The 254909-nt window shown below is 42.0% G+C and overlaps 2 long non-coding RNA genes across 4 annotated transcripts; both read left to right on the top strand.

Moving 5' to 3' along the window:
- Positions 1-75041: 75041 nt before the first annotated feature.
- On the top strand, positions 75042-84246 carry LOC134739101 (uncharacterized). 2 transcript variants are annotated; one of them, XR_010125604.1, is made up of 3 exons: positions 75042-75184; positions 81727-81949; positions 82091-84246. It is a non-coding gene; the product is annotated as an uncharacterized LOC134739101 (long non-coding RNA). The 2 variants fall into 2 exon arrangements; XR_010125603.1 differs by lacking the exon at positions 75042-75184 and adding an exon at positions 75576-75974 and having other exon boundaries at positions 82091-84233.
- A 10799-nt stretch (positions 84247-95045) lies between these two features.
- Positions 95046-250668, top strand: LOC134739102 (uncharacterized). 2 transcript variants are annotated; one of them, XR_010125605.1, is made up of 6 exons: positions 95046-95181; positions 215306-215425; positions 215855-215964; positions 219085-219134; positions 246696-246908; positions 248482-250282. It is a non-coding gene; the product is annotated as an uncharacterized LOC134739102 (long non-coding RNA). The 2 variants fall into 2 exon arrangements; XR_010125606.1 differs by lacking the exon at positions 248482-250282 and adding an exon at positions 250289-250668 and having other exon boundaries at positions 215306-215964.
- The last annotated feature ends 4241 nt before the right edge of the window (positions 250669-254909 follow it).

The following is a 254909-nucleotide window of genomic DNA, read 5'->3' as shown; positions in this document are numbered from 1 at the left end:
TTTGATCCTGAAGGTAGAGTGTGGCACTCTCACCTGTGTCACACGGGGAAGGGGTGAAACCCACCCAATTCAGGGCTTGACTAGTAAGGAAAACAAAGAAAAAAGCTGTTGGTTAAACAAGCAGCAGAGCCTACTACATACTATATAACAATATAATCATAATTTTATTTGCAAATAAATATGTATGTTACCAAAGTAGCTAGCTATATAGTTTAAAGAAATATGCTGTGTATGGCTGGGCATGGTGGCTCACCCCTATAATCCCAGCACTTTGGGAGGCCAAGGCGGGTGGATAACGAGGTCAATAGATTGAGACCATCCTGGCCAACATGGTGAAACCCTGTCTCTACTAAAATTACAAAAATTAGCTAGGCTTAGTGCCATGTGCCTGTAATCCCAGCTACTCGGGAGGCTGAGGCAGGAGAATTGCTTGAACCTGGGAGGTAGAGGTTGCAGTGAGCCAAGATTGTGCCATTGTACTCCACCTGGCGACGGAGCAAGACTCCATCTCAAAAAAAAAAAAAAAAAAAAAAAAGAAAGAAAGAAATATGCTGTATTACATTGACCACGCATACCTATTATTACCCACAAGGCACAAACTCCTACAAGTTGTTCAGGTTTCAGGCTAAACTGTAAAACTAAAGTCAGCTGATTGATAATTTATGGTATTATTATATTCTGTAAAAAGGCTTCTTTTAGAAAATTCCTCTATTAGCTCTTCTTCAGATAACAGGACAGATTTATTGGTCTGCTGCTTTTATATATGCCTTGCCAGCACCCCAGCAGATCCTAGATTTAATGAATTTATTTGTGTGACTCAAGTTTACAAGATCAGCCATCCCTTCTCTCTGCTGCTGATCTTCCTGATCTCATTTGGCTGCCACTTTACATCCCAGTTAATTCCATTTCAGTTTCCTCAGGGACTGCAGGACCAGTTTTTCCCTGGGAAAAGGAAAGCTGATGACTGTGAGTCCATTTGGGGGCCCAAAAAAAGAATGCAAATGTCAAAGGTGCTAATTTCTGATTTTCTCACCAGGACTGCTTAGACTAAATCCTTTGTATAAGAAAGCCACAAGTACAAGCCTTTTTGGAGGGTTTCAGGATAGCTATGTATGTGCAGGTGCCAGGGAGTGGCTTCTGTTCTAGAAGGGCCCCACAGCTCAGCATTTCCTCCCACATGCTTTCCTGAATATGCAAGCTGCATATATATTTATAACTCTGCAGGAAAAATGTGAACTTTATTAGCAGAGATAACTGTCATAATTCAAGCAGTTGCACTCTATAGAGCAACCAGAGACTACAGTCATCAGGATTATGTATGTTCAGTCAAATTATATGCAAATGTAGGGGAATTATGAGATACTAACTAGGGATGAATGAGGAAAAAGGAAGGGCTAGAGTTGACCATGCCTGTGGGGGACTGTAGGAGTCTAGAGAACATGTCTGAATGCTCTTCCAGGGAATATATGTCCTTGAGGGCAGTAAATTCATCATGCATTTTTGCATTCTCCCATCCTAGTAGCAACCCTCAATAAATATTTGTTAAGTGAAGGAGTGAATGAAATGTTGACCTTGGCAATGCACAATAACTTCTGAATTGCTCTATGTGTATGCACATTTCCTCCCCTTCCTATTTAAACTTTTATTCTAAATCAGTGGAGCCACAGCTGTCCAAGTTAAGAGTCATACTTACAGTCACTATTAACCAAGTGAGGCTCCAAGCCAGTGGTTCTCAACATTGGCTACATGTTACAGTGACTTAGGGGTCATTTCAAAATTCCAGTGCTCAGGCTTCATCTCGGACTAGAAAAACAATCTCTGAGCTGAGGCGCAGGCATCAGAATTCCAAGGCTGAGTACCACTACTCTAAGCTAGCATGGAAACTGCCCTATCTGTGGAATTAGGAGACCTAGAAGAAATCCCACAGCACAAAAAAGTGCTAGTGCCACTTTCACTGATGTTCAAAGTGCAGAAAAGTTGGGGAAAAAATTCTGATGGGAGTTAGAAATGTGTTTTATTTATTTATTGTATTGTATTGTATTTTTTTTGAGATGGAATCTTGCTCTGTCACCCAGGCTGGAGTGCAGTGGCGTGATCTTGGCTCACTGCAGCCTCCGCTTCCTAGGTTCAAGCCATTCTCCTGACTCAGCCTCATGAGTAGCTGGGGTTACAGGCATGCACCACCGTACCTGGCTAATTTTTGAATTTTTAGTAGAGATGGAGTTTCACCATGTTGGTCAGGCTGGTCTTGAACTCCTGACCTCGGGTAATCTGCCAGCCTCGGCCTCCCAAAGTGCTGGGATTACAGGCATGAGCCACCGTGCTTGGCCAGGAATGTGTTTTTGTGCTCATCTGGAACTTGAGGACTGGAAGGTGTGTCACATGTCTGGGAATACATAACACTACAAACAACAAAATGATGCCACACTGTGAAAAGAGATGGGAAGCTATTGAATATCCCTGTCCTGCCCTGGCTAGTGACCCCTCCCCAGCATTCAGGCTGCAGGAACACCTGAGCTCTGGGGCTCTCTGCCTGATACCCAGTGGTGGCCTTATTTATTCCACTGCCGAGTTCTCTCTGGCAACCTTGTACCATTCTTGGGAAAGGTTGGGGAAGCAATAGGTAAATGTTGTTTTGGTTTGTAGACATCTTTTGGTGGGGACGGGGGAGCAGCTGTGCTGGAACTGGGGGAAGGGGAGCTGTGACTCAGGGGAAATTCTAAGTTGCTACAAGCTGCAGCAAGTGTGTGTCAGTGGGAGGTGAGAAAGGCAAACAGAGGGCTGAAAACGGAGCCAGGAACCTGCCTAGTGGATAATCAAAACTTGACTATAAATAACTAATGGAACGATGAACGTGTTTAGTGAAGTTATTTTCTAAAGCAGCGTACAGGCAAAATGAGTGCATTCCTGGAGCAAATCCTCAAGCTGTTCCAGAAGGGTGAGTAAAAATATAGGAACACCTGTCTGGCAGTGGTGATTTTACAAAAATAATTTTTCCAGATAACTGAAAGCTGCCTTGTAAATGCCAAAACCCTGAAAATTTTAGTTGTGTAAGGGAAATTTTTCTAAAATGGGTTATGTTTTCTTCAGAGGTGGCGAACAGAGTACATTTCATTTACTGGCTTTTGGTGGTTCAGGATTTGGTAGCAGAACCTGGATTTCCTTCTTCACCACCCTTTTCACATACCCTCAGTTTCAGCTCCAGGCATGGAGCATGAGACATAGGCTTAAAGCCATCAATGTCTCCTTTTGCTTGGTTACAGATGATGAGCTCTAATGCATGGGCTTTGTGACAACTATTTCCCCTTGTTTTGAGCCCTCTTCTGGCTCCCATGCACTCAGATATGTTTTGGATAGATATAGTCACTGTGAGTCTGGCCTCTGTTTAGGAGAGTTACTGAAGTGAATGTATTTTATTTTATCTTATTTTTTAGCGCTCTTAAAATTCACTTTGGTTTTTGAATATTTTTAAAAGACTCATGAGACTGTTCATATTTCATGACCTGCGAGTATACTAAGGAGAAACAGCTCAGAAAAGTAATTTAAAATAATTCATACCTAATTTCGGTCTCATTTCTGAAAATATTTTGCGCACAATCCTACCCTGCCCTGGTACCCTAGACATCACAAAGAGTGGCACAAAGTAACATAAGATACCATACCGTGTATCCAGCAATCAGCTTTTATGAGACTTGCATCATTATAAACCTATAAGAAAAAAGCCTGTGCATAATGGAAACATTTGCACAAAACTCTGTGTACCTGACTCATTGTGAAGACCCAATTCCTTGGTTTGAAATAGTGGGTGAAGCAAAGGCCAATGATGGGTCAAATTCCTGTACTTGTTTCATTGCTGAGGTAGTGAAGGGAGCAGGGATGCTGTCAGAAGCTACCACATCAAGATGTGAGAGAGAAGCAGCAGCCAAATCACACGCCAGCTGTAGAGATGCCAGTATGGGGAAGATTGCTCCATGAGCCCACCAGGTCCTGTTTTAAGGGCATCATTATTGTAACCCAGAATGACAAATAAAGTTCACAATTGCAACCTTGTGCCGTTAAGAGAAGTCTACAATGACGCCCACGTGGCTTTTTTCTAAGGTAGAGAAGTGTGTAATATCTTTTAGAAAACTTTACATTCTTTAATGATTAAGTATGGGCATTTATTATTTATTTATTTACTTATTTTTACTTTTTATTTTAGAGATATGGCCTTGCTCTGTCACCCAGGCTGGAGTACAGTGGCACGATCACAGCTCAGTGCAGCCTCTACTTCCTGGGCTCAAGCTATCCTCCCACCTCCACCTCCTAAGTATTGGGACTACAGATGTGCACTGCCATGCCTGGCTATTTTTAAAAATTGTTTATGGATGGGGTCTCACTATGCTGCCCAGGCTGGTCTAAAAGTACAGGCCTCAAATGGTCCTCCTGCCTTTGTCTCTTAAAGTGTTGAGATTACAGGCATGAGCCACTGCATCTAGCCAGGTATGGACATTTAAAGTGGCAAATTTGTCCAGACGCGATGGCTCACGCTTGTAATCCCACCACTTTGAGGGGCCGAGGTGGGCAGATCACGAGGTCAGGAGTTCGAGACCAGCCTGGCCAACACAAAGAAACCCCGTCTCTACTAAAAATGCAAAAAAATTAGCTGGGTGTGGTGCGGGCGCCTGTAATCCCAACTGCTCAGGAGGCTGAGACAAGAGAATCGCTTGAACCCAGGAGGTGGAGGTTACTGCAAGCCAAGATCACGCCACTGCACTCCAGCCTGGGTGACAGAGCCAGACTCCATCTCAATAAATAAATAAATAAACAAAGTGGAAAATTTGAAGTATCTGGGAAAATCACTTATGCAGATTTCTTCAATTTGAATTAATAGAATGGAAAATGAAAAAGAGAAGAAACAAAGCTTTCAGTTGTAGTTGTGTTATTAACTAGCTATGCAATCTAGAAGCTCCGTTTTCTTATTTTTAAACTGGAAAGGCCTTGATTTATACTGCCTGCTATGGTAGTCATTTGCTACATATGGCTATTTAAATTGATTTCAAATAAATGAAAATTATGATCAAACACAGATATAGGAAAACTGAGGCAGGAAATTAACTGAAACAAAAGTTATCAGTTTGGGACCATAGGCAACAGCTATAAAAATGCTGAGGTAGGGCAAGATTACATAATTAGCCAGAAACAGCCCAGCCTGAACCAGTGGTTAGGAGACAAATGAGAAGGTGTCAAAATTCACACAATATGACAAGTCAGAAAGCAAGGCAATAGATCAAAATGGTTCCGTGCAGACACAGGAAACACCTTGCTTGCTTAAGACCAGCATGGTATGAATGAAAGAATTAGGAGGCCATGATGTCTCCTGTTAAAAGTCCTCCCTCCATAATCATTGTGGTAGACAGACTAGACGCTAGTGTGGTTTCATTTTCATGACTCTATAATCCCTTCCTCTGAGTGTGGGTGGGACCAAGAACTTGCTTCTAACCAATATAAAATGTGGTGGGAAAGTGATGGAAAGTCATTCTTATCATTACATTATTGTATTGATATATAACTCTGTGTAGCTGGCATGCATTAGAAAGACTCTTTACATTGCTGCCTTGAAGAAGTAAGCTGCCACATCATGAGAGGGCCTATAGAGGGGGCCAATGGCAAGGAACTGCAGGTGGCCTATATTTGCTGAGAGTGGCCCCCAACTGACATCCAGCAACAAAACAGGGCCTCAGTCCTACAACCACAAGGAGATGAATTCTGCCAATGACATGAAGAAGCTTGGAAGTTCTTTCCCCAGTCTAGCCTCTGATGAACCCACAGCCTTGACCAACATCTGGATTGCAGCCTTTTGAGACCCAGAGCAGAGGGCACTGCTAAGCTGAATCTGGACTTTTGACCTATGGAAACTGTGAGATAACGAGTATTGTTTTGAGGCTCTAAGTTTTTGGTAATTGGTTATGCAGCAATAAAAAACTAATATGTCCATTTACCATGGTCAATCACGGTAGTTTTCAAGGCTTTCTTTAGTTATGGAGACCTGTTTTTAAGCAAAAGCACACATGGAAGCCCAATATGTAAACAAAGAAAGGTAGAATGTCTCCATTTACAGCTGGATAGAAGGAATGGATCCCTTCCTACCTGGGTTCTCCTGAACTTATAGGGCCACAAGAGGAAACTCTGTGAACAGTCTGAAAACTTAAATAAATTGAAGAAGGACTAGAACATGCTGACCCAGACACACACTTCAGGCTGCAGGGAAGAGACACACTCAGGTGTCCTTCTGTGATGGAGCACAATGGATAATGTTGATGCACTTTGAGAATTCTCAAATCTCTTTACAGTTTCTGGTTACTCCTCCCCAGTTGCAGTATGCTTTTTTGCCTTCAAGAGTTACAGGTCTGTACCTGTAACTCTTCTTATGAGAACTCTCGTTGGGTTACTGGAACTGTTTTACCTACTATAGGTAACTACTGTAGTTACAGTAACTGCTGTATGACCTCCCTTACCTAGAGTTGGGACTACCTCTGGTGTGTAACTTATACTCCCTTCTAGCCATATCAGGTGGAAACCACCCCAGCCTCTCTCTGTCGGACTGCCTGAAATCACACCATGCTTGGTTTTCTCCCTTCGCTGTCTTCCTTCCCCCACTTCCAACCCAGCTTCTGGGAACACTTCTTTAATTATTGCTTTGCACATTACTCCTCATTTCAGTGCCTATTTCAAAGAACCCAACGTGAAGCATAGAGACTTCCTGGGAAGATACATGGACACCTGAGACATCTCAGCATTTCTGGTGCCCAGTGTTTCCAAGTCCCTCATTGGTCACATTCAGTTTGGGCTCCAGTGCCCTACCTGCCCTTGTGGTTCTGGCATTTATCCTTTCCAAAGGATAATTTGATCGGCCTGATGCCACCATGCACCACAAAAATCCTCTAACGGGTAGAGCTTTACTCCAGGCCACCTCAAAGGCAGTTGACCCATTTCCACTTAATTGTCTTTAGCTCAGCTATTGACCCCCGTTCCTACCAAAGTGGAGTCAGGATATCCATGTGGGGTCATTCAAATCACATGGCAGGAGCCACAGGAGCATTTTGCTGAAAGAACAGCTCGGGGACATTTTCCTCAGAAGAGAGTGGTAGGTGAGGCAGGTACTTTCTTATCGACTCCCTGGAGAGTCCTCTTCAGGGCACACAGCTTTTATAACTCCAAAGAAGTGTGACACTCAGGTGTATCATTCAGGGTGGCTTGTGGAAGCAGAGAAAGAGTGAACAAGGCAAGGACACAGTGCAACAAGTCTCAATCTTGTTCCCGCAAGATTGAGGATATGGTAAATAGAAGTGGTTGGTATAAAACTGGATCTGTTCTGAGGACACAGAAATAATTTCAAATACTGTATTTATATAAATGGGCTACCTGATATGCTAAAAAGAAGCTTATCAAAGATGATGTAAATTCAAGAGCATGAGTCAATTAGTCCATTAGGTTTTTAGGTTTTGTTTTGTTTTCTGAGACTAAGTCTTGCTCTGCCACCCAGGTTGGAGTGCAGTGGCACGATCTCAGTTCACTGCAACCTTGCCTCCCAGGTTCAAGCAATTCTTCTGCCTCAGCCTCCCAAGTAGCTGGAATTACAGGTGTGCACCACCACACTTGGCTAATTTTTGTATTTTTAGTAGAGACAAGGTTTCGTCATGTTGGCCAGGTTAGTCTTGAACTCCGGCCTCAAGTGATCTGCCTACCTCAGCCTCCCAAACTGCTGGGATTACAGGCATGAGCCACCGTGCCTGGCAGTCCATTAGGTTTTAAAAGGATGGGCAAAAGTCTTCAGAAACTTATATAGAAATTTGCCCTCAGAACCCTTAATGTTTCAGTTAATCTACTGCCATGTAGCCAACTACACCAAAATTTAGTGGCTCAAGGTAACAGCTATTTTATTTTCCATTTGTGATTCTGTAACTTAGGCAGGACTCAGCGGGGGAGGCTCATCTTTGCTCCATGCAGTGTCAGATGCGGTAGCTTGACTGAGGCTGGAGGATCCACTTCTAAGACGGTCTCAATCATATGCCTGGCAGTTTGGTGCGGCTATTGAGTGAGAACTCAGTGGGAGCTGATGGCCAGGAATATTAATTCCAAATTCTTACATGGTTGCTGGCTTAACACAAAAGCAGAAGCTGCCAGGCCTTCTTAAGCATCTGACTCAGCATCACTTCAAATGGTTGAAGTAGGTCACATGACCAGCTCAGCTTCATGGGGAATAGATTACAAGGGTGTGAATAGATTACAAGGTTGTGAATATATAGGGAGGCCTGAGTGATTGGGGGCTACCAACATAATAGTCTATCACATTTGACAATGCTGCAAAGACATTGCTTTTGTTTATTCAGTCTAACCACTAACTGAAGAGAAATAGCTAAAAAGTTAAATGTAGATAAAGACTCATCTAAATTTAGATAAAGTGTTAGTCCTTAATGACTTAGTGGCTAGGGAATCTTAAGGCCCTCAACAGCTCACTGGTGTGGAGGGTACTGGAAGGCATGTGTCATTTACTTGGAGGTAAATGGAAGCTCATTTTTTCTTTACATCTGCCTGTTCAGGCTGAGGTTCTTTTTTTTTTTTTTTTTTTGAGACAGACTTTGGCTCTGTTGCCCAGGCTGGAGTGTAGTGGCCTGATTATTGGCTCACTGCAGCCTCGACTTCCCGGACTTAACCGATCTTCCCACCTCAGCCACTGGAGTTAGCTGGAGCTATCGGCATGCACCAGCACACCTGGCTAATTCTTTTGTATTTTTTGTAGAGATGGGGTTTCACCATGTTGCCCAGGCTATTCTCAAACTCCTGGGCTCAAGTGATCCACCTGCCTTGGCCTCCCAAAGTGCTGGGATGATAGGTGTGAGCCACTGCGCCCATCCCAGGCTGAAGTTTTTGACAAGTGTTGTCAATGGAAATACTGACCAGGTGCAGTGGCTCACACCTATAATCCCAGCACTTTGGGAGGCTGAGGCAGGTGGATCACCTAAGGTTAGGAGATTGAGACCAGCCTGGCCAACATGGTAAAACCCCATCTCTACTAAAAATACAAAAAGTTAGCCAGGCGTGGTTGTGCGTGCTTGTAGTCCCGGCTACTCAGGAGACTGCAGCAGGAGAATCACTTGAGCCTGGGAGGCGGAGGTTGCAGTTAGCAAAGAGCATGCCATTGCACTCTAGCCTGGGTGACAGAGGGAGACTTTGTCTCAAAAAAAAAAAGAAATATAATGTGAGCCACATATATAATGTAAAATTTTCTGGTAGCCATATTTTTAAAAATAATTTTTTAAAGTTATTAAATGAAATTAATTTTTTATTTTAATTTTAGCTTTTTCTGAGATAGGATCTTGCTCTGTTGCTCAAGCTGGAGTGCAGTGGCACAATCACAGGTCACTGCAGCCTCGACCTCCTGGGCTCAAGCGATCCTCCCACCTCATGCTCTCAAGTAGCTGGGTGCACAGGTGCATGCCACCACACTCAGCTAATTTGTTAATTTTTTGTCGAGACACAGTCTCACTGTATTGCCCAGGCTGGTCTCGAACTCCTGGGCTCGATGATCCTCCCACCTTGGCCTCCCAAAGTGCTGAAATTACAGGTGTGAGCCACTGCGCCCAGCCAAGTTAATTTTAATAACAATTTATTTAACAAAATAATTTCATAAGAAACCAACATTGAAAATGTTAATGATATCTTTTACATCATTTATGTATTTATTTATGAGACAGAGTCTCACTCTGTCGCCCAGGCTGGAGTACAGTGGCACAATCTGGGCTCACTGCAACCTCTGCCTCCCAGGTTAAAGAAATTCTCCTGCCTCAGCCTCCCAAGTAGCTGGGACTACAGGCACGTGCCACCATGCCTGGCTAATTTTTGTATTTTTAGTGGAGATGGGTTTTTGCCATGTTGGCCAGGTTGGTCTTGAATTCCTGGCCTCAAGTGATTCACCTGCCTTGGCCTCCCAAAGTGCTGGGATTACAGGCGTGAACCACAGTGCCTGGCCAGTATTTATTTATTTTTTTGAGACAGGGTCTTGCTCTGTTGCCCAGGAGTGCTGTGGCATGATCTTGGCTCACTGCAGTCCCCCAGGCTGAGGTGATCCTTTCACCTTAGTCTCCCGAGTAGCTGGGACTGAAGGCACGTGCCACCATACCCAGCTAATTTTTGTATTAATTTTTTTTTTTGTGGAGACAGGGTTTCACTGTGTTGCCCAGGCTAGTCTGGAACTCCTGGGCTCAAGTGATCTGCCCACCTTGGCCTCCCAAAGTGCTAGGATTACAGGCATGAGCCACGGTGCCCAGCCTACATTATTCTAAAATACTATATCTTTGGATTTCAGTGTATGTTTTATATACTTACAGCATATGTCAATGTAGACACTAAATTTTCACCAGAAATATTTGATCTGTATTAGGTCTTATAAAATTTACAATTGAAAAAGTAGATTACACACCCACATAGTTCCAAACATGTTTAGAAGTTTTTCAAGCCAGGCCCGGTGGCTCATGCCTGTAATCCCAGCACTTTGGGAGGCTGAGGCAGGCAGATCACCTGAGGTCAGGAGTTCGAGACCAGCTTGACTAACATGGTGAAACCCCGTCTCTACTAAAAACTACAAAAATTAGCCAGCCATGGTGGCACACGCCTGTAATCCCAGCTACTCGGGAGGCTGAGGCAGGAGAATCACTTGAACCCAGGAGGCTGAGGTTGCAGTGAGCCAAGATCGTGCCACTGCACTCCAGCCTGGGCAACAGAGCGAGACTCCGTCTCAAAAAAAAAAAAAGTTTTCCAATAACTTGAGTATCAGTTTTAAAAAATTATAATTAAATGAAATCATTTACACTAGCCACGTTTCAGTTGCTCAGCAGCCACCTGTAACTAGTGGGCACAATTTTATTTATTTATTTAAGAGAGACAGGGTCTTGCTCTGTAGCCCAGGCTGGAGTACAGTGGTGCAATCATAGATCATTTTAACCTGGACTTCCTGGGCTCAAGTGATCCTCCAGCCTTAGCCTCCTAAGTAGCTAGGACTACAGGTGCACAGGTGCTTGCCACCATGTATAGCTAATTTTTTTTGGGGGGGGATGGTGTCTCGCTCTGTTGCCCAGGCTGGAGTGCAGTGGCATGATGTCAGCTCCCTGCAACCTCCGCCTCCTGGGTTGAAACCATTCTCCTGCCTCAGCCTCCCGAGTAGTTGGGGGTACAGGTGTACACCACTATGTCCAGCTAATTTTTGTATTTTTAGTAGAGATGGGGTTTTGCCATGTTGGCCAGGCTGGTCATGAACTCCTGACCTCAAGTGATCCACCTGCCTTGGCCTCCCAATGTTCTGGGATTATAGGCGTGAGCCACCACACCTGGCGCCTGGCTAATTTTTAAACATTTTTTTGTAGAGACAGGGTCTCATTATGTTGCTTAGGCTGGTGGGTACCATTTTAGACAGTGTAGCTCTAATCCTCATCCCTCACCTTTGGACTTGGCTCTGGTGCCCTGTAGGCTGATGAAAGTGGAGAGGAGACCCCAGTGTAAGTCATGTTGAGCTGGTGTTGACATCGTGCTTGGGATCCTGAAAATAGGAATTTTGTCCTGCCGCTCATTCATATATCCCAAGAGCACTGTCTCAGATTAGAAATAGAGCCTGAGAGAAATTTCAGGCACACCAAATTTATTGAGGGATGCTCTGGAAAGAAGCTCTAAGGGAGTGAGAGAAGCAGGCGAGACAGGGAAAGGAGTCTAGCAGGGATGTGTTCTCAGGTAAATTCTAGCCTTGACTTGATCCATGGGGACTCTGGAGTGCAAATGCAAATTGTACTATGGAGTTGTCCCACCTTGAGGCAGGGGGACCATGCTTTTGTGCCCCTATATCTATCAGTCATTGGCTGCATACCAAGCTTTTCTAGGTAAGACAGCTCATTCAAGAGCAGTTGTCCAAAGAAGGTCACAGGTAGAAGCTTTTAGTCGTAGCACAGTGTGTATTGGCTAGTGAGGAGATTTTGGCAGGACATCAACAGCCTACAGTGACCTAAGCATAGAGGAACAGGCCAGGACCAGAACATTTTATTACTTCCTGGCAATATGTTCTCAAGCCTCAGTGTGGAATCATAGTGAGCAGGGCTGGACCCTGTGGGAACACAAGGCTCCCTGGCATAGAGGCTTCAGGCCTAGAATCTAAACAGGTCAGGCATTCTCCTTGGCTCTTTTTTCCTAGGTAAACATTAAATCTCAGACTTCTGTATCACACTTTTTGGATGCCAAAGAAAAGTGAAAATAAGGAAAAGCAAAGAGAATCCCCAAAGGGAGATACTAAACCCTAACAGCATGGCCCACTATGAAGCAAATCCTTGTTCTTCATTCATTCCACTAAAGAATATTTAGTTGAGTGCCTATGCTGGGCTGGGCACTGTGTGAGGCTATGAAGACAAATTCCAAGAAGCAGTTCCAAGGCCATTTTGAGCAATGGCAACATGACTAAAATAAGTGCTGCTGTGGGGTCTTAGGTATCCACAAGAAGGGACAGGCCAAAAAAGGTGGGGCTTGGGGAAGCTGTAGGTCAGTGGAGAGTACTGGAAAGTATAGCAACAGGGCACAGCCAGCCTGCCAGGGACTCTAAGGGAAAAGCTGAGGTCAGAATCTGGGGCACTGGCCAAGTCTGAGAAAGCAAGTTAAGGTCAGCATTCAGAGCCTAGGCCAGGACGAAGGGCTCAGGCAGAGGCATGGGCAGTGCCAGGTGCTGGCTGAAGGAAAATGATAACGTATTTGGCACCTACTATTTGCCAGGCACTTTGAATACATTTAATCCTCACAATAACCTTGCAAGATAAGTATGAGTTTCAGAAAGAAGAAAACAGTGCTTCTCAAACTTTAATGAGCGTATGAATCAGCCGTGGATCATGTTAAAATGCAGATTCTGATGCAACAGGTCTAGGGTGGGGCCCAAGATTGTACATTTCTGACAGGCTCCCAGGTGATACTGATACTGCTGGTCCACAAATCGTACTTGGAGTAGTAAGAGGTTAAAATCCTGACCATGATGTCAATGCTTTTATTAGGAAGGAAAAGGGAGAGAATGACGGGCAAGAAGACAAAAGTAGTCTAGTTTGAGAGACTAGTCTTCCAAACAAAGTCATGGCAATAGGCCCTGGACTGTGACTGTCTGCACTCATGAATGAAGGCAGGTGTGGGCAGTTGTGGACAGGGAGGTATGCTGCTCTGAAGGGTGGAGAGGCCCCCTCTGGATGCTTGGAAAGTAGGAGTGGGGACCTCTGGAAAGAGTTCTTCTGGGGTGACTATACCTATTTCAATGCATCTGATCCATTGTATTTTATAGTCATCGTTCATACTTGGCTTAATGATCAGTTAATTTGGATAATATATTGTGGTGGAAATAACATTCCAGCAACTACTTAGCCTCAGAATGAAAACAAAACCCTTTTTCAGTAGTTCTCTTGACCTTTTTTTTTGTTTTTAAATGGTCTGTTCTTTAAAACCTTCTCATGACCTTATTATTAAATTTTCTCCTCTATCTTATTATGGATATTGGTGCTAAGGCTTATTGAGACATTGCTTTGGGGCCCTGGCTAGTTTTTAAATTAAGATAATTATGATTGTATATTTTTAAAAAAGACATTGCATTGATAAGATGCTTTATTGTTTCTAGAATACTTTCATTGACATTTTCTTCCTTTTGATTTTCATGCAACCCAGGAGGTCAGTGTTATCATTCCAGTTTATAGAGAAGGAAATGGTGGCATAGAAAGTTGAGTAAATTGCCCAGGGTCATGTGGCTATGTAAGTAGTGGAGATAACATCTTAAAAGTATTTGCTGGCATCATACACTGTGCTAAGAGCTTTATATGTAACAGGACATTTACTTCTTGCCCCAATTCCATTATTATCCCCATTTTATAGATGAGAACACTGAGGCCTAGAGGAATTACCTACTTATTCAAAGTCACAGGGCTAGCCAGGCATGGAGCCATGGTCTGAACCAAGGCACTCTAGTTCTAGCACTAATACTTCTGACTACTACACTAGAAAGGGCATGCAGCAATGTTCGGGGCCATAGCAAAAGCAAAAACATTTGTGATAATTTTTCCAGTCCTGTTCCAGAATAATGGTGCCCTCACTGGCCACAGCAAGGACATTAAGAGGCTTGGACTTTTCATTCTCATATAAAAGGAGGGTTTTGTTATTCTTATATGGGAAGAAGAGGCTACTAAAATAGGTGGATGATACATAAGACCTCCTAAAATCATCTGTTGGGCTCAGCCAGCACCACAATTGGAAAATATCTGACACTTATATTTTGGTGCAGAGCCAGCTCCCAAATAATCCCACCCCAGTTTTCCTTGTACTAGGTCTTCTGACACACCCTTGCCCAGCCTCTTCAAGTACATGTGCATCATTTGGGTGCCTACAATCGCAGCATGAAACCAAGTTCACCCCAGATGGTACAAATGAAAACTCCTTAATGAAGGAACTGCTTATATAGAGATATAATCCAAGTTAAAGGAACAAGTGGGATTTGAGGCATCCAAAGACCAGCAGCTTGGAAAGTGCAAAGGGAAGGGAGAGTGTCACTAGAGCTTTTGTGAGCTAGAGCCTTGGAGGAACTGTAGCTTGACTTCCTGGGCTCAAGTAACCCCAGGAAGGACACAGACAAGGCCAGAGATGTGGTGCAAAGAGGGAGAGAGAGGGAAGAAATATCCCGAATTCTCTGTCTTCCTACATTCCATTTGCCTGCCAGGACATCTCATTGCTGTGTCCAGTCAGAAGCCAAACTGATTAGCAAGCCTGGGTGATGCAGTCTACTGAGGTCAGCCCCCTGAACACAGAAAAGGGCAGAGACATGTAGAGAGGGCATGGAAGAGGGCAGGGGGCACACAGAGAGTACAGCACAGGATCTTGTTGGTTCTTTCCTTCCATTCCAGCGGTACTAGGCACACCCTTCTCTCCAGCCTACTGTAATTCCCTTTGCGGGGCCACAATTCCTGATCCAGTGTAACTTGCCTAATTTATTTCCTTGGCTCTGGGTTTTCTGACCTAAAGTTCTTTTTCTAATGAGACTTCCTTGCTATAAGGAAAATGGAAGACGGGCCAACAGGAGGGTCCTGGTTTGCTTGCATGTCAACTTTCTGGATGTGTAAGCCAGTTTTCAGGATTTGCATTGCTCCAGTAGGAAGCTGAGTGTGAGCCACGCCTGAGTGATGGAGGACCAGAAGTTACAGACTGAGAGAGGCAGTGGTGAAGCAGATGTTGTACCAGCGTGCCTGTGGTGCCAGTGGCTTCATGGCCCCCTGGAAAAAAATACAGGCATGTGGTGGAAACTCAAATAACAGGAAATATCACGAATCAGATTGGTAAATCTATCTGGTATATCTATCTGCACCTTGCATTTCAGTTTCACCAAGAATCAGTCAGCTGTGGTCAAACTTGATATCTTTAAATTGGTGAAGATTTATTGACCACCTGATCTAGCTCTCTCCGGGAGAATGTCTAATGATTTAATGCCCCACCAAATTCACATCTAAAGCTTTTCCAAAAGCGATTTCAATTGACTTGGTGTTTGACTAAATATTTGAGAAGATGTTTTAAAAAACCAGTTTAAGAAAATTTCCTAAAATATTATTTTCTCCATTGGAAAAATTAGGAAATAATATTCCTGAATGACAAAATTATTCTGAAAAACAAACCCAAAGTGTCTGGCACATGGTGCTCAATAAATATAAGCTATCATTATTGTTACCTCTGATTTTACCTTTGAAAATTTTGACAGGGTTATATAAAAATATATATTTAGTATTTCAGCTGCTTTGAGAAATCGGGTTCTAGTTTTGGATAATTAAACTGTAAGTCTGTTAATAAATATAGGGTTTATTTACTTTTTTCTTTATTTTTTTATTATTATTATACTTTAAGTTTTAGGGTACATGTGGACAACGTGCAGGTTTGTTACATATGTATACATGTGCCATGTTGATGTGCTGCACCCATTAACTCGTCATTTAGCATTAGGTATATCTCCTAATGCTATCCCTCCCCCCTCCCCCCACCCCACAACAGTCCCTGGTGTGTGATATTCCCCTTCCTGTCTCCATGTGTTCTCATTGTTCAATTCCCACCTATGAGTGAGAACATGCGGTGTTTGGTTTTTTGTCCTTGCAATAGTTTGCTGAGAATGATGGTTTCCAGCTTCATCCATGTCCTACAAAGGACATGAACTCATCATTTTTTATGGCTGCATAGTATTTCATGGTGTATATGTGCCACATTTTCTTAATCCAGTCTATCACTGTTGGACATTTGGGTTGGTTCCAAGTCTTTGCTATTGTGAATAGTGCCGCAATAAACATACGTGTGCATGTGTCTTTATAGCAGCATGATTTGTAATCCTTTGGGTATATACCCAGTACTGGGATTGCTGGGTCAAATGGTATTTCTAGTTCTAGATCCCTGAGGAATCGCCACACTGACTTCCACAATGGTTGAACTAGTTTACAGTCCCACCAACAGTGTAAAAGTGTTCCTTTTTCTCCACATCCTCTCCAGCACCTGTTGTTTCCTGACTTTTTAATGATTGCCATTCTAACTGGTGTGAGATGGTATCTCATTGTGGTTTTGATTTGCATTTCTCTGATGGCCAGTGATGGTGAGCATTTTTTCCTGTGTTTTTTGGCTGCATAAATGTCTTCTTTTGAGAAGTGTCTGTTCATATCCTTCGACCACTTTTTGATGGGGTTGTTTGTTTTTTTCTTGTAAATTTGTTGGAGTTCTTTGTAGATTCTGGATATTAGCCCTTTGTCAGATGAGTAGGTTGCAAAAATTTTCTCCCATTCTGTAGGTTGCCTGTTCACTCTGATGGTGGTTTCTTCTGCTGTGCAGAAGCTCTTTAGTTGAATTAGATCCCATTTGTCAATTTTGGCTTTTGTTGCCATTGCTTTTGGTGTTTTAGACATGAAGTCCTTGCCCATGCCTATGTCCTGAATGGTATTGCCTAGGTTTTCTTCTAGGGATTTTATGGTTTTAGGTCTAACATGTAAGTCTTTAATCGATCTTGAATTAATTTTTGTATAAGGTGTAAGAAAGGGATCCAGTTTCAGCTTTCTACATATAGCTAGCCAGTTTTCCCAGCACCATTTATTAAATAGCGAATCCTTTCCCCATTGCTTGTTTTTGTCAGGTTTGTCAAAGATCAGATAGTTGTAGATATGTGGCATTATTTCTGAGGGCTCTGTTCTGTTCCATTGATCTATATCTCTGTTTTGGTACCAGTACCATGCTGTTTTTGTTACTGTAGCCTTGTAGTATAGTTTGAAGTCAGGTAGCGTGATGCCTCCAGCTTTGTTCTTTTGGCTTAGGATTGACTTGGCGATGCGGGCTCTTTTTTGGTTCCATATGAACTTTAAAGTAGTTTTTTCCAATTCTGTGAAGAAAGTCATTGGTCGCTTGATGGGGATGGCATTGAATCTATAAATTACCTTGGGCAGTATGGCCATTTTCAGGATATTGATTCTTCCTACCTATGAGCAGGGAATGTTCTTCCATTTGTTTGTATCCTCTTTTATTTCCTTGAGCAGTGGTTTGTAGTTCTCCTTGAAGAGGTCCTTCACATCCCTTGTAAGTTGGATTCTTAGGTATTTTATTCTCTTTGAAGCAACTGTGAATGGGAGTTCGCTCATGATTTGGCTCTCTGTTTGTCTGTTATTGGTGTATAAGAATGCTTGTGATTTTTGCACATTGATTTTGTATCCTTAGACTTTGCTGAAGTTGCTTATCAGCTTAAGGAGATTTTGGGCTGAGACAATGGGGTTTTCTAGATATACAATCATGTCATCTGCAAACAGGGACAATTTGACTTCCTCTTTTCCTAATTGAATACCCTTTATTTCCTTCTCCTGCCTGATTGCCCTGGCCAGAACTTCCAACACTATGTTGAATAGGAGTGGTGAGAGAGGGCATCCCTGTCTTGTGCCAGTTTTCATCAATACCTAATTTATTGAGACTTTTTGGCATGAAGGGCTGTTGAATTTTGTCAAAGGCTTTTTCTGCATCTATTGAGATAATCATGTGGTTTTTGTCTGTGGTTCTGTTTATATGCTGGATTACGTTCATTGATTTTCATATGTTGAACCAGCCTTGCATCCCAGGGATGAAGCCCACTTGATCATGGTGGATAAGCTTTTTGATGTGTTGCTGGATTCAGTTTGCCAGTATTTTATTGAGGATTTTTGCATCAATGTTCATCAAGGATATTGGTCTAAAATTCTCTTTTTTTATTGTGTCTCTGCCAGGCTTTGGTATCAGGATGATGCTGGCCTTATAAAATGAGTTAGGGAGGATTCCCTCTTTTTCTATTGATTGGAATAGTTTCAGAAGGAATGGTACCAGCTCCTCCTTGTACCTCTGGTAGAATTCGGCTGTGAATCCATCTGGTCCTGGACTTTTTTCGGTGGGTAAGCTATTAATTATTGCCTCAATTTCAGAGCCTGTTATTGGTCTATTCAGAGATTCAACTTCTTCCTGGTTCAGTCTTGGGAGAGTGTATGTGCCGAGGAATTTATCCATTTCTTCTAGATTTTCTAGCTTATTTGCGTACAGGTGTTTATAGTATTCTCAGAAGGTAGTTTGTATTTTTGTGGGATCGGTGGTGATCTCCCCTTTGTCATTTTTTATTGCGTCTATTTTATTCTTCTCTCTTTTCTTCTTTATTAGTCTTGCTAGCAGTCTATGAATTTTGTTGATCTTTTCAAAAAACCAGCTCCTGGATTCATTGATTTTTTTGAAGGGTTTTTTGTGTCTCTATTTCCTTCAGTTCTGCTCTGATCTTAGTTATTTCTTGTCTTCTGCTAGCTTTTGAATGTGTTTGCTCTTGCTTCTCTAGCTCTTTTCATTGTGATGTTAGGGTGTCAATTTTAGGTCTTTCCTGGTTTCTCTTGTGGGCATTTAGTGTTATAAATTTCCCTCTACACACTGCTTTGAATGTGTCCCAGAGATTCTGGTATGTTGTGTCTTGGTTCTCATTGGTTTCAAAGAACATCTTTATTTCTGCCTTCATTTCGTTATGTACCCAGTAGTCATTCAGGAGCAGGTTGTTCAGTTTCCATGTAGTTGAGCGGTTTTGAGTGAGTTTCTTAATCCTGAGTTCTAGTTTGATTGCACTGTGGTCTGAGAGACAGTTTGTTATAATTTCTGTTCTTTTACATTTGCTGAGGAGTGCTTTACTTCCAACTATGTGGTCAATTTTGGAATAGGTGTGGTGTGGTGCTGAAAAGAATGTATAGTCTGTTGATTTGGGGTGGAGAGTTCTGTAGATGTTTATTAGGTCCGCTTGGTGCAGAGCTGAGTTCAATTCCTGGATATCCTTGTTAACTTTCTACCTTGTTGATCTATCTAATGTTGACAGTGGGGTGTTAAAGTCTCCCATTATTATTGTATGGGAGTCTAAGTCTCTTTGTAGGTCACTAAGGACTTGCTTTATGAATCTGGGTGCTCCTGTATTGGGTGCATATATATTTAGGATAGTTAGTTCTTGTTGCATTGATCCCTTTACCATTATGTAATGGCCTTCTTTGTCTCTTTTGATCTTTGTTGGTTCAAAGTCTGTTTTATCCGAGACTAGGATTGCAACTCCTGCCTTTTTTTGTTTTCAATTTGCCTGGTAGATCTTCCTCCATCCCTTTATTTTGAGCCTATGTGTGTCTCTGCTCGTGAGATGGGTTTCCTGAATATAGCACACTGATGGGTCTTGACTCTTTATCCAATTTACCAGTCTGTGCCTTTTAATTGGAGCATTTAGCCCATTTACATTTAAGGTTAGTATTGTTATGGGTGAATTTGATCCTGTCATTATGATGTTAGTTGGTTATTTTGCTTGTTAGTTGATGCAGTTTCTTCCTAGCGTTGATGGTCTTTACAATTTGGCATGTTTTTGCAGTGGCTGGTACCGGTTATTCCTTTCCATGTTTAGTGCTTCCTTCAGGAGCTCTTGTAAGGCAGGCCTGGTGGTGACAAAATATCTCAGCATTTGCTTGTCTGTAAAGGATTTTATTTGTCCTTCACTTATGAAGCTTAGTTTGGCTGGATATGAAATTCTGGGTTGAAAATTCTTTTCTTTAAGAATGTTGAATATTGGCCCCCATTCTCTTCTGGCTTGTAGAGTTTCTGCCGAGAGATCTGCTGTTAGTCTGATGGGCTTCCCTTTGTGGATAACCTGACCTTTCTCTCTGGCTGCCCTTAACATTTTTTCCTTCATTTCAACTTTGGTGAATCTGACAATTATGTGTCTTGGACTTGCTCTTCTCAAGGAGTATCTTTGTGGTGTTCTCTGTATTTCCTGAATCTGAATGTTGACCTGCCTTGCTAGATTGGGGAAGTTCTCCTGGATAATATCCTGCAGAGTGTTTTCCAACTTGTTTCCATTCTCCCCGTCACTTTCAGGTACACCAATCGGAGGCAGATTTGGTCTTTTCACATAGTCCCATATTTCTTGGAGGCTTTGTTCGTTTCTTTTTATTCTTTTTTCTCTAAACCTCTCTTCATGCTTCATTTCATTCATTTCATCTTCCATCACTGATACCCTTTCTTGCAGTTGATTGCATCAGTTACTGAGGCTTGTGCATTCGTCATGTAGTTCTCGTGCCGTGGTTTTCAGCTCCATCAGGTCCTTTAAGGACTTCTCTGCATTGGTTATTCTAGTTATCCATTCGTCTAATTTTTTTTCAAATTTTTTAACTTCTTTGCCATTGGTTCGAACTTCCTCCTTTAGCTCGGAGTAGTTTGATCTTCTTAAGCCTTCCTCTCTCAATTCATCAAAGTCATTCTCCGTCCAGCTTTGTTCTGTTGCTGGTGAGGAGCTGTATTCCTTTGGAGGAGGAGAGGCACTCTGATTTTTAGAGTTTCTGGTTTTTCTGCTCTGTTTTTTCCCCATCTTTGTGGTTTTATCCACCTTTGGTCTTTGACGATGGTGACGTACAGATGGGTTTTTGGTGTGGCTGTCCTTTCTGTTTGTTAGTTTTCCTTCTAACAGTCAGGACCCTCAGCTGCAGGTCTGTTGGAGTTTACTGGAGGTCCACTCCAGACCCTGTTTGCCTGGGTATCAGCAGCGGTGGCTGCAGAACAGCGGATATTGGTGAACCGCAAGTGCTGCTGCCTGATCATTCATCTGGAAGTTTTGTCTCAGAGGAGTACCTGGCCGTGTGAGGTGTCAGTCCACCCCTACTCAGGGGTGCCTCCCAGTTAGGCTACTCGGGGGTCAGGGACCCACTTCAGGAGGCAGTCTGCCCATTCTCAGATCTCAAGCTGCGTGCTGGGAGAACCACTACTCTCTCCAAAGCTGTCAGACAGGGACATTTAAGTCTGCAGAGGTTATTGCTGTCTTTTGTTTGTCTGTGCCCTGCCCCCAGCAGCGGAGCCTACAGAGGCAGGTAGGCCTCCTTGAGCTGTGGTGGGCTCCACCCAGTTCGAGCTTCCTGGCCACTTTGTTTACCTACTCAGGCCTGAGAAATGGCGGGCTCCCCTCACCCAGCCTCACTGCTGCCTTGCAGTTTGATCTCAGACTGCTGTGCTAGCAATGAGCGAGGCTCCGTGGGCGTAGGACCCTCCAAACCAGGTGCGGGATATAATTTCCTGGTGTGCCATTTGATAAGCCAGTTGGAAAAGCGCAGTATTAGGGTGAGAGTGACCCGATTTTCCAGGTGCCGTCTGTCACCCCTTTCTTTGACTAGGAAAGGGAATTCCCTGACCCCTTGCGCTTCCTGGGTGAGGCGATGCCTCACCCTGCTTCGGCTCATGCACGGTGCGCTGCACCCACTGTCCTGCACCCCCTGTCCAGCACTCCCCAGTGAGATGAACCCAGTACCTCAGTTGGAAATGCAGAAATCACCCGTCTTCTGAGTTGCTCACGCTGGGAGCTGTAGACTGGAGCTGTTCCTATTTGGCTCCACCCCCTGTTTACTTTTTTATTTAGTTTTGATACAGAATCTTGCTCTGTCCCTCAGGCTAGAGTGCAGTGGCATGACCTTGGCTCACTGCAACCTCTGCCTCCTGAGTTCAAGTGATTCTGGTGCTTCATCCTCCTAAGTAGCTTGGATTACAGGCATGTGCCACCAAGTGCAGCTAATTTTTTTATTTTTAGTAGAGACGGGGTTTTGCTGTGTTGCCCAGGCTGGTCTGGAACTCCTGGTTCAAGTGATCCGCTTGCCACAGCTTCCCAAAGTGCTGGGATTATAGGCATGAGCCACCTCACCTGGCCTGGGGTTTATGTATATAAATCAATATTACAGATGGAGGTATACAGTATTATTATGAAATCATTTTATCAAAACATTAAGTCTTAATTTTATCAAGTCACTAGCTCCAACTACCAAGATAAAGAAAATATAGAGGAGATAAGAACATGTTAAACAACACCATGGGGATGCAATCAACAAATCCAGACTGTAGATTTTATGAACTGAATTACATCCCTCAAAATTCATATATTAAAGCCCTAACCCCAAATGTGACTGTGTTTGGTGATAGGGCTCTTGTATTGGTCTGTTTTCACACTGCTATTATATAAGAACTACCAAGACTGGGTAATTTATGAAGAAAGAGGTTTGATTGACTCACAGTTCTGTAGGCTTAACAGGAAGTATGACTGGGAAGCCCCAGGAAACTTACAATCATGGTAGAAGGCAAAGGGGAAGCAGGCACGTCTTACCATGGTGGAGCGGGAGAGAGAGAGTGAGAGTGAGAGGGTGAAGAGGGAGGTGCCACACACCTTCAAACAACCATATTTCATGAGAACTCACTCACTATCAGGAGAACAGCAAGTGGGAGGTCCGTCCCCATGATTCAGTTACTTCCCACTGGGCCCCTGCCCCAACATGTGGGGATTACGATTTGAGATGAGATTTGGATGGAGACATAGAGCCAAACCATATCAGCTTTTAAGAAGGTAATTAAGGTTAAATGGCATTGTAAGGATGGAGCCCTAAATCCAACAGGACTATTGTCTTTGTAAGAAGAGGGAGAGATATCAGAGCTTGCACCAGCCACCTCCCCCTTGCCTCACCAATCCCCCTTCTACCATGCACCCACAAAGAGAAGGCCATGTGAGAACACAGTAAGGAGGTGCTGTCTATAAGTCAGGAAGAGAGGCCTCACCAGAAAGCAACCCTGCTGGCACCTTGATCTTGGACTTTCAGCCTCCAGAGCTGTGGGAAAATACATTTCTGCAGTTTAGACTACCCATTAGGTGGTATGGTGGGCCCTCCATATCCATGGGTTCTGTTTCTGTGGATTCAACCAACAAAAGATGGAAAAATATTTGAAAAAGAAAATTGCATCTGAGGGTCAAGTCTGGTGGCTGATGCCTGTAATCCCAGCACGTTGGGAGGCCAAGGTGGGAAGATTGCTTCAGGCCAGGAGTTCGAGACCAGCCTGGGTGACAGTGAGACCCCAGTCTCTGTAAAAAAGAATTTTTTGGGCTGGGTGTGGGGGCTCACACCTGTAATCCCAGCACTTTGGGAGGCCGTGGCAGGTGGATCACCTGAGGTCAGGAGTTCAAGACCAGTCTGGCCAACATGGTAAAACCCCGTCTCTACTAAAAACACAAAAATTAGCTGGGTGCAGTAGTGTATGCCTATAATCCCAGCTACTGGGGAGGCTGAGGCAGGAGAATCACTTGAACCTGAGAGGTGGAGGTTGCATTGAGCCAAGATCATGCCACTGTACTCCAGCCTGGGTGACAGAGCAAAACTCTGTCTCAAAAAAAAAAAATTTTTTTTTTAATTAGCTGAGGGTGGTGGCACACACCTGTAATCCCAGTTAGGAGGCTGAGGACGGAGGATTGCTTGAGCCCAGGGGATGAAGGCTACAGTGAGCTATGATTGTGCCACAGCACTCCAGCCTGGGTGACGGAGCAAGACCCCGACTCTAAAAAGAAAAAAAAATTGCATCTGTACTGGGCTTGCACAGACTTTTTTTCTTGTCATATGGTAAACAATATAGTATAACAACTATTTATAATATTTAAATTGTGTTATGTACTATAGAGATTACTAGACTAGATTACTCCAAGTAATCTAGAGATGATTTAAAGTGTACAGGTGGATGTGTGTAGCTTATAGGAAAATACTACATTATTTTATAAAAGGGACTTGAGCATCTGCAGATTTTTGTATTCAAGAGAGGTCCTGGAACCAATCCCTTGTGAATAAGGAGCGACTACTGCGTTTTGTTATGGCTGCCCAAGCAAACTAATACAGTAGGAAACTTTACAGGACTATCTAGCTTCTTTAACAAGTAAGTTGCACCTAGCACGGTGGCTCACGCCTGTAATCCCAGCACTTTGGGAGGCCAAGGCGGGCGGATCATGAGGTCAGGAGATCGAGACAATCCTGGCTACCACAGTGAAACCTCATCTCTACTAAAAATACAAAAAAATTAGCCGGGCTTGGTGGCGCGCGCCTGTAGTCCCAGCTACTCTGGAGGCTGAGGCAGGAGAATGGCGTGAACCCGGGAGGCGGAGCTTGCAGTAAGCCGAGATGACGCCACTGTACTCTAGCCTGGGCGACAGAGCAAGACTCCGTCTCAAAAAAAAAAAAACCAAGTAAGTTGCAACAAGAAAGTGCGCATGTGTGTGTGTGTGTGTGTGGGAGAGAGAGAGAGAGAGAGAGAGAGAGAGAGCTAGATTAGGGGGGACCTTACAGATTAAAGACACTTAAAAGATAGACAGATTAAAGATACTTAAAAGATACAACCACCGGTAACAATGTGTGGGCCTTATTTGGGTACTGATGCAAACAAACTGGAAGGAGGAAAAAGAGAGAAAGATGGAAAGAGACAACTATACTATGACATTTGTGAGACAATTGTAAATTTGAACACTGGATATGTTATAATATTAAGAAGGAATTTTTTATTTCTTTTAAGCATAATCAAGTTTATTCAGGTACACACAAAGTTTTACAGATAATATGATGTCTGGAACTGGCTTTAAAAATATAGGGGGATGTGGAAATTTAAAAAGTTGATCTCATAGAATAGAGAGTAGAATAGTGGTTACTAGAGGTGGGGAAGAGTAGAGAAGAGATAGGGAGAGGTTGTCTAAAAGATACACACAGCTAAATAGAAGTAAGTTCTAGTGTTCTATAGCATTGTAGGGTGATTATAGTTAACAATTTTTTGTGTATTTTCAAATAGCTAGAAGAGAGGATTTTGAATGTTCCCAACACAAATAAATGTTTGAGGTGATAGATTTGCTAATCACCCTGATTTGCCCATTACAGATTCCACCCGTGTATTGAAATATCACACTGTACCTCATAAATATGTATAATTATTATGTCAGTTAAAAATAATAAAATATTTAAAAATATCATGTAGCAGGTGATAGAATAAATGAAACAAGATTGGCTGTGAATTGATAGTTGTTAAAGCTGGTAAAGGGTTCATGTGGGTTCATTATACATTTTCTCTACTTTGGTACATGTTTAAATTATCCATAATAAAAAGTTTAAAAATGGTTTTATAAGAACTAGAAAAATTATTTTCTCTCAAACTCAGAAATATCTAGAAATACCACTTATTTATGATTTATTGACAATGAAAGGATTTTACAAACAAGGGAGACCTTGCTAGGAAGGTTTGCTGGATATATAAAAGCTTCCATGAAAGCACATGCAAGAAGAGTTCTTGATATTAGCATTCAATAAATGTTTATTAAGCATCTACTACAGTGAGTTATATTCCTGGGTGCTACCAACAAGATGGACACAGTCCTTGACCTCTCAGGGCCTAAAGTCTAGCAGAGCTGATTGACTAAAAGCAAGTAAGCTGATAGATTTTTAAAATATTTTTGAGTTATCATAAGTGTTATACCACTGACAAGGACTGAGATAGGCTCGTTTAGATGGGGGCTGAAAAGAAAAACCTTTCCACAAGAGTGTCATTCAAGCAGAGAGACACCCACAAGATGAGATAAAAGAGCCAGTCCTGGGGGCAGTGTAGAGAGAACATTCAAGTGAGGAAACTGGACAAACTGATGGGGAGTTTGGTTTGTCGGAGGAACTGAAGAAAGCCAGTACGGCTGAGGTGTGATGACCTGAGGAAACATGAAGTAAAATATCTGAGATGAGGTGAGAGACCTAGGTAGGGGCTAAATCATGCATCACCTTTTAGGCCACAGTGAGGAGCCTGGATTTTATCCTAGGACCTATGAAATCCATTGGGGATTCTAAGAAAGGAGCTTGATTTGCCACAGGAGTAGAATGGAAGTTTGAGGAAGGTTGACCTGGAAGAGAGAGCTTGAAGGAGCAGGGGAAGAGGGCCATTAAGGCCCTGGAGCTCCCTCGAGGACTCATGAGACAGCAGTGGGATCTTCCAAGGTCACCCTGTGTCAGCAGCCTCAAGAGATGGGGTATCCCTGACTTGCCCAGTGCTCCGGCAGCTGGTTAAGTAGGAGGATATTCTTGTAATTTGTTGTTGTGTAACAGACCATCCCAAAATTTAGTGGCTTAATGCCATAGACATTTCTCATGAATCTGCAATTTGGACCTGAAGGGATGATTTGTCCCTGCTCCATGCCACATCTGGGGCCTCAGCTGGGATGATGGAAATGGCTGAGGCTGGCACAGCCGAGGGCTAGTTGGGCCTCTCACTCTCTCTTCGTGTAGTCTCAGGGCCACTCTGTGAGGTTTCTTGTGTAGTCTTTCCAGTGCGATAGCCTCAGGTGAGTTGGACATCTCATGTCACAATTCAGAGCTGCAAAAGCAGGTGCTCCCGCAGAACACAGTGGATGTTTCAAGGACATTTGGATCTAACTCTAGAGTTACACAGTCTATTTCTCCCTGATTCTATTTGTCACATGGGGTCAGCTCTAATTCTTTATGGAAAGGGACCACCTCAGGGCATGATCATTGATAGTGAGCAGCTTGGAAGCTGGCTAACAAAAGTTTCTACATTTGTATACACTGAATGTGGGGCTCCCAAAGGGACATGCTCAGAGAAACATAGATGATCATGGTTGTATTACCCCTGTGGGAGAGATCTGATTTACCCTGGCGGCGAATCTGTATGGGTCTGCAGCAACTTCAATTCTTGCCTACTCAGAAGAAAGAATTCGACTGAGGGGCATAAGACAGAAAAAGAGACTGAGACAAGTTCCAGAGCAAAAGTGGAAGTTTATTTAAAAGGCCTTAGAACAGGAAAGAAAGGAAAGTTCACTTGGAAGAGATCTAAGAGGGCATGTAAAGGTTAAAGAGAAGTGTCTGTTCATGTCCTTCACCCACTTTTTGATGGGGTTGTTTGTTTTTTTCTTGTAAATTTGTTGGAGTTCGTTGTAGATTCTGGATATTAGCCCTTTGTCAGATGAGTAGGTTGCAAAAATTTTCTCCCATTTTGTAGTTGCCTGTTCACTCTGATGGTAGTTTCTTTTGCTGTGCAGAAGCTCTTGAGTTTAATTAGATCCCATTTGTCAATTTTGGCTTTTGTTGCCATTGCTTTTGGTGTTTTAGACATGAAGTCCTTGCCCATGCCTATGTCCTGAATGGTATTGCCTAGGTTTTCTTCTAGGGTTTTTATGGTTTTAGGTCTAACGTGTAAGTCTTTAATCCATCTTGAATTGATTTTTGTATAAGGTGTAAGGAAGGGATCCAGTTTCAGCTTTCTACATATGGCTAGCCAGTTTTCCCAGCACCATTTATTAAATAGGGAATCCTTTCCCCATTGCTTGTTTTTCTCAGGTTTGTCAAAGATCAGATAGTTGTAGATATGTGGCATTATTTCTGAGGGCTCTGTTCTGTTCCATTGATCTATATTTCTGTTTTGGTACCAGTACCATGCTGTTTTTGTTACTGTAGCCTTGTAGTATAGTTTGAAGTCAGGTAGTGTGATGCCTCCAGCTTTGTTCTTTTGGCTTAGGATTGACTTGGCAATGCGGGCTCTTTTTTGGTTCCATATGAACTTTAAAGTAGTTTTTTCCAATTCTGTGAAGAAAGTCATTGGTAGCTTGATGGGGATGGCATTGAATCTGTAAATTACCTTGGGCAGTATGGCCATTTTCACAATATTGATTCTTCCTACCCATGAGCATGGAATGTTCTTCCATTTGTTTGTATCCTCTTTTATTTCCTTGAGCAGTGGTTTGTAGTTCTCCTTGAAGAGGTCCTTCACGTCCCTTGTAAGTTAGATTCCTAGGTATTTTATTCTCTTTGAAGCAATTGTGAATGGGAGTTCACTCATGATTTGGCTCTCTGTTTGTCTGTTATTGGTGTATAAGAATGCTTGTGATTTTTGTACATTGATCTTTTATCCTTAGACTTTGCTGAAGTTGCTTATCAGCTTAAGGAGATTTTGGGCTGAGACAGTGGGGTTTTCTAGATATACCATCATGTCGTCTGCAAACAGGGACAATTTGACTTCCTCTTTTCCTAATTGAATACCCATTATTTCCTTCTCCTGCCTAATTGCCCTGGCCAGAACTTCCAACACTATGTTGAATAGGAGTGGTGAGAGAGGGCATCCCTGTCTTGTGCCAGTTTTCAAAGGGAATGCTTCCAGTTTTTGTCCATTCAGTATGATATTGGCTGAGACACTTATCAAAAGAAGACATTTATGCAGCCAAAAAACACATGAAAAAATGCTCACCATCACTGGCCATCAGAGAAATGCAAATCAAAACCACAATGAGATACCATCTTACACCAGTTAGAATGGCAGTCATTAAAAAATCAGGAAACAACAGGTGCTGGAGAGGATGTGGAGAAATAGGAACACTTTTACACTGTTAGTGGGACTGTAAACTAGTTCAACCATAGTGGAAGTCAGTGTGGCGATTCCTCAGGGATCTAGAACTAGAAATACCATTTGACCCAGCCATCCCATTACTGGGTATATACCCAAAGGACTGTAAATCATGCTGCTATAAAGACACATGCACACGTATGTTTATTGTGGCATTATTCACAACAGCAAAGACTTGGAACCAACCCAAATGTCCAACAATGATAGACTGGATTAAGAAAATGTGGCACATATACACCATGGAATACTATGCAGCCATAAAAAATGATGAGTTCATATCCTTTGTAGGGACATGGATGAAATTGGAAATCATCATTCTCAGTAAACTATCGCAAGAACAAAAAACCAAACACCGCACATTCTCACTCATAGGTGGGAATTGAACAATGAGAACACATGGACACAGGAAGGGGAACATCACACTCTGGGGACTGTTGTGGGGTGGGGGGAGGGGGGAGGGATAGCATTGGGAGATATACCTAAAGTATAAAAAAAAAAAAAAAAAATGGTGGTAGACACAGCCAAAAATCCAAGGTTGCAGTTTTCTATTTAATAAATAACCACTACTACAAAAAAAAAAAAAAAAGTTTAAAGAGAGAGAGTAGGTCAAGTGCCCCCTTTAACCATGGTACTAGGACTTTTATAGGCTTGCCTCTTTCCCATGATTCTTCCCTCACAGTGGGCTGCTCACATGTGCAGAGCCCTCCTTACCCTAGGGAAGTGAGCATGTACAGTGAGTTTAGGAAGCTGTACATGTGCCCATCTGAGGCTTTCTTCCTTTTTCCTGTGGAGTGTACCCGGACAATCATACTTTGCCATTTTTGCCTGTTAATGTGCATGCACAGGAAATTTCTTCTCCCTGGGGTCTGCCTTTAATTAACCCTTTAATGTTAGCAGGTGTGGACCATCAAGAAATGGCACCTCCCTGGCACTGGCTGCCAATTTATCACTTTTAGAGAGGCAATGTGATAATGGCCGAGCCATCACCTGACATTTCTAGTAGATCGGGGGAAAGCCCGCTCCTGCCTGGCTCAGCCTACCTATAACAGTTGGGCCAACTCTTAGCCTTCCATCTTGCAGAGTGGATTGTCACAATTTGAAAAGAGCTGAAGTATCTGGGACAGCAGACAGGATTTCAGAGGCTATTGGGGAAGACATGATAAGAGCTGAGAGGGCTGACTGAAGAGGATTCTGAAGGGAACCAAGATGACTAATGAGGAATTTGAGAAGTCTTTGCTTTGTGGTGTATGAAGTCAATCCCCTTTCCCTTCCCTTCACGAAAATCTTCAGTAAATTGCTATTTTGTTAACACATTGTGGATCTGTTTTGAGGGATCCGTCAAATGCTGAGTTCTGTTTTCAGGAAGGTTTGGGATGAGAACAGATACTGCCCAAGGGAGCCACACTTGGCATACTAGCGAACAAAGGAAAAGCTAAATAATGAATGGATGGATAAATGGATCCTAGAATTCCTATAACCTTCCACTGGCTAATTATAACCCCTGGCAAACCTGGAATCACTTCTACCTAGCCTCCAGACAAATTCTGGAACTGGCCATTTCTGTTCTCTTTCTATCCCAACTTCCCTTTTGCTTGTTTTTTCCCACTATTGTATTGTGAATTTGGGAGTTGAAATAGTTTCTGTAGTATCAGCTCTCTGTTTACTTATTCTTTAACTCTTTGACGTATATTGAGTGCTGTGTCAGATGCGGTGCTATGTGCAGTGAAGAATTCTGCGAAAAAGTGGAACTCATAGCCAGAGGTCAAACTGGAAGAAGCAGTGCCACAGAAAGGCAAGAATCAAATGCTATAACTGTTCAGAGTTGGGGTGTCACTGAGGACAGTGGAGGGTAGAAGGTTGTGAAAAGCTTCACAGAAATGGTGGGCATCTAAGCCAAACCTTAAATAAAGAGTGACATTTACACATGAAGAGATAAAGATTGGGGGTTTTGAGACGGAGTAAGGAAGTAATCCCTGGCCAACCCACTCAGTCTTCCCCATCAAGGCGCTGCTGACTTGTATCCATGCCCTCTTGGATCTTTCCTTAGTGCTTTCCTGGCCGCAAAGGCAGCTAGCTGCATTGGTATTTAAATAAAAATGGCTCCAGGCTTCTCCATCCACATATCTCTCAAGGTTCCTTATCAACTATAATCTGGGAACAGCTCTCCTGCTGAAACAGTGAGTAGAATGAATGGCACTAGTAGAGGCCTGGGATATGAGGAGGGAAACTGAGGTCCAGAGAAAGAACACTGATGCTGTGTTTACTTATCTGTTCCCAACAAATAAATATATTCATGTGTATGTCTGTTTGTTTCCCCACCTAGACTATGAGCTCCTCAAGGGCATGAACTGAGTTTCACCCATCTCAGTACACTCAGCATAGAGCGTGGTATATTGTAAGTGTTCATATTTGGTAGCTGAAATGGCATTCTAGAGCTTAAGGCAGTGATTCTGGAAGTATGATCCTTGGACCTATAGCATGAGCTGGGAACTTGGTGGAAATGCAAATTCATGGGCCCTCATCCCAGACCTACTAAATTAGAAATTATGGAGACAGAGTCCAGCAGCCTGTGTTTTAACAAGCCCTCCAGGAGATTCTGATGCAGGTTAAAGTTTGAGAATCATTGCTTTAGGATATTTGAGCCTAGACTAAGACTTGCTCTGGCCTCGTTTGGGACTTCAAGAACTAAGCTTCTTTTTATCTTATAACAGACACATCCTTATTTTCTTCTTTTATCCCCTGCCCCTTAACAAAAGAAAAGTGGTAGAAGGAGAAAAGAAAAAAAATACCATAAAGGTATTGCCAGTGACCAGGGAAAATAAGTAAGTAATGGCAAGTTGCTTTCCTTCCTGAAAAAAACAAAAACTTTGCCTGTAAAAAATATATTCAATGATTTTAAAAACAGATTTTTTATAGAATAGGAAGAGAGCAAATAAAAATTTATATATATATTAAAAAAGCACTTTGGTTTTATGTGAAAGTGCTATTCCTCCCAGACAAAACCACATGCTCATTCTCTTTGTCAATCTCCATTGTCATCCCTGATAATTCCCAGAAGCTGCCACGAGAATGTTTCTTTCTTGAGTGGAGAATCTTGTAAAATTCATTATTTTCTTGGGCACTCACAATGCTCCCAGACTGATGGGACAGTCAGAATTGATGGGATCCTCTGCCCTGTGCATGCTTGTACCTGGCAGATAAGGACAACAAAGAATATTTGTGTATATCCATGCAAGATCAATCCCCATGTAACCTGGATCCTCACTATGTGGTCAATACTGAGGCTGGCTTTGTACCAGCATACATATATAGTTGTGATTTTATTCATATCCTCAAGGAACCCAAAATCTGTTGGGATGGTGTGATAAATACACACAAAATTGACTTCATCCTAAGATCAGGGCTTTTCGAGTTTACACAGTGTTTTCACATACAGTTTCATTTGATCCTTAGAGCAGTTCCTGGGAGCAGCACACGATGGCTGCAGCAAGGTGAGTCCCAAACTTGGATCTGTAGAATGAGCTTGTAATAATCTAAAAGGAACTCTTCCTGACTTATGATTGTTAATTGGGTGGCTAAAGAGTTGAGTGTAGTCTCAGGAAGGCAAGAGAGGATTGTGACTGTATCTAAGAGAGCTTAATCCAATCAGTTACACAAGACATGATTTGAAGGGGGAAAAAAAGAATGTTTATGAAATGTGTCCTTTTAACTTACCCCCAGTTGGGGAATTATTACAATAGTGTTTAGTTTATAGGAGACAATATTTACTGCTTCTTCCAATGCTTCTAGTGAAAGCATACGTCAAAGAGGGTGGAAGGAATCTAACAGTGTTAGTATATCTGCCAATTTTCGAGTGTTGGCAACAGACTCAAAAAGTTTTAATACGCCACATTGTCCAAATGAAACCACCAATTTGCAAGCCATACTCTAGAATTGATAATGAAGAAGACATTCTGAAAGAAGACTAGCCAGTTTAGCAGATGTGCTGTTTTCTCTGTAAAATATACTGATGAATATCCACATCTCTAAAATCTTCTGATAGTCCATTTTCTTCTATGCTCAGCACTTCTGCTCTGACCAATTACGTTATGTGCTTTCTTCCTAGAGTCAGTTGAGTTCGTTCCCAAACCTGCTTATGCCAGTTGTACTATTTTATAATTATACAGCTAAATAAAATACTAGGCCAACCAATTAAATAATAGATACAAAAAATGAGTTCTTGCTTTTATGAAAATTAAGTTGGATGCTATGAAAAGACTTGACAAAAGTGTTTTGATTAAAATGAAGTTGCAGCCTGGGTGCCTTGGCTCAAGCCTGTAATCCTAGCACTTTGAGAAGCTGAGGCGGGAGGATCACTTTGAGCTCAGGAGTTTGAGACCAGCCTGGGCAACATGGTGAAACTCCATCTCTATAAAAAAATATATGAAAATTAGCTGGGTGTGGTGGCTTGCGCCTGTGGTCCCAGCTACTTGGGAGGCTGAGGTGGGAGGACTGCTTCAGCCCAGGAGGTGGAGGTTGCAGTAAGCCAAGATTGTGGTACTGCCCTCCAGCCTGGGTGACAGAGTGAGACCCTGCCTCAAAAAATAAATATATATATAAAATGAAGTTGCTATTGAATAATATGTAAGTGAGACAATGGTGATTGTGGCAAGAATTGTAAAAATCTGGAAGAATTCTGCTCTGAAGTTGTTTCACAAGGGTCTTTATATTTTTGATCCACTTTAAATAATTTCAATAACTGGAAATTTTAGATGATACCTTATTGGTGGGCTTTATGTAAGAGAAATGAGGTCAATTTTAAAGAAAAGGCCTTAGCCATATATTTAAAAATTGTCAATTAAGGCCGGGCACGGTGGCTTACGCCTATAATCCCAGCACTTTGGGAGGCCGAGGAGGGAGATCACCTGAGGTCAGGAGTTCGAGACCAGCCTGACCAACATGGAGAAACCCTGTCTCTACTAAAAATACAAAATTAGCCAGGTATGGTGGCGCATGCCTGTAATCCCAGCTACTCGGGAGGCTGAGGCAGGAGAATCGCTTGAACCCGAGAGGTAGACATTGCGGTGAGCTGAGATCACGCCATTGCACTCCAGCCTGGGCAACAAGAGCAAAACTCTGTCTCAGAAAAAAAAAAAAAAAAGGCAATTAAGGTACAGTTAAATGCTGCAGTCTAAAATGTTAAACATATTCTTTTTTATGATTTCCTCATTTTTTCCAATTATCTTTTTTTGAATTTAGTTTTAAAAGTTCTGTTGACGGCTAGGCGCAGTGGCTCACTCCGGTAATCCCAGCACTTTGGGAGGCTGAGAGGGGCAGATCACAAGGTCAGGTGTTCCAGACCAGCCTGACCAACATGGTGAAACTCCGTCTTTACTAAAAATACAAACATTAGCCGGGTATGGTGGCATGCATCTGTAAGCCCAGCTACTCAGAAGGCTGAGGCAGGAAAATTGCCTAAACCCGGGAGGCGGAGGTTGCAGTGAGCTGAGATCACGCCACCGCACTCCAGCCTGGGCGACAGAGTGAGACTCCATCTCAAAAAAAAAAAAAAAAAAAAAATTCTTCTGACAAACTACATTTCTCCACTTTGTTAAACAAGAGGACTTGTACTGAACTACATCTGCATGGATCTTAGACAAATAAGAGACAAGGCTTCAAAAGAATAAAAAGTTGGTGGTGTTCTCCAGTGCTGACTTGAATAACTGTCCCTTGGAGCTCTCTCTAGTGCAGGGTATGGTTGTTTGAGTTCAATGACGTCATGCCATTGATGTCATTGGCCACAATGCTTTGTGTGAACCCTGAAATACGAGGTACTAACATCAGGTAGCACAGTAGGCAGCTGCACCAAGGGGAGTTAAGCATGCCTTCTATGATACTTCAACAGCTAACAGCAATGAAAATTATTGATTATTGGTGTTTATCATGTATGAGTTTAATTAATTGAATGCATTTAAAATGCATTTAATTTTTACAGCAAACATAAAGAAATTGAGGCTTGGAGATGTGAGGCAATTTACCCAAGGTCATATAATTAGTAAGTTGGAGAGACCAGGATTCAAATTCAGATTTAGCCTGGCTCCAAAGTCCTTGCCATTGACCACCTTGAGCATATATCTCTCAGTTATAGTAACCACCTGTTGAGTGTAGTAGCCACTTGTCTTGTATTCGGCGCAACACTAAATGCGTCATATACTTAAACACACTAAAGTGTGATTATATTTCATTAAGTGCGTATAGGGTGTTCTAGAACACTTTGAATATCTCTTGGTTACAGCTGGTTCATTTGTTGGTTAGAATAGCATGATGGAGATGCAAGGATTTGATCTTAGCCAATGTATTTTGTAAGTTACCAAATTTTAGAGAGACAATGTGATATGGGGCAAAAATGTGGTCTTTGTAGTAAGACTGTTCTGTTTGCATCCTGGCTTTGCCACTTTCTGGTGAAGTAGCCTTTATAATTCGTGTTACTTCTCTGGGCCTCAGAGCTCTCATCGGTAATAATGAGTATGATGGTATTTGTTTTGCAGAGTTCTTGTGGAAACAAAAGATGATACTTCTAAGGCCTAGTGAAGCTTTTGGAACATTATAGGAACTCAATAAATGAAAATTTCGGCCAGGCACAGTGGCTCACACCTGTAATCCCAACACTTTGGGAGGCCGGGGTGGGTGGATCATTTAAGGTCAGGAGTTCAAGACCAGCCTGGCCAACATGGCAAAACCCCGTCTCTACTAAAAATACAAAAATTAGCCAGGCATGGTGGTATGTGCCTGTAATTCCACCTACTGCGGAGGCTGAGGCACAAGAATCGCTTGAACCCGAGAGGCAGAGCTTGCAGTGAGCCGAGGTCATGCCACTGCACTCAAGCCTGAGTGATGGAGTGAGACTCTGTCTTAAATAAATAAATAAATGAAAATTTTAAATGTGTGATACACTGCATGGCTCATTGAGGGCATTTGAGAAATGGTAACCATTATGGTTGACACCTGTGTTGTAATTGTGTGTTGACTTTTTCCTTCACTTGGTTGATTGATTCATTCATTCAACAAATATTTATTCACCACCCACTGTATGCAGGCACAGAGGTAAGTGGGACATAAAATAGTGTGATTAGCTAAACATGTTTTTGTCCTCAAGGAGTTTACATTCCGTTGAGGAAGACAGAAAATAAAAAATGTATTAATATATAAAACACTGACAGTGCTGTAAGGAAACCCAGGATGTGCTGACATGGGAAAGTGGGTTGGGTAAGCGGACCCAACTGAAATAAGTGGTTGGAAAAGCCTCCCCTGAGAAGGTAACATTTAAGCTGATATCCAAAGGATGGGAAGCGTGGGATAAGCTTCCCAGGAAGAAGGCAGTCTGGAGTCCTGAGGACTGGAGAAGTGGTCTGTGTGGAGGGAGGAGGAGGGCAATGGAGCAGAAAGGAAAGTTGGAGACAGACAGGGACTAGATCTTGTGGGGCTTTGCAGGCCATGGTGAGAGGATAGGATTTTACTCTGAAACTCTACTCTGTAGAGTTGTGAGTGAGGAATGATGGTGCCTTGGACTAGAGTGACCAGCAGAGGTGGAGAAGTGGATAACTCTCAGGTACATTTTAAGATTGTGCACAACTCAAGGGCAGGAACTGACTCCGATTTAATTTGGGGTCACAATGAGTAGTGAGGTGCTTACATTGTGGCCATTCAATAAGTGTTCTTGAAATTAGATAGTAGGAATTAGTTATTCTATGATAAGACCAATTATCTCTGCTATCATATAAGCTTCCAGTATAATATAAACTTAAGAGTGTGGGCTTGGAGTTTAGCAGACTCCCACTTACTGGTTGTGTAACTCTATGTTTTATTTTCTTCATCTGTAAATTAAAGATATTTGTTGACAAAGATGAAATGACATGATGCACCTAAAATGCTTTAAAATGTGTCTGGTACATGTAAAATGTTCTTCACCTTAAGTGAAATTCAGGCAGGTCTCCCTTTCAGTACACACTAACTTGTAGCACTTGGGAGTACAATTTGCTCATTTTCCCTTTTCATATTTGCCATGGAGTCTAGGAGCATTTTATAAAAATCAGTCTCCTGTCAATTCTAAGTCATTGCTCCTCCTCCCTCATAAAAATAAGCAAGATAAACAAGTGAGAGAATACTTCTCCTTTCAAGCAAATACCATTTGAACATAGAAACCTCCACTCTTCCTGGCCATTTCATATTCTTCCTGATAATGCACAAACATTTTTTATGACCTAACTCCTCTTTTCTTTTAATTAGTTTTGCTGAATAAAGCAGGCAATTTATGCTACATGGCTGGCTCCTTCCTGAAGATGCTCAGATAATTTATTTTGAGGAATCTGTCCTCTGTAATGTTAAAGCAAGTAAATTATGAACACTGTAAGGTGTCATGATAATGATAATTACAGTTTATTGAGGCTACTCTGTGCCAGGCACTTTACTAAGCACTTTATATATCCTGTTTGATTACTTTACTTCAATTGTATGAGGTATATAAAGAGTTATCAGATATCCCTAAAAACTGTAAGCCAACATAGGAATAAAGGTATGACTTCCATACATTGATTGAAGCATAACTGGAAAGAAACTGTAGGAAAGAGGGATGAAAAAAAAATTAAATCAGTGGAGCAGAATAGATTCCCAGAAGCAGCCCCATACATGGATGGGAACTTTATATGCAATAGATCTGGCATTGTAGATTGGTGGAAAAATAGGGCCCATTAAATAATTGATGTTAAGAAAATCAGATGTCCTTATGAAAAAAATTGGTCCTATCTTACACCTTACCAATAATCAATTCTAAGTAAATCAAATAATCTGAGTGTGAGAAACAAAACTTCAGAATTTTAGAAGAAAATATAAGAGACTATGTGTCTGACGTCAGTGTAGGAAATAATTTCCTAAACGAAGAACAAAAAGTGCAAAACATGAAGGAAAGTATTGTCAAACTTAGCTCTATTAAAATCAAGAACTTGTGTTTATTGAAAGATGGCAGAAAGAATGTGAAAGTCAGGCTATGATCTGGGAGAAGAAATATGCAAAACATATAACAAAGGAATTTTACCCAGAAAAAATGTATATATTTTATATATATATATATATTTATTTATTTATTTTATTTATTTTTCTGAGATAAAGTCTCACTCTGTCACCCAGGCTGGAGTGCAGTGGCATGATCTCGGTACACTGCATCCTCCACCTCCTGGGTTCAAGCGATTCTCCTGTCTCAGCCTCCTGAGTAGCTGGGATTACAGGCACACACCACCTTGCCCGGCTAATTTTTTTTGTATTTTTAGTAGAGACGGGGTTTCACTATGTTGGCCAGGCTGGTATCAAACTCTCCTGACCTCAGGTGCTCCACCCACCTCAGCCTCCCAAAGTGTTGGAATTATAGGCGTGAGCAACCACACCCAGCTTATAATGTATATTTTTATACATGATACATAGATACATTTTATAACACGTGCATGTATCATATACAACAAATATATTAAAAATAAATAAGAAAAAGTCAGTAGAAAAAATACACAAAGGGTATTGCACAGAAGAGAACCAAGTATGTCCAATAAACAATAGGCAAACATGCTGAAGCTCATTTATAATTAGGACAATGCATATTAAACCAGAATGAGAGACTACTTTATATCCCCAAAATTGATAATTTTTTTTTCCTTTCTTGAGATTGAGTCTCACTCTGTCACCCAGGCTGGAGTGCAGTGGTGCGATCTCAGCTCACTGCAACCTCCATCTCCTGGGTTCAAGTGATTCTCCTGTTTCAGCCTCCTGAGTAGCTGAGATTACAGGTGTGTGCCACCACACCCAGCTAATTTTTGTATTTTTAGTAGAGACAGGGTTTCACCATGTTGGCCAGGCTGGTCTCGAATCCCTGACTTCAGGTGATCCATTGGCCTTGACCTCCCAAAGTGTTGGGATTACAATCATAAGACACCACACCAAGCCGATAAGATATAAAAAAAAAATGTTGGTGAAGCTGTGGAATAACAGAAACTCTTATACACTGTTGGTGGGAGTATAAATTATTTTAACCACTTTTGAAAGTAATTTGACATTGTCTAATCAAGTTGAGTACAGGCATAAAATGTTCCATGAACCAGCAATTCCTAGGGATGTGTGTGTACATGCACAAATGCATGCATGCACACACACAGAGCCCTTAGACCAACTCTTGCCCATGTGTAACATGAGCCATGGGCAAAAATGTTCATAATAATTTCTTTTTGTAGTAACAAAACAATAAGAAACAATTTAAAAGGCTATTGATAGGAGAATGGATAATTTTTGCTATACTTATTCAATGAATACCTTGCTTCACTGAAAGTGAATGAACTTCAGCTATGTGTATCAATATGAATGAGTCTTCCAAATAAAATGCCAGGTGAAAAAATCCTTACAGAAAATATATACAATGTAACATTTATATAAGTGTAAAAACAGGTAAAATGGAACCATTTATTGTTTAAGGTGTGTGGCAAAAGTAATGGGATGATAAAACAAAATTACTTTTGGGAGAAGAGAAGGCAGGAGAATGGCACAGAGGAGGGGCATAGAGGGGATTTCAAAAGAACTAATATCATTATCGTTCTTGCTTATATCTAGGGGGGTTCATATTGTTATTGTTAATACTTTATATATTTTATACATTGTTGTAAGTATGAAATGAGGAAGAAAAATGGAGATAAGAGATGAGATGACTAGAATGAATGGCTATATAGGTAATAACCCAAAGAAGCAATATCTTTTGAAGATACCAGCCAAATATTCACTTTTATCTTCTCTATAACACTTTCTCTTTCCTTCTGCTTTCCTCTACCAAAAACAAAAACAAAAAAGGAAATCAAATAAATAAATAACATATAATAAGGGTAGAATCAATTATTTAAAAAGCAAATAAAATACTGATCTGTAAAATCAAGATAACCAAATAGAAGATGCCCTTCTGAAGGCTGAGGGAAATGTTCTGCTGTGACATTGACTCTTCATAGCCAGGTTGTATTAGGCCATTCTTGTGTTACTAAATACTTGGGCTAGGTAATTTATAAAGAAACAAGGTCTATGGCTGGGTGCAGTGGCTCATGCCTGTAATCCCAGCACTTTGGGAGGCTGAGGCGGGTGGATCACTTGAGGCCAGGAGTTTGAGACTAGCCTGGCCAACATGGTGAAACCCCGTCTCTACTAAAAATACAAAAATTAGCTGGGCATAGTGGAGCATGCCTGTAATCCCAGCTACTTGGGATGCTGAGGCAGGAGAATCACTTGAACCTGGGAGGCAGAGGTTGCAGTGAGCCGAGATCACACCACTGCATTCCAGACTGGGTGACAGAGCAAGACTTTGTCTTCCCCCGACCGCCTCCCCCAAAAAAAGTTTAATTGGTTCGCAGGCTGTGTAATAAGCTTGGCACTGGCATCTGCTCGGCTTCTGGGAAGGCCTCAGGGAGCTTTTACTCATGGCAGAAGGTGAAGCGGGAGCAGGCACTTCACATGGTAAAGGCAGGAGCAAGAGAGGAGAGTGGCAGGGAAGGGAGATGCCACACTTTACAACAAGATCTCATGAGAACTCACTCATGATCCCAGGACAGCACCAAGCCATGAGGGATCTGCCACCATGACCCAGACACCTCCCACCAGGCCCCACCTTCAGCACTGGGATTACAATCCAACATGAGATTTCGGTGGGGACAAATATCCAGACTATGTCACAAGTATACCCTGTACTGTATGATGTGAACATCAGGCGGTGATAATCTGGTGAAATGTAGTTATATAGAGAGAAACCTTGGAGTAAGAGTCTCAAAGAGCTTGTTGTTTAACCCTCAGAGTGTTTTTGCTCAGAATAACTCAATAGCTGGCTACAAAGTCTGGAGTATCTCTGTGCAGCATGCAGATACTTATGCATTCATCCATTTATCCATCCTTTATCTTTCCTCCAGCATTCATTGAGTTTGCCCTTTATGGCAGGGATAAGGAGATGCTAGAGATGACAAAAAGAAAAGGCAGAACTAATTACCCTGCAGGATGATGGTGTGAGATTGGAGTCAGGTCTCCAGCAGAGTTGGGGGCATGAGGTCATAGGGGTTACCTCTGCCTGCTGAGAGGTAACAGAGGCCTTCATCACTGACCAGATGACTCTGTGCCCTGATGTGTCTTGAAAGACAGAGAAAAAGCTTTCAGACCTGAGGTCTTCAAATGTTTATATTTTGCTCGTGGATTTCTACAGGAAATCTGAAATAGCTATGCACTGCTCACAGTTTTCATGCTGACATCTAAAATTTTTTTATCATAAGTTTAAGTAATTGTAAAGAAATTATCTGTTACAACAAGTATTGGCATTTCAAAACAAGCCCCTCATATTTTAAAAATGTTTCCAGTGGAATCTACATACTAATTTGATATATATTCATCCTTTTTTAAAAAAATACAACAAGCTCTTCTTAATATATTGACATTTTATATATCGTGTAAGAAATGTTTCTAATGGAATCTATATACCAAATGATTTCATCATCTTTTTACAAGTAGCAGAACAAGCTCTTCTTAAATTTTACGTCATTCTTTCTTCTCCTTGGATTTGTATTTCCATTTCTTTAGCTTACAGAACTTTATCCTATGAAACATACCTTGTGTCATATTTCTCTGTAACAATGAACAAGGGTATACAGTCTATAAAGCTCTAAGTGTTAAAACATCTCTTCTGCATTGAGTCATTATGATGATTATTGGTATACAATTGGTCAAAACAACATAAATATATGTTTTGATGATTATGAAAGAAAATTTTTATTGGAAGTTGATCTCTTAATTAGATAGGTGGAGTTGTTTTTCTTTGCTCTCTCTTTTTTGGCAATTATATTTATTGTTGGCTATTATTGCTAGAATGAAGTAGTATTCAGCGTCAATATTCACCCTATTTTTTTCTTTTTTTAATTAGATATAAATGCTGAGAAATTTCGTGCATATTTAAGCAGTGGAATTGGAAGTTTTGTTTAGAAATATCATTAAGGCCGGGCACTATGGCTCACGCCTGTAATCCTAGGACTTTGGGATGCCAAAGCAGGTGGATCACCTGAGGTCAGGAGTTCAAGACCAGCCTGGCCAACATGGCAAAACCCTGTCTCTACTAAGAATACAAAAATCAGCCAGGCATGGTGGCAGGTGCCTGTCATCCCAGCTACTTGGGAAGCTGAGGCAGGAAAATCTCTTGAACCCAGGGGGTGGACGTTGCAGTGAGCCATGATGGTGTTGCTGCACTCCAGCCTGGGTGAAAGAGCAAGACTCCGTCTCAAAAAGAAAAGAAATGTCATTTAATTATTGAATTATTTTTGAGTTAAAAAGCAAAAATTATTTAGTGATTTTTCTCTTAAAATTATTTTTTAAACAGCTGTTATTATATAATTCGTATCTCTTGTAACTTTGTTGACAGCAATGACTCAATACCAGTTGACTTGTGAAAGTATTTGTAACCAGTTATGAGAGTTAGTAACTTTCTCAACAATAATACCAGTAGACCTAAAAGGAAGAAGCTAAGGCAAAATTACTATAGAGAGTTTATTTGGGCCAAGTTTGAAGACTGCACCCCAGGACATACTTCCAGGTTGCCTTGGAGAGTGCTGTGGGGAATACAGGAGAAGCTCAAGTTTTTACAGATAAAAGGAACAAATCAAAAGAGTGGGTAATTCTTCAGGAATTCTCATTGGTTTACAGAAATAACATTTGTTAGTGATTGGCTATACCTTGTTGGACTGTAGGATGTATGGCACTTTATGGCTACTTGGCATTAGTCTAGAGCCTGCATAGCAAATGGCTTCAAAAGGTAATTATCTAGCTCAAGGAGGAGTGAGACATGACTACTGTTACATCTTCAATGCCTCTCTGGGCCTGATAATTTAAAGGGCCCACATACCTCAGATAAAAAGCTTTTTTTTCCTCATATGAATATTTCAAATTGTTCCTTTGCTTGGGAACCTGGAGGTGTTTTCACCCTGAGGCAACAACACACCACTGTAAGATGTGGGATGTAAGAGAGAAGAGCCTTTCTTCTGTAAAGTGGGAAGAAATCCATTGTAAAAGGGCAACTTACAGCTTGACCTCACTGTCTCTTAGATTTTAGGAAAGAGTACGAATAGGCTTTGAGGATCTGGAAATTGATTTCCTTAAAACAACTCAAGATTCCACATGTAAAGTTTCCAGATTGTTGCTACTTTTAGCGTGGTCTGTGGGCCGGCAACATTGGCATACCTGGGAGCTGTTAGAAATGCAGAATCTCAGCCCCAGCCTAGACCTCCTGAAGCTGAATCTGCAAAATCCCAGGGCGATTCACTAGCACATTAAAGTCCAGATTGCTGCCACTTCCTTCCCCTCAAAACCGTGTAGTGCACACACTGGCTGTTATGCAGATTCCTTCCCAGTGTAGGAGTCATTTACATACCTCTTGAGCAGCCTCTGCTCATAATTTTGGCTTTGGTTCTCCAAGAAGTCACTTGGTTTAGTTTCCAGCAGTCTGTGAGGCCCACTGGGCTGGGCTTTCTGACTCTGCAAACAATTTAAACATGTTTATCATGGTCCCTAAGGAACCCTCAGTAAGTGGTAGCTGATAGTTATCATTTTCCTCTCACTAATGGTCAGATTTGAGTAAGAGATCCTTTTTCCTCCTTGAGTGTCACTCGAGCCTGTGATTTTGAATTACTGGATGTTAAGATTGGCAAGACCTGTGTGTGTCATGGAGAGGTTTCCTCCTATCATCCCAGTGAACATTGTGACCTTGTCATTAGGAGAGCTATAAATAGAAGAATTTTTTTTAAGGAAAATAAAAGCCTATTCAAACAGAGCATCAAAAGCTGCTGGTTCTAGCAAGAAGAAAATGGCTGATTGTATTTTTTGAAATGTCTTTGCCTTTCCCTGTATTTTTGCTGTGTTAACAGTTGTGCCATCCAGGCTTGACCTAGCCCTTGGCCCTCCCTCTTGGCTTTGCATTGACTTTTTGTATATGTGGGATTCCAGATTTGTAAACAAGGGGGCCCGGTGCCAAAGTCTCCCTCTTGGGTGCAAACACCCAAGTGTCAGTGGTGTTTGGAAGCAGAGTAGCAGTCCGTGGGAGGAAGCATTCCCTGACATTATTCTCACTTTGCACCCCCAACAGGAAATCCTGCAGTATCCTGGGAAGAACAAGGATGCTCAGTGTTCAAATCCTGCCTGGTTACCTAAGCTGCCTGGACTTCTGTGTCTCTATCTCTAAAATGACCATCAACTCAAATGGCTATGGGAAAATTAAATGAGACTAAGCATATGTGTAGATAAGTGGATGCTCTAAAAAAGTGATTTTCCTCCTCCTTTCGAACAAACAGTGCTTCTTAAAATCAATGCTTCATAAAATCATAGGCTCTTAGGCTGGAGAATATTATTTAAAATCATGACATTTGCTGTAGAAGAAACTAGAGGGAAAAAAATGAACCTACACTGATGAGCCAAGTTTCAGATTTTACAATAGTGCCTGTGCACTAATGGTAATTTAAGATGATGGTGTCCAGGAAGGGACCCATTTCTCTACAGCTGATTAGCCACAGATCAGTGCTATGGGTTATAGAACTAGGAAGGCAGAACATGAATAGACAGACAGATAATATGTAGAGCAGAAGGAGCACAATAATGAGAGTCCTTGAATGCACTTTATTTGCTGCTTTGAGCAGCACTTTGAATAGCAAAATTATGCATTAATATCAGTGGTTCACAAAACGTGGTCCCTGATCAGCAGCATCAGCATCACCTGGGAACTTGTTAGAAATGCAAATTATCTGGCCTCACCCCAGATCTGCTGAATCAGAAACCCTGGGAGTGAGGCCAGCAATCAGTGTTTTAAGCAAGCTTTGCATGTGATTCAGATGAATGCTAGAGTTTGGGAATTACTGGTTTACATTTTAACAGCTTACAACCATCTTTTCCAATGCAAAGCAAAGTGGAATCATAAATGTCTTAGCATTTTAGATTCCTTACCTCCTTGACATATACTGTGAAAATTCCCAGATATTATTGTCTTCTGATTCTTGCAGATATATGCATGAGCACAGTCACCAGGTAGAACTTCCTCAGTTGCCTTGGGTGGCTGTTGTTTAATTATGAAGCAGTAATATAAAAGAAGGATTCTGAAAATTAAGCAAATGAATCTGCTGTCACTTCTGTTCTTTAGAAATACCTTTCCTAGTCTGGATGCAGTGGTTCATGCCTGTAATCCTAGCACTTTAGGAGGCTGAGGCAAGAGGATAACTTGAGACCAAAAGTTTGAGACCAGCCTGGGCAACATAGTGAGACCCCGTCTCTAACAAAAAACCCCAAAATTACCTTTCCTCTAGAGTTACAATACATTTATAACCTTATAACAAATTGTATACAAATCACTATGTTTTTATTTCTACACCTTCACAATCCTGTCTCTAGAAGCAGTTACACCAAAACCCTGTGTTGTCTGGAGGTGTGAAGACAGACACTCTGGGCCCCTCCAAAGGATGTCATCACTCAGGCCCAACTTCTGCTTAATTTGAATTTCCCATTTGATGGTTAAAAGTCAAGAAGGCCAGAAGTTAAAAGCTTGTACCACATTCTGCCTCTTATTCATATTCTGTATCATCATTGGTGTTTATGTGTCTGCCTCAGTCTCCCAGATTGGGGCTCATCAGGGGCAAGAGTCATCTGTCTCATTCCCCTTCTACAAAATAGGCATGCAGTAGATGTTCACGGACAGGACGACACCGAAGCCAGCAAGGCTGAGCAGCTGGTGGAAGGCTGGAGAGCTCTTCCGAGCATCCACAGCTACTCCCTCCTGCTCACTTTATTACACCATCTCTGTTTATCGGGTGTTTATTACTTACTTGATTTCCACGTGTCATTCTCTAGAGACTTTGTAAGTGACTGTGTTCACCCCTAAAACTTTGCAGAAGTCAGGCTTTGTAAATATAGTGGAAGAAAGGAGATTCACAGCTAAGAGCTTCCTAATGAGGACACTGTGAACATGTTATTTTCAACATTCAACTCCTAAGTTTGAATAATTCATGAAAAAAAATCTGTTGAACTAGAAGTGACTGGGCTATTTTAATGAAAGTAGAGATTTGGAATGTTTTAGAGCTGCAGATCAACACCCTCAGTTTTCATGAGAGAACTGAAGGCAGGGAGAGGAAATGACCAGCCCACAACTCAGTGAATTAGTGAGCTCAGGTCTTCTGTGTCCCTTGCCCTCAAGGTCACACAGTGGCTAGTGGTCAATCTGAAACTAGAACTCAGGCCTTGAGATTCACACACCCAGTTCTTTCCATGGAGCCACCACAACTTGTCACAGGGACACCAGAGAGTAGGCAGGTCCAAGGTCCCTCTCTCCTGCACTTCTGGGTCACAGAAGACACAGGGAGATCATATTTCCTTTCCTTTTCCATCTTCAATGATCAAGCCCAATTGCTTTCTGCTCTGGCTGCATATTAGACCCCCGGGGAGCTTTTTAAAAATTCTGATGCTCAAAACCCACCCTAGGTCAATTAAATCCATCTGGTGGTGGGGCCGAGGCTTCAGTGTTTTAAAGCCCCCTAGGTGGTTCCAATCTGCAGCTAAATTTGAGAAACATTGGGTCTAGATTGTCCCTCTCGTTTCTCCTATTCTCTTGAAGGCCAGCATCCTTCCCTTGCTCCCTGTGTTTCCTTTTTGCTAATCCTTGTGTTGTTTTTGTTTTGTTTTGTTTTGGAGAGGGAGTTTCACTCTTGTTGCCCAGGCTGAAGTGCAATGGTGTGATCTCAGTTCACCGCAACCTCCATCTCCCAGGTTCAAGTGATTCTTCTGTCTCAGCCTCCCGAGTAGCTGGGACTACAGGTGCATGCCACCACGCCCGGCTAATTTTTGTATTTTTAGTAGAGATGGGGTTTCATCATATTTGTCAGGCTGCTCTCGAATTCCTGACCTCATGATCCACCCGCCTTGGCCTCCCAAAGTGCTGGGATTACAGGCGTGAGCCACCGCACCTGGCCTAATCCTCAGGGTTTAGCATTGCAATCACATGGTTAAGTTGAGGCTGCTGCCATTCCAAGCCATTTAAGACATTAGCCAAAAACTTAGCTTTGTGGTCCCCTTCTCATCTACTCCTCTCTCTCTCAGCTTGGCTGGGTCTTTGCTTCCTTTACCACTGCCTCCCCTCAGCCCCCACCCAGGCCTTACTCTCCCAGGAGGGGCTACCATTTGTAGCCCTTCTCTCAAAGCCTCTCTCCTCCTTGGCTTCATCCCCAGATTACTGTGAGTCTGGACTAGAGGAACTGGGAGCTCAGGCTGGATGGAAAGCTTTGGGGATGCTGTTCCTATGATTATTGGTCCCAGATGAATAATTCTTCCAGCAGCTCTTCTTTTTTTCTTGCTGGCTAAGTGTGTGGGTGTGCAGCAGGCATTTGCTAGGGAACGTCAGCAAAAAATAAAACTTTTCAAGCTTCAATTCTGCAGACAGATTGAGAGGCCTCCCAACAGTTCAGAATTGCTGAATCTGGCTCCATCCACCCACTTACCCCCCCAGGAAGTGGTAGGTCGAGTTCGATGTGTTTTGATTTGTTAACAGTGGCCTAGCTTATGGGAGTTTAACTCATAAGGGTGATGCTTTAAAATAAACTAGTCAACAAATAATTATTGAACATTCATTGCATGCAGGGCACTGTGCTAGGCACTGATAAAACCCAAATGGAAGGTCACCTCTGCTAAACGTATTTTGTGGGCAATGGAAGGAGACAGGAAGAGAGGGGAATAGGAATAGGAAGGAAATAAAAATCCATAAAAGGGAAAAGGGTTAGGAGTGGCAGGGTGACAGCTGTGTGTTTAACTTCGCAGGACTTAAAGTCCTGAACTATATGTCCAGTCCATTCTCACCAACCATATTGGAGCCACCATATTGTTTTAATCTTGCCATTTGACCTCCAAGATACTTTGGGGGCCCCTCAGGGAGCTTAACAAACATTATCCTAAGACAGCTGCAGCTTCTTTCTCAATCCGTCTCCATCTCCCTCGCGCGTGTGTCTTTTTGTCACTTTCTAACTCCCACACTTTATCTCCCTTGCTATCTCTTAGATACATAACATATTTTCATGAATACATAAAGAAATAAATCCAAGCTCTCAGCCATTTATCAAACTAATAATGAATATTACTGGTAGAAATGACCAGCACAAATTAACAGCTAAAACTACACATAGAAAAAAATGGTTATTGATGAAAAATTGCCTGAAGAATCAAATCTTCTTGACAAAATGTAGACATCCAAATATGATCAAGAAAAATTGGATTTGGTAGAAATAATGGCCACAAAGTAAAATCCATTAAGACAGATGTTATAATTGGTAAAATTTGACATGGACAAAAACTTGATAACGAATCCAATTTTGTCAGGAAATTTAAACAGAGGCAGGAGGATTGCTTGAGGCCAGGAGTTCAAAATCAGCCTGGGCAAAATAGTGAGACTCCATCTCTATTAAAAAAAAAAAAAGAGGCTGTACGCAGTGGCTCATGCCTATAATCCCAGCACTTTGGGAGGCCGAGGTGGGTGGATCACTTGAGGTCAGGAGTTCAAGACCATCCTGGCCAATATGGTGAAACCCCACCTCTACTTAAAAAAAATACAAAAATTAGCCAGATGTGGTGGCGGTGCATGTAATCCAAGCTACTCGGGAGGCTGAGGCAGGAGAATCACTTAAACCCAGGAGGTGGAAGTTGCAGTGAGCCAAGATAGCCCCACTGCACTCCAGCCCGGGCGACGGAGCAAGACTGTCTCAAAAAAAAAAAAAAAAAAAATTGATGCCAATTAAGATAACATCAATTAAATATATATAAAATGGTAAAAACTAGAAACTGTACCGTATGAAAAATTGATCAGTGAATTTCATTACTAATGACATTTGTTCTAGAAACTCACTTTCTTGATGGAAGTCTGTCGATGTTGGCATAATTCTGATGAAAATATTTATAGTCAAATTTCCACTGAGGTAACAATAACAGTGAAAAATATCATGACCCCACAGGAGCTGCCTGATGAACAGGCAGCAAGGCGAAAGCTAGATCACCACCCACAGAGTGGGGCTTAGGAATCTCTTTCTTTAAACAAACAAAAACGAAAACAAAAATCCTCCATCTTTTGAGCTATAATGTAAACGAACCAACTATTAACAAAATGTTTGGGGAACAACCAGAAAAATTTGAACACGGACAAGATGCTAGAGAGTATTAAGCCGTTATTATTATTATAGGCATGATGATGATGTTGTGGTCATATTTTTTATAGTCCTATTGTGGACTGAATATATTCCCCCAAAATTCATATATTGAAGCCTGAACCCCCATTGTGACTGTATTAGAAGAAGGACCTTTAAATAGGTTACTGGGGCTAAATGAGGACCTAATCTAGTGGGAGCGGGGTGGGATCCTAAGTGTCCTTATAAGAAGAAGAGCCATGGGGTAGGGCACTAGCATAAAGAAAAGGCTATGTGGGGACACAGTGAAAAGGTGGCCATCTGCAAGGCAAGAAGGCCGGCCTCAGGAGAAACCAACCCTGCCAGCACCTTCATCTGGACTTCTAGCCTCTAAAAATGAGAGGAAAATATTGTCTATTGTTTTAGCCACCGAGGCTATGGTATTTGTTATGGAAGCACTAGCAAACTAAGATGAATCCTTATATACTAGAGATACCCACTGAATTATTTATGAGTGGAATAATATGATGTCTAAAGTTTGCTTTAAAATACTCCAGAAATAAAAATTGAGGATAGCAGATAGATAAAACAAGACTGGCTAAGGTTGACAGTTGTTGGAGCTGGCTAACAAGTACTTGGAGGTACATTGTACTATTCTCTTCTACTGTGGACTATGTTTGAAAATATTCAAATAAGTTTTAACAAATTGACATGGACAATTGTACAGGTGATTTTTATGTATATTCAAATAGATAATTAACAAGAAAAGGTTTCCCATAATCTTGTATTGTAACCTGGGCTGCTGTGGCCTGGAATAAAATGTGTCACAAATATATATTTATAAATAAAACAGTCACTAAATATAATAAGAGAAAAGGATAAAAATGCCTACTGCAGACAGTGGAACTGTGGGCAAGGGGCAAGCAGTCAGAGAAGGAGGAATCAGCATTCACTGAGTGCCTAATACATACCAGGTGCTTTGTAAACATTGTCTTTGGATACTCACATAGGTCTATGAAGTAGACTTATAATTTTCAATCCTTTAAAAACATTTTAATATGAAGAAACTAAGGCCCAGGGAGGAGGAATGAATTCCTAAGATCACACACTAGGAAGTGGCTGAGCTGGGATTTTAATCCTATCTGTCTGCTTCCAAAACTTGCATTCTTTTCTCTGTACAATACCTTTTCCCTAGATATTGCCAAATATCAGATCATAAAGGACAGAGGAATTCTGAAGAGGTAAAATCGTAGAGAGAACATTACCAAAGGAGTTGAACTTGGAGGTAAGTCCTGGAAGTGGAGAAAAGACATGCAAGCAACCTAGGAGTGGGGAGGGATGGCAAGATGCAGAAACTTGGTAGCAGGTGGAGAATGGGGTAAGAATGAGAGGCCACAACTGCAGGCTTATATTTCTTGAATGAAGGGATAGACCAGATGATCTTTCAAATCTAAAATTCTGTCAAACCTCATCTGAGCCTTTCTACTAGGATGTTCCACCTTCATCTCCAGTTCTACATTTTTAAAACTAGATTCATTACTTTCTCTCCTCCCCACCTGAAACAATTTCTTCCTGGATTCCCTCACCTGCTGATAGGATTACCTCACCCACCTACATTTAACACCTGTCATCTTTACCAATCTTGTCCAGGCCCAAGTCTTGGGACAGCACTGGTAAAAGAATCCTGTTAAAAGGTTGTGTCACTCCTTTGCTCAAAACTCTAGGAGCTCCCCTATCTGTTCCTTGAATACCTAAGCCATGTTCTGGCCTCAGAGCCTTTGCACTGGCAATTCTCTCTACCCAGAAGGCTCTTCTGCCGGATAGCCATCTTAGTCCCCTTTAAGATTATATTCAATGTCACCATCCCAATGAGACCTTCCTTGACCACCTGTTTTAAGTTGCACCTACCTCCATCTTCCCCTGCTGCATGCCTAATCTCTTATACCCTGATCTACTATTTTTCCCTCAGCACTTGTTTCTTTTTAACACACTATTTGTTTTTCTTTTCTCTTAAAAATTGTGTATCTCCCTTCATTAGAATAGAAGTCAGACAAGGGCAGGGCTTTTGTCCAATTTGTTCACTTCTCTAACCCTAAGAATTAACAACAATGCCTGGGCGCATAGAAATTTCTCAATGAATGAATGAATCCATGTTTTATAAATGAAGTACAGCATAACATAGAAACTAATAAATAAAGACATGGATAAAGTTCTGGGGAACAAAAATGGCTGTCAGTTCTACCCACCTGGGAGTGTCAGGAAAAGTTTCACACAAGAGGTGACAATTGAGCTGAGACTTAAAGGTAAGTGGGCCAAGGCAGATGGGGTAGGTGAATAATGGTCCCCAAAGAGATCAAGTCCTAATCCCTGGAGCCTGGGGTTATATGATGTATTAGTTCTTTCTCAGGCTGCTATAAGGGCATACCCAAGACAGGGTAACTTATAAAGAAAAGAGGTTTAATTGACTCATAATTCTGCAAGGCTGGGGAGACTTCAGGAAACCTTACAATCATGGTGGAAGGGGAAGCAAATATATCTTTCTTCACATGGTAGCAAGAGAGTGAAATGAGAGTTGAGTAAAGGAGGAAGCCCCTTGTAAAACCATCAGATCTCATGAGAACTCACTCACTATCATGAGAACAGTATGGGGGAAACTGCTCCCATGATTCAATTATGTCCACCTGGTCCTGCCCTTGACACGTGGGGATTATTACAATTCAAGATGAGATTTTGGGTGGGGATGTGTCTGGAATTTATTCCTTCCAGTGGGTTCTTGGTCTTGCTGACTTCAAGAATGAAGCCATGGACCCTCACTGTGAGTGTTACAGCTCTTAAAGATGGTGTGTCTGGAGTTCCTTCAGATGTTCAGATGTGTCTGGAGTTTCTTCCTTCTGGTGGGTTCGTGTTCTCGCTGACTTCAGGAATGAAGCTGCAGACCTTCACAGTGAGTGCTACAGCTCTTAAAGGTGGCACGTCCAGAGTTGTTTATTCCTCCTGGTGGGTTCATGGTCTTGCTGACTTTAGGAATGAAGCCACAGACCCTCGTGGTGAGTGTTACAGCTCATAAAGTTTGTGCGGACCCAAAGAGTGAGGAGCAGCAAGATTTATTGTGAAGAGTGAAAGAACAAAGCTTCCATGGCATGGAAGGGGACCTGAGCGGGTTGCTGCTGCTGGCTCAGGTGGCCAGCTTTTATTCCCTTATTTGGCCCCACCCACATCCTGCTGATTGGTCCATTTTACAGAGTGCTGATTGGTGCATTTTTACAGAGTGCTGATTGGTGCATTTACAATCCTTTAGCTAGACACAGAGTGCTGATTGGTGCATTTTTACAGAGTGCTGATTGGTGTATTTACAATCCTTTAGCTAGACACAGAGCGCTGATTGGTGCGTTTTTAGAGTGCTGATTGGTGCATTTATAATCCTTTAGCTAGACACAGAGTGCTGAGTGGTGCATTTACAATCCTCTAGCTAGACAGAAAAGTTCTCCAAGTCCCCACCCAACCCAGAAGCCCAGCTGGCTTCACCTCTCAGGGACACAGCAAAACCATATAATGTGGCAAAAGAGACTTAACAGATGTGACTAAGCTAAGTAACTTGAGATGGAAATATTATTCTGTATTATTCAGCGGGACCATAAATGCAATCACAAGTATTCTTATAAGGGAGAGGCAAAGGTAGATTTAGCAGCAGCAGCATAAGCAGAAGTTGATGTGACACTAGAAGATGCTGTGCTTCTGGCTTTAAAGATGGAGGAAGGAGTCATGAGCCAAGGAATGCAAATAATGTGGCTCTAGAAGCTGGAAAGGGCAAGAAAACAGATTCTTCCCTCCAGCTTGTGGAGGGAGCACAGCCCTGCTGACAGCTTGATTTCAGCTCAGTAAAACTGATTTTGGACTCTGACCTCCAGGAATTGTAAAAGAATAAATGTGTATTGTTTTAAGCCACCAAGTTTGTGGTAATTGGTTACCGCAGCCATTAAAAACTAATACAGAAGGTGAGGGCATCCTATTAAGAGGGAATAAATAGTATGTACAAATTGTGAAAGTGACAGCACTTTCAAGACACCTCTGGGAAACTTAATGTACTTGGGTTAAGCAGTAGGGAGTAGAGAAAGATGGGGTTGGAGACGTGGCAGGGGCTAGATTGTGAAGGGCCTTGCATGTCATGTAGAGGAGTTGGGTGGTATTCTATTGGTATAGGGAAATGTAATGACCTTCAGTCCTGAATGGCATATTTTCCTGGCTGCAGGGAGTGCTGCTGGTAGATGGCCCTTACTTGCAACTCTCTTCTGGAATCTCTTTTTTATGCATGCAGCTGTCTATCCCAAGCTCATACCAGCTTCCTGGGGCAACCAATCAGTGGTCTACACAGAAGTAGACTCTGTCATTTCACTCCAATTCAGAAGAACTCTGAAGGGCCATCCCAACTTCAGAGCTTCCCAGGAGGTTAGCTAAAGCTTTGTTGTGATGACTTTGGAGCTCAACTTCCCTGTGTGTCCAATCCTGCCTCCTTCTCTCTCTTCTACAGGTATTAATCCCAAGAGCCCTCCCTAATAAACACCCTGCCTGCTAATCTTTGTCTCATTTGGCCTCCTTGGGAACTCACCCTGCCAATGGGGGTTAAATGGTCTTTAAGTAAGAGAATGAAAGGTAAGATTGGTTTGGGTGGTGATAACTCAGACCAGTGTGAGGATGCGCTAGGCTGGGGAGAGACTGGAGGAGAGATCAGTTAGGAAACTGGAGCAAGATTCCAGGTGAGAGATGATGAAATCCTGGGCAAAGGTAGAGACAAAAGCAACTCTATGCATGGTCATCAGCTTTCCTGTGAACAGCCTCTTGGAGCCTAGTCCATAGCATGTTAACTAAAAGAAGTTCTTCGTCATAGGCAACACAAGGGAAAATAGACAAATTAGATTATATCAAACTAAAAAGCTTCTGCACAACAAAAGAAAGAATCAACAGGGTGAAGAGACAACCTATGGAGTGGGAGAAAATTGGAAACCCATCTGATAAAGGGTTAATATCCAAAGTATATTAGGAGCCCAAACAACTCAATAGCAAGAAAACAACCTGATTTTAAAAATGGGCAAAGGACCTGAATAGACATTTCTCAAAAGAAGACATACAAGTGGCTAACAGATATATGAAAAGATACCCACATCACTAATCATCAGAGAAATGCTGGTTAAAACCACAATGAGATATCTCCTTACACCTGTTAGAATGGCTACTATCAAAGACAAAAGATGTTGGTGAGGATGTGGAGAAAAGAAACAATTGCACGCTGTTAGTGAAAAATTAAACTAGTACAGCTATTATGGAAAACAGTATAGAGGTTCCTCAAAAAAATAAAAACAGGACTACCATATGATTCAGCCATCCTACTACTGGGTATATGTTCAAAGGACATGATATCAGTATGTTGAAAATATATCTGAACTCCCATGTTAACTGCAGCACTGTTCACAACAGCCAGATATGGAAACAACCTAAGAGTCCATCAATGGATGAATGGATTTAGAAAATGTGACATATTTATAAGAAAGGCATGTTGAAAGCTGAGATAAGCCAAAAGCTAAGCCTCTTACACCAGTTAGTCAAATTAGTAAATGCAAAGGAAAAGTTCTTGAAGAAAATTGCAAGTACTACTTCACTAAACACATGAATAATAAGAAAGTGAAACAGCCTTACTGTTGATGTGGAGAAAGTTTGAGTTGTCTGGATAGAAAACCAAACAGCTACAACATTCCCTTAAGCCAAAGCCTAATCCAGAGCAAATCCTAAGTTTCTTCAATTTTATGAAAGCTGAGAGAGGTGAGGAAGGTGCAGAAGAAAAGTTGAAAGCTGGCAGTGGTTGGTTTATAAAGTTTAAGGAAAGAAGCCATCTCCATAACATAAAAGTGCAAGGTGAAGCAGCAAGTGCTGATGTAAAAGCTGCAGCAAGTTATCCAGAAGATCAAGCTAAGATAATTGATAAAACTGGCTACACTAAACAACAGATTTTTAATGTAGACAAACAGGCTTCTATTGGAAAAAGATGCCATCTAGGACTTTCATAGCTAGAGAGAAGTCAATGCCTGCCTTCAAAGTTTCAAAAGATAGGCTGACTCTCTTGTTAGGGACTAATGTAGCCGATGACTTTACCCTTGACACCAATGCTCATGTCGCATTCCAAAAATCCTAGGATCCTTAAGAATCATGCTAAATCTACTCTGCCTGTGCTCTATAAATGAAACAGTAAAGCCTGGATGATGGCACATCTGTTTACAGCATGGTTTACTAAATATTTTAAGCCCACTGTTGAGACCTACTGTGCAGAAAAAAGATTCCTTTCAAAATACTAATGCTCATTGACAATGTACTTGGTCACCCAAGAACTCTTATAGAAAGGTACAAGGTGATTAACATTGTTTTCAGGCCTGGTAACACAACATTTATTCTCTAGCCCAAGGATCAAGAAGTAATTTGGACTTTCAAGTCTTATTATTTAAGAAATACTTTTAGGCCAGACACAGTGGCTCATGCCTGTAATCCCAGCACTTTGGGAGGCCAAGGTGGGCAGATCACGAGGTCAGGAGATTGAGACCATCCTGGCTAACACGGTGAAACCCCATCTCTACTAAAAATCCAAAAAAAAAAAAAAAAAAAAATTAGCCAGGCGTGATGGCAGGCGCCTATAGTCCCAGCTACTTGGGAGGCTGAGGCAGGAGAATGGCGTGAACCTGGGAGGCAGAGCTTGCAGTGAGCCGATACTGCACCACTGCACTCCAGCCTGGGTGACAGAGCGAGACTCCATCTCAAAAAAAAAGAAAAAGAAAAAGAAGTACTTTTAATAAGGCTATAGGTGCCATAGATAGTGAATCCTCTGATAGATGTGGGCAAAATAAATTAAAAACCTTCTGGAAAAAATTCACCATACTAGATGCCATTAAGAACAGTTGTGATTCATTGGAGGAAGTCAAAATAACAGCATTAACAAGAGTTTGGAAGAAGTTGATTCCCCTCACAAATGATTCTAAGGTGTTTAAGATTTCAGTGGAGGAAGTAACTGCAGATGTGGTAGAAATACTAAGAGAACTAGAATTAAAAGTGGAACCTGAATATGTGACTGAATTCCTGCAATCTCATGATAAAACTTTAATGGATGAGGAGTTACTTCTTATGGATGAGCAAAGAAAGTGATTTCATGAGATGGAGTCTACTCCTGGTGAATATGCTGTGAACATTGTTGAAATGACAACAAAGGATTTAAAATATTACATAAACACAGTTGATACAGCAGCAACAGGATTTGAGAGCACTAACACCAATTTTGAAAGAAGTTCTGGCCCGGCGCCGTGTCTCATGCCTGCAATCCCAGCCTTTGGAAGGCTGAGGTGGGCAGATGGTGAGGTCAGGAGATTAAGACCATCCTGGCTAATAGGGTGAAACCCTGTTTCTACTAAAAATACAAAAAATTAGCCAGGTGTGGTGGCACGCCCCTGGAGTCCCAGTACTCGGGAGGCTGAGGCAGGAGAATTGCTTGAACCTGGGAGGCAAGCAGTGAGCCGAGACTGCACCACTGCACTCCAGCCTGGGCGACAGAGCAAGACTCTGTCAAAAAAAAAAAGGAAGGTCTACTGTGGGTGAAATCCTATCAAACAGCATCACATCTACAGAGAAATCTTTCATAAAAGGAAGAGTTCATTGATGTGGCAAACTTCATTGTTGTCTTCCTTTAAGAAATTACCACAGCCACCCCAACCTTCAGCAACCGCCACCCTGATCCAGTCATCAGCCATTAACATGGAGGCAAGACTCTACACCAGCAAAGATTACAACTCAATAAAGGCTCACATGATTGTTAGCATGTTTTTAGCAATAAAGTATTTTTAAGTTAAGCTATATACTTTTTTTAGAGATAAAACTATCGCACATTTAATAGACTATGGTATTATATATATATATACATGTATAGTGTAAACATAACTTTTATATGCACTGGGAAAATAACAAATTTGTATGACTCACTTTATTGTGATATTTGCTTTAATAGAGTGATCTGGACTTGAACCTTCACTATTTCCATGGTATACCTGTATTCTTGAAAACCCCTGACAGTAGATTTTAAGTGTTCTCACCCCAAAAAAATGATAAATCTGGGAGGTAGTACATTTGTTAATTAGCTCAATTTAGCCAGTCCACAATTTATACATATTTTAAAACTTCATGTTGTACAAAATAAATATATAAAGTTTTTACTTGTCAATTAAACAATAATTTAAAAAAGAAGTCTTTCTTTATTATGGCCCAAATCTGTTCATTTTGTCATTCATTTCTAATCCAGCTTTGTGGAACATGTCTACTTTCTTACCAAAAATATCTTCTCTGTTTCCCGGGCGAACAGTCAGCTTCAACAAGCAACAGGTTTGACCAACCATTCTTCTCAGAGCAAGAAACCTACTATACTGGAAAGTGTTCTTCTTTCCATTTCTCCTTGAATGTCTCCAGTGTCAGAAAGCTCATTGTCTTACAAGGCTGTGTATTCTCATTGATATGGTTTGGCTGTGTCCCTACCCAAATCTCATCTTGAATTGTAGTTCCCATAATCCCCATGTGTCATGGGAGGGACCGGGTGGGAGGTAATTGAGTTGTGGGGGTGGTTACCCCCCATGCTGCTGTTTTCATGATAGTGAGTGAGTTCTCACAAGATCTGATGGTTTTATAAGAGGCTTTTCCCTCTTTGTTCGGCATTTCTTCCTGCTATCATGTGAAGAAGGACGTGTTTGCTTCCCCTTCCACCATGATTGTAAGTTTCCTGAGGCCTCCCCAGTCTAGCAGAACTGTGAGTCAATTAAACCTCTTTCCTTTGTAAATTATCCAGTCTCAGGCAGCTCTCTATAGCAGTGTGAGAATGTACTAATATGCTCAGTCTCAGCTGAGAGCCTTATACTAAGCCTGAAACTGCTCATAGCTTTCACTTGGTTCTAGTTGAGACATATCATCAGCATGGAATGTGTTTAGAGGTCCTAGTTTTGGAGTCAAACAGAAATTGGTTCAAATCCGGATTCTGCTACTTAAAGTGACCTTGGTCCTTTTATGTCAACTAGTTTGCTCAACTGTAAAATGGGGACAAAAATAGAATCTACCTCATAAAGTTACCGTTAAAAAAAATATGTTGGCTGGGCGCGGTGGCTCGCGCCTGTAATCCCAGCACTTTGGGAGGCCGAGGCTGGCGGATCACGAGGTCAGGAGATCAAGACCATCCTGGCTAACACGGTGAGACCCTGTCTCTACTAAAAATACAAAAAATTAGCCGGGCATGGTGGTGGGCACCTGTAGACCCAGCTACTCGGGAGGCTGAGGCAGGAGAATGGCGTGAACCCCAGGGGGTGGAGCCTGCAGTGAGCCGAGATCGCGCCACTGCACTCCAGCCTGGGCGACAGCGAGACTTTGTCTCAAAAAATAAAAAAATAAAAAATAAATATATATATATATATATATATAAAGCATGATGCCTGGCATGCTGTAAATACTTAATAAGTGCTAGATATTATTATGGATGTTAGATGTCAGTTGAATATGTCTCTCCAAAATGCATTGCATTATGATATGTGCCCTCTTCAGGGGTGGCAGGGGAAGCAGCAAAAAGAAGTTCTGTCTCCTTATTGAGTTGTGAGTGGATGCATACCTGACCTCTTTGAATAAAATGCATGTTAAGCACAGTAATCCTGTGTAGACTCTCATTCAGGACATGAAGCTGTAATCAAGGTGCCTCCCATGGCCTATATCTGCCTACTTAGGAGGAAAAAAGAATTTGTTTTCCATTTACCAAACAGCAGCCCTGCATAATAAGAAGGGATTGATTTTCTCAGCATTCCATTAGCTCTGAGTATTTCAAGAGAGCATAATGCATTCCAGTGGGGGACATGAATTGCATCATCAGGGAGCTGGAAAGGGACCTGGAGAGGAATCAGGCTGGGGTAGCAGCTTTCAAAGGGAGTAATCTCACTCTTCTCCACATTTTCCTTATATGTTTTTTCAGAATCTTTGAAGTGTGGCATTTTGTATCCACATTTCTGATCCAGACACGTTTCATAACCAGCTCAACTGCTGACCCAGTTAAATAATAATGAGTGGATTCTCATAAATCTCAACTTTTTCTCTCAGAAGAACCCAGTGGAAGAGGCTACAGAGTGGTGGCTGTGGGAGAAGTCATCAGTGGTGATGTCAAAACCCATTGCTTGATTGGTGGTGCTAAAGATGAGCTGTCTGCACATCAAAATCACCAGTAGGAGAGAAAGAAAAATTTAGTTAATCTATTGGTTGTTTTGTCTACCTGGTATTCACACAAGTAGAAAAAACAGAGAGAAGAAAATACTGTCTTCCACAGAATGGAGTGATTTTTTTTCCTCATAGAAGAAAGGTTGCTTCCTGGAGGTTTTTTTGGGAAATATAGTATAACCAGTAGTGTGATGGCAAATGTTTAACACAGACGCTAGCAGGTGAAGGGAGCCTGAGCTGGTAGAAAGTGCTCATTTCTGTGGTGTATATGTTCTCACCATAGTCAATTTCAAGCTACCAACACAACATCACTGAGTGCGGTATTGGGAGAGATGAGCAGAAGCACACCATTCTGTAGTGTTTCCACCATCCCTAACCTGTGAGATCACTACTCACTCACACTCACTCAGTCATTCATCTCTTATTTATTCAACAAACATTTATTGAGCACCTGCTGGGCACTGGAAATACTGAAATGGACAAGAGGATCTCAAGATAGACAAGAGAGCTGATGACTACAGGGGAATGTAATAAATATACGACAGAGTTAGGAACGGGCAAGGTGACTGGGAGGAAGAGTGGCCTCTTGGACTGGCCATTCAGTCCTCCAGCTGCTTCATTGGAGAGTTTGACAGTAGATCCCTTTCCCCAGCTTGATACACTCTCTTTCCTTGGCCTCCAGGACACCATTCTCTCCTGGTTTTTCTCCTGTCTTGTTGGCAGCTCCTTCTCAGTCTCCTTTGTTGCTTCCTCCTTAGCTCTATGACCTCTAAATGTTGCAGTGTCTCAGATTCCAATCCTTGGATGTCTTCTCTTTTCTACCTCCTCACCCAATGGTAATTTATCCAGTGTCAAGATTGTAGATCATCCACGGCCCCCAACTGTAGATCCTTCTGCAACCCTGAACACCAGACTCATCTGTCCAGCTGCCTATTTGAAAACCCCCATATGGCTAACAAATGTCTCCAACTTAACATGCTCAAAGTTGAACCCCTGACCTCTGTCCTCTGAAACTTGCTCCTCCTCCATCTTCTCCACCCCAGGAAATGGCCACTCTACCCCTCCACTTGTTCAGGGGCTCAAAACCTATGAGTCATTCTTTCCTTCTCTAACGCCCCAAATTTAATCCATTGGCAAAGATTGTGGACTGTCTTCCAAACATCAAGGAAGCAACCGTGCCTCACCCCCTCCACCACCTTCACCATGGATCATGCCACCATCGCTCACTTGATTTATTGTATGACCTCCAAATACGTCTTCCTGCCTCCATTCTTGTCCACTGCTGCCCCACCCACAACACACACCTATATTCAATTCTCAACATAGCAGCCCAAGTGGTCCTGTTGAAAAATAGGTTAGATCATTTCATTAACCTCATAGGATTGTTGTGGGTATTGCAATGTCTGGCACATGACAAACATTCAGTTTTTGTTAGCTATTATTGTTGCATTTAAATTAAGAGGCTATTCATTATACTATGTGATTTCTTTTTGTTTGTTTGTTTTCGGAGACGGAGTCTCACTCTGTCGCCCAGCCTGGAGTGCAGTGGTGCGATCTCGGCTCACTGCAAGCTCCGCCTCCCGAGTTCACGCCATTCTCCTGCCTCAGCCTCCCGTGTAGTTGGGACTACAGGCACCCGCCACCACGCCTGGCTAATTTTCTTCTTTTTTTTTTTTTTTTTGGTACTTTTAGTAGAGACAGGGTTTCACCGTGTTAGCCAGGATGGTCTCGATCTCCTGACCTCGTGATCTGCCCACCTCAGACTCCCAAAGTGCTGGGATTACAGGCGTGAGCCACCACCCCTGGCCTATACTACGTGATTTCTAATATCCAATTTTGTTAGTTCTCACAAACAAGTAGCTTGTGCTTCGAACATAGCACCCACAATCATGAAGGTAGCAGGTCTTCAGTTCAGAGCAGAGGAGATGTTGAGCTGCAATACAAATGAGGCCCTCAGAAGGTCTATTTTAATAATGGAGACTAATTTAGTTTAGAAAGCAAAAAATTTCCAATTTGGCAAATTAAGGTATAATTAACATGCAGTAAAAATTATGCTTTTTTTTTTTTTTGGAGATAGGTCTCGCGCTGTCACCCAGGCTCAAGCCACCTCTGCCTCCCAGGTTCAAGCCATCCTCCCATTTCAGTCTCTTGAATAGCTGGGACTGTAGGTGCACATCACCACGCCCAGCTAATTTTTGTATTTTTTGTAAAGACAGGGTTTCACTATGTTGCCCAGGCTGGTCCTGAACTCCTGAGCTCAAAGGATCCCCCCGCCTCAGCCTCTCAAAGTGCTGGGATTACAGGTATGAGCCACTGCGCCTAGCCAATTTATCCTTTTTAGTGTACAGTTCCATGAGCTTTGACAAATGCATACACTTAGGTAACTGTGTCACAGGTACTTTATCACAACTTGATAAAGTTTCCATTTCTCTTGAGTAAAATTGGGATTACTGGGTCTACCTGTGTTGTGGGAAAACTTACATTTTAGATTATTCTTGAATAAATGTAGAACTATTACTCTCGGATTCATGATGTGAAAATAAGTAATTCAAAATCTAAGCTGTTGGAACTATAAAATATTTTGAGCCTTAAGGGAATGTGATTATGGGACCTGAGTCACAAAAACAGGCAGCTATAACCTTTTGTGTCTCTGATTATAGATTAGCCTTTTTTCCTTACCTACATTATTTTGTAATATGTTGGAAATTACTAACGGGCACCAAGGTAGGAACCCCTTCTCTCTTAACTATTGATCTTTGTTGTAGGTTAACTTCCCTCTTTCTTCTCTCAAACAGACTTCTTGACTATCATATGGTCTAAGATGAAATGTTAAATATATTACTTTAAATTGGAAAGGAGAAAAAAAGCTGGATATAAAAGAAAAACTGTAATTAAATTGCTAACTCATAAACCAACCTTGTATAGAAAATGTTATAATCCTATTACATTTTTTTGTTTTCTGCCTATATAAGCAAGACCTTAATTTTTAACTTTGGAGTACTGACCCCATTCCTTTGAAGCCTGTGTTATCCAAATCCAAATGGCCATTCTCAGCTTTGCGCTTGAATAAACTTTTTTTTTGAGACAGGGTCTCACTCTGTCACCCAGACTGGAGTGCAGTGGCACAATCTCGGCTCACTGCAGCCTCCACCTCCCAGGCTCAAGTGATTCTCCTGCCTCAGTCTCCTGAATACCTGGGAATACAGGTGTGCGCCACTACCCCCCGGGCTAATTTTTGTATTTTTAGTGGAGATGAGGTTTCACCATGTTGGCTGGGCTGGTCTTGAACTCCTGACCTCAAATGATCCACACACCTCAGCCTCCCAAACTTCTGGGTTTACACGCCCAGCCAATAGACTTTTTTAAACTGAATTCTGGTCCTTTTGATTATTTCAGGTTGATGATGTAATGGTTGATTTTATACATCAACTTTACTGGGCTAAGGGATGCCAGATAGTTGGTAAAACATTATGTCTGGGTGTGTCTGGGAGAGTGTTTCTGGAAGAGGTCAGCGTTTGAATTGACGAACTGAGTAAAGCAGGTTATCCTCCTCAATGTGGGTGACCATCATCCAATCCTTTCAGAACCTGTATAGAATAAAAAGGCAGAGGAAGGGCAGTGAATTTTTGCTCTCTTTTTGAGCTGGGACATCCATCTTCTGCCTGTGAACGTCAGTGCTCCTGGTTCTCCAGCTTGCAGACAGCAGATATGTTGGCCTCCATAATTGCATGAGCCAATTCTTACACTCTCTCTCCCCGCAAACTCCTGTCTCTATATATATCATCTGAGTTCTGTTGCTCTGGAGAACCCTGACTAATACACATGACAAATACTGATGTAAAGGGTAAAATCAGTCTGTGCCTTGGAGGATCTTCTGTGTTTCAATCAGTAGGAGGAGTGATGTGTAAATTAGCAAAGTCATCATTTGCAAATGGCTCTTTTCAAAATAATTTTTTAAGTACTTAAAAATACTTTGTTGGCTTTCCTTCTTATGAAAGATAAACATTTCCTTTGTTTACACATATTGATTTGCTTTATAAGCAAATCTACTGAGTGCAATTTCTACTGAGAGTGCAAAAGTCCAGCCTGCTTAAACACTGTGATTACCTTGTAGTGCATGAGGTCTTGCCATGCTCTTCCAGGTCACTATTCCATAACCAAATTGGGCCTAATCCCGACTAAGGTGCTCTCTGCTCATTTTAATTTAATTTATTTTTTTAATTAGCAAAAAGTTTTTTTAAAAAAAATAACAAGCTTTTTAAAAAAGAAATTAGCAAAAAAATTTTAAAAAATAATTTAGCTATCTGCTTGTTAAACACATCATTAAAAAAAGTTTTGGAGGTCTTTCCTTGGAAGGGTGGGCAAAGCTGGAGGCGGCCTACTGTAGGAAGAAGATCCCAGGCCAGAAGTTAGAAGATATGTAGTAGTTCTAGCTCTGATCACAACTAGTTATGTTAACTTGGCCTCTTTGGCTATTAGTTTTGGATAGGACAAGGGTAAAGTGAGAGGGATACCTAGGCTGGAGAATTTAAGGATATACTCTCAGGACTGACTGCACTTACTTTATCCTGAAAATGAGTGCCTGCTTAAATATTGTGCCTTAGTTTCTCATTTGTCTTTCTCTAGCCCTAGGTTTACTCAGTTTCCTCATCTGTAAAATGAGGAGCCAGGCTTTGTTATCTCTGTAATCCTTCCCAGGGCTAACATTTTATGTCTCAAACCTAAAGCTTAGGCCAACATAGAACCAGTCAAAGTAAGACATGTGTAATTATCCAGTTGAACCTGGTCAATAGTCTAGCTGAATAATTCAGGGCAAAAGTACCCTGTTTTTGTGCAATAGGAGGGTGGATTTTCTTTGCTCTGCAGTTCAAGAAGGTTGTAGGAGCAGTCCTAAGTTACCCTCTATCTTAATTATATAAACAGTCCTAGCTCACTGGCTCCATTGCTTTTTTCTGACTTGTAGCCCAGGCCATCCACAAATTGCCATGCCATCTCTTGCCCTGTGATGATACATTCACTTGTGCAATCCAGAAATTCTCAAATGTGTGTGTTGGTGAGGGAGGGTAGTGTTAAGGTGTACAACTAGCTGTGCCCTAGGGGTGATATTTATTTTATTTTAAATTTCACGTAACTTGAAAGGAAGACCTGTCAGTGGCACGCAGAATCCACTCCTACTGGTTGGTGAGAGTGACTGTTAAAATTTCAAGAATTTAGCGAGCTGCTTGTTAAACACAACATCATTAAAAATTAGATAAACTTACAATTAAATAAATTATATTAAAAACGAAGGTAATAAATAGCAAAATTTCTTCACTTCCTAATTGTTTTACTACATTAACTATTACGTTCTTGAGGTTATTTACATCTATTATATATGTATAGTAGAAATACTAAATAACCATGTGCTACTGCACATCTCTTCTCAACTCTATATTCAGTCACATCATATGGTAGCTGGAAATCAGACACACTGGGAGCATTTACACCATGGAAATTGGCAGATGCTTTGCTAGGGCTTTGCCACGGGTTTTCACTTGCTTGGGTTAACTAAAAAGTTGAAAAATATGTTACTTGTGATTTATCCTTGCCCTATCTATATAAAGCAGCTTCATGTAGTGGAAAGAGTTCTGCATGGACTGGTTCTGCTAGTAGTTTGAGAATACCACCTCTGTCCTTCAACTTCCCCCCTCTCTGGGGCAGGCAAAAGTATAATATTTTCCCTTGTTATCTCATAAGATTATTAGGATAATAAATGATCATTTTTGAAACAAAACTTTATTTTTTAACTCTTAAAAATTGTTTGGTGGTTTATGATTTGTAGTTTAATAAAAAGGCTTAAAAAAAGTGAATACCTTTGTCTTAGTCCTTTTCGTGCTGCTATAATAGAATATCACAGCCACAGTAATTTATAAACAATTGATTTTGTGTGTGTGTGTGTGATGGAATCTTGCTCTGTCAGCCAGACTGGAGTGCAGTGAAATGATCATGACTCACTGCAGCCCCAACCACCCGGGCCCAAGTGATTCCCCCACCTCAGCATCCCGAGCAGCTGGGATAACAGGTGTGCGCCACCACGCCCAACTAATTTTTAAATTATTTGTAGATATGAGGTCTCGCTATGTTGCCCAGGCTGGTCTCAAACTCCCAGGCTCAAATGATCTTCTCACCTAGACCTCCCAAAGTGATGGGATTACAGGCATGAGCCACTGTGCCTGACCAACAATAGAAGTTTATTTGGCTCATTTTTCTGAAGGCCATGAAGGCCAAGATCAAGAGGCCACATCTTGTAAGGGGCTTCTTGCACCATAGTAACAAGGCAGAAGGCATCGTATGGCAAGAGAGTGCATGTGAGAGAGGAAAGAGAGTCAAACTCACTCATTATAAGGATGCTGCTCCTATGGTAATGGCATAAATCCACTCATGAGGGCAGAGCCCTAATGACCTAATCCTTAAACGTCCTACCTCTCAACACTGTTGCTTTGGTGATTAAATTTCCAACACATGAACTTTGGAGGACACATTCAACCCATAGCAACCTTATATAAACACAACGCATTGTTGCAAAAGATCACACAGTTGCAAGAGAATGGTTAGTAGATATGAAGGCATAAAGCTAGAAAATAAAAAATTAAAAATGCATGGGTAAGACGAAAGGTTATTAATAACTCAGAATTTTATGTTAAAATTATTCATTTGTACGCATTTTTTTCTCCACACACAAAAAATGTGTGAACAAAATGTAAAGGGATTCATTTAGCACCTAATGCTGTGATTTATTTGTTGGAGCACAGTGGTAGAGTGCCACCTTACCTCCTTCCTCAAGTCTCACACTTGATCTGCTGTTGCAAACTGTAAGCTTGGGCCAGAAAGGGACAATGTCTACTCTCTATTTCTGCCCACTTGAGGCCATTAGACATAACCTTGAGTGGTTATGTCTGAACCCAGCTGTGGACTATAAACTCATCGTGTGGGGGTGGGGGTGGGTCACAAAGTTATGATACAATAATAAGAAGTCTGAATTCATTTCAATCCCAAAAGCTTTGTTTGTGGAATAAAGAATGATTGTTTTTTAAATGCATCTAGACACTGTTGTTATGAATCAAACACAATTTCACTTCAAAGCCCTACTGAATCCGTAGTGTCTTTCTGTTACCAGTGCTAAAGCTGAGCTCTAGCCAAGAGCACCCAGCTGAGGGGCCTCATACAAGGGCTGGAAGCAGTCACAACTCTCCTCCATGAGCCATTTGTCCTATTTTGGTGCTGAGTCATCCCTGAGAGAAAGCACTACCATTTTCTAATGGATCCATATAATTGATCCTCTTTTACTTCATTTCATAAAGCCATGCAAATAGTAGCAAGGACTCTGTAGGAATTATGTATGTTCTTAATCAACAGATATTAACAAACCACCACCAGAGTACAAGTGTTTTTGCTATCAGAAAAAGAGGTGTTTATGTCTAAATGGTTTGGAAAACCCTGGGTTGAGATTTTTGAGTCTGTCTGGACTAATATTTCCAATTCTCCTCCAAAATGTGTGTCTGTTTGTGTGTGTGTGTGAGAGAGAGAGAGACAGAGAGAGAGAGAGAGAAAGAGGGATCTATCTATCTATCTATCATCTATCTATCTATCTATCTATCTATCTATCTATCTATCTATCTATCGAGAGAATGAGATTGCAAAGCTCACCCCCAATATAGATCAGGGTAGCTGGATTTTACCAGTCTCTGTTCTTTCTCAGACTCTGGTGAAGATTCTGCTAATATGATGTTTGTCATAGATTCGTCCACAATCTACCAGTTAGCTTTTACTGCAGAGTAAGACACCTTAAAATGTATGTCAAAACAACAAACATTTATTATTTCTCACAAATTTGTGGGTCAGCTGGACCAGCTCATTTGGGGCTAGGTGGTCTAGAATGGCCTCACTTACATTATCTGATGGTTGGCTGGGGCAGTGGGGATACTTGGCCAGGTACTTTTCATCATCCAGCAGGCTAGTGTGGGCTTACTTACATGGTAATGGTCTCAAGGCTCCCAAGAGCAGCCAGAGAGCAAGCCCTGGTGTGTAAGTGTGCAAGTAGTGTGACATCCTCTGCCTGTATTCTGTTTGCTAAATTCCCATTGAAAAAGTAACGTGTCCAGCCCAGAGTCAGAGTGGGAGGACACAAAAAGAGCATGGATAGAAATTGTGATCATGATCGCAAATTATCACGCTCATTGATTTTAAAGACATTAGGGAACAAAATCCTATTTCCAATTTCCATTAGAGAAAAAGAACTGTTTTCTGCTTTGCCTAACATTATGGCTATGTAATTTTGAATTTTCTATAACAATAAAAAGGAAATAGCACTAATTTTTATAGTGTATTTTATATAATCCAATGTATTTATGTAATTCAATGTTATTATTTCAGTATGTAATCAATATAAAGACTTAGGAGGTCTTTTTCTTTTTTTAATATGAGCCTCTCAAACCTAGTGTGTACTTCATACTTACAACATACCAGAATTTGGACTTGCAACATTTTAAATGCAATGGACCCATGTGGTTAATGGCTACCACACTAGATGGCACAACTTGATAATATAGACTTCATTTCTTTATTTACGTGAGAAAATTGAGGCTTAGAGAGGATAAGTAGCTTTCCCAAGGTCACATGGCTGTTCAGTGGTTGGGCTAGAATTCAGCTCCACACTGATTTGACATGGAAGGCTTTGCTCTTTCCACTATACCACATGGGCTGCATCAACAGGCTTTTGATGAGATGGGTAGAAAGCACTTGTGCCACAATCCTCCTTTTGAAATATAAACTACTCACCTTTCCCTTAGACTGCTGGATCTAATTCTTTGACTTCCAGGGCCTTCCACGATTTAGCCTTTATCCTATTCATTCATTTGTCTCCTTTCCCAAAATACATCATGTTAACCTGGGAATTGGAAGACATGTTTCACTCCTGTACTACCTCCCTTTGGGCCTCCGTTCATCAACACTTTGATATGTATGTGCTCTTCTTTCTTGGTGGTTCTCAGGAGCAAGAGCTATGTCAATGATTTCTCTTTTATTCTCCTACTCTGTATGCTTATTCTTGTACTTTGTAAGCTCTGATGTACAGCATTTTGTACAGTTCTTTTTTGGGAGTGGGAGCTCAATAAGTCAGTTACCCATCTGAGCTGACATCAGAGAAAGGACCAAGGCTGCTCCACAGAAGGATCTAATGTCCCAAGGGATGTAAATCTAGGGATGTTAGATGATGGCCTCCAAGTACCTGCTTCCTCTGGAAGGAAGGAAGGCAGCTGGCCGACACATGGCTATGCCATGAACCCGGGGTAGCCTGGCACATCACAGGCCCTCAATAGATGTTTGTTGGAAGAACAGATTCCATGTACTTCTAAGCTGATTTGAGCTCAAAGCAAGGAGGGATTGACACACTGTCCTCCATCCTCACAAAATTGATAAACATAGTATTTTTATAACATTAGGTAAATTCTGAACGTAAACTTAGTGGCAGAATACAACTGGATATTATTGATTGACAATTAAAATAGCAATTAAAAACTGCCCAGTATCTAACTGATCTTTTTCAACATTACATCTATTTTTCTATCTGAACAGAATATATATATTTTTCAACTTCTTTTATGTTCCCCTGATGAAAAAAATAGCAGTTAAAGACTGCTTCACTCTGATTAATCCTTTCCAATATTTTATCTGTTTTTCTGTTTGAAGAGACTGTATTTTAAAGCTCCCTGTGTATTCCTTTGATGAAATATTGGAGCAGTTTTGGTTCCTGAGGTTTCTTTTTTTCTTTCCATTTAATTAAGCTGATTAGTATCCCATATGGAGTGGAAACAATTGTTTTCAGATATGCTAGTATACAGTTACCCAAGGAGCTGCAGTTGTTTACATGTTTCTAATTTCCTTATGGAAATTCTTAGACTTTGTTAGATAAAGATCTGGCAGACTCTAATTTTGAACATTACAGCCTTTGGTTATCAGACATGGCTATATCCTGTTCAGTGGCCTCTGGGATAAAATATTCTACAATTTTCGTTCCATAGAATGAACTTTCAAAAGCCTACCCAGCATCCATTTCCTCTTGCCTGTTTCTAACAGCACCCTGATTTTTGTTCAGGAATACCTCTATCTTCATGCAGAGCTGAGGTTTAGGGAAGCTGACCCTGCCTCCAGCTGCAGTGTGGGCCTCACTGTTCTATGGGTAATTCTACTCCTTTGCCACAGCGGAATCCAGACCTCAGATGATCTATAGGTGGCATTCTCAGGTCAAGGGGATTGGTTCAGGAATGGGCATGTGACCAAATTTTGACTAATAAGATAGAAGGTTTTGTAAGAGTTTCAGGATAGGAGGATTCCTAAAGAGTGGGGTTACTGGATAAGATGGTCCCTCTTCCTGTGGACGTTGTTATGGCTAGGAAATGCTATTGTCACTTCGCTGGTGGCCCGAGTACGTTGCCAAGCCACAGGAGAGGAAGGGGCCAAGCAAATCATAGAGAGGCAGTTTTGGAGGCTGATGGAGCCACACCTGACAGCTACCCAGCATCTGGACTCTTTCAGTTAAATGAACCAATAAATCCCCTTTAGGGTATGAGCCAGTTGGAATAGAGTTTTCTATTACTCACAGGCAAATGCATCCTTGCCAATATAGACAATTTCACCAAAGAATTGTGAATCATAAAATAAGAACTCAGTCCTAGGAAATAAAACATAAATGTGTGAGTGAATACAGAAAAGAAAATACAGAGCAGGCCTGGATGTAATACAGTCCTCCTTTCTTCTATCTTTCAAATGAAGAAACAAGTTCAGAGAGTTCTGACAAAGCTTGCAAGTTACAGAGCCAGAATTCCTGCTGGGCTTATAAGTCATACACACACACACACACACACACACACACACATATATATACATATGTACACACACACACGTGTATATATATATGTATGTACACACACACACACACACTGAGCTGTACTTTGACAAATTCCTTCAGAGAAATCCAATGGGCAATCTGGTACCAGACCCTACCTTGACCTAATCAAACAGCTAAGCCGAAGGCTTGCTACTCTTGCTATAGTTCTTATAAAATATTTGAACAGAAAATAGTTCTGTGTATCTTCTTATTTTTCTATACAAGTTTCTGTCTCAACAACCTCACCATTTTTCTTTAAGTGACTTGGCTTTTTTTTTTTTTAACAATTTATGTTCTGATTGCTTTATTCGTAATGCATAGAGCTGGTAAAAGGGGTCAATGAAAAGAAGATAAATAGAAACTGATTACAGCACAAATCAAATGTGTAAATAAACATCATAATCTCATTTTGACATCCCAGGCTTGTGGTCAGGTATCATGGTCATATGTCATCCAACTTTGGTAGGCAGTTCAGCAATCTCCAGTCATTCCCTAAGTGGGCTCAGTAGTGACCATCTGGCACTGGTGGACCACCAAGCAGATGCCTGGTTGATGAACATTCCCATCATGTCTCTTCCAGGCCCTGAGACCTACACCTCTCTCAGAGCAAATTTAAAAATTTCTGGCCTGGTATGCCAGGTTCTTGGTGTCCTCATTCCACTTTCCTCTCCAGCTTGTGGAAATGATTTTATTTTCTCTCTCTCTCTCTCACTCTGTTTCTCTCTCTCTCTCTCTCTACCTGTATTTCTAGCTCTATCTACCCTGTTATCCTTCTTCTCTTCTAAATGCCATGCTCTTATTTTCCTATGCTTCTTATTCTTTTTTTTCACTACTAAAAATCTATCCTTTCTTCTGTCTGTCATAATAAGACTACCTCTTATTGATTTCATAATGAGAACGTCCAACAATCTATTTGTCCCTTTATCTCAACCTTTTTGGTTAAACAATTCAATTTTTTTTTTTTTTGAGACAGTCTGGCTGTGTTGCCCACGCTGGAGTGCAGAGGCACAATCTCGGCTCACTGCAAGCTCTGCCTCTTGGGTTCACGCCATTCTCCTGCCTCAGCCTCCCGAGTAGCTGGGACTACAGGTTCCCGCCACCACGCCTGGCTAATTTTTTGTATTTTTAGTAGAGATGGGGTTTCACTGTATTAGCCAGGATGGTCTTGATCTCCTGACCTCGTGATCCACCTACCTCGGCCACCCAAAGTGCTGGGATTACAGGTGTGAGCCACTGTGCCTGGCCAATAATTCAATTTTTAATGTTAGAACATCTCAATATTTTCTTAAGATGATTCAGGTATTTAAAAATAATTTCCCTAAACAATTATAGAATTTTTAAAAGTCTCTCTTTTTCTATTTTCTAATACCTTCCAGAATTGGATAATTAGAAGATGTTTTTGAGTTTTTTAAAAAATTCTTTTTATTTTCTTTTTTTAAAATTTTTATTTTTTTATTTCAATAGGTTTTTGGGGAACAGGTGGTGTTTGATTACATGAATAAGTTCTTTAGTGGTGATTTCTGAGATTTTGGTGCATCCCTCACCCAAGCAGTGTATACTATACCCAGTGTGTAGTCTGTTATCCCTTGTCACCCCCCCTACCCTTTCCCCTGAGTCCCCAAAGTCCAAGGTATCACTCTTATGCCTTTGCGTCCTCATAGCTTAGCTCCCACTTATAAGTAGGACATATGATGTTTGGTTTTCCATTCCTGAGTTACTTCACTTAGAATAATAGTCTCCAATTCCATCCAGGTTGCTGCAAATACCATTATTTTGTTCCTTTTTATGGCTGAGTAGTATTCCAAGGTGTATATATACTAGATTTTCTTTATCCACTCATTGGTTGATGGGCATTTGGGTTGGTTCCATATTTTTGCAATTGCAAGTTGTGCCGCTATAAACCTGCATGTGCAAATGTCTTTTTCATATAATGACTTGTTTTCCTCTAGGTAGATACCTAGTAGGGGATTGCTGGATCAAATGGTAGATCCACTTTTAGTTCTTTAAGCAATTTCTCACACTGTTTTCCATAATGGTTGTACTAGTTTTCATTCCTACCAGCAGTGTAAAAGTGTTCCCTTTTCACCACATCCACACCAACATCTATTAAAAAAAATTTTTTTTGATTATGGCCATTCTTGCAGAAGTGAGATGGTATTGCATTCCACTTGTATATCTTCTTTTGAGAATTGTCTATTCATGTACTTAGCTCAATTTTTGGTGGGATTCTTTGTTTTTTTTCTTGCTGATTTGTTTGAGTTCTTTGTAGATTCTGGATATTAGTCCTTTGTCAGATGTATAGGTTGCAAAGATTTTCTCCCACTCTGTGGGTTGTCTGTTAATTCTGCTGATTATTTGTTTTGCTGTATAGTTTTTCAGTTTACTTAAGTTCCATCTATTTGTTTTTGTTGCATTTGCTTTTGGGTTCTTAGTCATGAAGTCTTTGCCTAAGCCAATGTCTAGAAGGGTTTTTCCAGTGTTATTATCTAGAATCTTTATGGTTTCAGGTCTCAGATTTAAGTCTTTGATCCATCTTGAATTGATTTTTGTATAAGGTGAGAGATGAGTATCCAGCTTCATTCTTCTCCATGTGGCTTGCCAATTATCCCAGAAGCTTGTTTTTTTTTTTTTTTTAAATGAAGAAATGGTAAAGAAGGTAAGTCCTCCACTAGACTAAATATGAGCATGGCACCCTGATACAAATAATGTAGTCAAATTCTTACCTGGACTTCATTGTCTACCCCCAGGCAATTTGTCAAGTTATTTTCCTAAATACAGAGTTTTCCTGCCAAGAATTCTGGTGGCAGTTGTCAGGCAATAAAATTGTAATTTCCTGGCTATAAATGAATGGTCTTTCCACTGACAGATGACATCATATTGTATAGATTCATTCTTGAAGAATGTATTGCAGCCCTAAAGTACTACTACCTTTGCCTTTTAAAGGGGCTCTGAACTTTCTGAAGCTTAATAACTAAAAGGATATTTTAAAAACTTCAATAATGGGTATTATATCATTATTTACCATGCAAGTATTATTGTGGCACATTGCAAAGCACTGGTAATATGGCCATTGCAGAGTTATCTTGCCTAATCATTTAATCCTAAGGTTTCTTTTAAAAAAAATGGCTCATGATCCACAAAGACAGTAAGCACATAAGATTTCAGAGGAGAAAACAATCACTGTAGCCTAGAATAACTGAGGTTTAAGCAGTGAAATCAGAGTTGGCCAGGTAGGATTCAGCTGGGAGAGAGGAAGCAGAAAGCTACTCTTGTCTAAGTGAATAGTGTGGACAAATCTGCGGTGATGAGAACGCATAAAGCATGCTTCAGGGAACAGTCAGTTGAGTAGTCTAGCTGGGGTAGAGTATACTGTTGTAGAAAATCTTAAAACTCAAGCAAGATAGTTTGCATTTTTTTCCTTCTGTGAACATATGGGAACCTAGCACTGGAGGCTAGGAGGGAGTGATGAGAGCTTTAAGAAGGTGAACCTGATTGCAGAATGCGTGGCTCTGGAGGCTGGGGGTCCATTTTAGATGAAATGAAGTTGTCTATGTGCAACTGCAACAGCTTGACTGAAGGAGGGAAAGGGAGAGTGGAAATGATGAGTCAGAGGGGGAGATGTTAGGAAGAAAAAGAGTCAGCAGCTCTTGGGGACCAACTGGAAAAGGAAGTCCAGATGGAGAGGGTGTCCAAAATGATTCCAAAGTTTGCAGCCTTCATCATGGTGGAAGAAACTACCCTTGGAAAAATCAGGAAAGAAAAGGGAGCCAGGATTAGGAGGTAAAAAAAGGAATTTGTTCCCTAATAGACTGAGTTTGAGGTGACAGTAAGATAATGAGGTGGTGCTGTTCAGAAGGCAGTGGGGAAGAAATAACTGAGTTGAGAAAACCAGTCAGGGCTGGAAATAAGGATCTGGGAGCTGTTCCCTCCTCAGAATGGTCCTCTTTCCTTCCTAATAGAATCCCACCTGTGTTTGGGCTGCCATGTGCCCAGATGGAAAGGATAAGCCATGACTGGCCAAACCCCAAATATGGTATCTCATTTCCCTTTGGTTAAGCGGTGAGAGTGTGATTCAGTTCTGCCCAATGAGGCTAAAGGGCTCTAGGGGAGATTTTTTTTTTTTTTTTTTTTTTTTCCTCCTGGTAAAGAGACCACCATAGGGCGGAGCCCTGAGCTTCCATCTTCCTCCTTCCTGCTAGCGAGCTTGGCCAGGGGGGCTTGGACACTTTGGAGAGGGGCTGACACACGGATGATGACAAAACAGATAGTAAGAGCCTCTGGTTCCCAGTGGCCTTGTGGATTTGCTGAACCAAGCCTTGATGTGCTGACCTCCAGACTCGTTACACATAACATTTATTAAATGTCTTTATTACTTAAGTCACTGTTGGTTGGTATTTTATGATTTTCAGCTGGTTATCTTAACTGATATGGATATAATTACTAATGCTTGTGAGAATGGATGAGCCCTGAGAAGGGGAAGAAAAAGACAAAGCCTGGAAACTTTTTTTAGGAGATGGAAACCTTTTGCTAATTAAACCTTAAGGTTTTTAATTTTAAAAGCTACATAGAAAACTTGTTTTAATTTTGAAAACATAATACTCCTCCTCCCCCAACACGCGCACCGGACAACCTCTCTCCTTAAACCACTCCGGGTGCATTTTCCAGAGAGCATGTGTTTCAAATGAAAGGTCAAAAAGGAGATCGGTTTCAGTTTGGAGCTAAGGGAGAGTGATTATTTCTCTAATGTGAGCTGCTTCCTGTTGCTAAAACACTGCCCCTTCAAACGAGATTGTTTGCTAAATGAGGCATCTCCTTCCTCTTTCTTCCTTGGATGAATTAGCAAGCAAGAAGAGTCAGTCTGAGGCTCCTCAGACGGACTGAGGAGCTTTATTTACTCTCTGTGGATAGTGGCCTGCCACCAGAGAGGCCACAGGCGATGGAGCTGACTCATAGGGTAAGGAGAAAATGGCCTGGATCGTTGACAGAGGTAAGCAGTGTCCAATTCCTCCTAGGCGGGGGAGGGAGAGGTTATGGCAAAGAAAGCCATTTCTATTCCACTGGGCAATTAATGCCACCATTTTTCTTGAAAAAGCATTTTTTTTTTCTTAAGCCGTTGAGGATAATTTAGCCCCCATCTTGACAGGATGTACTAATGACCGCTAATGGATACATTCTTTTAATAAATGAAGAGGCACAAGAAAATTGCCAGATATTAAACAGAGTCCCACATGTCTTATCTGAGACTATAATGGCCCTATCAAGTGACCCAAGTGAAAGAAATGTGACTCTTCAGAGGTTAGAGGAGTCTATTTTTTCTTAGTGCAATATAAATTCATGGCTAGAAAGAACAGTAATTCTTTGGTCTACCCTAGGAAATATTTAAAGGGGGCTGTCTCTCAAATGATGCATTTTCTATTGGTAGTAAAGGAAATATGAAATAGGTACCTCTGTGCACTGTGGATTTATGTAAATGGCTTTTTACCAGGTAATGTAGCTTAAAGCTCTGTCAAGTCTCTAACACTTGGAATTTTTGGCAAAGAAATGAAAGAACCTGTAAGTTATCATTATTTTATTTTATTTTTTTCAATACCTTCCAGGGTGGTCTTTTTGTTTGGTAATTTTAAACTACATTCTTGAAAAAGTTTCTCAAGATTCAAGCAATTCCTAGGACTGTACACTTGGGGAACATTTCTTAAAATACATAACAAATTCAAATTAATAAGAAAAAGACAACCCAGAAGAAAAATGGACACGTGAATTAATCAGAAACTCAAGAGGTAATGGCCAATAATCCTATGAAAAGGTGAATGATGCGTATGGTGGTCTTCTGCAACTTGCCTTTCTGCCTTTCTTTCTTTCCTTCCTTCCTCTCTCTTTCTTTCTCTCTCTCTTTTTTTTTTTTTTTTTTTTTTTGAGACAGAGTCTCACCGCTCTGTTGCCCAGGCTAGAGTGCGGTGGCGCAATCTCGGCTCACTTTAACCTCCGCGTCCGGGGTTCAAGTTATTCTTGTGCCTCAGCCTCCTGAGTAGCTGGGACCACCAGCCTGCACCACCACGCCGGCTAATTTAAGAAGGTGAACCTGATTGCAGAGTGTGTGGCTCTGGAGGCTGGGGACCCATTTTAGATGAAATGAAGTCGTTCATGTGCAACTGCAACAGTTTGACTGAAGGAGTGAAAGGAAGAGTGGAAATGATGAGTCAGAATGGCAGACTTTTGACAAGGTTTTGACGTGTTGGCCAGGCTTGTCTCAAAACGCCCGACCTCAAGTGATCCGCTCGCCTTGGCCTCCCGAAGTGCTGGGATTACAGTTGTGAGCCACCGCGCCTGGCCCAACTGCCATTTTCTTTTTCTTTCTTTCTTTTTTTTTTCCCTGAGACGGAGTCTCACTCTGTCACCAGGCTGGAGTGCTGTGGCGCGATTTCGGCTCTCTGAAACCTCCACCTCCTGGGTTAGAGGGATTTTCCTGCCACAGCCTCCTGGGTAGCTGGGACTACAGGTGCACACCACCATGCCCAGCTAATTTTTTGTATTTTTAGTAGAGACGGGGTTTCGCCATGTTGGTCAGGTTGGTCTCGATCTCCTGACCTCGTGATCCACCCGCCTGGGCCTCCGAAAGTGCCAGGATTACAAGCGTGAGCCACCGCACCCGGCCCCAACTGCCATTTTCAATATAACACTATGCCTCTGCGCTTGGTCCATCCATGGTATCGTGTGTAGCAACATCATTTTCACTATGGTAATTATTCAGTGGAGGAATATTCCACAATTTTGTTCTCCCTACATGCAGCATGGTTCTGTGTCTGGAATTGGTGGGTTCTTGGTCTCACTGACTTCAAGAATGAAGCCATGGACCCTAGCGGTGAGTGTTAACAGCTCTTAAGGCAGTGCCTCTGGAGTTGTTCCTTCCTCCCAGTGGGCTCGTGGTCTTGCTGGCTTCAGGAGTGAAGCTGCAGATCTTCGCGGTGAGTGTTACAGCTCATAAAAGCAGTGTGGACCCGAAGAGTGAGCAGTAGCAAGATTTATTGCAAAGAGTGAAAGAACAAATCTTCCACAGTGTGGAAGGGGACCCGAGCGGGTTGCCACTGCTGGCTGGGGCAGCCTGCTTTTATTCTCTTATTTGGCCCCACCCACATCCTGCTGATTGGTGGAGCTGAGTGGTCTGTTTTGACAGGGTGCTGATTGGTGTGTTTGCAATCCCTGAGCTAGACACAAAGGTTCTCCACCTCCCCACTAGATTAGCTAGATACAGAGTGTGGACACAAAGGTTCTCCAAGTCCCCATCAGAGAAGCTAGATACAGAGTGTTGATTGGTGCATTTGCAAACCCTGAGCTAGACACAGGGTGCTGATTGGTGTGTTTACAAACCTTGAGCTAGATACAGAGTGCCAGTTGGTGTATTTACAATCCCTGAGCTAGACATAAAGGTTCTCCAAGTCCCCACCAGACTCAGGAGCCCCAGCTGGCTTCACCCAGTGGATCCCCCCACGGGGGCTGCAGGTGGAGCTGCCTGCCAGTCCCACGCCATGTGCCCACACTCCTCAGCCCTTGGGTGGTCGATGGGACTGGGCACCATGGAGCAGGGGGCAGCGCTCACTGGGGAGGCTGGGGCAGCACAGGAGCCCACGGAGGGGGTGGGAGGCTCAGGCATGGCGGGCTGCAGGTCCTGAGCCTGCCCCACGGGAAGGCAGCTAAGGCCCGGTGAGAAATCGAGTGCAGCGCTGGTGGGCTGGCACTGCTGGGGTACCCAGTACACCCTCCGCAGCCGCTGGCCTGGGTGCTAAGCCCCTCATTGCCCGGGGCCGGCAGGGCCAGCCAGCTGCTCCGAGTGCGGGGCCCACCAAGCCCACGCCCACCCGGAACTCCAGCTGGCCCGCAAGCGCAGCGTGCAGCCCCGGTTCCCGCTGGCGCCTCTCCCTCCACACCTCCCTGCAAGCTGAGGGAGCCGGCTCTGGCCTTGGCCAGCCCGGAAAGGGGCTCCCACAGTGCAGCAGTGGGCTGAAGGGCTCCTCAAGTGCCACCAAAGTGGGAGCCCAGGCAGAGGAGGCACCGAGAGTGAGCGAGGGCTGTGAGGACTGCCAGCAAGCTGTCACCTCTCAGTTCCATATTTAGAAAGCTCAAAAACAGCTTAAAATTATAAAATGGATTATGTATGGATATATACATACCTGACAAAACTGCTTAAAACAAGCAAAATCACAATAAAAACAATCTTCAAGATAATATTTTCTTCATGGAGAGGGAGACTGACACTGAGGAGAGGATGGGAAATGTATCAGTTATCTATAGCTATGTAAAGACCCACCCTAAAATAGTGGCTTAAAACAACCAGTTATTGTTCATGATTCTCTGGGTCAAGACTTCAGGCAAGGCTTGGTGGGGATGGCTTGTCTCTGGCTCACTCATGTGTCTGTGTTCAGCTGGGCTGGTAGGTCCAAGATGGCCTCACCCTCAAGGCTGGGGCCTTGGTGCTGTGTGTTGGCTGGAGTTCCTCAGACTTCCTCCATGTGGCTTCTCTCTTCATGTAGAGTTTCATCTTTTGTTCCATGTTATTTTCCCTCCAAGAGGTTAGCCTGGAGTTCTTTACAAGGAGAAATCATCCACTAATATTTGTATAACTAAAACTTGATGGCAATTTAAATATATTAGCAAAGGTGTGCTCTGTGGTCCAATATTGTCGGGAAATGTTGCATATGGCTTCTCCTTGTGGAGCTTCCACTGCAAACAAAACAGAAAGCTTACTAAAGTCTCTGAGAGGTCTTGCATGGAGCAAAGAAAGACAAAAGGTGAGATGCTATGTCTTTTTTCCAGGGATATATAAAGGAAGGGCTGGGTTAGATAAAGCCAGAAGGCTTTGGCTTGCCTTATGAGAACATCATCATCATCTTAACTCTGCTATTCCTGTGCCCATCAGAGTCCCAGTATAACTGCAGGTGGCTCCAACTGCCAAGGCGTCTGAACACTCCTAAAACCTGTAGGGAGTAGCCACAAGGCCAAAGGGTCAACAGTGCTTTTCCAGGAGTCAGGTCATTTATGTTTCTGCCTCTGTCCACCGTCCTGCCAGTGACCTTGTCTTGAATTAGTTCACCTCCTTAACTCCTGTCTCTTGTTTGCTTTAACCCCCATGACCTGCTTTGATCAATTACCAGCTTGTCCCTGATGCTTGATGACCATAAGTTCCTTGGATTCTTTCCTTTGAAAGTTAGTCCATGTTAGTTGTGACAAACTCAAATAATACCAAAAAGCGAAAGCCTTCCCTTATCTGTTTCAATCCCCCAGTCCCACCATTAACAGTTGATCAGTTCAGTTTCCTTCTAGATGATTTTCCATGTTTATGTAAACACATGTGCATATATATTTGAACAAAATGGGTATCAACATGTTCATATAGTTCTGTAATCTTTTTCATTTAATATATCATGCATATTATTACATGTCAGTACATATAGATTGATCTCTTTTTAATAGTGTCAGTGGGTGGACTCACGTCTATAATCCCAACAGTTTCGGAGGCCGAGAGGGGAGGATTGCTTGAATCCAGGAATAAGTACAAGACCAGCCTGGGAAACATAGTGAGACTCCTTTCTACAAAACCATAACTAAAAAATTAGGTGGGCATGGTGGCACATGCCTGTAGTCCCAGTTACTCAGGAGGCTGAAGCAGGAGGATGGCTTGAGCCCATGAGTTTGAAGCTGCAGTGAGCTGTGATTGTGCCACTGTACTCCAGCCTGGGCAACAGAATGAGTGTCAAAAAAAAAGTGTCATTACACCGAAGTATGGAAGTTCCTTTGTTTATTCAGCTCTTTTCCTCTGGATCAATGTTCATGTTGCTCCTTATTATTATTATTATTATTATTATTAGGCTATTATAAACAATGTGGCTGTGACTGCCTCCCCACCCACTCCATGTATCTAAATCTTTGTACATTCACACCAGCTAATGTTCTGAGGAATACGTTTCCAGAAGGGCAGTGCTGGATCTTAAGGCATGCCTGGCCTCCTCTCTCTCATTATCCTTTTGACCCTGATATCCTAGAGACCTCTGTTGTTACTTGCCTGCCTGCCCAGATCAGTCTGTGGTTCACTTGTTCCAGGGCTCCTCAGAGAGTCAGTCACTTATACATGCTCTCTGAAGCTTTGTCCAGGCAGCCTAGGTTGCTCACATCAGTTGACAGCTATGCTCAATTACAGCACTTGCCACGTTGTGTTATAATTGTTTTTCGACTTGTCTAATTTCTCCACTAGATTGGAACTTTCCAAAGGCATCCTCAGTGTCTGGCACAAGACTTAGCACTCAGACCAAATTCGTTAGCAAATTTTATTGAACTCACACTGTGTGCTAAACACTAGCACTGTGTACATAGAGCTATGGACAAAATCAAATTCCCTGCTTGAGTGGGCAGAGACACACAATCCACAAACAATCATAAATAATTTGTTAGATGGAAAGTGCTATATAAAGAAAAATAAGGCACAGTACAGCCTTAGAGAATGCTGCTGTTCACAGGTGGCATATATTTGAGCATGGATCTAAATGAGGTGAAGGATTGAGATGGCTGCTTGGGGAAGAACTTTCCAGGCATGAATGAATGCCTGAATTGAGCATCTCCACTCCCTGATATGAGAGAAGAGACGTAACAAAGATTCCCCCAGAACCAAAAGGATCCGAGATAAGGTTAACTTGATTAAGGAGCTTAATGTGAATGCCACACCTTGGGTTTCCCAGGAAGAAGACTCCCAGATGAAGACCAGTGTTTAGGAAGCTTATTAGGAATGCTTGCGGGATCAACACCTGTTGGGGAAGAAAGGCAGCAAGATTGGGCAGAGGACAGAGTTGGGCTATGGTGCAGTCTCAGTGGAGGTTTCCATCAGCCATTGGGAGTTCTGAAGCTGGGCTGGCCCTTCGGGGTGGTCCCAAGTTGGGGGCTGGATCTTTATGCCTCGACTTAGTCCATCATTAGATGTTGGCCACCCCAGGAAGGAGTATGACCTTGGGTGAGGTGGCTCCCCTCTGCCACAGTAGTCCTTGGCAGCTGAGGGCTACTTAAATGATTTCAACTTCTTCCTTTTGTTCCCCCAGCACCAGGAGTGGAGGGAGGGAGTCCTTCCTTCCTGAAAGGGTTCTGGGTGGGCCAGTTCAGTGTTCATCACCATGAGACAAGGTGGCACATGGTGATGGGGAGCACAACATGCTGGGGTGGGTGGGGGAGGGCAGTCAATAGATGCAGGTCTAAACCTTGCTGCATTGGAGAGAAGATAAGAGAAAAAGTTGCTGAGACGGTTTCCTGGGCCTTTGTGCTCTCAGAGTCCTTTCCTTTTCTTAGCTTGCCCAGTCGTGCTGACACCTGCAGGCTGCATCTCTCAAACTCCCCATCAGTTGGTTTCTGGCAGGTTTGACCAGGAGAAACCACTGATCAGACATAAGCAGGAGGAAACCAGAGAAACCAGAGTATTTCCATCCTTCCTCTTTGCCTTGGGCAGGAACTGCATTAGCAGCTTGTCTTCTCTCTTGTTCTAACTCTCCTATGCAGGCTCACTGTGGTTCCAGCTCCCATAAAGGAATCTCTCAGTTCCTGGCTCTGGCCACACTACTGTGGTAGATGTGAGGTACTCAGGTCCTCTTTAAGGAAGGACTTGCTGCCCAGCGGCAGGTGGTGCAGCCAGCATCCAGCTGTCAGCTCCTACAGGGTCAGCCTTACTTGCAGAGAACCACCTTGCTCGAGGTCATGCCCTTCCTGAAGCAGCTGGCATCCAGTAAGTGGAAGAGGCGGGGTGTTGAATGCCCTGCCATTCTGGCTTGTTGGAGGACACGGGTGGGCTGAGGTTTCATTGGGTCTGCATAACTGTGTGGCTTCTGCCTCTGCCCATTCTGTTGCTTCTCCTTCCCCTTCCCAGGTGTTGACCACTCATGAACACCTTGCACTCCAGTATATTTCTAAGTGCTTCTGAGAACCCAACCTGCAACACCACTTCTCCCCTCTGCCTCCAGCCTAGAGATGGGAATGGCTTCCTGCTGGTGCTAATCTTTAGGTGGCCTCACCATGTCCCATTTGGACACTCTGCTCTTGCATCATCCATGTAATCAATTAACTGCATTAAATCCCCATCTCTTTAAATAAAGTAGGTTCTGACACAGCCAACATTATACTGAATGGCGAAAAGTTGAAAGCGTTCCCCCTGAGAACTGGAACAAGACAAGGATGCTCCCTTTCACCACTTCTATTCAACGTAGAACTGGAAGTCCTAGCCAGAGCAATCAGACAAGAGAAGGCAATAAAGGACATCCAAATAAGTAAAGAGGAAGTCAAACTGTCACTGTTTGCTGATGATATGATTGTATACCTAGAAAACCCTAAGAACTTATCCAAAAAGCTCCTAGAACTGGTAAATGAATTCAGTGAAGTTTCAGGATACAGAATTAATGTACACAAGTCAGTAGCACTGCTATACACCAACAGTAACCAAGCTGAGACTCAAATCAAGAACTTAGCCTCTTTTACAATAGCTGCAAAAAATAAAATAAAATACTTAGGAATATACCTGTTACCAAGGAGGTGAAAGACCTCTACAATGAAAACTATAAAACACTGCTGAAAGAAATCATAGATGACACAAACAAATGGGAACACATCCCATGCTCATGGATGGGTAGAATCAATATTGTGAAAATGACCACACTGCCAAAAGCAATCTACAAATTCAGTGCAATTCCTATCACGGTATCACCAACATTCTTCACAAAGCTGGAAAAAGCAATCCTAAAATTCATATGGAACAAAAAAAGAGCCCACATAGCCAAAGCAATACTAAGCAAAAAGAACAAATCTGGAGGCAGCACATTACCTGACTTCAAACTATACTATAAGGCCATAGTCACCAAAACAGCATGGTACTGGTATAAAATAGGTACATAAACCAATGGAACAGAATAGAGAACCCAGAAATAAAGCCGGATACTTATAGCTAACGAGTCTTCAACAAAGCAAACAAAATAAAGTGGGGAAAGGACACCCCATTCAACAAATGGTGCTGGGATAATTGTCAAGCCACATGTAGAAAAAATGAAACTGGATCCTCATCTCTCATTTTATACAAAAATCAACTCAAGATGGATCAAAGACTTAAGTCTAAGACCTGAAACCATAAAAATTCTAGAAGATAACATTGGAAAAACCCTTCTAGACATTGGTATACGCAAAGACTTCACAACCAAGAACCCAAAAGAAAATGCAACAAAAACAAAGATAGATAGGTAGGATTTAATTAAACTAAATTACTTCTACACAGCAAAAGAAATTATCAGTATAGACCACCCACAGAGTAGGAGAAAATCTTTGCAATCTATACATCTGACAAAGGATTAATATCCAGAATCTACAAGGAACTCAGATCAGCAAGAAAAAAAACAAAGAATCCCATCAAAACATGGGCTAAGGACATGAATAAACAATTCTCAAAAGATGTACAAAGGGCCAACAAACATATGAAAAAATGTTCAACATCACTAATTATCAGGGAAATGCAGATCAAAACCACAATGAGATGCTACCTCACTCCTACAAGAATGGCCATAATCAAAAGATCAAAAATAATAGATGTTGGCATGGATGTGAAGAAAAGGGAACACTTTTACACTGCTGGTGGGAATGTAAACTAGTACAACCACTATGGAAAACAGTGTGGAGATTCCTTAAAGAACGATAAATAGATGAACCGTTTGATCCAGTGATCCCACTACTAGGTATCCACCCAGAGGAAAAGAAGTTACTATACGAAAAAGATACTTGCACATGGATGTTTATAGCAGCACAATTCTCAATTGCAAAAATATGGAACCAGCCCACATGCCCATCAGTCAATGAGTGGATAAAGAAAATGTGAGGGATAAAAGACTACACATTGGGTACAGTGTATACTGCTTGTGTGAAGGGTGCACCAAAATCCCAGAAGTCACCACTGAAGGACTTATTCATGTAACCAAACACCACCTGCTCCCCAAAAATCTATTGAAATGGAAAATAAATAAATAAAGTAGGTTCTGTTTTCCTGGCTAGACACTGCCTAATATACTGAGTTTTACATCTACACTTCAGTTTATATTCTCATTTCCCTTGCTAATCTAGTATTTTACAAGGGGGCCCTCAACTCACAAATATATATTAATATATATATGTTTGTGTGTATATATTCCTCATCTGCAACCAAACGCAGATCGAAAATACAGTATTCCTGGAATGTGAAACCCACGTATATCAATGGCCGACTTTTCATATATGCATGTTCCTCAGGGCTCAACTGCAGGACTTAAGTATATGGAAATCTGGATATGTGAGGGGGTCCTGGAACCAATCCCTTGTGGATACCAAGAGATGACTGTATATATTTGCTCCAACAGTGAAGATGCAGCATACATAAGTGTTTTGCCACGACTATGCCAAATGTCATACTTGGGGTCAGGATGAAGCCCATGCTGAGGTCCAAGGGGAGTGGGTGGATGGGCACATAGCTGTAAGAACACTTGGAGGGCCTTAAGCAGGTGAAAAATAGGTTTATTCAGCAGCTCTCCCATCAGCAGCTCTCTCACCCTGTCTGCCTTTATCTTGGTTGTGTGCTGTGACTCTGTGGCTCCTCTCAGCAGTCGGCTCTGCACCTCTGGCTGCTTCCACACACAGGTGTATGGCCAGCTTTCCCTTCCTTCAGGGTCAGCAGCTTAACTCTTTCCCTCTGGGCACAAACTGGTTTCTGGCTCCCCTCTGCCCGCTTTCAAGGTGACTGGCTCTCCCTTACAGGGATCAGAAGCGTTACTCTTCGGGCCCCAGTATGCATGCTGTGTTGAGCCATGTTTAGCCATGCCCCAGAGTGCCTGTATGGTGTCAGCAGGGCAGTTATACCTTTTCCAAACAATAGTGGCTTTGAGCCAAATATGAGCTTACACAAACAGGTTATATAACAAGTAGAGTATGCACCTGCACCCTAAACTTGCCGAGTCATGCAGGCCTGGATGTCTGCCTCGGCCTAATTCTTGACCAAAGCACATTGATGTACCTTACAGTAAGTAAGCCCAGCAAGCAGCAGATGATCCATAACCCATATGATCCTCAGGCGGGTCCTCAGCCAGCACTGCTCCTCACCACCACTTGCTCTCAGCTATATCCCTGTGACCCCAGCTAAAGTTGGACATGTTTGGCACCAGCAATCCCCAAGCTGGCCTCTGGCTGTTTTGCACTGACCTTCCTCCTTCTCCTCTTCTTCCATTATCTTTGTGTCTGGCTCTGGCATCACTTCCCTGGATTTCTCCTGAGGGCAGAGCTCGGAGTAGGCTGAGGCAAGACAGGAGCCAAGGGCACACAAGTTAAGGACACATTCACTTCTTAGGTTGTGCAAGTGCAGGCCGGGCAGTTCTTCTCTTTGGAGGGTTAAGATGGGAAGCTGTTACACAGGAGGCTGAGTCAGGAGGATTGCTTGAGCCCAGGAATTTGAGGTTGCAGTGAATTATGATTGCACCACTGCACTCCAGAGTGAGACCCTGTATCTGTCTCAAAAAAAAAAAAAAAAAAAAGGAAACTGGGACTGAGCTTGAGGCTTCCTGGCCAGAAGCAGAGGTAGAGGGTAACCCTTGTATGTCAGGGTACAATCAGGAGACACATCACACCATGTTTTTTGTTGTTGTTGGTTTTTCTTTTGTTTTGTTTTTTAACAGGATTTAATAGAATTAATTGTTAATTAGGTAACTGAAAAGGCAAACTTGATAGAACTCTAGAACTCGAAGGTATCATGGAAGTAGCAACTGCAAGAAGTAGCCACCACTCCTTGGGCTAGGGGAGCAAAAGGAGGAGGTGGGAAATATTAAAACGTATAGAGGGTCCTGAGGGCTGAGACCCAAACCTCTGAGGAGCAGGTGCTACTCTTCTGGTGCCAGTGTCTCAAGGAGCACCATGAGGCTGGTTCTACAAGTGTTGAAATTGCAAGCTAGACTCAGCAGCTGCTACAGGAGCTGCCGCAGCTGGGGTCAATGTTGCTGGGGTAAAGCTCATAGAAATGGGAAGAAATGGAGACAGACAAGGAGGAAGTCCCTGCCTCCCCCGTCCAGTCCCGCGGTCTCCCTCTAACGCCCCCTATCGGCATAGCCTACCAAGGAGTCACAGAGAAAGCAGGAATTTGGTTTGCAGAGTCCCAGCCCCAGTGGGACAAAGCTGAGCACAGAAGGATAGGTTTGGAGCCCGCCCTACACTGAAGTGGAGGGGATTGGACAGAGGCACGAATACAAGGATTTGGGGCGGATTGGGAGCCATTTTAGAGGCTGCCTGCTACAGTTGCCTTTCTCACTATGACCCCTGGCGATAGTTGCATTGACTTTTTTAAGAGTAGTAGATAGCCGTTCTGCCCGAATGACAAACTACGAAGGCTCAATTCATCTTGAGACTTCTGTTCTAACCAAATTACACTTTATAACAGAGTTAATTTAAGGCACATATAATGATACACATAAGTATTATGGCACCATATGGTAATTAGGCATCCGTGTGGTGGAAAGCTCACAGAAATGACTGTAATTATTATTACTTCTATGCGGCCAAACCCATTTAACTTTTTATAGTCCCATTTGTTTGGGTCGCCAGTATGTATCAACAGCCTCCACGTTGATAGTTTTCTCCAGTACCACCTACCATTTAATTATCACCCCACATGCAAACTCTGACACTCACATAAACTAAATGACAAAGATCCAAACTAGTATCATGCAATCGTTGGGTGCTCTGCCTCTGCCTCCTTCTTTCCAGTGTTTTCCATTTCTCCCTATTCCCCAAATGAAAACTGAGCAGGAGGAGGCTTGAGGTAGTAACAACTGGATCAGGAGGCTGTGACCTGAATTTCTTAAGAAAGGTGCTGATATATTAAAAGACCTGGTGAGAACAGCTTAAACTATTCTCATTTCAGAATGGTGTACTTGAATTATTAAAGCAGGCAGCCCATAGATCTCCCCTCACAAGTTGCAGATTGCTTGAGGGTAATTTTAGTAGGCAATAAAGTCTTTCAACTTTCAACAACAACAAAAAAGTTGGCTGGGTGCAGTGGCTCACGCCTGTAATTCCAGTACTGTGTGAGGCTGAGGCGGGTGGATCACGATGTCAGGAGATTGAGACCATCCTGGCCAACATGGTGAAACCTCATCTCCACTAAAAATACAAAAATTAGCTTGGGTGTGGTGGCGCATGCCTGTAATCCTAGCTACGCGGGAGGCTGAGTCACGAGAATTGCTTGAATCCAGGAGGCGGAGGTTGCAGTGAGCCGAGATCACGCCACTGCACCCCAGCCTGGCGACAGGGAGATAGTCTGTCTCAAAAAAAAAAAAAAAAAGTAAATATGCAAATCGAGGCAAGAGAACATATTAGTATTTAATGAGCTCCAATTCTTTGGAAATTGTTGTTGGATCCTTTCTTGTATTGATGAGGGAGAATGAGGGCCAGAAGAGGGGGAAAGGGGAAAGCAAATCACCAGGGGCAGGGATGGGATGGGACATATTGGGGAACTGTGAACTAGAAACCTACAAGGTAGGGTTGCCAGATAAAATACAGGATATCCAGTTAAATTTGAATGACCAGATTTAGCAAATAAAAAATATGGGACTCAGTTAAATTTGAATTTTAGATACACAGTGAAAAATATTTTAGCATAAATATATCCCATACAATACTTGGGACATACTTATTCTAAACATTATTGTTGTGTATCTGCAATGCAAATTAATCGAGAGTCCTTTATTTTTATGTGCTAAAGCTGGCAACATTACTACAAGGCTAACTTCTCACTTTCATCCTGGAAGTTGTTTTGTCATTATCTCTGAGGGTCATGTTGCTGTGGGGCCAAAGCGACTTCATGCCCTTTTGGATAGCCATGGGTCTGACATTCATCCTGCCTTCCCCTGCTGCTCTCTGCCTCCTGCCTCTGGTCCCTCAGGCCTCAAAGCCCCTATGCCAGCAGACACAGGGCAGCATGTGGAGGGAGAAGATTCTGCACACTCATTTGAGGCCCACCTGACCCTGTCTCCCTCACATGTTCAATAGCACTTGGACCCACCCTCAGCTTCTGGAATGTTGTGCCTCCAAGTCTCTAAGCACCACAATGTGTGTGTAAATCTAGCAAGATAGACAGATTTTGAGACTAAATGGGGACTCTGGGTATGGATTTACACATGGGCAAAATTTTTATTGCTGAGCAGTTTGTGTTAAATGGGATGTAGTTTGCTCCTTGGTGATCAGTCTGGGAGGGTAGTTGGAAATCTACCCCTGTACGGGCTTCTCCTGAAGTTGCTCTTTCAGATTTTACAGTATCATGGATCCTTTTTTAGTGGCCAAGTTTTGGGGCTAGCAAAGCAGATAAAGCTACACGGAATATTCACATTTTCATTGTGGAAGGAGAAAACAAAATATGTGTCTCCAAGATTTCTAATAAACCAGAAAAAAACAAAATGGGTTCCATTCAATGCTAATCTCTTCTTCTGCTTTTCTCTCTATCCTTCTATCTAATTGCAGTATGGGTGAAACTATTGCCCACTACTGGGAGAAGACTATTTTCTTTGCCAATTGTCCAAACAATGGAAATTTCCTGCATTCTTTGCTGTAGTTTCTCAAAGTTAATGGGCATATGCTGACTTTTAAAAAACTAGCTGTTACTAGGAGTGAAAAGAGTTACAAGAGAAAAAATGCTTACCTTCAGACTCTCCAGTGTTGGCAAAAAATTCTTTCTAAAGAAATGAATACCAATGACAAAAATGTCCATGCTGTTCTTCATAAATTTGGACCCTGGTTCTCATACTGCGACTTACCAGATCCCAGATGTAATGCCAGGACAGGGAGGATAAAAGGAGAAAGGCAGGATCTAATTATTAGAGGTTCAATGTTGTACCAAATGGTTCCTGCTACAAGGCTAACCTCATCCTCCATTCTTCCTCCTTTTCCCTCTGCTCTGACAACCTGAGCTGTTCATTGCCCTCTGAGTACTGCAGCTGTTTCTCCCCTCTGTGCTCATACCTTTGCTGCCCTCCCGCCTTTTTTTTTTTTTTTTTTTCTTGAGACGGAGTCTCACTCTGTTGCCCAGACTGGAGTGCAGTGGCAAGTGCTGGGATTACAGGTGTGAGCCACAGCACCTGGCCCCTTGCTGCCCCGTCTGTCCAGCTATTCCCATTTCATTTAGCTGACTACTTCCTATCCTTTAACATTCAACATGGGAAATGTCTCGTCCAGCCAATGCCCCATCGTGGCCCTTCCAAGTTGAGTAATGTGTCCTTCCAATGTGTCCTCCATAGAGGTTGCTGTGTGTTCCCATAGCAACCTCTGCCAAGCTCCATCATTGTGTGAACCACAGTATAAGTACTTGTTGGTTTTGGTCTCCGTCTCCTCTGCCTGGTTCACATCAGACTGGTGGGTGCTCAGTGGATAGCTGAGGTACAATGACTTTGAAATCCTTGATAATAAATTCTAACATGCTGGCTGGAGGACCTCAACTTAATCAAGCCCATCTGAGGCTTGTGACAATAGTAACATGGGCCTGTGCACTATTTTCAAGATTTTCAAATGCCCACTGGATATCACACATTTACCTGGGGTAAGAAACTTTCTTGTCAAAAATGCCCTCTTGCATTATTTCTGAATGGAGTTCTATTAACCCTCTCTGACGACCCCATTTTTTTTTTCATGAAGAACAATAGATGTAAGTGGCTGCTAGTATATACTTGTCCTTTAAAAAAAAAAGTCCAAATGATCACTTAAATGCAATTTTGGGGGGAATGGGGAACAGTAAGTAAAATCACCACTAGGTTGCACATAACAAATAAATGTTTTCTTTGGTGGTGAAAAGGTGAGATGCCAACTTTATGTCATTATTCATTACTTACTCAAATTTACTGAACACCTGTTACATACCAGGCATGGCTTTAGGAGCTCCAGAAATGTATGGGCTCCATATATGTTATTGCATAGTGAGTGATCCTCTGCCCACCATTCTTCTTGCGTAAGGTCGGGGCAGTTCCTGCCAGTGTGGATCACAGGGCCCCAGCTGGGGAGAACAGAGAGAGGCCACTGATTTCCTTGCAGAGTCTGGCATTGAGAGAGGGTTCAGGGCCTCAGGGACTGGGTGAGTGAGCATCATGCCTCAGCCATCCCTTTCAAGGCTTCATGTTTGGGCTGCTTATTTTCTGTGCTTATGGGAATCTGAGAACAGACTTGGTTGAATTCATTCTTATCACTCAGCTGCACAATAATTTCTGGGCAAAAGGAAGCTTCTAATTAAGAGTTCAAATCCCCCAGAAGCCACATGCCAAGCCACATATGTGACAAAATCCCTGGCTGCCTTCTCTGGTATAGGGACGATAACAGCTAACTGGCGTGCTGCTCCGGGCCAGCTGGGCCTTTAACTCAAACAAAACAACATTCACAACTACAAAAATCTGCTGCAGCTGCTGGTTTAAGGGATAGGTTATTCAAGGGCCCATCTCCCACCAGCTATTTTGCATCTTCTCTTTTGTTAGGACCTGAGATACTTGAGGTCATTGAAGACTCTGGGCCTGCTTTATATCAAATATCTAAAATTCTGCTCACATTCCACATTAGGTATAGTATATTTTGCTCTTGCTCTAAAACATTTGAGAGAGTTTTGTTTCAGTTAGCTAATGCTGTGTAACAAATGACTTCAAAAACATAGCGGCTTAAAGCAACAATGTATTCTATTTCATGGCCTGGTTTTCTTTGGTTTCAAGTGGTAGCTGGGAACAGTGGGTGACTGCAGTCATCCCAAGTTTTGATTAACAGCTCAGCTGAGGTTGAAATGTCTGAAATACCTGGGCTTTAGGAGTCAGATGGAGCTTGACTGGGATTTCAGCTGCGGGCCTTGATTCTTCTCCATATGAGCCTCCCCATGTGGCTGCCTGGGCCACCTCACAGCATGGTGGCTGATGTCCAACAAGAACTGTTCCAAGAGCAAGCATTCTAAGAGGGAGGAAGCAGAAGCTGCCAGGTCAGTTAAGGACTAGTCCTGGAATTGGCATAGTACCACTTCCTCTATATTAGTCAAGGGAGTGGCAAGCCCGGCTCACAGTCAGCGTGGGAGGGAACTATACAAGGGCATGAATACTGGGGAACGTGTTCATCTGGATCATCAAAATAACAGTCTATGGCAAGTTTTGATTATTTTGGTACTTAAAAAAAAAAACCCAGAATTACCATATGCCCCAGCAGTTCCACTTCTGGGTGCATACCCAAAAGAACTGAAAGCAGGGACGTGAAAAGATATTTGTATACCCATGTTCATAGCAGCATTTTCACAATAGCCAAAAGGTAGAAACAACCCAAGTGTCCATTGCCGGATGAATGGATAAAGAAAACATGTATTGTCTTAGCCCATTCAGGCTGCTGTAACAATGTCATAGACTGGGTGGTTTATAAACAACAGACATTTGTTTCCCACAGTCTAGAGGCAGGGAAGTCCAATATCAAGGCACCAGCAGATTCAGTGACTGGTGAGATCCCTCTTTATAGAGAGCCATCTTTTCTCTGTGTCCTCACATGGTCAAAGGGGTAAGCAATCTCTCTGGTGTCTCTTATATTAATATGAGGGTCCTAATCCCATTCATGGCCCTTACGATCCAATAACTGCCCAAAGGCCCCACCTTCTAATACCATCACCTTAGGGGTTAGGATTTCAACATAGGGATTTGTGAGGGAGGCAAGCATTCAGACCATAGTAGGCACATACATACAATGGAATATTGGTCAGCCTTTAAAAGGAATCCAATTTGGACACATGCTACAACATGAGTGACCCTTGAAGATATTATGTTAAGTAAAATAAGCCAGGCACAAAAAGACAAATATTGCATGATTCTACTTATATGAGGCACCTAGAGGAGTCAAATTCATAGAGACAGAGTGGAATAGTGCTTGCTAGGGGCTGGGGAGAGAAGGAAATAGGGAATTATTGTTTAATGGGCCCAGAGTTTCATTTTGAAGAGATGGAAAAGTTCTGGAGATGAATAGTGATGATGGTTGCACAACAGTGTGAATGTGTTTAATGCCTCTGAACTATATGCTCAAAATTGGGTAAAATGGTAAATTTTATGCATATTTTTATCACCATAAAATTTTTATTTTGAATTTTATAAAAGTAAAATGTTCATTTTATTTTGAGATGGAGTCTCTCTCTGTCACCCAGGCTAGAGTGCAGTGGTGCAATCTTGGCTCACTGCAACCTCCGCCTCCTGGGTTCACGCCATTCTCCTGTCTCAGCCTCCTGAGTAGCTGAGACTACAGGCGCCTGCCACCATGCCCGGCTAATTTTTGTATTTTTAGTAGAGACAGGGTTTTGCCACATTGCCCAGGCTAGTCTCGAACTCCTGACTTCAAATGATCCACCCATCTCGGCCTCCCAAAGTGCTGGGATTACAGGCGTGAGGCACTGAGCCTGGCCATTCATTTTATTTTCTTGTTGTTTTTTTTTTTTTAAATTATATTTATAACTATGTAAGAGTTCAGTTGAGCTGCAATTAACTATTTCTTTGCTATTCAAAGTCAAGGGACTAGAAAGCATTGGCATTACCTGGGAGCTTGTTAGAAATGTAGACTCTCAGGCCTCACCCCAGATCTACTAAATCATAATCTGCAGTCGGACAAGATCCCCAAGTGTTTTGTACGCTTATTGTTTAAGAAATGCTGAATTACTTGACATAATCCTTGTTTTGTTAACATTTAATTAAACATTTATTGATTTTAATTATGTAATTTTCTGTTTTGCATTTTGGAATCATCATACATTTTTCAAGCCCTCAAAAAATTTTATAGGATTTTGAGATGCTCTCAGGCCCTAGACCCCATGTCTAGAATGCCCTGGAGATGAATCTGGTAAATTTTGCACATAGTCACATCCCTTTTGTCTCTAATTCCTGACTTTCTCTTCCATAGTTACAGTTCTTCAGATCATCTATCTGGTTTTTACATGAGTTCTTCTCTGAGATGCTGCTAAGATGGCTCTCTAGGCTTTCAGAACCACAGGCCATGGAAAAGAGAGCCCTACCCTCAATGCAGACACAGGTTTCTCTCTAGGATACCATATCCCAGGCCCATATAACCTTATTGCTGCAATTACTAAATTATTAAAATCAACCGTAAAGCTTCCTACTGAAGAAAACTTCCTAGTTCATTTTTTCTTTAACTATTTACTGAAGCATAATATACATGCAGAAAAGTGCAAAAATAAGTTTACAACCAATACATTTTAATACATTAGCACTCTCTTATGACAAACCTTCAAATCAAGGAATAGAATATTAACAGTACCCAGGAAATCCTCTGTGTCACTACTACCCCATCTCCCACAAATTAACCACTATTTGAACTAATAGCATAGATTACTTTTAACCAGTTTTTTTCTTTGTATAAACACAATGCCATAATATATTCTCTTTTGTGTCTAACTTCTTTTGTTCGACTTTACATTTATGAGGCTCATCCATATTGTTGTAATTGTAGTTTGTATTCTTATTGTTGTGCAGTGTTCCATTGCATGAATGTACTACAATTTAAATTCATTATATTATTGATGGGTATTAGGGCAATTTCCAGTTTGGGGCTATTACAAATAGTGCAGCTAGGTACATCTTAATACTTTTGTCAGGGAAACACATGCCACATTTCTGTGGGAATTAGGAGTGAGATTGCTGGGTCATAGGGTGTGTCTATGTTTAGCTTTAGTGATACTGTCAAGCAGTTTTCCAAACTGTAAGCCCCATCCTTAATGTAAAAGTGAATGCTTCTGCCCCTGTTCTATCCCTTCCTAAGAGTTGTGACAAATCTCAAACAGGACATTACTTTCACATAGAAGGTTTATGAATTTCTGCCAAAACGTTGGTGCTCACATTTCAAAATAAATAAATGCATCCATGAAATCCTCACCAGCGGCAGACTGAAAAAGCAAAGAATCCAGATGACAGCCATAATGCTGAGATGCTAAGATGGTTTTCTTTGTTGCCTAGAGCGCTGGGAGTCTTTTGCAAAAGCTGCTGCCAATCAGGCTTGCCTATCTTTGCAGGGCTAATTAACAGCACTTGGGCAAGCAAGAGGGCGGACGCCTGCACGATGATGCGAATGGAGCCATCCCAAGGCTTATGACTAATTATAAACACAAAGCACTTAAGGGCCGAGATTAATAATGAAAAAAAAAAAAAACCGAAACACAAAGCTGAAAAACCTCTTCAGAATTCTAATGCCAGCATGTTTGTGGTTGCGTGGCTTAGGGCAGGGGTGCTGGCAGAAATCTCCGGACTAAATCACACAGCGCCTATGTCATGCAGCCAGCCTCCCAGTCATGTGCTACAGAAGGGCTTCCTTTGTGTCACGCAGGATTTCAGGGGAGTGTGTCAGCTCCATTTCCAGGGTGCCCTGGGCCCTAGCATGATAAATCTGTTATTCTCTTGCCCTCCTTCAGCATGGAAGAGCAGACTGGGGTAATTCAGGCCCCTACAGGAGTGGGTGGGGTGGGGTTGTGTGTGCAAGCTCTGATCCCCTTAGCTACAAACCAGAAATAATCCATAAAGTATGCAAATTAGCTCCCAATTAATAGCACTTATTAACATCTTGAACTGTGTAAGGAGAAGCTGTGTTTGCCAGAGAGGAAAGCAACACTCATGAACCTCGTTGCAAAACACGTCTGGTCAGGCGAAAAACCTGGACTTGCTGAGAGGCAGAGAAGAATGAAGTTGAAACTGAAAGGCTGCTTTGGTGCCCTCAGGTCATCTGGAAAAGTGTCCACACAGTTCAGGCTTGAGGAGTAATTTGATGTGAGATGAGGAATCAGATGAGAATGAGTTTCCCTGCTTCCCCTTTCCTTGGGGCACTGCTTGGTCCAGGCCCTAATGAGTTCTGAATGTTCAACTACAGGTCCTCCCACCAACCTCTGAGAAGAGAACAGGACAACCCAATACCCCCAGAAAACTGGAAGTAAGGGTCAAGGGTTGAGGCGAGGGTGGTGGGGGAAGGGAGGACAAAACAAACTATTACTTTAAAAAAGTGGTGAAAAATTGTTTGCCATTATCTGTTATTTTTTTCCTATAATAGCCATTCTGACTGGTGTGAGATAGTATCTCATTGTCATTTTGATTTGCAGTCTCTCTGATGATGACTTATTTTGAGCATTTTTTAACGTTTGTTGGCCAATTGTATGTCCTCTTTTGAGAAGTGTTGGTTCATGTCTTTTGCCTACTTTTTGATGTTTTTTTTTTTTCTTGTTGGTTTGTTTAAATTCCTTATATATTCTGGGTATTAGTCCTTCATTAGATACATAGTTTACAAACATTTTCTCCCATTCTGTTTGTGTCTGTTTACTCTGCTGATAGTTTCTTTTACTGTGTGGAAGCTCTTTAGTTTAATCAGGTCTCACTTGTCAATTTTTGTTTTTGTTTCATTTGCTTTTAAGGTCATCATAATTTTTTTTGCCTAAGCCAATGTCTGGAAGAATATTTCCTAGATTTTCTCCTAGAATTTTTGTAGTTTGAGGTTTTACATTTAAGTCTTTAATCTATTTTGAGTTAATTTTTGTATATGGTAAATGGTCCAGTTTCATTCTTCTGCGTATGGTTAGCCAGTTTTCCCAGCACCATTTATTGAATAGGGTGTCCTTCCTCATTGCTTATTTTTGTTGACTTTGTTGAAGATGAGTTGGTTGTAAGTGTGCAGCTTTATTTCAGGGGTCTCTATTCTCTTCCTTTGGTCTATGTGTCTATTTTTGTAGCAGTACCATGCTGTTTTGCTTACTGTGGCCTTGTATATCATTTGAAGCTGGGTAATGTGGTGCTTCTGGCTTTGGTTTTTTTTGCTTAGGATTGCTTTGGACTTTTTTTTGGGTTCTATATGAATTTTAGAATAGTCTTTTTCTAATTCTGTGAAAAATGACATTGGTAGTTTGACAGGAACAGCATTAAATCTTGCAGATTGCTTTGGGCAATATTGGCATTTTAATAATATTGATTCTTCCAACACATGACCATAGGATGCTTTTCCATTTGTTTCCGTTTGTGTAGTCTATAATTTCTTTTAGCAGTGTTTTGTAGTCCTCCTCATAGAGCTCTTTCACATCCTTAGTTAGATGTATTCCTAGATATTTTATTTTATTTTTGTGTGTGGCTATTGTAAATGGAATTGCATTCTTGCTTTGGTTCTCAGCTTAAGTGTTATTAATGTATAGAAATGCTACTGATTTTTGCACATTGATTTTGTATCCTGAGACTTTGCTGAAGTCACTTATCAGATCTAGGAGCTTTTTTGGCAGACTATGGGGTTTTCTAGGTATCGAATCATACTGTCAGTGAAGAGAAATGACGTTCTCTTTTTCTATTTGGATGCCTTTTATTTCTTTCTCTTGCCTGATTGCTCTGGCTAGGACTTCTAGTACTATAATATGTTTAATAGAAGTAGTGAAAGTGGGCATTCTTGTCTTGCTCCAGTTCTTAAAGGGAATGCTTCCAGCTTTTGCCCATTCAGTATAATGTTGGCTGTGAGGTTGTCATAGATAGTTCTTATTATTTTGAGGTATGTTCCTTTGATGTCTAGTTTGTTGAGGGTTTTTTAACATGAAAGGATATTGGATTTTATCAAATGCTTTTTCAGAATCTATTAATACAATCATATGTTTTTTGTTTTTAAATCTGTTTATGTGGTTAATCACATTGATTTGCATATGTTGAAGCAACCTTGCATCCCAGGAATAAAGCCCACTTGATCATGGTAAGTTAACTTTTTGATGTGCTGCTGTATTTAGTTTGCTAGTATTTTGTTAAGGATTTTTGTGTCTTTGTTCATCAGGAATATTAGACTGTAGTTTTCTTTTTTGTTGTTGTGTCTTTGTCAGATTTTGGTATCAGGATGATACTGGTTTCATAGAATGAGTTAGGGAGGAGTCCCTCCTCAATTTTTTGAGAATAGATTCAGTAGGACTAGTACCAGGTCTTCATTGTATGTCTGGTAAAATTTGGCTATTAGTCCATCTGCTCCAGGGCTTTTTTGGTTGGTAGGCATTTTTATAACGGATTCAATTTTGTTACTCATCATTAGTCTATTTAGAATTTCTGTTTCTTCCTGGTTTGATCTTTGGAGGTTGTGTTTCCAGGAATTTATCCATTTCCTGTGGATTATCTGTGCATATAGAGATGTTCATAATAGTCTCTGAAGATCTTTTGTATTTCTGTGGGATTGGTTGTGATGTCATCTTTATTATTTCTGATTGTGTTTATTTGGATCTTCTCTCTTTTTTCTTTGTTAATCTAGCTAGTAAAACCCCATCTCTACTAAAACTATAAAAATTAGCTGGGCATGGTGGTGGGTGCCTATAATCCCAGCTACTCGGGAGGCTGAGGCAGAAAATCACCTGAACATACTAGGTAGAGGCTGCAGTGAGTCGAGATCATGCCATTGCACTCCAGCCTGGGTGACAAGAGTGAAACTCTGTCTCAAAAAAAAAAAAAAAAATTGAATTGAGATGAAGCCAAGATTCATTCATTCATCCATTTATCTATTATGAATTTACTGAGCACAGAAGCACCATGTTAGGGGTGAAACCATCTGTAACGATTCTGTGGTTTGCTGATGGCAGATAGTTGTCCACCAAGGATTTGTTCTCTCCTTCCATATAGTAGAGTGGTTTCTGGTAGGTTGCTGCCAAGTCAGGGATCACATGTGCCTCCCCCTTGTATCTTGTAAAGTGGGGTGTGATATTGTGAATCCTCATCAATACAATGTGAGTAGAAGTGAAGTGTCCCGGCCAAGACTTTTAAAAAAAAAGTGTTTTAGAGCAGTTTTAGAGTCAGGCAAAATTGAGAGGGAGGTACAGAGATTTCCCATATACACCATGCTCCTCCATACACAGCCTCCTCTGCTATCAACATCCACCACCAGAAGGGTAAATTTGTTACAACTGATGAACCCACAATGACAATTGTTATCACCCAAAGTCCATAGTTTACATTAGGATTCACTATTGGTGTACATCCTATGGGTTTTGACAAATGTGTAATGACATTATCTGTCATTATCATATCATACAGAGTAGTTTAACAACCGTAAAATTCCTCTGTACATCACCTATTCATCCTTCCCTCCCCCTAGCCCCTAGGAACCACTGATCCTTTTACTGTCTTCATAGTTTTGACTTTTCCAGAATGTTACGAATTTGGAATCATATGATATGTAGCCTTTTCAGATTGGGTTTCTTTCACTTAACTATGCTTTTTAGTTTCCTCCATGTTTCTTCATAGCTTGATAGCTCATTTCTTTTTTGCTCTGAGTAATAGTCTATTGTCTGGATGTATCACCATTTATTTATCCATTCATTTACTGTATTAGTACATTTTCATGCTGCTGATAAAGACATACCTGAGACTGGGAAGAAAAAGAGGTTTAATGGACTTACAGTTCACATGGCTGGGGAGGCCTCCCAATCATGGTGGAAGGCAAGGAGGAGCAAGTTACATCTTACATGGATGGCAAGCAGGTAAAGAGAGAGCTTGTGCAGGGAAACTCCTGTTTTCAAATCCATTAGATCTCGTGAGACTCATTCACTATCCTGAGAACAGTGCAGGAAAGACCTGCCCCCATAATTCAGTCACCTCCTACTGCGCTCCTCCCACAACATGTAGGAATTGTGGGAGTTACAATTCAAGATGAGATTTAGGTGGGGACACAGCCAAACTATATCATCCCACCCTTGGCTCCTCCCAAATCTCATGTCCTTACATTTCAAAACCAATCATGCCTTCCTAACAGTTCTCCAAAGCTTTAAGTCATTTCAGCATTAATTCAAAAGTCCACAGTTCATCATCTCATCTGAGACAAGTCAAGTCCCTTCTGTGTCCAGAATTAGTGGGTTCTTGGTCTCACTGACTTCAAGAATGAAGCCGCGGACCGTCGCGGTGAGCGTTACAGCTCTTAAGGTGGCGCGTCTGGAGTTTGTTCCTTCTGATGTTCGGATGTGTTCGGAGTTTCTTCTTTCTGGTGAGTTCACGGTCTCGCTGGCTCAGGAGTGAAGCTGCAGACCTTCGCGGTGAGTGTTACAGCTCTTAAGGCGGCACGTCTGGAGTTGTTCATTCCTCCCGGTGGGCTCGTGGTCTCGCTGGCTTCAGGAGTGAAGCTGCAGACCTTCGCAGTGAGTGTTACAGCTCTTAAGGCAGCGCATCTGGAGTTGTTCCTTCCTCCCGGTGGGCTCGTGGCCTCGCTGGCTTCAGGAGTGAAGCTGCAGACCTTTGCGGTGAGTGTTACAGCTCATAAAAGCAGTGTGGACCCAAAGAGTGAGCAGTAGCAAGATTTATTGCAAAGAGCGAAAGAACAAAGCTTCCACAGTGTGGAAGGGGACCCGAGCGGGTTGCCACTGCTGGCTGGGGCAGCCTGCTTTTATTCTCTTATCTGGCCCCACCCACATCCTGCTGATTGGTAGAGCCGAGTGGTCTGTTTTGACAGGGCGCTGATTGGCGCATTTACAATCCCTGAGCTAGACATAAAGGTTCTCCACGTCCCCAACAGATCAGTTAGATACAGAGTTTCGACACACAGGTTCTCCAAGGCCCCACCAGAGCAGCTAGATACAGAGTGTCGATTGGTGCACTCACAAACCCTGAGCTAGACACAGGGTGCTGATTGGTGTGTTTACAAACCTTGAGCTAGATACAGAGTGCCGATTGGTGTATTTACAATCCCTGAGCTAGACATAAAGGTTCTCCAATGCCCCACCAGAGCAGCTAGTTACAGAGTGTCGATTGGTGCACTCACAAACCCTGCGCTAGACACAGGGTGCTGACTGGTGTGTTTACAATCCCTGAGCTAGACATAAAGACTCTCCACGTCCCCACCAGAGTCAGGAGCCCAGCTGGCTTCACCCAGTGGATCACGCACTGGGGTGCAGGTGGAGCTACCTGCCAGTCCTGCGCCATGCGCTCACACTCCTCAGCCCTTGGGCAGTCGATGGGACTGGGCACCGTGGAGCAGGGGGTGGCACTCGTTGGGGAGGCTTGGGCTGCACAGGAACTCATGGAGGCGGGGGAAGGCTCAGGCATGGCGGGCTGCAGTCCCAAGGCCTGCCCCGTGGGAAGGCAGCTAAGGCCCGGTGAGAAATCGAATGCAGCGCTGGTGGGCTGGCACCGCTGGGGGACCCAGTACACCCTCCGCAGCCGCTGGCCCAGGTGCTAAGTCCCTCATTGCCTGGAGCCAGCAGGGCCAGCCGGCTGCTCTGAGTGTGGGGTCCACCAAGCCCACTCCCACCCGGAACTCCAGCTGGCCCACAAGCACCACACGCAGCCCCGGTTCCCGCTCAGGCCTCTCCCTCCACACCTCCCTGCAAGCTGAGGGAGCCGGCTCTGGCCTTGGCCAGCCCAGAAATGGGCTCCCACAGTGCAGCGGTGGGCTGAAGAGCTCCTCAAGTGCTGCCAAAGTGGGAGCCCAGGCAGAGGAGGTGCCGAGAGCGAGCGAGGGCTGTGAGGACTGCCAGCAGGCTGTCACCTCTCACTTCCACCTATGAGCCTGTAAAATCAAAAGCAAGTTAGTTACTTCCTAGATATAATGGGGGTAGTGGCATTGGGTAAATACAGTCATTCCAAATAGGAGAAATTGGCCAAAACAAAGGGGCTACAGGCCCCATGCAAGTCCAAAATCCAGTGGGGCAGTCAAATCTTAAAGCTCCAAAATGATCTCCTTTGACTCCATGTCTCATATCCAGGTCACACTGATGCAAGAGGTAGGTTCCTATGGTCTTGGGCAGCTCCACTCCTGTGGCTTTGCAGGGTACAGCTTCCCTCCTGGCTGCTTTCATGGGCTGGCGTTGAGTGTCTGCGGCTTTTCCAGGTGCATGGTGAAAGCTGTCAGTGGATCTGCCATCTAGGGCCTGGAGGATACTTGCCCTCCACTCACAGCTCCACTAGGCAGTGCCCCAATAGGGACTCTGTGTGGGGGCTCCAACCGCACATTTCTCTTCCACACTGCTTTAGCAGAGGTTCTCCATGAGAGCCCTACCCCTGCAGCAAACTTCTGCCTGGACATTCAGGTGTTTCCATACATCCTCTGAAATCTAGGCAGAGATTCCCAAACCTCAATTCTTGACTTTTGTGCACTCATAGGCTCAACACCATGTGGAAGTTGCCAAGGCTTGAGGCTTGCACCCTCTGAAGCCATGGCCCTGAGCTCTACGTTGGCCATAGCTGGAGTGGCTGGGACGCAGTGAACCAAGTCCCTAGACTGCTCACAGCACGTGGACTCTGGGCCTGGCCCACAGAACCACTTTTTCCTCCTAGGCCTCTGGGCCTGTGATGGGAGGGGCTGCTGTGAAGACCTCTGACATGCCCTACAGACATTTTACCCATTGTCTTGGGGATTAACATTTAGCTCCTCGTTACTTATGCAAATTTCTGCAGCTGGCTTGAATTTCTCCTCAGAAAATGGGATTTTCATTTCTGTCATATTATCAGGCTGCAAATTTTCTGAACTTTTATGCTCTGCTTCCCTTATAAAACTTAATACCTTTAGCAGCACCCAAGTCACCTCTTGAATGCTTTGCTGCTTAACAATTTCTTCCACCAGATACCCTAAATCATCTCTTTCAAGTTCAAAGGTCCACAAATCTCTAGGGCAGGGGAAAAATGCATCAGTCTTTTTGCTAAAACAACAAGAGTCACCTTTGCTCCAGTTCCCAAGTTCCTCTTTCCATCTTAGACCATCTCAACCAATACTTTATTGTCCATATCACTATCAGCATTTTTGTGAATGCCATTCAACAAGTCTCTAGGAGGTTCCAAGCTTTCCCACATTTTCCTGTCTTCTTCTGAGCCCTCCAAACTGTTCCAACCCCTGCCTGTTACCCAGTTCCAAAGTTGCTTCCACATTTTCAGGTATCTACAGCAGTGCCCAACTCTACTGGTACCAATTTACTGTATTAGTCTGTTTTCATGCTGCTGATAAAGGCATACCTGAGACTGGAAAGAAAAAGAGGTTTAATGGACTTACAGTTCCACATGGCTGGGGAGGCTTCACAATCATGACAGAAGGCAAGGAGGAGCAAGTCACATCTTACATGGATGGCAAGCAGGCAAAGAGAGATTTTTGCAGGGAAACTCCCATTTTTAAAACCATCACCTCATGAGACTCTTTCACTATCACAAGAACAGTGTAGGAAAGACCCACTCCCATAATTCAATCACCTCCCACCAGGTTCCCCCCATGACATGTGGGAATTGTGGCAGTTACAATTCAAGATGAGATTTGGGTGAGGGCACAGAGCCAAACCATATCACATACTGAAAGACATCTTGGTTGCTTCCAGGTTTTAGCAATTATGAGTAAAACTCTATAAACATTCATGTGCAGGTTTTTGCAGGAATGTAAGTTTCAACTCTTTTGGGTAAATACCAAGGAGTGCAATTGCTGGATCTTATTGTAAGAGTATGTTTAGTTTTGTCTTCCAAAGTAGCTGTGTTTATTTTGCATTCCTACCACAATCAATGAGAGTTCCTGTTGTTCCACATCTTCACCAGTAGTTGGTGTTGTCAGTGTTCTGGATTTTGCTCAAATAGGTATGTAGTAGTATTTCATTTTTCTTTTAATTTGTGTTTCTCTGATGACATATAATATGGAGCATCTTTTCATATGCTTAATTTGTCATTAGTATATCTTCTTTGATGAAGTATCTGCTGAGGTCTTTGGTTCATTTTTTAATTGAATTATTTTTTATTTTTATTTTTTAGGCAGAGCCTCACTTTGTCACCCAGTCTGGAGTGCAGTGGTATTATCTTGGCTCACTGCAACCTCTGCCTCCTGGGCTTAAGTGATCCTCCCACCTCAGCCTCCAGAGTAGCTGGGACTATAGGTGTGTACCACAATGCCCGGCTAATTTTTGTATTTTTTGTAGAGACAAAGGGTTTTGTCATGTTTTATCATGTTGCGCAGGCTGGTCTTGAACTCTTGAACTCAAGCAATCTGCCTGCCTTAGCCTCCCAAAGTGCTGTTATTACAGGCTTGAGCCACCATGCCTGGCTGATTTTTTTTAAAAAAATCATTGAATTTTCTAATTCCTTGAATAGTTTAGATGACAGTCCTTTATCAGATACATCTTTTGCAGATATTTTTTCCAGTCTGTGGGAGAAAATATATCTTTCTTCTCAAGCCTGTTGCTTGATTTCTATTTCTCTTGACAATGTCTTTCACAGAGCAGAAACATTTAATTTTACTGAATACTAGTTTGTTCTTTCTTTTGTGTGTCATGCCTTTGATGTTGTATCTAAAAAGTCATTGCCATACCCAAGGTCATCTAAGTGTTCTCCTATATCATCTGTTCACTTTTTCTAGCACCATTTGTTAAAAATACGATTTTTGCTCAATTATATTTCCTTTGCTCCTCTGTCAAAGATCAGTAGACTATATCTATATGAGTCTTTCTGGGCTCTCTATTCTGTTCCATTGATTTATATGTCTGTTCTTTCACCAATACCACACTGTCTTGATTACTGTAGCTTTATAGTAAGTCTTAAAGTTGGATATTGTCAGTCCTCTGATGTTGTTCTTCTCCTTCATTATTGTATTGACTATTCTGGGTCTTTTGCTTCTCCATATAAACTTTCTAATCAGTTTGTCTACATCTATAAAATAACTTGCTGGGGTTTTGACAGGGCTTGGATTGAATCTATAGATCAATTTGGGAAGAACTGACATCTTGACAATATCGAGTCTTCCTATCCATGATCATGGAATATCTCTCCATTTATTTAGTTTTCCTTTGATTTCTTTTATCAGAGTTATGTAGTTTTTCTCATTTATATCTTCTACATACCAATATCCCCAACTTATGATGGTTTGACTTACAATTTTTCAACTTTATAATGGTGAGAAAATGGTACACACTCAATAGAAGCCGTACTTCAAATTTTGAATTTCGACCTTTCCTTGGATTAGTGATATGACATTCTGCTTCAGTGCTCCACAGTGCAGTGGCTTGCAGTCAGCCACATGATCACCAGGGTAAACAACTGATACAATCATTCTGCTTTTCACTTTCAGTATGGTAGTCAATAAATTACATGAGATATTTAACACTTTATTATAAAATAGGGTTTGTATTAGATAATTTTGCCCAACTGTAGGCTAGTGTAAGTATTCTGAGCACATTTAGGGTAGGCTAGGCTAAGCTATGATGTTTGGTAGGTTAGATTAAATGCACTTTCAACTTAACGATATTTTCAACTTAGGTTGGAGTTGTTGGAACATAACCTCATTCTAAGTCAAGAAGCATCTGTACTTTGTAAGATTTATAACTAAATGCTTCATTTTTTTGAGTGCTAATGTAAATGTTATTGTGTTTTAATTTTAAATTTTGCTTGTTCATTGCTGGTGTACAGGAAAATGATTGATTTTGGTATATTAACTTTGTCTCTTGCAAACCTTGCTATAATCACTTAATAGTTCCAGGAGTTTTTTAAGATTCTTTCAGATTTTCTACATAGATGATTATGTCATCTGTGAACAAAGATAGTTTTAATTTTTTCTTCCTAATAAGTATACCTTTCCTATTGCATTAGCTAATATTTCCAGTACAATGTTGAAAAGAAGTTGTAAGAGGGAACATCCTTGATTGTTTCTGATCTTAGTAGGAAAGCTTGGAGTTTCTTACCATTAAGTATAATGTTAACTGTTTTCTATAGATGTTCTTTATCAATTTGAGGAAATTTCCCTCTATTCTTAGTTTGCTGAGAATTTTGTTTTTTTTTAAATGATCAATGGGTGTTACATTTTGTCAAGTGCTTTTTCTACAGCTATTATTATGATCATGTAATTTTTCTTCTTTAGCCTCTTGATATGATGGTTTACATAATTTGATATTTGAATATTGAACCAGCCTTGCATACCTGGGATAGATCCCACTTAGTTGTGGTATATAATTCTTTTTATACATTGTTGGTTCAATTTGCCAATATTTTGTTGAGGATTTATGCATCTATGTTCATGGAGGATATTGGTCTGTAGTTTTCTTTTCTTCAAACACATTTGTTTGGTTTTGGTATTAGGGTAGTGGTGGCCTCAAGGAATGAGTTAGGAAGTATTTCCTCTGCTTCTATCTCCTGGAAGAGAATTGGTGTGATTTCTTCTTTGAATGTTTGATAGAATTTACCAGTGGACCCACCTGAGCCTGCCTGGTGCTTTCTGTTTTAGAATGTTGTTAATTATCTATTCCATTTTTTTAAATAGATGTAGGCCTATTCAGACTGTTGATTTCTTCATGTGTGAGTTTTGGCACATTGTGTCTTTCAAGGAATTGGTCCATTTCATCAAGGTGATCAAATTTGTGGACATATCATTGCTCATAATATTCTTTTTTTTTTTTTTTTTTGAGGCAGGATCTGGCTCTGTCATCCAGGCTGGAGTGCAGTGGTATGATCAAAGCTCAAGCAATCTTTCTACCTCACCCTCCTGAGTAGCTGGGACTACATGCGTGTGCTGCTATGTCTGGCTAATTTTTAATTTTTTTGTAGTGATGGAGTCTCACTAGGTTGCCCAGGCTGTTCTCCAACTCCTGGGCTCAAGCAATCCTCTTGCCGTGGCCTCTCAAAATGCTGGCATTACAGGTGTGAGCCACTATGCTTGCCCTTGTATTATTCTTTTGATGTCTGTAGGTTCTGCAGTAATATTCCCTCTTTCATTTATGATATTAGTAATTTGTGCCCTCTTTTTTCTTAGCCTAGCTAGAGAATTATTGATTTCACTGATGTATTCTAAGAACCAGCTTTTGTTTTTTTTATTCTCTATCGATTTCCTGTTTTCAATTTCATTGATCTCTCTTCTAATTTTTGTCATTCCTTTTCCTTTGTTTACTTTGGAATTAATTTGCTCTTTTTCTAGTTTTCTGAGAGGGAAACAAATTTTCATACATTGTATTAGTCAAAATATTTAAAAATATCTCCTCAGATATCTTCTTGACCCATGTGTTATTCAGAAGTGTGTTGTTCAATCTCCAAATATTTTGGGATTTTTCAGCTATCTTTCTGTTATTGATTTCTAGTTTAATTCCATTGTGGTCCGAGAGTAGACATCATATGATTTTTATCCTTTTAAATTTGTTAAGTTGTGTTTGATGGCCTAGAATGCAGTCTACTTTGATGAATGTTCCATGCAAGTTTGAGAACACTGTGTATTCTGCTGCTGTTGAATAAAATAGCTTATACATGTTCATTATATCCAGTTGATTGATGGTGTTAAGTTCAATTATGTTCTTACTGATATTCTGCCTGCTAGATCTGTTTATTTATGATAGAGGGGTGTTGTAGTCTCCAATTATGAGAGTGGATTCATTTATTTGTCCTTGTATATATATATTTGCATCTAATATATTGATGCAGTGTTATTAGGTACCTACACATTAAGGATTGTTATGTCTTCTTGAAGAATTGACCCATTTATCATTATGTGATGCTTCTTCTTCTTTTTTTTTTTTTTTTTTTTTTTTTGAGATGGAGTCTCGCTCTGTCACCCAGGCTGGAGTGCAGTGGCGCTATCTTGGCTCACTGAAAGCTCTGCCTCCCAGGTTCACGCCATTCTCCTGCCTCAGCCTCCCTCAGCCTCCCGAATAGCTGGGACTACAGGCATCTGCCACCATGCCTGGCTAATTTTTTATACTTTTAGTAGAGATGGGGTTTCACCGTGTTAGCCAGGATGGTCTGGATCTCCTGATTTTGTGATCCGCCTGCCTTAGCCTCCCAAAGTGCTGGGATTACAGGTGTTGAGTCACCGCGCCTGGCCTATGTGATGCTTCTTTTTATCTCTGATAACTTCTCTTACTCTGAAGAGTATTCTGTATGAAATTAATATAAGTATGCCTACTTTTTTTGGATTAGTGTTAGCATAGTATAGCTTTCTCCATCCCTTCACTTTTCATCTACATGTGTCCTTATAGTTAAAATAGATTTCTTGTAGACAATGTATAGTTGGGTTTCTTGTTTTTGATCCACTGTTGCAATTTTTGTGTATTAATTGGTGTACTTAGACAACTGAGGTTTAAAGTGATTATTATTATAGTTGGATTCATATCTACCATATTAATTCCTGTTTTCTACTTGTTGCCATTGTCCTTTGTTCCTATTTTTGTCTTGTACTCTTTTTGTCCCTTTTTTTCATTTTATAGGAGTCTACTTTCTCTCCTTTCTTAGTGTATCTGTTATACTTTTTGTTTTAGTGGTTGCTCTAGAGTTTATAATGTACATTTACAACTAATCCAAGTCTACTTTTATAAAATACAATACCATTTCATGGATAGTGGGAGTATCTTATAATAATAAAACAATTCCAATTCTTCTTTTTGTTTCTTATATCATTGCTGTCATTTATTTTATTTATACATAAACATACATAAGCGCACAGACATGCACACAAATATACAGCATACAATCAAATACATAGTTGCTATTATTATTCTCAACAAACTGTTGTCTTTTGGATCAATTAATTTTTTTTAAAAGATTTTATTTTACCTTCACTTGTTCCTTCTTAGATACTCTTCCTTTCTTTAAGAAGTTCCAAGTTTCCTACCTATGTAATTTACTTGTCTCTGAAGAACTTCTTTTAACATTTCTTGCAAAGCAGATCTAATGGCAACAGATTCTCTCAGTGTTTTTTTGTCTGAGAAAGTCCTTATTTCTCCTTCACGTTTGAAGGATAGTTTTGCAGGGTGCAGAATTTTAGGTTGGTGGTATTTTTCTCTCAACACTTTAAATATTCCACTTCACTGTTTTTTGTTTGTTTGTTTGTTTGTTTGTGTGGTTTCTGGGGGAAGCCAGATAGAATTCTCATCTTTGCTTCTGTATAGGGAAGATTTTTTTCCCCTTTGTCCTCATTAAATATTTATTTTTATTTTTTATTTTCTGCAGTTTGAATATGATATATCTACATGTGAGAGGTTTTTTATTTGTTTTTGTTTGTTTGTTGTTGTTGTTGGTATTTATCATGCTTGGAGTTCTCTTCCTGGATTTTTGGTGTCTGACATTAATTTGGGGATAATTCTCAGTCATTATTGCTTCAAATATTTCTTTGGTTCCCTTCTCTCTTTCTTCTCCTCTGATATTCCTATTACACATATTTTATATCTTTTGTTGCTGTCTAGTCATGGATTTTTGCCATGTCTAGTCTACTAATATGCCCATCAAAGGCATTCTTCATTTCTGTTATTGTGTTTTTGATTTTTTCTTATAATTTCGTCTATCTGCTTACATTGACCAACCTTTATTGCATGCTGTCTTCTTTGTCTATTAGAACACTTAGCATATTAATCATAATTGTTTTAAATTCCTGGCTTGATAATTCCAACATCTCTGCCATGTCTGATTCTGGTTCTGATTTTTTCTTTGTCTCTTCAGACTGTATTTTTTGGCTTTTAGTTTGGCTTTTAGTATGCCTTGTAATTTTTTCTTGATAGCCAGACATGATGTACTAGGTAAAAAGAACTACTGTAAATAGGCCTCTAGTAACGTGGTGGTGAGGTGTTGGTGGAGGGGAAGTGTTCTGTATCCTATGATTTGGTCTCAGTCTTGTAGTGAGCCTGTGCCTCTGGACTGTGAACTTCACAAGTGCTTCTTAGATGCCCCCTCCCCTTACTTGGGACAGGATGGCTAGAATGGGCTGAGGTTGGGCATTTCCATTCCCCTAGGTTAGTTAGACTCTGAAAAAGCTCCAGTCATTTAGGCTCTAGTAAAATAGTTTCTCTTTAGGGCAGGTCTTTTTAAGAACAGCGTGTATTTCAGAATGGTTCCTTTTCTCCTCTCCTTGTTGAAAACATGAGGGGATTACAAAAAAATACTATTGTGAGAACCTGGTTGAGCTCTTACGGGTAAAACTTGCAAGAGTGTGGGGCTTCCCCTATGACTGAGTCCCCTTGGAGCTTTTAACTCTTAGTGTCCACACTGAGCCTCCAGCAGTTCATCAATTACAGTTTAGGTGTTCCTATCCTGGCGCTGGTTCCTGAGATTCCTGCTTGTGGATTTCTACTACAGCAAGTTATGCTTCTTATGTTCTCGTTTCTGTTGCTTCCATTTTAGGGGCAGCAGTTTGCCCTGTGACCATGCTTCTCTAAGAAGAGTTGTTGATTTTTAGTTTATTCAGCTTTTTACTTGTTAGGATGGAGTGATTATTTCTAAGCTTTTTACAGGAATAACTGTTGGTTATTACTTTTAATAGGAATCATGGCCATTTACATACTCATGAACCTTCAGGCCACGACTTTTAAGAAGTGGACATTCCTTTTTCACTCTTTTTCTTCTCCTATCCACCAGTTGAATTTTAAAGAAGTCAGCCTGGTTCTCAGAGTGACTACAGAGAATATATCATTCCCATCCCCCTTCCAGTATTACCAAGATCCATTTTGGCTTTTACAGGATTAAGTAATAAGCTCTCATTGTGCTAAACCATTGAGATTTTGGGGTTTGTCTGTTACAGCAGCTAGTGTGTTATGTGAACTAATGTGACAGGCAGTGCTTGGGGATGCTCCCTGGGGATCTCCATTTCTCTACTCATCATGGATGTTATGGCAGATATTGCAGACTGGCTCACTCGCCTCCATTCCAAACCTTTTGTAGTATGCAAGGTAAATTGTAGAAAGGCAAAGATATTTCCTTATTTCCCCAGACACTCATTTTTAGTTCAGGTTTCACAGGAGACAGATTTTGCCAAGCAGATGTACTTGTGTGAAATTTGAGAAACAGCAATGAACATAGTGAGGTGGAGGTTGTGCTTTCACTATTACTACTGTTTCTTCTGGCAAGCATGTTTGTGAAATTGAAAGTAGTAGGAAACCCACCTACAGTGGTGTAAGCAAATAGAAGCCTATTTTTCTCAGATAGCAAGAAGTTTGGATGTAGGCAATCATTGGATTTGTTCATGAGTTTACCAATATCAGGATCAGTATCTGTGCAGTTTTTTCGAATTTTCCTTCATGGTTACAAGACCATTGTTGGAGCTGCTTTATTCAAGGCAAAACAAACAAACAAAAAAACAATAGAAAAGGAAAACAGTAACATCAACTATGTCTGCCTGTTTTATCAGAAGACAGGTTTTCCCAGAAGCCCTCAAAACCAGCTTACCCAAGGTCTCACTGTCCAAATTTGGACATGTTACCACCTGAAGATTAGGATTCTACTGGCAAGGAAAAAGGAGGGAAAGTTATGGGAGTGCCATAATGCATAGAACTCATAGTCTCTGCTCTCAAGGATCTAATGATGGCTTCTAGAGCAAAACATATGCATGGATATTTGAATAATAGTATGAGAGTTAAGAAAAAATATAAGGTAATAATAACATAAGTAATAGAGCAGACATTTTAGAGGAAGTGGACACTTTAGCATTCAAATGCAGCCTATCTCCATTTTAAGGAGGGCTGACATGAAGGGATTCTGTGTTTTAGTTGGACCTGCAGGCAGCTTCTTCCTTGCTGCACGGTGTCATGCTGATGTCACCTGCCAGAGCAAAAGAGTGTTCTGAGAAAATGTCCAAATGAAGTGCCTTCTACAGTGTTGACGGGCAGGAAGTGAGTGAACTTAGCCTCATCCCAGGTGGATTAAAGGGCACTGTAGGAATTGAGGAAAGTTTCCAAACACAAGTCTAGAAGTTTATTTTGTGAGTAGAATGTTTCTCTGGATGCTGGAAACAATAAAGCCAACCACTTGCCTGTAATTAGCCTGGGCCCCGTAAGTCACACAGACATAATACCAAGCTCTAAAATTGCCTTCAGAGTAAGGGGCCAGCACCCTGGAGTTACCGGCACCTGCTTTTTTGGCACCAGATTTATTGACATTAATGATCCCAATCCCATACGGAGTTCCCTGGACTGTTTAGATAATGAATTTGCCTTATGACAGCAGTGCTCCTTCTAATGAAGAATGAGTATTTTCTATAAGTTTTTATTTTAATGTGGTGACTCTTGTGATATTGATCCCTGGATCATGTTCTGTTCAAGCTGAGCTTTAATTTTCTCGATAACATGGTTCACCAATCCGTTGGGATGCTGGTTTAAACAAGGACAGAATTCTACACAACTGCCTCTCCCATATCCCTAGGGCCCTCATTGTGCCTCAGGTCAAATTCCAACTGCCAGTATATGCATCTCTTGCCTGAGGGCTTTCTTTGAAATTATGTGAGGACTTTGTCTGCCCACTCTGCAGGCCGGAAGTGTCAAAAGATTAATGTCACCCTTCCTCTGGAATAGCTCTCAACCAAAGATTGATGGGATTTGATGGCTCCTCTAGTGGGAGATTGCTAAGGCTTGTATTCTCCACTTTTCCCAGAGTGTCTTCCTAGCATTAAGCTACAGTAGCCCATGATGGTTGCTGGTTTACTAATACACCCTTGATTGAAGATGCCCCTTCCCTGTTTCACTTTCCCCTGCTCCTCTGCACTGATTTCCTCTGAGCAGGCTCACATTTCAAGCAAGGAACGTCAATGTTATTAATTGACTGTGAAAAAGAAAAAGCCCTGGCAACCCCAAGAAGACCAAAAGAAAGAAACACGGCTATTTCCAAGTTTTATCGATGACACAGGGAAGGTTCCACCAGAGAGAGTCTGCCAGAGGGAGAAATGCAAAGGGCTGATGGGTAACAATCTATGAATGGTATTATAATAAGTATTAATAATTCTGCTCCTTTGCCACCCCAATAACAACTTTCACTCAAATCCTTGTCTCAGAGTCTGCTTCTTAGGGACCCAAGTTAATTCATGAAGATTGCTCAGATTTTTTTTTCTTGCAGACTGTTTTTTTTTTACTACAACTGTCTCTTCTGTGATGAACATCCAAGTGTTTCAGAGGAAACATAACCTAAAGTGAGCCCCAGTATGATAGTCATGAAGAAAGGACATTTGATTGGCTTCTCTGATTTACCCAAAGGAGAAACATGCACAAGGGACAAAATCAGAAAAATGAACATAGCATGTTGATTCCAAGCTCTTTCTGGAGACCTCTATGCCTGGTAAACTAGTTTATACCATGTGATATCCCTGGACCATGTCTACAGTATACACAGATCACATGGCCTCTTTGTGTCCTTTACAAAGGACACTCAAAGCAGGAAGCAGCCACAGGTCTTTTTTGGCTTCCTGACTCCAGGGGGAATAAGATGACAACATTCTGAAGAGACAAAGTCAAGAGATACATGTCCTAGTGGAAGCCCAAATATTTATTTAAACTTTTAGCTCATCACCCCTAAACACTGTGACTTGACTCATTTATATTTGTTCTCTTTCCTTGGTGTACACTTGAAGATGGTGACTTTATTGGTTTGCAGGAGTTGCCATAACAAAGTACCACAAACTGGGTGCCTTAAATGACAGAAATTTGTTGTCTCCTAGTTCAAGAGTAAGGCGTTAACAAGGTTGGTTCCTTCTGATGGCTGTGAGGAAAGATCTCTTCCATGTCTCTCTCCTAGCTTCTGGAAGTTTGTTGGCAATCTTTGGTGTTCCTTGGTTTATAGATGCATGACCCAGATCTCTGCCTTTATGTTCCCATGGTGCTCTCCCAGTGTGTGTGTTTATGTCCAAATTTCCCCTTTGTATAAGGACAACAGTCATAATGGATTAGGAGCCCACCCTACTCCAATATGACCTTGTCATAACTTATTAATTATGTCTACAATGACCCTATTTCTAAATAAGGTCACATTCGAGATACTGGAGGTTAAGACCTCAAAATATGATTTTTTTGGGGGACACAATTCAGTGAATAACAGTGACCCAAGCAGGGAGTACAGTATAATGGTTAAGAAGTAGGACTTGGAGATGAAACTGACTTGGTTGAAATTTTAACTGTACTACTTACTTGCTCAATGATTTTGAGCAACCTATTTAATCTTTCTGAATTTTAGTTTCCTCATCTATACAATGGAGATGATAATAGCTACCTCAGAGAATTCTTGAAAGAATTAAATTCAATAAGATTGTAAATGCAGAGTAAGTGAGAATAAATAACAATTCTTATTACTATTCATAGCCCCTTGCCCACCAGCCCTTTGCACTTTCGTCTCTGGCAGAGTCTATCAGAGAAGCTCTTTGGGTCAGAGCTCTCTTTTCATCATCAATAAAACTTGGAAATGGCAGTGTTTCTCCCCCTTGATCTGTTTGGGGTTACCAGAACTTTTCCATTTTTAGAGTCAATTCATAACATTGATGTTCCTCACACAATGTGTGGGCCTGCTGGGGGAAGGCAGTGCAGGCCCAGATAGGAGAGATGGTCTTTATAAACCAAAAAAACATACTCTACTACCTAACCTTTTGAATTTTCCCTAGTACATCCTGCTGGAAAAGAGAAACCAGTTCTTAAATTTTAGTGCTGTTCTTTGGTCAACTTTAACCTGAAAGAGATTATAAATTTTCATTATTTCATAGTACTTTTATTAACACAGGTGAACACTGTTTTTCATAGGCAGTCTTTTACTCTATGATACACAGAAATACCCAGAATTTGCTGAATTGGATAAACTGGCTGTCTAAAGACTTGGGCAAAACTGATGATCAGTAGACTTAGAGGGTCAGAGAGACAGAAAATTCCTTGAATATTAGGAGTCAAGACGGAGATTCTTAGGCACTCAGAAAAATTGTAGAGGGGTAGAGATTTAGGGGGAAAAAAAGGAAACATTTGTTAACTATCTACTCTAAACAGAACACTTGGCAACGTACAGTGGCTAATGCCTGTAGTCCCAGCACTTTGAGAGGCCAAGGCGGGCTGATTGCTTGAGCCCAGGAGTTTGAGAACAGCTTGGGCAACATGAAGAGACATCATCTCTACAAAAAATACAAAAATTAGCCGAGTGTGGTGGCACACACCTGTAGTCCCAGCTACTTGGGAGTCTGAGGTGGGAGGATCATTTGAGCCTCAGGGGTGGAGGTTGCAGTGAACAGAGAATGGAGATCATGCCACTGCACTCCAGCCTGGGTGACAGAGCAAGACTCCATCTCAAAAACAAAACAAAACAAAACAAAAACAAACCCAAGAACACTTAGTGTTTTTTTTCTTTTTTCTTTTTTTTACCAGTTTTGCCACTGTCTTAATTGGCTATCCCCTCCCCTGTCTCTCAGAGCCTGGGTTTCCTGCCTCTAGGGAAAGCCATTCACATCTTCATGAGGAGAATGGAAAGCACAGTCTCCTGGAATTTCCCCGTTTTTTGGAATTTTTGCAGACCACCTTCCATTCACCCATGATGACCCACTGCTCCTTGCCTCTGCATTCTTAGCTCTTGGGCCTTCATTTGTCTCTTTCAGTTTCTGATAAAGGGACCTTCACCACCATTTCTTTTGATGACCCATTTTGGGCATAGTTCTTTGACTTAACTGTCCTTTCCCTCAGCTGCAAGCCTGGCCCCATCCCCAGCGATCACCCTGCTTCCTGTTCCTGCTTTAAATAACTATCTGGGATTCTCACTGGGGGGATCAGTCAGACATAGCTTTACAACCATGCTTATGTTTAGTCCTCAAAGATATTGGGCAGTGTGCTCTAGAAAGGAGTCTATCACTGTACAAATGGGAAGATACTCTGGGTTTGGAGTCTTTTAACTAATATTTTCATGTTCACCAGAACTTCTGAAGTTGGCATATACCTTTGTCTAGTGAGGTCATGCTGGGCCATCTCCATTTGTTTCTTCTCTGGACACGCTTTGGATAGATCCTGCAAGATGGGGAAGGTTATCAACTTAGAAAGACAACAAGGATATTTGTTCACGCCAAACAACTTTATTGAATAAACCCCTTGTTGTGCATTCTTCTTCTTAAGATGGTTGGATTCAGTGGTTTTACTGTAGCAGAAATGCTGTGGAAAAGGGGGTGACAGAAATATATTGATGAGATATTACCAAAATAATGCTGTGTAACAAACCATTCCAAGAATCAATGGCTTAAAACAATATTTTAAAAAATATTTATGACTTGGCAGGCCAACTACGACTTAGCTGGGCTGGCATTCTGTTCCAGTCTCCAGGCTGCAGATTGGATTCAGGCAAGCTCTATGTGTTTTAATCTGGGGCCCAGGCCAAAGAGGCAGCAGCTATCTGGAGTAATCGTTCTCATCATAAATAACTAGAGTGCAAAAGAGCAGCCCAGCAATACAAACATATTTCAAGCCTCTGTTCATTTCATATGATCCAGCCCGAAGTGAAGAGGGAGGTATCTACTCTTCATGAAGCTATAGCAAGATGGTGGATGATTCCACTACAGGAGAATGATATATTTGGACATGTATCTTCAAATAAAATTTATTTTATTTATGTTATCTTCAAATATGTATATGTATCTTCAAATACATATATGTATTTTATTTATATGTATCTTCAAATATGTATATGTATCTTAAAATAAATTTATTTATATTTATCCAAAGTAGCCAAAATAAATGTCTATGTCAAGAATAGCAGCTTTACATCCTCAGGATACTAGGTATCTACAACTCTGTGTAGCTGTGTTGCTGTATGTGTCTATGTGTTGGATTAGGAAATGCAAAAAGGACTTAAAAGTTGTAAAACTGCTTTAGAGTTCATTCATTAACTTCTGAAAAGACAGGCAAATGCTAAAAGTGTGTAAAAGGAGTACAAGGTACACAGAATTTTTTTTCATTTTGTTTGCCTAAGCAGTGTTTTTGAGGAAAAAGTAGGCATCATTAGCTAAGATGTTGCAAAAACTCAACTAGAAATTTCACTTACAGCTGATCAGTCTTTTGGGTAATTAACAAAATGGGGTAGGAGGAGAAATTAATGGTTGTGCCAATATTTGCTGGCAATTTTGACTTATTTTTCAGTAGCCCCCAATTGATAAAATTATCACTATTCAAAAAAAACTTACAAATAGTCCCTATCAATGGGAAAAAAGAAAACCTGAGAGTGTCAGAGACCCTGAGAGTGTCAGAGACAACTACAAAAAGAAGTGCTTGGGTTTTTAATTTTTGTTTTTGTTTTAAATATAGCAACTTCATGTGGTTCAGTGCTCTGGGATACTTTTCTTCTGTCAGCATCCCTTCTGCATTCAGACTCTGCTTCTGTTTGTCATACCAACCACTCTGATTGTGTAGTTCACATGAGCAGCAGCATAGTCTTGAGACCCTCTGCTATACAACCTTCGTCATTTATTGTCTCAAGCCAAGATAAATTACACACTTTAGAACAGGGCCTTAACCATAAATACTTAATGATTTTCACCTTCAAAGCACTGTGCAAGCATATGTAGCCTCGTTTGGGGGTGATGATTTGCATCTGTAATCTTTTATGACATAATTTCTTTGTTTTTAAAATACTGTCATACCCTTTATTATTCTTAATACAAAGCTGAGTTGTTTTCTATAATAGTTTTACTGATATATAATTCACATAACCATAAAATTCACCCTTTCGAAGTATGCCATTCAGTGTTTTTTTTTTAGTATATTCAGAGTTGTGCAACCATCATCACTATCTAATTTTAGAACATCATAACTCCAAAAAGAAACCCCATATCCATTAGGAGTCACTCCCCATTCCGCCTCCCTCATCCTATCTCTGGCCAAACTGTATAGCCTTTGGCAATCACTCATCTATTTTCTGCCTCTATGCTTTTGCCTATTCTGAACACATCATATAAATGGAATCATATAATACATGGGCTTTTGTGGCTGACTTCTTTCATATAGCATTATGTTTTTGAGTTTCATCCATAGTGTAACATGCATCAGTACCTCATTCTTTTTTATTGTTAAATTACATTCCATTGTATGGATATACCAAATTTTGGTTATTGATTCATCAGTAGATGAATATTTGGGTACATGCTATGAACATGCATGTATAAGTTTTTGTGTGAACATATTTTTCCAATCCTTTTGGGTATGTTTCCAAGAGTGAAATTACTAGATCATGTGATAACTCTATATTTAACATTAAAAAAAACTCCCAAATGTTTTTCTAAAGTGGCTGCACTATTGTACATTCCACCAGAAATGTGTGAAGGTTCCAGTTTCTCCACATCCTTGCCAACACTTGTTATTGCCTATCCTTTCAATTTTAGAAATCTCTAAAATGTGAAATAGTATTTCATTGTGATTTTGCTTTGCATTTCCTTGATGACTAATGATGGCAAATATCTTTTCATGTCTTTATAAGTGATTTGAATATCTTATTTGAAAAAGGGCCTATTGAAATCATCTACCCACTTAAAAATCCATTTTGAGTTAATTTTTTATAAATGGTGTGAGGTAGCTGTATTAGTCCGTTTTTGTGCTGCTGATAAAGACATACCTGAGACTGGAAAGAAAAAGTCGTTTTAATGGACTGACAGTTCCACGTGGCTAGGGAAGCCTCAATCATGGCAAAGGCAAGGAGAGCAAGTCTTGTCTTACATGGATGATAGCAGGCAAAAAGAGAGAGTGTGTGGGCCGGGCATGGTGGCTCACGCCTGTAATCCCAGCACTCTGGGGGGCCTGGCGAGCGGATCACCTGAGGTCAGGAGTTCAAGACCAGCCTGGCCAACATGGCAAAAACCCATCTCTACTAAACATACAAAAAATTAGCTGAGTGTGGTGGTGGGTGCCTGTAATCCCAGCTGCTAGGGAGGCTGAGGCAGGAGAATCACTTGAACCTGGGAGGTGGGGGCTTGCAGTAAGCTGAGATTGCACCACTGCACTCCAGCCTGGGTGACAACATCGAAACTCTGTCTCAAAAAAAAAAAAAAAAAAAAAGAGAGAGCATGTGAAGGGAAACTCCTGTTTTTAAAACTGTCAGATCTTGTGAGACTTATTTACTATCATAACAACATGGGAAAGACCCTCCCTCATGATTCAATTATCTCCCACTGGGCTCCTCCCACAACACGTGGGAATTATGGGAACTACAAGATGAGATTTGGGTGGGGACCCAGAGCCAAACCATATCAGTAGGGGTCTGTCTTTATTCTTTTGCATATTGATATCCTGTGTCTCAGCACAATTTGTTGGAAAGACTGTTGTTTCCCCATCGAATTGTGTTGGCACCTGTGTCAAAAATCAATTAATCATAAATATGATGGTTTATTTTTAGACTCTCAATTCTATTTCAATGATCTGTATGTTTATTCTTATGCCAGTACCACACCATTTTGATTACTATAATTTTATAGCTTTGAAATTGGGAAATGTGAGTCCTCCCACTCTAAGAATGGAACTTTTACAGGGAGCTTCCAGATAGGTCAAATAGTGACAATTATCTGAGGATAGACCTTCTGGAGGAACCCCAAACCCGTTCTGTACCCTCCAGTGTCTATTAGGCTGCTGGTTTTCACAGCTATTATGATTGTGAGGCTATTGGTTTTCACAGTAATTGTGGAACCAGGGAGAAGGGAATGGGAAGAGATCAAACCACAAAGCTTCTAATTCTTACCAAGATTCAGCCATTTTTTCTTGAAATTTTCCTTGAATTTTTGCAAGCTTTTGGTTAATTTCCAGAGTTCTGAAAAAGTTGATTTTGCCAGTTTTTGCCAGTGTTCTGATTGCTTTATGGAAGAGTAGATTTTTGGAGGTCCTTATCCATCATCCTGGAAGTGCTACTTTTATGTTATTTTTAAAGAGATCCATGTGATAGATGGGAGTAGGAGACTAGGAAACTATAGGGCAACTACAATTCCAAGTTATCTTGTCAGTGTTACATGTAATAGATAAATATGTTGATACAGGGTGTACATGATGTCAGAAACTACTTAGGTGTTTACACTTAGTTGTACAACAAAAGCCAAAGTCAATCAAATAATCATTTCTTGAGTAGCTGCTATGATGGGATAAGCACTGTACCATAGAGAATAACAAAGATGAGTAAAAGTGTGTTATTTAAGATTCTCTCTGTAGAAGCAAACATAAACCTAGCTTGAACTTGTGTAGGCAAATGAAAGACCTTTATAGGGAGAATTTTGGGGTGCCTTTTGTAATCAAAGCCAAGGATGGACAACCAATCTTTGGGTAGTATGGCAATAAGGCTTTGAGATGGAGCCTCATATACTGGAACCAGGGCTTTGAAACCTCCAATGCTCTCTGCCTTCCTCTCATCTCTATTCTCTCTCTGAAGCTTCATTCTCTGTCCTCATGGGACAGCCTCCTCCATCTGACAGGAATGATGGCAGTGGCAGATTTTATCATTGATCCCAATTCTTCGTCCCTTCATGGATCCACATCCTTTGCCATGTGACTTTGCAGTTCCTCCCACTGAAGGGGTAGAATGTATTCTCCATCCTTGACTTTGGAAACAGTCAAGTGACTTGCTTTAGCCAGTTGAATTAGGTATAAGTGACAGAGTTCTATTAAGAACTGTAAAGGTTATGAGATTTTATCCTACTTATAAATATTCAGTTAGCATGCCACCATTTTATTGATGTAGGCAGAAGACAAGAGATTCCTGTGACAGAAACAAAGGACTTTATTACTCATGACACAGCAAGCAGCATGAGCTTCATGTTTGCATCAGTTCTCCTTGCCTCCCACCAAATTGCATTAGGATGATGTGGAGGGACCTAGGTGGATGATGCATTTGCAGTAGGTGTGTCAAGCTGAAGAACCCTGAGGTTAGGGAACCCAAATCTTTTATAATGGACAGTAAGCCTGTCTGATCTTTGTCCAAGAGGGAGACATTGTTATACTAACAATAAGCTTGTCTGCCTTTTGCTTTAGGGGGAGACACTATCTTTATCCTCCAAGACTGTAAGTATATCTGCTTCTTGATCTGGAGGGTGACAATATCTCTATCTTCCAGGGCCATTTGCTATACAAAGTTTGGAACAAGGTGCAGTCAATGCCTTGCTAGCAGGATGTACAGAAATGTGAGAGACCCATGGAGAATTGTCTAACAACAAGTTCAAGTGTCTAAGCTTAGATCTTGAGACGCCTCACATGCTTCCACTTGCTTTCTTTCTCTTCCACCTGCCTCCATGGGAAAAACATTCCATGGCTAGCACGTTTATCCCAGGAGGAGGATAAAAGACATGTGGAACAGAACTTCCCGCATGAGCCTAGTCAGAAGCAACTGATTCTTAAATGACTCAGGGAAGCATGAACTAAATGAATGCTTCTGGTACAAAGGTCTTGTGGTTGTTTGTTATGCAGCAGTATCTACTGATGCAATGACCATTGATGGCAACTCAGTTTTCCATTTTGTGTCTTCCGTCACCCAAGAAGGACTGTCACAAGTAGTTTCTGGTCTAGTAAAGACCTCTGATTGGCTCATCCCTAATTGTAAATTAACAAGTTAGCAGCCAGGCATGGTGGCACACGCCTGTAATCCCAGAACTTTGGGAGGCCACGGCAGGTGGATCACCTGAGGTCAGGAGTTCAAGACCAGCCTGGCCGACAGGGAGAAACCCCGTCTCTACTAAAAAATGCAAGAAAAAAAATTAGCCAGGCATGGTGGCACACACCTGTAATCCCAGCTACTTGGGAGACTGAGGCAGGAGAATCACTAGAACTCGGGAAGCGGAGGTTTCAGCGAGCTGAGATCACGCCACTGCACTCCAGCCTGGGCAACAGAGTAAGACTTCATCTCAAAAAACAAAAACAAAAACAAAAACAAACAAGTTAGGCTGGTTGGGCATGGTTGCTCATATCTGTAATCCTAGCACTTTGGGAGGCCCACTGGGATCACTTGAGGCCAGAAATTTGAGACCAGCCTGGGCAACGTAGTGAAACCTCATCTCTACCAAAAAAAAAAAAAAAAAAAAAAAAAAAAAAATTAATGTAAAAAAATCAGTAGCATATCTATACACCAATAATGTTCAAGCCAAGAGCCAGCCAAATCCTATTTAAAATGAGAACACAGTCCCACAATACAATAACAGCACACATTCAAAATACCTAGGAATACATCTCTAACAAAGGAGGTGAAATATCTCTACAAGAAGAACTATAAAAATCACTGAAAAAAACATAGATGATGCAAACGAGTAGAAAAGAATTCCATGCTCATTGATTGGAAGAATCAATATTGTTAAAATGGCTATATTGCCCAAAGCAATCTATAAAATTTAATGCTATTCTTATCAAACTACCAATGTCATTTTTCACAGAATTAGAACTATTCTAAAATTAATATGGAACCAAACAAGATCCTGAATAGCCAAAGCAATCCTAAGCAAAAAGAACAAAGCCAGAGACATCACATTATCTGACTTCAAACTATACCATAAGGCTATAGTAACCAAAATAGCATGGTAGTGGTACAAAAACAGACACAAAGACCAATGGAACAGAATATAGAACCCAGAAATAAAGCCACACACCTATGGCCATCTGATCTTTGACAAAGTTGACAGACATAAGCAATGGAGAGAGGGCTCCCTATTCAATAAATGGTGCTGGGGAAACTGGTCAGCAATATGCAAAAGAATGAAACTGGACCCTACCATTCACCATATACAAAAATTAACTCAAGATGGATTAAATATTTAAATGTAAGACTTCAAACTATAAGAATCCTAGAAGAAAGTCTAGGAAACACCATTGTGGACATCAGGCTTGGGAAAGAACTTATGACTAAGTCCTCAAAAGCAATTGCAACAAAAACAAAAATTGACAAGTGGGACCTAAATAAACTAAAGAGCTTCTGCACAGCAAAAGTAACTATCAACAGAGTAAATGGACAACCTACAGAATGGGAGAAAATATCAGCAAACTATGCATCTGACAGAGGTCTAATACCCAGACTCTATAAGGAACTTAACCAATTCAACAAGCAAAAAAACAAGTAATCCCATTAAAAAGTGGGCAAAAGACGTGGACTGTTCTCCAAAGAAGTATGCAATTGGCCAAAAAACATGAAAAAATGCTCAACATCAGTAATCATTAGACAGATGCAAATTAAAACCACAATGAGATACCATCTCACGCCAGTCAGAATGGCCATTACTAAAAAGTCAAAAAACAGATGCTGGCGAGGCTGCAGAGAAAAGGAAATGCTTATACCCTGCTGGTGGGAATGCAAATTAGTTCAGCCACTGTGGAAAGCCATTTGAAGATTTCTCAAATAACTTCAGACAGGAGTACCATTTGACCCAGCAATTCCATTACTAGGTATATACCCAAAGGAAAATTGATCATTTTACCAAAAGACACATGCACTTGTACGTTCATTGCAGCACTATTCACAATAGCAAAAACATGGAATCAGCCTAGGTGCTCATCAGTGGTGGACTGGGTAAAGAAAATGTATACACCATAGAATACTATGCAGCCATAAAAAGAATGTAATCATGTCATTTGCGCAACATGGATACAGCTAGAGGCCATTATCCTAAGCAAGTAAATGCAGGAAAAGAAAATCAGATACCACAGATTCTCACTTATAAGTGGAAGCTAAACATTGGGTACTCATGGACATAAAGATGGCAACAATAGATACTGGAAACTACTAGAAGGCGGGGGAGGAGGTAAGTGCTGAAAAACTGGTACTATGCTTGCTACTTGGGGGACGGGATCATTCATATCCCAAACCTCAGCCCCACGCAATATGCCCTTGTAACAAATCTGTCCCTGTACCCCCGCTTCTAAACGAAAGTTGAATTATAAAAATGAATAAATGAATAAATAAATAGAAAAAATATTAGCTAGGCATGGTGGGGTATGCCTGAAGTCCCAGCTACTAGAGAGAGTGAGGTGGGAGGATTACTTGAAGCCAGGAGTTTGAGGCTGCAGTGAGCTAAGATTGCCCCACTGCACTCCAGCCTGGGTGATACAGCAAGACCCTGTCTGTTAAAACAAACAAACAAACAAACAAACAAACAAAGCTCAGCCTGCCACAGTTTCATGGCAGTAAGCCAATAAAATGTGCTAATGTAGTCATGGGAAAACATAGTCAATACTGTCATCACTATCACCATGTAAATGAGTAAGGGACAATTCCTAGGGAAGGAAAGAGGTGCTGGGCATCTAGTACAGGCATTCGTGGTGTAGGAGGGACAATGAGGTCCTATTCAAATAGAGTGCAGTTGAGTTCTAGACATGTTTTACTTATGCTAATTCAATCATTCCTGTGTATTTGTGTGTGTGGGGGTCGGGGGGTGGTATGAAAGGCATGAATCTGCGGTTGACTCAGCCTCAATTCCAAGTCATCACTCCAAAGTTTAAGTCATTTGCTACACTAAGTATGATTCTAGGTATTTTTGGAATATCTATTTTATAGTATATAATGGCGTACATTATACAATATATTTACTCATGCTTCTTCCTGTATAGGGTTGGATTTCAAAATCATATATACTGTACTTTATGGAAAATTTTGGAAATTTTTAAGTGTAATTGGCTTGTTCCTTTTCATATCCTCATAAGCTCCTTCTCCAGAAATTAGATGTTTCTTAGAAAAGGAGAGGGGGCTGGTCATAGTGGCTCATATCTGTAATCCCAACTACACTGGAGGTTGAGATGGGAGGATTACTTGAGGCCAGGAATTTCAGACCAGCCTGGGCAACATAACGAGATCCCATCTCTGAAAGAAAAAAAAGAAAAAAGAAAGAAAGATGAAAGGAAGGAAGGATAAAAGGAGGGAAGAAAGGAAGGAAGGAAGGAAAAGAAAGAGGGAGGGAGGGGAAAGAACCTGAATAGGCAAAAATTGTTTTATCATCTCATAGAATAGATGCTTGAAGTAGAAATTAGGTACAGTTTTTGAAAAAATAAGTCATGGTTTTTTTTTTTTAAATGCAGTTGAATTGGTAGATGGAGACACATGCTTGTGACTCTAGCCTTCCTCATCAGTCTGGTATGCTATTATAGAAATAAAATATCATGGAGGTACAAAGGAATGCTATTAGTAATGACAAAGGATAAATTACTGTATATGGAACAACATGGATGGGCCTTACAAACACAATGTTGAATGAAAGAAACAAAATTTATGAGAGTATTTATTTTATATTTCATTTATAGTAAGTTCAAAACCATGGAAAACTAATCAATAAAGTTAGAAATCAGGAGTCACATGAGGAAGCAAAGAGAGCTTAGGCCCTGGCAGAATGCCTGAAATGTAGTCTTGCCTCCTGGGTTCTCCTTCACTAGATTGAGGCCCTAGGGAAGACAATGATGGAAACACCAAAACACAGGGGAGTCTGTGTGCCGTGTCCTGGGGACAGTCTGGAAATTCAGCAAGGGTTTGGGGATTTTCTTTCACAGATCAGAGGAAATATCTGAGTAGATGAATGTTATATGTTGCCAGTAAAGCTTCTGTGCTTCAGAGGTGGAGAGGAGGAGCAGAATATTCTGGCACAGGTAGGAGTGGTGTGGATATGGTTCAGAGAGTTGATGGTGTTGGAGTGTTCTTGTTGCCTGGACAAGGATGGCCCAGCAGTGTCCTGCTTGGATCAATAATTAAAGGTTGTGTGGAAATGAGGCTATCTGAACCAATGCCAGTGTGGAGAGAAGATGAGATCTAGAGAGGGATTCTTCCCTGCGCTTCTGTCAACCCCTATGCCTTGGCATCTTTGGCAGCAAATGGGGATTCTGGAACTCTGGGTGATTCAGTTTCTACCACTTGAAAGTTCTTTTAAAAAATAAGGAAGTATTTTTTTGCAGACTTGAATTTGTAGCCTGAAATTTGTTCCTACATTCCTTAAATTTGCATAAAGTTAGTGTTACGACAATTCCATTTTATTCATAAAAATATTTTGTGGGTATTTTCCAAGGTCTTTAATCTGATTTTGTGATATATTTCATCAAATGCATGTGCCATAATTTATTTTGGCTATTCATGTGGGACATAGATTTTGTTTCTAATTTTTATTATTAACCATGCTGCTGTGATACATGTCCTTCACATTAAACTCCCTGTCATGTTTTTGCTGTATCATCATCACTCCTGCACTCATCATATCTTATTCTCATTTTGTCTTTGTCCCAGTGGAGAATTCAATTAAATTTGTTATTTGTACTGTATTATATATATATTTTAAAAGATTTTATTTGTAAGAGCAGGTTTAGGTTCACACCAATATTGAGCAGAAGGTTCAGAGATTTCCCATTTACTTCTTGCTCCCACACATGAATAACCTCTGTCATCATCCACATCCCACACCAGAGTGGTACAATTGTTATAATTCATGAACCTATAATTGACACATCATTATCACCTAGAGTCCATCATTTACATTACAGTTCACTCTTGCTGTTGTAAGTTCTACGGGTTTTAACAAATTCATAATGACGTATACTTAATTGCAGTATCATATACAATAGTTCAGTTCTTTTTTTCATGAGTCATGCCTTTGTGTTATATCTAAAAAGTCATGGCCAAACCCAAGGTCCAAGGTCATCTAGGTTTTTCCTGTTATTTTCTAGGAGCTTCATAGTTTTGTGTTTTACATCTTAGGTCTGTGATTCATTTTGAGTTAATTTTTGTGAAAGGCTATAAGGTCTGTGTGTAGATTCATTTTTGTATGTGTGTGCATGTGGGTGTCCAGTTGCTGCAGCACCATTTGTTGAGAAGACTCTTTGACTCTTTTCTCCATTGTATTGCCTTTGCTCCTTTGACAAAGATCAGTTGACTGTTTTCATGTAAGCATCATATATGTTTTTAATGAGGTGCTCCTCAATTTTTCTGGAATAAGATAAAACATAAATAAGTAAAACAACCATATTTATGAAACAAAAGTCAGAATGTTTAGTATAACAAATGTGAGTTCACAAGTGATGAAACTGCCTAGATACTCTATGGACACATGAGATACAGAAACTTAACCAGGTAAATCCCAATACTCAATGCTACTCATCTGTAAAACTGGATAATAACAATACATTCTTTATAGGATTGTTGAGAGGATTAAATAAACTAATTCATGTATAGCGCTTGAGGCAGTATTTGGCTTCTTTTAAATGCTCCATAAATGTTATTATTATGATATTATCATCATTAGTGGCAGTCAAAAATAACCATTTTTCATAGTGACACACAGGAAGCAATATGGTGGACTAGTTAACTGACAAGAGAATGCTGCTGGCGACCACAGAATTTTCAGGAGAAGCCAGCTCTTTATTTCCTCCTTTCTTCAGGGCTTTAAAAGCTTCTTAAAAAAGATATGGACCTAGAGCAGCAATGCACTGGGGCTTAGGATCCCAATGGAACCACAGACTTGAAAATGGTTGGAACTTCTTGCCATCGCTTGCCTCTACTTGTCTCTGTGGCCTTGCTCTCTTGCTGTCTTCTGATGACTGGTTTTGTCTTCTACTTAATCTGCACAAGCAATATGGCCACCGACTGGACCAAAGTTTTATGTGTAGGAGGTTCAGTAGCCTGGAGAGAGACCCATCCCTTTTCCGAAGACTAAAGTCACATTTTCCCAGGGGATAAGATTAATTAGGCTAAATTGTGATGGTGCTTACCTCTGAATTGGCAACTTGGAGCTGAGGGAACAGGATAATATTAAACAAACCACTCTCATGGAAACCATGTGGCTTGAGGAAATGGGAAGGCAAGATCCAGAGAAGCAGGGACAGTGGTAGGACAAACAGTGTATAGATGTCCACTGTGGCTGGTTCTCCCTGCCGTCGTCTTCTTCTTCTTCTTTTTTTTTTTTTTTGAGACAGGGTCTTGCTCTATCGCCCAGGCTGGAGTGCAGTGGCGCAATCTCAGCTTACTGCAGCCTCCGCCTCCTGGGTTCAAGCGATTCTCCCACCTCAGCCTCTTGAATAGCTGGAACTGCAGGCACACACCACCATGCCTGGCTAATTTTTGTATTTTAGTAGAGATGGAGTTTTGCCATGTTGCCCAGGCTGGTCTCAAACTCCTGAGCTCAAGTGATCCACTTGCCTCAGCCTCTCAAAGTGCTATGATTTACAGGCGCGAGCCACCTCATCCAGCCTCCTTGACATCTTCTTGTGGCCCTCGAGAAAGGAAATGGAGCAGCCTCCTCTGAACACTCATTCAGGGAAGTGGGAATTGATTACTAGCTTGGCTAGTACTTCACCTATGTTATATATAAAGTTTCTGTGCTGCAAAAGAAATAGCACTCCAATATAAAATTTTGTTTTAATTCTCAGCAAGGCCAGGTACTTCTATAGAAGGGTGCACCCTTACAGATGGAGCAATGATAAGCACACACCTGGACAAGGGAGGGAAAGGTTTTCTTATCCCTGACGCATGTGACCCTTGCTGCTGTGTTGTTCCCCTATTGGCTAGGGTTAGACCGCATAGGCTAAACTAATTCCGATTGGCTAATTTAAAGAGAATGACAGGTAAGTGCTTTGGCGGGAAAAAAATGGTTATGCAGGGTGGAGAATGAGTTAGGGCAGAGCAGGTAGCAGGTAATCGGAATGTGTTAGGGTGGAGCAGGTGATCCGAATGAGCTAGGGTGGAGCAGGTGATCGGAATGAGTCAGGGTGGAGTAGGTAATCAGCATGAGTCAGGGTGGAGTAGGTAATCGAAAAAGGTTGCTTTATGAAAGTTAAGTTTAAAAGTAGAAGGCAAAGAATTGAACATACTAACATATTAATTCTTTGAAGAGAAATTTAGAATTCATATTTAACAACTTCCTCTTCTTGCATTTTTCGTACAGCTTTCTCTTCAAACTTATTTAACATGTCTTGAGTTAGTTGTTCTGCTTGATATTCTAAAAGAAAAAGCTTCTCTGGATAAGGTGGAGGACAGTTAAGGGAGGTTTTAGTAAGTGCCATTTTTATGAGCCTCTGCATCTACTTACGGACGCATGGTATGACATAGCTCCTGACAAGAATAAGTACACCTATTACGGCTACGAGGGAGGTAAGAATTGAGGCGATTATTCCTTTCCATTTACTGAACCACTTCTCTAGCCATCTTGTAAAGGGGTCATTTACCCTTGAGTTGCTGGCTCATTGGATAGAGCAGTCAGACCTTGCAATGCCTTTGTTATACTTCCATTAGGGGTGGTGGTGTTTGGGATGAAGGTGCAACATTGAGTTTTAATCATGATGCAAACTCCTCCTTTTTCTGCTAATATCGTGTCTAAGGCTATCCTATTTTCCCAAGCCATCTGGCTAGCAGTAGCCCCTAACTGCTCAGCTATTCTTTTAACAGCATCTCTAGTGTAGTTAATAAATCACTGTTGGTTGTAACAGATGTAGTTTATCCAATCTACATTTTTATTAATTGTCTCCCACCAAAATATTGACTCAAATCCTGCAGCTATTTGATTTCTGGCTTTAAATTGATCTGGTAACCCCCATGGGACTCCAATTGTGTCTAAATAGACGTGAGAGTCGAAAGATCCATAAGAGGCTTCTCTCGCTTTACGATGTCTAATTTTTCCTTCTTCTGGTTGATGAAATGCCAGGGTGAAAGGGATAGCCAATTGGATTAAAGCACAAGTGCCACTCCAGTTATTCGGCAGAGTGTCCAGTAAAGGTCCACCACAATACCACCACACATCCGCTTGGGGATGAACAAGGGCTGACTGATTGGTAAGCTCTTGAAAGTTCTTAAGCTCACTGCATCCCTTAGGTCTCCAAAGAATGCTAAGTTTCCTCCCTGTCGTGAGAGACACAAAGTGAACTTAGTGTTGGGAGACGGAAGCTGGATGGCCCTCTGGGGCTGACCCGCAGGGTGCCGGACTTCGGGATATAGCAGAGAGAACTTGGCATGACTTGTTACCCCAGGCTGTAGAATCCTGGAAAAGAGCTACCATGCAGCCCATCCTCAGTCAACCAGAGGACCACCCTAGTGGAAAAGGGACAATCTGGGCCTCTGGCCTGCCGTGCGCAGAAGCAAAACAGCTGCTTTTGTTTACATGCGGATGGAATATTTGATCCATTCGGACCAGGCATTTACATCTTGGTATCCTGCCTCAATTGCCAAAGTTTGTTTTAAGTCTTTAACTTCTACCATCGCTATCTTGGCCTTGTTGTTAGATGGAGGAGGAACAATGGTTCCGTTGTAAGAGGTTTTGGAAAAAGGCTTAGAGGCAGGTGCAGGTGGCAGGGGATCAAAGGAAGGCATTTCAAATAATCCAGTAGGGTCTGTCCCTGAAACCTCAGCCCCCATACCATAAAACCAGCTTGAAGAAGGTAACTGGCTTAGAAAAGGGGAAGAATTTTGAGGGCTCAAAATAATAACCTGTATAGGATTGCACTGGTTTAACTGACAGTTGTGGGGGACTATTCCTTTAGTAAAATGAATGTATGGTTTTAGGAAATTACAAACACTAGTTGGGGCAGTCCGTCCTCACTCTTTAGTGGTCCACTGAACACTGGACCAAGTACGGCATAAAAGCTCTACATCAGGGGCAAGACTCCTGGTTGACCCTGGTCTTTATCGAAACCTCCCCAGATTAGGTGGTCCCAATTCACTAATGCCCAGTTTGAGGAGAGCCAGGAGGGACAGAGGTACTTTTCTGAAGTAGAGAGCTGTCTTTCACTTGACAAATCCCCACAGGGTATAACAAGGCAAGCATCAAACGCAATAGTTTGAGGCAAAATTGACTAGGTTATGTTAATAACTAGATGGTCAGCGATAGAGCGCGGAAAGAAGAAACAGTAATAGAATAGACGAAAGAGAGTTAAATTCTTCTTAGCTTTAGTTTGGTAGGGTTTTCCCCTGGGACTATGGCCCACGACTCTGGAGGGGGCGGTGCTTTCTTGACTCGGATATGGTGAGTCCATCCTCTCTCTGCTGTGCGGACTGTGGTTTCAGTAGTTAGGAGCACTAAATAAGGACATTCCCAGGCTGGCTCAAGCTTCTCCTCTTTCCAGCTCTTGATGAAGGCATAATCCCCAGGCTGATGTTGATGCACCGGGAACTCCAAGGGCGGTGCTTGTGCTAATAGACCTTTAGTTTTGAGAGAAGAGAAAGTAGAAGATAGACCAAGTATATAATTTTTAAGGAATTGATCTTTTGTTTCAAAGGTAGGAATATCAGCAGGGGAGTGCAAATAAGGTAATCCATAGTGCATCTCATAAGGAGAAAGACTAATATCTTTCCCTAGTGCAGTTCGAATTCTCAGCAGGGCAATAGGAAGACACTTGGTCCATGGCAATCGAGTATCTAAGACTAATTTGGTTAAGTGGTTCTTTAGAGTCTGATTCATTCTTTCTACTCTCCCTGATGAGGGTGGGTGCCAGGGAGTATAGTGTTCCCATCTAATGTCTAAAGTTTGGGATAGCTTTTTAATAATGTGTGCGGTGAAATGAGTTCCATTGTCTGAGTCAATATTTTCTATTAGTCCAAACCTGGATGCTATATTTTCAATTAGGGTCTTAACTACATTATTTGCTGTTGCATTTGAAAAGGGAGTAGCTTCGACCCAGTGAGTGAGGTGGTCTGCTATCACTAGTAAATATTTTAGACGACCTATTAGAGGCATTTCTCTGTAATCAACTTGGATACTTTGGGATGGCCTTAAGCCTGGATTCCTTCCCTCTAGAGGTAATCTTTTTATAGTATGTCTGTTAGTTTTCTTACATACTAAGCAACTATCTGTAACCTGTTTGGTCAGGGTATAAATTCCTATACAATCATAAACTCTGAGAACTGCATCACACATGGCCTGGGGCCCCCCAGTGGGTCCCCTGATGTAGTTGGGAGAAGAGTTCCCTCATAAGGGATTTAGATAACATTTCTCTCTGGTCTGGCAGTATCCACTTTCCTTCTGAATTCTCTTTAGTGCCTATTTTTATTAGTTTCTCTACTAAATGGGGATTATGGTAGGAGGAGGGAGGTAGGGAGTTAAGTGAAAAATACACATTTCAGAAGACACAGCAGCCTGGTTGGCTACCTGATCTGCTAGGTTATTTCCTCGACTTTCAATAGAAAGGCTTTTCTGGTGTCTGGGAACATGGACAATAGCTATTCTTCCGGCAACTGAAGATTATTCAATACTTGGGTGATCAGCTCCTTGTGAACAAAGTCTTGACCTTTACTATTAATGAGACCTCGTTCAGTCTAAATTTTCCCAAACATATGGGCCACTCCAAAGGCATACCTGGAATCTGTATAGATAGTTCCTTCCTGGTTCTGTACGTACTTTAAGTCTTGGCTGAGTGCAAACAGCTCACACGTTTGAGCAGATCAACTGTTGGTCAATTTTCCTGACCCTATTTCTATGAGAGTTTCTCCATCAATCACTGAATACCCGTTGTGTCTTTTTCCCTCAATCACCCGGGAGGAACCATCTATGAATAAGTGCTGTCCAGTCCAGAAGGGGGTTTCTCCTAGGTCTGGTTGAACCTTTGTATGGTAATCAATTAAATCTAAACATGTGTGTTCTCTCCTTAGATTTGGATTCCCTGTTAGGAAACCTGCTGAGTTGAGTGAATTATCAGTGGTCAATGTTAAATCATCCTTTTCTAACAGAATGGCCTCATTCTTTAAGATTCTTGAGTCAGTAAGCCATCTCCTTGCTCTTTGGATTAAGATAGTTCTAACTTGGTGAGGCGCGCTTACTGTTAATTTCCCTCCAAAGGTTAACTTTCTGTTTCCTCGACTAGTATTGCCGTAGCCGTGATGGACTGGATGCGTTGAGGCCATCCACAAGTGACTGGGTCTAAGACCTCTGATAGGAAGGCTACGGGCTGCTGGCTGCCTCCATGTTCTTGAGTTAGCACTCCTAAAGCTACCTCACTGTCCACATTAACAAAAAGGTGGAATGGCTTTTCTAGGGAGGGTAAGGCTAAAACAGGGGCAGTTATGAGCCTTTCCTTCAGCCTCTCGACTTGGTCAGCTTCCTCAGAAGTCCACAGGGGACAGTTAGGCTTCTCCTGGGCAAGCTTTTTATATAACAGTTTACTGTGTAGTGCATATGAATGAATCCATAAGTGGCAGTATCCAACTAACCTTAAAAATTTCCTGAGTTCTTGTTTAGTTTGAGGCAAGAGTAGGGACACGATTCCCTTGATTTGTTCAGGCCCTATTCTTCGCTTGCCTGTGCTTATTAAGTGGCCTAAATATTTAACTTCAGGCTCTACATACTGAAGCTTTCTTTTTGAGACTTGTAGCCCCTCAAACTGAAGATGGTTAAGAATATGTGTAGAGAAGTCAGTTACCTTCTCTATATCTTCACCAGATACAAGAATGTTGTCCACGTATTGAAGAAGGCATATTTGTTCTGGAATGACAACTTTTTCTAGTACTTGTTCTAAAATTTGGCCAAAAAGATTAGGGGAGTCTGTGAACCCTTGGGGCAAGACTGTCCATCGATATTGTTGTTTCTGCCCTGAGTAGGGATACTCCCACTCAAAAGCAAATATATCTCAGCTATCTTCAGCCAGGGGACACGCCTGAAAAGCATCCTTGAAATCTATTACAGTAAACCATTGATGATTATATGGAATCTTGCTAAGAATGGTGTAACGATTGGGGACAACGGGGTGGGTAGTCTGGACTATTTGGTTGATAGCTCTAAGGTCCTGTACTAGACGGTATGACCTGTCTGATTTCTTGACTGGCAGTATTGGGGTATTATAAGGGGACATACAGGGCTTCAGAAGCCCATCCTTAATAAGGCCTTTGATTATAGGTTTCAACCCTATCCTACCTTCTAGGGGAAAAGGGTATTGCTTCCTTCCTACTACTTCTCCCGGGGTTTTTAGCTTGATGTGGATAGGAGGAACTTGGAGTTTCCCTCGGTTTCCTTCTTTGAGCCAGACATTAGTATTAATATATTTTTCATCTGCAGTGGTGAGTAGGTTTAATGAGGTAAGGAATCGTCTTGGGCTGACTTGTATACCTATGCCGAACTTTAACATTAAATCCCTCCCCAGTAAATTAGTTCCTGCTTCAGAGATTAACAAGAACTGAATATGACCTGAGCGTTCCTAGTATCTAACTTCTGTGCTTTGTAAAATTTTTGCTCTAAATCCTTCCCCTTTTACCCTGGAGACTAAAAGTTCCTCTGAGAAGGAGACAACATTAGATGGGGGGAAGCAAACAGAGGAGCAAGCAGCCCCTGAATTGACTAAAAAGGTGATAAGCTCATGTTTAGGTCCCACCTCCAAATTTATCAAGGGCTCCTGGTGGGACTCAAGATAAAAGAGACAGAGCCCCTGACCCCCCTATTCTTCCTCGAAAGTCATGAGTGGAAGTGCTTCTTTCTCCTTTCTTAGTTCAGGACATCCTCTCTTGAAGTGGCCTATTCTTCCACATCTCTAGCACCTATCTTGTCCTTTCTCCTTCTTAGTTCTGGGATTCTTTAACCTTGCTCTGCTATACTCTTTAGGGGGCCTGGTAGACAAGGACCTTTGTCCTCCAGATGGAGGCTGGGGTCCTTTAAAAGAGGGTTCAGACCCTTTATAGTTTCTGGCTCTCTGGAAGCTCTGTCTAGAAGTACCTGGGTTTGGAGCCATCTGTTGGAAGGTGGAAAACATAAGTTTTATCTTTTGTTTCTGTTTTTCTTCAACCCTTTTCATGTATACTTTCTGAGCTTCCCTGAGAAGCTCACTTAGAGGATGGTCTGTATATCTTTTGTAACTTTTTTGAAACGTCTGGCCAACTTTTAGTGACAAATTGGAGTTTCAACATTCCTTGCCCAAGGGCATCATCCAAATTGAGGCTTGCATATTGCCTCATTTGCTCCCTCAGTCTGTCTAGGAATCTTATAGGCCCTTCATCCTTTTCCTGTTGTATATCAAGTGCTTTAGAAAGATTTCGGGTTCGAGGTACTGATTCCCGAATTCCTTTTATTATCATCTCCCTTAGGTCCTGCATATATGCCCAGTGATCTGTGTTGTTATTGTCCCACCTGGGGTCTCAGGCGGGGAATTTCTGGTCTGCATAGGAACATTTTCACCGGGAGGGTGCTCATGTTCCCACACTACCATAGCAGCCCTACAAATCATATTCCTTTCTTCCCCTGAAAAGAGGATGACCAAGATGGACATTAACTCGACCTAAGTGTATAACTGAGGTCCTAAGAATTGGTCAATTTGGTCTGCCACTCTGTAAGAGTCATCTAGTTGTGGTTTAAACTCCTTTTTAAAATTCTGGACTCTGAACTGGTTAGGGGAGCATTTACAAAGCCAATGGCCCCCCCTCCTTGTGGTACCTCTTTCAAAGGGAAGAGCATTGGGGCTCACCTGTTAGGTATGGAGGGAAATGGGAAATTCTGAATATCTTTTTTATATTGTTCTACCTCATGCTGGAGTCCTTTTAGAGAGGAGTATTTAAGTTGGGAGGGAACAGGCTGGTGGGGTGGTAATTCCCAAGAGTCAGGGTTATAAGGAGAGGGATAACGTGAGTAGAGGGGGAATTTGGAATGGAATCTGAGGCAGCAGTGGCTGTCTGAGGGGAAAGATTGGGGATACTGAACAGAGGAAGATAGTCTAGGGGATCCCATGTGCTGGAATCTTTAGGCATGAGAGCTGGCTCCTCTGACTTTTCATTTTGAGATGCCAGATTGGGTTCTTCCCTATTTGTTTTTAAGGGAAAAAGGAGGGCAGGTCCTTGTCTCCAACAAAGGACATAACCTAGTTCTTCTTGAGACACTGGACTTTTTTCATTAACATATCGGATTAGAAGCTGACACATTACATCCTCATTCGACCCAAACTTTGGCCCGAAGATTGAGGGTTTGAGGATGGGTCCCTGAGTCCAAATAAAACAACAATATATTATCATTTGTTGTCTTTTCCTATGTTTAGTCCTTTCATTATCCTTCCAGTGTTTTAGCATGAGACCTAGGGGGCTATCCGAGGGGATATCTTTGTTACCATCTTTATCCCCTTTGCTCCCTGTCTTGCTTGGGGTATTTCCCATCTTGATGGTTTTGGGGTAAGTTTCAAGGTTCAATTTCCCTTACTGGAAATTTCTCGCCTTTTGGGGTGAGGCTCAGTTTCCCCACTGGAAATTTCTTGCCTTTTGGGGTGAGGCTTAATTTCCCCACTGGAAACTTATTGCCTTTTCTACTACTGGAGGTTTGTGTGAGGTTCAGCCCCCCACAGTGGGGATGTCTTACCGCTTTTTAACCTCTAAGCCACCCTGACCAAGGAATACTTCTCCGCCCCCGCCACAGCTTTCTTATCTTGGTCCTGACCACCAAGGAAATACTTTACTGGCTCTCGTGGCTTCTCCTTCCTTGGTCTGTGCACAGAGTCGTTGCAGCAGTATGTGAGGATCCTTTAAGCTAGGTTGCTGGCCAGTTTTTTTTTTGTTTTTTTTTCATTGCTGAGAGCTCAGATTATTCCTGGCACTGGGTGGGTTCTGATTTCTCCCTGCTGAGGCTGCCACAAGGGGTGGGGCGTGCACCAGAGAGAACCAGAGACTGCCCCCGGAGGGGAACATAATCCTGAATGAGCCCCCAAATTTTGGTGCCACAAAAGAAATAGCACTCGAATATAAAATTTTCTTTTAATTCTCAGCAAGGCCAGGTACTTCTATAGAGGGGTGGGCCCTTACAGATGGAGCAATGGTGAGCATGCTCCTGGACAAGGGAGGGAAAGGGGTTCTTATCCCTGAGGCACGTGGCCCTTGCTGCTGTGTTTTTCCCCTATTGGCTAGGGTTAGACTGCACAGGCTAAACTAATTCCGATTGGCTAATTTGAAGAGAATGACGGGGTGAGTGCTTTGGCAGGAAAAAAATGGTTATGCAGAGTGGAGAATGAGTTAGGGCAAAGCAGGTAGCAGGTAATCAGAATGAGTCAGGGTGGAGTAGGTAATTGAAAAAGGTTGCTTTACAAGGAAGTTAAGTTTAAAAGTAGAAGGCAAAGAATTGAACATACTGACATATTAATTCTTTGAAGAGAAATTTAGAATTCATATTTAACAACCTAGCTTGTGGACATGCCTTCTCCTGAACTCTCTCTCTTTCTCTTTACCTGTTCCCATCATCCAGCTTGTAGGCAAAGGAAGTCTTGCTGAGGCTTCCAAGTGAAAGATATTGGCACATTTTACAAAGACCATTGGACCATCACTTGAAACACTTTGCTCCTTTGCTGTCCTGAGAGCAAGCACATTGGTGCTTGGGGGAAGTGTCTTGGGGAGTTAAGCACCAGCTCACAGAGATGGTGAGGTGTATTTCAGAACCCAAGCTTCTGCCAGGGAGCATATAGATTTTGTGATTTCAGTATTAGCAGCTTACTCTCCATGGGTTTTATCGCATAAATTTCAGGAGGGAGTGTTTTCTTGACTGACACCTTAGAAGCACTCTTTGTGGCAAAGTCACAAACATTTCCAGATCTTGCTGGGCATGGAGATGGCTGCACCACTGGAGACAATCTATTGGTGTCACTTGACACAGTGTGAGAGGTCAGGTAGGGGTGAACAGCATTGTCTGCACACAAAGTGGGAACATTATCTGCTCTGTGGGGAGGCCCATCATGCTCAGCTTGCTCAGGAGGGAGAGTGACACATGTGGGTCATTCCGTGGTGCCTTTTCTGCTTCACAGTGAAAAGAAGGCCTGACACTTCCAGAGGAAAATGACACTGAAAGCACTCAGGCGGAGGAGGGGCAAACATGACCATGCTTTCTGGAAAACTCTTTCTTCATGCACTCATGCCAATCATTGTTTTATCCAACTTAGCTAATCCATTTCTAATTTTTTGTTCCTTAATAAAAGAAAAAAGTCAACTGTCACTTACTGAATTCTTTTTAAAAAACTTTTATTTTAGGTTGAGGGTTACACATGCAGGTTTGTTATATAGGTAAACTGCATGTTACGGGGGTTTGGTGTACAGATTATTTCATCACCCAAGTAATAAGCATAATACCCAATAGTATGTGTTATTTATCGAATTCTCACTGTGTGCTAGGACCAGTAGTGTGCTGAAGACGGCTTGGACAGGCTCATGAGAGCTTAATTGTTCAATTTGTAGTAATTTTGCAAGACAGCTGTTAAACACAGCCATTATTAAAATTCAATTATATTACCTTATACTTAAAAACAAAGGCAATAAATTCAACTTATCATATTCTAATTATTTTACTCTTATTTATGCTCTTGAAGTTATTCGTGTCTATTTTGTCTGTATGTTGGAGCTACTGAATGATAACTAGCTACTGTGTATCTCCTGTCACATTAGTGGCTTGAAATTGTTCATGTTGGGAGTATTTACACCACAGAAATCAGCAAATGCTACAAATTCAAGCTTGGTTTATTGTTTTGTTGATTGTTTAGACTTAAAAAATGATGGAGAAAATGTCAGTAATTAAAAGTAATGGCAAAAACCGCAATAACTTGCACCAACCTAATATGAACAGCACAAAAGTTTGAGAAAATATTCTTCCAGTATTTAAGATGACTACATGATTCAGCAAACTAGTTGTAGTTACTCGTGTCATTGACCAATGAGTGAAGTTCTGATGTACATTTTTGTCTCATTTTTATCTTATTAATGTGAACAAAAATATCAACCAACATATCTGTCACAGCTACACTCCTTTGTCAGTTGCAACCATAGATTGGCTATGGATAGAAGAGTTCAGCAAAATCATTGAAAGCATTTTGTGAGAATTAATTGGCTAAATGGAATTTACAATAATAAGTATTATATATTTTATTATTTTTTGTAAATTGTGTACACATTCTATCAGTATAATTTATATAAATATATATACATATGCACACATTTTGGGAGGGAGAGCCAATTGTAACTATTAGCTGTTATTTACTCTGCCATGAATATACTTCCCTCTTTATCTCACCCTCCAAGACCCAATTCAGGGACAAATCTATCCCTTCTTTGGGGTTCTTTGTCATAGCCCTTGTTCACAATGCATTAGGGTTCTGTGAAGTTCCCTCTCCTTCCTAGAACAAATACAGTTGAAGGGCAGGAGCTTTCAGTTACTCAGTTCTGAACATCTGGAGCTGAGTTCCTTGCTTGGTACATAGGAGGTACCCAAAAGGTATTGGTTAAAAGAAACAGTGAGAGTCTGAGAGTCTTGAAGGCAGTGGGTGGGGAAGAAAAAAAGAAAAGGAGGAAGTCACATACTTAGAAAAGGCACAATGTTCAGTACTATACATCATCTTTTAAAATTTAAATCTTCTTAAGGTTCCTAAAGGTCTGTATAAAATACAGCAAGCTTTGATTTCCAAAATCACAACCTATAAAAGCCCTTGACTGAGTAGATTTGTCTGAGGGTTCCATGTGTTTAGAGGAACAAGACAAGTCACCTGGTAATCATATCATTCCCGGTATTTGACGTGTGTCTTGGGTGATGCACAGTGGCCAATCCTTCCTGTTTCCTTTATAACATTTATTGAATACTTTCTTGAATGTGGCAGGCACTGGATTTTCCATGCATCATATGTGAGGGAAGTGACAATGGAACATCAAAAGCCCAGGAGAACTTACTCTCCTTCCAGCCCATGCATCCTTCTGTGTGCCTTGGCTGCATGCTCCTCCCCACATCCTTTTGGAGGAACCTGGATACCAATCCTCTAGTTGGGAAGTATTTTCAGTCTTAAAACCCAGTCATTATTGACTGGCTGGCTGAGTTTCCTGTTCAAAAAGTGCACAATCACCCATCTCCCCAAAATGTACGTCCAGCCAAGGATCAGATTTCCCTCAGCTGGCCAGCCACTTCTCTAAGATGAGCAGTTGCCAACAAACAAGCTTGGAAGCAAGCAAACAGTCATCTTTTCTCCCTCACTACCTCTGTCCCATCAGTCATAACCTCCAAGAAAGGTCAGGTGGGACCTGTCCAGCCTCCAGGCATAGCCTATCACAGGGTAGACATATCAAACAAAACAGGAAAAATAATTTACCTTGCCCTTGTCCTTTCCCTCAAGTTTTATTTTTACTTGCCATTGACTTAAGAGAGCCCACAATAAGAAAAAGAAATCAAGCCTAGATCATTGTCTCTTCCCTGGACTGTTGAACTAGACTCTGCTTTTGTCCTTGCCCCCTGCAAATCTATTTATTTATTTATTTATTTATTTTTTGAGCCTCGCTCTTTCGCCCAGGCTGGAGTGCAGTGGCGCGATCTCAGCTCACTGCAACCTTCCGCCTCCCAGATTCAAGCAATTCTCCTGCCTCAGCCTCCTGAGTAGCTGGGATTACAGGTGCATACCACCACGCCTGGCTAATTTTTGTATTTTTTGTAGAGACGGGGTTTCACCATATTGGTCAGGCTGGTCTTGAACTCCTGACCTTGTGATCTGCCTGCCTTGGCCTCCCAAAGTGCTGGGATTACAGGCGTGAGCCACTGCACCCGGCCTCAAATCTATTCTTAATTCAGAGGCTAGAGGGATTCTGTTAAAAGGTACTTCAAAAAATGCCATTCTTTTGCTCAGAACTCTCCAGTGGCTCTCCCTTCCACCAGATGAAAAGCCAAAGCCTTCCAATGGCTAAAGGCTCTACATGATCAGCTCCTATCCCCCCAGCCCTTTATATATCTCATTTCCTACTATTCACTCCCTCCCTCATTCCTCAGCAGACACAATAATCTTGTTCTTTGAACTTATCAGGCACCTCTCGCCTCAAGGCCTTTCTCCTCATTGTTCTATCTGCCAAAGACACTTTCCCCCAGATATCCATGTGGCTCACTCGCTCATCTCCTTTATGTCTGTGCAAACATCACCTTCTCAGCGAGGTCCACCCTGGCATGTATGGTACTATGCAGTGCTGTAAACTGCCTTCTTCCTCTCTATTGCTGTTCCTCGTCATCCTGTTCTATTATTTCCACAGAATGCATCATCTTCTAGCATAGCATATAATCTATATATTTATCATATTTATAGTTTGTCCCTCCCAAGTAGAAATGTAAGCAGTAAGAGGACATAGATTTTTGTCTTTTGTGCCTATTTTGTCTAGAATAGTGCATGGCATATAATAGGAACTCAATAAATATTTGCTTGATAAAGTATATTCCATTTAAGACAAAGAATCCGAGGCTGACTCTAAGTCACAAACATTATTGAGGCATTTTGGAGTAGACATCAGTTTCCTCCATGCTAGAAGCCACATTCATCACCTAATCCTTGCTTCCCTTTCATTGACAGTGGGACTTAGGGGAGACAGTTCCAGGGAGTTCACTGCAGAGCCAAGTAGATAGATAGCATTGGAATTTTCCTGCATTTACTTTTTCATCAAGGTCAAGAAGGCCACGTGAAAACTCTAAAATGTGGTTTTTCAGTTAAATGCATTGTTTTGAAAATGTCCTTTTGTTTGCATGATACGATATTCATGTGTCAAAACTTACAGAACAACTCTCAAGCAAGGAATTGGTGGTGGTGGTGGAGAGAGGGAGGTGGTGGGGGAGAGGGAGGTGCAGTTGAAGAGAAGGAATTTAGAAACATTGGCTTATTCATGTGAGCTGCTCTATTAATAAAGCCAGTGCCCCCTTTATAACAGGGAGCCCTGGGAAACCAAATAGAAAACTCCTGTTTTTTAAAAGAGACAGACTAATTGAGTCATCGTCTCTGAATTCCCTCTCTGCTAGTTCTCACTCGGACTGCTGATGATTTTATTTTTAATTTATCTAAGGGGCCTATGAGTCATTATTGAGATTAGTTTCCATAAGGTCCTCTATCACTAAACACTATAATAACCTGCAGTAGTTATCTATTGCATAATAAATTACCCCAAAACTTATTTGGTTAAGACAACAACCATTTAATTTGCCTGCGATTCCATGGGTCAGGACTTTAGAATCCATTTAATCGGCTTACAATTCTGTAGGTCACAAATTCAGGGCTTGGCTGGGTGGTCTTTCTGCTCCAGGTGATGTCAGCTGGGATCATTCATTCGGCTGCATTCAGCTGGTGGCTGGGCTCAGCTCTAAGTTTGGCCTCATGCACATCTCTGCTGCTTCTGCGTTCTTGGGTTCCTCCGTATGGCCTCGCTTTCTCCAGGGACTTGGGCTCCCTCAGAGCATGGTGGTCTTAAGGTGCAGCCATGGAACTTGCACAGCAGTAACATTTCTACCATATTCGATTGGTCAAAACCAGACCAAAGCCAGCCGATATTCAAGGGGAGGGGATTCTACCTCTCGCTGAAAGGAGGGGCAAAGAATTGATGACTGTATTTAATCCATTACATAATCAAATACAGGCAGTCAGTCTCCACTTTCAGTTGTGCTTTATCTCACTTCTCTGCTTAATAAAAAATGCAAATAAAAGGTGTAAAAAAAGTTGTATTCAAGGAACCTTGAGCATATAAGTGCCCAAAATATGCACTTCACTATAAACGCTCCCACTTTAGTCAAGCATTCACTGGAGGAATTTCTCTGCATCCAGCTCTGTCCCAGAAGAGGTATTATTTCTGCTTGGAACCAGTCTGTCTTACCACAGAAGTTGCTCCCCAAATTCTAGGTTCTTATCATCATAAATCCCTTATCGCCAAACTTCCGCCATCCTCATTGTTTCTGCTTCTTCTGGGAGCTTGGAGCCCTGGTACACCTTTTAAAATGCTATAATTATTATAAATGCAAAGAAGGAGAAAATCTGGTTCTCACTGAGTAGCTCCTATGGGCTCTGATTGTGACATGGAATTAAGTTTCCTGTAGAAAACTGTTAGATCTGGGTAAGCCAAGTAGCAATCCATTGTAAGATGGAAAAGGTACAACTGGAACTGAGCCCAAGCAAGACTAGAGGGCATGAGAAGCTGCATGGGCAGGGAGCAACGGTCCCCATGTCGCCCATCACAACTGCATCAGCACCCCTCCCTCAGCTCACATCTGTGGCCATATGTGGGATCCCATAGGACCAGCTAAGGAAAAGAAAAAAGCCTTAGCTTGGTTTATATTTGGGTTGGCTCAGTATACAAATACAGGGTGAAAATGAACAGCTACTATATTAACCACCACACTCAGGGTAGGCTCTAAATAAAGTAGAGAAGAAAAATATTGTTGATGGGTAGAGCTGCAAGTAATGCATCTGGTCATCTACCTTGCATGGAAAGACAAGTGGCCAAGATAAGAACATATATATACTCATGGGAAATGGCCAATGATTTAATGGACCAGTTAGAGGTCTAGAAAGAAAAGGACTGGGTACTTGGAGACAAGGAGATCTGGAGTAGAGGCATATGGACAGACCTGTGGAAATGGGCATAAAGTGTAAAGATTTTTGTGTGACATGTTAATGTCCATTATAAAGCATCTGTCACAGAAATGACATTGGATGTCCAAATAGATAAAATGCTTAGCCGGTTTACATTAGTCAGCATTCATCATTGGTTCCTCCAGAACTGGCATGATAGATTGTCAAATGGACCCATGAATAGAGTGGTCATGGTAGCAGAGATGGAGGTCCCACATGAACGTAACTGCATGGACCACCACTTAAAAAGACTGACATAGCTATTGCCCCTTCTGAATGTCTAACCTGCCAGTACCAGAGATCAATGCTGAGCCCCAAATATGGCACTACTTTTTGGGGAGACCAATTGATCACTTGGTGGCAATTTGTTCTCATAGCAGTAGACACATGTTTTGGGTGTGGGTCTGCCTTTCGTACCTGCAGAGCCTCATCCAGCACATTATCCAGTGGCATATGGAGAAACTGGCCCACAGGCATGGGATCCCACAACACTTAGTATCTGATCAGGATAACCATTTCACAGTGAAGGAGCTGCAGCATGGGCCCATGATCATGGTATCCATTGGTTGTATCACTTACCATATGGCCCAGAAGCTGGCATTTGATAGAACATTGAAATGTTCTGGTGGAGCTTGAGGCAATACTCTGTGAGAACGGGGTGTGGGTGCCTTCCTCTAAGACATGAGTTAAGCACTGAATCAGAGAACCCTACTTGACTCTGTGTCCCCTGCAGGGAAAAATACATGGATAATCAAGGGGTAGAAGCAGGAGTGGTCCTAAGTAGCATCAATCCCAGTGACCTATTGTGTGGCTTTATGCTTCCCTAACCCACAACATTGGGGTCTGCAGTGTGAGTGGTACTGGTCCCAAAGGTAAAATACTCTCTCCAGAGGACATGTCGAAGGAGAATTGAACTACACACTAAAATACAGGCATTTTTGAATTCCTTGTGATTAGGGACCAACAGGCAAGAAAAGGAGTCATTGTGTTGGTAGGGCTAATTGACTTAATAAAAAGGAGGAGGTAGGGCTATGTTATACAATGGGGACGGGGAAATATATGTGGAAGTGAGGTGGCATCACCTGGTGAATTATGACTACAGAAGGACAAGTGCCACTAGCCCAGCTTCATAAGGGTATGATTACCAGGGACTCAGACTCCTCAAGAGTGAGGATTTGGTTCATGTTACCAGGTGAGTCACACAGACCAGCTGGAGTAGTAGCTGAGAATGAGAGAAGTTGAGAATGGATAGTGGACAAAGGAGTTGATGAATACTAGTTGTGACTCCAGGACCAACAGGGAGTGGGCTGTAGGTCATCCCATGAACCTCCCTCTTCTAAGTTTTCCCTAAGAAGTGAGGCCCTTTGGAACCCAGGAAGAGCTGCTCTGTAAACATGTATGAAAGTGGAATCACATGGCACAAGGGGAGCACTGTGGCAGTCATGGAGGTGTGGTGCCGAGATCTTCCTTCATGAAAGAACTTGCCCATCCAGCTGTCAGGAGGTCAGTTAGCTGACAGCCTCCAGCTGTCAATACCTTCAGATTTGCTTCTGTTAAGTCTAGACAGCAATCTTCTTGGAAGGTCCTAGCCAATGACTAAATAGGGCAGGAGGTTTTAGGGTCTTGCCATTTCTGCCCAACATAAGATTCCTTTAATAGGCAATCTTAGTTTCCATTGGGTTGGCTAAGATGTTGGCAGATGTGCGCTATGATCTGAGACTCCTTCTGCCCAATTTTGCTTCCTCTCTTCTTTCTTTTAAGGTCTGCGTCACAGTCTAAAGACTTTCCTTCCCGATCTTTCTTTCTTTCCTTTTAAAAATCTTTTACAGGCATTACCCTCCAGTTAATCTCTTACACTTTTAAACTCTGTCTCAGCACCTGCTTCCCAAAGACCCAACTTACACAATAACCTAGCTACTTTTGGAATGTAGGTAACTCAATTTCTTTGAAGCAAGTACTATGTTTATTCAAATCTAAGTTGTAGTTCAAGGATGTGGAGTTCAAGTGCACTATACCTCGTAGGTATGCCAATTGGTACAATTAGTTCAGAAAAGTATTTGAGAATATTTATTAAAGGTGAACATTTGAATTCCCTATGACCCAGCCATTTACTTCTAGGTATGTATCCATCAGAAAGTTGCTCATAGCAGCTCACGCTGTGGACTGTATTGTGTCCTGAAATTCATATGCTCAATGTGATGGTATTTGGAGATGGGGCCTTTGAGAGGTAATCAGGCTTAGGTGAAGTTGTGGGGGTAGGGCCTTCGTAATGGGACTAGTGCCCTTATAAAGAGACATAGAGAGCTTGCTCTCACTCTTTCTACCCTGTGAGGACACAGTGAGAAAGTGGCCACCTGCAAGCGAGGAAGAGAGCCTTCACTAGAACCCAATCGTGCTGACACCCTCCTCTTGAACTTCTAGCCTCCAGAACAATGAAAAATAAATTCCTGTTGTTCAAGCCACCCAATCTATGGTATTTTGTTATGGTAGCCAAAGCAGACTAAGACACAGCACTATTCATGATACAGTTGACCCCTGAACAACATGGGGGTTAGGAGTGCCAACCCCCCATGCAGTTCAAAATCCATGTATAACCTTTGATTCTCCAGAACATAGCTACTAATAGCCTACTGTTGACTAGAAGCCTTAACACAACATAAATAGTTGATTAGCCCATATTTTGTATGCTATGTGTATCATACACTGTATTCTTACAATAAAGTAAGCTAGAGGAAAGATAATGTTGTTAAGAAAATCATAAGGAAAAGAAAATGGTTCCTGTTCATTAAATGTAAGGTCACCATCAGAAAGGCCTTCATCTTTATTCTCTGAGGAAGAGGAGAAAGAAGAGGGATTGGTCTTGCTGTCTCAGGGGAGGCAAAGGTGGAACAGGTGGAGGAGGTGGAATGGGAGGCAGGCACACTGTGTAAAATTTATTGGGAAAAAAATGAGTCTGTGCAGTTTAAACGTGTATTGTTTAAGGATCAACTGTAGTAAAAAAACTGCAAAGTATCCAAATGTCTACCAATAGTGGAATGGATAAATTGTGGTATAGTCACAGAACGGAATACATTAAAACAACCAGAACAAACAAGCTACAAACATATGCAAAAATGTGGCTGAATCTTACATGCAATGTTGACCCCCCAATTAAACCAGACTCGAAAGAGTACATATTGTACAACTCCATTACCATAAAGTTTTAATCCAGGAAAAATGAATCCATGCTGTGAGGAGCCAGGAGAATGGTTATGGGAACGTTGTGATTAAAAGTGGCCATGATGAGGATTCCGGGTGCTGCTTATGTTCTGTTTCTTGATCTGAGTGTTGATTACATGGGGGGTTGAATTTTGAAAGTTTGTTGATCCACATGCTTATGATATGTACAATTTTCTGTATGCACAAAGTTTATACTTCATGAAAAAGTTTACAGAAATCTAAGGTTGTCATTAATTTTAAGGTGGAACTTTGTATAGGTTGCTATATAGGTACTGTGTTTCATTAATGTATAAGACACACGTTCTTTTCACATTTTAATATCCTAAATATGGTGATGTGAATTGCGATGGGTGGTGGTCATAATGTGGTTGCCATCATGATGTAGTTGTTGTTGCCTGTACATGTGTGAACATCAAGCCTCGGAACTTGCAAAAGGGGTAGGTATCAGAAGCTTGGAAGAAAATCTCAGATTCCTTGTGCTTTTTAAAATCACTTATAATTTTTATATTTATTGAAATAACTCTTTTAGGCACCGTTAGACAGATTTTTTTCATATAGAGCTCTCACACATATGGACAAAGAGAAATATAAGCAAAATAAATTGGTTAAGGATTTCTAAGACTCCTCCACATTCAGAGTCCCATTGTTCTGTAATACCTTTTTACTGAGTCATTCATGTTGTCTTTTCTACATAATGTTATACTCCTTGCCATCAGAAGCTTTGGTGGCTCAGCATTTCTTTAAAAAAAAATCCATTAAAAAAGCTAAAAGCCATTGGTTCTGTGTTCTTACTAAGCTGGATTTTCAGTGAGGTGCTGCCTACCTTCTGTGGTGGGAGCTATCATGTGCCACCCAGATTCTCCTTCAGCAATGAAGCATACATTCTCTCTGATGCTGGGAGTGCTGCTGGCAGAGAGCCTTTACCTGTCAGTCCCCTTTGGAGACTGGGCCTTTGAAGAGGGCCCTTTAAAGAGGGCCACCTCATCCAAGGTTGTGCTTCCTTCCCCAAACTGGCCAACACATGGGTATAAAGGCCTGGTCCCTTGTCCCAAACAGGAACTAGTAGAAAGGATCATCCCAGCTTCAGAGTTCCTCATGGATTGGGCTGAGGCCTTTATTGTGACTGTGTCACAACTCAATTTTTTCCTCTGTCCAATCCTGCTTCCTTCCACCAGTGGTGAACCTAAGAGCATCCCCTAATAAACCTCTGGCATAATTATATCCATTTCAGAGTCTGCTTCCTGGGAAGCCCAATCGGCAACACCTACTTTTGACTCCTGTTTGGGGAATGTTTGATTGACTGCTTCTCTCACCCCTCCCTACAACCATTTTATTCCTAAAGGTAATGACTGCTTCTTCATTGCCTTGGGATTTTATCCAAAGTTGCCAACACCTGCTCATTTTGCAAGTTTTGAAGCTGGTATGTTTGACCTTCCACATTAAATAGACAATGGCCAATTAAATGCTACTGTAAGAGGCCATTGATTATAACTCTCAGCCCCGTTTCAGAGGTATGAAAAATGTGAAGAAAATTTGCATCTTTCAGGGTTGTTCTCCTATTCCTCTGGGTTTCTTTTGGGTTTAAGAGGTTCAGATGACCTCATGGCTTTAGGGATGGGTATTTTGTCTGTGGGCTGCATGAAACAAGGCTGGCCTCTGCTAAACTGCCTTGTCCTGCTTGGCCTTTGGTAGTGGCCTCTTTCCTTGGTTGCCAAAGGTCACAGCTGGTCCATTTTCTTGGCTTGACCTGTGCCTAAGGGTCTCTGGGAGTTTTGGGCCTCTCCTCAGTTCTGGCAGATCTCTTGAGATCTGTCTGTGACTTGGGCCCTCCAATTCAGGTCGCTGTGCCCCTTGCCCTGGTGAACTCTTCTACTCCCTCTCAGCTGTCATCTGAGAAACAGTCTAGTCTCTGTCTAGGTCAGCCCTGCCACTATTTCTACTCCATGCTGGTTATTTCATGTTGGCATAGGACACTTGGAGGGTTTTGTTCCTCCTAGCACTCCAGGGGAGAGGCAGGGCTTTCTTCAGACCCTCAAACCTAAGTCCTTCCTTCCTGCTTCAGGGTTTCAACATTAGGAGGGGGCAGGACCACAGCCCCCATTCAGAAACACTCATCTGCATCTAAACTTCTTACCTTTCTCCAAGCCTTCTTCCTGCCTTAAGCACTTATTTCTTTGAGTATGAAAATGGCTTTTACATCATTTTTTGGGTCCTCTCAAGTCTGTGGTTCATAGTACAAATCTCTGTGGTTAGTCCTCTAAGATTGGCTGATGATATTTAAACCCTGTTTCTGGAATTCTAAGCAAACTGACTTCCTTACTTTCTTCTTTCTCTCTGCCTCCTCTTCCTCCCCCTTGTCTTTCTCCTTTGCCTTCTGCTAAAATCTCAACAAAGTCTGGCCCTTTCAATAAAAAATGCTTTACGTGTGCTGTGAGTTAAAAATTCCATTCAGCAATTGACTTACTTGAATCAGTTTGTATCAAAATATTTTTCCCAACTCCAGATACCTATCACACTTTGTTCTCCGCAATGAATTCATCTTCTGTCTCAGGTCCATGAAATGTTTAATAAGAGTGATCAGTTATTAAGCCACAAGAAAAATTTTAATACGTTCCAAGGACAAGAAATCATGCAGGCCATAATCTTGGAACACAGTGCAGAGAAACTGAGCATTAACGCCAAAACTTTAAAAATAATAAAAACCCAACACACTCCTACATAACTTTTAGATTAAAGAGAAATCAAAACTATAATTACAGATTATACAGAAACAATGACAACAAGAACATGATATAAATGAGAAGGCCAAGGTACACATAGAACAACTAGAGGTTTTAAGGGCTTTTATAATTAGACAAGCAAGAAGAATAGAAATAAATTTTTCAACTAGAAGTTAAAAAGAGAGCCAAGAGAATATGACCGCGAAAATAGAAAGAAGAAATTGATAAAGACTAAAGCAGAAATGAGTGGTTAGAGGAGAGAAAATAAATGAATTTGAAAAATAAACCAGAGATAGTTCTTTAAAACACCAGAAAAAAAAAGAGAGAAACGTCTGCAAAGCTAGTCAAGATAAATAAGAGGAAAAAACAAACAATTGGGATGAGAACAGAATATAATGACAAGTAAAGGGAAGATTTAGAGGTTTTATTTTGTAGATTATGTTGAGCTCTGTGCTAAAAGTTGTGAAATCTGGGTAAAATGAATGATTTCCTAATAAAACATAAACAAACAAAATTTATTAGAGTAGGAGAGAATATAAATATACTCACGATCTTAGAAGAAAATTTAAAAGTTGTCAAAGCTCTCCCAAAATGTGTCTAGATTTTACAAGCTAATTCCATGAGAACTTCATGGAGCACATAATTGCCATGTGGTTTAGACTGTTCCAGGGCATAGGAAAAAATGGAGCATGATTCACTTAATTTTGCCAAAGTAGCATAATCTTGTTATCAAAACTTGTGGCAGAAATCTACTAAAATCGCAGATGTGAATATGGTTCCAAGAATCCCAAGTAAAATACTAACAAATCAAATTCAATAGAACAACAAAAGAACAATGTGGTATCAGGATTTTTCTAAGAATGCAGGCATAGTTCAATAATAGAAAAATCTCAAACATTGTAGGTGGGGAAATAAATTGATACAGCTTTTGGGGAGGATAATTTGGTACAATCTATCAAATTTAGAAATGCATCTAATGTGTGACTTAGCAATTCCTCTTACAGTTATCTGTATCCTAAAAAATTATGGATACAAGATGTTAGTACAAGAATGTTTTTACTGCAACATTTTTTCTTGGTAATACAAAAAAAGAGAAACAGTCTAAATATTCATCAGTAAGAGAATGATTAAATCACAGCGTTACCACCATACTTAAGAATACATGGTAGCAGTTTAAAAAGACTGTTACTTTCTATGTACTGAAACAGGAAAAGCTCTCATACATTAAGGTTTTTTTTAGAGCAATAAAACAAACAAAAAACTAAATTTGTGAGCTAAATCATATTATAGAATGATCCCATTAAAGTTAAAAAATAGAGCTATATATTTATATATCTACACATGTAAATGTAACTGAATATAAAGAAGGTCTACAAAAGATAACTTGAGAGATGAGAATGGGATCAATGGAGATAGTAGTGGGGGCCAAAGAGATGGGACTTTTTAAAAAAATACAATGCTACTTTTTTTTCTTTCCAACTTTTATTTTAGGTTTAAGAGGTACATGTTCAGGTTTGTTACATGGGTGAATTGCATGTTGTGAGGGTGTGGTGTACAGATGATTTCATCACCCAGGTAATGAGTATAGCACCTGATAGGTAGTTTTTTGATCCTCACCCTCCTCGCACTTTCCACCCTCAAGTAGGCTCCAGTGTTTGTCGTTCCCCTCTTTGTGTCCATGTGTACTCAATGTTTAGCTCCCATTTACAAGTGAGAACAGGTGGTATTTGGTTTTCTGTTCCTGCATTAATTTGCTTAGGATAATGGCCTCCAGCTCCATCCATGTTGCTGCAAAGGACGTGATTTCATTCTTTTTTTTTAATGGCCACGTAATATTTCAAGGTATATATGTACCACATTTTCTTTATCCAGTCCACCATTGATGGACACCTAGGTTGATTCCATGTCTTTGCTATTGTGAATAGTGTTGGCAATGAACATACATGTGCATGTGTCTTTATATCAGAATGATTTATATGCCTTTGGGTATATGCCTTTGGGTATATACTCAGTAAGGAGATTACTGGGTCGAATGGTAGATCCGTTTTAAGTTCTTTGAGAAGTCTCCAAACTGCTTTCAACAGGGGTTGAACTAATTTAGATTTCCACCAGTAGTGTATAAGCATTCCCTTTTCTCTGCAACCTCACCAGTGTCTGTTATTTTTGGACTCTTTAATAATAGCCAATCTGATTGATGTGAGATGGTATCTCATTGTGGTTTTGATTTGCTCTTCTCTAATGATTAGTGATGTTGAGCATTTTTTCATATGCTCATTGGCTGTATGTATATCTTCTTTTGAGAGGTATCTGTTCATGTCCTTTGCCGATGTTTAAATGAGGTTGTTTTTTTGCATGTTAATTTGTTTAAGTTTCTTATAGATTCTGGATATTAGACATTTGTAAGATCCATAGTTTGCAAATATTTTCTCCCATTCTGTAGGTTGTCTGTTTGCTCTGTTGAGAGTTTCTTTTGCTGTGAAGAAACACTTTAGTTTAATTAGATTCCATTTGTCTATTTTTTATTTCATTACATTGCTTTTGGGGTCTTCATCATAAATTTTTTTTTTCTTAAGCCAATGTCTAGAAGAGTATTTCCTACATTTTCTTCTAGGAGTTTTACAGTTTTAGGTTTTACATTTAAGTCTTTAATCTACCTTCAGTTGATTTTTGTATATGGTGAATGGTAGGGGGTCCAGTATTTATATTGTGCTTGTGGATAGCCAGCTATCCCAGCACTATTTATTGAAAAGGGAGTCTTTTCCTCATTGCTTTTGTTGACTTTGTCAAAGATCAGATAATTGTAGGTATGCAGCTTTATTTCTGGGTTCTCTATTCTATTCCCTTGGTCTATGTGTCTGGTTTTGTACCAGTACCATGCTGTTTTGGTTACTGTAGCCTGGTAGTATAGTCTGAAGTTGGGTAGTGTGATACCTCCAGCTTTGTTCTTTTTGGTTAGAATTGCTTTGGTTATTCAGGCTATTTTTGGTTCCATACGAATTTTAGAATAGTTTTTTTTTCTAATTCTGTCTAAAATGTTGTTGGTAGTTTGATAGGAATAGCATTAAATCTGTTAATTGCTTTGGGCAGTATGGCCATTTTAACAATATTGATTCTTCCTATCCATGGGCATGGAATGTCTTTCCATTTGTTTGTGTCATCTGTGATTTCTTTCAGCTGTGTTTTGTAATTCTCACTGTAGAGATCTTTTGCCTCCCTGGTTAGCTATATTCCTAGGTATTTTATTTTATTTTTTGAGGCTATTGTGAATGATATTGCATTCTTGATTTGGGTCTCAGCTTCGATGTTATTGGTGTGTAGAAATGCTAGTGATTTTTGTACATAGATTTTATATCCTGAAACTTTGCTGAAGGTGTTTATCAGATCTGGGAGCCTTTGGGCAGAGACTATGGGATTTTCTAGGTATAAAATTGTATCATCTTCGAAGAAAGATAGTTTCACTTTCTCATTTTCTATTTAGATGTGTTTTATTTCTTTCTCTTGCTTCATTGCTCTGACTAGGACTTCCAATACTACGTTAAATTGGAGTGGTGAAAGAGGGCATTTTTGTCTTGTTCTGGTTCTCAAGGGGAATGCCTCCAGCTTTTGTCTGTTCAGTGTGATGTTGACGGTAAATTTGTCATGGATGGCTCTTATTATATTGCAGTATGTTCCTTGATGCCTACTTTGTTGAAGGTTTTTAACCTGAAGGGCTGTTGAATTTTATTGAAAGCCTTTTCTGCATCTATTGAGATATCATGTGATTTTTGTTTTTAGTTCAGTTTATGTGATGAGTTACATTTATTGGTTTGCATATGTCGAACCAACCTTGTATCCCAGGAATAAAGCGTATTTGATTGTACTGGATTAGCTTTTTGATGTGCTGCTGGATTTGGTTTGCTAATATTTTGTTAAGGATTTCCACATGTATCTTCATCAGAAATATTGGCCTATAGTTTTCTTTTTTCATTGTGTCTCTGCCAGATTTTAATATCAGAATGATGCCCGCCTCATAGAATGAGTTAGGGAGGAGTCCATTCTCCTTGATTTTTGGGGGAATAGTTTCAGTAGGATTGGTACCAGCTCTTCTTTATACAACTGGTAGAATTTGGCTGTGAATCCATCTGCTCCAGGGCTTTTTCTGGTTGGTAGGCTTTTTATTACTGATTCAATATTAGAACTCATTATTTATCTATTCACGGTTTCAGTTCTTCCTGGTTCATTTTGGGAAGACTGTATGTCTATCTATTTATTCTGGATTTTCCAGTTTGTATGCATAGAGATATTCATGATAGTCTGAGGGCTTTTTTGTATTTCTGTGGGATTGACGGTAATGTTTTCTTTATCATTTCTAATTACATTTATTTGGATCTTCTCTTTTTTTCTTTATTAGTCTAGCTAGTGGTCTATCTTATTTATTCTTTCAAAAAACTAACTTTTGGTTTGATTAATCTTTTGTGTGATTTTTCACATGTCAATTTTATTTGTTCAGCTCTGATTTTGGTTATTTCCTTTCTTCTGTTAGCTTTGGGGTTGGTTTGCACATGTTTTGCTAGTTCCTCTGGCTGTGGTGTTAGGTTGTTAATTCAAGATCTTTCTAACTTTTCCGTGTGGGTGTTCAATGCTATAAACTTTCCTGTTAATATTGTTTTACCTACGGCCAAGATTCTGGTGTGTTGTAACTTTGTTTTCATTAGTTTCAAAGAATTTATTTCTGCCTTAATTTTATTGTTTACCCAAAACTCATTGAGGAGCAGGTTGTTTAATTTCCATGTAATTGTGTGGTTTTGAGAGATCTTCTTAGGATTTGTTTCTGTTTTTATTGCATTGTGGTTCAAGAGTGTGTTTGGTATGAGGATTGTTTTATGTCTGATTGTGTGGTCAGTTTTAGATTATGTGCTGTGTGCAGTTGAAAAGAATGTATATTCTGTTGTTTTGGGGTGGAGAGTTCTGTAGATGTCTGTTAGGCCTATTTGGTCAAATGTTAAGTTCAGGCCCTAAATATATCTGCTAGTTTCTTGCCTCAATGATTTGTCTAATACTGTCGGTAAGGTGTTGAAGTCTTCCACTATTACTGTGTGGTTATCTAAGTCTCTTCATAGGTCTCTAAGAATTTTCTTTATGAATCTAGGTGCTCCTGTGTTGGGTGCATATATATTTAGGATAGTTAGGTCTTCTTACTGAATTGAACCCTTTACCATCAGGCAATGCCCTTCTTTGTCTTTTTGGATAATTGCTGATTTAAAGTCTGCTTTGTCTGAAATTAGAATAGCAACCCTTGTTTTTTTCTGTTTTCCATTGGCTGAATAGATTTTTCTCCATCCCTTTACTTTGAGCCTATGAGTGTCATAGTATGTGAGATGGATCTCTTGTAGATATCACAGAATTGGGTCTTGCTTCTTTCTCCAACTTGCCACTCTGTGCCTTTTAAGTGGGGGTGTTTAGCACATTTACATTCAAGGTTAATACTGATATGTATGGATTTGATCCTGTCACTGTGTTGTTGGCTGTTTGTTATGCAGACTTGATTATGTAATTGCTTTATAGTGTCAATGGTTCATGTACTTAACTATGTTTTTGTGGTGGTCAGTAACAATCTTTTGTTTCCATATTTACCACTCTCTTAAGGACCTCTTATATGACAGGCCTGGTGGTGACAAATTCCCTTAGCATTTGCTTGTCTGAAAAAGATTTTATTTTTCCTTTGCTTATGAAGCTTAGTTTGGGTGGAAATGAAATTCTTGGTTGGAATTTCTTTTCTTTAGAGTGCTGAATATAGACCCTTAGTCTCTTCTGGCTTTCAGAGTTTCTGCTGAAAGGTTTACTGTTAGCCCGATGGGGTTCTCTTTGTACACGAACTGCCCCTTCTCTTTAACTATCTTTAATATTTTTTCTTTGGCATTGACCTTGGAGAATCTGATGACTGTGTCTTGGGTATGGTTATCTTGTATAGTATCTCACAGGGGTTCTCTGAATTTCCTAAATTGGAACGTTGACATCTCTAGCAAGGCTGGGGAAATTATTGTGGACAATATCCTCAAATATGTTTTCCAATTTGCTTGCTCTCTCTTCTCTTTCAGGTACACCAATGAGTTGTAGATTTGCTCTCTTTACATAATGCCATATTTCTCAGAGGTTTTTTGGTCATTCTATTTATTTATTTATTTTGAGATGGAATTTCGCCCTTGTTGCCCAGGCTGGAGTGCAGTGGCATGATCTCTGCTCACTGCAACTTTTGCCTCTCGGATTCAAGTGATTCTCCCGCCTCAGCCTCCCAAGTAGCTGGGATTACAGGTGTGCACCACCACGCCCAGCTAATTTTTGTATTTTTCGTAGAAACAGGCTTTCACCATGTTGGCTAGGCTGATCTCGAACTCCCAACCTCAGGTGATCCACCCACCTTGACCTTCCAAAGTGTTGGGATTACATGTGTGAGCCACTGCACCCAGCCTGGTCATTTTTTAAAATTATTTTTTCTTCATTTTTGTCTGACTGAGTTGATTTGAAGAACTGGATTTTGAGCTCTGCAATTCTTTCCTCAGCTTGGCCTATTCTGCTGTTAATACTTCTCATTGTATTATGAAATTCTTGTAGGGAGTTTTTCAGCTCAAATCAGTTTGGTTCTTTCTTAAAATGGCTATTTTATCTTTCAGCTCTTGCATCATTTTGCTGGATTCCTTAGATTCCTTGGATTGGGTTTCAACTTTCTCCTGAATCTCAATGATCTTCATTGTCATCTAGATTCTGAATTCTATGTCTGTCATTTCAGCCATTTCAGCCTTAGGAACCATTGCTAGGAAGCAAGGGCAATTGTTTGGAGGTAAGAAGACATTCTGGCTTTTTGAGTTGCCAGAGTTCTTGGACTGGTTCTTTCTCGTTGGCATGGGCTGATGTTCCTTTAATCTTTGAAATTGCTATCCTTTGGATGGGGCTTTTTACTTTTATATTATTTGATGCCCTTGAGGGTTTGACTGTGATATAAGTTGGGTTTAGTCAACTGGCTTCATTTCTGGATGAATTTAGGGGGCTAAGATTCAGCTCAGCACTCCTGAGCTGCATGCTGTAACCCTTGGGGACTGGGTCCAGGCCCATAGCTTTATTCTCTGGCACCTCAAGGTTTTAAACCTATTGCACTGGAGGCACTGAGATATTCCTGGTCTGCTGGCAACAACACTGATCAGGGATGCCAGAAAAAGCACTTTGTTGGGGCAGTAACAGTGGGGCCTGTGCTTGCACATGCACACCAGTGGCAGCAGTGCACTGGGGTCTGTGCATGTGTGTGTACTGGTGGTGGTGGGTTGACAGTGTGGTGGGGTCCATGAGTGTGCACATGCACTGGTGGTGGCAGTGTGGTGGGGTTTACACACATGTATGTCAGTGGTGGTGGGGCAGCAGTGGCAAGGTCCACGTGCGTGTGTACACTGGAAATGCAGTGGCAGGAGGCTGTGGACAAGTTCACACCAGCAAAGTGGTGAGGGGAGGCTGTGGGCAAGTGCGTGCTGGTGGGGGCCTGTCTGAGGAGATGTTCTCCAATGGTTAGGCAGAGTCTGCTGACGAAGGAGCTATGGCGGTGGCTGCCAGGAAGTGCCCAGATTGGGCAGCCAAGGCTGTGCTGCAAAAGGGCATGGCCACGTAGGGATCCCAGGAGAGGCCAGTAGACAGGGGGGTGCTAAGAGCAGACTGGCCCAGTTCCATGGGCAAGATAGCCCTGCTCTGTCCAGGTCCAGCATCCAATAAAGGGCAAAGCCCACTCAGGAGTGTGGCGAGCATTGGGGCATCCCTGGCCGTGCTCCACTGCAGCTGTTCCCACACCAAATTCTCTGGGCTCCACCTAGGCAGGAGTTCCATCCCTGCCACCTCTCCAAGCAGCTCTCCCTGCCAGCTCAAATGTCTCTGAGCATGGCGGGGTCTCCTGCAGCTAGGATTCCAGAGGCCCGTGGCAAGAGTGGGCCATGCCTCACCTATTTAACTCAGAGTGGGCCAGTCTTCTTGATGGTCTGCACTCTCAGTGAGAGATGCTCTTTTGTCTGCATCTAGTCGACCATCTTAGATCTAGAACTTTTATCTTTTATATCTAGCTCTGTATTGTTTAACATTTTTACAAGTAGGATATCCTCAAATAATATTTGTGTAACTAAATGGTAAAGAACCATGTAAAACATATTATAATAACTCATCCCATCAATAATCAAAAGAGAAAAAAACTTACCCTTGATGGATTCCAGAAAGTTTTCTACCTTCTACTTATTCCTTGAAAAACATCTTAGTAAATAAGGAAGATAAAAAACTTTTAAAGCAAATAGTATCAGGAATACCTTTCTTAAAATGATGATGGTCATCATATTTCACAGAGAAAGGGTAAAGCATTATCTAGTAAAGTCACAGGCATAAGGCTTGGCAGTCAATGACATGATTATTATTATTTAACACTCTTCAAAATTTTGGCCACTTCAGTTCAACAGGAAAAGAAAAAGAACCCACTAATCTTAGTTGAGAGAGAGAGAGAGAGAGAGAGAGAGAGGAGATGTCAATGTTGTTAAGAAGGATTATAAAATTTACAGATGTGATAATCTACATGACAAGCCCAAGAGGCTCAACAATAAAAAATTACTTGCATATGCCAGTGCTTCCTGCCTGCCAGGCCCTCTGCTAAGTGCTTCATAGGCATGATCTCATTTCACCCTCACAAGAATCCTGTGAGGTCCACTTATCATTGTTTCTATTTTATAGAAAAGGAAATTAAGTTCCAGAAAGGTGAAGAAGGCAGTGACTGGTGAGGTGTGGAGCCAGGATCCAACCTCAGCCATCTGACTCTGGAGCTGCTTGAGTTTCTCCAGCCCTGCTACACACTTCAAAAGCCAAAAAATATCTTCCAGTAAGCTGTCAACATATAATAAATATATTTTTAAAAGCAATAAGCCATGGACCCAGGAGGCAGAGGTTGCAGTGAGCCGAGATCGTGCCACTGCACTCCAGCCTGGGTGACAGAGTGACACTCAGTTCCTCACCCCACCCGCCCCCAGAAAAAACCAGTAACATTTATATATAAGATCAATGGCCAATCTGGAAATATCTGGGAAAAAATACATTGTATTTGCCATGGGAACAAGAATTATGTATTATGCAGCAGCATACTTAAAAAGGACCAGCATAAAACTTTATTGAGAGGTAAAGAGAAAACTTGAATACATGGAAAGACATGCTCATTTGTAGCTTGGAAGTCAGTATTAAAAAGATATTGATTATTCTGAAAATTTACAAATATCTGACAAATTCCAAATAAATTATCAACATTTTTGTCAGAGCTTGACTGACTTATTCTTTTAAGAAAAATATTTTATTTCAAAAACTCATTATATTAAAAAAAAGTCATTAAAAAGTGTGTCTAAAAAACATTTTCTTCAGAAGTAAGCATTGTTTGTAATGCTCTCTAACACATAAGCGGACACACATGGCTCTGCTATTTTAGCAAAATAATGTCAAAGTGGCATGTGCAGCTGGCTCAACTGGGTCATGAGAATATATTACTACATTTTTAGGAAGTTTGTGAGCTGATTGATAAACATAGCCATTATTAAAAATCAAATTACATAAACTCACAATTAAATTATTTTAAAAACACATGTAATACTTTCTTAAAACTTCTAATCACTCCCTAATTATTTTGTTACATTTTGCTATTGTGTATGCTTTTGAGGTCATTTACATTTATTGTTTCTGCATCATGGGCGTGTTATATAATGGTGCGCTGCTGTGTATATCTTCCCAACTCTGTGATCAGTGACATCATGTTAGTAGCTTGAAATTGACCGTGGTGGGAATATTTGGACCATGGAAGTTAGCAAATGCTACAATTCAAGACCTTGTCTTCTTTTCAGATAGTTGGTTTTTAACGTAACAGCACACTGCCGGATTAAAGTTATGCTAGCAGGAGTGATATGTATTTCAACTGTATGTGTGTATGTATATGTGTGGTGTGGTGGTGGTGGTGGTGTGTGTGTGCGTGCATGTGCGTGTGGTGTATGTGTATGTATTTTTTCAGCAAAATGTGGAGAAAAGCAAATTATAGCTCCCTAGTTAGAAAAAGGATAAATGAGGATGAGAAATACAGCTTGTCTCATCAATACTAGATGGGGCAAAAAGGGTTTCCTATGACAAAATACTTAAAAGAGTTATCAAACTTAAACATGTCATGAATTTTTCTTTTATAAATAGAAAATGTTCCAGGTTTGCTGACCGTTTTTGTGATGAAAGTGGTGTCGATAAAATGTACCTAAAAGATATTTGGAAAAACGAAATACGCTTGTCTTTTCAAGGCCAAGGGTATGTTGTAACAAGTGTGCAAAAACAACAGCCTTTTAAGTAAATTCGTGCTTTGGGGAGAGTATACTGAAAATGGAGAGTGAAAGTGTCTCCAGAGTTATGTGATTTTGAGGCTGAAAATGACGTAAGCAGGTCATCTATAAAAACTGTCGTATCTGTTTACTTTAAAAACTTGGAAACAGGATATTCTAACCTTATAAAAAAATCTTCTAAAATAAACTAGTTTTGTAGTAATATGAAAAGATAAATCTTCTAATTATTTTGTAAGTACAACTGATTGACATCAGGAAAAATGGAAATTATTAGCTGAATTTTAACAAAGACCTCTACAAAATTGGTGAATGAGGCTGAAAATGATTTTCGCTATTTTTAGGCATAGCCCATGAAGCACTTCTTTCATTTGCTATCTATGCATATTGGCGAAGCCCCTTTTCAGTTATTTCAAAGCCAAGTACTGGAATAATCTGAATTTAGACCTAGGACTGCACACAGCAACATCACGGTGTTAAAGATTATTAAAAAAAATCAAGCATATTTACCTTTGCTAAAACACGTTTTTTAAAAAGTGAGAACACAAATATGCTGTGCCCTAATAATTAAAATGAACATGAAAACATTTTTATGATAGGTTCACGGGGCACATTCACAGGTTTGTTACAAAGGTATATTGCATGATGCTGAGGTTTGGAGTACAGTTGAACCTGTCACCCAGGTACTGTGCATAGTACCCAGTAGGATATTTTTCAACCCTTACCCCTCTCTGACCTCCCTTGAATTTCTCAGTGTCTATTGTAAAATAACATGTTCTAAAAAACAGTTTATTAGATATTTATATTTTCTAATTTTGTGGAATTTGGGCTGGCAGCATCGGCATCCCCTGGGAGCTTATTAGGAATGCAGATTCTGAAGCCCCACCCCAGGCCTCACCGTATTGCTTTGAGTTAAATGGAGGAATCCTCTGTGCGGATGAGTTTTGCCATAAGTACAAACAGGAGATGACAGAGCTACTTTGCTCTTTGGTGGGTGGGTAGGTGAGAGGGTTGAGAGTTATCTGTTCTTCTGGTTGAGATTTTGAAGACTAGAGTAGTTCTTGATATTCTGAAGTATATTTATATTAAGATAGACTTTCTGGGAGTAGATGAAGCCACTACATGGTGTAATTCCCAACCCTACCTTTATGATAGCACCAAATAGGATAATTCTGCAATAATACTAGCTAACATGTAACACTTACTATGTACCAGGCATTGTCCTAAGTTCTTCTTCAAGAAGAATTTGGGCCTGGTCAGTCTAGCTCCAGACCCCATGAATAAACCATTATGCTATACTGCCTGGGTATAAAACATATAAAGGAATAAATGCCCACAAATTAGGGATGCATCTGCAGATATTTTTACTGATGGGGAACAAGATAAAAAAAAGTTTGGGGACACTAAGCTAGTGGATACCAGCTCAAATGCTACTGTGACATAAAAAATCTTTCCTAATCTGGCCCAGCCAATGTCCCTGACCTCACTTCTTGCTCTGCCTCCTTAAAATCTGTGCTCTAAATTCCACCATCTTGAACTGGCATCCTGGCAGCTCCCTAAATTCCTAATGCTTCCTTCCATCCCTGACTCCTATCTCTCCTTCAGAACTCAGCCTGGGTACCGCCTGCCTTTCCTAACTATTTAATATCTGCCCTTCCCCCACAAGGCCAGTCCAGGCATCCTTTGTACACTCTCAGCATTGTCTGCATATTCTGCATGACATTTGTCCTACTATTTTATAATCATCTATTTACTTGTTTGTCTACCAGCCTTGAGGGCAGCACTCTATCTTGTTTATTTGTGTATGTCCTCATGCAGAGCCTGGAACATATTAGGTGCTGTTTGCATGAATGAATGATTGACGAAAGAGAAAGCAACCATTGCCCTAGGAGTTGTTCTAGGATCTGTTATTTGTTTAATGGCCACCAGAGGGGGGCAGACGAACAGGGTCCAGTGCACAGCACCCATCTAGAACTCTGGGCAGAGAATTTAAATACTTATTCTAGGGCTGGAAGGGAAGTTCAATGGTCATGTAAAGCGTTCCTCTGTTTTAGACAAAAATTAAACAAACCTTTCCAGGTAAGCACAGTGATATTTAAAGTTTTAAGTCAAAAAGAATTGTTTGAATCTAGGCAGACTTTAAATCTGAAGAGTTGGATTCTGGTTCCAATTCTAACATTATTTAGTTTGTCCGATCTCAGATGAGACCCTTGGATTTTGGAGACTTAGTTTCTGAATCTGACAAATGGGCAACATACTCATTTTTTCTACCTCCTGGGAGTGTTTTGTGACCCACAGGTAATAATGCACACAAGCACCCTAAAAATGACAAGTAACAAATAAAGTATAATAAAAATCAGGGGCTAAATAAAAATAATTTAAATCTCCCTTGTTCAAAATTAGTTTTCTGAAATGTGAGTTGAAAGCCAAAGTATAAGCATGGAGTTGAAATGAGCATGGACTTGTGTTGAGAGCACAAATGCATCAAGATTTCAAGCTGTGCATTATTTAGGCCATTTTATTCATTTGGCTCCCATTTGACACCTCAGCTGCACTGCCAGAGCTAATCCCTCTGCATCTAGCATCATCTATGCCTGGATAATTCACATATCTCACCACACGTTTATATATCTTTTCTTTCTTTTATAAATGTGCATGAGTGTTGTTACAATGAATAAAACACAAATTCATAGAAAAACTTTCCTGAGTTTCCGTCACATTTACCATAATCTATTTTTTCTTAAGAGATGGGGTCTAGCTCTGTAGCCCAGGCTGGAGTGCAATGTCACAATCATAGTTCACTGCAGCCTTGAACTCCTGGACTCAAGCAATCCTCCTGCCTCAGCCTTGTGAGTAGCTGGGACTATAGGTGTGCACCAGCATGCCCAGCTATTTTTTTTGTAGAGATGGGGGTCTCACTATGTGGCCCAGGCCAGTCTCCAACTCCTGGTCTCAAGCAATCCTCCCACCTCGGCCTCCCAAAGTGCTGGGATTGTAGGCAAGAGCCACTGCAGCTGGACCCATAATATATTTTAAAAATCAACATATATTTAAAAATATATTTAGGATTGAGTTGCATTATATGCATATTGAACCTATGCAAACATGACTCTGTGGGCTTAGCAAAACAAAGACAAAGAAAAGAAAAAGAGAAAAAAGAAATTCTCACAAACAGCAAAACAAAAATTAAACCCACAATCTTTTTTTTTGAGACAGACTCTCACTCTGTCACCCAGGCTGGGGTGCAATGGTGCAATCTCAACTCACCATAACCTCTGCCTCCTGGGTTCAAGGGATTCTCCTGCCTCAGCCTCCCGAGTAGCTGGGACTATAGGCATGTGCCAACACGCCTGGCTAATTTTGTATTTTTAGTAGAGATGGGGTTTCACCACGTTGATCAGGCTGGTCTTGCCCTCCTGACCTCAGGTGATCTGCCCACTTCGGCCTCCCAAAGTGCTGGGATCCCACAGTCTTTTAATAGAGTTGGTGATTTGGCTCCATGAAGGGATGGATGCCCAGGCTGAGCACAGATTGGTGAATGTGACTGCTTCCCCTCAGTGGGTTTCAGCTCTTGCCCAAACCTCTCATAATAGAGTGTATTTATGTATTTGTCACTAATTTAAGAAGTTTTAAAGGGAAACTTTTACATGAGCAATCATTTTGTCTTATATTTATCTTTTGAAGCCAGCTCACCATAGAAGATGCTACTCCACGTGTGGAGGGAACATGACATTTTGGGGCACAAAATAGGAATCCATCAGTGGAAACACTGATCTAGCCTAGAAAACAGGCTCCCAGCGCCTTCCCAGATATGGGGTGGAACCCAGACCTTTCTCGTTAAGATCAGTACTCTTTCTACCCACAGCTGTGCTAGTTAACATGACTTGCACTCTGGAGCCCATCCTCCCCGCAGGCCTGAGCAAATCCGTGAATGCCTAAACTGTGCATACAGCCGAGGCTACTCTTTCAGTACAGGCAGTCTATCCCCACACAGACAGTTTTTACTCACAAATGTTTGTTTTTCAGGGTCCTGCCTGGTCATCATTTCCACTGTCTTTCATGTGTTACCTTTATATTGGAATCAGAATGTGAGCTGGAAGTGATTTTCAAGCCGGTTTTGAACCTCAGTCAGGGCAATCAGAGGCACGTGTGAAGAAATCTCCGAGGCTGGGCAGCCTTCAGGCCACCAGCACTTGGTTTCCTTTTCTCCCTTCCTCCCTCAGTAATGTGAAGGCCAGATGCATCCTATGCCCCAGCACCACCTCACCCTCTGGCCTGGTTTTTGAGCTTCCTTTTCCTCTTGGGTGAGGCCATGTTTCCTTGACACTTCTGGCCTCTATTCCTTGAAGGCCGGAAGGCAGTCTTGGGGCGGGGGAGGGCCAGTCCCTCGACATGGAGGGGAGGGTGCTGAGTCGGGTGGGGGCAGCAACAGCAGCTGGCAGCCCCAGGGTGTGAGTGGGCAGGCCTCCGTGGGCACCGGGACAATGGCTCGCTCACCCCCTCACCCTCTAAACTCAGCAAGGCTGAAGCGCTGTTTGGTGCTGGCTTCCCTCCTCTCTGGTGGGTGAAGAGGTCTCCCTATGAGGGGAAGTTCAGCATTGAGCTTCCACAGCAAACTCTCCAAATGCCAAAGGAGGCTGTGGAAATTAGGATTATCATGGCTCCAAAGGTTTATGGACCATCTTGAAAATCTGAGGTAGCTTTTATCTGGGGTGGTGGAAGTTTCCTCTGGCTCCCATGGCTGGCTGGCTGGCCTGAGCTTCTATGGACAGAATTTTGTTAGATCTCAAGGAAAACTTGCCAATGCTGAGAGCTCGTAGACACCAGAATAGGTTGTGAAGACAGCAGAATCTACTTTGGCGGTCTTTAAAAACAGAATAACTTCTCTTTGCTCTGTAATGGTCTGAAATGACAGTCTGTTAAAAAAAAAAAAAAAAAAGGAAAACATGACAACCACAAAGCTCTTAATTTTCAACAACTCTTGATTTCAAGCTGTTTCAGATTTGCCGCAAGTCCTCCATCCTTTGATTGCCTGTACAATATTAAACACATATTGAAGACGCTTTGCAACACGCCCAGATACTAGAGCTCCAACGCAGAGGAAGGAAATTAATATCTGGCAGGAAATCCCAGGGACACAACTTTGTTTGGAAAATTATGTCTACCACACAAATGGAAATTAAAATTCACCCCTGAGGGGCTGATAGGATTTTTCCCCATTAAGTAACCTCCTACCTCTGTTTAATTGTGTAAGGAAGTTTGTAACCTTTGCATCCTCTCGCCAGGCTCTGTCCTCATTTCCTCACCTCTTTTGTAATCTAGGTCCCAAGACTTCTAGAAGACTGTCTTGATGGGTCTTTATTCCCCTATTGCTACTTTAACAGAGACATGTGGAGGCAGGAGAGCAGGATGAAGGAGGCAGCTGAGAGGCAGTTAAGGGATCACTGACCTGAGACTCTCCTTCACTCCCTCTGCCTTCTCCAGCCATACCCTCAGACCTTTGTCCTCTACACTTGGCTATGTTTTCCGAACCCAAGCAATGACATGGGATCTGACAAGGGCAAGTGTACTTATGGGCAAAGCAGGATGCAGTGTACTTGAGCCTGTTCTGTCCCAGGGAATTGGGAATCCTAGTGATGGATCACACACGAATCCCCTAACTAAAAAATCAGGTACATGCCAGTTCACTTCTTTAGACCTTGTTTGTGTGGCAAGGATGTCACATATAAACGAATTCATGCATAGATGAGGCCATGTCAGTCATGACTTAGGGACATCAAATAGTGTGAGAGCCATTTTAGGATGTTGGGCAGCCCTGGGCATGCGATCTTTGGTAGCATCTGCACCATCCCAAATGCAGTAAAAGGTCCTTCCACCTCCTTGGGAAGTACATGGATGTGGCAGTTGACATCATATAATGTTCAACGTGCACTTAAACATTTATTGAATTATATTTATTCTATTTGAGAGACAATATAATTTTTTTTAGGTCTCAAATATTTCTTAGGGCATTCAAAATTACTGTGCCTGTAGAGCCCGTGGATAAAATGTCCTAAGCATGGAACACTGGCTTAGAGGACTAGACATGAAAAATAAAGTATGCATACCCCTTTAGCATATGCCCTGCAAATCCAAACATAAGCATGACCTTAAAATGTATGTTCATGGTGAGGAGAGGGCAGTGGTGCTGTTGAGAGAAAGAAGAGTCTCAAAATTTCCAGTGAGCAGAAATTACTTGACTCATCCTGACTGTCTTCTCATCCTTACTGTCTTCTCATTCTGACTGTCTTCCTTGGGAGTGAATGGAAAGTAATAATGTTAATTAAAGGGGAGCAAATGTCCTTAGGTTTGCCTTTATTTGGGGGAATAGTTTTTGTTTTATTTTTGGGAAACTTCAGGCTGCTTCCCATTGATGGGGCCTATGACTTTGGCACTATGGTTCCCTCATCACAAAATCTTCCACCATGAGGGTCTCTAGGACCCCCACCGTAGGTATGAGACTCTTTCCATTTGTAAGGAATGGAGGGGAATACTCAGTTGAACTTTGACAATGGGCATTCACATTCATTGTAAGGATACACAAGAAACATGAGGAGTGCTGTTTTGTCTCAGCAAGTGCACTGTTATCCACACAACAAACATTTGTTGAGCACTGACTGTGTGATGACTGTGTTCTAGGCTGTAAGGACTCCAGCGGTGAACAAGACAGATAAGGTTCCTACTTGCACGGAGCTTGCATGTTTGATAGATAAGAAACAAAGGGCATAAATGAATGAGGTGATTTCAGATGGTGGTAAGTGCTATGAAGAAAAGAATCTGGTGATATGGTAAAGAGGGATAGGGAGAAGGGTGTGAGGCTACTTTAGATTGCATGGTCCGAAAGATTTCTTAGGAAGTAGCATTGTAACCAAGCCTTGAGAGTTCCGAAGGAGCCAGCTGGGAGTAGGTCTGGGGGCAGAATTTTCCATGCATAGGAAGGTACTGTTGCAATGCCCCTAAAACTTTGGCAAGTTTTAGGAACACAAAGAAGGCCAGTGGGGCAGAAGCATAGGGAGTAAGAGTGAGTGCTGGGAGATGAAGTCAGACCCAGAGAAAACCACAATGTGTTCAACACTAGGCCCAACGGTTGCTCTGGTGCCCCAAACATCTTGTCCCCACAGAATTGAAGTCAATTTTTTTCTACTCCATTAACTGTGTCACCCTCATGACTCAGTAGCTTTTTGAATGGGCTTCTCTCTCTCAATGCCTCATCATGAACATCTTTCTGCTTCTCTATCCCTCTCTTAATTCATTTTGCATTAAAAATTCCCAAGGGTGAGGATCTGGGTATGTTGGTTAATACTATCTAATAAGAAGTGGTCCTATTGGTCAGAGTCTCACACTAGGCTTTCTCATTGGCTACCGGTCTCCCTTAGGTCCAGCTTCCCTGGCTTGGACTCCTGGTTCAATCAGCTGTGGCCAGGGTCTTATGACCTAGAGCTTGGCAACTTATTTTGAAGGAAACTGTAATAACTACTTTCATCAGGATCAAGTTGTGTATTGTGTACTGGGCCAAAATTAAAGAGACTGACAGAATTCTTAGAGAAAGGATATATATGATCATCTCAAAGGCTATGAACCTAATGGGGCTTTTTACAAAGGGCTTAGTTCTTAGCTACTCACTGAATCTTCCCCAGGGACCACTGAGTCTGATCCTGTACCATCCAGATCTAAACACTTAGAAGTTAGCTGTTCAATGTAACCTCTTCCTATTGGCTTTTTCTTTCCGCCAATTATATCTTTCATTCCCACATGCATTTATGGTGTGTCCCTGCCATTTTCTTTCTCCTTTATCTGGACTGACTATGTGTATGGCTTTAACATACAGAACAGAGCAGAAGTACTTTATATAAGAGAACCGCAGCATCCACCTGTTGGAACACCCCGTCATGGAACGCAGCTACTGTGCTGCAAGGAAGCCCAATTAGCCATGTGAGAAACCAAACTGGATAACTGAGGCCTCCAACCAGCAGCTCCAGCTGAGCTCCCAGCTGACAGCCAGCACTAATTGCCATTTATGTGAGTGAAGCCATTTAGGGCCTTCTAACAATCCCAATGCCCCCAGCCAACCTTAGTTTAGTATACACACACCTTACCCCAGCCAAACCCGGTGAAGTATTCACACACCGTATCAACCCACAGAATTGTGAGAAATAGCGAACTGTTTTGTTCAAAGTCCCTAAGCTTTAGGGTGGTTTTATTCAGTAATAGTTAACCTTGTAAGGGACAGCAAATAGATTACACTGAATGCATCATATTCGGCCTTATAGAACTTCAGAATCAGATACAGATAGCAAGGGCTGTAGGCCTATGAAAATTGAAAATGAAATTTTCATTTTACTTGATAATTGCTTATTTGGAGAATCAATAGAAGAGAACTCCTTTCTATCCTAGTGACAGGCAGCCAAGGCCACACTTGACCCTATTGTGGTGGTGGTGATTTAGGGATAGACTGCAGGCATAGCAAGGTGGGGAAGGGAGGGAGCCGGAGTCAATTCATGTTTCGATAGGGAATATTGAGTCTGTGACATTTTGCTCAGAAGGTTCAGAATTTGGCATTGTTGTTTCCTATAGAATGAGGGAAGTTCACATGGATATTATTTATTATTCAGATGTTAATTCTTTGAATGGTGAAATGAAAAACCTCCTGCTTTCTCTCTCCCCTTTCCTTTCACTTTCTGCTTCTCTTTCCTTTGCTCACACTTTTCCTTTTTTCCTTCTTTTCAAAGAGAAGAAACAACAACAATGTCCAAACCTGTTTTTGTGCTCCAGCCTGAAATTCAGATTTGGTCTTTACCCAAAGTCAATATTTTGGGAGAAGTTTGAACTAAGTCATTCATGCAATCTTGGGTTTCAAGTATGAAAAATCCCCAGTTTTCTACTTAAAAGGAAATAAAAAGTCTGAAAACTACGTACCAAAAATCTATCAAACATTGGAAGCTGTCAACTTCAAACTTGGCAGGAAAAAATAATCACCAAAGGAGGAAATTCAAGTCAAGTGTGAGTAGAGTGGCCAAAGCTTGTAATGTGTTAAAGGCACGTAGACCAGAGCTCATGCAGGGTACTGGCAGGTGAAACCCTGCACTGCAACTGACCTGTCACTGTGCAGGAACCTCTAGACAGGGGCCTCTTGTTTGGATAACTGTGGCGATCTCAGTTAATTTGTCTCCCTGATTCAAGTCTATATCTTTTTAAAATCACAAATCTGATCAGGTCATTTTTCTGTTTACAAACTTTCAGTGACTGCCCATTGTCCTCAGGATGAATCAATACTTCTCAGTAGGCCTTAAGAGTTGACAGGCATGATCCAGCTATGATTCCCTCTCTGGCCACATCTCTGGTCACACCCAAACTCACACCCCTTTCCCCAGTCACGCTGAGTTCCATGGTGTTCCAAGAATGTTCATTGCTCTCCAGCTTAAGTCTTTGTACATGCTGTTCTTTCTCCTGGAACCGCACCTCATTCTCAACTCTTATTTGTCCAGCAAGAATCATTTCAGATGTCACCTCTTCCAGGAAGGACTAGGAATATCCCATCTGAATTCCCACAGTATCTGGGAATTTGTCATGTTGTGTAATAATAGGCAGCTTACATGTATATATCTGACACTAAACTATTAACTCCCTAAGGGCAGTCACCATGCTATATTTAATTTTTTAATTCTTAAAACCTAACACATAGTGCTTGGCATATAATAGATGCTCAATAAACCAATGTGAATAAAAAAATAAATGAATGTCCCTGAACCCTACCTACATTTTTGCATCATGGGAAGAAACCAGAGGGATATAGGGTAGCAGGGCTTTGAGGTGACCACAGAGTTGAGACGCTGAGACCTGAAGACAATTTTATGTCCATGTCATAATTTTGCCAATAGTTAATTCTTCCCTAAAAAATGTCTCCTATGAGAACCTACATCCACAGCCATGCAACATGACAGTGTTCTTGTTTTCTGAAGTCTTGTTACAATGGACTCTGTCACAGAGGACTGGAATTTAGTCATTTAATTAACAAAGATATTTTGAGCTCCAACTGTGCCAGGCCCTGTACGTATAGAAACGTGAAGACAACATGACTTGTTTTCCTCAAGGAGCTTATAGTGTAGTGGACAATGGGTAACAGGGTTTGGTTTTGATTTGATGCTACTCTGGGGGAGGGCTGCCTCATTTACTGGGAACTCAGTGGACCAATGTTAATTCTGCCCTAAAAAATGCTTAAATTTTTTTTCTAGGAGAAAAAAAATGAATAAAGTTCACCCAAGAGAATAAATGTAGATGACATATCTCATCATGGAAACAAAACCTTTTTTTTTTTTTAAATGATACATTAACAAATAAATAACACACCGGATGCAGATACTTGGAAATCAGGAAATTCAAGCTGTGTGCTTCCGATGTAACTCAGTCACAAGGATGGAACAGCCTTTTCTCCCTAGAGGCCCAGTCTGTCCCTAAAATCCTTTAGAATTGTGGTCCAAATTCTGTTGGTGAGATAAAAATTTTTTTTTTTTTTTGAGATGGAGTCTCACTGTCGCCCAGGCTGGAGTGCAGTGGCGCGATCTTGGCTCACTGCAAGCTCCGACTCCTGGGTTCACACCATTCTCCTGCCTCAGCCTCCCGAGTAGCTGGGACTACAGGCGCCCTCTGCCACGCCCGGCTAATTTTTTGTATTTTTAGTAGAGACGGGGTTTCACCGTGTTAGCCAGGATAGTCTCAATCTACTGACCTCGTGATCCGCCTGCCTCAGCCTCCCAAAGTGCTGGGATTACAGGCGTGAGCCACTGCGCCCGGACAAAATGTCCTTGAGTGAGACGTTTAGTAAGGGAATGGGAGATGGTGAGAGCCTAAAATGGGTCTTTGGTTCTCTAGGCCAAACCCAGAACTGAAGCTGGGAAGGATTTCAATATGTAAACAACATCAATAACTGGACCTATATCAGTGGATCACAGGAATATAGGATGGATGTCACAGGGCAGAATGTGACCTAAAGTCATTGCAAGGAGAGCAGGAAAACATGCTCCAAATTCTCCTCTGAATGCCATCCACCTAGTCAACTCTCCAATCTGAAATATCCACTCACTTTTGCATTTCTTCTCAAAGTTAAGCTTCTGATATCTAGAAATATACTTAAAAGGGGAATCTCAGGAGAGCTATTTGCTTTTTAATAATATTGTAAATTATTGACTCTAATTATTTCCTCCATCTGTCCACACCCTTTGCCATCTATATTTACTGTCTATATTTGTACTTCCCTGACCTAGACTTGTGCTTTAGCCAATGGAATGTGAGTGAAAGTGATAATATGGCAGAGTTTTGGGTCTGTCTTAAGTGACAGTACTTGATTCTGTTTGCCTGTCTTGTATCTCTACCATTACCATGAGAAGAGCTTGTCCTGGGAAGGTGCTGCCTCCTAGCAATGATGAACACACATGGAGTAGACACGAGCCCCAAATCAATGAGGAGCCAAGCCCAGCTGTACCTTCAACTTGATTCAGAGATACCTAGCTGAAGCTAGACTAGATTAACAGAACCACACCCAACCTTTGAACACACAAGCAAGAATTAATGATTGTTGTTTAAGTCAACGAGTTTTGGGTTGATTTGTTACCCAGCAATAAATGGCTGCTACAAATAATAGTAATAATAATAATAATAATAGCCAATTTGCCTAAAACTTGACCAAGATCATTCAGCTAGTGACCAGTGCAAATGGAATTCAAATCTGGCTCTAAATTCCATACTCTTAATCACTTCCTTATATGATCTTGAGAAATAAACCTAGTTAATACTTAGGTGAGTTATTTTCAGGCAGAGATTTTTATCCTGGAATGAAGACAATATGAGAAAAGACATACATTTCTTTTCACATGGATTACAGGGAAGAGGAGAGCTATAGTCATACCAGAATAATTCACTCATAAGAAAATTCAGTCAGGGCCCCCAGATCTGACAGAGAGGGAACAGCATATTAAAATAGAAAACTAGAAGAAAGCAGGATTCAGGATTTAAAAATAGCAGGCCATAAAAAATACAGATGAAGGGCTGCCCAGTGTGACCACTATCATGCCAGAATTTGTCTGCCTCTTACTATCTTTGTGGTCTTCTCTGTGCCTTAGCTTTTCATCTATGAAATAGGAATAATGAAAGTAACTACTTCATCAGACTGTTGAGAGAACTGAATGAGTTGGTGTGTGTCAAGTGCTGGGAAGAGTGTCTGGCACATTATAAGCAGTGTATGCGTGTTAGCTTAGTGGTGCCTCTAGAAGGGAGCACCATACTTACTATCTGCCTGGTATTTCTGACTCCACCACTGTGATGGTTTTGTATTGTGTCAACTTAGCTACTAGAACTACATTTCCCAGAATTCCTTCCCCTATATGGTATAGATTAGGAGTGCCATATCAGGAATCTTCATGAGATTTGGAAGGTGAACGTGGAGCATCAGCCATCACTGTCTGGAGGTCAGTGTCGGGCACAAGGGGCTGCTGCAGTTTTCACTCATCACGGACCTATACAGGGCAGCAGCTGGGCTCACACCTCCTCTCCTCCTTCTGGACCTCCTCCTGTAGCTGCTCTGGCCAGGTGTGTGTGTCACTCCATGATGGAGGATCCCAGCTTGTGGGTCACCGATGTGGTCGAGATTGAGATGGTAGAAGACAGATATGACTTGCAGTTGGTCCCTATGGATTTCATTTGGTCCTCATGTATTCCTCTTTGTCTTCACAGATTTTAGTTTTCCTTGCTTTTCTGCACTTCATGTCCAGCTTTCCATCCAAACAGCCTGGCCTGCTGACCCATAGCAACTTCAGTATTGGCCCACCAAATGCAGAGGGAATAGCCTTGCACAGACATCTCCACCAGCTCCCATCATGACTCAAGGTCCAATCTCTATTGCAAATCTGTGTTTTTCTACATCACTCATTGTGGTCATGCTTCCTTGATTGAACTTTGCCTGATACATCCCCCACTGCATTACTTTGTGAGTTGGATATAAGACAGTGGTACCATTGAAAGCTCAAGGTTCTTTTTAACACATTTTGCATTTACCATAACTCTAAGCATTTTGGCTCCCAACTGCCACCCTTTGCCTTCTCACTATTTCCCCAGAACTTCTCTGTGGGAGGACTTTGAGCAATAAGGAAAGAGTATTGACTGTTGAAATCTCCACAGAAAAAATATCCAATTTCTTTCTTCAGCACAGTGATGGGTGGGGTTAACCACAGATTTGTCATCAGATTTTAAAATCAAAGCAGTAAGATTTTCCTAAAAATAAATGAAAAAAAAAAGAATTCTATTTACCTCAATATTGCTATTTTCACAATTTCCTAGAACAAGTTGTACAGAGTAATACAAATGCTAAGAAGGTGGGTCCAAATGAAATACAGAATTCATAATAAAAAGATGTTGTTACTCAAAGGAAGGGCAAGCCAGTGTGCTTCGAGATGGTATTACAGCAATGAAAACAAGCTCAATGTTCATGTCAGATAAACAATTGTCATCACAGCTCTGGAAGTTTGGGAAGTGACTCATCTTCAGGAATGGGCACTGAGTGAAGACAGCTGTTTACCTCAGCCCTTTGGTGGTTGACACAAACATTCTTTTCTTCCCCTGTGACTTGGCCACCGGGAGATGCTGTTGCAGCCATGTGCATCGGCACCCCAGCTTCCACCACATAGACGCTCACCTCTCCTGCCCCGTGATGCCTTACACTCTCTGCCCTCAGCCTCTCACTGTCCTTAGGGGTGGAAATTCTTTAAAATCAGTGGCTTTCCTGGTAAATCGGGGAGAAAATACTTCAGGAAGCCTCTCCTTGCAAGGAGGGACCATTGTTAGGAACTTTTGGTCTGAGATGCTATGGCTGAGTCCAGGGGGGCAACAAAGAACAGACCAGTTCCAAACTCGATCAGCTAGCAAAAAAGAAAAAAAGAAAGGGACTAAAGGGAGTGTAGAGACACTGGTGGAGGCAGGGCAGAGCCAAAGTCAGGGAGAGGATCCTCCCCTGTCAGTGGGAGGTAGTGATTACTGGAGTCAGGGCCACAGCAAGGTCAGGGATGGAGGAATGGAGGAGAATTCATGCAGGAGAAGCTTGGCTGGAGCTGCAGTGAATGAGAGGGTGCATCACCATCAGGGCTCTGGCTAGTTGCACTATTGTCTTTTTCTGCTTTATCTGAGTTGTTTCGTTACCAGGACCCAGAGTTTCTACTGCTATAGCCGTAGAGGGCTGACTGCTCAGGAAGCAGGGTGGCAGGGGAGGCATGTCATCCAGAGAAGTGCACATCCTTGCACCGGGTCACATGAACAACAATGTTCATGGTGGCATTGCTCATAATAGCTCCAAATGAGAAACTAACCAAATGACATCATTGTCAGAATGGATCAAGAAATGGTCGTATATTTATGAGTAAACTGCAGCTGTTTATACAGTGGAATACTATATTCATTTCCTAGGGCTGCCATAACAAATTAGTACAAACCATGTGGCTTAAAATAACAGGAATTTATCATTTCACAATTGAGGAGGCTAGAAGTGTAAAATCAAGGTGTCAGGAGGGTTGGTTCCTTCTGGAGGCTGTAGGGGAGAATCTGCTCCATGGCTGTCTCCCAGCTTCTGGTCTTTGCCTGCAATCCTTGGCATTCCCTGGCTTGTAGCTGTCATCACTCCCATCTCTGCCCCCATCTTCACATAGTATTCTCCCTGTTTCTCTCAGTGTCTTCACATGAACATCTTATAAAGACAACAGTCATCAGATTAAGGCCACCCCCAATCCGGTATGAATCATTTTAACTGATTACATCTGCAAAGGTCCTGTTTCCAAATGAGGTCACATTCTAAGGTTCTATGTGGATGTGAATTTTTTGGGGGACACAATTCAACGAGTGCAAATACTATACAGCCATGAAAATGAATGAACTACGGCTGCATGCAACATGGCTGAAACACAGACAAAATATTCAGGAAAAAGTTACACACAAAAGAGTATGTACTGTGGTGTTACACTGTAAAACTCAAAGTCAGGAAAAGTTAAACCACAGTGCTTAGGAATGCATAGTGTGGTGATATATAGGATATATGTATCATATTACAATGAAAAGCAAGTAAATGATTCCCATAAAAGTCAGGATATTGGTTACCTTTAGGAGGGAAAGGAGTATGAGAGGGGGTTCCTGGGATGCTGGAATGTTCTCTTTTTTGACATGGCTGGTGGTTGCAAGACTGTTTTTTGATATTCCATGAAGCAATTTTATTTTCTGTATGCCTGCTGTTTTTCACAATAGAGCATGGGGTTGTCAGAACTGGAACCTGCTGTTTCAGGTTCTGGCACCAGCTGCTGGGTCTTGGGTAAGTTGCCTCCCTGGACCTCGGTTTCCTCATCTATAAAATGAGGTGGTTGGAGATGATGCTCTCCAAGCTCCTTAAAATATAACTCATTTAATTCTCCAGGCATTTATCGAGGAGAGGAGACCCCCAACATTATGTTTACAAAAAAGGAAACTCTTGAGAGAGGCTCCATAGCATCAGAGTTAGACTTTGAAACCAGAACTTGGAGTTGAGTCTTAGCTCTGCCTTCTTTCTAGAAGGGACCATGGACAGATTACTTTAACATTCTGGGCTGCAGTTTTCTTAGGCACAAAATGGGTGTAATGAAAGAACCTTCCTTACAGGATTGATGAGAAGATGAAAAGGAATGATGTACACAAAATGCCTGGCTCAGCACCTGGGATCTAGTAAGCCACTGGTTACTGGCATCTTGCTAACTGACAAAAGCCAAACAAATCAGATGAATTCAACAAATTGTTCTTGAATACCTATTGTGGAGCCAAGGGTATTCACAGAATATGATCTCCTTTTATCTTTACCTCAATGCTGTGATGTTGCTTATCCTTCTGAGTTTTTATAGATAACACATTTGGACTAAGAAAGAGGGAGGAAGTAATATGATCAAAGCAGCTCCTTAGAAAGATTTCTCTGGCAGCTGTGGGGACAGAGTAGAGGGAAGACAGAATGATGGTGAGGAGATCTGTCAATGGCAACAGTTCAGGCAAGTTGTGGGGAGGGCTTGAACAAGGGCAGAAGCCAGGCTGCAGGTGGCATGAAGCTGTGTCACATCAGTCTCACTCACTACTGTGGCCAAGTCTCCTTAAATGTTTGCTGAGTGAATGGATGACAGAATGGTGTCTCTGACAGAGACATATGGATGAAAGAGATAGAGGTAAAGTGCAGGGAGGACCCATTGATGACAAAGGGGTTTCCAGATCAGTCTGTCACAGGGAGAAATTCAAGAGAAGAGGTGGGGCCGGGCATGGGGTCTCATGCCTGTAATTTCAGCACTTTGGGAGGCTAAGGTGGGCAGATCACCTGAGGTTGGGAGTTCAAGACCAGCCTGACCAACATGGAGAAACCCCATCCCTACTAAAAAATACAAAAAATTAGCCAGGCCAGGCGTAATCCCAGCTACTCCAGAGGCTGAGGCAGGAGAATCGCTTGAACCCGGGAGACGGAGGTTGTGGTGAGCCGAGATGGCACCGTTGTACTCCAGCCTGGACAACAGGAGCAAAACTCTGTCTCAACGTGAGTTGTAGAGCCTGGACTAGAACCAGCCCCACGTTCCCTTTACCACTTGCTCTTGGAGGGAAAGATGCACAGGTTAAGAGCATCTTATTCCCTCCTCTCTTTCTTTTCTGGGCCAGCACCCTTGAAGCAGCAGGAAGAGTGTCTAGAGCCAGGATGTGCAGTTCCAGATGCCTGCCTTACCCTTCAGTCCCCAGTTCTGCCTTGGTGTGAAAGGAAAGGCCAGCTGGCACCATCAATAGCTAGCTTGTCAGCAGCAAAACAACCATCCCATTGATCAAGGAGGCTGATTTTCTGCCAAACACTGGGAAGGCTTCAGTGCACATTCTGGTCAATCCCAACTGGATTCTGGGATAGCAGTTCCTGCTAGCTTCTTCCCTCCCTGTTTATTTGGTTCTATAAATGTAGAGGGCATCCATTTGAAATCTGGGTACCCAGATCTGGATGGGCTGTCAGGCTGGACTGAAGGAGTCCACTTCAAAGATTATCCTCCATGGCTGGAAGGAAACTGAATAAAAAAGTTGAGGTCTGTCTGGGTGCAGTGGCTCACACCTGTAATCCCAGCACTTTGGGTGGCCAGGGCAGGGGGGATCACCTGAGGTCAGGAGTTCAAGACCAGCCTGGCCAACATGGTGAAACCTCATCTCTACTAAGAATACAAAAATTAGCTGGGCATGGTGGTGCATGCCTGTAATCCCAGCTACTCGGGAGACTGAGGCAGGAGAATCACTTGAACCTGGGAGGTGGAGGTTGCAGTGAGCCGAGATCAGCCGCTGTCTTCCAGCCTGGGTGACAGAGCAAGACTCCATGTCAAAAAAAAAAAAAAAAAAAAAAAGTTGAGGTCTAGCCTCTGATGGAGGCTTTGGGGCACAAGACAGGGCTCATGTGGTTGGCTGACCCTCCTTCTCAGCCCCCATACTTCCTAGGCATGTTGCTTCTGCTTGGATGTCCAGAAATTTGTAAAGCACTCTTTCAGGACTGTGTTCGGACACGCTGGGGAGGCCTGTGGGATGCTGCTTTCATGTGTGCTCTTGGGGTGCAGCAATGAGTTGGAGGGCGGTGCTGACACTTCCCCTGATAAAATGGTCCCCTTGCCTGGAGAGAGCCCCTTTGCTTAGCTCTGGCAGGGGTATGTTTTTCCATCCTCCTTTGTGTGAACTCCTGGAGTTAGTTTTGTGTCACTTTGGATCTTAGTGAAGCAATGTGCAAGGGGAAGATTAATGGAAAAACTCTCCTCCCAACTGCCTGGAAAATATTTTCCCCTTTTCAGCATGAAAACTAAGAGGAGTGTCAGCTGAATGGTCCGAAGAGAAGAGGAAGTTACTGTTTCCTGTGTTAGCTCAGGCCCCTGCTCTGCCCTTTTTGCTGAGTCTCTCTCATGAGTAGGACTTTACTTTTTTTTCTCTAAGGATCTCTATTGGACCTCAGAGGTAAGAAATCTGTCAGCAACTGACTTCTTCTGTTCAGCACCCATCCTGTGCAGGTCCTAGGCAGGCTGCTCTCTTGACATCTGATATGTGGGACAACCCTGCAAGGAAGATTAAAGTAACTCTACAGATAAGGAAATTGAGGCTGAAGGAATTAATTATCTTCCTGGAGGTCACATAGCAGCTAAATGATGAAGCTGAAATTCAGATCTATTCTCCGTGGGTTCTTCCTGTAATGCTGCATGATGTCAGTTCCTGGCATAGTGCCTGGCACACTGCAAAGCTCACATGTGTTGAGAGAATGAAAGAAGAAAGGAGCCAGTGAATGGAGGCCTCTTCAGGCTCCCATGAGCTGAGTTGACTTCATTTTAACATTTTTACTTCTTGTGAGGCCTTCTCCTCACAATGCCTTCATTTCCCAATCAGGAGAACTGATGGGAAAATGCTTGTTCCTGCCTGTGACTTTGGTTGGTGATCTAGGGAAGGTTGTGAGGGAACAAGGAGGGCTTATAAGATAGGATAGTGAAACAACTTAGCTGATAGTGTGACCTCATGAAGGATATCTAACATCTCTGAACCAACACAAAAGGCAAGAGTAGTCTCTTCACTTTGGTATTTTTGTAAAGATTAAATGAATGTATGAATGGATGCATATAGTAAATAAATAATTAAATGCAAAGATTTGATACTAGAGGTATTTAGTAAAGCCTCTGGTACATGGTGGCGCTTATTCATCATTTTGTTTTTGTTTATTTTGAAAACTTTAATTCAGGGAGTCTTGTGCCTGGGGGATGGGAGGCATCTTGTGTATGGACATTTTGCTTGGCGGTGCATTTGTCTGGGAATTGGTCCACAGCATTTATTTGATTCTCAAAAAAGGGTTCATGACCCCAAAATGTTTAAGAACCACTGCAGTTGAATATGATTTTTGACCCATGGTTAAAAGCCACTGAACTAAGAATATATTGTGTCTGCATGTTCTTGGAATTATGCTGGGGGCTATTCGAAGCAAAACAAAGAGAACATGAGGAATCTTTGCCTTTTCACAATTTAAATATGGTCAAACTTGTAAGTGGATGCACGGACAGAGTTATGCTGTTTGAAAGAAGATGATGCATTGGCTGAATTAGGTACATATGTAGATAAATATCAGAAATGATGTGTGAGGGGAGAATGCAGAAAAATAGTTAAATATTCACTAATAGTGTTAAAGCAATAGATATTAGTTTTTCTATTTTAACTTTTCTTCTAAGAGTATATCTAATAGCCAGCTATTATTGCACACTTACTAGCATCAGGTAGTGGGTTGTTTGTCCTAAATGTTTGATGCTGTTTAATTCTTATGACCACACTATGAAGTAGATACAGGCACAGCCATCCCTCCATATCCATGGGGAATTTGTTCCAGAATTCCCCATGGATACCAAAATGTATGAACACCCAAGTCTCTTATGTAAAATAACATAGTATTTGCATACAACCTACACACATCCTCCTGTGTACTTTAAATCATCTCTAGATTACTTATAATACCTAAAACAATGCTTACATGAACTCAGCATAGTATTCAACATGCAGCAAACTCAAGTTTTGCTCTTAGAACTTTGCAGAATTTTTTTTCCATAATATTTTCCATCTGTGGTTGATTGAATCCATGGATGTAAAACCCATGGATACAGATGGCCAACTGTATTATCGCTATTTTATTTCTGAGGAAGCTGTGATTCAGAGAGGTTAGATGACTTGCCCAGGGTTACACAGCTAGTCAATGGCAATTCTCAAAATCATGAGTTGTCCTGGGACTTATCTTTGAAAATGTCTTTATTCCTTTGGCATCTTTCTCAACCCAGAGTAGTGAGTGCATCAGTTAAGATGCTTTTGGCTAAAAGTAACAGAAATCCTCAGCTCGAGCTGTATCTTAAAAACAGTGAATTTTATTTTGCCATATAACAGAGATCAGAGGTTCAGCGGACTTCAGATAGGACATACGTAAGCTCTGCTTCATTTCTTTCTCGATTCTGTCCACCAATTTGTGCTAGCATTGACCACAGGGGTGAGCAAGATGTCTGAGGCACACTTAGCAATGTCTAGAGGAAGAGTTGGGGATGGTCTCATCTTGTGTCTCCATAGGAAGAAGAAGATAGTTCCCAGATGGCTCAGGAAAATTTTCCTCATATTCTCTTGCCAGGACATGGACACATACCCATTCCTGAACCAATAACTGATGAGTATGTGCAGTGGTTTGAATGTGTTTCTCAAAAAGCGTATGTTGAAAACATAATTCCCAGTGTGACAGTGTTGGGAGGTGGGGCCTAGAAAGAGATGATTAGGCCATGAGGGTGGAGTGAGTGGATTAATGTAGTCATTACAGGAGTGGGTTTGTTATAGAAAGGGAAGTTCAGCCCCTTTTTACTCTCTCTCTCTCTCTTTGCTTTTATACCATATGATGATTTCTGCCATGTTATGACACAGCAAGAAGGCCCTTGTCAGATGTCTTCCCTTTGATCTTGGACTTTCAAGTCTCCAGAACAGTGAGAAATAAATTTCTGTTCATTATAGCTATACCAGTCTATGGTATTCTCTTGCAGCAGCACTAAACAGACTAAATAGGCTTTGTATTTCCATGACAGGTTTATTAACCAAGTAGGGGTTGAATGAATGTCGGAGAGTCAACCCTACAAAGTAGGAGATCTTCAAAACAAGAAATTTGGGGGGTGCTGATCTAGTTCCTTGGCCTTTCCTAAATTGTGCCTCAGTTTCTTCATTTGTATAACAACTATAATAGCATCTACCTCATGAGCTGTCCTAAGGATTGAATGAGATGATATTTGTCCAGATGATATTTGTTTTTCTTTTTGGTAAGGTACCCAAATGTTACCACAAGGAAACCGGATAGTTTGACAGGATGGTTGAAAGAGGTGCCCTGTCCTCTCTCTGTGCTAAGGTGTGTATGTGACTCAGGATAAGTCAGTTAGACTCTTTTTATGGAAATTTAAATGTTCAGTAGCAAGGAAAAAACATTGAAAATGGTTGGAGTTGATTCATCCTGTGGGGGGCAGACTGAAGAGGCCAGAGGCCAGAGGCCAGTGCTCAATTTCTTCTCCTGAGAGTCCCAGTACTACTGTGAGTCCTGTCCTCTCTCCATTCTGTGGGCCTTAGCTTGGGTTCCCTAGAAACAGAGCCTGAGGGAAATTCTTGTCACATGATTTATTGATGCCCTTGAAAGAAATCATATAAAAGTGAGGGAAACAGAATAGGATGGGGGAAAGAGCTAAGTAAAGATGTTATCTCAGCTGGAGTCTGGCCTTAGCCTAAGAGTCTGTGAGTTATGAATTGCACACCAGAGTAAGTTCTGCCTTCAGGCAAAGTGGTTGGCTTTTTAAATCTCCCATATCAATCCAATGGGAAGTGGAGGGTAATCCCCCAGATGAGTGGACTCTTGTTGGCAGAGGGCAATTTTCTGGAGAAGAGGGCAGTTATGCACTGTTTGTAACCAATGCTCACAGCAGCTGGTGGGTGAGTGCACCAAAGGTAAGAAAGATCTTGGTGGAGCACCAATAGCAACTATTAAAATTCCCAGTGTCTCCTTTCCTGCTTACATTAGCCAGAATCAGTTTCTGTGGCTTGTGATCAAAGTGCCCTGACTAATGCATTCTGTAAAGTGCTGGTAATTATTATTATTGATACGATTGCATTATTATTATTAGCCACTACTCCCCAGATCTGCTGAGAAAGTATGTAGCTTCTAAAGAATGAGGGATGAAAAGCCTGCTATAAATCTTGTGTAAAATATATAATTGGTTCAGCATCAGACTACTCTTTTTAAGGGAAAAATTACAGAGAAAGTATGAAGTGTTTGGAGTTGGTTTCTCAAAATTCCACTGATTTTTAATTAGAAAGAAAAATAGAACTGTGAAAGGAGACTGAGTAAGCGTTGACTCTGAAACAACCCCCCTCAAGTCCCCTCTCATACATAATTTAATTAAATGACAGAATTTATTCTTTTAAGTGGAGAGTTAGTATCTGTTTGAATTCTGATCAAACAGCGGTACCCTGGACCTCATGCCCAAGGAAGACAGAAATTGAAATATACATTTTATTTTATTTGATGCCTGAGGTACATAATCTACTCTGCAAATATGTTATTTGAAATTTCCAAAGTTTCCCTTATCAGATATTGCTTTTTTCCCCTGTCTGTGTAAGTGCATTTCATTCAGAAACACCCTACATGCCAGGTTCTCTGCTAAGCAAATTTGAAGATGCATAGTTGAATCACTGATTCAGCCTTTCATGAGCTAACAGACTAGAAAAGAAAGTGTGAACATAAATACATATCTCACAGAAGAATGCATTACATCTACTACTGAAGAGGGATACAGACAGAAAACCTACACAGGTTCAGAGGAGGTTTGGAAGACTTCCAGTGAGGTTCTTATGAAGACATCAAGTGGTATCTGCATGGTACTGTGCATGGACAAATGGCTGGAGTTTAGGCCTTCAGAGATGGGCCATTCACAGGGGCGAGAACAGCATCAACAAAGACATCAAGGCAGGAAATTGTGAATGTGTTTGGGAAGAATCAAGTGGCTTGGCTCAGCATGTACCCCTCTGAATATAAACATGACACCCCTGAGACACCTGTGAGAATGGCTTGCTCATCAATTGCAGGTAGAGCTGAGAGACACCCATGTCCACTGCCTGCTGTCTGTTATGACGGAGGACAAGCAAACATCAGGCAAGGAAGAACACAGGAGTGTAATCTCTAGGAGCAGTGGGAGGATGGAAGAGTCATCAGAGTTTTTTCTGAGGAGGTCATGAATTGGGCCTATGATGCAGGAGCAAAGTCAGGGGTGCTTTTAACAGGAGATTTTAAGACCCAGGCAAAGTGGACAGAAAGATGCTGGGTATTGGAAACTAGTGAGCATGATTCGGCATCCTTATAAACTGTCCCAGGGCCCTTTGTGGGAGATCATACCCCCAGGTGTCAAGGTCTAGGGTAGGCATGTAGCTACAGAACAGATTTTAATCCATTAAAGCTAAGAGAGCTCTGTGGGACTGAGACCCATCAAGGCAGCTCCTCCTGCAACCAACCCAGCTGACCAGCCCAGCCTTACCTAAAGATCTGTGGAGTATCCCAGGGACTCTTCTGTTGTCAGTTGCTTAAATGGCACACTTTACTGTCTGAGCAGGCTATACAGCCTCTCTATATCTCAGTTTCTCACCTGTAACACAGGATGAATAACAAGATCTACTTCACAGAGTTGTGTGGGTGAGGCGAGTTAATACATAGACACCACTTAGCACCATGTGTGTCGATCCTTCTATTTATATATCAACTCCAAATTCCAGTGGGGCAGCTGCAAGCCAGATTGTCAAGAGCAGGGAGTCAGAGCGATGGGACACATCTCCCAGGAACGGAGCATCCTGGTACCATTGGAGACACCCAGTACCACAGGCGAGCCTGCCACCTGGTGCTGGAGAGCAGAGGGCCCCTCCCCAGCAGAGATCTCAGGCCACACCATGATCATCACATGGAAACTCCCATCTTGAATCCAGGGATGGAATTAATATGTGCACAGGGGAGGAAAAAAATGTGAGTCTCTTGCCCCCCTTTTCAGTACCATCACATCCAGGGGGCTCTTCCCTGCAGCACCAGCTCCTTTTCAACCATGCGAGGAAATGGAATGGTTTTCTTGAAAGATTTTCTTGAAGAGGAAAACCTCTTTAGAAGAGAGATGATAAAACAATAGATGGGGAAGTATCTGAAGTGGAAAGGCTTTGGGTAGTAAAGGATCCAGGTTTCCAGACGTTATCCTTGGGGCTGCTGGGACCAACAGAGAGGATATGAATGTGCTGTCAAAGGAGGTTTTTCTGTTTGAGCAGCTACAAAGAGGAAGGCACTGGCATCACTAATGGGAAGTGAGAGGAGGCAAGAAGGGGGGCCCAGCGATGCTTTCAGATGACTGTCTTATTGATTACGGTTGACAGGATTGCTTGTGGCCCCGAGCCTCGAATCCCAGGATTTCAGAAATGCATGAGCTGGGCTGGACACTGACCTACTTCTTATGGTCCATTCTCCTCCTGTGATATTTGTCTGCTCTTGAGCTGACATATTCGTTTCCAGAGCCCTCGAGGTAATACTGCATAAGGCAAAAATGCTCACTAAATAAGACTCTCTGTTATTTGCTCTCTGTTATTATAAGGAATTGGTATTTAAATTTTACATCTCTTCTGGCCCACTCCATCTTCTCAAAGGAGAGGCATATAACGAGGAAGGCCATACCTTCAGGTGTGGAAAGCCTGTCTTTGTGCCAGTTGTCCTGGCATAATTATTAACAGTGTCCGCTCCGTTTTCTCTCCCACAGGTGTCCTAGTTCAGTCCATAAATTAAATGATCACCTGTCTTAGTTTGGGTTCCCTCAGCAGCCGACAGTGAGACAAAGATTAACCACAAGTACAGTCATGAGCTGCGTAACTACCTTAGGTCAACAATGGAGCATGTATTGTAGTAGCCGCCGTAAGGTTGTAGCACAATGCATTACACATGTGTTTGTGGTGGTGCATATGTAAACCTACTGAGCCGCCAGTCATACAAAAGCTTAGCGCATATAATTACGTACAAAACATAATACTGGATAATGATAATAAGTGACTATGTTACTGGCTTATGTATTTACTATGCTATACTTTTTATTGTTATTTTAGAGTGTACACTTTCTACTTACTGAAAAAAAAAATCTAACTGTAAAACATTCTCAGGCAGGTCCTTCAGGAGCTATTCTAGAAAAAGGCATTGTTATCACCAGAGATGACAGCTCCATGCATGCTATTGCCCCTAAAGATCTTCCAGTGGGACAAGATGTGGAGGTGGAAGACAGTGACATTGATAATTCTGACCCTGTTGTAGGCCTAAGCTAATGTGTCTGTGTGTCTGAGTTTTTAACAAAAAAGCTTTAAAAATGAAAATAAAATAAAAATAGAAAAAGCTTGTAAATTAAGCTATTATATTAGTCAGTTTTCACAATCCTATAAAGAACTTCCCTGAGACTGGGTAATGTATAAAGGAAGGAGGTTTAATTGACTCACAGTTCTGCATGGCTGGGGAGGCCTCAGGAAACTTAAAATCATGGCAGAAGGGAAAGCAGGCACCTTCTTCACAAGACAGCAGGAGAGAGAAGAATGAAGCAAAGGGGGAAAAGCCCCTTATAAAGCCATCAGATCTCATGTTCACTATCACAAGAACAGCATGGGGGAAACCGCCCCCATTATCCAATCACCTCCCTCCCTCGACACATGGGGATTACATGTCCGTCCCTGCACACATGGGGATTACAATTTGAGATGAGATTTGGGTGGGAACAAGAGCCAAACCATATCAGATATAAAGAAATAAAACATTTTTGTGCAACTGTACAAGATGTTTGTTTTAAGCTAGTTATTACAAGAATCAGAGAGTTAAAAAAAGTAAAAAGTTTATAAAATAAAAAAGTTATAATCAGTTAAGGTTAATTTATTATTAGAGAACAAAAAATATTTTAAAATAAATTTAGTGTAGCCTGAGAGTACAGTGTTTATAAAGCCTGCAGTGGTGTACGGTAATGGCCTAGGCCTTTACATTCACTCACTTGCTGACTCACCCAGAATCACTTCCAGTCCTGGGAGCTCCATTCATCATGAGTACCATATACAGGTGTAGGATTTTTAATTTTTTATACTATATTTTTACTGTACCTTTTCTATGCTTAGATATGTTTAGATATACAAATACCACTGTGTTACAATTGTCTACAGTATTCAGTACAGTAACATGCTGTACAGGGTTGTCGCCTAGGAGCAATAGGCTATACCATATAACCTAGGTATGTAGCAGGCTACATCACCTAAGTTTGTGTAAGTATACTTCTTGATGTTTGCACAATGACAAAATTGCCTGATTACACATTTCTCAGACAATATCCCCATGATTAATGGATTTCATGGCTGTAGTTTATTTGGGAAGTGCGGTGAATATACTACTTGGAGACTAGAGAAATAAGACAGGGAAAGAAACACAGCTAATAAAGAGTATGCTATTAAACCAGCTACCCCAGTGCACAATGGAAGCTTAATCTGGGGGAAAATTCTGGGAAATGATATGAAATGCATGCCTAGAATTGTCTTACTTCAGGGACAGGGCAAATGAGTTGGGGTATTTCTCCACCAACTCATGAGTGAAAGAGCTGCTCCTGAGAGCTGTTAGTTCCCTACAACTTCTAACCTGCCTCATGAACAGAATGGTCTTTTGTGGTTCTGAGAAAAAACTCTGTCAAACACAGAGAGGCAGATTCCACACTGGAAAATCAGCAGGGGCCCATTGGAAAGTCTGAGGAATATGGATGGGCACTGACACCATCTGCCACATCAGCATGTCTTTAACTATCCTTCTCTGTATCACTTGGCTGGCATTCTGCCATCTCCAAGTTCACCAATAAAGCCTCGCTCTGTAAGTGCAATAAACTTTCTCTTCAACTTTCTCAATGGCGTTCTTGGTTCTTTTCACCACTACTCAAGCTTTCCCTCTTCAAACTCTACATACCTGACTTTTGTGACCCTGTTTTTTCCCTAATTCCTTGGTGCTCCTATTGTCTTTGACTAATTGTGAGCATTTATCAAAGGCTTTTTCTCTTTTCCCCTTGGTAATTTTCTATATCCATGACATCAATAGTAAACTGCATGTAGATGGTTCCCAAGTTAATATTTCTCAAATCCATGAACTTATTTAATCTGTATAAAAGCTCTTTCACACTGAAGTCTTTTTTAACTCTGAGTCTAGTGCTCTTTTCACTACAGTTTTATCAGCTGTGATTTCTCTCTGGAGATCTATCTTCCACATCTTGGTTGCCTGCTCAGTGTCTCTATTGGTTTGTTCTGCTGTGGTGTTAAATTCAGTGGGCTCAAAACTTGCTATTTCAGTTTGAGGATTTAGGTGTACTAGTCCTCAGATCTAAAAACACTGGTTTCAAATTTACAAGAAAAAAAAAACTCCATTAAAAAGTGGGCAAAGGACATGAACAGACACTTCAAAAGAAGACATACATGTGGCCAAAAATCTTATGAAAAAAAGATCAACATCACTGACCGCTAGAGACATGCAAATCAAAACCTCAAAGAGGCATCATCTCACACCAGTCAGAATGATGTTATTAAAATACGCTGGTGAGGTTGAAGAGAAAAAGGAATGCTTATACACTGTTGGTGGGAGTGTAAGTTAACTATTGTGGAAGAGAGTGTGGTGACTTCTTAAAGACCTAAAATCAGAAATACCATTTGACCCAGCAATCCCATTACTGGGTATACCCAAAGGAATATAAATTGTTCAATTATAAAGACACATGCTCACATATGTTCACTGCAACACTATTCACAATAGCAAAGACATGGAATCAACCCAAATGTCCATCAATGATAGACTGGGTAAAGGAAGTTGGTGCATATACACAATGGAATGCTGTGCAACCATAAAAAGAATGAGATCATATCCTTTGCAGAAGCATGGATGGAGCTGGAGGCCATTATCCTTAGCAAACTAACACAGGAACAGACAACCAAATACCACATATTCTCACTTATAAGTGGGAGCTAAATGATAAGAACACATGGACACATAGAGGGGAACAACACACACTGGGGCCTATCAGAGGGTAGAAGGTGGGAGGACGGAGAAGATCAGGAAAAATAATGGGGACTAGGATTAATATCTGGGTGACAAAATAATCTTACAACAAACCCCCATGATGCAAGTTTACCTATATAACAAACCTGCGCATGTACCCTTGAACTTAAAAAAAAATGAGAACATAATTTTTAAAAGTTGTCCCTTAAAGAAGTCTTTTGCCTCATGCCTTCCTGTTTTGATTCATTTAGTAGCTTCTTCCTGAGCAGCTTCCCCTCTCCTCTTCACCTATTCCCATAGTCAAGACTATGTTTGCAAGTGGCATGAGCCTTACTTGACCACCATTAGGGAAAAGAAGAAAATAATTGGCTCAGTGGAGTAACTTGTAGGGAAAGCAGAGGTTCACTGAGCTTCTCAGACAACTGGAACCAAGTTCTCCAATGTCATCAGCACTGTCTTGCTCTATTTCTAATCTCAGCCTCCTTTTCTCAGCCCAATCTCCTCTTAAAGCAGGATTCATGGCCGCTAGTAGCTTTTCCTAACATCTCACGCAAGCAGGACTTGTTTCTGTTAGTTCCAAGTTGGGTGTGTGTCTTGTTTTTGAGAATTCTAATTGTCTAGAATTGGATTCTATGTCTACTCTAGTAGCTAAAGTGCAGAATGCTAACTTTGGCAGCCTCACCCAGAATAATCCCCAATGGTTGGAATGGGAAGGGGCAATTTCCAAAAGAAAGGGGGATACATTTCCAAAAGGGTAAGGGAGAAGTGCTGAGCTGATATGGCAATTTGTGTTACATAATTTTACCTTTTTCTGAAATCCCAATTCCTCCATGAAGCCTTTTCTGGTATCCTAGCCCTATATATTCTTTCCCTTGTCTGAATACCATCACATTTCTTGGCTGTGATGCTTATTTGTCATTTAGTCTTATCTTGTCTTACCCCATCACTTCTGTTATTAAAAGGCATTGCTAGTTTATGATTTATTTCTTTATTTTTAATGATTCACCTATTTAGATTATTTTCTCATTAGCTTGGCTATTGTCAGGCTGTAGGATTGTGTCTTAGTTTACTTTTTATCCTGTAAGTGACCCAAGCATGAGACTTTTCCCAGACTGGGCTTGAAAAGAGTTCATCTGTTTGATTTGGTTCCTACTGGGCTGTCATCCATGTTGAACACATATCAACCTGGGAGGTCTGGTAGAGAAAAAGTCCTGTGCTGAGAGTCAGGAGACCTGGTTTCTGATTCTCACATGAGTCATGAGACATAGGCCAAATCACAACTCTCTCTGTTTTATAGATTTTTCCATCTGTGAAATGATGACAAAAAAATATGCCCTAACTCTTAGGATTCTTGTCAGAACACACTGGGAGCAATAAAAAGAAAAGTGCTATATACATGCAAGGTATGTTTATTCATATTGATAATTGAAAGAGAAAACTCAGATGTTCCCAGTAAGGTATCATTTTCAAGTACAATTCTTGCTACCAAGTTTGCATTTACACAATTGTTTCCCTCCCTAGATAAAACCACCTAACCTGCTGGAAACATGAACCACTGGTTAAGCCAACCATTTAATTAACTTATAAAAGCTTTGTGGAACTTTAAAGAAAATATAATAGTAAATTGGTTTCCAAAACTTTCTAATAGGAAACCTCATTTCTTTGGTCCCACGTGGCATCAAAGTGCCAAATTGGCAAATTATGACTTTACTGTTAGAATGGCTTTTTTTTTTTTGGTTGTTTGTTTAATTTCAGTAATGAAGTGTTGATGTAATGTTCTTTTTAAACATCAACCTTTGCTTTCTCCTACTGCTAAAGAGTCCAGATTCTAATTCTCTTCTTTTAGTCAAGCTGCAGAAAACCAATTCAAAAAATTTACTCACTACTTTGTGTGTACCGGACACATGTAAGGGACTGGTCAATAGGGTTTATAGTGGCAATAGGGGTCAACTGGGTCAAAAGGATCTTAAGGAGTATCCAGTCAAATAGGGAAGACAAATGGTAAACAACCCATTCTAATTATATCTACAATTATGCATGTAACAATTCTATAAAGCAGTATATGAGTCAGGGTGGGTTAGCTGATGTAACAAACAGCCCCAATTTTTTGTGTCTTAACATAGTAAAAGGTTATTTCTTACTCATACAAATTCTAATATACTTGTTTCTGGTTGGATGGCTCTCTTCGAAGTGGGGACACAACGGTCCAGGCATATTCTGTCCTGTGATGTCACTGTCTTCAACTTGGGGCATGTAAAGTCACCATGAAAGGAGATAATAGCCTGGGCAAAGCACACAGGATACTTAGCCATCTTAATCTGATAGCGACACACATGACCTCTGCTCATATTCCATGGCCACATAGGTCCATCTAGTCGCATGGAACAACTGAGATCCTGGGCAGCTGCTTCTCAGCCACAATAGCACTATTCAAAAGGGACACATCTCTTAGGTGGATGACTAGCTGCCTCTGCCACAAGTAGTACTGAGAGGTGAAGCCAGCTGGACTACCTGGGTTGAGCGGGGACTTGGAGAACTTTTCTGTCTAGCTAGAGGATTGAAAATGCACAAATCAGTGCTCTGTGTCTAGCTAAAGGATTGTAAATACACCAATCAGCGCTCTGTAAAAACACACCAATCAGTACTCTGTGTCTAGCTAAAGGATTGTAATCGCACCAATCAGCACTCTGTAAAAATGCACCAATCAGCACTCTGTGTCTAGCTAAAGGATTGTAAACGCACCAATCAGCACTCTGTAAAATGGACCAATCAGTGCTCTGTAAAATGGACCAATCAGCAGGACATGGGCGGGGCCAAATAAGGGAATAAAAGCTGGCCACCCCAGCCAGCAGCGCCAACCTGCTCGGGTCTCTTTCCACGCTGTGGAAGCTTTGTTCTTTTGCTCTTCATGATAAATCTTGCTGCTGCTCACTCTTTGGGTCCACACTACCTTTATGAGCTATAACACTCACTGTGAGGGTCTGCGGCTTCATTCTTAAAGTCAGCGAGACCACGAGACCACCTGGAGGAACAAACAACTCCAGATGTGCCACCTTTAAGAGCTGTAACACTCACTGAGAAAGTCTGTGGCTTCACTCCTGAAGTCAGTGAGACCACGAACCCACAGGAAGGAAGAAACTCCAGACACATCTGAACATCTGAAGGAAAAAATTCCAGACATACCATCTTTAAGAGCTGTAACACTCACTGTGAGGGTCCACGGCTTCATTCTTGAAATCAGCAAGACCAAGAACCCACCGGAAGGAATAAATTCCAGAAACAGTACTATTTTTACAAGTCACAAAATTGAGGGTTTAAGTAACTTACCCAAGGTCATACAGCTGGTGTGTTGAAAAACCAGATTTGAACCCAGTTTGTTTGCCCCAAAGCTCATGTTCTCCTCACTCCATCACACTAGCTTCCTTACCATGGCCGTGTGACAGGCTCCAGGCCACAGCTGGGCTCTATCTGCATGATCTGCCCATTGAACCCATTTTTCCTGGTTTGAGCCAGTCTGGAAAGCTGGTCCTGCTGCTGCCTTAACTTCTGGCCTGATTTTCTTCACAGCTCTTGGCTGTGACTTGGGGTCTTGCTTAGTTTTCCTCAACTCTCTCCTCCAGATGCACTCTTAGCACTGGACAAAGTTTCCATCATTTTGACACAGAAAATCAAGAAATAGGATTAGAGCTTTTACAACTGCTGTTTGAAGAAGGTAGCGGAAATTTGCCTATATAATTTGAGGCACTTTTAGCAATAAAAATTAGTTGTATCATTTTATGGTTCCATTTCTTCCAGGCTAGTAAATGGTCAGTTTCAAAGAACAGACAGGGCTCTAGGAATTTAGATGTAAGAGACAATTCTGGGTTTGAAAAATGGAGCCAATTCATTTTGTGAGTATAAATATGTACATGGGGCTCCAACAGAAGCAACAGGACAGATTTGTATAATGAACTCTCCAGCTAGCCCATCCTGACTCATACACTGTTTTAAGTTTTGGATGGACCACAGCAAAGGGCTGTGCTCACATTTACCCTGCCTATTTCAGATGTATGAAACATCAGCCCCATCCATGAAACCCTGATTACTTTGAATTCCAGTCCCTATGGCTGCAAAACAAATTAACTGCAAACTTAGTTTAAATAATCATGTATTATGCTCATAGATGTGTGGACCAATAATTCAAACTGGTGGGGATGGTTTGTATTATTTTTTCTAATTTCTGGGGTCTCATTGAAAGACTCAACGGCTGAGGGTTGAGATCATCTGAAAGCTTATTCACTCACAAGTCTGATGATTAATAATGGCATTGGTTGGGGGTCTCACTTCCCCTTCACATGGGCCTTTGGATATATCTTTCTATGTGAGCTAGTTGGGCTTTCTTACAAACGTGGTGGCTGGATTCCCACTATGGACATCTTGCGAGAAAAAAGAGAGAGCCAAGCACAGGTAGCTTGTCTTTTTTCAGCTGTCCTCAGAATTCTGGAGCATTGATTCTGCCACATTTTATTCATTGAGGCAGTCACAAAATTCTCCCCAGGTTTAAGGGGAGGGAAGATAGACGCTGCTTCTTGATGGGGAGTAGCAATGTCTGGAAGAACAGGTAGGACTTGAAACATTGCTGTGGCCATATTTGGAAAATCTAATTTGCCATACCTTACTTTCATTTTGATCCTTAGATCTGGCTTAAATATTAGTTGTCACATATTTGGTGCCCATGTGCCAGGTACCTTATTAAATCTAATCCTGACCTCAACTCTGCAAAGTAGGTCATGCTATCCCTTTTATAAATTAGGAAACTGAGACCCAGAGAAGTTAACTAACTTATCCAAAGACACAGAGCTAGCAAATGATAAAGTTAAGTTGCAAGACCAAACCTGACCCACTCCACATCTCATACTTTCCCCCACAGTTCCTATGTGATTCCCATTGGGAATGACTCATCCCTTTAATGAAAGGAAAGTTTGGCAGGGGAAGATTGGAGTGGTGGAGATGGGGTAAAGAGAAGTTCAGACAGTTTGAATTAATGGTAATTTCCATGAAGGTGCCTGTTCTAATAATTTCCACCTTCCCGAGTCCACATATCCTTAGAGCCCATCAAGTCAAGCTGATGTAATTTAAAACCCTCCCTGGTTTCCAAACAGCTGTAATATATTTACTTTGATTCTCCGGTAAGTATAAAATATTACTCAAAGACCACAGGACTGTATAATGTTAATGGGCAATGAAATCCACCCTTCTTCAGGTGGGTCAAGGAGAAACCATGGAAAGATATTATTAGGATGACTAAAGTAACTCTTTATCATCTTGATCATTCAAATCAAGATACTTTTTCTTTTACTGTTTTTTTTTTTTTTTTTTTTGAGACAGAGTCTTGCTCTGTTGCCCAGACTGGAGTGCAGTGGCGCGATCTCGGCTCATTGCAACACCTCCTGGGTTCAAGTGATTCTCTTGCCTTAGCCTCCCGAGTAGCTGGGATTACAGACATGCGCCACCACGCTCGGCTAATTTTTGTGTTTTTAGTAGAGACAGGGTTTCACCACATTGGCCAGGATGGTCTTGAACTTGTGACCTTGTGATCCACCCACCTCGGCCTTCCAAAGTGCTGGGATTACAGGTGTGAGCCACTGTGCCCAGCCTAAATCAAGAATTTTTGAGAGTGAAAAGTGATGCTTTAATAATTATGCTGAAGAAGGGGTGTGGTGAAGTGTTCTATATCTTGATCTGGAGAATAGTTACATAAGTGTGTACATATTTTAAAAATCATTGTGCTGTACTCTTAAAAGGTATATACTTTACTGATGTAAGGTATACCTCAACCACAATATCAATATAGTTATAAAAAATGATAATTATGCCAGGACAATGAGTGTAAACAAGTTCTGTCTCAGGCAAATGGGGACATATAGTCATCCTAGTCATGACCAATTCCCAAGCTGGCCTCACTGGGGGTGAACAAGAAGGTGTTTATGGTCAAAAATGATTGAATTTCAAAATCAATATCCAATAAAGTTTTATCTTAGCTGAAGCCAACATCCCCCTTTCTAGACTTACAGTCTAAATTTTGTGGGATGGAGTGATGGTGAAGGTGGGGAGGAAATGGTGGTGGTGACATGTTGTGAATAGAGGTGGGGAGGGTGATGCTGTTGTTAGTGGTTGTATTAGTTTGTTCTCATGCTGCTAATAAAGACGTACCTGAGACCGGGCAATTTATAAAGGAAAGAGGTTTAATGGACTCACAGTTCCACATGGCTGGAGAGGCCTCACAATCATCTCAGAAGGCAAAGGAGAAGCAAAGGCATGTCTTACACGGTGGCAGCCAAGAGAGCTTGTGCAAGAGAACTCTCATTTATAAAACCATCAGATCTTGTGAGACTTATTTGCTACCATGAGAACAGTGTGGGGGAATGAATGATTTCATTCAATCATGAAATTGAATCTTTCATGATTCAATTACCTCCACCTGGCCCTGCCCTTGACACGTGGGGATTATTACAATTCAAAGTGAGATTTGGGTGGGAACACAGCCAAACCATATCATTCCGCCCCTCATCTTCCCCAAATCTCATGTCCTCACATTTCAAAACCAATCTTGCCTTCCCAACAGTCCCCCAAAGTCCTAACTCATTTCAGCATTAACTCAAAAGTCCACAGTCCAAAGTCTTATCTGAGTCAAGGCAAGTCCCTTCCACCTATGAGCTAAAATCAAAAGCAAGTTAGTTACTTCCTACATACAATGGGGGAACAGGCATTGGGTAAATACACATGTTCCAAATGGGAGAAAATGGCCAAAAGCAAGGGGCTACAGGCCCCATGCAAGTCCAAAATCCAATAGGGCAGTCATTAAACCTCAGATTTCCAAAATGATCTCCTTTGACTTCATGTCTCACATCCAGGACACACTGATGCAAGAGGTGTGCTCCCACAGCCTTGGGCAGCTCTGCCCCTGTGGCTTTGCATACATCCTGTGAAATTTAGGCAAAGGTTCCCAAACCTTAATTCTTGACTTCTCTGCACCATGTGGAAGCTGCCAAGGCTTGGGGCTTTCACCCTCTGAAGCCACAGCCCAAGCTGTACCTTGGCCCCTTTTAGCCATGGCTGAAGCGGCTGGGAGGCAGGGCACCAAGTCTCTAAGTTGCACAGAGCAGGGGGGCCCTGGACCTGGCCCATGAAACCATTTTTTTCCTCCTAGGCCTCCGGGCCTGTGATGGGAGGGGCTGCTGTGAAGGTCTCTGACATGCCCTGGAGACATTTCCCCCACTGTCTTGGCAACTAACATTTGGGTCCCTGTAATTATGCAAATTTCTGCAACTGGCTTCAATTTCTCATCAGAAAAAGTGTTTTTCTCTTTCTATCACATTGTCAGGCTGCAATTTTTCGAACTTTAATTTCTGCTTCCATTTTAAAAACAAGTTCCAATGAAGGAGCCAAGATGGCCGAATAGGAACAGCTCTGGTCTACAGCTCCCAGCATGAGCGACGCAGAAGACGAGTGATTTCTGCATTTCCATCTGAGGTACCGGGTTCATCTCACTAGGGAGTGCCAGACAGTGAGCGCAGGACAGTGGGTGCAGCGCACTGTGCACCAGCTGAAGCAGGGCGAGGCATTGCCTCACTCAGGAAGCGCAAGGGGTCAGGGAGTTCCCTTTCCTGGTCAAAGAAAGGGGTGACAGATGGCACCTGGAAAATCGGGCCACTCCCACCCGAATACTGCACTTTTCCGACAGGCTTAGGAAACGGTGCACCAGGAGATTATATCCTGCACCTGGCTCGGAGGGTCTTACGCACACGGAGTCTCGCTGATAGCTAGCACAGCAGTCTGAGATCAAACTGCAAGGCGGCAGCGAGGCTGGGGGAGGGGCACCCGCCATTGCCCAGGCTTGCTTAGGTAAACAAAGCAGCCGGGAAGCTCGAACTGGGTGGAGCCCACCACAGCTCAAGGAGGCCTGCCTGCCTCTGTAGACTCCACCTCTGGGGGCAGGGCACAGACAAACTAAAAGATAGCAGTAACCTCTGCAGACTTAAATGTCCCTGTCTGACAGCTTTGAGGAGAGCAGTGGTTCTCCCAGCATGCAGCTGGAGATCTGAGAACGGGCAGACTGTCTCCTCAAGTGGGTCCCTGACCCCTGACCCCTGAGCAGCCTAACTGGGAGGCACCCCCCAGTAGGGGCAGACTGACACCTCACATAGCCGAGTACTCCTCTGAGACAAAACTTCCAGAGGAACGATCAGACAGCAGCATTCGCAGATCACGAAAATCTGCAGTTCTGCAGACACCGCTGCTGATACCCAGGCAAACAGGGTCTGGAGTGGACCTCCAGCAACCTCCAACAGACCTGCAGCTGAGGGTCCTGTCTGTTAGAAGGAAAACTAACAAACAGAAAGGACTTCCACACCAAAACCCCATCTGTACAACACCATCATCAAAGACCAAAAGTAGTTAAAACCACAAAGATGGGGAAAAAACAGAGCAGAAAAAGTGGAAACTCTAAAAAGCAGAGCGCCTCTCCTCCTCCAAAGGAACACAGTTCCTCACCAGCAACGGAACAAAGCTGGACGGAGAATGACTTTGACGAGCTGAGAGAAGAAGGCTTCAGGCGATCAAACTACTCTGAGCTACAGGAGGAAATTCAAACCAAAGGCAAAGAAGTTGAAAACTTTGAAAAAACTTTAGATGAATGTATAACTAGAATAACCAATACAGAGAAGTTCTTAAAGGAGCTGAGGGAGCTGAAAGCCAAGGCTCGAGAACTATGCGAAGAATGCAGAAGCCTCAGGAGCTGATGTGACCAACTGGAAGAAAGGGTATCAGTGATGGAAGATGAAATGAATGAAATGAAGCAAGAAGGGAAGTTTAGAGAAAAAAGAATAAAAAGAAATGAACAAAGCCTCCAAGAAATATGGGACTATGTAAAAAGACCAAATCTGCATCTGATTGGTGTACCTGAAAGTGACGGGGAGAATGGAACCAAGTTGGAAAACACTCTGCAGGATATTATCCAGGAGAACTTCCCCAATCTAGCAAGGCAGGCCAACATTCAGGTTCAGGAAATACAGAGAACACCACAAAGATACTCCTTGAGAAGAGCAAGTCCAAGACACATAATTGTCAGATTCACCAAAGTTGAAATGAAGGAAAAAATGTTAAGGGCGGCCAGAGAGAAAGGTCGGGTTACCCACAAAGGGAAGCCCATCAGACTAACAGCGGATCTCTCGGCAGAAACTCTACAAGCCAGAAGAGAGTGGGGGCCAATATTCAACATTCTTAAAGAAAAGAATTTTCAACCCAGAATTTCATATCCAGCCAAACTAAGCTTCATAAGTGAAGGAGAAATAAAATCCTTTACAGACAAGCAAATGCTGAGATATTTTGTCACCACCAGGCCTGCCCTAAAAGAGCTCCTGAAGGAAGCACTAAACATGGAAAGGCACAACCGGTACCAGCCGCTGCAAAATCATGCCAAAATGTAAAGACCATCAAGACTAGGAAGAAACTGCATCAACTAGCGAGCAAAATAACCCGCTAACATCGTAATGACAGGATCAAATTCACACATAACAATATTAACTTTAAATGTAAATAGACTAAATGCTTCAATTAAAAGACAAAGACTGGCAAATTGGATAAAGAGTCAAGACCCATCAGTGTGCTGTATTCAGGAAACCCATCTCACATGCAGAGACACACATAGGCTCAAAATAAAAGGATGGAGGAAGATCTACCAAGCAAATGGAAAACAAAAATAGGAAGGGGTTGCAATCCTAGTCTCTGATAAAACAGACTTTAAACCAACAAAGATCAAAAGAGACAAAGAAGGCCATTACATAATGGTAAAGGGATCAACTCAACAAGAAGAGCTAACTATCCTAAATATATATGCACCCAATACAGGAGCACCCAGATTCATAAAGCAAGTCCTGAGTGACCTACAAAGAGACTTAGACTCCCACACAATAATAATGGGAGACTTTAACACCCCACTGTCAACATTAGACAGATCAATGAGACAGAAAGTTAACAAGGATATCCAGGAATTGAACTCAGCTCTGCACTAAGCGGACCTAATAGACATCTACAGAACTCTCCACCCCAAATCAACAGAATATACATTCCTTTCAGCACCACACCACACCTATTCCAAAATTGACCACATAGTTGGAAGTAAAGCTCTCTTCAGCAAATGTAAAAGAACAGAAATTATAACAAACTGTCTCTCAGACCACAGTGCAATCAAACTAGAACTCAGGATTAAGAAACTCACTCCAAACCGCTCAACTACATGGAAACTGAACAACCTGCTCCTGAATGACTACTGGGTATATAACAAAATGAAGGCAGAAATAAAGATGTTCTTTGAAACCAATGAGAACAAAGACACAACATACCAGAATCTCTGGGACACATTCAAAGCAGTGTGTAGAGGGAAATTTATAACACTAAATGCCCACAAGAGAAAGCAGGAAAGATCCAAAATTGACACCCTAACATCACAATTAAAAGAACTAGAAACGCAAGAGCAAACACATTCAAAAGCTAGCAGAAGGCAAGAAATAACTAAAATCAGAGCAGAACTGAAGGAAATAGAGACACAAAAAACCCTTCAAAAAGTCAATGAATCCAGGAGCTGGTTTTTTGAAAGGATCAACAAAATTCATAGACTGCTAGCAAGACTAATAAAGACAAAAAGAGAGAAGAATCAAATAGATGTAATAAAAAATGATAAAGGGGGTATCACCACCGATCCCACAGAAATACAAACTACCATCAGAGAATACTACAAACACCTCTATGCAAATAAACTAGAAAGTCTAGAAGAAATGGATAAATTCCTCGACACATACACTCTCCCAAGACTAAACCAGGAAGAAGTTGAATCTCTGAATAGACCAATAACAGGATCTGAAATTGTGGCAATAATCAATAGCTTACCAACCAAAAAGAGTCCAGGATGTGATGGATTCACAGCTGAATTCTACCAGAAGTACAAGGAGGAACTGGTACCATTCTTTCTGAAACTATTCCAATGAATAGAAAAAGAGGGAATCCTCCCTAACTCATTTTATGAGGCCAGCATCATCCTGATACCAAAGCCTGGCAGAGACACAACCAAAAAAGAGAATTTTAGACCAATATCCTTGATGAACATTGATGCAAAAATCCTTAATAAAATACTGGCAAACCAAATCCAGCAGCACATCAAAAAGCTTATCCACCATGATTAAGTGGGCTTCATCCCTGGGATGCAAGGCTGGTTCAATATACGCAAATCAATAAATGTAATCCAGCATATAAACAGAACCAAAGACAAAAACCACGATTATCTCCATAGATGCAGAAAAGGCCTTTGACAAAATTCAACAACACTTCATGCTAAAAACTCTCAATAAATTAGGTATTGATGGACGTATCTCAAAATAATAAGAGCTATCTATGACAAACCCACTGCCAATATCATACTGAATGGGCAAAAACTGGAAGCGTTCCCTTTGAAAACTGGCACAAGACAGGGATGCCCTCTCTCACCACTCCTATTCAACATAGTGTTGGAAGTTCTGGCCAGGGCAATCAGGCAGGAGAAGGAAATAAAGGGTATTCAATTAGGAAAAGAGGAAATCAAATTGTCCCTGTTTGCAGATGACATGATTGTATATCTAGAAAACCCCATTGTCTCAGCCCAAAATCTCCTTAAGCTGATAAGCAACTTCAGCAAAGTCTCAGGATACAAAATCAATGTACAAAAATCACAAGCATTCTTATACACCAATAACAGACAGAGAGCCAAATCATGAGTGAACTCCCATTCACAATTGCTTCAAAGAGAATAAAATACTTAGGAATCCAACTTACAAGGGACGTGAAGGACCTCTTCAAGGAGAACTACAAACCACTGCTCAATGAAATAAAAGAGGATACAAACAAATGGAAGAACATTCCATGCTCATGGGTAGGAAGAATCAATATCATGAAAATGGCCATACAGCCCAAGGTAATTTATAGATTCAAAGCCATCCCTGTCAAGCTACCAATGACTTTCTTCATGGAATTGGAAAAAACTACTTTAAAGTTCATATGGAACCAAAAAAGAACCTGCATCGCCAAGCTAATCCTAAGCCAAAAGAACAAAGCTGGAGGCATCACACTACCTGACTTCAAACTATACTACAAGGCTACAGTAACCAAAACAGCATGGTACTGGTACCAAAACAGAGATATAGACCAATGGAACAGAACACAGCCCTCCGAAATAACGCCACATATCTACAACTATCTGATCTTTGACAAACCTGAGAAAAACAAGCATTGGGGAAAGGATTCCCTATTTAATAAATGGTGCTGGGAAAACTGGCTAGCCATATGTAGAAAGCTGAAACTGGATCCTTCCTTACACCTTATACAAAAATTAATTCAAGATGGATTAAAGACTTAAACGTTAGACCTAAAACCATAAAAACCCTAGAAGAAAACCTAGGCATTACCATTCAGGACATAGGCATGGGCAAGGACTTCATGTCTAAAACAGCAAAAGCAATGGCAACAAAAGCCAAAATTGACAAATGGGATCTAATTAAACTCAAGAGCTTCTGCACAGCAAAAGAAACTACCATCAGAGTGAACAGGCAACCTACAAAATGGGAGAAAATTTTTGCAACCTACTCATCTGACAAAGGGCTAATATCCAGAATCTACAATGAACTCAAACAAATTTACAAGAAAAAAACAACCCCATCAAAAAGTGGGTGAAGGATATGAACAGACACTTCTCAAAAGAAGACATTTATGCAGTCAAAAGACACATGAAAAAATGCTCATCATCACTGGCCATCAGAGAAATGCAAATCAAAACCACAATGAGATACCATCTCACACCAGTTAGAATGGCAATCATTAAAAAGTCAGGAAACAACAGGTGCTGGAGAAGATGTGGAGAAATAGGAACATTTTACACTGTTGGTGGGACTGTAAACTAGTTCAACCATTGTGGAAGTCAGCGTGGCGATTCCTCAGGGATCTAGAACTAGAAATACCATTTGACCCAGCCATCCCATTAGTGGGTATATACCCAAAGGACTATAAATCATGCTGCTGTAAAGACACATGCACACGTATGTTTATTGCGGCACTATTCACAATAGCAAAGACTTGGAACCAACCCAAATGTCCAACAATGATAGACTGGATTAAGAAAATGTGGCACATATACACTATGGAATATTATGCAGCCATAAAAATGATGAGTTCATGTCCTTTGTAGGGATATGGATGAAATTGGAAATCATCATTCTCAGTAAACTATCACAAGGACAAAAAACCAAACACCGCATGTTCTCACTCATAGATGGGAACTGAACAATGAGAACACATGGACACAGGAAGGGGAACATCACACTCTGGGGACTGTTGTGGGGTGGGGGGAGGGGAGAGGGATAGCATTAGGAGAGATACCTAATGGTAAATGTCGAGTTAATGGGTGCAGCACACCAGCATGGCACATGTACACATATGTAACTAACCTGCACATTGTGCACATGTACCCTAAAACTTAAAGTATAATAATAATAAAAAAAGTAAAATAAATATATAAATAAATAAAATAAAAATAAGTTCCAATTCCAAACTATATCTTTGTGAATACATAAAACTGAATTCTTTAACAGCACCCAAGTTACCTCTTGAACATTTTTACTGTTTAGAAATTTCTCCACCAGATGCCCTAAATTGTCTCTCTCAAGTTCAAAGTTCCACAAACCTCTAGGGCAGGAGCAAAATGCTGTCAGTCTCTTTGCTGAAACATAGCAAGAGTCACCTTTGCTCCAGTTCCCAACAAGTTCCTCATCTTCATCTGAGACCACCTCAACATGGACTTCATTGTCAGCATTTTGGTTAAAGCCATTCAACAAGTCTCTAGGAAGTTCCACACTTTCCCACATCTTCCTCTCCTCTTCTGAGCCCTCCAAACTGTTCTAGCCTCTGGCAGTTACCCAGTTCCAAAGTTGCTTCCACATTTTTGGGTACCCCACTCTACCAGTACCAATTTACTGTATTAGTCTGTTCTCATGCTTCTCATAAAGACGTATCTAAGACTGGGTAATTTATAAAGAAAAGAGATTTAATGGATTCACAGTTCCATATGGCTGGGGAGGCCTCACAATCATGGTGGAATGCAAAGGAGATACAAAGGCACGTCTTACATGGTGAGAAGAGTATGGGAGAAACTGCTCCCATTATTCAATTATCTTCACCTGGCCCTGCCCTTGACCCATGGGGATTATTACATTTTGAGGTGAGATTTGGGTGGGGACATAGCCAAAGCATATCAGTGTGATGTTGCTGTTTAGAGTGATGGTGGCAATGGCAGCAGTGGTGGCTGGTGGTGTTAATGATCGTGGTAATATATGTATTTTTTTTTAGAGACAGGGTCTTGCTCTGTTGCCCAGGTTGAAGTGCAGTGTCACAATCATAGCTTGCTGTAGCCTCCAACTCCTGGACTCAAATGATCCCCCTGCCTCAGCCTCCCAAATGCTGGGATTACAGGCGTGAGCCACTTAACCTGGCTGATGGTGATAGTACTGATGGTGAGAGTGATGTGATGGTGGTTCTGGCAATGATGAGCTGTGTGATGGAGGTGGTGATGGTGGTGGTGGTGATGGTAGGTGGTATGATTGTGGTGGAGGGGAGTGAAGATGGTGGTGGTGATTAGTGGTGTTGCAGTGGTGATATTAGGAACACTATATGGTACGGCAATGGTGGTGGAAGTGGTGGTGGTAGGTTGTGTGATGGAAGTGGAGGTGGTGGTGGTGGTGCTGATCATGGCTGGTGGTGAGATGGTGTGGTGGAGGTGGTAGTTTTGGTGGTGGTGATGGTTGGTGCTGATGTTGGCCATGGTTGGTAGTGGTGAAATGCAATCAATCCTTTCTCTTCTAGGGGATCCCTGGGATTCTTTTATAAATTATGCAGATCTTCCTCAGACCTTTGCATGCCACAGGAGAAACAACTTCCTTAGTCAAATAAAATGTATTTTTCCCCATGGCAGGGGCTTCCCAAGCTTACATCTTCCTAGCAAGGAGTTGCCCTGAAGATGTGCTAAATTGTGACTTGACAGCTTCTTTTGCTAAAGAAGAAGGGGAAAAAAATCCCTGGTTGCTGCTTCACTACCCGATTTTTGGTTCACTACAATCAAGTATATAAAGTTTTCATTCTACTTTATGGACTCAGACATCCCTTGTCAAACCCATACTTGTCCTAATAAAGTCCCTAGTGAGTGAACCTCTTCAGGTATTAAAGATAGGGGGCCCAGGCAGGATGAAACTAATAGACAACTATGTTGTAAGGAGTCTGGTGCCTTATCAACCTCCCTCAGCACCCCCAGATTGAACCTGCATAACAGACTGTCTTTTGTATCTCTGGCTGTAACTCCCATTCGCTATGTGCTAGGCACCATGCTAAGTGCTTCACATAAATGATCCCAATGTAATTCTTAGCAAAAATGGTGTGAGGGAAGCAATATTATTCCTACTATAAATTTGAAGAGGCCAAAACTCAGAGAGGGGAAGTCCTCACAGCTGACAAGTGTGTAAGTAATGAGTGTGTGTAAGGAACCGCCATACACATACTTATCGTGGCTCACCTCATTGTTACAATTCAGTAGATCACAGACTGAAACGCCTAACAAAGAAATCTTCTTTTTCTTTTTCGTTCTCTTCTTCTTTTTTTTTTTTTTTTTTTTTTTTTTGAGACATGGTCTCACTCTTGCCGCCCACGCTGGAGTGCAGTGGCATGATCTCGGCTCACTGCAGCCTCAACTTCCTGTGATCAGGTCTCCCACCTCAGAATCCTGAGTAGCTGGAACCACAGGCACACACCACCACACCTGGATACTTTTTTGTAATTTTGTAGTGGAGATGGGGTTTCATCATGTTGCCCAGGCTGGTCTTGAACTCCTGGGCTCAAGTGATCCACCCACCTTGGCCTCCCAAATTGTTGGGATTATAGGCGTGAGTCACCACACCTGGACTTTTTTTTTTTTTTAATTAACTTTTAAGTTCAGGGGTACATATGCAGGTTGGTTATATAGGTAAACTTGTGTTGTGGGGTTTGTTGTACAGATTATTTTGTCACCCAGGTATTCAGCCTAGTACCCATTAGTTAATTTTCCTGAACTTCTCCCTCCTCCCACCCTTCACCCTTTGATAGGCCCCAGTGTGTATTTTTCTCCTCTATGTGTCCATGTGTTCTCCTCATTTAGCTCCCAGTTATAAGTAAGAACATGTGGTATTTGGTTTTCTGTTCCTGCATTAGTTTGCTAAGGATAATGACCTCCAGTTCCATCCATGTTCCTGCAAAGGACATAATCTTGCGGTTTTTTTATGGCTGCATAGTATTCCATGGTATATATATGTACCACACTTTTTTTGTCTGTCTACCATTGATGGGCATTTAGGTTGATTTTGTGTCTTTGCTATTGTGAATAGTGTGCTACAATGAATATGAGCATGCATGTTTCTTTATGATAGAATGATTTATATCCCTTTGAGTATATACCCAGTAATGGAATTGCTGAGTCAAGTGGTATTTCCGTTTTTAGGTCTTTGAGGAATTGCCACATTGTCTTCCACATGGCTGAACTATTTATACTCCCACCAACAGTGTATAAGCGTTTCTTTTTCTCCACAACCTCGCCAGCACCTGTTATTTTTTAACATTTTAATAATAGCCATTCTGACTGGTGTGAGATGGTATCTCATTGTTGTTTTGATTTACATTTCTCCAATGATCAGTCATGTTGAGCATTTTTTCATATGATTGTTAGCCACATGTATGTCTTCTTTTGAAATGTGTCTATTCATGTCCTTTGCCCAATTTTTAATGAGGTTTTTTTTTTGTACACTTAAAGTTCCTTATAAATGCTGGATATTAGACCTTTGTCAGATGCCTAGTTTGCAAAAATGTTCTCCCATTCTGTAGGTTGTCTTTCACTCTTGATAGTTTCTTTTGCCGTGCAGAAGCTCTTTGGCTTAATTAGATCTCATTTGTCAATCTTTGCTTTTGTTGCAATTACTTTTGGTGTCTTCGTCATGTAATCTTTGCCTGTTCCCATGTCCAGAATTGTATTGCAACAAGGACATTTTTAACCTAGCCATGGTGCCAGAGCAATAATCGATTTCATTTTTCCAAAGGCCCAGTGTGCTTGCAGGGGCCCCTTAGAAAGGAAAAACACAGAAAGACAAAGAGCTACCACTATTAATGTGAGTTTTCAATGTCCTGTTAAAGCCAACACTGAATTTCTGACCAAAAAATAAAGGGGATATTTCTGTAACTGAAATCAAGTCATTCAGGAACTGTTCCCAATAAAAAGCTCCTATTCCTTTTGATCTGAGATTGTCCCTCCAGAATAATACAGAGGAAATGCTGGTTTGGAAAAAGTATGTTTTTCTATGAATCTTATTTTAAAACAAATATTTAAAGAGCTTTCTTTTTGCAACATATTTTGTTAAAAGAGCTTCTCTCTCATAACAAAGCCACAGGTCTTCCTCTGGGAGCTGAGAAAAGGAGGCGTCTGCCAAGTCTGGTGGCTTGGAGCCAATTCATCTCGAAGCAAGGGCTGATGGGTAGAGCAAGACACACAATGGGCCAGTTTTAGAAAGCTGGGAAACAGGGGGCTGTTTCGCCCACTCCCAGGTTAGCAGCCGTGTGGGTTTGGTTCACGCTTCAAGGCAGGGGAACAGGGATGGCCCTAGCACCTTTGGGGTGAAACCAAATATTAGACAGCCTGACCCCAAAGGAAACCTGAAGCAAGTTGCAAATTATATTGGGAAACAGTGGGTGATGGGGAGCAATAAAAGGAAAGAGCTCTTGCAGATGCAGCCACAGGACCTGAGGGTGATGCTGAACCGACTCCTGCAAGCCCTGTAATCCAGGCCGCCAAGCTAAGAAAAATCGCAGCCGGAGACCAAGGAGTTGCCTCTAAATGCCACTTGCTTTCTGGTACTACAAGCAAGTTGTAGCTATTATTATCCTCCGGGCGAACGCCAGGGGAAGCTGTAATAGTCCCTGCAGGGCTATGCAAATGCCTGCACCTTAGCATTTTCTGGTGGTCATGCCTGCCAATGGTTTTATGAGGAGGAAAGTGGAGAGGGGAAGGTGCAGGAAGGGATTGGCTCTGAACCCCAAGGCCTCTGAAAGCAGACGGCCAGGAGGGACCCAGAGTCTTGGAGGCTTTCTGCAAGGCCTCCATGGGTCTCTTCTGCCTGTGAGCACTTGGTGCCTCCTTCTCCCTCTCAAGGAGAGGAAGGAGACAGTGGAGACAGAGTTCTAAGGACCTGCTCAAGTCTTGTTGGCCCTGGGAGAATTGAGAAGGTCCCGAGGAGCCAGGAATCCGAGAGGGGGCAGGGGCTGTTTCCTTAGTAACCCCTCTGTTGTGGCAACAGCAGGACAGTCTCTTTGCCTTTATGTTTCCCTGTAGACCTGTGGCAAGCCCTTCCCAGTGTGCCAGTGGAAACTGCACTAATGATTTGGTTTTCCCAAAGATTTCACCATCAGTCTCTCTTGGGCTGGGAAGCAAAGGGCAGGTTGAACCTGACTTGATGATAGGCATCTTAGGCGCCAGAATGAAGGTACCAAAAACATGGGAGAGGAAGATATGGAGTACATTTCACTGCCACCAAAACATGGCAGGGAGCCTTGCATCCTTAGGCCATTTTACTGCCACTTTTTCACACCGTACTATACTTTATGGCAGAAAAGTATTCAACCCTGTTGATCTTCCTCCATATGTCAGTCCTGGAATATGTCAGTCCTGGAATTATTCTTTCACTTATTGATTCATTCAACAATTATTGATGAATCGATTGCCTGGGAACTTGCTAGATGCTAGGGATATTGTATCATAAAAACCAATATTTATTGGGTACATTATTATCCTTATGCTGCAGATAGGAAAACTGAGGAACAGAGAGGCGCTATGGTGGGGACCTTGTAGATCTGTCCCCTGTTCTTGGGAGCTTATATTTTGGTAGCAAAGATGGACATCAAACAAATGATTACACAATTATTTAATTGTCATTGTGATGAATGTTATAAAGGAGATGGGCGTTTGCCACGGTCTTGGGAAAAGATGTGAAAAGGGACTGGGAGACAGCAAGAAGAACTGAAGACAAGTCTTTTGAGAAGTTTTTTTCTGAAGAATCCAGAGACAAGGCCATGAATGGGGGAAAGCATGAGAGGCGGTGAGGGCTTGAAGTTCCAGGACCACTCACAGGTGCCCGAGGTACCTCTCTTGCTCCAGCCTAGTCCTGGCCTTGCCCAAGAATGATGAAATAAAGAAGTTTTCCTGGGAACACTTGAGTGTATGAGTTTGATGTTAAGATTGCCCAAAGTGTTAAGGAGAAGAAATAATTGCAGTGGTGACTACCTTGAGAAGGTGAGGGGGAGTTATTGGCTCTATATGGGAGCAGCAATACTTCATCATTTTAATGGAGGGAAAATGGAAGAGACAGATGCAGACAAATTAGGAGATTTGGTGGTGGAAAGATGGAAGAGTTGCTGTCTGATTGTTTTTTCTATTTTCTCAGTAAAATATCAGGCAAGATACTCATCTGGGAGCGAAGCAAGAGGAAGGGATGTGGGCAGTTTGAGGACAGAAAAGAAAGCTCGCAATTGTTGCATTGAGGAGTGGTGGGGCATGCCTTGGCAGTGTAGCAGGCTCTCCAGGCAGGGCCCCCTTAAGACTTGTGGTCATCATGAATTAAATGTGAGACCAGCTGGCATTTTTTGTGAGACCAGTTATGCATTTTTCTCCAACAGGAATCTGCTACTCAGGTGGAGGTATGGAGTGGGTGGATGGTTGGGCTTAATCTGAACTGAGATTGAATCAGGTGAGCATATGAGAGAAAGAGAGAGGGGTAAGGGGGTGGGGAGATTGCTGGGCAGTGAGTGGAACGATGAGGGGAAAAGGAGGGTTAGGACTGAAGGTGGCTGATGGATAAGGAAACCGTGGCTTCTGGATTGAAGTTCTCTGTGAAGATGCAGGCTTATTGGGTTGGAATGGGCTGTCTGAGTAGGGTTAGCCGAAAGTTTTCTGAATTAGTGCTTTTATTAGTGGTGACAAGGTCAGGAGAATGACAATGGTGAGGATAGCTGGGGGGCATTGGAAGGAAAGTGAAATGGAGATGAAGAAGTGAAAGAACAGAGGAGCCAAGTGTTGCATAAGTTATTGCCAAGAAGGGTTTCAGAGCCAGGGTGAAGAGAAAAATAGGGAGTCAGGTGCCAGAAACTTCCATGATTCAGGGGATCACTTAAGGGTTGTTAGAGGACAGGAACAGAAATGAGTTGGAGTGGTCTAGTTCAGAAGCATGAACTTCAGAGTAGCTGGGGATTTTGAAGAGAGAAGGTTGGAAAATGTCTTGGAAGTAGCAATGGGAAGCAAGGAGGCCATCTGTGAGAGAATAAAAGAGGTGCCACTTGGTGGGCTGAAGGGAGGTGGTGTCTTCAGGGCAGACTAAAGCTCCAGAGTTAGGGCAAGAGGCTCAGAGAAGATGGCAGGGCTCCAGAAACTTTTGGTGATGGCTGAACATGGGCTCCAAGGGGCCCAGTGGAAGGACTTGAGGGCAGAGAGGGATAGAAGATTGAGTTGGTGTACACACAGAGCAGAAAAGGGAAAGTGGCCTCGGAAGGGATAAGAGTTGATCTGAGAGACTGAGACATCTGATAGTCTGAAAAATGGAGGCAGACTTTTTTGGAGGTGGATGGGGAAGATTGCTAATAACTCTGCCAGTCATAACTTGTATATTAAAAAATAATCATTTGATCACAAATGCTGTTAGAAAACATCATGTCTCAAACTCACCTTGGGTTATAGCTCTCTTAAATTGTTCAGCTGCGCCCTTTTTGCGGACTTCACCAAATTGTCATTTGGTTCCTTGACCTCTGCCCCTCCCAATCTGACACCATCAAGGTAAGCATCAGAAATGAGCAGAGAGCATTGGATTTGTGGCTCTGTGTTGAAGTTGCTTCATCCAGGGCATGACTCTCTCTCAACACCCACTAGACACATCAGCCTGGATCTTCTGGTCATGTTGCTAACCAGAAGTAGAGTTGGAGTTCCAGAGGAAGAGCTGGTGGAAATTCATCTGATCAGAGCAGTCAAGGCCATGCCCCACTTCTCCTTACTCAGCCATTCCCCTCCTCCCACCCAAGTTCATTCTTCCAAAATATCTTTCCCTAATAAGAAAGAGAGGAAGAAGTGGAGGAATTTTAATTCAAGATCCCAAGCACATTTTTATGATTTTATAATTCTTCCTCCTTGTCTCAAATCAGCCCATTTGTCTTGGGGGCAGGGAGCTCTGTCCTGCAGTGAAAAGATTCATGTTGGGAGTGTGAGGGGAAGAGACCTGACACAAACCACAGTGAGGTTTTCCGGGGCAGCAGCAGGTATACTATGGCAGACAGCTTTGTGAGGCACTCTGCACTACTGCCAACTTAGTAACAAAAATAATGCATATGAAGGAAAATAGGTAAAGTCATGGAAACTCTAAGTGCAATAAAAACACAAGGATCCAACAAGCTGGGTCCAGAAGTAGCACCCAAGGCCATCTTAGCACCCTCAGAGCCTTCCACTAGCAGCTGTTTGTTGAGAGTCCCTAAGAAGGAGAGTACAAAGATGAGTGCAGTATGCATGTTCCTTGAATGAATGTCTTGAAGGGACACATTTGCAGAGTCCCTCAATTTTTTAAATGCCATCAACTAGAGTGACCCTAGTGAGTGGTTACCCCTGGTATCTAAGAGTACACACACATGTTCATGCACACACACCCCTGCCCCCATACATATTTTTTTGTCAAAGCACTAGAGGAAAAGCCTGCCAAATCTGTGACTCATTTAGCCTGAGCTCTTGGTCTAATCATAACTTGGTTTTTGGATGAAATGTAAACTTATTTGCTGGAAGATGATCAAACCCTTCTAGGTTTGATATTCTGTAACTTTAACAGCAAATTCTGAGTTTAGTGTGTGTGGAAGGAGGAGGGAGAATCTGAAAGGAGGGAAACTGGTTTTAATAATCTTACTTATATTTAGCAACTTTCAGCTTACAAAGGTCTTTCATCCAGGGTTGTCATTTGACCCTCCAAACATCCCTATTGGGTAGGTAATTTCACATCATCTTTATGGACAAAGAAACTGAGATGCCAAGAGTGTAAATCCCGGCAGATCCAGGGCAAGGCTGAGGTCTTTAGGCTCATTGACTTTCTCCTTCTTTACCCTTAATAATGAAAAAGTCAGGTACAATGAATTCTTTAAAAACAGTAACCAAAACTTGTACCTGGAGAAATGCCACAGAAGGGTATGCCTGAGTCAATGAATTTTACCTAAGCCATTTTACACAAGTGTCATTGCCCGTTGCTGGAGACTCTCATTTGATTCTAGAAAGCATGTAAACAACAGGCTGTGGATCTGAGCCAGATGCTCAGCAGATCCTATAAGAGACTTCATTTTCCAGAGCATTCTAAGAAGGTGTCAATTGCTAAATGCATGAAGAAACCAACTTAAATCAGCAGAAACAGACTCTAAATCTTAAGTCTTCCAATCAAGTGGCTGTTTCTGCTAATTGTGCCCGTACCACCACTCTTCAGATGAACCCATGTGCCTCTTCACAGAGCCCATCCTTCGGAGTTGTCCCCAGTTCTCAGGGTGAGGAGGTAGCATGCCAGTTCCTCCCCATGGCTAAGGGCACATCTGAGTGCTCTCAGCTGTCCATTTGGCTTCCCAAGACAGTTCAACCTTTTGGCTGCACAGACCTTGCCACGGGCCATCCAGGAACTGACCGATCGTGGATACAGGCAAGTCTTGCTATGGATTGGAAGTAATTTAAATTAAAAGCTGCCCTGTGGGGGAAAACCCTATGATTCCTCCCAGAATGAAAAACATCTTTTAAATCTGTGATTTCATTCTCAGTGACTGGCTTTATACTTTTCTTCATTCTCTTTGATCTGAGATCTAGGGAATAGCACACCATCATATCTGCATTCTAATGACAGGAAGTGTGGAAGGGGTAAAGAGGAGACAAGGAAGGACTAGGCAGATGGCTCCAGACAAATGGTTGGGTTTTGGGGGAGCTGGAGTGGAGATCAGGACCTGAGGCTGAGGCCCATGATGGAGGCTCATTGCTGGAGGAAGCCCCACAGAGGCAAGGGTGGCACTCAGATGCCCAGGGCTCACACCAACACCAGGCCAGGGAGTGAGCAGCAATACTGCTGGGACTCACCTGGTGGTCGTTGGGAAGCTGCTGACACCCTGGTTCCCATGGCTGGATGGGAGTTGGCCTGCTGATGGTTGGTCTGGAATTCTAGTGGCTGAATGGGGCTGGGTAGAGGAAGGGGCTGAGAAATATAGAAGATAAAATAACCATCTCACTTGTCTAGAAGTACCTGGTGGTGTTATAATAGCAGGCCCTGCCTGGCCCTGCTTTCTCAAAGAGTGCAGGGTAAAGTTGTCTTCCAGGGATGGGGCTGACAGAGCCGCCTGGAAGAATGACTGCAGGAGTAGGGAAGGAGGCAGCTGGGTGGTACAGATAGGGCAGGGAATCTAGGTTAGACAGGGACAGACAGTAGCTTTTCCTCTCCAGCAATTGTTATGCTCATTGGCTATGATCAACTCTGGGGCAGGAAAAATGTAATATGGAGTTGCCGAAATGCAGAGCTCATGGAACAGACAGACAGCAATGAAATCTTCTGGGGTATAGGGAGGAACATGGTAGCCGAATTTCCATGGTAACTGCTTCCATATGGGAGGGGATTCAGAAGGCCAACATCCAGATTTTTAAGCAATTCAGGCCACCTAGACGCTCCTTCCGTTAAAATAGCTGGGAGCCCAGCAGTCCTGGCTCTTTGCTCTCAATCCACTCCACTCAGGCTGGTGACCACATGACACCACAACCCGTCTGTCTTCAGACCTGCCTCCAGCTCCACCTGCCGCTGCCTGCCTTTTTCTCATTCCATCGCCATCTCCAGGGTGGCCCATCTAAAAGGCTCAGCTTGAGCCCCATCTCCTTTTACAAACTATCTGCCTCAGTTTCACATTTTTACCCATCATTATGTGGGTAAAAATTCTTATGTACTTTATTGGGAGAGGAAAAATGAGGCAAAGTGTATGAAAATGCCCATTAAACACCAAAGGGCTATAAAATATGAGAAAGTTACATTTTATTAATAGTCATTATCACAACAAGAATATATTCTATTTTATGTAATAATATGAATAATCTAGATTGTATATTATTTTGTAACAATGTTTCACTTGCATTAACCTTGTCTTCTCAGCCAGCTGGTGAACTCCTTGAGGGAAGGGATTCTGTCTTGTGTTAGCAAACATTGTTACTTCTACCAACACATTGCTGACTAAAGGTGAATGCCAGATTGGTTGATTGAATGATTTCTGCTTGATCAGAATAGCCCACTTTTCAGATAAGAGAGAGAACAGGAGCCCAGGAAATTCCTAACAATATTATTCAGGAGGCTGGTTTGTTCTCCTAACAATGTAACTACTGGTAACGTGATTACCCTCTGATTCCCCTACTTAAGAAATCCCATCCTGGAATCTAGTGTGGAGGCTTGGTTCCAGAAGCCAGTGTCTCAAAAGAGCAAGGTGGAACATTATGATCTTTTATGATCTAACTTCAGAAGTCACATAGCATCACTCTGCATAGTCTATTGGCTGAGGTGGTCACAAAGTTCCACCTGGCCCGATGCAAGGGAACATAGACCCCCCGCTCCCCACCCACATTTCTTGTTGAAGGTGGGAAGTGGCAAGGCTCTAGAAAATAGTTTGGCAAACTGTTTCTTAAAGAGAAGGTCAGTAAATATTTTAGACTTCCATGCCATACAGTCTCTTGCAAACTATTCAACTCTGCTGTTATAGCATGAAAGAAGCCACAGACAAAATAGGCATGGCCATGTTCCAATAAAACTTTAATTCTAAAAACAGGCAGCCGGTTCCCAGACCATAGTTTGCCAGCCCCTGTTATAGAAGAATATGTACAATGAAATATGTTGTATTTTAAAAAATACAATCTACCCTCTGCTCAGAGAGAAATAATTCTTTTATAACATATGAATGCCACAGGTATTAAAAAATTCCTCTAAGTCAGAGATGCGGCTGCCTCACAGAACCTTGGGATGCTTAAATGACTTCTCACCATTTTACCAGGTCAAGGAGTCATCACAAGTCCAGCTGAAAGCCTTTTAAGCCAATGAAACCCTTCTCCCATTCCATTTCCCACTCCCTTCCCGTCACCAGATTATCCTAGAACATTATCAGGTGAGAATGAAGAAGCCTATGCCACCTGTCACTCCCAGTGTGGCAACCTTTGTCTTTAGGCACCCCAGGAGTCTGCTCTTTCTCTCTGGGGCTTCTAGCATCCTATGACCTTCATCTGCCAGCCAAGAACCCTGGTTCTGGAATTTGCTCAACATCTTGGCACCAGCAGGATTGCTTACGTCCTCCCATGAGTATAGAATCAGACAAATACCAAAACTGCAGAAAGGTAAAAGTTAAAAATATATATACATACACACACATATATATGTATATTATATATTATATATGTATATTATATATTTTATATATGTACATTATATGTTATATACGTATATTATATATAATATATGTATATTATATACGTATATTATATATATTATATATGCATATTGTATATATTATATATGTGTATATTATATATTTATATATATATATTCTATTTATATATTTTTTGTTTGTTTGTTTTTTTGAGACAGAGTCTCACTCTTGTTGCCCAGGCTGGAGTGCAGTGGTGTGATCTTGGCTCACTGCAACCTCTGCCTCCCAAGCTCAAGTGATTAACCTGCCTCGGCCTCTCCAGTAGCTGGGATTACAGGCACATGCCACCATGCCTGGCTAATTTTTGTATTTTTAGTAGAGATGGGGTTTCTCCATGTTGGCGAGGCTGGTCTTGAGCTTCTGACCTCAAGTGATCTGCCCGCCTCGGCCTCCCAAAGTGCTGGGATTACAGGCGTGAGACACCGCGCCCAGCTGTAAAAGTTAAATATTTAAAGGCTAAAAAGCAATACTGGCTGTCACTAGCTTATCAGGGAATGTAAGGTGTTAGTTGCAGGTCATCTTGTCTAACTTAGAAAAGTGGCAAGACAGTGGCCAATGCAGGAGCCTTCAGGATCCTCTGCTAAGTTTCTGGCTGGATTGCTATAGCTCCCTGTGGTTTGCCAGTGCTGAATGCTCAGCTCTGACCGTCACTTCAGTTCCCTCCATCTGTTTAAAATGCTGCTTCATTCTGTTTTCCATATTCTTATTCTCGCATCCTTTCTCTCTTTTATCTCAGTGTGTGCACACGTACACACAGACACACACTTTCTCTTTTAACACATCTCTTACACAGAATGAATAGAGCCAGAGGCCTTATGACTACAGTTAAACCCACATGAACAGGCAGGAACTGCCTGATTTTTTTTTTTTAAGCCCTGAGGTTGAGATTGTTTTATTGCTTAACACAGACCTTCAGTGATGCAGTGTGGGCAGGGGTCCTGGAAAACCCTCTGACCACTGTATGTTTGAGATGGGCACAGGAGAAGGAATGTTGGAACTACAACTCCCCTACAAACTTGGGAGTTTATCTTCTTTCCTGTGATTTGTCTTTTCCCCTCCCGCAGAAGTTTTCTGTGACAAACTGATTTCCTTATTGAATTAAATACATTTTTCTCCATCTGATTTTGCTGGAAAATTATATGCAGAATGGAAAATATCATGCAGTTCCTTCCTACATAAGCCTGTGTGTGAATGGATCCAGCAAGAATACAAACATTTAGCTTTTTTTCCTGTGGGCTCTTGGTTCAGTTTTTTTTTTTTTTTTAAATTTTATTTATTTATTTTTTTTATAGGTACTGGGGTTTGGATCTAGAACACAAATCAATTGCAAACCAGTGTACCATGGCTTCCTTGTAGCAACCATGCCCCATATCCTGTCTGTGGCCTATTTCCCCCTGTTAGATTTCACTTTTAGATAGCAATGACTTATTGAAGCATTTGACTCAAGCCTGAGAAGCAGGCAGTGTTGTTGGACTGGAAGGAAAGGCACCATTGTTTGGGGGCACAATGACTGGGATCTGGCATGATGTGGAAGAAGGTCAGAACGATAGTTCCTCTTCCACTCCGTTCTGTGCCCTCGATACTGTTACCTGGTGCAGCGGGAGGGCCGGTCACAATGACGCTCTGCTCTAGTGGCTGGAGGAAGGCCCCAAAGGCTCCATGCTGTGCCATCAACTCTTTAATTACCAAATTAAAGGAGGAGTGGTCCAGGGTGTCTTAGGGGAGAACTGAGGTTTCCTGGATGGTGGTGGGGATCTTAGCAAATGGGGTTAGTGATGACTTACCAACCAATATAGAAGCATTTCAATATTTTAACAACTAGTTTGGCTGTATTATTGTGTTTCGCCTGAATAATAGTTCTGCTTGGACATGCCTTGTGTATCAGGCCAGGGTCAGTGGTTATGAATTTTCCTGCTCACCATGTGGTAATCCTCAGATCATCCTGAAAGCGCCAACAAATCACTTAGGCTCAGTTACTAAGATGCACCCAAAGCCAAACCAAGAAGTGCAAAACACAAAGATGGTGGAAAATTGATCTGGACAGCAGTGGCAAGAACTGCCCATTTCCCTGAGCACAGTGGTGGCATCTAGTAGTAGAGGGGGCAGCTGTGTTGAGTGTCTACCATGTGACAGATGTGGTTCTAACCATTCTCACATCTGTTATGTCTTCAGGACCTGCAGTTAGTGGAACTAAGTCTGAATCCTTGTAAGTTCCTCAGTGTCTATAAGCCTCTGAAATTTTAACACAATAATAGTACTTACTGCATGGAAAGTCACAAGTAGAAATGAAAATTTTAGCCAAAGGAAAAGCTGAGTCTGGATCCTTCCACTGGGTAGTCAAAATGTCCCACAGGACTTATCAGGGCTCTGATTTGATTGTAGTTGATATGGTTTGGCTGTGTCCCCACCCAAATCTCAACTAGAATTGTATCTCCCGGAATTCCTACATATTGGGGAGGGACCCAGGAGGAGGTAATTGAATTATGGGGGCCAGTCTTTCCCCTGCTATTCTCGTGATAGTGAATAAGTCCCACGAGATCTGATGAGTTTATCAGGGTTTCTGCTTTTGTGTCTTCCTCATTTTCTCTTGCTGCTGCCATGTAAGAAGTGCCTTTGGGGCCGGATGCAGTGGCTCACACCTGTAATCCCAGAACTTTGGGAGACTGAGGTGGGTGGATCACCTGAGGTCAGGAGTTCGAGACCAGCCTGGCCAACATGGTGAAACCCCATCTCTACTAAAAATATAAAAATTAGCCAGGCATGGTGGTGTGCGCCTGTAATCCCAGCTACTTGGGAGGCTGAGGCAGGAGAACTGCTTGAACCTGGGAGGTGGAGGTTGCAGTGAGCCGAGCTCCCACCATTGCACTCCAGCCTGGGCAACAAGAGTGAGACTCTATCTCAAAAAAAAAAAAAAGAAGTGCCTTTGGCCTCCTGACATGATTCTGAGGCCTCCCCAGCCATGTGGAACTCTAAGTCCAATTAAACCTCTTTTTCTTCCCAGTCTTGAGTATGTCTTTATCAGCTGTGTGAAAACAAACTAATACACTAGTTATGTAATCTAAGTCCAGGAACAGGGAGTTCAGGAGAGGAGACATCAATCTGCAAGTACTGGAAAGGAGTGTTATCTTTAAGATAATGAAGTAGCGTTCTGGAGTTTATCAATATCCTTTGAGTTTGATTAGTGATATGGTTTGAATGTGTCTCCCAAAGTTCATGTGTTGAAGACTTGATCCCCAGTGTGGTACCGTTGGGAGGTGGGGCCTAATGGAAGGTGTTTGGGATATGGGAACATCACCCTCATAAATGGATTAATGCTATTATCTCAGGAGTAGGTTCCCCATAAAAGGACACGTTTGGCACCTCTTGTTTTCTCTCTCTCTCCCCAACTCTTTTTGCTTTTCCACCATGGGATGATACAGCAAGAAAGCTTTCACCAGATGCCAGCCCTTTGACTTGGACTTCCCAGCCTCCTGAATCATGAGCCAATAAATTTTTGCTCATTATAAATTACCCAGTATGTGGTATTCTGTTGTAACAGCATAAAACACACGAAGTAAGAACCAATTTCCTAACCCATGATTATCTCCAGGTGTTTCAACAAAATTACATTTCTGAACGTGCAAAGTTTGGAACCAATGCCACAGGGTAACTTTGTGAAGGTGTGGACCATTTTCTGAAACCAACTTAAGGCACCAGCTCATATTGGAAGGTATGTCTCTACCTCTCTCTTCCCTCTTCCTCCACTCTTGTTCCATTTGTGCTTTTTCTTCTTTCTTCTTCATTTTCACAATGGACTGTTTGTATCCCCTTCAAATTCGTATGTTGAAATCCTAACCCTCAGTGTGATGATATTTGGAGGGGGTGCCTTTGGGAGGTACTTAGGTCATGAAAGTAGAGCTGTCATGAATAGGATCTTATAAAAGAGACCCCAGAGAGTTATCTTGTCCTCTGTCTGCCTTATGAGGTGATATGGTTTGGTTCTGTGTCCCCACCCAAATCTCATCTTGTAGCTCCCATAATTCCCACATGTTGTGGGAGGGACCCGATGGGAGATGATTGAATCATGGGGGCAGGTCTTTCCTGTGCTGTTCTCGTGATAGGGAATGGGTCTCATGAGATCTGATGGTTTTGAAAACAGGAGTTTCTGTGCACAAGCTCTCTCTTTGCCAGCTGCCATCCACGTAAGATGTGACTTGCTCCTCCTTGCCTTCCACCATGATTGTGAGGCCTTCCCAGCCATGTGGAACTGTAAGTCCAATAAACCTCTTTCTTTTTTAAATTGCCCAGTCTTGGGTATGTCTTTATCAGCAGTGTGAAAACGAACTAATACATAAGGATACAATAAGAAGTCAGCAGTCTGCAACCTGGAGGAGGGCTCTTACCAGAACCTCACCATGCTGGCACCCTGATATTGGATTTCTCACCTCCAGGACTGTGAGAAATAAATTTCTGTTGTTTATATGTCACTCAATCTATGGTACTTTGTTAGAGCAGCTATAACAGACTAAGACAATCCTCTTTATTGCGCCATCCTTTTTCCCCTTTTGCTCTGTTTTATTTATCACTGTGAACCTCTATTAATATCTTCTCTTTCTCTGCCTCATCCTTCTATTCACTCTCTTTTTCCTTCTTCTTTTTCTTTTTTTTTGAGGCAGGGTCTCATTCTGTCACCCAGGCTGGAGTGCAGTGGCACGATCTTGGCTCACCACACCCTCGACCTCCAGGGCTCAAGTGATCTCTCTACCTCAGATAATTTTTGTATGTTTTGTAGAGATGAAATTTCACCATGTTGCTCAGGCTGGTCTCGAACTCCTGAGCTCAAGTGATCCACTCACCTCAGCCTCCCACAGTGCTGGGATTACTTCTTCAAGTGTTTTATTACTTTAGATGAGCTCAAATGTAATATCTCAAGTGGTGGCAATCATATTTAAGCTACACAGAAGCAATTTGATAAGGGGAATTCACCCCAACTCCACCAGCTGAGGCCCTCTGATTCCTCTGGAGACAATGTAGAAACACCATGGCATCAGAGAGTAAGAAACTCAATAAGCGTCCAGCACAGGCCTGAGGAGAGACCTGGCTCTCAAGCACCACACTGCATTATCACTCATTAGATCTCCCTCCCAGGCTGGATGAAATAGCCGTCAACAGTTTTCATTTCCTTCTGATTCCAAATTTGCCAATCTTACAACAAATGTAATTGCTGAAGGACATCAGTATTGGGAAAGTAGAAGCCCTGGTCCTGGGATAGTAATCATCCAATCCTTGGCATAGGGAGATTCTCTCTGCTGAAAATGTCCAGGTTTCGTTTACATCGTTGTCTCCCTGCATCTGTTCATCTTGGAGCACCAACCTATTTGGGTTCTTGAAATTCAGCAAGATCAAAGACCACTCACTGATCAGCTAGGTCATCCTGGAAGCCTCATGGTAGCCAACAGGCAGGCCTGCAGGCAGTGTGTCCCCCTTCCCTTTTGTGTTCAGCACCCCAATGAGGATGTGTATAATTGCAACAATCTGGAGGCAGTAAAAATACTCAGGATTAAGCAAACTGTGCTAGGGATGGCCTGAGTTCACAGGTTGTCCCCAAAGAAGAGCAGATGGAGAGGTGTTTTGTGAACAAGAAATTTGACTGTTATGACAACTGCATAGCAGCATGAAAGTGTCTGACATGGTGTTAACAGACAAAATGATAATGACACATAATTAAATATCACTAAATTGTATGTAGGCATCAGGATCAAGATTGGAAGAATGGAGATGTGAAAACATAGACAGTTGATTATTACATTCTGAGTGAAAATGTTTTAAAAACTTTAAATTTTGTATTACCCAGTTTTCACTATTATAATGCTGCGTGACAAATAACCCCCAGTCTCTTAACAGCTTATAACAACCAATGTTTATTTCTTGCCAACTGGTAGGCAGGTTGATGGTAGGCCAGATGTGGGTCAGCATGACTAGACTGTATCCAAGACTTTAAGTTAGATTCAGGTCTGCTCCATGTATCTTCCTTCTGAGACTGACTACAGAGACCAAAATGACCTGGGGCATAACTTTCTATTAGCAGAGATCCCAAGATTAAGAGGGGCAAATGAAGACATGTGATATCTCTTAAAGTGTCATCCTGGAACTGGAGTGTGTCACTTCTGCTCACATTCCACTGGCCAAAGCCAGATATGACCAAGCCCATTGTCACTGGGATAAGGAAGAGTACTCCACTCAGGGAAATTGTTGAATTGTGTCCCCTAAACTTCACATGTTGAAGTCCTTACCCCTAGTACCTCATGATATGACCTTGTTTGGAGATAGAATCTTTACAGAGATAATCAACTTAAAAAGAAGTTATCAAAGTAGGCCCTAATCCAACATGACTGGTGTCCTTATAAAATGAAGAAATTTGGACATAGAGACACAAAGGCAAGACAATGTGAAGACTTAAGGAGGAGATGGCCATTTACAAGTCAAAGAGAGGCCTGGATTCTCTTCTCACAGCCCTCAGGAGAAACCAACCCCATCAACATCTTGATCTCAGACTTCCAGCCTTTAAAGCTGTGAGAAAATAAATTTCTTTTGTTTAAGTCACTATAGCAAAGTAATACTGAAGGTTGTCAAGAGCAGGAAGGGAAGGAAGAACTAAGGATAGATAATGCAATCTATGCTGATGTTTTTCTGCTAATCATTTTTAAAATTAACATAGTGGGCCGGGCATGGTGGCTCACGCCTGTAATCCCAGCACTTTGGAAGGCTGAGGCAGGCAGATCACCTGAGGTCGGGAGTTTGAGACCAGCTTGACCAACATGGAGAAACCCCGTCTCTACTAAAAATACAAAATTAGCCGAGCGAGGTGGTGCATGCCTGTAATCCCAGCTACTCGGGAGGCTGAAACTCTGTCTCAATAAAAAATAAATAAATTTAACATAGTGAAGAATCCATTGCAAGTTCTTTTCTCATTAATAATAAGTCCATAACAATCACAACAGTAACAATTAATCAAATAAAACTCAAGCACTACTGTATTCCAGGCAGTGTTCTAAGCTCTTTATATATGAAAATTTATTTAATACTTAAAATAGTGTCTATGCGGTAGAACTATTGTTATGTCCAACTTAAAAGCTGAAGAAGTTGAGACCCTGTTACTGGTAGTTAGGCATGAGTGGGGCAGGACAGGGCTCTCCCCCTACCACCCGCTAGAAATGTCAGGTGATGGTTCGGCAATTATCTCATTACCTCTCTAAAAATGACAGTTCACCAGCACCATTGACAGGCCATTTCCTGATGCTCCACACCTGTTAACATCAAAATGTCAGTTGAATGCAGGCCCAGGGAGAAACAGCACTCGAATATAAAATTTTCTTTTTTTCTTCGCAGCAAGGCAATGTACTTCTATAGAAGGGTGCACCCTCACAGATGGAGCAATGGTGAGTTCACACCTGGACAAGGGAGGGGAAGGGATTCTTATTCCTGACGCACGTGGCATCTGCTGCCCTGTCCTTCCCCTATTGGTTAGGGTTAGACTGCACAGGCTAAACTAATTCCAATTGGCTAATTTAAAGAAAGTGATGGGGTGAGTGGTTTGGCAGGAAAAATGGTTATGGCAGAGCAGGAAATGGAAATGAGTCAGGGTGGAGAATGAGTCAGGGAGAAGCATGTAATTGGAATGAGTCAGAGTGGAGCAGGTAATTGGAATGATTCAGGGTGGGGCAGGTGATCAGAATGAGTCAGGGCGGAGCAGGTAATCGGAGTGAGTCAGGGTGGAGCAGGTGATCGAAAAAGGTTGCTTTATGAGGAAGTTAAGTTTAAAAATAGGCAAAGAACTGAACATACTGACATATTGAGTCTTTGAAGAGAAATTTAGAACTCATATCTAACAGCATGCATGTTAAGAGACAAAAACGGTGAAGTATGATCTTTCGGGGGCACATGCCACCAGAAAAGGAAAGAAAGCTTCAGATGGACACATAGGTGACTCCTTAAGCACTGCGGGTGCTCAATTCCCAAGGGTAAGAAAGCACTGGGCATGCGGAAAATTCACTCTAAGGGAGGGATCATGGGAAAGAGGCGAGACTAGGATCAAGGTTAAAGGCCCCTTTTTTGCTGTCTTCTTTTGCTCTCTTTTCTCTCTTTGACCTTCAGGTACCTGCTTCGGTCTCTTTCAAGCAAATTTTCCTTTCTTTCCTGTTCTAAAGCTTTTTAAATAAACTTTCGCTCCTGCTCTGAAACTTGGCTTGGTCTCTTTTTCTGCTTTATGCCCCTCAGTCGAATTCTTTCTTTGGAGGAGGCAAGGACTGAAGTTGCTGTGGATGCATATGGATTCACTGCCAGTAATTTGGGGTAACTCAGATCTCTTTCACTGGTAAATGCCCAGAGAGGCTAAGCCATTTGTCAAAGCTCACACAGCACAGTGGCAGAGCAGGGATATATCCCAAAAGAGTTCCATTTGCAGAGCCTGAGCCCCTAATCATTATGCTGTACACCGTCTCTCATACTCAATACTGTATTTTCTCCAATACCTTTGAATGATTGTCCACATCAGGCAGACAAGTTTTATTTCTTATAGTCTGCAATCTTATGTGATTTGGCCCCTGCAGACCTCCTTGGCCTCATCTCAAATCACTCTATTCTTCACTCTGGCACATTGACCTTTTTCTTGAACACGCCAAGCTTGTCCCTGCCTTTTCTTAAAGCCTTTGCATTTGTTGTTCCTTATTCCTGGAATACCCTTCCCCCAGATCTTTGCTGGATGCATCTTTTTGTTATTCAAGTCTCAGCTTAAATGGGATATTCCCTAGAGAGGTCTTTTCCAACCACTTATCCAAGCAACTAACTCCCACCCTAGCTACTCTTTATCTTATCTCATTGTTTCCTTTTTTGCCATGGCTGTTATTAATATCTGGAATTCTTTTAAAATTTACTGTTTACTTGTTCATTTTCTATCTCCCTCCCTCTGGAATGTAAACCCCATGAAAGAAGAACTTTCTTGTTCATGACTAGTCTCAATACATAGAGTGGTTGATGTCAGAGAATAAACATTTGTTGAGTAAATGGATAAAGTTCTCACTCTTTCATGACATTAAGTGAACTTTCCAGAAGTACCCAGTCTCCAAGCCTCCCTCTGTCTTCCAGACAGTACAAGGAAATCTGAAGATATATAATCCACATAGAGGCAGAAAGATGCTAGTGAAGCCAAATTTATTTCCAACAAGAAATAGTCTTTGAGTCTTAGTCATTGTGGTTGAAGGCAAGTGAGGTCATCCATTCCATTAAAGAAGAAAGATCAGATGGAAATAGGCATACAAGACGCATGGAGAACAGCTAGAGTAGAGCTTCCATAACCTTGGCTTCACAATAATTATTTACTGTATTGGATGAGGTTGGATAAACCTGAGCTTGTCTAGAGAAGATGCTACTTGAGTTATCTGTGTTTGGATTAGTTTTGGGCAGCCAAACCATCTGGAGAGGTTTAGGGCTCAGTCCCAAGGCTCTGATCTTTACTTGGCTGCAAACGCCTCATTGCCCTGCCACCTCTGCTTCATGGGCTGGAGGTCTGTCCTCTTGCAGTCATGTGGGAAGAATTGGACTCTGAGTTGGTTTCTATTTTCTTATGAAACCATCCAGGGGAATGAGCTGGGGGATAAATAACCAAACTTCTGAAGTGCAGCTTTGACTACAATCCAGTGTCTGGGCTGACTCTGAAACATCTCAGACTGTGTGTCCTGAGACTGTGCTGGCTGATGACCTGGCCACAAGCATTCCATCTCACATCCCAGGCATCTGAGCAACGCTGCTTCCCGTATGGGAGGTAGAGGATTTGGTGGGTTAATTGAAACTAAAATGTCTGCAACCCTAGATCCTGCCTCTGTTTTGGAGTGACTTGTTAGGAAAGTCACCAGTGATTTATACATTCAGGGTATCATTCCTCAAAGAACTCAAGATTCATGGCAGAATTTGATAAATGTTGAGGTTTGATCTTGATGGAAGACTAGAGATTGAAAATTGGAAGATGATCTACTTAACTTTATACAGAGAACAGATGCATCCACATTTTTTCTTTATTTTAGTTTATTAAGTTCTGGGATATGTATGCAGGATGTGCAGGTTTGTTACATAGATAAACATGTGCTATGGTGGTTTACTGCACTTATCAACCCATCACCTAGGTATTAAGCCCAGCATGCATTAGCTATTTTTCCCGAATTGTGTTCACTTTTTAAGATGGCTAGGATCAGGCATGGAGAAGGGAAGGTGAGAGTTTTGGTCTCCAGTCTTTGTCAGTGTGGAAGGCTCCCCTCTGGTAGAAGGGGCTTAGGAATCACGGACTGTTCCCCCAGCCTAGAGAAACTCACTCAACATTTCTTAAGTCCAAAAAAGGAAATTTTGGGTCAGAGTGAAATTTCTCATTCTGTAAGGAATGCTACTGACATTAGCAGGCAACCATCTCTCTGTACCTACACTCATTTTTACATCTTTAATGAAATTTCATGTGCTTAAAACTTTTTATTGAACTACACATACAGAAAAGTGCATATATCACAAGTGTACAGGTTGACAGGTTTTCACAAACTAAACACACATAATTGGCATCAGACCAAGAAACAGAATATTGTCACATCTCAGAAGTCTTGCTTACCCATGCTTCCACTTACTGTCCCCAGTACTAACTACTATCCTGACATCTAACAGCATGGATTAATTTCACCTATTTTTACTTTGGCTTCTTTCATTCAATATTTTAGTCGTGAGATTCACCCATGTTGCTGTATATAGCAGTAATTTACTCATTGTCATTGCTATAGAGTATTCCATTGTGTGACTATACCACAATTTATTTATCCGTGCTACTATTGATGGACAGTTGGGTTATTTCCAGTCTGAGACTATTACAATCATAGTTCTGTAAATATCCAAGTATGCATTTCTTGATGCACACACATATATGGAATATATGAGGAGTAGTATTGTTTGGTCATATGATAAATGTGAGTTTAATTTTATAGGAAACTGCCAAACTGTTTTCCAAAGCAGTTGTACCATTTTATATTCCCACTAGCAGTGGATGTGAGTTCCACTTGCTCCATATCACCACTAACACTTGGTATTGTCTATGTTTTCATTTTAGCAATTACTGTGGATAGGTAGTAGAAACTAGACTCACTTTTTTATTCTACCTGTCTTTTACTCTTACTTTATCTGTCTCTATTTTTCTGTAAACTGTCCTTCTCTGCTTTCCACTCCACCTGGAGGAAACCATGGTTTCACCCCCACTTCCTAATAGTTTACATCATTGGTCCACCTTAGATCAGCTTAGCCAGAAATAGACATTTCTTAGTGTCAATTCCAAAATGAGTGAAAGGGAATCTGATCCATTTGGGTTATGTTACAGATTGAATTGTGAACGCCCAACCCCCCGCAACCATATATTGAAGGCTTAACCTCCAAAGTGACATTTTTAAAGATGGGTCCTTTTGGGTAGATGGGGTTGGTATCCTTATAAGAAGAGGAGGAGACACCTGAGAGCTCTTTCTCCACACACACATAGAGTAAAGCAATGTGAGGACATGGCAAGAAGGTGGAAGTCAACAAGCTAGGAAAGGAGGTCTTACCAGAAACCAATTATGATGGCATCTTGATCTGGGACTTCTAATATCCAGCACTGTGAGAAAATAAATTTCTGTTGTTTAAGCTGCCCAGCCTGTGGTATTTTGTTGTGACAACCAGAGTAAGTATATTCATACAGGTCAGGTGGTTGCACATGAGCCAGTCAGTTGCAGTGGGGGTGGGTCAAGGTCTACAAATATGACTCCTGGGAGAGTATACCTGGGACCAGGTAGATGGCTGGTTCCTTAAGCAGGGACCAGGAAAATATCCCAATGGTCATCTTTTATAGAAACCTTTAAAAGAGACTACCCCACTACATGGCCCATGAGCTAATTCACGGACCTCAGTAATCAAAGGGACATTTTACTCAGTCATTTAACCAGTATTTATTAGACTTCACTGTGTGTTAGGCACCGTACTCAGTGCTCAAGATACTGCAAGATTGAGTCTGAAAAGCGTTTGCACTCAAGGAACAAAGGGTGGCTGGTGAGCAGATGTCTGATGTTTCAAAGTCATTCATGTCAAGATAAATGTGTTCTGCCATCTGGTTACACTACTATTAATTGTATTTATTATTAGCCTTCCATATGATGATAAATAATGTACTTCAACTGAAATCTTAACCATTGCTTAATTTCTGCTGAATTAACAAATCTCTTCCTTTCTACTACTAATAATAATGGTTAAGATTTCTGTAAGGTGTTATTACTAGATGGCAAGCATTGTTCTGATTGCTTTATATACACTGACTCATTTAATTTTCATAAAAGCTTAATATAGTAAGTACTTTTATTATTATCCCCATTTTATCGCTATGAACTTCAAATATGCCCTTATTGTTACTGCCAATCACACTATATTTTCTAATCCACTTACTTTCCTACACAATGACTTCACATCCTTCCTACACAATGACTTCACATCCTTTCCTGTCCCCTCAGACCTCCAATTCCACCCCGCTATGTCCTAACCCTTAGGTGATGACCTTGTTTCCAGCTTCATAGTCCAAGAAGAACTTCCATGAACTCCCACCACTACATCTATCTACCCACCTGCCAGCATCTGCCTTCCTGCCTAATAATGAGACGGATTATCTGTGCTCCTGTGGAAAGAAGTCTCTCCATTCATATAGGAATTCCCAATCATTTTCTTCTACTCAAGAACCTTATCCCAACCGTTTGTCACTTTCTCCTCTATATCATTAACTTTTCACTAGCTTATGGATTATTCCCATTTATAAAAATATGCATATTAATCTGTTCTCATGCTGCTACGAAGAAATACCAGAGACTGGGTAATTTATAAAAAAAAAAAAGAGGTTTAATTGACTCACAGTTCCGCATGGCTGGAGAGGCCTCAAGAAACTTACAATCATGGCAGAAGGCACCTCTTCACAGGGTGGCAGGAGAGAGAATGAGTGCCGAGTAAAGGGGGAAGCCTCTTATAAAGCCATCAAATCTCATAAGAACTCACTATCATGAGAATAGCATGGGGGATTCAATTATAATAAATGCCATCATATAATATATATAATTATAATATACGCCATCATAATTGATTTCTGGTAAGACCTCGTTTCCTGGCTTGTTGACTGCCACCTTCTTGCCATGTCCTTGCATTGCTTTCCTCTGTGTGTGTGTGTGGAGAAAGAGCTCTCAGGTGTCTCCTCCTCTTCTCATAAGAATACCAACCCCATCTACCCCCATGATTCCATTATCTCTACCTGGTGCCACCCTTGACACATGGGGATTATTACAATTCAAGGTGAGATTTGGGTGGGGACACAACCAAATCATATCATATGCTGTTGTTCTTCCACATTAAAAAAAAAATCCTTCAACTATATTTTCTTTGTTTCCCTTTGCAGCAGAATTTGAAAGATTTTTCTAAACTCACAGTATCAAACTCTCCTTCTCCCATTCTCCCTCACGACCACTCCAATCAGGATGTCGCCCCTACCACTAAACTAAAAGTGTGCTTGTTGAGGAAAACAACAACCTCCATGTTGCTAAATACAATCCTTTGTTCTCCATCCTCTACGAGACTTAACCCATTGGCAACATTGGCACAGCTGAGAATTCCTTCCCACCCTCTTGATATCATTTCTATATGTGGATTCCAGGCCTTTCACTCTTCTGGTTTCTTCCTATCTCTCTACTTGTTCTTTTTCATTCTCCCTTGCTGGTTCTGCCTCTTCTCTCTCACCTTTGAACATGGAGTGCCTTAGGGATCCATCTTTGGTCCTTTCTTCTCTCTACATTCATGCTCTTGGTGATCTCATGCAATCTCATAGGCTCTGAAAACCACCTATACATCAACATCTCAATAGTTTATGTATCCAAACCAAACTGCCAACCATCTCTCTCCCAAACTTTAGAGGTATATATAACACGTCTTATCAACTTCTCCACTTGGATATCTAATAGACATCTTAGACATAACATGTATGAGACTGATTTCTGAGGCCATGGCAGTAATATATGGTCACAACCATCTTGTGACTATGAGGAGGGCTGGCATGAAGTCAATGTCAATATGTTGAGAATGGCAGAGTAGAAGATGAAAGAGTCAGTGTTCTTGAAGACACATTTGAGCCACTCTAATAACCAACGTAATGGCTGTTCTAATTCTGGACTTCTCGGTTTTTGAGATCACAAATTCTTTTTCATTTGGGTTTTCTCTTACTCGTGGTTACAGTCAGCCTAATTATATAGCACAAACTGGAGGACAATCTAATGGAGAAATCAATATTTTTCCCTGATTGTCTTCTTTAGTCTTTTGCCCATCAAGAGACTAGAGACAATGAAAATAATGGGAACATTTAAAAAAATTATCTGTAGGAAAAATTATCTCTTTCCCCATCAAGAGGCTAGAGATAATGAAAATAATGGTGAGGACATTTAAAAAAATATCTGTAGGAAGCACCCGGAGATTTCCTAGGGAGATTTTTTTTTCTTGAGGAAAGATATCTTTTCCTTTATTTCCTTTACTAACACAATGCTGACACTTAATGGAATGAGTTCGTGTCAAGGGTGTGGCTAGCATAGTGGGTGTGTAATGCGACTGGTGTAATTCTGGAGTGGGAATTTCATATATGAATAAATATTTATTCCAAACTCAATTTTCAAATTCTCCCACTCTGTAGAGTGAGTGAGTACACAAGGAGTTCTAAGTATCAAAGTTAGGGTTAAGTTCTGAGGATGGAGGTCAGTGGTATGATTCAGGAAAATGGTAAAGCCACTAGCTTTGGGACTAGACATTGCTGAGGGACTATAGTATGAAAAATAGTTCAAGACAGCAATGCCTGGACACTGTTACAACTTTTCTGGAAGGCAGTTTGGCAATGTGTATTAAAGTCATTAACAATAATCACATCTTTTAACTCAATAATTTCACTTTATTGGAATCTAGAACAAGGAAATAATCCTAATGAGGAAGAGTTACATCATACCTACCCCGGTCTCTTTGGTTCCACTTCTCTGTGATGCTAAGTTAAAGCCATTCTATGCTAATTTGACAGCACATGTTACCACAGTAGGCTGAAGACGAACAGTAAGAGGGCCTCAGGAAGCTGATAGGAAGAAAATCCATTTCTTATTTGAATCCACATTTTGTTTTCTTGGGAAAACATGATTGTTCGCTGTGGTGAAGTGTGCTTTCCATTAGGTAGCTCAGAGGAAGCTGGCTGGAACTCTTATCCCTGGAAAGGCTGAACTAGACTGTGAACATTCTCTTCTCCAGGGTTACAAGACCAGAACCCTCCCAACCTTACTTTGGGATCTTTGACCCCAGGGCCATAGCAACTTCTATTAATATCTGACAAATCTGAGGCAGCAGGGTCTGGAAGACACAAGAAGAGACTGAGGGCTGGATGGGTGTGAGAGACAGGATGCCTTTCTTCTCCAAGCCACCTCCCCAGTCATGCTGCTTGATGGCTCCAGGGGCTTTCCATTGTCTTCTGTGCAGCTTCCTCACATCTTAACTGGAATATTTATATGGCCAGATAGGTTCCTACTTCACCCTCTCCATTTTTCTTCAACTTCCTGGAAAAGTGTGGGAAGTTCTTGCCACTTACTTTAGGTCCATATACAACATTGCAGTTTATCACAAGCTTCAAGGAGAATTGGAGCTTTCGAGTCTCTCCTTCCATGTCACTTTCTATTCACTGCCTGAGATTCCCACCAGTAGGATGACACAACATTAGAGATTGGCATTGACTAGGGTGAGTGTTGAATTAAAGACACACAAGTAGAAACATCTGGGAGACCAAGAAACCTTAGCTCAGGAGACACAAGGAATGAAAAAGAACTCTTGTTGACTCAAGAAAGAAGAACTCAAGAAAGAAGAACACATTAGGAAGGGCATCTTTCCCCACCAGTTCCCAAAGAAGAAGGTATGTGGAAGACACTGGATGTCTGTGCACTGGACAGAGCCTCCAAAGCAGCCCACTCACCCTCCGTACGGCATTCTCCAGACTCATCTATGTGGGAAAGCACCCAGCATTTAGGCCACCACGAAGCTGTGCTGGTCAGGACTGCACCACCCCCCGCCAAAAGTCTCAGGCTTTTGCTGGAAAGTGACAGGCTTCCTTCTTTCCCTGCCCTAGCCAGCTTCCCATCTACCACAGAACCCACAACCTAGGATATACACAACACCCCCAGGATTTCCCCCTAGGATGTTCTACCCCACAGATTTAACACATATATCTCCTCTGAAGGATTGCCAGTGAGTGCTGAAAAATAGGATTTGAAGAAATGCATTGTGGAGCTACAATAAGTTGCCTCCACAATTGGAGACTGATTCAGGAAAAGAGAAGACACTCAGAAAAGAACTAGTGTAAATTAATATAAGTGGAGGACAGTGGCCTCTTTAGAAGGATGTAGGATGTAGCCTCACCAATCTAGCAAATTTTAGTTGGAAAGAATGAAGTGTGTGAAAGTGCCTGAGTAGTGTCTGGCACATCATACATGCTCAATACATGCTACCACTTTGGATCTCTTATTCTAGTCCAAAATGCATCTGAGGTGTAAATAATTTTGGGCCTCTCTGATAGGATCTTCTTTTGTTATAATGAACGTAAATGTATTTCCCTGTAGCTTCCTCTTATTATATCTATTTCTGGAGCTTTGACAGAATAAACCTTATCTCCTTTCACCATAACATACTTTAAAACATTTGAAGGCAGAAGTTTTCTTTCCCAAATGTTCTCTTCAAGATAAAATTCCTCAAGGCCTTCAACCATTCTGCTTATGACCTGCTTTTGAGGGCTTCATCAGCTTATTCACTCCTTCTGAATACACTTGTGTTTGTCACTGTTCTCCTGAAAGGTGACCATGAATTGGCCACTATCCTGGAGGAAAGGGAGGGTTAAATAGCATAGACAAAGCAGGCCTACCACATTTTCTCATTGTCATTCATGCAAACTGGTATCAAATTTATTTCCTTGTCTAGTTTTTCAGAAACAATGTTACTGTGATAATTTGCACTATCTTGCTATCTGTGAAAATCTCTGCAGATTTTTAAACTATTTTTTTGCCATCCGTAAGTGGAGATTGCATATTGTTCACCAAAAGCTGCTCTCCCTTCTTCCATAGTAGTTGGATACATGGCTGGCCAGCTAGAAATTACATTTGCCAGCTTTCCTTGCAGCCAGGTGTGGTCATATGACTACACTCTTGCTGGTTGAACATAAGTGAAAATGACACATGAAATTTCAATTAGGCCTTTAAATATAGCCTGTGTACTCCTCCATGTGCTTTTCCTCTTTCAAAGGCTGTAACCTGAACAGGCCTGTAACCAGGCTCCAAACACACAGATGAAGACAATATATTAGGGGTTGGTAGGACCACAAGATGAAGGAGATTAAAGCCCTGACTGGTCAGTGGAATGGAGCATTGGCCAACCAGGACCTTCCACACTAAGATTTGTATTAATCAGCTCATGGTATAATAAGGTTGTGTAACAAACAACTTCAAATATCAATGACATACAAAACCCACCATTTATCGTCATGCTGATGGGTCTGCCGGTCAGCTGCAGTTTGGCTAATCAGGCTGGGTTCTGCTGGTGTCTCTCCAGGCTCTGCTCCACAGTCTTTTCTCTCTGGGCCAACAGCTGCAGAGGGCAGAGTCTTCTTCTGGCAGATCATTGGAGTCAAAGAGGATGAGCAAATGTATGATATCTGCTAGTGAACAGCTTATAGATTTCATTTTCTCCAGTCCTCTACCACCTTATTACTTGTCATTGGTCCTTAAAAATTATTAAATGTGGTTTAGCAGTCTCATTTTTCAGTTTTCTCAGGAGTCTGGGACATACTTCAGAAGACATTACTCATTTTAGAGAATCCATGAGCTTTTTTGTAAGTTCTTCACCAATTTAGATCTTAGTCTCTCAGCATCCCAATTCCAGAGTCATAAGAAAGAATCTTATTGGGCCAGCCCAGTGAATAGATTAATTTCTGCCTAGGCCAGGTATTTACTCTGGTCCAATCATCTGTGGCCAAGAAAATAGGGTCCTGAGGGCTGGGTGCGGTGGCTCACGCCTGTAATCCCAGCACTTTGGGAGGCCGAGGCGGGCAGATCACGAGGTCAGGAGATTGAGACCATCCTGGCTAACAAGGTGAAACCCCGTCTCTATTAAAAATACAAAAAAATTAGCCGGGCGTGGTGGTGGGCGCCTGTAGTCCCATCTACTTGGGAGGCTGAGGCAGGAGAATGGCGTGAACCCAGGAGGCAGAGCTTGCAGTGAACTGAGATCGCACCAGTGCACTCCAGCCTGGGCGAAAGAGCTAGACTCTGTCTCAGAAAAAAAAAAAGAAAGAAAATAGGGTCCTGAAATAAAAACATGATATATTAGTCTGTTCTCACGCTGCTAATAAAGACATACCTGAGACTGGCTAATTTATAAAGAAAAAGAGGTTTAATGGACTCTAAGTTCCACATGGCTGAGGAGGCCCCACAACCATGGCAGAAGGCAAAGGAGGAGCAAACTCACATCTTACATGCTGGCAGGCGAGAGAGAGCATGTGCAGGGGAACTCCCCTTTATAAAACCATCAGATCCTGTGAGACTTATTCACTATCATGATAACAGCATGAGAAAGGCCCGCACTCATGATTTAACTACTTCCCACCAGGTTTCTCCCATTACATGCAGGAATTATGGGAGCTACAATTCAAGATTTGTGTGGGGACACAGCCAAACCATATCACATGACAACCTAAACTCATTTATTCAGCAAGGTCTGTGGATGAGTGGCAATTTCAAAGAATAGGATGGGGCTAGCTATGTACCCCAATCATGCGGAGTTTCTGCAACTGCAAGTCAAGGACCAGATATTGGGTTACATATCCCTACCTAAGCACTGACAACTGGGAAGACAGCCTGAAAGATACCATGCTCTCTTGTGGTAGATTGCTACATTGGTGGCCTCCAGTGAACCACATCTCTTGGTATTTACACACTGTATACTCATTTTCCACACTGACTCTGTACTTGACCATGGAACTTGCTTTGCCTAATGAGACATTAGCCAATGATGCCAATGGAGGCTTGATATAGGATTGTATATTGGGGATTGCTCTCTTGAGATGCTTCTTCTCGGAAGCCAACTGCCATGCTCTAAAAAAGCTTAGACTAAACTCCTGAATGGTGACAGGTCCTGGAGGATGAGAGGCTCTCTCAATGTCTTAGACCCAGCCAAGCTCCGGCTGAATGTAGCTCATGAGTGACCTCAGCTATGCCATGTGGAACAGAAGGATGAGTCAGCTGATACAAGTGAGTTCACAGACTCATGAGGAAAAATAAATTGCTGCTGTTTTAAGTCACTATATTTTGGGGTAATTTAAAAGGCCATAATAGATAATTGAAATACTTCCCCTCTCTAAAATGTCCGTGGTGCCAAAACTCATCTGGAAATGCAGATGTCTGGCCCAGAATCCTTGGAGAAAATTTTTTGGCACTGAGAATAGATCCAAAGGACCCCAGAAATGGAATCTGGAGAGGTCTTCTTCCTCTCCTCTTCTGGAAATTAAAATTATTTTCACAAATGCTGAAAACAAAAGGGAATCCTTAAACCATGAGGCATAAGAATGTTCTATTACCTAGTCAGATAAGGCCAGACTCTCACACAGTGCCCCGCACTCTTCTCTTCCATACCCTGTCTCCTTCTCGATAAAATACATCAACATCAAGGGAAAGCCATAGATTCTTCTGGTCCTCCTTAGACACCAAGAGAGAAGACTCCCATTAAGTACCTCCTGTTGCATTGCCCAATCTCCTGTGAGGTGGTCCAATGTGTGATGGGTTGTATGTCCTTAAAGACTGAAGGGAAAATGTTTCTGATTAATGCCAGAGATTACTCAGAGAAGTAAAAATTACCATCTTCTGAGGTCATGAAAATAGTAGTTGGTATGACATCTCAGAATTATTTTGGGTTTGTCCCTGGCTGAAAGCAATATGACCCCTTAGGAGCCTCAGTTCCTTACTAATTCCATAACACTAATTCAGAATGTGTTGTTCCAAGAATTGTCTACATGTACCAAGAGATTTATACTCTAAAGCACCAAGATCATCAGCATTTACAATCTCTTCTCTTTCAGCATATGTCACTGAGAAAACCCTAAATTTTGCCAAGCAAGTTTTCAACAAATGCATTCAACAAATATTTTACTGAATGGCTACCCTGACTGGGTATCCAGCAGGGTATTGTCTGTACAGTGGCCTAGTGGCTACCTTGTTTGGGACTATCTAGCATTCATTCCCACGAACCACCCCCCACTCCCCGCCGACCAGCTGCTCTCCTTTGAAGAGTGAACTAAGCAACTCTTTTTTTTTTTTTTTGAGAGTGAGTACTACTTTCCTTTCAGATCCATTCTAATGAGGCTTCTCTACCTCCTCAAACCAAGAATGCTCACTGTGATACAAGCCAGGCCAGTTGAATGTTCTCACTGTGGATTTTAAATCAAAACAGATTGATAAAGACTGTGAAAACAAGTTGCTATTTGGGAATTCTCATGCCCAGTGAGAAGGTTTTTTACTAGAACATTTTCTGTTGTTTAGCTTCCTAGATTTTAGAGTTTCCTGGTTCCTGTTTGTTTCCAAGCACTCTTCTCTGGCCTGACTATAAACTCCAGATGTCCTTCCAAAGAAGTCATTTTTCATTAGATTACCCAGACAGATTGCTGTTACTGGCATCCAAAACACCCGAAATAATATAAGAGATGAATGAAACAGACATGATCCCAGCTTTCAGAGCCTGTCAATTTGGTTGGGTAGACAGACACTAAACAAAGAAAAAATATGTAATTACAAATTGTTGTAAAATAAATGAACAGAGTACTATGAAAGAGAATAATAGGGTAATCTAATTGAGATTACGGGGCCACTGGACACCTCAACTGAGATCTGAAGGATGAGCAGACAAAGAGTGGAGGGAAAGAGCCTTTCTGGCAGAGGGCAGAGAACAAACGAAGGCCTTGAGATAGGGAGGAGATTGTTGCATTCCAGGAACTGGTGGAGGCTGGAGTCCTCGGGAGGAGTGGCGTGAGCTGAGGCAGGAGGGGTGGGCTTGGGCCTGATCATGCAGTTTGGTCGTTCATGGAGATAATTTAAATTTGATTTCAAAATAATAGGAATAAACCATCAGAAAGTTATAAGTCTGGCGATGGCATAACCTAATTAGATTTTAAAACAGCCCCTCTTGCTACCATATAAAGAATTGGCTTGCGGGGCAGACATAGAAAGTAATTGAGTGGTCTGGGAAGGAGATGATGTGGCTTAGGCTAGGATGGTAGCAAAGGAGAGGAGAAAGCAAAGCCCTATTGGGATTTAGAGGCACGAGTGGGCAAAACCCACTGCTTTGGAGCATGCCTGCCTTGTGGGCAAGGACGTGGTCCTGCTCATTTCTACATCCCATGAAATACCTAAATAACTTGTGCTTCTATAGAATCACACAATTTACAAAGTGCTTCTGTGTCCAGATCTCACTTGATCCTTGCAGCAGTCCTGAGGGTTGCTAAAAACAAAGTAGTCAAGGCTGGAGGAAGAAGTGAAATGGCCATTGCATACAGTTGGTAACAACCATGCCAGGACTTGCGTCCTACTCCTCTCATAGCTTGCTGCCCGGCTCGTATCCACCCCCAGAAATGTTTGCAGATCTGAAGATGAACTGAGGGCCTCTCCACTGCTCTTTGGTGTCCATTTCTTGTCCCACTGAACCTGGGCTCTCTAAGATGGTCCTGGAAGCTCATTTGCATCCAGTTCCATCTCTTACCCTGTGGCGTATTTAACCAATAGCAGGCTTTGGCCGGCACATGCTGAAGGCAATATGACCCCTGGGGCTCCTAAAAAGTCATATTGCCTTCAGCCAGGGACAAACCCAAACTATTTCTGAGATGTCATACCCAGTGCTATTTGGCCAAATCATACATTCTTATCACCTTTTATCTCTCTCTGCCTGGATCTCCTTGAACATTCTTTTAATCATTTCTGTTGCCTTCCCTGGAATGCCTACTCCCTTCTGGGTAAGTGTTGTCTGGACTGGCAGCATCAGTATCACTTGGCAACTTGTTTGAAATATAAAGTCTCAGGCCCCACCCCAGACCTACTGAAAGAAAATCTGGGGGTGGCCCTGCCATCTGTGCTTTAATAAGCCTGCCAGGTGATTTTGATGCAGACAAAACTTTGGGAAACACCAGCCTAAGTCTTTCCAGGAACAACCTCTCAAGCTGCAGACAGCTGGGCTCAGATAAAGATGTGTTTTATATGAACCCATGTCAGGGGCTGAAGTCTCTGATGGTTCTTACCCAAGCTCTGGGTCCACATGGCTGAAAGACAGTGACAGCTCATGAAGCTGTACAGGGTCTTTGCAAGACCATCCTCTGCTGATCTTTAACCCACTGCTTGTGTGGACTGAATCAGATCTTTAAGGAGGAAACCTGGAAGAAGGTACTAAAGGGGAGTTGCCCAGCCCTTCCTGACTTTGCCCTTTGCAGTCATGTCTCTATTGCCCATCAAACATGAGAACTGTCTAGACCCAGATTGGCTCAGGTTAACCGAACCCTTCTTGGAGACAGGGATCAGTCAGATAGGTAAATGCTTACAGGTAGCCCTGATAAGTACCACAGTGGGGGCTGCGTATTAGTTTGCTTTACTGCCATAACACAATACCATAGGCTGAGTGGTTTAAACAACAGAAATTTATTTTCTCACAGTTCTGGAGGCCAGAAATCCAAAATCAAGATGTAGAAAGGGTTAGTTTCTCCTGAAGCCCTTCTCCTTGGCTTGTGAATGGCCACTTTCTGTCTGTGTCTTCTTCATGTGGTCTTTTCACTGTGCATATATACCCCTGGTGTCTCTTTTTGTGACACCTCTCCTAATCTCCTCTGCTTGTAAGGACACCAGTCATATTGAATTAGGGCCCCCACATATGACCTCATTTAACTTTAATCACCTCTTTAAAGGTCTGCAAGTATAGTCACATTTTATACAAATTTATTTATTTATTTATTTGGAGACAGGGTATCGCTCTGTCACCCAGGCTAGAATGCAGTGCTGTGATCACAGCTCATTGCAGCTTTGACCTCCCAGGCTCAAGGGATCCTCCTGCCTCAGCCTCTCGATTTGCTGGGACCACAGGTGTGCACCACCACACCTGGCTAATTTTTTAAAATTTTAGTAAAGATGAGGTCTCAGTATGTTGCCCAGGCTAAACTCAAACTTCTGGGCTCAAGAGATCTTCCTGCCTTGGCCTCCCAAAGGGCTGGGATTACAGGCGTGAGCCACCGTGCCCAGCCTCTATGCAAGTTTATAATCTATGTGAGCTATGTATGTGCGTGTATGTATATATATACGTGTGTATGTGTATGCATATATACACATATGTACATACATACATCATATAGATTGTGATCTTACATCCTAAAACAACTCATTCTGACAGAGTTTATATATATACGTATATATATACATATATACATATACATATACATATATATACATATATACATATACATATATATACATATATACATATATATACACATATATATACATATATATATATATATATTTTTTTTTTTTTGAGACAGAGTCTCCCTCCGTTGCCCAGGCTGGAGTACAGTGGCACGATCTTGGCTCACTGCAACCTCCGCCTCCCAGGTTCTGATTCTCCTGCCTCAGTCTCCAGAGTAGCTGGGATTACAGGCGCACACCACCACGCCGGGCTAATTTTTGTATTTTTAGTGAAGATGGGGGTTTTGCCATGTTGGCCAGGCTGGTCTCGAACTCCTGACCTCAGGTGATCCACCCACCTTGGCCTCCCAAAGTGCTGGGATTACAGGCGTGAGCCACTGCACCTGGCCAGATTATATATTTTTTATTTTGCAAAAGAGACACGAGTTTCAGAAGTGATAAGTGACTCTCCTGAGGCCACCCCACTAACTGGTGCTAGAGCTGGGATTCAGACTCCATCCAGCTGGCCCAGAGCTGAGCTTCTCACCCTGCACTGCCCCACCCCCACCACCCCCACCCTCTGATCACCTCCCATCAGCACTGACACAAGAAGGCAGAGCGCAGCTTGCCTGACCTCAGCTGGGAATGTGGGCATTCAGTGACTCTAATGTCTTGGTTCCCTGCATATGTCCATGAATGACCATAAAAGTGCTATAAATACTGATTCGGGGGTTACAAATAAATGTTAGGGAGTAGGTGAATTTGCAAATACAGAACCTGTGAATAATTAAGATCAGCTGTACATTTTTCCCGTTCTTCATGAGAACTAGCCTCCCCTTCTTCCCATCCTTGCCCTTTTCTCCCACAATTTATGTTATCAGGGCTCTGAATTTTTCCAGAGTCGCTAATTAAAAAGCCTCTCCACGGGTGGATCATGAGGTCAGGAGATCGAGACCATCCTGGCTAACATGGTGAAACCCCGTCTCTACTAAAAATACAAAAAAAATTAGCCGGGCATGGTGGAGGGCGCCTGTAGTCCCAGCTACTTGGGAGGCTGAGGCAGGAGAATGGCGTGAACCTGGGAGGCGGAGCTTGCAGTGAGCCGAGATTGCGCCACTGCACTCCAGCCTGGGCTACAGAGCCAGACTCCATCAAAAAAAAAAAAAAAAAAAAAAAAAGCCTCTCCAAAAACATCATCAAAATATACATCTATGCAGGCTAATGACAGCCCTAAAGAGCCAGATGGACATGCGTGTGTGGACATATGGAGACACATTTGATCTTTGTGGGCCCAGCCAGCACCATTCCTCATGGCTTTGTGAGGACCTGGAAGACAAGGCAGATCATGGGAATGTCTCTGGCCCACATTTTATAAGGTTTCAGAATAAATAGGAAAAAGGGAGTACTAATTTATGGCAAGGGAATTAGGCTGCAAGGAAGATGAATAAAGGTGATCTGCTCAAAATGGACAGGATATTCTGCTAGGGCAGGATAATTTTTGTGGAATTTGAGGAAATAAAAAAGTGTGCAAGTACCTATATCTTGAAAAATTGTATCGTAATTCTTATACCATTATCTCATATCCTGCTCCTTCAATCCCAATCTTTTCACAATAGAATATTATTTTTTCCTATTTTATGGGGATTAAAATGTCTTTTTGCCATGTCTTTTTCACCTAGACTCAGACCATCATTTCTCCAATATTATTGGTTATACATATTGGGCCTATTCAGTGTGGGAGGGGACCACACCAAGCATGAAAACCAGGATGAGAGAATCATGGGGGGTCATCCTGGAGGCTTGATTGCCATGTTGAGTTACTCCCTTGCTCAAGAACTGTCAGTGGTTCCTTATTGCCTGGCTCTAAGGTACAAATTCAGAACTCAACTGATCCTCTTTCATTAACTCCACTTCTCTAAGCCCCATTTCTCTGTCTTATAAGGTTTGCAGGCTGCTGATCCCCACACACAATATGTCCCTCCCCACCTTTGACTATGCCACTGCCCCCAGCTTAAAGCATTCTTCCTACTCATTTCACCATGTCAAGATCATCTTTCTCTGGATAGCATTCTGGACAGGTATAGGAACATCTGGAAGCCTTCCAAGAGATAATAATCTAATGAAAGAGGAAGCCAGGCTCCCAGGTGTCTTCCACTGATGATTTTCAGAGGTCTAAGAAAAGGGACAATCCAGAGAGCCACTGTAGGGGACAGAGGAAGGAGACTTCTGTCACTCAGATTTGTCCTCAGCTAAGTCACTTATGGGTTTATATTGGAGTCCTGGAGGAGAATGAGAAGCTGGGAGCGAGGAAGCATTCCAAAAGCTGCTCTCCCACTTACTCTGTGAGCCATAAAGCTAAAAGCCATATGAGGTTGGCCCTCATGTGACAAAGTATGATGAAAACAGAGAGAGAGTGAGAATGATAGGGATTCTCAGGGCATCAGAGGCACCAGCAAGGAGATCCTAGCCCAGTGCAGACCCCTGGAAACACCCTCACAGACATCATGGACACTACCAACACGAGTTGGAGCAGGATTGGGGAACATGGTGGCTGCCACAGATGGCCAAGAGAACTTTTCCAAGAGCATATCTGAGCCACTCACTGTGCGCTCCCAGAAGTGATTGCCTTGCAAGAGGCTGGGGGTCCTGCAACAGCAAGCCTGGGTGAGAGCTAAATAAATGTGGGTCTTTGTTACTTACGCGACTCCACTGTACTCCCCAGAGCAGCCCACGTCATTTCTCCTGTGGGGCTGAGAGTGAGTGCAACTCATCCCCTTGGTGGAGCTTCCAAAGGCTTCAGAAAAACAGGTGAATTGTGAGTGGCCCATTTAATTTCAGTAAACAGAGAAACTCATCCCCCTGCAACCTCCCCTAACAAAACCCCTCAGATTGGATCCCTGTGTTGACTGGGAGGAAGAAATGTTTGCATGGTAAAAGGAATTCTTTCTCAAGGTGTCCAACAATGATAGACTGGATTAAGAAAATGTGGCACATATACACCATGGAATACTATGCAGCCATAAAAAATGATGAGTTCATTCCTTTGTAGGGACATGGATGAAATTGGAAATCATCATTCTCAGTAAACTATCGCAAGGACAAAAAACCAAACACCGCACATTCTCACTCATAGGTGGGAATTGAACAATGAGAACACATGGACACAGGAAGGGGAACATCACACTTCGGGGACTGTTGTGGGGTGGGGGGAGCGGGGAGGGATAGCATTGGGAGATATACCTAATGCTAGATGACGAGTTGGTGGGTGCAGCGCACCAGCATGGCACATGTATACATATGTAACTTACCTGCACGTTGTGCACATGTACCATACAGCCTAAAGTATAATAATAATAAGAAGAAGAAGAAGAAGAAGAAGAAAAAAAAAAACGTAGGTATTCCACTCCTAGGTATTTGCTCAAGAGAAATAAGATGGCATCATATATCCACACAGAGACTTCTGCATGAATGTTCATAGCAGCCATGTTTGTATCAGGCAAAAATGTAAAACAATCTAAATGTTCATCAACAGGTGAATGAATAAACAAATTCTGGTATATGCATTCAAGGAAATTCCATTCAGCAATCAAAAAGAACTAATGATGCACGCAACAACATGGATAAATCCCAAGATAATTATGCTAAATAAAGCCAAACAAAGATGAGTTAATGCTTTTGATTCAATTTGTGTAAAATTGTAAAAAATGCAGAGTGATTGATAGTGACACAAAGCAGATAAGTGTTTGTACGGAAATGGAGCATGGGAGAGAGATGGATTACCAAGGTGCATGAAGAAACTTTTTGGAGTGATGGATATGTCCTTTATGTTGATTATGGTAATTGTGCATATATGTGGCAAAACTCTTTATATCAATTAAATCTCAATAAAGCTAACTAAAAAAAATAAAAAATAAAAAAAAAAAAAAGGGGAGGAAAAACTAACTATACCTTTACCTCTGTAAGCAACGGTGGAAAATAGGGGGTGTGGCATTTCTTTGTATCACTGAAGACAAAATCAGCATCTTAATTTATCATCACTCTCATAGCCATTGACAAGGCTGTGATAACATTGAGTCCTTGGCCTCTAAGAGATTTTAATCTGGTAGGGGAATTCTTAAAACAGCATTAGCTGAGTGAGAGCCAAAGTGGGGTCAGGAGAGAGGATGGGGAAGGAAGTGCTGAGGCCTCAGACAACAAAGATGTCAGAGTTCCCAAGAGGGGCCATCTCTGAGGGCCGGATTCAGGGGACCTTGGGGGAAGGGTCACAGGAGCTACATCTCAGGGGCTAGGTTTGGCACGTGGGGTTTAATGCAAGGGAGAGGAAGCCAGGGAAAGGCATTCTGGACCTCATGGGTAAAGTTATAAAAGTTTCCCTAGAATCTCTGCTGGTGTCTGGGACATGTTCAGCCAAGGCCTTTCTTTTGCTGTGAGGGTGCAGATACCAGGTCCAGCCCTGAATGAAAACAGCTGTGTGTCTCTCATGTGCCCCCTACCCCGTGTGTTTCCATTAACTCATCTGCACATTGTTCAACGACAATTATGCTTTCTGGCTACTCACCTATTTAAACCCTCAGACTGTAATGGCAAATACAATAAATCTCCACAGTGGCAACTAAATATTGTTCTGCAGAAACTGTGGCATTTTGAGTCATGATGCTGAGGATGTGAGGTTTGTTGGGTAGATCTCCTAGTGCAGGCCAGGAATGGGTCAGAAACCTGCCCTAGAAAGAACATGTTCTTCAGATGTTACAGGGCAGTGTGGTGACCAGGAGAAACTCCAGACATGTTGAGTGGCACATGGGACCGGTAGACAGCACTAGGTGGAGTCTTGGGAGGACAGCAAGGACCAGGCATGAGGAAACGGTGTCATCTTTACCAGTTCCTGATTTTCCAGTGGCACCTGCAGGCTTAGAGGTGGAGTCACTGCTCTTGGTTAACCAGCCCCAGGGTCCTGCATTATGCCTGTGTTTTCCCTACACATTAAAAAAAAAAGTACCTGTATTAATTCTCCTCATAGTAGGGGGAAAAATAGCCAGGTTTTTGAAAGACTTAGGAGGAGCAGTAGAAAACTGCCTTCCAGTGGCAGTCAAAGAAAGAATAGTTGATCCTCAGTCTGGACTCGTTGCTCTGAGGACAAAGATGGCTTTAGTTTTCTCTTCATAAGATCAAGGGCTAGCAGCCAAACCAACCAGCCAACCCACCAAATACTCTATTTAGTATCCAAACTCTGGCTGCAAATTCATAACTAACCAGCCAAGGGAAAGGCAGAGGGGAATGAATGTTTGTCCAGGCTCAGCAGGCAATAGGCAAGTAATGCTGTGTGCTCTAGGAGAGGTGCAGGCCTTGCTACTGAGGACACGTGACTCTAAGGTTTGCTTTATTACCCCAACCTTTCAGTTGTTAAACATCTTGTGAATTATAAAAGTATGATCCTTATCACATCCCACAAGCCTTGCTGGTTTGGCCATGGTTCCTTATTCCTGCTTGGGGTCTTTACCGTTGTCCCTCTACTTGGAATGCTTTTCCCCTGTTCTTCACTTGCATAGCATCTACTTAGCCTTTGGGTCTCAGGCAAATGTTACTCCCTCAGTGAGTCCTATTGGGCTGATCAATTGGGACTGTGTTTGATTGCAATGAGAGAAAACTCAACTTCTGAAGCTTAAACAAGTGGGGTTTATTTTCCTAACTTAAGAGGTAGGCAGAGGTATGGAGTGCAGGCTGATGCTGCAGCTTGATGATGTTGTCAAGAGCCAGGCTTTTCCTGTCTTTCCATCCCTCTGTCCTTACAGTACTTGGCATGCTGCCTCATGGTTGCAAGATAGCTGCCATGCCTCCAGGCATCACCTCTACACTTCAGTCTGGAAGAAGAGGAAAGGACAAAGAAGAAAGGATAAAGAACAAGGGCTGTTACAACTAGGTCTATTTTTTTATCAGAAAAGCAAAATATTTTAGGAAGGCCTAATTAACAGACTTTGGCTTTCATTTTATTGGCCAGAAATAGATTACATGGCCTCTCCACAACCAATCACTGGTCAAGGGAAATAAGAATTCAAAGACTGCTTAGAACGACTTCAAGTCATCCCTTGGGCTGGGTGAAGGCCTGTACTCTCCAAGAAAAAAGGATCCCTAGGTACCTGAAATAATCAGGGTTGTGTTAGCAACAAATGTTGTCTGTTATGTCGTCACTAGCTATCCGATGAAATGAGCCCCTTATACTCTCAATGCCCTTGCTGCAATTTGCCATTATATGTTCATTTGTGTTTACTTGTATAATGCCTAAATGCAGCACTAGACTTAAAGCTGCAGGAGGGAAGATACTATAAATGCTTTGTTCCCTATTCAACACCTAGCATAGCACTGAGCATATGCTAAGCTCTATAGGCATCTTTATTGAACCAATAAAAGAAACAGGCTAGGTGTGGTGGCTCACACCTGTAATCCTAGCACTTTGGGAGGCCAAGGTAGGAAGATCGCTTGAGGCCGGGAGTTAGAGACTGGCTTGGGCACACAGTGAGATCCCATCTCTACAAAAAATACAAAAACTGGTTGGGCATGTTGGTACGCACCTGTAGTCCTAGCTACTCAAGAGACTGAGGCAGAAGGATGGCTTGAACCCAGGAGTTGAGGCTGCAGTGAGCCGTGATTACACCACTGCACTCCAGCCTGGGCAACAGAGTGAGACCCTGTTTCAAAAAAAAAAAAAAATCCTTGCTAAAGAGGTCATCCAATATGCACAGAAATAGCTGAAATAGCTCCTGTAACAGGGACCTGCTTCTCTACTTTGGCAGCACTTGATGTTTCTGGTTAGAGAATTCTTCCTAATGTTGATCTGACTCTCTGTGATTTCCACCCTTATCATGGACTGAATTGTGTCCCCACGAAATTCATATTTTGAATTCCTAACTCCCAGCGCTTTAGCTTCAGAAGATGACTGTATTTGGAGATGGGGGTCTTTAAAGAGGTAATTAAGGTTAAATGAGGTCACTGGTGTGGGCCCCACTCCAATTTGACTGATGTCAAAGAAGAGATGAAGACAGAGACAGGCCTAGAGGGAAGACCACATGAAGACACATGCGGAAGACAGCCATGGCAAACCAGGGAGAGAAGCCTCAGAAGAAACCAGCTCTGCCGAGACCTTCATCTATGATGTCTAGCTTCCAGAAAAGCAAGAAAATAAATGTCTGTTGTTGAAGTCACCCCATCTGGAATACTTTGTTGTGGCAGCCCTTGAAGACAAGTACAGCCCCTCTCCATTGCAGACCATCACAATCTTCAAGACACCCATCATATCAGCTCTGCAAAGTCTGTTTTTGTAAATACATTTTGTAGCAGGGCACCAAGTCAGCTCCCCTCTAACTCCAAAACTTGTGTCGTTTTTCTTTATCAAAGCAGCCAAATGGAAGATAGGCAGGGGATTTAATTTGCTTGTGTGCTAGTTTCTTTCCCTGAGGCAATAGTGACACTTTGCATTCTTGATCTTTGCTTGGATTGGTGATAGTAGAACAGTTCTCCCTTGGGTTTTCTTCCAGAGCATTCATGGGTTAACATCCTTTCTCCAATTCTTATAAGCAAATAATAGCCAAATGTGATTCATTCTTGCCCGAAAATGTTGATCCTTAGAATGGATTTATGTAAGTGTCCTGAATACAACAAATTTTCCTTTGTTAGTGATTTGTGGTAGCTAATGTCGTAACAGTGATCTCACTTCAGCAAGATATTGGCTCTCCCCTCATGAGTGGTATGTTGGTCAGCAACCACTACAATATGCTGCATGACAAACTACTTAAATCTTGTTTTAATGCCTATGGGTTGACCAAGGCAGCTCTGCTTCAAGCTGAGGCTCAAGTTCATATTTTCTCTGCATCTCTCATTCTTGACCCAAGATTTGGGGCAGTGGTGACCTGAAGCATAATCGTCTAATGATGGAGGTTAGAGTCTCTTGGAGGGGGAGGCAGAAATATGATGGCCCTGAAAATGTAGGCTTGGAGTAAGCATATTTTCACTTCCACTCACATTTCATTGGCTAAGCAGTCACAAGAACAAGCCCAACATGAATGTGTCTGGGGATATCCCTCCTCCAGGGAGGGGATGAAAGGAGTGAATATTTGTTCAACAGTAATCTAATCTACCGCAGGTGGTCAGGGGAGTCTTGGGTAGAGGCCATCAGCCTGGGAAAGCCCTGGAAGCTAGGCTTCCATCAAGTAGTGGGGAGACCCCAGGGAAATTGGGAGTGGATAGATCTAAAGAATAAGGCAATTCTTGACCTTGGGAGGGTACAGAGTTAGAGCCTGAGTATTCAGAACTGTGGTGAAGTCCAAAAGGCCAATGGTGTATCCAAGAGCAGGACTGTGGTCTGGGGAGCCTGCAGCATTTTGGAAGGTACCTGCTGGTGTGAGGATGTATATACCTGTTGGAAGATCCCAGGTCAGGAGGTTATAAAAAATACTCTCGAGGTGCTTCCCTACTTCTCTCTCCATATAGTCCTCTTCACATTTACCCTCCTCTCTGGGGCCCACTTTTTCTCCCTCTTGCTCAACCCTGCTTTCAGACCATATCCCTTCTTCACTTATCCATGCCTCTTCCAACAAAAATGTCCACAAGGCCTTCCATACTGACACCTGTGCATCCTTTGGAGAAACGGATCAACTTGCAATTTGCATGAATGAAACTACATGGGTGGCTGATTTGTAACTCTATCCTGACTTGGAAGCTAAGGATGCAGAGACCCTCAGAGTAACTAGCTTGCTGAGGCTCTCTGAGGTCCTCATATCAGTTAGAGCGAGGCTGGGACCACCACTGTGCTTTGGGGGTTTATCATTTCTACTACTGATGACACACTGTTTTAAAGTTCACTGACTTGAAACAACTATGTATTATTTCTCATGGGTATGCGAGTCAGCTTGGGGTCAGGGACTCTAGGTTGGGCTCAGCTGTGTGGCTCTGCTAGTCTCTGTTGGGCTCACTCATGCACGACTAGCTGGGGCTAGACAGATCTAAGATGGAGCTGGAAAGTGGCCCTGCTCCGCACATCTCTCTTTCCCTTCCTGTACTGATGGGCTAGCCCAAGTGTGCCTTTCTCAAGGCAATCACAGAAGTGCAAGAGAACAAACAGAAGTGCTTTCAAGGCCTCTTGAGGCCTAGACTCAGAATTGTCATACTATCTGTCATTCAGAGGTCCCCAAGACCACCTGTAAATTCACTGATTCACTGGAGGGACTCACAGAACGCAGCAAAGCTGTTATACTCATAGTTACATTTTACTATAGGAAAAGGATACATATTAAATAAGCCATGGAGAAAAGGTGCATAGGAGACAGCAGGTGCAAACTTCCAGCTGTCCTCTCCCAGTGGAGTTGCACAGACAGGGCTTAATTCTCCCAGCCAGGCTGTATGGCAACGTACATGGAACATGGCCACCCAGGGAAGCTCACTCCAACCTTAGTGTCCAGGGTTCTTATTGGGGTCTGGTCACATAGGCATGGCTGACTGCCCATGTGGTGGGCCTTAGTTTCCAACTTCTCCAGAGGTCACCTGAATACTATGTGGCTCACAGCCCCCGCCATAAATCTCATTTAGTGTAGACTATGTGACATGACCCACGGGCTCCAGCTAAACAATGACATTCTTATCAGGCTGCCACAGGCCAAAACTTGCTTTGGAATGGGCAGGTTTGGACCACCCAGGTGTGCTGAGTTAATCCTTCATTGCACAGCATCCTTCTGCCTCCTTCTATTGGCTAAAGCACCGCTGACACAGCTGAATCCAGGCAGATTGGGAGGGCACTACAGTCACATAGCAAAGGGCATGGATTCAGAGAGAGGTGGCGATCTGGGGCCATTAATGCAATTCACCGTGAAGGCCCCACCTGGGCTGAGGCGTGGGCTAGCACATGGGCAGCCACAGGTGGCTCATCCTAGTCTTATCGTTGCTGGGACATAATGCATACTCACATCTCTGTGCTGTGCTGTTCTCCACCTTCTCACAACCTCTCATCTATCCAGAAAGTTCCAACTCAAATTTCAAGACTTTCCTCCTCCATGAAGCCCTCCCTGGCTACCCCAGCTGACAGGGGCCTCCTCGTGAACAGATGATGATGAAACTAATGATCATGGTTTTACCTCGTCTAATGCTTTGAGATGGGGAGACCGCTCCTTTGTCACACTTTCTGATTCTTTGTCTGTCCCCTTCTCCTGATCATCCTCAAACTCAATTTCACCCAAGATAATGACTTACTCAGTTCCAGGTTTGCTTCGGAGACTCCCAGGCCCAGCCGTCTGGTTGTATTCCTGACTGAGGCCTGTTCTCTGCCAGGAGTGGAAAGTGCAGATCCATTCTTCTGACTGCGGTTTCCAGTCCTCAGTTGGCGCATTCCCCACTTGATTCTTCTCCTCCCCCATGCGGAGGCTATTTCCACTGCAGCGCTAAAGTAGTTCGAACCCCTTACAATCCAAGCTCCATTTCCCAGGCTTGCAAAATGCTTTATGAGCAAAGATATTGCCTTCTCCTTGGTGCCCAGGGTGTGCAGGTGGGGGAACAATTCATATGGCCTGAATCACAGCAACTCCTGGGCCTGTCCCAAAGCAAAACCAAGACACCTGATTGTTTTATTGGACCTTGAAGATGTCCACTGCCTCTTCCTAAATGCCACCTCCTCCATGAAACCTACCTTAATCCCTTAGTGGGAAGGATTTCTCCCCAGTCTGAAAAATTACGTCTCACAACACATTCTTCTTAAGTGCCCCATCTCCCCCACCATGTTGTAGGTAATCTAAGGCCAGGGACCATATCTGTTCCCTCCATGAGACCCAAGGCTTAGGGCACTGTTCAGTGATAGCTGGTAAATGGCCTCAAACAGCCTCAGTCTCTAAAAGTCAAACTGGGTAGAGAAAGAAGAGGTCAGACGATCTCTATGTCCAACCCATCCTTGCAGGTCCACAGCCAAGGAGCAGGTGAGGCCACTCGATGGGGATACTGAGGCTGAGAAGGGGCCTCACGGTGCCAGGAGAGTGGCCAGTTGGGCAATAGGGAACTCGACTCCCTGACAGTGGGGATTTGTTTTAGTCACCTTTGTATCTCAGGACTTAGTAAAACGCCACCCACCAAGAAATATCAAGACTAAACAAAGCCATGAGTGAGGAGCAGGCAGCAAGTTGGAAGCCAGAGGAGCAGGTAAAATCAGGCACTAAAATTATAGATGGGACCAAAGCAAGTGGTTTCTTTAATTTTTTTTTTTATTTTTCATTATTATGGGTGCATAATAGTGTATATATTTATAGGGTAAATGTGATGTTTTGAAACAGACATGCAATGTGTAATGTAATCACATCAGAGTAATTGTGGGCATTAATAAAAAGATCTTGAAAGGCTGAAGTTGGGGGTGGGATAGAAGAAGCCTACAGAATGAATCTGGTAGGCTTCATTTTCTTCCTCCAGGGTCTGGGCTGTGGCCCTTAAGCAGCAGCTCACCCACCATCACCCCCAGGCTGTACCTACGTCGGAGACTTCGATAGCGTTTAGGAAGGAAGCTCTGGCTTGCCCCCATCGATACTCAGGCATCAACTCATCCATGGTGGCACCATGTTTACAGGGCCACCAGTGGCCGGGGGTGTCTTGGGAAGACCAGACCAGTGGAAGCCTCAGTTAAAGGTAAGAGAAGCTCCCGGGTGCTCTAGAGAAGTGCTTCTCAAACCTGAATGTGAGCACGAGCCACTTGTGGATTTTGCTAAAATGCTGATTCTGGTTTGATAGGTCTGGAGTAGGGCCTGAGATTCTACCTTCCTCACAAGGTACCTGGATGTTGCTGACGCTGCTGGCTCGAGGACTTTATTTGAGTAGTGAGGGGCCAGACTAGCAATGGATCTTAATGCTGGCTGCAAACAATCACCTGGGGGAGCTTTAAAAAACACCAATATCTGTTGCCAATGGTGGGATGGCCTGCCATCGTGTGGGTGGTTCTCCAAGTGTGGTCCCTGGACCCACTGCATCAGCATCACCTGCAAACTTTCGAGAAATGCAAATCTCAGGCCTCACTCCACACCTCCCAAATCAGAAACTGTGGAGTAGGACCCAGCAACGTGGGTTGTAACCAGCCCTCCAAGTGCACGCTGTAGTTTGTGAACCTCTGCATTTTTTTTGCATCCTAATCTTATGCAATGGGAGGTATACAACATCACACAAAATCATTTATGTGAGGTTCTTACTGGACATATTTGACTGAATCTAGTCATGAGGAAATTATGACTTTCTCAGGCTTAATAATGCTGTGTGGTTTTGCAGGAGAATGTCCGTAGTCTTACGGGAGGTGTGCTGCAACATTTAGGGGTGAAATGTGTATTTTCTTCAGCGACTTTTGAATGGTTAAAGGGAAATATGTGTGTGTGTGCGTGTGTGTGTGTGTGTGTGTGTGTGTAATAAGAGAGATGGAGTAAAATTTCACTTTGTTGATTCAAATGTGTACCCGGTATTCAGGGCCTTGATTCTATGGTAGCTTGTCTTAAACTGTGGTCATAAAACCACCTGCATCAGAACCTCTAGGTTGCTGGTTTAAAATGTAAATCCTGAACCTCATTTATACATAGGAATCGGGGTCTCTGGGGTAGGGCCTCAGGTAGGCACCATAGAGGGTTCAGAGCTAATATTTGAGAGTCATTGTTTGACACTCTTTGTCGGAGAGTATTAGGTCACCAATCCAGACTGCTACAGGGTCCAGGAGGTAAACTGAACAAGTGAAGCAGCAGCTGGTGTAAGGCAGTCGACGCTGGTGGGGACTGCAGCAAATGACAGAATGTATGCCCAGTTTAAAGCTCCAGCTTCCAGCTGACTGGGATAGAATGTCTTGCTAGTGTTGCTCAGTGTTGCTAGATCTTTCTCTCTTTTTTCTCAAGATACATCAGAAATCTGGAGTTTTTAATGTGAAACCCCTCAATTTTAAAATGTTGGTGACTTACTTAAAAAGTATTGAAACACCACTGAAGTGAAACAAAACATTTCTGGAGATAGTATTCAGCCTACTGGCCACTCGTTTGCAATCTCTGGCATGGACTTAGCTAAGCAACCAGAGTACTATGAGGGCCATGGTTCAAGGGTTCCCTAGCTCATCAGAGAAGAATTCCACAGCTTGTACTCTGATCATGTTGCCATGTCCTTGAACAATGACTTCCTCTGCAGGAATCTTCCCGAAGTTCCCCTACTGTTCATTAATGGTGTGATCTGTCCACAGTTTCCCTTCTAGGCTGTTAGTTGGCGGAGACAGGACTGTTTAGTGGCTGAAGCTGGGTGGCACAGCATACCGAGTGTTCCTTGGCCTGCAGCCCAGAAGCCCCTGGTGCTCGATTTTCCTGGACCACAGTGTGTCTTGCTCACTGAAACCCTTATAGAACAAACAGCTGGAAAGTTGTTTGCTGAGCCCAACCTGGGATTGGGACAGCAAGAGAACTTGTGTGGACAGCCCTTTCATTCTAAAGGGTTTTTCTTCCCATGTTGGGCACTTCCTGCAGCTCCCAATCCAATAACCATGTCAACTGTCCACAGATCCCAGGATACCGAGTCTCTGGTCCCATCAGTTCCATTAATCTATTGTATGAACTTGAACCAGTCACACCCTCTCTGCACTATCAGCTCCTCTCCTGTGGAAGGAGCCTATTGTCAGTGATTTTTCAGCAGCAGAGCTCTTTTTAAATAATTCTACTGAAGTTTTCCAGCAAAACCCCAAAATAAAATCAATGCAATAAAGGCTTTCCTCAGGAAGTTTAATTCTTCCAAGGTTGACTGGTACATGTCAATGTTTGCCAAACCCCACATGCATCTATAAGGTCCTAGGGAACAGAGTTTGAAAATTATGGGGCCTGCTCAAAGTCTTTTTTTAAAATTTGGAAATGCCATATCTAAGATGTTTTCGAGCAATTTCCTCTAGGTCTCCCATTAGTTCACACATTAACTGCAACTGCAAGGAAGTCCACCTCTCTGAGGCATTTATTGAAGCCTCCTGCTTACACAGAACAGTACTAGATGCTGCAAAGGGAAATAGCCATGGCCTCCAATTTCCATGGCCTCCAATTTAGGGTTATGGTTGACCTGGGGTGTCAAAGAGGAAAGGAACCTTGGACATATTCTAATCCTGTATTTATAACCTATTCTAACCCATGGCCTCTTTCTGATACATATAAAAATCTCACAGGCTCAGAGCTTTTGATGTAATCCCCACCAATGGTTTGAGAAAGCTTTTGTACAGCTTTGCCTTCTGTAAATTATATTATGAAAACAATAGATATTTTTTTTTATGTTCCATACAAAAATTATGTAACAGTGTATTATTGACTTGGCGCGGTGGCTCATGGCCTGTAATCCCAGCACTTTGGGAGGCCAAGGCGGGTCGATCAGGAGGTCAAGAGATCAAGACCATCCTAGCCAACATGGTGAAACCCCATCTCTACTAAAAAGACAAATAATTAGCTGGACGTGGTGGCACACACCTGTAGTCCCAGCTACTCAGCAGGCTGAGGCAGGAGGATGGCTTGAACCTGGGAGGTGGGGCTTGCAGTGAGCCGAGATTGCGCCATTGCACTCCAGCCTGGGGACAGAGCGAGACTCTGTCTCAAAAAATATAAATAAATAAGTAAAATAAAGAGTGTATTATTGACCTTGCATTTTCCAAAATATGTACGTGCTACCCCAAAGAATGTGATACACTTCCTTCATCCCCTGCTTTCCACCTTTACCCCACCGTCATCTATTGACAATAACTGACTCCGTTCATTCTTTTTCATTTATACTTGCACCTTGGTTTCCTCAACTATAAAATGTGAGGACATACTATGGGGAGTTGGAGCAGGGGATTGGTGAGGATACAGGTGAAACAAGGTTGGCCTTGAGTAGATAACTGTTGAAACTGGGTGATGGGCACATAGGGATTCATTAACTCTTCTTTCCATTTTTATGTTATGAAATTTTCTATAATAAAAAGGTTAACATGATGGTAATTTATATAATAAAAACATTAAAATGGAGATAATGTTATTGATTTGCAGGTTGATATTGAGTATTTTACCCAGTTGCAAGCCAAGAAGTACTTTGAACAGCATCTTCATTTGCTGCAGCCACATCTGACCTTGGTTCCAATACCAAGTTGCCACTTCCTGACTGTAAACATTTGCGGCTATACCGGAATCTCACAATGTGCCCCCTGAAAAAAGACAAGGAAATGCAGCAGTCCAAGCCCCTAACTGGAGGAAGCTCCCAACTCTGGGGACTTACTCCTTCACTCATCTCCTGCCAGCAGCAAATGGAGCTGGTCTGGGCTATGGAAAGGCCCTGAGCGCAAAGGGTTAACACGCTGCCCCTGGAATGACTGGGCTTTCCCTCAATTGGTGCTGCCTTTCAGGCCCACGCCTGCCTGATGATTCTTGGTGTAGGTTAAAGGACCATGAATTTGTGGCTCCTGAGTGCATGGTAATGAGCTCAAGCACCAAAAATTGAGAACTGGTTATGCTTGGCTTCTCCATCCACGTTGAAATAGCTCACCTGTATCCTGAGTGGTGAAGAAAGGGCTTTGGGAACACTGGATACCTGAGGATGGGCAGTATAGCCTCCAAGAAAAAAAGGAATCAGAGGCTGGTACTAACTAAAGAATCTGTGAGGCTGGGCACGGTGGCTCATGCCTGTAATCCCAGCTACTTGTTAGGCTAAAGCAGGAGAACTGCTTGAACCTGGGAGGCAGAGGTTGCAGTGAGCCAAGATTGCACCATTGCACTCTAGCCTGGGCGACAGAGCAAGACTCTGTCAAAAAAAAAAAAAAAAAAAAAAAAAATCTGTGAGGCTCAAACATGGGGGTGAGGGGTGAGAAAAGGGCACCAAAAGGACTGACATCTAAATAATCTGTCAGTGACAAAATGGCTTCCAACTAATTAAACATAGAAAAACCTCCTTTAGGGAAGATAATCCTATTGGATCTGCTTGGAAGATTTTTCCAGCCAGCCTCTGCCTCTTGGAGCTTCAATTAAAAGCTGTTTAGCAGATGGCAAATTCTGAGTTACAAAGTTAGACTCTTTGGCAACGATATGTGCTTTTGCTTTCCCAGGGGATCCTGGCCACATATGGCCCTGGAAGAGGCGCGAGAGCTCTTTCTTGGCACACAGTAGAGAGCTCCTCTCCCAGCTTAACACACAGATGACAGGCATTTCAACATAACCATCAAGGGTGGTGAGCAAGAAGGGATTTTCAGTTAATTCAGAAATATTGGGTCCCTGGAAATCATAATATATCAGGGCTGGAAGGGAACTCGAATAGCGTCTAGTACAACCTCTTCTTCTTACAGAATGAGGGCACTGAGCCTTGGAAGAGGTTATGCAATTTATCTAAAGTTGCCCAGCAGGGGAGAAGCAGAGTCAGGATCGGGCTTGTGCTTATTTACCATAGAAGCACTTCTCTATTCACTTGGAGGACTGTGTTCATTGCCTGACCCTTTCCTTATAATCACGAGGCTCCTGAAGAGATATTTTACCAATGACCTGACAAATTTGCCAGGAGAAGGCCTTTGAAAGGGTCATTCATCCACATGTCCACCTCCTGCTTTATTGCAGGACAAAACCAGCACCCTCTGAAATGGAACTTCATTACTCTTCAAAGCTTTCTACTATAGTTGAAGTCACGGTTTCTCTTGGGTGCTGTCAAAGAGAAACAGAACCGGACACTAAATTAAAGATCGGGGGACAGGTTTTATTCAGTAAAATTACAGTAGAGGAGGGAACTCAGTATAACCTGAGCTCAAAGAGTATAACTCTATCAAAACAAAAAGTAGGAGGCTTTTTAAATGCTGGGGTGTGCTAAAGGAAAAGTGCTGAAGGACGTTAAGGGGGATGTTGACGTGATTGGGCACCTGTGTTTGCTAACTGATGCTGATTGAAGGGATGCTCCTAGTCTCCCACAGAGACTGGGAAACAAGAAGACAAGAGACTTATCTTTCTCTTATTTTCATTTTTAATTTCATTAGAGACAGGATCTTGCTCTGTGGCCGGGGCTGGAGTGCAGTGAGCTCACTATAACCTTGAACTCTTGGGCTCAAGTGATCATCCTGCCTCAGCCTCTTGAGTGGCTAGGACTACAGACATAGGTCACCAGGGCTGGCTAATTTTTAAATTCTTTTTGTAGAGACAAGGTCTCACTATGTTGTCCAGGCTGATCTTGAACACCTGGCTTCAATGGAGCCTCCATTATTGGCCTCCCAAAGCACTGGGATTACAGGTGTGAGCCACTGTGCCTGGCCCCCTCTCTTTCTTACATTGCAAAGTGATGGCTCCCAGGTCCTTGAAAAATACATGGGTTGTAAGAGATACACCACAAAAGGACTGAAGTAGGATTTACAATGGCAAGTTTTTCAAAGTAAGTTTTTTGTTGTTGTTGTTGTTTTTGTTGTTTTTTGAGATGGAGTTTCACTCTTGTAGCCCAGGCTGGAGTACAATAGCACGATCTCAGCTCACTACAACCTCCACCTCCCAAGTTCAGGTGATTCTCCTGCCTCAGCCTCCTGAGTAGCTGGGATTACAGGGGTGTGCCACCACACCCGGCTAATTTTGTATTTTTAGTAGAGACAGGGTTTCTCCGTGTTGGTCAGGCTGGTCTTGAACTCCTAACCTCAGGTGATCCACTCGCCTCGGCTTCCCAAAGTGTTGGGATTACAGACGTGAGCCACCGCGCCTGGCCCAAAGTAAGTGTTTTAAGAAATAAAGGTCAGGGGCCTATAGTCAGGCATTGGAACAAATACTAAATTCTTTTGGCAGCAACAAGCTTTCTCAGGCAGGAACTTAGGAGAGCTGGGGTTCTTATCCTAGGGACGTGACCTGGAGCTGTTAGAAACTACATCAGTGTTAGTTTGTGCTGAGAGTCTGCAGTTCTCATAGGTCAAGGTAGAGGCCTAGCTGAAAGGAGGGCTCAGTGGAGCCAGACTCAAGTTCGGTCAAGGATAGAGTCATTATCAGTGCTGATGACACTTCCACTGCTCTGTTAGGAAGTTGATTAAAATATTTTTCCAAATTTGTCACTAGAGTTTAAGCCTATTTCTGTCCATTCCTTACGGTGGCTGGAAGTTGGTTCACATTCTATTTGTTACCGCTCTTCATCTATTTACAATCGACCTTTCTCAAACTGGATTTTAAGTTGTTTGAAGGCAGGGCCCACCCATGTATTACATCTTTTGAAAATTTTCCATTGTACTAGTAAGCAGCTGACTTGATAATCATTAATCGACCAAAATCCCAGATTATATTCCATTTTCAATTGTCCTAAGCAACATTCTATGGTAAGCCCGTAGCCTATTTCTATAACAATCTCTGTGACTGTTTTCCCCTGAACCCTCTTTAATATGAGGGCTAAAATAAGGCTCATTCACCCACCTCTGTATATTTCATGAGTACACTGTCTTCACAAAGATCCCCAAGAATTCAATTCATCAAAATTTTACTGAACAGCAGCTATAGGTCCCAGGTGCTGGGGAGAGAGAGATCAATAGGTCAAGGTTCCTGCTCTCAAATAGACTAGTGGGGGAGACTGACAATTAAATCAATGATTCCGGTACTTAGTGAGAAGCTCTGTGATGGAAGTGTGTGCACATAACAGGGACTCTGATTTAGTTTGGGTGGCAAATGGTTAAAGAAAGTCTCCCAGAAAAGACAATATCGGCCTGAGTTGGGTTCCCTAGAAGCAGAGCCTGAGAAGCGAAATCCTGTATAAGTGATTTATCAAGGGACAACTCTCGGAAGAAACCTGTAAATAAATGACGGAAGCAAGAAAGAGAAGCAGGCGAAGCTAGGCAAAGATGTGGCTTCTGTTAGTCTAGCTGCAGTTTGACCGAAGGGGACACGTGGAGTGTGTGGCTGCACAACAGAGCTGTCCCACTTTGAGTCAAAAAGGCCAGACCTGACTATTCCTCATCAGTCAGTCATTGGCTGCAGGCTGCTCCTGGGGGAGAGCGCCTAATATCCTACCTAATTCTGGGAGAGAAGGCGCCTGTTGATGATAGAGGGTGAGTCTCTGAAGAAGGATGTCCCTTGGAGCTGTTAGAAGCCAACACTAACAGACAGCTGGAAGGATAGGTGTGCCTGCCCAGCTAACAGAGATCTGAGCAGCATGGCACCGGCCTCTGATACAACACCTGAACTCCCTCTTGAAAGGGCAAGGCAGTGAAAATTAATTATATGAGGTATCTGGGAGCTGGCACGGTAGGGCATTCTAGGGCAGAGTTATAGAGGGAAGAGAGAACGTGATGCATTTGGAAAGAGCAAGTGGTTTGGGATAGATGGGGTGGATTCAATACTGGATTTTTTGAAGGCTGTGTGTGTGTGGCAGCAGTGAATATCAGTGGGCAAAGACCCCATGCCCCATCATAAGTAATTGATGTCTACCCTTTCCCCACCTTGCAGGAGATGGAGCTATAGTCACTGGAGAAACTGAACTGAGGATGGATGAGAACTCCAACCAGGACACACAAGAGGATGACCAGCTGAAGTTAAGTGACACTGAGTGGCTCCAATACACAAGGTTGTGTGAGTTTCTTCTCTAGTAGTAGGAGATATTTATCAAATCTTCTCAGGCCCATTTCTTTAAAGAGGAACTTGATTTGTTCACCTGTAGTCAAATGCCCCGAGAAGCCCAAAT

The sequence above is a fragment of the Pongo pygmaeus genome, chromosome 2 (assembly GCF_028885625.2).
Source record: "Pongo pygmaeus isolate AG05252 chromosome 2, NHGRI_mPonPyg2-v2.0_pri, whole genome shotgun sequence".
In the NCBI taxonomy this organism is placed as follows: domain Eukaryota; kingdom Metazoa; phylum Chordata; class Mammalia; order Primates; family Hominidae; genus Pongo; species Pongo pygmaeus.
This window is presented reverse-complemented; position numbering and strand designations above follow the sequence as displayed.